Raw genomic sequence first — 288358 nt, 5'->3', positions numbered from 1 at the left:
GACATTCAAGTACATTTTAGTTTACTCATTTTCAGTACATTTGGCAGTACACTTTAACCACATTTCGAAGATAATAAAAAATTACTGAAATTGCATATAAAGTGTGTCAAAAAAGCACTTGAAAGTCCAGCTAATTGCATTGAATGTAAATTTAAACTAATACAATAATTCTTTTAATTGCATTTAACATGCAAAAAAACTAAAGTGTATTCTCGTAAAGTATATTATTTCCATAATAAATACTTGTTTTTTAAAGCATTTCCTTAAGATTTCTTTTATGACTGAAATATTTGTGTGGTTTTATTTTTCTGTATTATACGCCCTTAATTCATACTGTAGCATATGTCAAGTCATTTAAAGGGACTAACTAGATAAAAGTGTCTGTATTTTCTTGTACAAGGCAGGTGTGAGCTAAGCAGCCATGCTAAAATATGAATGACGCGGGTCTGAGATATGCCGGGCTGTGAAATGAAGACGTCTAAGGAATAAAGCCAGAAGGAAACAGAACATAACACTTAGCGCGTGCGAGTGTGTGTGTATGTATCCGGTTTACGGTAGCATATGTACATACATAGTCGTCTCTCTCTGCGCGAGTAAGCCTGCACTTGCATATATGCATGCATGTGCATGTGTGTGTGTGTGTGTGGATGTTTCAGCTTCAGGCAGAGAGATGATTGGCTCCCCCCTGAGGGCCTCTCTCTCCCTGCAGCATGTGGAAACCATGGCGCGTTGCCAGGATACAAGCCCCCAGTCTGTACTGACAAGTAGACATGAAGAGCAAAGATTAATTATTTACAAGCACACCCCTGTACGCTGTGACGACTTGCCACTTTTCCGGCACTAAATGTCACTATCTATGAAGCCATCACCCTTATTACTTATTTTATTTGGGTATTAATTCTGACCTCCAAACAGCGGCTTTGAAATCGAGCGGCGGATACACATGCAGCCGAACAGTTTTAGATTTAATTCCTTCACAGAGAGCGAAATGTATTATCTGCTAATATATGGCTACTAAATGATTTTTATAACAATAATAGTAATAGCAGTTCTGTATATAGCCTATTGTTCTTTAACCGTATCAGTCCACTCAACGATATCAAGAGTTCATATATAATCCATGGCTTTTCTTCTCTCCTAAGTAAAAGATGTCCCTTCAGATCCATATTTACCAAGCACATTAAAAAGTTTAACGCTATTTGATGTCCCTTTTCCTGCACGCCAGCTGTCTAGTGAGCCATAAAAAGGCTTTTGTAGTACAGATAATGGTCAAACACACACACACACGTGGTGCCGGCCAGGACGTCTCGGCAGGTTTCGTGTTCCGTTCAGCCTGTGATGATTCTGGGAAGTGATGGCATCCGTGCCTCGGTGTGGGCCTTCCCTTTGTTATGCTCTTCCTCGGAGCCCTTACGCGCACAGCGGTGAAGCCTTTATTTGCATTGGCTCTCATACATATTCATGCGAGCGGGGTCAGCTCACGTGGAGGGGAGAGATTTAATTGGGCTTTGGACGGAGAGGTTCCTGAGTGACAGGTGGAGGAGGAGGTGGAGTCCCGCTGCTTGCGGCATTACTGACCCTGGGCTGCTTTTCCTTTGTTTGACTCTTTCTGTGTAGAATTAGAAAGCCTTTCATCTAAGATAATGTGAGAAATAATGGAATATCAATTTGCAGCACGTGTGGGACCGCTGACAGATGCGCAAATTCGTCGTGAGTTTATGCACAGGATAAATGCAAATACTGTATGTATAGAGCAAAAAAAAATAGGCCTACTAGATAGATAAGAATATGCAAAGAAATAAAAAGAAAATTATTTATATTATTTTATTATTTGTATTTTTAATATTGTATGTAATGCATATCACATTTACAACTGTCTGTCACGATTCGGTGTGGCACAAAGAGATTCAAGGAAGTAGTATTGAATAAACTCAACGTTCACAGGAGATATAATAAGTCTAACCACACTTAAAGGCCACTGAAGTGACTTGAAACGCACAGCATTATTCAATGTAGCTGCGAATCTGTTACCCTCACAATTGCGTACATTTAAATTGCGAATTTGAAAATACGCCCAACGAAAACACGTCAATTTCGCCAAAACTCCCATATGTCGCGAAAAAAATACAAATAATTCTGCATTTACAGGTCACCTGGCGTACGTAAAGGTCGATCGTTCTTTAAAGGCGCTCTAAGCGATGTTCGGTGACGTCACTTCTTGTTGACGAAGAATTGTCAAACAAAACGGAGGCTTAGTTCCACCCTCCCCCTCCCTTCCGTGCTTCCTGAACAGCCCGGTCTCACCCCAAAACGTCATATACTGACGGGTCTTGAGAATACGTCAACATACGACGAAAAGGGTACACCTATAACGTCAATATGAGACGAAGACATAAGCGCACCAGCAGCGCCTCCTAGCGGTACCCTAACGCATACCTAAACCTACCCATAACCCGAACCGTCACACATGGACGTTAAAGGGGTACCCTTTTCGTCGTATGTTGACGTATGGTCAAGACCCGTCAGTATATGACGTTTTGGGGTGAGACTGTGTTGTCCTGAAACAGGCTTTTCCAATGTAAATTCGGGACTCCGCACGTTCCTTCTCCTTTTCCCTCAACTTTGCTATTTGTTCATCGGAACGTCGTCTCTTTGGTCGTGTGTCGGCCATATCAAAATTCAAGAGAATATAATTCTAACGTTAGTTCGTTGTCGTTGTCTAGGACATCTCTCCTCTAGCTAACTTCCCTCTTCATGCTCCTCTCTCCTCCACTCCCCACAGCCCCCTTCATGTGAACGCGCACTAACCCCCCCAACCCCCACCCCCAAATCATTCTTGTCTGTTATTGGCTGGAACACTGTTTGTTATGTTTCGTGGTCCAGGCTGGGCCAGTTTGTTTTTGTTGCCATTTGTGGAGCCTGGGCTGTGTGTTAAGGGGACAGGCAGCTAGCAGATAATGAGGAGATGTTTGCTGTATGTGACAAAAAATGTTTCAGCCTAAACAACACGTGACATCGCTTAGAGCACCTTTAAAGAAGACATGGTGTGTTTGACCAGAAGACGAGACAGAGTTCTTTATTAAACTCATAAAAGAATTACAGGAATACTGGATTCTAAACAACAAAGAAATGCCACAATTGATCAAGACCTCGAAGCAGATTTGAGGGGAGAAACACCCAGAAACACCTCTGCTCCCAAGTATAAGGGGCTTTCCTTGCCATTAATGCTTGGATAACATGCCTACGTTTCCTTCGATTAAAAATAATGACTAGTGCGGTGGCTGAGATATCTGTAAACCTATCCGTTGCCATGATTTTTGGAATGACTTATCACGAGAGGAAAAAATGACAACAAATTTGTTGATGTGATTTCCACTGAAACAGGAAGATAGGGCGGGACATATCAAACAGCTCCTCCCCTTTTTAAAAATAGCCAATAGAGTTAAGTTTATATCCCAGCTTGGCCAGAGCTGTTGTCATAATCTCTAACCGTTTCTCCTCCTAATCTCCTCCATATCGCTTTAATACAGCAATCTGTTTAGTATTGTGACACTAACGTGAAACCAGACTTCATTCTCCCCAATGAAAAGCATATTTACACTGACTGAATCGTTCCATATCCCCTAAATAGTGCGCGATGTGCCATTCACCATGTAGAAAATAGTCAATGTGTGAACAAATGACCGATTTCAGCTGCATCTTCAGCGTCTATTTATATTGTAGAGAGCGGGACACTTTAGATTCTAGAGAGTAAGAGAATAAAAAGTTTTATTCTAGAAAATAAAAAGTCATTATTTTTCTGAAAATCTCGTTTGACAACTGTGGTCACCATTCCTCATTCTCCTCACTCTCCTTTCATGTTCATTGGAAAACAAAGTCAAACATTCACATTTAAAAGACATGAGAGTGAATAAATTATGACAGAATTGTCATTTTTGAACGAACTATTCCTTTAAAGTCTATTGACAACAATTCTTCTTGTTCTTTTTTTTGTTGTTAGAAAACAGTCTTATCACTATGACATTTCAAAGGCTCATCCATCTCAATATCTTATATGATCTCACATATGAGACAAACAGCGTCTGTGCAGTGAGATACAATGCTGACACTACTGACCTTTCAGAATGTGTATGTGTGAACGTGTGAGTGTGTGTGTGTGTGTGTCTATATAAGCATGTGTACAGTTAAGTAGGCCAAATGCGGAAGAGATGGTCTACATTTTGACTTAAGGGATGTTGGAAGCACGCAGTGTTGCTCTGGTGTGTAATTTGTTATCAAAAGACGGACCTCTCCTCTTCTGATTACTGGCCCCTTGTATTCTGTCAGCCCCCCTATTCCCAGCAGAGATGTAATTGCACTGTTCTTGGTGAAGGACATGAGGCACGGAGAGAAATGTGCTGTTTATCAGGCCCTAGATTGTTCTGAATAATTGAAATTCATGTTGTGAGTCTAGTTTCAATAACATTGCAGGGCTGCAATTTGCAGTTCCAGTGGTTAGTCCTGAGCACTTATTTGTGAAATAACAATCACCAGTACTACCCACAATTAGAATGATTGTGTTCATAATTACTGACATTTCTGATTGAGCAAATTGGTGCAGAAATAATATTTCACAAACTCAGACACAGGGTTAAAATATAAACTTACAATTCGGTTACTCTCATGTCATTCCAAAGCTTTTTTTTCCTGATGAATACAAAAGAAGAAATTGTTTGGTAACACTTTACAATAAGGTCCCATTCGTTAATGCATCAATTAATATTACCAATACATTTGCAAGTTTTTATTTATCTAAAAATACAACTGTTCATTGTTAGTTCAGGTTAGCTCAAAAAACTTTAGTCTCAAGTAAACTCATTAATAAACGTTTTAGAAGTATTTTTCATTGTTAGTTCACGTTAAATGATGTAGTTAATTAACAAACGGAGCCTTGTTGTAAAGTGTTTCAACTGTTTTTGTCCACTAAATGCAAATTGATGAGTTGCAAAACAACATTAGACAAATTTCATTATGTGGACAAAAAAATCTTTTTTGACAATTGTCGAAATATCTTCTTTTGTGTTGCACAGATGAAAGAAATGCGCACAGGTTTGGAATTACATAAAGGAGTATACAAGGACAGAATTTTCAAAGCACATATTTTATTGTAACATTCTAAACATCCACGGTGTGATTTTAATCACATTCGAATTTTTCTGCACTTTAAAGCTTTTTAATTTAATACTGTGAAGCTGCTTTGATACAATCTGTATTGTGAAAAGCGCTATACAAATATACTTGACTTAAAGCGTTCTCTTCCTTGTCTCATGTCCACTAGCGAAAAATCACAAATCTTTTCTCAACCTGTCATACATTTCCTGTCTATAGTTTGCAGTATTATGATACAGACTCAAGGCAATTTCATCCGCCCACTTCCATTCAGGCTCACGCAATTAGCAGCCAACTCTGATGAAAGAAAAATCTTTAAGGAGCGATTATAGCGATGGAATTTTATATTGGTTTTTAAAATCCAATTAACTTCTGAAAGCGTGTGACTTTTCGACAAATGATGTGTCGCCACAGTATTGTTGAAAAACACTGTGCGCGGTGATAATTGGCAGCTGTACAAAAAGCCTCTGACAGCTTCAGAAACGTCTCTGTGAGGAATCAAGTGCCTTGCGGAGAGAAACCTGAGCTTGAAATCTATAGCCTTTTTGTGTCACTCGGAACGTCTCTTCGTTTAGGCATTCAGGAGCCGCAGTGCATTATGTTATAGGCCAGTGAAGTTTTCATTATTGCCTATCACAATGCAAAGCTATTTGCAATACTGCACTACAAGTTAGTTTATATTTGACTAGTTTAACTTAAACTTTAAATAGTTTCAAACAACCTACTATTTTAATGTAAGTATTGTAGTCCCTTGTGAAAAAGAAGTGTGCTTATTTTATTAATTGTGTGAATATGAACATAGTTTAGTTTACTGTACTTTAAATATAAAAACTATACTTGCATGATAATATTAATGAGATAAAAGGTCATTTAAGTGAGTTCACTTTCATGATTATGTTTCTTAACACGCTTAAGTAAACTGCAAATTGTAATAATAATCGTGTTTTAAAGAAGTGCACTTATTTTGATGAGCGTATATGTAAAATACTTTATTATAATTTTAACTGTACACTGTAAAAAAAAAGATCAATTAGTTATGACGGTTTTACTTTGCTTTAACTCATCAAAATAACTTAAGCAATTTTCAACTTTTTTAAATTCAACACATTTTTTAACTCAGTTTAATGTAATTTAAGTTTAAATGACTTAAACATCCAAGTTGATTGTACTTAATTTAAGAAGCCACTTTTTTGTATAACCTACTGTTACTGATATTTAAAGGTAATGTTTTAAATGTACTAAACTGCAACTTCATCATTACAAAAGTGTAATTACAAAAATATTGAAATACATAGTTTCAATAGAAATGGCATTAAAGTATATTTTAGTTGAAATGCTCGTCAGTACATTCAGCAGTATTTAACCATTTCACAAACAACAGAAGTAATTATCAAATTACAGATAAAGATGTACTTAAGTAGGTAAAAAAAAAAGCAGTCTAAATTCAGCTATATTGAATTGAATATAAATTTAAACTATAATTCATTTTCATTTAATTGCAAATAACATGCCAGGTTGCATCAAAAGATTTGTTTCAAGTGTATTATTTCTGTGATTTTTAAGTATGCTGAAGAGTACTTTTTTTTCCATAAGAGGAAACCTGCTACAATAAGATTAAATTTGATAACATTAGTTAATCATAACATAAGTACGAACAGCAGAGCATTTATTAAGTGTTCATTTATAAATGTAGGCTATTGTTCTTTGTTTATTTATATCCATTCATAATACATTATCTAATTTGTACAACTTGCAAATATAGAAATGAATCATTAGAATGAACCTTGTAAAGTGTTATTCCTGTACCTGTACTGATGGAACTACAGTAGAAAGGGAGCACAAATACAAATAAGAAGATATCTTAACTGCAGGTTACTTTGGAGAAATGTAAAAGTCAAAATCAGTGTACAGCTGTAGAATTATTCTTAAATGACCATTCTCAGTAAGCCAGTTTAAAAGGAAAAGCATAAGTGAATCATCTCTGCACATTGTTCAAATGTACCATCATGATGGAGAAATTTAGATGAGGTGCCACTTAGTCTCCGAAACGCATTAGTTATGAATGCCAGTTTCTGCACAAAAGACAAAAGATAATATCTCTTACTATAAACTGATGATGTGTGACCTAGTTAGAAGGTGTCATGAAGGATGTGATTCAGAAATAAAAACATGTATTTCCTCCATCTGCTTGACATCAATTTCAGCACAATTAATTCTGCAACAACACTTAATTGAGGTTCGTCAAATGTAACAAGCAAAACACGCTGGAAAAGAAGACAGAAAGAGAAGTCTGGTGACCTTAATGAACAACACAAAGTTTTGCTGAAAGAGCGACAAGGACATGAAAGCTGTAATCTTTTTTGTTTGGCTCTTCTCTTCGTCTGCCTCTTTCATCGAGGCATTACAAAGGAAGTCAGTAAAGAAAAACAACACATCAATAAAAAATATCAGTGGTAAAAAAACAGTTAATTACTACAGCCTTGTAGTTGTACTCTCTGGAGTTGTGCTGTCAGATTTTAGCAAGTTCACCCCAAGGCATGAATGCTAACATCAGGAATAAAAAATTCATTTCTCCTGAAAACAAGCGCAAAAGTATTGTTCATAAAAATAGCATTATTACCAGCATTTTGAGGGACATAATTAGTGCAAGATAAATACATTAGAGAATTAAAGTGTAAAATTACAACTTTCTTGTATCTGTTTTAAGGCACAATCTATTTTCATTTTGAGTCAAGTGTTTAATTAGATGTTTAAGTTAATGTTATATTTATATAACAACTATTTTATATAAGTTGCAAGATTCATGATTCAATGCAAGAACTCATTTTTTAAGTCAGTTTAAAGTCATTTAAGTTGAAATGACTTAAACATCCAAGTTGATTGTACTTAAATTTACAGACCCTTTCCAAAAAATTTGAATATCACGGAAAAGTTTATTTATTTCCATAATTCCATTCAAAACGTTAAACTTCCATAGATTCTAGATTCAGGGCCCACAACTTAAACGATTTCAAGTATTTAGTTGTTTATTTGTACATAATTTGGGCTTCCAGCTCATAAAACCCACGAAAACAGGATTTCAAAAAATTTGAATATTACATGAAATCACACAGTAATTACACAGTGAGACCATGGTCATTGAACCAGGTTTTGGTTATTTTGGCAGTGTGGGCAGGTGCAAATCCTGCTGGAAAATGAAGGAATGAAGTGCTCTGAAAATGTCCTGGTAGACGGCTGCGTTGACTCTGGATTTAATAAAGCACAGTGGACCAAAGTCCTCTTTTCTGATGAGAGCAAATTTTGCATCTCATTTGGAAACCAAGGTCCCAGAGTCTGGAGGAAGAATGGAGAGGCACACAATCCAAGATGCTTGAAGTCCAGTGTGAAGTTTCCACAGTCTGTGTTGGTTTGGGGAGCCATGTCATCGGCTGGTGTTGGTCCACTGTGCTGTCCACTCAACGCAGCCGTCTACCAGGACATTTTCAGAGCACTTCATGCTTCCTTCAGCAGACAAGCTTTATGGAGATGCTGACTTCATTTTCCAGCAGGATTTGCACCTGCCCACACTGCCAAAATAACCAAACCTGGTTTAATGACCATGGTATCACTGTGTAATTACTGTGTGATTTCATGTAATATTCACATTTTTTGAAATCCTGTTTTCATGGGTTTTATGAGCTGGAAGCCCAAATTATGTACAAATAAACAACTAAATACTTGAAATCGTTTAAGTTGTGGGCCCTGAATCTATAATCTATGGAAGTTTAACGTTTTGAATGGAATTATGGAAATAAATAAACTTTTCCATGATATTCTAATTTTTTGGAAAGGGTCTGTATATCACAGTATATATATAAGAATTCGACTATAAGTATTCAAATCATATATATATTATATTTTTTAAATATTTATTGTCTAGGAAGTCATTTTTTGCCATTTGCTTTCACTGACCTTGATAGAAATGAAAAGAAATACTGGCATTAATGTGATTGCCATTATATAAATATGTGTTACAGTGAGACATTGTGTAATAAACGTCTAATTCACTTATTATTACAATGTAACGACACAGTTGCTATTCACTCTGATTTAAAGAGTTTCTTTCTGAATTAAGAAAATAGGCTTTTTGGCTCACCGCAGTGATGTGAGCACTGAATCAATGTCCCGAACCACCGCCATAATAGGAGGGAAACAGGCGTGTGTGTTGGGAATGGGGCAGGAACAGAAGCCAGCACAGGACTGCATTAGCATACTCCCAAACAGGCTGTTAGCTGAAGAGGGTTTTAATTAGCTATTTTCCCCCTAGCAAATGAGGAAATTATCGACCGAGCAAAACAAGCCAGAGACAACTGGCCCGCCACCAATAAACACATGGGCTGGTACACACGCGCACATGCACTTAACATGCACGACGAGCCTGTGTGGCAGGCCTGCACATGCACATTAATGCCGCATACACACATACAATCATAATAAATGGCTCCGATGATGAGTGAAAAAGCTATCATTACAGTTTTTTTCATTCTCTCTCTTATTCCCTCTATAAACTTTATATTAAAGTGTGGCACTAATGCTCTCTCCAAGTGTTTAATGCATACTTTAGGAGCACAGATCTCCCCATAACCGTAAACAGGCACAACAATGTGTTTATTTACTAACACAACCCCTCTTTGTAGCAAGACTTATCAAAGGCTTACTTTGGTTATAATTGCATCCTCGTCAGGCTTGCTTACTTCAGTGGTGGCATTAATATTTAAATGAAAAGACCCATGCTTGCCCTACGGTCTATTGAGGAAGTGAAATCTCTTCTCTTTACTCTCGGGACTGGAAGCCTTTCACAGCTCTTGCATCTCAACTGGTGAGCTTTAGCGTTAATTTGCTGAATATTCCTGGCAACTAGTTGCTTTACTTTCACTGTAATTTTTACTAAATATAATTTAAATATAATATTTCTGTAAATTAAATTTATTACAATTAAATTACAACTATACTGTGACTTCAGGTGCAAGAAATGACTCTGCATTACAGTAATATCTTGTGTATTTACTGCAGGTGCTACTATGTATTTAATAAGTTCACTTTGTAATCCAATTAAAAGTTATTCTTTAAAGTACATATTGTTTTATTATGATTCATTTCATCATGTTTTAAAAAAGTACACTTATTTTGATGTGTTGACACATACTAAAGCACATTATAATTTGAATGTATAGTGTGTTATTCGATATTACATTAAAAGTTAATAAATGTACTAAATTGTAGCTTAATATATTTAAATGTAGATATACAGTTAAAGATGCAAGTCAATGAATCAAAAAAGCACTCTAAGTTCAGCTATAATTGCATTTAATATAAATTCACACTTTAATTTATTTACAATTAGTTTGCACTTAAGTATATTCGTTTGAAGGATATTAATTCCGAAAAAAGTATCTTTTTAAAAGTATGCTAAAGTATACTACTTTTTCACAAAGGACTATTAGCTATGAGAGCTTGGAGAAAATGAATGAAAAAAAAACAATAGCCAATATAAACACCGATCACCATAATGGTGACTTCAAATGAACCGCAAATATTATCACACAACGCCACATTTTTGGTATGTTTTTAAATACCAGTAATTTGTCACACCTGCACTGATTTTGCATTTCTGAACATTTTAAATATAAGAAATTACAGTTAAAAATGTCAGTTTTTACAGTGGTTATAAAAACAAGAAACATAAAAATAGGCCAAAACGACAGCGACAGTGGAACTTGATGAATATAACTTTTTGACTAAAATATTCATAGACTATTATTATAAAATGTTTGCTGTAAATTTTCCATCCGGCTAATTATTGACACATATAGCAGGGCTGTTATTCTGCCACTTGTACGTTTCAGAAGACCAAAAGAAAATCCAAAAGAAAAACATGCCACTTCATTCCAATGAGACCTCGTCATGTTTAATATTTCACAACCTTTCTTTTCCCCTCCACCGATCCTGAAAATCTTTGTCTTGTTTCTGTCTTCCTGTGTCTTTAGGGAGGCCTTTTCTGGCATGGTTTCAAGGAGGATGAGAGGAGAAAGGAAGACAGAGCGAGATGCAAGATTTCCACCAGTAATTGGAGACTGGGCTGGAACTGCGAGCAAGGCCTTCACTCCTCCGTGTCTCCCATCAGCACTGACCTACAAACTGCCTGCCTTTCCCTCCCTGGACGCCAGCCAGAGTTCACCTGCTTCGCTTCATTCCCATCCCCCCTTCCGCATTTGAGGGTCTGTGACTTATCACAGGGGGTTTAGGAAAGGCAGAGGAGTGCAGTGGCGGCCACATAACCAAAGAATCCACGGAAAGGTGAGGGAGTAAAAAGAGAGATACGTTTTGTAAGTATTGAGAGAAAAGGTTAGAGGGTTTGCAACAATGAAACTCACAGGGTTTCGTTTGGTTAAGCAAAAAGATAATTTTGTCATAATTAACTAACCCCCTGTCATTCCAACATATCATAATTTTATCTTTTTTATTAAACAAAAAAGGAGAAAGGCAGGATATCGGTGTAGCTCTTCCCAATCAATGAAAGTGGAAACTTCAAAAAGGACAAAATGCACCATAAAAGTATCATAAATTGCTTCTTAAAATATGGCCATGTGACACACAAGAACTAATGGTGTTTATTATCAATTATTTGATTCAATATTCAGCAATATTATTGATTTGCCTGCACTGACTCTATCGGATGACAATTATCATCTTGGGTGGAAATGTTTGAGACAAATTAAACCCAATGAGTTTTACTAAACATTTACCCTTTCTCTTTTAGAAATAATACTTAAACAGTATATAGATTGTGGCAGAATTGTATTATTGAATTAATTCTTCCCTTTAAAGCCGCAGTCACAGACTTCAAGCACGCAAAATGTCTTCGGATGCTGCAACAGTCATAATATGATGTCACACTCTGCTGCATCATTTTTTTAAACATATATATATATATATATAAATTAACTCTGTAATGTAAAAATATACAGTCTACTCCTCTTTCCTGCAAAATTACACATTTGCAGATTTAAAGTTTTTTTATTTTAAGACCAAGAGGTCACAACGTGATATATATCTTGTATTGCTTTGACTGAATTCACAGCTCAGAGTTTGACCTTCGAAACTCAGAGAAATGCAAGACTTTTTCACATTCACGTGATGTGAATGGAAGTCAATGGCAACAGTAAGGACTGACAAACAAATAAATAAAACGAAATAAATCTAACATGAGTCACCAAATTAGATGTGTTGACTTCTGAATCACTTCAATAGCCTTGAAAGGCACTTATTTCAAAAGGAAAGTTTGAAGGTTTGGCAAAAGTAAGAACCCTTTTTATAAAACTGATGTAATTGGTCTCGTGTAGCACCGAATCACTTGTGATCAAAAGGGGTGCATTCATTTGCCGCAGCACAGGCAAAAGTATTTGCTGTGGTCTTGTTGAACAATCAGCTCTTGAATTCTTTGGATAAGCAGACAGCAGAATATATATGCGCCTCCTCCTCTGCTTTCTGTTTCAGCACAGTTTTAATTAGCAGAGCCAGACAGGAGAGAGAAGGGCAGCAGTAGCTTCCATTAGAGAGGAAAAACGTGGAGAGATACAAAGAAAAAGGAAGGGATGGAGCGAAAGGAAAGAGAGAGAACTGCTGCTGTGCTTCCCCTGGTCAATTAGAGTTGCCAAAATGAGAGAGAGAGAGAGAGAGAGCGAGAGAGAGCGAGAGAGAGAGAGAGATTGGGAACTGAATGCTGGTGAGGGAGAGGCGGTGTATCGGCCCCATAACTATCTCCTGCATTTTAATTAGCAGAGTGAACAGTCCTCCACGGGATACTCCACATACCGACCCATCACCATGACAGCCACAGAACAGCGTTCCGGGTAGCCAGACACGGTAGGAATATTTAGCTAACAAATTGAGTGCCAGGCTGAGTGTTTGACTCCATCTCAAGGCAGTGTTTTCCCTCCAGTTAATGACCTATAGGACTAAAAAGAGACCCAGACTGTTTGAAAAGTCTCCAAAACCATCACTGCGCTGTGCCAAAGTGGAAGTCATTTAGTACCTAAATATAAAGACTCTTCCCTCTAATCTGTACACATCTATTATTTTAAAATGGCTAACATTTTATTAAAAGTTATATATTTATTAGAAATTATATACACACGGTATATAGAAACTATTATCTACTGACTTTACATGATTTTTTTTATTTATATTCATTGTAATGTTTTAGCCTGTAGTATTCAATTCAAAATGTTTGTGGTCAGTAAGATTTTCTAATGAAAAAGTTGCTCACCAAGGTGAATTTATTTGATCCAAAAATACAACAGCAGTAATATTATGAATTACAATTTAAAAAAGTTTCTATTTTAATTGAATATGTTATTGTCACGATAGGGTTGAGGCAAACAAAAATAAAAGCTGGATGTAATTACAAGTAGGGGACGGGGTGTGACGAGATTTCTCGTCGAGTGAAAAGCTGCCTCGCGATATCGCCATGACGGAGCGTGAGGGTGAAATTCGTTTTGCTGTTTTTATAAAAAATAAACTTGTAAACATCTGCTCTGCTCATCCAGCACAAGTTGCAGCCAAACAGTGAAGCAGGAATCACAGTTCACTGATCGCGTGACGATGGCGGAGGATTCGTTGCGCAATAGAGCCTAAATTTCTGATAAATGCCTTATCTTGTAGAATGCGTGCTCAGCACCACCGCTCCCTATAAATGGAGTCCGCGCGATCGCGAATTTGAAACTGAAAGTAAAACACGAGCACCCTGATATCTCTGGACTGAGTAGTTGTGGCTCTGGTCTCTGTTTTGGTCTCTGTTTTCGCTTGAATATTGAGAGAGTACTTTGATTATGGTTGCACTTGCACTTATTGTTTGCACTTAAGACAAAGGATTTTTTTTTTATACTGTTTTTATTTCAATGTTCAATTTGTGGAAAGGAGTTTAATTAGGAGGTCACACACAGCCTCAATCAGAAGTTCTGGAAGCTCATAATTCATGTACAGTCATTTGAATTTGTAGCAAAACATTTTACAGTGCTTGTATATTGTCGTCTTTCAATGCATTTGATAATCCATTCTCAAAGTAGAACTGAAATGACATTCATTACAAGATTAATATTTAAAAAAATTCTAAATGCACCTGCAGACTATTTTTTCAGTCATGAATTTTGTCATTGAGGATTTCTATAAAATATTGTGCAAAAATCTCGCCTCGTTCTCGTGAACACAATCTCGTGTCTCGTGAGGTAAGTGTCTCGTCACACCCCTAATTACAAGCAGTTGATATTTAATGACAACAAACTCAACACTTCTCAGAATCTCAGAATACAAAAACATGGTGAACAGAACAACGACTATATAATGTCAAGATCGGACAAAGCTAACACAGGGCTACATATGCAGACCAAAGGAAACGGGAAACGGGTGCAGAGAATCAAACAAGCACTGAATCACCATGCAAGGAAATATTGCAAAACCAACTCAAAGTCCAACTCAAGCAAAACTCAAACACAGACCAGACTTGACAGTTATGTTATATTATATTATGATTTATTCCTGTGATTGCAAAGCTGAATTTTCAGCATCATTACTCCAGTCTTCAGTGTCACACGATCCTTCAGAAATCATTATAATATGCTGATTTGGTGCTCAAGCAATGTTAAAAATGATCATAAATGTTGAAAACGGTTAATACATTTGTGCAAACTGATTATTTTTATTTATTTTTCAGGATTCTTTGATGATTAGAAAGTTCAAAACAACAGCATTTATTTGAAATAGAAATCTTTTGTAAAATTATCTTTGTAACTTTCCTGTCAATTTAGAGCAGTTTAATGCATACTTCCTAAATAAAGTATTAATTTCTTAAATATTCACAAGGCGTAGCAACCATTATAACTGCCAATGCACTCAGTATAAATAGACACTGCCTTAAAAATTACATTAAAAAAGTACAATGTTCACTGATAAGGCTGTGTATTTAGAAACTCACACTAAAGGTGAAAAATCCTGTTAATCAGCCAAACTGAGCACAGTTACTGGCCAATGCGAGCTCAGAATGCCTAGATATCAGTCTACCACTAGTATGTTCATTAGCTTTTCTCTCTGTTAAGAAAATGTTCCATTTTCTTAACCTATTTACAAAAACAGTCCCAGTGGATCAGCGAAGCCAATTCCCTTTTGTACTTTTCTTTTCTTCTCATAGCAGGTGTGTCAGGTGGTACCTGTCAGACAGCGTCCCACTGTTCTGTCCTGTCTTCCCCATTTCCATGCTTTACAGCTTCCACATTAATCACTGCTCTGTCTTTTCTCTCACCCGTCGTCATTTGTTCACGTCCCTATCTCCTCCTTTGCCACAAATCACTGCTAATTGGGTTCTCCTGGTTTGTGCTCTTAGAGCAGAGCAGTGTATCTCCTCACTGCAGAGACCTTCGTTTGAAGACTTCAAGCTGGAAATGGGTGCTAAAGGTAAAAATGCAGTTTTACGTTTTTACTGCGGTTTGCATGGGCCATTCAAGTATTTTATCTTCTCACAAGGACTTTTTACGCCTAAACTAGTTAACCCTGGGTCATTCTTAACCCCGGGTAAACAGAATCTTGGTTTATCTTGCTTCATGTTTCACACTGCTCATACTTTACCTGGGGTTAACAATTAATCCTGGGTATTCATAAGTGTCACAAACATTCCTAAACCCTGGGCTAATGCTCTTATTTGCATATTTGCACTGTCAGTGTCACTGATTGGACAAACGCAGCAAGCGACCTATTTATATATTGTTATCCTTATACTATATATTGCTGACTGCAATAATTTTTCTTTTGGAGTTTTTGGACTATAAAGGTAATAATGAAACAGTCTCTTCACTCCGATTGACTGAAGCACTTGAATATGAGGCATTTGAATAGTTGTCTTTTGCTAAGCATCTAGGTGTAACAACACATCATCATTACACGATGTACAAGTTTGGCACAGCAAAAGCAATGGTATCCCTGCTCCTAAATTACAAATGTGAATAGTCTCTCTACCCAGGGTTAAAAGTGGGGTTTAGAATGGGGTCAAACGAAGTGTGAAAAGCCCTAAACAGGTTCTCCTTTAACCCAATTGTTTGAATTTTTTTTGCCTCAAACGCTAAAACAACTGTTTATCCAACGTGCAATGTTCCTGTGACTGTCCTAAGCATGTGATACAAAGCACGCAATTGTCTGTCTGTTGCGGATCTAGATGTAACATTCTAACAACACATTTTTTGGCACCGCAATGCAGGGTTAACTCTGCAAAATCCTGGTTAACACCAGGACTTATAAAGTAGGCAGCCATTTCGAAAGAATTTTGCAATGTCAATTGACGTTTTTTCACTGTGAATAATAAGATGACTTGCTCTTTTTCACTTCCAAAAACTGTAAATTTAACTATAATTACATTTTACTGTAAAATTACATTAATGCCCCATTAGATCTATTACAGTTTTTCACCACAGAGTAAGGGAACTTACCATTTTGACAGTCCTTTACCATTAAAAATTAAGTTTTTTTAAAAATTTTTATAGTGAACCTTTGCATCCATGGATCAGGAAAGAACTACGAGCCGGGACTCGAACTCAGGTCGCCCGAAGCACAACCACGCTATATATCGGAGCGCTGCCCGTAAGGCCTATCGGCTCTGACCAGATTTATTCTTGACGCTAAGAATAAAATGTTTCTTTTAAGATCTGTTCACTTAAAGGTTCTTTGGTGGACCAAAATGATTATTTTGTGGCGAAGCCCTCACCTCTTTGGAACCCTTTATGAATGTCTTTTTTTCTGTGGAACACTAATAGAGAAATTTTAAAGAACGTGCTTGACGCTCTTTTCCATGCAATTACGATGGATGAAGAATGGGACTTTCAAGCATAAAAAAGAATGCAAAAGCACCATTAATATATCATAAAAGTGGTCAATAATGCAAGTCAAACAATAGCATTGTGTGAGGGAGAAAAAAATGAAATCAGAGGCGATTCACTGAAAAGATCCAAACGATTCCAACATAATTAATTGTTCATGAACATTTATAGTTTAATTGATCTATTTCTTTGATTTATGACAATCTGGTTTTAATAAATTACATTTGCAGTTTATGAAATGCATAATAAAATGGCACTGATGTAATTTATGTTTAGTTATGCCCCAAGTCTAATTAAGTGATTTATAATTTAAAGAATTTTTTTTTTTTGACGATTTCAAGGGTCTTCCTATGGAAAACAGACCACAAACCCCTCTGATATGATATGAGCGCATATTTTTTACATCAGTTTGAAACAAGTCAGTATCAAACAATGACTCTGGCCCACTGCCCAGGTAACCCTCAGGGACCGAAAACAGAACACAGCGGGGTTCTGGAATAGTTCTGAAGGGTTAGAGGCAATTCATATTCAATACGGCCTGGGCTTCTGTTCTACAGAACTCACCAGCTCCAGATGGCAGCGACTCTATTACTAAAGACCCTACTGTGAGGGTCCAACACCTCCAGCATCTTTAGAAAGAGATTAACCAATATCAACATACTATCCTTCAGAGATACACAAAACACTAATGGGCTCAAAAAAAAAAAAAAAAAAAAATCTAATAGCTTGTCACAATATGTATTAAACAAGAGGTTGTGCAAATCATAGTTAAAGGGCATTGTTAGATGGATTTAACTTTACCCATTTACTAAATAAAAAGATTTAAGAATTTCTTTTATTTACATGCAAATTCTTCAAACAAATTCATAATATTTTGTGATCATTTACAAAAAAATTATAAAGCCCACTGGAAATTTCACTATAAACACTTTTTAGATAGGCAGATCTCAATTATTTATATATATATATATATATATGAGGAAAAAATCGAATAGCTCGTCACAAAATATATTATACAAGAGGTTGTGCTATACTCATAGTTAAAGGCAAATCTCAATTATATATATATATATATATATATATATATATATATAAATGATATATTATATATACACATACATACATTATAATGACATTACCTCTAAATCTCAGCATACTATTTAAAAAATTTATGCACAGATTATATTTATCTACATTTAACATGGCTAAAACTGCTATACTATAAACATGTTTTGAATCTTCTGCTACAAAATCAACCAACCCGACCAGAGAACAGCGAATCCTGCTTTGTTTCAGTCGAGCTCAACTTAATTTCCCCCCAGCGTTTCTAAGTCAGTCAGTAATTGAGTGCATTGCAGTGCACAAATATAAGCCCTTTCTTCATTTACACTCTGCTTCTTATTTCGCCTCTCCCCGTCCTCAGCAGCATCTGAGGGTGATAAATTATTTACACAGGGTATGGATCTTACAAGCACTCAATCCACTGCAGTCACTCAGCCATATTGCCCCGGGGAGAAGAGTGTGGCCAGGCATTTTACGAAAGAGCAAGCAAGCGTGGTGATAATGCACCGGCCCGATAAAGGTCAGCAGCCCCCCTCTGGGTCTCCTGTGATATTTTCATTATTGAAGGGAAGAGGCTGCTGTACGCCAGCACTCACTGCACTGCACTGCACAATACTGAGGGATGGAGAGAACAAGAGAGAGAACGGATAAGAACAGAAAGTGACTGAAATATTTTAATTATCTAGTAGGCTATCTACAAAACAATCCGCCAAGCAACAAGATGAATTGTACAAATATTATAGTAAAAATTCAGACGTTTTCAATACCTTAAATGTGCCTTGTGTAGTAACAGCAAAACTGAAAGGAACCCTTGTGAAAATTAAGTGTGCTTAATTGTATTAAATGTGCATTTGTATTGTACTTCAAATCTTTAAAATATGTTTTTTTAAAAAAAATTATAGGCTGCTTGCAGATAATATATATATATAATAATAATAATATAAAAGGCCACTTAAGTGTCGGCCTGATGTCATGAAATGTGTCTCCATAGCATGCATTGTATTTATCGTGCTATTTATACGCGAAAATGAGTTTTACGTGCATATGATATAGGTATGATATCATATGATACGCACTTTATGCCGTGTAATACGCACCTACCTCACACCTCTAATCCTACCCAAGGGGTTTAGTGCGTATCACATGCACGTAAAACCTAATTTCCGTGTATACATTGCACGATAAATACAATGAGTGCTATAGATCGGGTTGTAAGTGTACTTAGAGTGTACTTTCATGACTATGTTTCTTAGTGCACTGAAGCATAATTTTAAAAAGCGCACTTTACTTTAAATTATAAACTTTTGTCATGCTTTAAAAAGGTGCATACTTGGCCATTACTTTGGCCATTACAAAAAGTAATGGAAAGTACTTGGTCATAATTTTAACTGTAGTGTGTTATTCAACATTACATTTAAATTTACAACTTCAATACACATTAGCCATGTTTAAAAGACTATAAAATTACATATAAATATGTACTTAAGTGGATTAAAATGTTTGGCTACACTATATGGACAAAATATTGGGACACACCACTTAATTAATTTAGGTTTTTCAATCAGACCCATCGCCACAGGTGTATAAAAACATTCACCTAGTCTGCATTTACAAACATTTGTGGAAAAAATGTGTTGTTCTAAAGAGATTAGTGAATTCAAGCATGGTACTGTCATAGGATGCCAACTTTGCAATAAGTTCGTGAAATGTCCTCCCTGCTAGCCCTGATTCCACAGTCAACTGTAAGTGGTATTATTGGAAAGTGTAAGCGTTTAGGAACAGCAGCAACTCGAAGCGGAAGAACACGTAAAGTAAACAGAGCGAAGCCACCAATTGGTGAGGTGAATATGTAAAAGTTGCCAATCCTCTGCTGATTCCTTAGCTGAAGAGTTCCAAACTTCCACTGACAATATTATAAGCACAAAAACTGTCCGGCGGGAGCTTCATGGAATGGGTTTCCACAGCCAAACATCTGCATGCAAGCCTCACATCACCAAGTGCACTGCCAAGCGTCAGATGGATTGGCGTAAAGCACGGCACCACTGGATTTTAGAGCAGTGGAAACGTGTTCTCTGGAGTGACGAATCACGCTTCTCTGTTTGGCAGTCTGATGGACGAGTCTGGGTTTGGCGGACGTCAGAAGAACTTTACCTGCCTGACTGCATTGTGCCAATTGTAAAGTTTATTGGAGGAGGGATTGGGCTAGGCCTCTTAATTCCAATAAAAGGAAATCTTAATGCTTCAGTGTGCCAAGATATTTTTGGGAAAGCCTTTTCTATTCCAGCATGACTGTAGCCTGGAAATCCAGACCTAAATCTAAAAGATTAATGGTCTGGCGTCGACTAATGAAAATCAGCCAGCTCGAGGGGCGGCACCAAGCATGCATTTGAAAATCTCACTGCACGCAACTGGATAACACTACGACCACTCACAACAATGAACCCCATACGCTTAGCTACCAGCGGAGCTAACTGGTAGATTATATTCTTACCGTATCCGGTCGGCAAAACAGCAAAAACGCCCTTCTTGCAAAGGAACGATTCGAGCGGCGTCTTCTGTTCCTGTTTTAGATAAAAAGCCAAGTCTAACTCGTTCATTGTAGCAGCCAAAGCCGTTTCAAACAACTGGTGTTCATCCATAGCCATCTTGCAATGTTTACTAATGACTTCGCGCAGCGCTGTCGTCATCTGTTTAGCTCGACTCTGGCCCGCCTATATCAGATAACCCGATGTGATTGGTGCAGCTCAGATCGAGGGGCATATTTAATGAGCATCATTACTCGACACCAGAGTAACTCGCTGAGCAAATTCAACTTGTGCTCTCGCGAGAACTCTGGATTACCAGGGTAGCATGACTGTGCCCCAGTACACAAAGCAAGGTCCATAAAGACAGTTGGATATTTTGGTGTGGTAGAACTTGACTGGCCCACACAGAGCCCTGACCGCAACCCGATAGAACACCTTTGGGATGAACTGGAACGGAGATTGCGATCCAGCCTTCTCGTCCAACATCAGTGCCTGACCTAACAAATGCTCTACTGGATGAATGGGCGAAAATTCCCACAGTAAGACTCCAAAATCTTGTGGAAACCCTGGAGGCTGTTATAGCTGCAAAGGGGGACCAACTCCACATTAATGTCTATGTAATTAGATTGCGATGTCATTACGGTCCCTGTTGGTGTCCCAGTACTTTTTTTCATAGAGTGTATCTGAATTTAATATAAACTAATACATTTACATGTAATTACAATTAACATGCAAATATGTGTCTGGAAACATTACATTCAGTTTGCACTGAATATATTATTTTAAAGGGGTACTTCACCGATTAGCATTAAGCTTTGTATCAGTAGAAACCCGGTAGTATTTTCGAATGGCCGTGCTTCCCTCCTTCATGTCCCCCTGAGACGAGAGATTTCTGTATTGTGTGTCTGGAAAAAACCTTCGATGACGCAAAAATCGCCATTTTTCGTCATCGGAGGCTTTTTTGTCCAGAGGCGAGAGACTACAGCCAGTAGTAGGAGCTCATTCCGCATGTTTTCAACCCGCCCATAGGGGGTGATCTCACGATAAAATGGCGTCTTTTCAGTTTCGAGTCAACTAGTAGCCTAGTTGTATAATTTATTCTGATACTGCCCTCTGTAACCAGTACGCATGGCTTGGGAGTGGCCTCAAGTGCATTCTGGGAGTTGTTGTCTTTCATCCACATGAGCCAAAAATACATTTTCTGGCTTTTCTCGGTCTAGAAGGCACCAACTTCTAAAATAATTTCACATTTCTACTACATAAATGACCCAATTTAAACACACATTAATCTTTCCAGCGGTGAAATATCCGTTTAAATTATGTTTCTTTGTAATAAGTATGCTTTGTGCTTTAAGTATGTTACTTTTTTCACAAGGGAACTGTTGACCCAAAAATTAAAAGTCATATTTGTTGACTCATCCTCACGTTGTTTCAAACCCATATGCTGTTTGAAGTATCTTTATGTAGCTTTTCCAAAAGGTAGTCCATAACTATAAAAGTAGTCCAACCAAATAATGTACTATTTTCCAAGTCTTCTGAAGCTTTATGAAAGGCACAAGTCAAAAAGTGAAGCTGTTATCACAAATTCCAAATATCTAGCTTGAACTGGTTTTATTCAATATTGAATATGACTGAATGTGACTTGACTACACAGGTTACACAAATGAAAGTAAATTCTTCTGGCCAGATCAAGTAAAACAAGTTGATTACACAATGCCACTTTTTACAGTGAAGGCTTAACTGAACTTCAGATTAACTGACTGAACTGTTTTATTGAGGGGGGATTTACATGACACGTTTTCATCTAAAAACTGAAAACTTTTTATGCGTTTTGGCCATTCATTTACATGACAACTGCGTTTTGGAGGCCTGAAAGTTTTTGAAAACGATACCATTATTGTCTCCATGTAAACTACAAAAACGCAAATTTATGAAACCGGTGACATCACGAGTATTACGTATTCAGTCTATGGGCCCTAATTTAACGATCTGAAACAAGTATCAAACGTGAGAAACGCAAGTAACTTTGTGGACGGAACTCTTGCGCCCGACGCAAATCTAAAATGGGTTGGTCTGAAGTAGCTACATTACTCATAGGTGTGGTTTGGACGTAACGTGAAATAAACCAATCAGAGAGTTCCATGCTTGTTCCATGGCGGTTTGCTATTATAACAGCGGATTTGCCAGGCGCACACCAGGAGCGGTTCACAGCCGCGGAGACCGACGTTCTCGTCAGGGCCGTAAAAAAGACAGAGAAGTGACATTGTATGGGGATGGGAGAAACCCACCCAAATTAGCTTCGGTTAAACAGGCGTATCATAATTTGGTATTAATGTGTAAGCTAGATTTATGCCTATTTTTTCACATCTTCATGGACACCACATTGATTTCCCTTGTGTGGTAATATTTTTCCTTGTAATTATGTATGGTTTGCAAAAATGGGAACTGCTGCGTCTGTGTAGATGAAAGAAGCAAAGTGTATGCGCGTTGTGCACACGCTACATTATGGCCAAGCATGTGACTTTGGACTAGGTTTTTCCTGGTCAGTGGCGGAATTGTTTTCTGAAACTGCAAAATAGCACCAGGGAACGTTTGCGCCGGAACACGTCTTTTCGCTGAACTGCCCCCGGGAGCGCAAGTTCATTCCCTAATTTTCCGATGTGCGTCTGTGGAGGGAAAAGTCCGCTGTGCGTCGGGTGCAAAATAGGAATGATACATGCGACCAAAGGGTGCGTAGTGGTTCTTTACAAAGTCAACAACATCGCCAACTACTGGCCTGGCACTCATAATACAGCGTTTTTAAACATTTTCGTAGATCCGTGTGAACGAGGATCGTTTTGACTATGTTGCCGTCTGTTTTAACGAAAAACTTTCTCTGCTTTTAGTTGACTCGTTGTCAACTAAACACCATTGTCAATTGTCAATTACAGGTTTACTGTGCTATTAGCAGTGACTGTGCTGATTTTTTGCATCTTAATATCTACCTAAACAAAACTCAAAAGGGGGTTGTGTTTCCTAATAGAGGACGTCTAAAGCCTCTCAAGTAGCATTGAAACGTAATTTTGGTCCTAGGTATTAAGTTTTAAAATATGAGTTTAAATAAATAACACAAGCCAGTCTGTAAACTATATAAAGCAAACAACAGAACACTGCATTATTTAGCGGCGTTTCCTTATGCAGGTTTAGTAGTTAGATCTGCTGGGAAATGCAATGCTGAAATGTGTGTAGAATGTCAGTCAACTCAAAATACAAACCAACAGAGACCCCGACCTTCATTGCTAATTCAACAGATAACATTCTTTTAATCGAATTTTTCATTCTTTTGAAATTACTTTCTCACCCAAGTGTGATCACCATCCCATAACTATTAAACATTAAATGGAATTATCACTCTTCAGCCACTAAATGACTAATGTTCAAGCCGCATTACATAAACGCAGAAGTCTGATGTCGAATTAGATCAACTCCCCAGCTTTGTGCCATTTTTTAAGTACAACTGCAAAGTTACACACACTCTGTGGATATGAAAATGCAGTCAGCTATTAGGACTTGACTTGTGCCTGAAGCGAACACGGCACTCTTGCTTTCCTCCTGAGATGTACACAATGGAACACAATGCAGGCAGAACTGAAGTCGTGCGAGGACACCACCTCTCATATCAATAGTGCTGTGCTGCTAGTCAGAGAACAGATGAAGCGCAGAATAGACAATATCAATATATTCATTGATTGGAAAATTAAAATACTACTCTGCATCCTTCAAACATTTGTCAAATATTGCCCAGTATTTCACTAAATAAACAGGCCAAAAAGAGAGTGTTTAATAGACTGATATAATTCTTTCAAATATTTATTATTACAGTTTTTTTCTCTTCAAGTAGAAAACTGGATCCAAAACAACAGTGCACTGGGAAAATAAAGCACATGCATTCATGTATGACTTTCCATCATCTTAAAAGGTTTTGAGGGGTTGCATATCAACTAAAAACGAGCAATTTTTCCAGACCCAAAGGATAAAAATATGTTAATTTGAACTAGGGTTGCTTAAAAATGTTACATCAAAAACAGAAACAATCCCAGATGTAAAAGAGATTATACTTGCATCGTGGTCAAGATGCTGCTGGGTATTATTTTTCTCCTATCAATCCATTTATGTGAAACAAAACAGTGTGCATTGTCATAGCATTGCCATTATTTTGTTATGCACTCTTTCATTTGACAGTTGCTCTAAAACTCAAGTCATGCATGCTTTGATTTGAGCTACTTAATTGGGGTTGTTGCAATTTATGCATAATTCAGTAAATACTTCCCAACATCAGACTTAAAAAACAAGATTCCCAGGTCTACTTTCCCCCAAAAATAAACTTTGATCATCCATCTTGCATTACTATCTATTATATGTTCAGACTGCAGGCAAATCGGATTTTTTTCTCAAGATCTGATATTTGCAGGCAGTCTGAACATGGCCTTAGAAACTAATATTGACATCTAAATACGCAATATGCCTGAACCTGGCTTGCTTGCATTAGATCAAATTAAACATAGTTAATAAGGATATAGAAATATGACTAAATACCAAGGGGAAAAATTGGTCACACTTTATATTAGGTGTCTTTAACTACTATGTACTGGGATGTGGGTACGGTTAGGACAGGATTGGTGGTTTTTCACAGCTTTAGTTATGCAGGTATTTTTTAAATATAAGTATATAATACGTTTTTGTATTATACTTATAAGTGCATTGTATCAAATGATTCATTTAAATGTTTTTACATAGTAATTAAAGACACTTAATATAAAGTGGGATGAAAAAATCTGTTAAAGTTAACGTTTGTTAATGGCATGAGCAATGGCAAGGTCAGGTTTGATTCCTGCATGGACTGATACAATCTATACCTCAAATGCTACGTAAGTTGCTTTGGATAAAAGTGTCTGCCAACTGCATAAATGTAAATAATACGATTTAAATGAAATCTATTAATTTGATAAATAAACAGCAGGTCTAAAAGGACTAGTAGGATTATTTTAAACTTTAACCACTTTAAAACCTAACAGAGACATTTCACTTAAATTATTTTTTTGTTTTTGTCATGAGAATGGTTTTACTTAATTTAGTTTTAGTTATACAACACTAAATAATTATAAACTCTAATAAGATCTTTTTTTTTTTTTTTCTGTGAACTCAAATGAAGTTCGTAGTACTTGTAAATATGGATTTTAAAAGTATTGATTTAAGGAATTAAATATTATACAAATGGGTTTAGGTTACACTTTACAATATAAGGTCTCAATTGTTAACATTAGTTAACTACATTAGTTAACATGAACTAACACTGAACAATACAGCTACAACATTTATTAATATTAATCAAGGTAAATTTCAATATTTACCAATCAATTTTTTTTAATGAAAAGTTGTATTTGTTATCATTAGTTATATTGCACTGTGAACTACCATGAACAACTATATTTCTACTAACAATAATAAAGATTAATAAACGCTTTACAAATATATTGCTGATAGTAAATTCATTTTAGCTAATGCATTAACTAATTACTTATTGTAAAGTGTTAAATGACAATTTACACTTAATGTTTATTAAGTGGTCCACAATATACTGTGTTTTTGTTATAATTAATGTGGTTTTATTTATAAAATTAACCAATTTATAGCCCTAGTCAGTTTTTGGTTACACTTTATTTTAAGGTGTCATTGTTACAGTGTAATTATACATTTAAGTACTGAGTGATATTAAGCAACTCCATGTACTTACTATAGGGTTAGGGTAGGATTAGGGTTTGGTTGAGGGTGAGTTGCATGTAATTATGTATAATTTACTGTTATTACTATGGTAAGTGCATGTAACATATGATACAAGGACACTGTAAAATAAAGTGTTACCCAGTTTTTAATATGCGGCTTTGGCAATGTTTTTGCCACTGAATTTCAAATAGCTTAAATTAAAGCAATAAGGAAGCCCGTGTCAAGCAAGCGGCGAGTTCTGACAAGTGAACCCTGGCATCTGTTCGTCTGGTGGTGTGATCGACCACCGAATCCTCGTGATCGACAGGTCCGGGTTGCCGTACCCCGTCAGTCAACATGACGCGCCTGGAAAATGCCTGTCACTCAAAACAAGAGCTCTGGACGCGCACACAAAAGACGGGGAAGGCAGAGGATGAAGGACACGTCTGATACTACCGTGCGAATCAGAGGGCTACAAGACCTATCTGTTGTCATCCTCTGTCCTCTGACTTTACCGCGGAGGGAAAGAGATCTCCCTGACCTTGTCCTTCGAGAGAAAATGGCATGAAGCAATCTTCAACAAAGCCCTCTCGAGAGATACAGGTTGCCTCTATTAAATGGGCAAATCAAGCAAAGCCCGTGGCAATTTCGAGACTTGAAGGAAAGCATGATGGGTCAGTCCTGTCGATGTTTTTCGCTGTCATTTTCTTTCCCTCGCCATGCTCGCCTTTCACAACAAGCTCATTAAAACTGTGCATCAACTGACATTTTACCCCTCGCGCTCTCGCTCTAGTTGCGGATCATTAGTTAGCATTGTGCGGCTCTGAGGAAGCACACGTCTTTGAGATTGCTGTGTGTGTGTGTGCGGTTTGATGAGCACGTCACCCCCTCACCCCCAAAGATGTCTCATTAAGAGTTCAGTAGAAGCACCTCTCTGTCCCCTGAATCCGTCGTTCCCTCCCTCCGTGCTCATTCCCGCTCTTTTCGTCTGCTAATTAGCTGGCATTTTCGCCTCTTCTGTGCGTCCCCGGTTACATCTGAGAAAGAGACGGATATGATTTTTCTTTAACCCAAAGGCCAACTTAATCAGCTGAATTAATGACTTTATTACCCACACTGCCCTGGGCACTGCAGCATGTTTCTCCTGTACCCCACGTTCTCTCTTTTTCTGTCACATGCACACCCATACTCGATGCAGAATCTTCATACATTTAACACACACACACACACACACACACACAAAACACAAAGATGAAAGATGGACATGGAAAATCGGTACAAAAATGTTTTGTTTTTCCCTACTTCTAAAAAGTATTCTTTGTTAAACATTAATTTTATAATAATATATACACATATATATATATATATATATATGTGTGTGTGTGTGTATCTATATATATATAGTCTCTTATGCTCACCAAAGCTGCATTTATTTGATCAAAATACATTAAAAACAGTAATATTGTGAAATAGTATTATAATTTAAAATAATTGTTTTCTATTTTAAAACAGAATTTATTCCTGCATTGGCAAAGCTGAATTTTCAGCATAATTACTCTTCAGTCTTCAGTGTCACATGATCCTTCAGAAATCATTCTAATATGATGATTATTATTACTCAGGAAACGGATCTAATTATAATCAATGTTGAAAACAGTTGTGCTGCTTATATTTTCGTGGAAACCATGATACAATTTTTTCAGGATTCTTTGATGAATAGAGAGTACAAGAGATACATTTATTTGAAATATTATGTTTAATATATATATATAAAATCCTTTACTTTTGATCAATTTAATGTATCCTTGCTGATTAAATATATTAGTTCAAAAAAATTAATAATTCTGCCTGACCCTGGACTTGTGAATATATATAATGTATTATATATTATTTACTTACTATATTTGTTTTTTAAACCATCTAAAGTTTCCACATTATTGAGTATTTGTGGCACAATTCGTAATACAGCTAAAACAATTTTATAACTATAAATAAATAAAAAACATTAATAATACCCTTGATGGTTAATGACTGTAAATTTCCATTGTCTGTTATCTGAAAACATTAACAAGATGGGGGGGGCACTGGGGGGCTTAATTGCCTAAACTGTTTTTGTGGAACAGGTGTTCACAGAAATTCAATTATTTACTTGAGCATTTAATATCTTTAAACATTGTTTTCACATGTCTGTTCCATAATTGCCTTTGTCTCATAAATGAGAAAAAAAAAAGTGTTATTTGTTTCATTACAAAAGTGGCATGTCTTTCTTGCATTAGATAAATGAAGCCATTTTACCTTTTATGCTTTTCTACTCTGAAGTATCTCATTCGCAATTTACAGTGTTTGTAATTGGATAAATGCATGCCGTGTAATTACAAACTGGCACAACTTCGTACTCTGTCGTAAGCATTCACGTTTCATCGTGACATTTTTGATATTAGTAAATGATCTGTGGATGAGCTCAAGTAATTAATGAAATGATTAATGCAACTGTTGTAATATAATATTCAAGATATTAACTTTTTTGAAAGTGTGAGAAATATGATTTTTATGAAAACAACAACAAAAAAAATCATAAAATTTGTATTTGTCTTTTTTAAATTAAGAATTAAGAAAACTAGCACAGATGTAAAAAACATACCTGTCATATATCAATAAGATTTTAACTCCGGCAGACACGAGGACTGCAGCGATCTAGACGATCTGATCAATTACCACAGTCTGAAAAAAAAAGAAAGAAGATTTTCAAAACAACACATTATTAAATCAAACTTCTCTTCTAATCAACAGCCACTTTTGTCAGTGTTAGCAGAGAGTGTGTTTTCGTCACTGGTCTGGTGAGATGATTTTTCAGTCCCTACAGACTCATTAGAAAATTGCACCTGCAGTTCAAGGCATTTTATATGCAGTGAAGACAATACTTGTTTGGCACCATCAAACACTTCCTCTCCTAGACAGGGAATGTGATTAAAAGTGAAGGTGGGGTTCAGTTAGAAAGGAAATATTCATTAACATAAATCACCTTTCCACAACTCCAACCCCCAATGCCACACGCTCCTCCTCGTCCTCAACATGTTCAGCTGTGAAGTGAACGCATGATTGTTAGCGAGAGATGGCAAAGTCGAAGATAATTTGATTTGTTTCCACACAGTTCACAAGTAATGTCCAAGTGAAATAACCAGCAGACTGAGAATGAAATGGAGGCAAAGCCCACGATTCAATGCATTTTGAGACCCTAAAGGTGATGATACACAGGGCAACTTTTTGAGCAATGCTGCTGGGCAATGTTGCCGTCAACGGGCAACCAGATGAGACCATGACCAATCTAAATTAAAGATATTAATCGCTCGGGAAGATTGCCCAGCAGCATTGCTCAAAAAGTTGTCCAGTGTATCGTCACCTTAAGAGTAGCTCATGTGCTGGAATGCACTATTGCTTCTTCATATTATGAGTCTGATACTGAACTCCACACACTGCAATGAAATGGAGCCTTTTGCAAACAGGAAAATAGTAAAATCGTATGATGACATGTAAGCTTTTAGTTTAGCAAAGCACGATACCATCAATGAAAATGTGACAACATGCAATCACTTAAAAGGCACCTTCCTGAAGGCACACCAACCATACATATTTAGGATGTCTCAATTATCTGACCCATATATTTGTGGTCTTGGGAGTCTTTACTAATGAGATGATGAGTCGAATCATGTGTGTTTGCTTAGGAAGAGTTCGAAAATATGTAGTGTTGGTATGCCTCCAGGAACAGGGTTGGAAAACACGGCTATAAAAAAAACACATCATCTTTAGGTTTGCGATTGCGCCTCTAGTGTTGTGTGTATTTTGTCTCCCCCTGGTGGACATAAGGAAAATTACATGCAAGATAAAGGATTAAAAGCACCGCGTGGAACAAACCTACATAATAGTCCATCTGTTTTTGAAGACGTTTATCTCATTGAAGCTCATTTAAATTTGTGAGAACTTATAAATTAACTGATAAGATCCTTGATACATATTATGATAAAAGCACAACATCATCTTCATTTCTTCATGCTCTTCAACTGCCTATCGTCCTCCTATGGTTTTATAAAAATGGTTTTAATAGCAAACTAGCCTACATCATTGCAATAGGGAGTTGTTTAGCAATGTCGTTCCGATTATGATATTCTAACCAACCGCACAATTGCGAGTGACAATGATTTAATACAACACTTCAACAAGAAGTTAATATTTAGCAACTTACATTACATTGTCTATTTTTGTTCCAAACTATGTCAAACAGAACTCTCCATTTGCGTCGCGACCACGATACTTCCTAAATGAATCATTAGCTATTTTTGCATCCACACGTTTTTATCCGAACTAAGTGATATCGAATGAAAAATGCCTTATGGAAACAGTAAAATTCGATTGATTTTCATGAATATCGACTCAAATGAAATACGTTCGGTCTCATCGGATTTTATCTTGATCGATATGGCTTATGCGATAAATGCTGATGGAAACGTTATTGCAAATAAATCCATTTTTGTCTAGCAAAACTGTGTGTGCAAATGTTTGCTTGAATGTTGTGCGATTCAGTGCGAAAATGAATGGAAACACCTTAAAATGTCTCAAATCAATTCGATATACCAATTTGATGCAAATAAGCATGTGATGTCATTACGCACAGGTTTTTATTCGCTTTGGATGGAAACACATTTTCACCAGCTTTATTCGCATGAGGTTTTTTTTTTTACCGAACTTCAGATAATTCGATTGACAAGTGGATGGAAACTTAGCTTTTTTTTTTTGCGAATCGGTTGAGTGAATGATTCAATGACTCACTCGGAACCTACAGAAAGAGTCACTGAAAAATCTCCATGTAATGCTGTTTAATGATGCAAACTGATATTTATAACATTGTTGTAATCTATTATCACAATCATAAACACACTTGTATAGTTTTAGAGTTTACTGCATGATGTTATTCTTCTAGTTATTTACCTATAGCAACTAATGAATCGGAAATCTAACACTTTTCTTCAGTATTGAAAGGCCTAAATGCATGTCTGTTCTACAATGCTCACTTGCAGTTCGTTACATCAAGCTGCTAATTTACTTCAGAATGCTTTTTCTGATATCTAACCAAGTGTTTTATTTCCACCCAGCATGTTGTGCTATTTAATTTATTTGCAAAAATTAACTGAATCAGCATGAATTAATTCTAATACTAGAGCTTTAATCATCAGACCACATTTCAAGATTCAAGCAAAATACCATTGTTAAGTAAAAGCATATTTGTTTGTGTACAACCGAAATTTGTGTCAACTCTAAGTGGAATTGGGTGGCAGCCATGGTAACTGGTACCTGTTAATTAGAAGCTTATGGAGGAGACAATCATGTGACCTTGGAGAGCTAAATAATGAATTGATAATGTGCACTTGTGGTCTAATGCAGGTTCTCTGAATACTTGGGCAGATTCGCTAATGGCTCTTAAATGGAAAGAGGAACACAATCACAAAGGTCATCATAGAGTTCTTAGAAAAGAGAAGGCAACCTCATCATACATTTCTGCTTTAGTTTCAATTAATATGCTGCAGCATGAGGACGGATTAGCTCTTCTTTCCCATAGGGATCCAGTCTAAAATTGTGCAATTCTTTTTTAAGAGCATGTTGCCATCTCCTGGCCAAAATAAAACACTGCTAATATAAAGTCAACTGTAGTGTAAGCCCCCACCCAACCACCCTTAAAGAAATAGTTCACTGAAAATTCTGTCATTTACTCACCCTCAAGTTGATTCAAACCTGTATGAATTTCTTTCTTCTGCTGAACACAAAAGATATTTTGAAGAATGTCGGTAGCCAAACAGTTGATGGACCCCATTGACTTCCATAGTATTTTTTTTTCCTACTATGGAAGTCAATGGGGTCCATCAACTGTCTGATTACCGACATTCTTCAGTGTCACACATGATCCTTCAGAAATCATTCTAACAGTTCTTTTAAATTGTAATTATATTTTACTATATTTGTATTTTTACAGTATTTTTGATGCAGCCTTAGTGAGCATAATATAATTATTTCCAAAACATGAAAAAAATAAAAATAATTCACCAGTAAAACTGACAACCTTTAAGTAGCAAGTAGCGGTGATTTAAATGGCACAACAAAGAAATAAAGCTAAATACAATTAAGGGTATCATAAAATTTATTTAGAAAAATATATCCATAAATACCATTTTGAAACAGTTTCCATATATGACACACACACATACTGTTGTACTGAACATACATAAGCAGCATGGACAGTATAACATCATGCCATACATGCAATTCCAAAACTCATATTAATACTCTAAACCTAGCATACAGTCAGAAGACTTGTGAATTCTGTAAACCTGAGGTGAAAGATCGTACTGCTTTCTGTCACAGCACGGATCTGTACTTGCACGCGAACATGATCCATACGGCACAAGCTGACTCTGGATAAGCAAACACACGAACCCTCACCGCCAGTCGCACATGATCCCCTCTGCAGCAAACAATCTCTTCACAGAACGGTGACCTGAGTGATACAGAAGAGAACAAGTTAGTAGATGTTAGTTGTTCAACAGTTAACAGCACCGAACGAAATAGCAAAAAGTCCTTCTCTAAACAGTTTTCCGTTTTAAGACATATCAGTTAAAAAAGACATTTTAAAGGTAGATCAGTTTGTTTGTGAAGGTACCTGAGGCAGGTAGCGAACGCCCTGCGCGCATTACGGTGCAAGAAATGAATAGGAAAGCCTTTAAAAGTGTGTCCGTCGGGCACCGCCCTTCTCACAGCATCCTGAAACTCCTCGTTTCCACACGACACACCTGTACAGCGCTCTAGTTCATACGCCGACAGCGCTGCTGACAGCAGGTATGACAGGTGATCATCCCAGACCGTTGCCAGACCAAGATCCTGCAGACAGACGTTACACTTAGTAATTCCAAAAGCATGTTAAAAAGTATCCAAGTATAAGTTTGTCTGTCAGCCATAGTTTGCCGCTGGTTTTTCAATTGCAAGAAAGTAGTCTTGTATATCTGTGGTAAACTGAGATATTTTTTAAATTACACTAATACTCGTGTTGCTCCAAAAGACTCACAAATGTCACTTTCTTCCACTGAACATAAAACTAAGAATGCGCTGGTCTCTCATCAGGGTTCTTGCAGGTTTCAGTAAGTCAAATTTAAGACCTTTTTAAGAACCTTTTAAGACCATAAAGATTGAAATTTAAGACCTACACTACCGACGCATTGCCAAAAATATATTCAAATCAAAGAATTCATTTTATTTCAATGAATTCAGTAATTGAAAAAGCATTAATTAAATTTACAGATAAAGCAATCACATTAGTAACCTTCCACACCCAACAACGTGTGTCAGAGAAAAGAACAGAATCAGATTTTTTTCTTTATATAGAAAATTGTACTTTGCATATTATACTGTAAAAAACACATAATTAGTTGATTTTAGTTGATCATAGTTGATCATAACTAGAGATGAAATGGCATGAACATTTCATTTCATGTTTATAGTGACAAAAAATATCACGGTTATCACAGAATCCTGTTCAAAAAGTACTAATACTACACAATGAAATCAATTCACCAAGTTTTATGTCGAAAACCAGCAAAAAACGAATAAAATTAACATCAATATGCACTTTTTTTTTTACATAAACATTAAAATAATACCATTAAAAATGATAGCCAGATTTTTAAAGTGTCTTGCAACATGTTATATACTAACATGTACAAGTTCAAGTAAAGTTCTGACAAAAAAGGTTTTTATAAACCTCACATATTTCAGACTTTAAATCATTTTTTATAAAAAGAATGAGTCAAAAAAGATAAATTACTGACATTTACAATGCACTTTAGCTTATCTTTTATTATTAATAGTAAAATTCGGTCCGATTTTTCCGTGGTGTCTGTCGTTGCTATGCAACCATGCACTGCGCTCTCCACAACAACAAAGAAGCTTTAGTAGATAATGGATTGGATTTCCACCACCGATAAACGCTTGCTGTAGCTTTGCTATGAGATTTATTTACGGAGAAAAACACCCGTAGTGTTTGGGTGCACCCCCATCCTTCCTGTTGACTGAGCTGTCAATGTTGTTATGGAAAGGGCGAAGCTGAACGGTTGGTTGCGGCATTCTGAAGAGTTGAGACTCGAGAGTTTTTTTTTATCTCGCTGCGCCTGGAAAAAAACGAGCGCATCGCTTCAATTATGAAAGGTAATAATTGAAGCTTCAAATTATTGAATAATGCCGCGCGCCTACATTTGAACGAACTTGAGCGCGCAAAAGACGCGATATGTGAACGGCCTGTTGGCGAGCTACCTCCAATCAGGCCACGAGCATGAGTCATGACTGCATGATATAACGTTACCAAGTTTTCTGAAGTCATACAATACTTTTTTTCTAGGAGGAACAAACAACAACAACAATTTGTGCTGAAATTCACTACAAAATATGTATGCACTAGAAAAATGGTCATGAAAACATTATCGGTAAGTAAGTTTTTTTTTTTTTATAAATAAAAATAAAAATATTCAGCAAGGATGCATTAAATTGATCAAAGGTGACAAAGACGTTTACTTCTATTTTACTTCTAAAATAGCACTTTCTATTAATCAAAGAATCCTGGAAAAAAAAATGTACTCAGATAAATATTAAGCAGCACAACTGTTTTCAAAATTGATAATAATACATGTTTCTTGAGCAGAAAATCAGCATATTAGAATGATTTCTGAAGGATCATATGACACTGAATACTGGAGTAATGATGATGAAAATTCAGCAATAAATTACATTTTTAAACATATAGAAATAGAAAACAGTTTTTTAAAATTGAAAAAATAAGCAAAAATAAATAAAAAATTGCAGCCTTGGTGAAACATCTTACTGCATCTTACTCCAAACTTAACAGTAGTGCAGCATCAGAAGACTCTTTACTGATGTTTTTTGTCAGTTTGGACTGACATGAGAGTAAAATGATGAGAGAATTTTCATTTTAGGGTTAAAGTTCGCTTTGACTGTATTCAGAAATGCACATTACACAAGTTGCTTTGTGTCAAAGGTTGCTTGAGCATGTGTGTTTTTATTACCTTCCTATGCTCTGCTAATAGGTATCGCATCTCCAGCTCCAGTTGGTTGCTGGCCTCATTGGGAACTATAGAAGGAGAGCAGAGGGGAGGAGTCGGCGGAAGAGAAGAGGTGGAGCCGGGAGCACATACAGATCTCACGGCCTCCTCACTCATGGCCTTCCAGCGGGAGCCGTCTGTGAAGTTAAACACGCACAGCTCCACAGCATCTGACGGCTGACAGTTCGCCAAGAACGTCTTGTGGTTGAAGACGCAGCCGAGTGTCCGGTAAGGGTGGGTGGGTTTTGGTTGGGGGACCATGGGAGGTGCATCTGGGTCTATTGGACGGTGGAGGTATCTAGTACAGAAAATAAAGCAGGAAAGCTAGTCTTAAAGCAAGATATCAACAAATTAACAGGGAGGTTTGTTGATCTTACATATCTTTCATATGTTACATCTTCAGAGTCACCAGCAGTGTTTACAGCACGCAGCAACGAACATAGCGTTTAGTCTTATGAAAAGTTATTTTTAAATGAATCAGTCAAAATTTCCACAAAACAGCCTAAAGAGCATCTCTGAACACAAAATAAGTGGAACCTTGAAGCAGATGGGCTACAACAGCAGAAGACACACCAAGTCCCACTCCTGTCAGCGAAGAACAGGAAACTGAGGCTACAATTCACTCTGGCTCACCAAAATTGGACAGTAGATGATTGGAAAAACATTGCCTGGTCTGATGGGTCTCGATTTCTGCTGCGGCATTCAGATGGTAGGGTCAGAATTTGGCGTAAACAACATGGATCTATCCTGCCTTGTATCAATGGTTCGGGTTGGTGGTGTAATGGTGTGGGGAATATTTTCTTGGCACACTTTAGTCTTAGTGTTGACTTATGAATTTGCACATGGTTTGTCTTAAAATATATTAAAAACACCACAGACATAAATTAAAAGCTTGATTTTCACCACAGGAGGACTGTAACAAAAAACTGTTTCATTAGTGAGGTACAATTTTAATGTTTACTTTTTGGATTGAACGTTGAGTGTAATAGAAACTTTGTTTGGGAGCATGGTGGGTGACATTTTTAGACTATAATCAACATAATAATTGACCTTTTTTCAAACAGGCAGAACAACCTTTTAAATCTTTTTTTTTTAGTATGGAGCCATGCTCGAGGCAGTTTAAAAGATAACTAAGAACAATTCAAATGTATGAATTATTACCTGTGTGCAGTGAAACTTTCCCAAAAGGTGATGGAGCCGTCTGTACCGCAGGTCATGACCCAGGTGTGTGGAATGTTCTTGGCTTTGGTGCCCACACATACATAAGCATCCAGTCCAAATCCCAACAGCAGACTACACAGCAACGTGGCATGATCCTCACATTCACCCTGACACCAAAAAAACATGTTAATAAATGTAATCAAATTTGTCGATGTTTATAAAAACAGTACATTCTAATATTTGACTCTAGCGTTTGATTATTCAGTTTCAGTGCTCAGTGTTAGATCAGCATTTAACAGGATGTCTTGCCTTGTTCCTGCACAGAAAGGCCATCATAGAGCACCACTGCTCCTGCCTGACTCCTCCCCCAACCATAGGCGCTCTCTCCTGAGCTAACAGGCTAACGAAACGCGCCGCCTGCCGCGGACTCTCAAGCAACCTTCCGGCACGCAGTACACGAACATATGAGCACACAGGCCGGTTCACACCATTTTCATCCTGGAAAACACACAAGTATAATAAGACATCTGACACAATAGGTACAAAAACAATAGGTACTTATATCATCATTCACCAGTACGGTGCTCAGTAAGGTCACCTGTGCAAAGATCTTCACCAGTTTGGACTGGTGTGAGGGTCGAATCTCCAAGAACTCCTGCCACCACTGTTTGGCATAAACCAAAAACAGCCTCTCCTTCTCTGCTGTTTTCCGTCTCTCCATGGATTGCTGGAAAAAGACCATGTTTTTTTTTTTTTTAAACATTCTGTTTTAGGTGTTACAGAGACAACCCTTGTAAAAACAGAGAAATTACAAGAATGAGAAAGCTTTGTTGATGATTTACCATTACCTTTTTTGGACAAATGATGTTTAGAGAACCAAAACTCCTTAAAAAGGAATGTTCACCTCATTTATTTTTATTTAACATATTATTTCATAAATTTCATAAATGTCCTATGTACAGTTCTATGGCCTGCCATAGACTCAGGAGCAGAAGAAGAAGAAAAAGAAGAGAGAAGTACACAATAAATCATGTTTACAGTAATACACATACAATGGAAGTCTATGGGGCAAGACATTCCAGAATATTTAAAACCAGAAACATTTGAATCATTATCTGCATTGTCCTTTTAGCAATAGAACTGCTGTTTTGTTCACTGCTGTGAACTTTTGTTTATGCATTACCAACATAATTCCAATTTTTTTCCTATAATGTAAATAGGGACTGGTTATTACATGGTTATGGCTGGAGCTAATCAACAAGACTTAAATGAACTGAAGCATTAATATAGTAATGATTCACCTGGGTGGCGATGACATCAGGGCTCAGGGTCTCAGTAAGGGGAGGATACAGTTCCAACTTCAGATTCAGAACACCAGCAGGTACTTTACATTCACTGCCTGGAAAAATAAAAAAAATACACAAGCACACAAACATACCCATCAACAATGTTCATGGATTAACAACTTAAAAGGTTTAACCAAAAAGGAATATTTTGAAGAGTGTTTCAACTGTTTGTGTCTATACAATGAAAGTTAGTCCCCTTTAGACTTTCAATATATGGACAAAACATTCTTCAAAATATCTTAAAACAGAATTGTTATTCTGGGTGAACAGTATTTTTGAAAGGAAATAATTTAATAATATGGACTTTTGCTTACCCACTCCTAGTAGTTCTACTGAGACAGCGTTTTTTCCATTGGGAGCACTGAGAACTGTCCGCCAGTCAAGAAAATAAGAAGAAACGAGTGTCGTGTCCCCAGACGTGTCGGTTTTAATCAGCACCATATGCACTGGATCACAGATGGACAACATGGTGGTAGCATCAGCCATCTTGCTAGCATCTCCTGTAACACAACAATACCATAGTTAAGGCCCTGTCACACAAGGAATGATAACTATAAACATAACTTGAACAATAACTATATCAGCGTCCACACCAACGCACAATATCATTCTGTTTAATATTAAAACCGCCAGCAGTTTTGTTGCCTATGGTTTTAAATTCTCAAACTCTTTATGCCTGCTACAGACTACAGCAATCCATCCAATAAGATCATTACAAATCACACTGTACGACATGGATCTAATAAACTTGGGTACGACGTGTACGCAGACTGTACGATGATGACACCTGTTGAATCGCAAGGCTACGAAGCAAGTTAGTATAGAAAAATAAAACGTCATCAGCATGTGCTAGTGGTAAACAAATTGGCAGTTGTAGTTTCGTATTTATGTGCTTAAAAAAAATAAAATAAAAAGAGTAAGCGAAAAAGAAGATGGACATGGTCATTGCTAGGGAAAAGAGGCCAACTTGGCATGCTAATTTTGTAAATGGAGCTTGAGGTAAGTAGTTTGAAGTTTAAGCGCCATGTCGAGTTGATCAATACGCCGTTTCATGCTGCACTTTTATTGGCTGGTCAGTAGATGTAGGTCGTAGCAGCAAACACACTTTGAGATGATCATGCTAAATCTATCTAGCATTATCACAGGTGATCTTTGGTCCCAAGACTGTGACAACGGCTGTCTTTGAACCTCTCTCACTGTACGACGTAGGACCACCGTGTAAGAGCCACGAACACAGAAATCGCCACGATTGGTCATCTTTCATCTGGGACAGCCCAAAATCATACAATGTGTACCGAGCATTAAAGCAGGATAAATTCAGATTGGCTGTCAATGCTTTTATCGTTCATCAGATGAAGAAAAATAAATAAATAAATAAATACTCGCTGTGAAAGTGATTCCAGCGACACTGTTTCTCTGTCCCATATTGTTACAGGTGTGGTGTGGACTCTGCTATTCTTTTACATTTAGAATGATTCTAAAAAAACATTTCTTTATCATTAGCCTTTACACATGTTCTTGAAATTAGGAGGAGTATGTTATAGGCTGCTAATATAAGTAAGGTTGCATGAGAAACCTGGGCCATCTCTGTGGACTTCCAGAAGAAAGCCCTCCTGTAGGTCTGGTTCACAAGCACACGGGACTGGTTTGGAGCGGAAGCGCTGGTTGCGGAAGTAGAGATGAAGGGTGAATGTAGAGCACACCTGACCAGGTAAAGGCTCTGGCTCCTGCAAGTGTTCCAGGAAAGCCTTCCCACCCAGAACTTGTAGGTAGAGGTATCTCCGTAGTGGACTGATGTTAGCTGGTGAAAGTTTTTAAAGGGTTAATTCACTCAACAATGACAATTTCATCATGTACACCTCCCTTTCTTTCTTCAGTGGGACACAAAAGATGGTAGACAGAAGGCTTACATGGTTCTTTTCCCAACCATGAAGGTGATATCAATAGATCTTAGTCAGGTAGAGTAGAGGCTTACTTCATTTTTGACAGGAATAAAAATTAGGTTGTGGCGGATAGAAGTTCAATGGATTGTACAGTTGTTTAACAACATACCAACTGTTAAGCTGACAAATAAAAAATAAAAACTTTCAGTAGACAAAAACTATAAAACAGTTTTGATAAGTCTATCCCTCACACCCTTGTTTTCATTTGTTAAATTCAATATAGCTTCTAATCTGACTAAAGTCTATTACTCAAGACTTTTGTTTCTTTTTCAAAACATAAATGAAGATTTTTTTTTTAATGAAACCTGATTATTAATCAATTCTGCCTCTCCATTGAAAGTCCATTTCACTAAAACTTTGACACTTCATAAAATTCATTACGACTTTGTAAAAGTAATCCATGTGAACAAAGCAATTTAAGTGTTTTGATCGCTTTATATGATGAATAGATTTACTTTAGGCTATAAGCATTGACCAACGCACAAGCATAGAGCACATCAGATATGGTAAACAGTAGCTCAACCATACTTGCTTGACTTTTATGAACATTTTGAAGTTTTAGTGGAATAGACTTTCAATGAAGGGGCAGAACTCTCGGTTTTCATTTTAAAAAAAATTCTACATTTGTGTTTTAAAGATGAACAAAAGTCTTATGGGTTTGGAACGACATGAGGGTGAGTAAACGATGACCCTCACAAGCAGGCACTCACTTGTCTTCAGCTGTGTGATGTTCTTGTCCACAAAATGGGTCGCAGACTTGTTCACAGTATCAGCTTCAGTGTGAGAAACATCCTGGTGAGAAGCCAACATTTAAAGAGCTATAAAATTTGCGTTTCAGTGAAGAGATGAATTCTTTTTTGTAATCTCAATGTATGTAATACAGGTTAAAAAAAATCTGAATACTCGTACCACATTTGTAAAGTGGAGATCTTTCATCACATCATCTACGATTCCCCTCCGCTGAAGAGCATGTATGAAGTCTTCCTCAGAGAGCGAGCGCTGTCCATGGTGCCCGTCACCCCTCACCGTCTCCGCTAAAACATCACGAATCTTACCATGGATATCCATCTGAAAATGGGTTAGTTGACAAATAACATTAAACTACTTTTTTTCAAAATCAAGTTTTAGGTATATGTGTGTGTACAGGTTTAACTACTTGTTTTACTTGTAGGTTTAACTTGTGAGGGCCAAATGTCCTCACTTATATAGTGACATATTTCTGTGATTGGTAGGTTTAGGGGTAGGGTAAGAAAGCTTGTTTCTGCCACTGAATAAAACAATTTAAAAGATAATTGCGACTTTTCATCTCACAATTCTGCCTTTTTTTCTCACAATTGCGAGTTTACATCTCACAACTTTTTTTCTCCGGTTTTTATTTATTTATATCTATTTATATATTTATATTCATTTGCAAGTTTATATCTCACAATTCTGACTTCTTTTCTCAGAAAAATTCTTAATTATTATTTCTATTACAATTATTATTTTCTCGCTTTGCGAGTTTATATCTCGCAATTCTGACTATATAACACGCAATTCTGACTTAACAACTTTCAGAATTGTGAGATAATCAGTTAACAATTACCATCGCACACCTGCAGGTAATAGACAGGTAGGAGAGAATATCAAAAAAGGGCAAAAAAACAACAAAAAAAACCTAAAGGAAATCCCACACACTATCAATACTTGCTACAAGTATCAATGGAAGTCTATGCAATTAGTCCTCACTAATATAGTGAAACAAATGTGAGTGGGTGTGTGAAGGGCCTAAAATTAACACTCGCCAAGAGCCAAAAATGCAAGTAAAAATCAGTGTTGGCGATATGAAACGGTATCACTCGCCGGTTGGCCGGTAATATTTTTATGAATTCTAACAATGCATTAACGTGAACGCTGCTAGGGACAATTGACGGGCCAGCGCTTCATCGTCACGAACGTTTAAGCCTTGACAAGACGACACAAAAGGGAGTTTATTTCGTTACTCGGACACTGTGTGGAACGTTTTGTGTGAGCACACATTCGAAGCACACCCAGAAAGCCGCGTCAGACAGCATGAGATTACTAAACTGAGCTCTCTTTCGCTTGAGCGTACAAATTTACACAAAAGTCTGTAAAAAAACAAAACAAATGGCGAGTATCCCAGTAAACATAGTCGGTTATATCTTAAGTGAAAGTAAACAGTTGAGAATGACGCAGTATCAGTATATTAGATCCGTGCATTCACTCTTAAAGTGACAGCAGCCTGATACCTACCTGCTGCTGTCTGTGTTTTAATGTTAATCCAACAACTAAGGACAAAGAAAAATTTGGATTAATTAATATGGATGTTTAATTTATACAGTGAAGAGAAGACTATGCAGTGTTAATTTACATTTGCTTAGTTTATTAAATTTCTGTAGGCTGAAAACTACTGTTAGACCTACCTGAAAAGTCTTTGTTAAATTGTATTTATTTGTGTTTTTGCTTGTAATTTAATTATTTGTTCTTGTTTTATTACTGACTAAATTTAGATTAGACTGGTAGTTTTAGCTGTGGTATCGAAATTTGATTAGAGAATTGTTCATTTTCACTGTTATTTAAGATTTTGGTGTCATTACTGCCTGTTTTGCAAAAAACTATTTCATGGCCGGTAAACATTTTTTATGGCAGGTACATCTTCTTAAGTCACCAGCCACTGGCAGATGTGGCAAAAAGTTAGTCTTAGCGGCGTGACAAATACATTAACAGTATAACTTACATAACAAGAACAGCCATTCCTTTTGGTCTAAATTAACTAAAGTGTAGGCGTAAGTTAGTGTATGGTTGTCATGTCAACCGCACAAATATACCAGCACAAAATAAAAACCACAAGGCATCGAGAAAAAAACCCGTAATGCATTTCTTTTAGACTCAGAGCAACAAAATAACTTCATATAACATTGTGTAAAACAGGAATATAATGGTTTTTGACATACATTTTTTTACTCACAGTCACATACGGGCACCTAACATAATTTAAGTCATGATTCGCAAGTAAAAACAAACTGATCATCACCTTACCTTGATTAAATGGTCATGAATTATTTGTTTTAATTCAGTTGCTTTTTCTGGTGGCAGGGACATGTTTTCGAGCGTGAAAATGCGACAGAAGTTTAAACTACAAGTTTATAACTAAGCATTTCAACTTCAACGTCAACGTCTGCATTAAATGCGCGGATTCAACATATTCAGTATATTGATGTTGTTGTATTGCTGGATGTGATGTCAACGCCTCCTCCTGCAACTGACATTTTAAATCCTGGCGGAAAGGCAAGCGGGAATCTGTCGTCACAGTGCCTGTGCATATTCGCAGTTGCGGTTTTAAAATACTCTAAAAGCTGTAAACTAAAAACAAACTACATTACTTTTAAAGAACGATGGTGTTCGTGAGCTTTAATGTTTAACGAATTCTGAGATTATAGGAAATGCTAATCTATTTAGTTTAATTCAGGCACAGCGTTGACGCCCCTTCATCCTTAGGAAAGTACGTCATGAAAAGTCGCCTCCTGGATCTTGTAGTTCTCGAAAGAATATTTAACATAAACTAAAACTATACTATAACACAAACTGCAGTTTTTGTAAAAACTATAATGCAACTACCTTACATTTATTTTTTTCAAATCTGTACTTATTCAGCCATATTGTGGTGTCAAATATTGACATTTATCAGTGTTCAAGACATCAGTTTTATGGGAGAGTCTCGTAGGCTACTTTTTGGCTTCACTAAATATGGAGAGGATGAAAAGTGCTTTTAATTAATTTACTTACATTTTTAACAAAATCTCACATTCATGAATTCAAGTTTGCTAATAACCCAATTTTATGATTTTGTTGACTGAGGTTGGACACAATACTACACTCTAAAAAAGCTCTATATTTATTTGATATTTTATACCCAATTGTACAGTAGTGATCTTTATATGTACTATTTTCTAGTGGCTTTTCTTTTTCTGTTTTTCTATGCATTATTGTATAATGTTCAATATTTGCATTTGAACAAACGTGTATACTATGATGTTAATGTTTATTCAATAAAAAAAACTAAAATGGTTCTCGACTGCATTTTCAGTCATTCGAAGCTGTCCTTATTTAAAGTCCTCACATAGCATTTTATTAGCTCCTTAAAACACATAGATTTAAAATTCTCGTTTTGAGTAATGAATATGTAATTCATGTTATACAACAAAACGTTAAAGTCTCAAATGTAAACCATAGACGTTTTACTCTTAAAAGATGTTCTAAAATAATATATAGCATGGCTTGCAAATGTACCATCTCTTCAATCTGGAATGACTTTAACATAGAAATGACAGAAAAAAATATTTTAAAAAGTTTAAAATTAACAACTGTCCAACATTTGATTTTATTAACAACCAAAATTATCAGAAAATATTTTTTTTACGTCAATCCTTTAATTATTTTAACAAAACTTTACATTCGCATGTCAGGAATAACTCAAGCAACCCTCATACATATGTAATGCTGATGTACTTTGAAACCTGAGAACCAAATATAAACGTATAAAAATCAATAAAAGCTCAAAAACTCAATATTTGGAAAAATTTTAAGAGCTTTTAGGAGGTCATCCCTTAAGCGAAGCTTGGCTCCAATAAGACATTTTCCCGTATTTGTGACAAGTCAACTGCGAGGAAAAAGGATCGGTCTTTCCCGGCTGGTCACTTGGCTAGATGGAATGAAATTACCACTCCACCATTAGCCACTTCTGGAAATATTGGATCAATTCCTGGAACCATGGCAGGAAGAGACATCTAATTTGACTCGCATTGATTCTGTTAAGTAATTGGCATTAAACCCACAATGAACAGTGTGAGGTAATGGGAGCTGGAAACAAACTTTGATCCTTGGAGACAAAAATAAATCGCTACAGGCTTAGTTTAGCATCCGTCGTCTAAATATTAACCATAGCAGGCCTAACACTGCACTGATGTAGACATCTGTAAACATGCATCAAGTGAAATCTAACACAATCTGCATTTATTCGCACTCATACATCAGATTTACCCCACGTGCATCGATACCATTTCGTAGATGCAAATGAGCTTGAACAGAGAAGCATACGCACAGAAGATGCCTGAGACAAATAAACAGCAATATTGTTTTCTTTAGTAAAGAGTTTACTATGTACATTTTGAAAGTGGAAACCAGACCACTTATTACATTTGGCTGAATCTACAGTCAGTTTATTACTAGAAGATCCTGAGATGTGAATGTACGGAAACTCACTGGGCTTTGACCTACTGAAACAAATGAGTCACCCTATGAATATCCATGCGCAAACTTGAAGACAGAAGCATTTAATAAACTGACTCAGTAAGACCGGTGGGGGTCTATTTTATTATAGCTTGTTTCCACCAGTGAATAAAAAAGAAAAAAGGTAATTGCGCCTTTTTAATCACACAATTTTGACTTTTTTTCTCCGCAATTGCATGTTTAAAACTCACAATTCGAACTTTTTTTCTCAGAATTGTGAGATTTAAAGTTGCTATTTTGAGAAATCAAAATAATTCCGAGATATAAACTAACAATTGTGACTTTTCTTGCAAATGCGAGATTAAATCTTGCAATTGGGACTTTTTTCTCTCACAATAATGAGTTATGAAGTCAGAATTGCCAGATTTAAAGCCGCAATTTTGCTAAATAAACTCGGAATTGTGAGTCACAATTATCTTTTTTTTTTTTTTTGTGGCGGAAACAAGCTTCAATGCCATTTAACATTGCTCTGAAGATAAACTGAGACATAATACTGTACAGTGAAATTTGCTAGGCCTCGAGAATTTACCATGACGGAATTACAATAGCAGTTACAATGTAACTACATCATTCTTTACACTGTGATAACCACGACACAAACATTCAGTAACTCATGTAGAATGTCCGGGGACTGAATGCTTGTAAACACAATCATTCTACATTTTGTCCCTTATCTAAAAAACATCCAAGCACCTACTAATATGAGTACCATAATTTGGGTCCCTGGGCAAAATAAAAGACAAGAAGAGGAATCTGTGGGATAAAATTGCATTACTGGGACAGAAAGGCCCAGCACATGCACAGTCCTAGCGCTAATGCGGCACCAGCACCGACATTTAGGAGGATTGGTCTCCAGAACTGCCAGTTCTCTTTCTTTTTCTCCGAATCGCTCAGTTTCAGCTTCATTTGATGCACCTTCTGTGCAGTGCTGGCTATTCGCTCCTCGCGGTTCCGCTTGCGTAGGCTGGAAGAAACAGCAACACACGCATGGTTGACTACTTCATATTTCACTTCACAGTACAGAAACAGTTAAAAAGATGAGCAATTTTACTGATTCGAGATGAACTATATCATTTAATGCATTGTCTTTGTTTTAAATATACATTTGATCAAAATTCTGGTTGTTTACTATCCATGTAAATGATCATAAGTATCATTTTTAACCACTTTTGCAATACTGTTAAAAAGTTTGGGAGTAGGTAATATTTTAAAGAAGCTGCTCAACAAGGCTGCATTTTTAGTTGAACAAAAATACTGTAACGACAGTAATTATTACAATTTAAAAGAACTTATTTCAATATTTGAACATTTATTTTTGTAATGGCAAAGCTGAATTTTCAGCATTATTACTCAAGTCTTCAGTGTCACATGATCCTTCAGAAATCATTCTAATATGCTGATTTGGTGCTCAAGAAACATTTATTATTATTATTAATGTTGAAAACAGTTCTGCTGCTTAATATTTTTGTGAAAACTGTGATAAAAAATAAATAAATAAAATAATTCAGGATCGTTTGGTTAATAGAAAGTTCAAAAGAACAGCATTTATTGGAAACAGAAATCTTTGGAAACAATGACAAAAGTCTTTACTGTCAACTTTGATCAATTTAATGCGTCCTTGCTGAAAAAATCATTAAAAAAAACAATGTTTTACGGACCCTAAACTTTTGAGCGGTAATGTATGTTTTATATACAGCTCTTGATCAACTCTGTAATTCAGTCTAACACTGTTGTTACATTCACAGTTGATATAACTAGACTAGAACAACTCAGCTACCAGTTTACTAGATAAAATGTTACATTTTTATTTATTTCTCTTACCCAAATGTTTTTAACTCCGTAAGCCGCTCTTCCTTTGGTGACTGTATCCGGTCTTGTTCTCTTCCTGGATCTTGTGGCTCCGTACAAGAGTCAGACTGTCCGTTGTGTTTCTCTGAACTACAGATGGGGCTTTGAGACGACGAAACTAAATAAGCTTCTGGCTCCTGCCATTCTTCATGACGCTTCTGCTTTCAGTGAAAAAGGTTCAGACTTCAGAGTTAGATATATAGTAGGTCACGCCACAAGAATATTTCATATTAACTAATAACGCAAAAAAAGTTCGGGATTTTTCATGTTTTTGAAAGAAGTCTCTTCAAGCTACAGCTCAACAAGGCTGTATTTGTTTGATCAAAAATACTGTAAAAATAGTGATATTGCAAAATATTGTTACAATTAATATAACTGAATTTTCAGCAGCATCACTCAGTGTCACATGATCCTTCAGAAATCCTTCTAATATGCTGATTTGCTGCTTAAGAAACATTTATTATTATTATCAGTGTTGAAAAGAGTTATGCTAATTAATATTATTGTGGAAACTGTGATTTTGAGGATGAAGGTATTAATATCTTTAAAAAATAATAAACATACTGCCCCCAAACTTTTAATGGTAGTGTATTTTTAGGAATAGCATAATATAATATGAGTAACCAAACAGTTGATTGGCCCCATTGACTTGCATAGTATGGAGAAAATAAAAAATACTATTGAAGTCAATAGGGTTTAGATTAGAATAACTTGAGGGTTGAGTAAATGATAACAGAATTGTCATTTTTGGGTAAACTATCCCTTTAAAACTGCGTATTGTAACACTGATCATACTATACTATAAATCAAATATCAAATGTAATAATGCAATCGCACCGTGCTTGATACTTGTTGAGTAGACTCTTTCAGGATGCTCTTTGCTCCCTCTATGACTGCCATGTATGAAAACCGAAGCTGATCTGGGGTTTGGATAAGACCCATTCGATACTCTCTCATATCTAACAAAACCTTTTGTATGTCCACAGACAAAGGGTCTTTCCTCTTGTCCATCTACAAAGAGGAAAGGACATTGAAAAGTCAGTTCCACACACGTCATATATTATACCTGATAACAGCTGCTTGAGAAATGATTACAGTCTCTGTGAAACCTTTAGAATTATTAAATATTGTGTAACTGCAGTCTTACCAAAACGAGGCAGGTGTCAACCAATGAGAAGGTCCCAGACCGCCCTATTCCTGCACTGCAGTGGACCACAGCGGGGCCATTCTCTGGCCCCAATGAGCCAGACTCTCGAACCTTGAAAAGGAAATTGAGGAATGATGCTGGGGACTCCGGTACACCAAAATCAGGCCACGACGAGTAATGAAAATGGTAGATATCTCTGGTTTCTCCTGTCTAAACATATGGGACAAAATTGAAACAACATTTACTTTTCATGTCTTGTTCAGAGAAGCATTCAACAACGTGATCATTTGACATTGCGTTCACACCTTGCTGTTTCGAAGTTCTAATATTCTTATCGTGTAATTGGGTTTGACCTCCTCGGACTCCAGAGTCACCATAAACCCAGTGTCACTGAAATCCATGTCTCGCTCCTCCTTTGACGGCCAGTACTGCGCACACTTCTCCTGTTCAGGTATTTTGAAGTGCTCTCAATAACAATATTGCGCATGTCCATTATCGTGATATACTGTGTTACGGTTTACCGGTTACATGTTACATGTCTATAACAAAGCAAGGCAAATAACAAACATCAGATGTGTTCACTCACCGAGCCTTTTTCTATAACTCTGTTAAGCATAATAATTGCTTTGCAACGTTGTTCCCAAATCATTAGCCAAAAGTGACCACAAGTGTTCCTCAGGGGACCCTGCAGAAAAAGAAAAGTATCTGCAATTACATTACTGAATAAGCTAACTATTTCAACAAGCTGACCAATGCAAAAGAAATGGAAACAATCTATGAGACATCCTTTCTTTGTTCTGCAAAAGGCTGCAAAAGCTGTTAACTCTTTCCCGGCCAGCGTAAAAAAAAAAAAAAAAGTTGCCAGCCACCGCCAGCATTTTTGATCATTTTGATCATCAGGCCCCCAGAATATTTAGTTGTATGAATATCTGAAAATGCAATATATCAAAAGAAAGAACAGAGCCTCTGCTTTAGTTTTATTCTAGTTTAATGCATTCGTTTTTTATCAACACTTGCATATGGGTAAGTTTCACAAAAAGCAACATTTTGAGCAAAAAGCTGAGAAAAAAAAAGGTTTTGTCAAATACTACATCCAGATCGGATTCAGACCGATGATCAAAACGTAATCGAGTCCATCAACACCCTAAAAGCTTCACAGTCCTGTAGCTCATCCTGGGTCGACATTTCATTCTGTAAAGTTAGGCAGTTTTGATTTATATGCCGTTTAATGTTGATGATGTTATTTTACACATGCATCTGCTTACATATGCTATCGCTTGTTTATGCATCATCTTCGCATGTGTTTTGATCAGGAGATTCTGTACTCTTTCAGAAGATGTGCACTAGCGCCCCTACCGTAAAACAGTGAAAACTTCCGTCAGTGGCGAGGAAAGAGTTAAAAAGGTAGGTTTCAAGATGCTAAACTTTAGAAATTCTATAAAAACAGGGGGAATGTGTAAATTAAACTTGCTCGTTTACAACAACCGCATGTAAATGTGTATTTAGGTCACATGACACATCATTGCAAGTTAGCAAAATGCAAACAGTGGACTTACTTTTTTCCATTACTGTCATACCTGTGTCAATATGTACCTTCTCTGGGCCTCCTCCACGGTAATTAAGCTTGCATTTATGTAGTCATTCTCTGAATTTTCTAATCTCACCCGACTGTGATCATCTTAACACAAAATGCAGGTTATTAAGCCAGAGTCAAAACAAACATGTTAGTTAGCATACATTTGTGTGAAATTCAACGTAAGCTTACAGAAAAAAAAGCTTTTATTTTAAGGAGATTATCCAAAAAATGATAATTCTTATTTACTCGCTCTCATGTAATTCAAGTCTATATGGCTGTCTTTCCTCAATGGAACCACAAAAGGTCACAATTTAATTTCACTGCATTTTTCTTTCAGACTAATGAAAGTGAATTATTCTGATTAACATCCCCTTTTGTAGTTCACATACTGTACAGAAAAGTCATAGAGATTTGGAACAACATGACGCTGAGTAAATTAATCCCCCCCCCCCACATTTAAGGGCAAGGTTAAAAATGAGTGAAACATTGTTAAAATGGTTTACATGGAAGAAACTTACAGGGACTGACGTCTCTATATCTATTCCTATTGCGATTTTCTGGGAACTTTGCCACTTTGCAGGCGCAGTCCTGAGACTGGTTACGGATTTCCTAGAAAGAGATTACAAAATAACAAACAAACATAATTGTGAGAACCCTAAGAGCCATCCCTTAAAAAAAAAAAAAAAGCACTTATTAAATATTTAAAGCTTTTCTAACAAATGCCAAAAAGAGTGGGGAGTGTTTTTAAAACTGAAATAAAGAACATAACAAGATAATAATATATCCATCAAATAAGGGGGGTTGGGCATGACTATCTGGCTGAGTTTTATAGAGAACTGACAGCTTCGGTTCTTCAGTTCTTGGGAAGTGCTCGTCAGTTCTCAGAAACCATATCAGTGCATGGTTGCGTCTCAAAACCTCACGAGCTCCCTAATCTGATAGCATATTTAGGAATCATACACGCACGCGGCGGGGGGGTTTGAAGGCGGCCAAAATTACACGACATTTATTGTGCTAGGGCTGGGAACTCCTGTGGTACCTAAAAAATACAGCACGAGTCAGTGGTCTGAAAACGCTGTCTAGGTAAACAGCTCACTAGGTGTTGAGACACAGCCCACGTGTTCACAGGAAGCACCAAGTGAGCTGCTCTAATGTACCGCTCTGTGACACGAGCACTCATGCACTTCGCATTGCTGCCAGTCAAGTTGTTTTGACATATGGTAATTCGCTGTATGGTTTACTACAATAATACGCTGCCTACTCATTTTGCTTAATGACAAGAATGAAAAATATATAACCCACTTTAACTCAATAGTCTTGTATAACCATAAACACTCGTGTACAGGTTTACCGAGCTGAAATGATTCACAGAAGAAGATTATTTCACCGTATTTCTCGGTATTACGCGCATGCGCAATAACGCAAAGCTGAATTACCCATTCGTTCTCACGGGCTAAGTACTTGTCTAGGACTATTAGATAAACATTGCAAATCTACCAGGGCAAAATACTGCAGGTGTCCCAAGCGTTCATCTAAGGAGCGACTCATTTTTAACCTAAAAAATGAAAATAAAAATAAAACAGTACGACTTACATTATAAAGGTTTTGCCACTGTCCAGTTGAATCGATGTTCTCAAACTCCTGATCCATTTTTTTCGGGGTTATTCAAACGGAAAATGGTTCAATCAAATATCGTCTGAGATCAAACGAGGGGTCACTATTCCATTGTTAGAAATTGTCATGATCCCGTGAAAACGGCAAGAGGAACGGTGCAGTACGATGTTAACCCTCATCAAAGAGGATAAAATTACTAGCACTTTCAGCACCCCCATCGGCTACTTCCGTGTGCCAGTCGAGAGGAAAGCGAGAAATGGCGCCCTCTTTCTGCAAGAGTCGTCATGGCAACCTTGATTACTTCCAGGTAGTAGTGGAGATTCATTCCAATGACTCGAATCTTTTGAATCACTTCACTTATAAGATTCATTCACTCGCTCTTCTTCAGGACAGGTGACAAGTCGTGCTGAATTCGGAACCGCGTAGGCTACTACTCTGCCATAGAAAGAATAATAAAAGTATAAAGTATTTGGTAGATTGTGGTTCCGAATACAGCATGTCTTTACTCAAGCAAGTGTCACGAAATGTATTATGTCTGCGAATCACGTTTCTCCTCAAATGCCAATTAGCAGCTCATTTTTTTCCCACCACCCACATTCACTTTGAGTGTGGTTTATCAAGCTACAGAAAAGGGACAAATAAAGAGTTTCAATAATATAATTTAGTGCTTTTAAATAAAAATTTAAACTAAATTGAAATTTCACTCCGAGCCTCGTTCAACTCAAAACACCGACCTAATAAATTCATAAGAGCAGATCGAGGGCTGAATTCGGAATAATACTAATCTTACTATTTATGCCACATTTATCTTTATAAGCCTGCAATATGTTATATTATTAATTCAGCGAGTCAGTGGAAGTGACCGACAATTTAAAGATTCGTTCAATAAGCGATGCCGATTCGTTCACAAATGATACTTCCAGGAAAAATCAATGAAAAGAGCTCTAGGCCCTATAGGGTCTTTTTAAATTTATTTTATTTATAGTGATCATCTATTTTGTTGTCTTTTGGTCCCATGAGGGACATTTAGGCCTATATAACATATTACATTATATTGAGAAATGTAATTTATCAAAACGTTTATCTGGAATTAAGAATTTAAGGTGGCCACATTAGCGAAATTTCGGTAAAAACCCTTACGAACCCATGTTTTTATTAGTTTTTTTTAAAGTTTTTATATAGTATATGTGTTTAATACCAATCCACCATCCATCAATCCACCATTTTGGCGGATTGATTACCAACCGCAGTTTTACAAACAGGCCTCTACCATTATGGTTAGTGTTATGGTTAATTTTCGTAAGGGAAGGCCTATGTCCATTGGTGTAGATGTATATGATACACAACTCGTTTCACGTTTAAACCAAACGCTTTAATGTGATTAATAAGGTAAACGTGGACGTAGTTTATGTTCACGTGCTCCAGGAGACCAGCTGCTTCTCATAAATGGCTAATAAGATAATGCTTTTATCCCCCTCACACCTTATCGTGCATTGTACAACACAATCCCCAGTCATAGGCGATTGGATAATCTGGCTGTCTGTTTGGTAGTGCTTGTTTGTAAAGACCATATCCATCTCAAATGGCTGCATTCACCTTTATGGGTTCATCTACTTCTAAAACTCTCTTAAACATGAGAGGAAATATTTTAACTATCTCTGTGATTTTGATGTCTTTGTTTTTTTTGGGTAAGTCTATTTCCATTCTAGCCTGATATGTAGGCCATTTTAACGCTTTGTTCAAATCAAAGATGAATGGATTGAGAGACTCTTATTTCCATACAGCATTTTAAAAATCATACCAGTGTGATATTAGTTCTTGAGTAGGCTATGTATAATGTGTATTGGATAGCATTTTGAAAATATGAATGTAATTTGATATCACATTTGCAAACTACAAACTGATTTGTGCCATTATAACTAAGGAACTCCCTGTAAAAATGTGCTGCCTTAACTTAAGTGCAGTCAACTTGGATGTTTAAGTAATTTCAACTTAAGTTACATTAAACTGACTTAAAAGTTGTTTAACTTATAAAAAACGTTTAAATTGTAGTACCCCATTAATAGTAGTCTTTTTCTTGCAGGACAAACACTTGAGTGCTTTCGGTGTGATCTTGGATTCTGGGATCTGTGTTACACTACAAAGACAAACTGCAGTGAGGATGAGTTGTGTTATGTGGGAACTGGTAAAGCAGGTAAATGATGCCAATGTTCAGTTTTTGCAGTATCCTATTGACAAACCAGTCTCCCTTTGTTACTCTGCCTAACTTTCCCTTTGTTTTTGTTTTGTTTTCAGCTTCTGTCCTGGATATAAAGGTGATGGGTTGTCTTCCCATGGAGAAATGCAACATAACGACATATGTAGAGTTTCTTACCAATAAGACCTTGTACACCATGAAGACCACGTGTTGTGATGAAGACTTCTGCAACTCTGCCTCTGTAGTTCAGTTGTCCCTCGCTCCTCTCTTGCTCACCATCCTTCTCATTGCCCAGATGATGGGTGTGTTTTGATGAGGGTTTTCAACTTCCAAATTCTAATTGTAATAAGGGATCGAAGGCTTTTCATGTTTACACTTGTTCACATAGGCTACTATTACTGTTCATTTTACTGTGTTGAATGATCTGAAACCGCTGCCTTCATGACAGAGCACGTTTGGATAGTCTTTTCTAGTCAGTTGTTTTTTGTGTTCATCAAAAAAGAGGAAAGATTACAGAATATTTATAAATGCATGTTTTCTTAACACAATTTTTGCAGTTTTACTGTTTAATAAATGCAAAAGTCTAACATTCATCATGGTTTCCTGTCTTGTTGTATGTACGGTCATGACCACGTCCAATAGAGGGCGCTATTTGATTAAAATGTTAGATTGCCTGACTGCGCATGCTCAGATTAGAGCTGATCTTCACGTCATCCTCTTAAATACTTAAACTCATCTTATTGTATAAAGATCTTAGAACGCATGCTTCCCATGTCAAACGTGATTGGACTGGTTGCAACCTTGTGTTCAAAAAGTGGGGAAGTGCACTAGTGTGTGTGTGTTTACTTCCCGCGTGCCTGGAAGAATCGAGCAGATAATAAAAGTATGTTTGTCGCGCGCAGCATCGCAGCCGATCACAAAGATCTGATCCACGATGTTTCATATGATTTTCACGGCCGGAGAATGGCGACGTGTTCCAGCGACCAAAGCATTAAGGTAAATGATTTGTCACACCATGGCCTGCTGAAGTTGGTTTACAATGTAACAGATGTGGTTAACAAGCATGCAATGTAAATAAGACCTGAATCTGACTAGAAGTGTGCCTTTATTTTTTTTTTTATTTTTTTCTCATAGGTGTGGGATAAGGGGGATAGTGGAGAATGGAACTGCACAGCCAGCTGGAAAGTAGGTCTCACTTTAAAGTGGTTCTCAACCAAGGGTCCAGGGCCCACTAGGGGGCTAGAGGATGAAGTATTTAAATTAGTTAATTATTATATGAAAATACTCAAAATGCTAAAACTTTTGATTGGACTCATATTCCCCATAACGTTACACTTCCTCATTTAAAGAGGACCTATTGTGCCTTTTTCAAAGTCTTGGTTTGTTTTTGGGGTCTACTAGAATAGGTTTTCATGCTTGAATGTTCAAAAATGCATTCTTTTTCACATATTTTACATTGTTGCAGCTCTCTTCCCAACCTGTCTTTAACACTCTTAGTTCCTGTCTCCGTGAAATTTCTCTGAAGCCATTTGAAGGCTAGCCTCCTCGCCAGACTTTCAGACTGATGGCAGAAGGTCTGGACTCCATCACAGCTTTAATTGGCCAATGACTGCCCAGAGGCCATTTGACTGACATGTAAAGCAACCAGTCAGAGTTTTAGTTTTTGCGTCATGTTTAGTAGTGTGAAAATGTAACGATGTCCCTACAACAACAGACTGGTGTGTAAAACTCTTGGGTGTATTATAAAGAGTCTATGTTGCGAACTTCACATACTTTTGAAAATCCAGCGTTTAGTTGAGCCTGATAAGCGCTCGTTGTAAACACGACGGCGTTCTTCTTCCATGAGGGGGTTTGGCGTCACGGCTTCTTTGTTTCCAGGCGGACTGTTAAAGAATGTGATGTGCGTTAAGGAAAACAAGCAGCTTTTGCAATAATTACAACTGAAAAATATAAAATGGAGGTATCCTAGAAATATGGTGGGGCCTTTGGTTCAAACAGGTTGAGAACCATTGCCATAAGATCATCCCAAAACACTTATTCAGCATCATGAATATTTGAATACTTTCAGTATTGGTTGTTATTGGGATGCATTGGGTTTTGGGCTGTAATTTGACAAACTGTTGTTTTGTAGACTCACAGTGGCTCAGTCTGGCGAGTGACCTGGGCCCATCCAGAGTTTGGACAGGTGTTGGCATCCTGCTCCTTTGACCGTACTGCCATAGTGTGGGAGGAGATTGTTGGAGAGTCCAATGACAAACAACGAGGGCAAAGCCACTGGGTAAATGAGATTCGAATGGGCATTTGCCTTAAATTAGTTGATTCTGCCAAGTTTTTTTTAATGAATATGTTGGAATTGATTGGGGTTAACGCATAGTTGCAGAAGGAGGTTTTAACTTCTTCAATAAGAGTTGCAATGGCATACTACCATACTCTTCTGTGTCTAGTGCAGTAAATTAAATATATATATATATATTTCTTTTTTTTGTTATCTCTTTGACTCCATTTGATTGGACTGTCAGGAGTTAAGACACATACTATTTGTGTAGTACTGCTTATATTTTAACGTATATAAATTTAAATATAAATATATATAAACATAAGCACTGCCTTTTATCAAAGAGCCATTTTTAACTTGAATGTGCGCGGCTTCCCATGTCAGTTATTTTAGCTGTACAAAAACAGTCTGTTGGGCTGCTTGATATTGCAATGTGGTATTTATCATATTTTAATTTATCATAATCTTAAACAGGTTTGTAGTGCAAATAGTTTTACTGTTTACTGCATTTTGCTCTAGTTATCTTTACCTATTGTGGCTAATGAATGAGCAGTCTTGTACATTCACATGAAGTAGTTTACTTCCATGTTGCAAAATAAGGTGGAAACATTGCACAGAATCAGTTACTCTATTCCGAACATGGCTTGTTTATAACTTTAGGACTCTGAAATTGTCAGCATTAATGTCTCCCCCGTTCTCACATCAGATCAAGAGAACCACACTTGTGGACAGTCGGACATCTGTGACCGATGTGAAGTTTGCTCCGAAGCACATGGGCTTGATGCTGACCACATGTTCTGCTGACGGGGTGGTGCGAATCTACGAGGCCCCTGACGTGATGAACCTGAGCCAGTGGTCCCTGCAGCACGAGATCTCGTCCAAACTCTCCTGCTCCTGCATCTCGTGGAACCCTTCCAGGTGAGAGCGCACTGATGATGGATGAACATAACTACAACATAGTCACAGTCGTGTGTGTCACACAGTCAGGAGATTCACAGAGTTCTCATTTGTTTTTTATCACGTTTAAAAGCATTTGTATGAATAAGAGCGTGATCATATAATGTAACGCTAGCCAAAGGATGATGGGAAAAAATAGATATTAACGTGTTAAACTGAAAAAAATACGTCTGTTAACGCGTTAATTTTGTCATCCCTATTATTATTATTACTCTTTGAGCTACAATAGAAATGTATGTCTGTCACAATTTTAAGTTAAACTGAACTTTTATTTTGGCGAGTTGTTGTGAAGGCCTTGTATTTGATATGACGATTCCTCAACTGAAATGCTTGTGAAGTGACTCAGAGCAGCTCTGCAGGTGAAGTTCAAGTGTTCATGTCCTCATATAGTGAGACAGAAGACACTATAAACACTGCAAGCGTCACACATGCTTGAGTAGCGCGTATAAGCTGAACCAGCGGCATTCATGAACACAGACTTCATATTTCAATAGCAGTCTTTATGCAGTCTAATATTTTCAGACAGTAGTCCATATCCCTATTCAGTTAAGTGTACAGCCTACTTTTGACTTATCACCCCAAATTATGTGACATTCTGTGACTGGATTCTGTCCATGTTTTCTGCACCATCAAAATCATAGGGCCCTTTTTATAGATGTGCACATTTTGTAACTTAATTTATCCTAAATCTGAAAGTCTCAGATAAAGTCTCATTGAAATAGACTTTCACAAAAGGGTGAAACCTCTGTCTCTAGATCTGTGACTGCAAATATCACAGATGTTCTACATGCTTGTCAACAGTAACATTAAACTTAATAGATCTTTGACTACATTTCAAACAAGATTCTATTGGTTTTCAAGACCTCTCAGGCCACTTTGAGACTGTATTGTCCTAGCAAACTGAATCAATAAATGCACATGCTTGATTACGTAAAGGTTCCACCAAAAATTAATATTGTCATCATTTACTCAACCTCAAGTTGCTCTAAACCTGTATGAAATTCTTTCTTCTGCTGAACACAAAATATATTTTGAAGAATGTCAGTAACCAAACAGTTGATGGGCCCCCATTGACATCCATTGTATTTTATTTTTTGTGTGTGTGGCAAAATGTTCATTTGGGGTGAACTAACCATTTTAAGAATTTTTTTCTTTTGTCTTTACAGTTCTCGAGCTCACGCCCCTATGATTGCAGTGGGGAGTGATGACAGCAATGCGACATATGGCGGCAAGGTTCAGATATACGAGTATAATGAAGTTACAAGGTTTGCCTTCAAATAATTTGATCCTTTATATCCTAGTTCACACTTATCCAGCAAAAACTCACATCCCCACAGGTTAGATATTTAAAGTTTTTATTTATCTTTTTTAATGGTTGCAGGAAATATGCCAAAGCGGAGACACTGATGACAGTTACAGACGCGGTACACGATATTGCATTTGCTCCAAATCTGGGCCGGTCTTTCCATGTGCTCGCTATTGCCACCAAAGACGTTCGCATCTTCAAACTGGTTCCACTTCGGTGAGAGAAATGAAGCCGAATGAGTATTACAGTAGAATGGGAAATATATCTTGTGTAATGATGGCATGAGTTTTTCTTTATTATTTAAGCCCTGTACATCACTGCATCTATATGATAATTCTAAAACCGCCTTTCCACCATCTCCAATATTAACATACGATTGTCACACTTCACCCCCAGTGGTCCGCAACCGTTACCCTCAGCTTGTTCACCATTGTAAAATCAGTGATTTCCATGAATATATTGAATTTATGAATGTATCCACACTAAACAAATGGCTTCCCGATATGTCTGAAGGAGAAACAGTTGGTTTTCTTGGGGTTTGTTGTTGCTGTGATCACAGTAAACGCGTCATCAGAGATGTCATTGCAAGAGGGAGGGGAAGTTATTTTGATTAAAGATATTCCATAAAAATAAGATTTGTCCATTTTGATTTCACAGTGACTTAACCTTTCAGAAATGTTGATAATGTTTTAGTGGAAAAATACTGGTAATTCCGACCTCACATTCATAGTTTTGATTAGAATGCATCATATTGCATACGATCTAGTCACAGAAGTTCAAATATATTAATGCATCTGAAGCTTAAGTCAAATTCAGAAATGCACGCATCTGGTCAGAACCCCACGCAGCTCCTGTACTATTCATTGAAAATGATTGAATTTCGGTCTGTCGCTTGTTTGTTGGAGATCGTAGAAAGGCGACTTTACAGATCTATTTATTTTAGCATTGCAGTCCTGATGTTTAGTTTAAAAAAAAGTTTTCTTTCAGAATTGAAAACAAAAAACTCCATTCAGAGTTGTTTGGATACAAAATATTTTAATTGAATGCCAATAGACCTTATTCAGAGCAGCGCCATGACAGGTATGAAAGCAAAGCTGTGAGGGATAGACTTGCCTATTTTCAATGGCATCTGCTGTAAAAACCTCCTAGATCACATATAATTTTCCACAGCTTATGTTGTATGGAGGTTTTTTTTTTTTTTTTTTTTTTTGCCTACTGAAATTTCTCTGAAAGATATGCAGCGTTTCATCAGCTGAACAGTCCAAAAACACATTGAATAACAGTGCAACCCACTGAAGAGATGTCTATCCCTCACTGCCTCGCTTTCATTCCTGTTAAAAATCAGAGGCGGCGCTGCTGTGAATAAGGTCTATAGATTTACCACAATTTGCATGCCTCTTTTTGACTAACAGAAAGGACAGCTCTTCATCAGCGCCCACTAAATTCGAGGTGCAGGTGCTGGCCCAGTTTGACAGTCATAACTCTCAGGTGTGGCGCGTCAGTTGGAACATCACCAGTACGATTCTGGCCTCCTCTGGTGATGATGGCTGTGTGAGACTCTGGAAAGGTGAGCATTTGCAAGAATTTAAAATCGCAATGATCATATGCAACTACTAGAATATTAACGTCAGCATTTAAAGGCAGGACTTGATTTTGTCCATCAGGAATTGATTGGATGGTTGTGGTTTTGGTCAATTTCTGTGATCTCATGTGAGGCCCTTTTTACAACTGGTATTAAGATGCATTTTGGTCGATCGGATCATAAGTAGAAGAGTGAGACGCATTCCCGTTTACACATGGGGTGTTTTAATACGCCTCTTTACACCTGTATTTACTAGTGTCGTCTACTTGTGATCCGATCAATCAAAATTAATCTTAATACCAGATGTAAACATGTCTAAGTGACATGTTGTCTCCTCCTCATGCCAGTAAACGCATCATCAGAGAAGAGATGTTGCTGCAGGAGGGAGAAGTTAATTTGATTAAAGCTTTCTGGGGCACATTAAAAAAAAAGTGCACAGATACATCATTTATAATTACTGCAATATTGCATAACAATTAAGAATTTTCCATTTTGATTTCATGGTGAATGTTTTAATTTGTTGTAATTTGCCTTTTTCTTTTTCACATTTTACCAGCAAACTACATGGACAATTGGAAATGCACAGGTATTCTAAAGGGAGATGGCAGTCCAGTATATGGGTCATCTGGTCAGCCTGGTGCTCTGAGTGCCGTCCTGGGCTCTTCTTCTGCACAGAGTGCTTTAAACGGGGCCACTGGACGATAGATGCCTTTCTACAGGACCACCCTGAGGAAATCTGGAGCTGAGCACTTCTATGATACGGGACTTCACACTGAGACAAACTGATTGTGCTTGCTGGACATGCGAAAAGACTGGCACTTAACATGGGTCCATTATTTTGAACTGCCTTGAAGGAATGATTTTTTTGAAGTTTACTTTTCTTTCTATCTGTAGTATTATGTTTAACTCTGATCTGAATGAATTCTGTGAAAAAAATCATGGCTTTCAGAATTGTTGTATTGTCATCTTTGAATGGATGCTAATGCCTTGATCACAAAAGGGACTGTCTTACTATATAGGACTCTACATTTCATTTCTATTCTATTTTGCCACATTGTCGACATGAAAAAATATGCTGGCATTATAACACTGCCAAAATTTTGTCTAATTGTCTTCACTCTTTTGTGTTATATAACGAGAATAATAAAGGTCATAGCCGCTGGTATATATGAAGCATGCATAAATCTTTGAGCTTATTTCATTAGAATCCTGCATGTCTACAAATATCTATACTGATACTTGTCATGATCTGTATTGGACAGTTGTATTATGATGCAAATGATTTAGTATTTTCTGTTTCATGGCCAAATGTTTCTGTAAAGAAAGATGCATACATAAATATAAAAATACACTTAAAAATAAATATAGAAAATAATAAATGAAGGAAAAAAGTAATAAAGAATTCAGGATTCAATTTAATTTAAAAAAAATATTTGTTTGGAGGTCATTTGTTCCTTTATTTTCTTAAAATCACATTTATGTATCTATATTTAAATTAAAAGGGCATGTATTAAATACCGTTTAGAAATAGATTGCACAGAAAAAAAAATGATTAGGGCTTAAAATACTAAAACAATTTAGTGTCAAAGTCTAATAATGTGGATCATGTAATTACTGACATTAAAATGTTTTTTAATTGATAAAAATAAATATTTTCTACAACTTTGTTATATGGTGTATGATGTGCAGATATATTGTCCTGTATTCGGGAATTGTATTTATGGTCTTATATGACAGTATGTATTTCCAGTCTAAATATCAGGCTATTTAAATATGCCGTTTGGTGAATTACAATGACCGTGTTTAGTAAGCAACTGTCATGTTAGGGTCCCACACACAGTTGCTGTCTCAGCTGTTCTGTGGATCTGCTCTAGAGATTCATTTCACGATCTCGTTCGTGCTAGTTTATATGAAACGTTATTTTAAATTAATAAATACTTATTAATTTGTAAAAAATCTGGCTTTTAATTGTTTGATTGTAATATCTAAACAACCAATTGAAGTCCTCATGCATTCAGAAATTATCTGCTGTACTATCATTACTAAACGTAAAGTATACATTTAACAGCACTATTTAGTTTAGAACACATTTATGTATTAAAAATGTTTGAAACAAACAGCTTCTTCATTCAAAACACCAACAAGTTGATTGACAGATGATTACGCCACTCTTTGAACTCAGTCAGGCAGGATTCTCCAATGAAAATCGCGGTTATGTCGAAGCCCCGCCCATGCAAAGAGAAACTAGAGGCGGGATTCTCTCGTAATGGCTTCACTTCATCTTTATACTTCGACAAACTCTTCTCAGAAAGCGGAGAGGTCGCTATAAAGGCAACGTTTCTTCTTGTAATGCGGATTATTGGTGCTGTATTTGTATAAAGTAGTCGAATTAACTTCCTTTATAAGGCACAAGTGCCGCTTTTCTCCTCATGGTAAGTTCTCATCGAAACAGATTCTTCTCAGCTGTTGCAAATCTTTTCCAGTGTTGTTGTCACGGTATAGTTTTCCGCCAACGACTGGTCGAAGAAAGTAAGCTTGAGCCCGAAAAAAACGACGTTTCTGTTTAAATGACATTTTAAGTGTCACTTTTTTTGCCTTTGTTTAACTGTTTAAGTTATACGGTTGAAGTGTTTGTATCATGGCCTTAACGTTACAGTTATTCTCAACTGCACGGTGTTTATTTGAGTTAAACAGCCCTTTATCCTTATTTATGTCGTTTTTAGTCAGTTCACCCGCAAATACTGTTATTCTGACTTTAATAACTTACAACAGCGTTTGATGTGCAGTTAAAGTTGTTGGTTATTGAACTGATAAAGGTAACGTTAGTCTGATGACTACAGACGTCACATGAATGAAGCCAATTCTGGAGTAACGTTATATGGAAAGAGACAGTCAAGTTTACGATGTTGCTAAATTATTAATTTATATTTATTTAGTTGAATCTGTGCTTTGTCATTTTCCAGTAACGATAAAGAGCTAAATGCAACATAAGCTAGCTGCCATATCAACAGATGTCAGCTCTATCTGTGTAACAATATGAGTCACAAAACACCCTATTATGTGTGACACTGTGTAAGAGACATAACATCCTCTAGGCTTGTCTTTAGTTGGCAGTCTACATGTCCAGTAAACAAACCGGCACAGTATGACAATAATGTCATTTAGCACTGGTTCCCTATGGGAACTCACGAGTTCACTCTGCATGCCTGAAATATGCACTTCTTGTTTTGCAGTCACTCCTCATGTGCTGAAGCCCTGTGCCAATGAGCCACACAGACATGGAGAACTTCCAAAACATTGAGGATGAGCCGTTTCCCAGCTTCCTTTCTAACGCCTCGCTGGGCAGTAGTGGCCGCTCCACTCTCGGCAACGTGACACTAGGCTCCACACTCGGGATGCCCATGGCAGCCTCAACCGTGGCTAAAATTAGACCTCCAGTAGACAACAGGTGGGAAACTTCTGCATTTAATCTCACAAATATTGTGACCGTGTATCTGTCCTAACTTGGTGAGAATGTTGACTTCCTTAGTTTCCTGTTTGGTAAACAGTGTTAATTTTTTTTGAGTGATTACTTGCATTGGTTTTGTAAAACCACCAGACCGGCCATCTTTGTGTAATGGCTTGCATCAAACAAACTAAAATCAAAACTGCTTTGTGTGCTTATCAAATCATAAGTGGCTACGATTTAAAGTCGGCATAAAACGGAAGTTATTTCTTCCCTATCGTGATTCGTAACACATCAACTTATATTCAAAACAGTGACTCGGGGGAAAAAACAAAACAGGGCTTGACTTTGTCCATCTGGAATTGATTGGATGGTTGTTGTTTGCCATTGCTGTGACCTCATGTGAGTGACAGATTGTCCTGCCCTCATGCCAATAAACACATCATCAGAGAAGTTATTTTGATTAAAGGTTACACATGAATTTTTTTAATTATGATGTGCATGGATAAATTGTTTATGAGAAAGGTACTATATGGTTATCTGGACCACATGTGATGACCTACCCCAACCCCGCCCCTAAACCTACCCGTCACTGGGGTCAGGTGTGGTCCGGATAACCGTATAGTACAATGAGAAATACTCCAATGTTTTATTAAAAATAAAAATCTGAATTGTCAATTTTTGATTTCATGGTGACTAAGTATATTGGCCTTGTTTCTTGTTCTGTGTATTTCAAAGCAACGTGCGGCACGGTAAATGTGCAAGACTGTCCCAAGTCTGATAAATGCCAAAGCGCAGTGCCCTTAACGCACACTAAATCCTTTAAAGGGATACTCCACTTTTTTTGGAAATAGGCTCATTTTACAACTCCCCCAGAGTTAAACAGTTGAGTTTTACCGGTTTCGAATCCATTCAGCCGAGTTTCTGATATTTAGAAGAATATCAGTAACCAGACAGTTTCTAGTCTCATTGACTTCCATAGTATATTTTTTTTCCTACTATGGAAGTATAGTATATTTTTATATCTTTATATTATATTTATATTATATATTATATTATACAGTGAGGAAAATAAGTATTTGAACACCCTGCTATTTTGCAAGTTCTCCCACTTGGAAATCATGGAGGGGTCTGAAATTGTCATCGTAGGTGCATGTCCACTGTGAGAGACATAATCTAAAAAAAAAAATCCAGAAATCACAATATATGATTTAACTATTTATTTGTATGATACAGCTGCAAATAAGTATTTGAACACCTGTCTATCAGCTAGAATTCTGACCCTCAAAGACCTGTTAGTCTGCCTTTAAAATGTCCACCTCCACTCCATTTATTATCCTAAATTAGATGCACCTGTTTGAGGTCGTTAGCTGCATAAAGACACCTGTCCACCCCATACAATCAGTAAGAATCCAACTACTAACATGGCCAAGACCAAAGAGCTGTCCAAAGACACTAGAGACAAAATTGTACACCTCCACAAGGCTGGAAAGGGCTATGGGGAAATTGCCAAGCAGCTTGGTGAAAAAAGGTCCACTGTTGGAGCAATCATTAGAAAATGGAAGAAGCTAAACATGACTGTCAATCTCCCTCGGACTGGGGCTCCATGCAAGATCTCAACTCGTGGGGTCTCAATGATCCTAAGAAAGGTGAGAAATCAGCCCAGAACTACACGGGAGGAGCTGGTCAATGACCTGAAAAGAGCTGGGACCACCGTTTCCAAGGTTACTGTTGGTAATACACTAAGACGTCATGGTTTGAAATCATGCATGGCACGGAAGGTTCCCCTGCTTAAACCAGCACATGTCAAGGCCCGTCTTAAGTTTGCCAATGACCATTTGGATGATCCAGAGGAGTCATGGGAGAAAGTCATGTGGTCAGATGAGACCAAAATAGAACTTTTTGGTCATAATTCCACTAAACGTGTTTGGAGGAAGAAGAATGATGAGTACCATCCCTACTGTGAAGCATGGGGGTGGTAGCAACATGCTTTGGGGGTGTTTTTCTGCATATGGGACAGGGCGACTGCACTGTATTAAGGAGAGGATGACCGGGGCCATGTATTGCGAGGTTTTGGGGAACAACCTCCTTCCCTCAGTTAGAGCATTGAAGATGGGTTGAGGCTGGGTCTTCCAACATGACAGTGACCCGAAGCACACAGCCAGGATAACCAAGGAGTGGCTCTGTAAGAAGCATATCAAGGTTCTGGCGTGGCCTAGCTAGTCTCCAGACCTAAACCCAATAGAGAATCTTTGGAGGGAGCTCAAACTCCGTGTTTCTCAGCGACAGCCCAGAAACCTGACTGATCTAGAGAAGATCTGTGTGGAGGAGTGGGCCAAAATCCCTCCTGCAGTGTGTGCAAACCTGGTGAAAAACTACAGGAAACGTTTGACCTCTGTAATTGCAAACAAAGGCTACTGTACCAAATATTAACATTGATTTTCTCAGGTGTTCAAATACTTATTTGCAGCTGTATCATACAAATAAATAGTTAAAAAATCATACATTGTGATTTCTGGATTTTTTTTTTTTTTTGATTGTCACTCACAGTGGACATGCACCTACGATGACAATTTCAGACCCCTCCATGATTTCTAAGTGGGAGAACTTGCAAAATAGCAGGGTGTTCAAATACTTATTTTTCTCACTGTATATCTTTATCATTATAGTTATCGTCCTTGGTGTGAACGGGCATTAAAGGGGACCTTTATTCCCATTTTACAAGATGTAATATAAATCTCAGGTGCCCCAGAATGTGTTTGTGAAGATTCAGCTCAGAATATCCCACAGATCATTTATTATACCATGTTGTAAATGCCTATTTTTAAGTGGAAGGGAAAACATGCCGTTTTCGTGCATGTATCTTTTAAATGCAAATGAGCTGCTGCTCCCTTTTCAGAAGAGGGCGCATCCTTTACAGCTCGTGCATTGGATACTCTGCCAAAAACTAAAACATCTGTTTGGTTTTGCTTATCTCTATCACTAGCTGCATTTATATGGACCCTTATATGCGGATTGACGGCTCAATCGGACTAAAAAACCTTCATGTAAACACCTTAATCAATCCGACTGAGCTCGATCGGATTGAAAGGGGTGTTTTATTCCTTTTATAATCTGATCGAGAGAACATGTAAACACTTGATTGGATTGAAAACCGAAACTGAAAGGACTGTGCTTGTGCAATAACGTTAAATAGCGTTATGACGTGCGGAACGAGCTGTTCTTCCTGTTGAATAAAGTGTCATATAAATGAGTGTCCCGTCATTCTTAAATTCTCATTTCACTGCGTCTGTGAAGTGAAGCAGGACAACGTCCCACCAGTCCTTATTTCGGATTCTCATCCACAGACGACTGGTTTTGGGCATTTTCACTGCGTGATGAATATAAGCAGCACGGCAAAACGGTTCATATGCTCATTGTCTCCAAACCATGACCGGAGACGGATAAATATTACATCTGCTGTTTAAAACAAATAAAGAACCAATAGAGGAGAACAGTTATGCACGAACAGCAGGAAACTCTGTATATTTGTGCAGTGTGCGCATGTCAAAAAATCAATTCTGATTTGAAACTTGTGACATATAAACGCGCCCATCAACCCGATTACTTTATTTATCGTTCATGTAAACACCGTGTTCGGATTCATCAATCGTATTGATTTCATTCCGATTGAGCCAAAAGGTGTCCATGTAAACGTAGCTACTGTCACACTCACTTGACATTGCAGTTATTCATCATAATGAAAGTTTATTATCTGCATGTGTTTTAAAGCCATATCAGTCTTAACTTCTATATGGTTCTTAGCGCACACATCAGAAGCAAGCGCGCAGAAAGCTGGATATCTGACGGCGCTTCCATGAGTATTAAACTTAAGTTCTCTGACGTATTATTGCGCTTAAACTGTCAAATGCACACAAGGTTTTGTCAAAAACACACAGTTTACATAAACGCAGTCCTTTATGTCTGGGAACGTAAACCGCAAGTAAATGAATTGCATGTGTGTATTAGATCTGTGTTTTAAAGTGAAAGCAATGTAATATATAGCAGTGGGTACTGTATATGCTGTTAATAGGAATCAAACAACAAAAGAAAAACAGAAAATCACTCACTGCTCTTGATTGAATAACTTTAGTAGCTTTAATAAGAATAGTTTTTTTTTTATTTCTTGAATTCTGCTGTTAAAAGCTCTGGTGATGAGATAAACACACACTGCTGACACACATTTATGTTCAAACACCATGTAAAAGTGAATTTTGCATAATAGGTCCCCTTTAATACTGTTTTGGATTGTTTTTTTAATGCTAAGTGTTTCCCATCATCCATGTTCTGCCCTGAAATTGCACAATGTTGAGGTTTACAGTGTAAGTGAGTATTTTGTAAAATATTTGCAACTGCTTTTTATCACTTATTTAGAAACAAGCACCACAATTAATTTGACATCTGTAACATAAGGACTACTGAAACGCTTTTATGCAGGATTATGTTTACATGGAATATTTCAGAATGTATCACCCGGATGTATTTTATGTTATGTAAAGTTGAAATGTTTTATTTAATAATTGTATTTTATTTTATGAATTGTGATATTGACCTTGTTTGCCATGTAAATAGCCTTGATGCTAACATGGCTTTAAAATTTAAATAAACGAGCAAACAATTAATCTCTGCATGCACTGTGAGTTTAACATGCATTTAGGAATGCAATGTGCGCCAGTTTCGCTTTATCATTTCCAAAATACATTTGTGGACAGACGATTACAGCATTTCTTATTCTACATGTATTGAGACATGTTTGTAAACATGTTGTGACAGAAACCTAAAGGTCTTCTTCATGCAGTTTTCCAACCATGGGTGGAGGGGCAAAATACTATTTAGTGTTATGGTCACATGCTGTACATATATTGCTGCTAACTTAAATGATTATACTGCCATTAAACACAAACAAGGTTAATTGAGTTCATTTGTCCCTTTCAGAGTTACTGATGTCCAAGCATCATATTTAGAGGATGGACAATTTTCACTCATGCATTCCCAGGGGTCGGATGGAGGCAGGGAAAAATTTGTTCTCAGCCTCAAAGAAGATTTGTAAGTGATCAGCAGTTGTTAGAATTGTGATAAACTGAACTTTCCTCTAGTCCAAAAAGTCTGCCAATATTTGCCAGTTTCAAGTTCATTGCTGTCTATTTCAGAATTGACAGCACTGCTAGTTTCCCTTTATGTCTACAAACAACCTTATCAACATACATATATATATTTTTATATATTTTTTTTATGTCGGTTAAAATGCTTTCATTTTGTTTCACTTTCAAGTTGTATTATGTAGAACTGTATATCAATATTCTATCTGCCGTCAGCCAGTTATGAAACATTGAAGAAATTAGTTTCTCTCTCTCTTCTCTTTTTTTATTTATTTATTTTTTATATATATATATAGAGATGACTTTATTCCTGTGAATCGGTTCTCTGACCTGTTGGTGAATGTTAATTTGGATGAAACGGAATCTGTTTCCAAAACCTCATCAGGAAGGGTGGCTCCACCTCTTGTGTCAGGTTCTGGTCCTCTTCGGAATACAGGTACGTAATCTGCTGTTTTCTTTTCAGTTTTAGTTAAAGTCTTGGCTTAAATTTAATGGCAGGCCTGATGATGTCTACTTGATAATGCATGATTGACAAATTATTTGTATAATAGTGGAGTTTGGGTAACTTGTTCAAGCTGAGAAAAGTATTTTGAAATATATTTTTTCTTTCATTAGACCTCTCAACTGGTCCACTGTCATTCTCTCATTTTGGAGACAAACAAACGATGGCAGCTCAGGTACCTTTTTTTTTTTTTATATGAAATTATAATAAAAAAGAACAGATTATTGAACATTTTAGGCAAAATCTAAATCTAAAATTGCATATGTGTTTTTGAGTGATGTATTTCGTACATCAGGCTTTTATGGCTCATGTAATATGGTATAGAAGAATATGGAGCTCATACTCGAGTAGGGGAAAAAGAAACTAACAAAAAAAAAAAACTTGCAAACTGAAATATAAATATCAGCAACTGCATCAAGTTGCAAAAGTCATCCATGCACAAAGTACCCTACCCATGTGAACTGTGAAACCAGTACTGACACAAAAAAAAATCTAAAATAATGCATTTATTTAGTTTTTTTGTCAATACTTGTCTTACAGTACTGAAGAAACAGTTTGTATGAGCAGAAACCGTTTGCAATTAGGCTTGCTGCGATACTGTGTTTCACGGTGTTCAGCCGTACACCGATTGCATTACTTGGCCACCACGGCACTGCCCCACTATCATTTTGTTTTTTTATAGAAATAAAAAAACATTTATTTTAGTTGGACAATGACGTTACAATTATAAACCGAAAGCGTCTGCTCTGCTTCATACAGAACGAGCAGTCGAAGAGTCAGATTTTACTTATTACATGACATTGTGAGAGATAACTGACAGGACAGCATTTTTGTTCAACCCAACAGGATTTGGTGCGCAACAGATCCTGAGTGTAACTAAATGACATTCGTCATTAACAAAATGTGTCAGTAATGCCGCGTCCTATACAGAGTATGTGAATACAAAAGTGATCATAAAGCAAAGTGCTTAGAACTATTTTATATTTGAAAATCTTTACATTTATTTGTAAATCAGTCACTGAGTGACTGATTTGAAAAGTTAGTAATAAACTGAAAAAATTAACACATTACATAAGCCTGACGTCGTCATACTCAATTCTAGTCAGAATGTGAGTCTGATACTTCTCCATTGAGCTTTGATTATGGGGCGTGTTTCAACCGAACCAGGAAAAAAAATTCCTCTGCACTCAATTGGATAGACCTACAACCAATCAGAGCAACGGAGTAAGTGACGTATGTTTTTCATTCATGTTTCCGATCGCGGTTCTCTGTTCCTCTTTTAAAACGAATGCGCTGTCGATATCTTCTATAACAGACGCGATGGCGGAATCTACACATGATGTTTTATAAACAAATTTCAGGAGGAGCACATTCAAATAATCAATCCAATCAACCGTCTATCAGCATGAGAGGAAAGCATATATTTATTCACTCGGTCAACTCACCTAACATGACAGTTTTCAGCATCCCTGCACTCACTCTTGGCTTGTTCTTCCACAGCCAGGAATACGGGGGGAGTACTTTGGGTTCGGGCCGAATACCGAGCCCGAAGCCTCTCCTCAGACAGCACGCCAAATATGCATTTATTCTATCTGACTTATTTGTAAGCGTGAACTCGTGAAATCTCAATTCTTCAGCGGCAGTCATTTGAATTCAACCCAAGCGCTCGTTGATGACGTGGATGATGACGTTACCGTTGCTTATCTGTCCATCATCGTATAAAGCCCGCCCTGACAATTTGATTGGTCCGAACAATTTTTGTTCGGGCATAATAGCTCCTCAACGGAGCGAGTCCAGACCGAACTTCCCGACCAAAAAATATTGTGGGCGGGGTTCGGGCTGGCACCCAGGCTAACATTACATAGAAAAAGTGGCAGAATTACTATTATTGCATGTACACTCCAAGACTTAATGCACAGATCATTTGACAGTATCAGATTTTAGATTTAATCGTGTGGTGTTGAATATGATTGGCCATTGCGTTCATGCGCTCATGTCTGTGATTGGCTACAAAGCTCAACGCTGCAAAAAATTGGTTGTAAATAGAAACATTTGATGCTCTTCAGAGTGCTCACACAAACACCCACAGGAACAATTACAGCAAAACGATATTTTCAATGCAGGAAAAACACTGTATAAATATAACTCTGTTGTTACTAAGACATATTCGAAATATAGAATGACATGATATTTAAATGCTTAGTTTTATGATCAAAGCTCTATAGTTTTTATTTTTTTTATTGTGTGCCGAAAACATATAATGCAATGCAATATAATGATGATTGAGATATGTACAAACAAACGTTTCCTCAAAAGCCTGATGCCTTATATTTGATACATAATTGCTTCAGTTCAGTGAGTGTTTCTTAAAATATATATATTAACAATATAAAATGTATACTTGTCTTTCTGCTGTGAAATCTTTACTGATTTTTATAAGGCAAACTCATGTACCACAACCTGGCGGGGAAAGTTTTTAGCATTATACTAAAAGGCAATTATGCTAAAATGATAAACAATCAATCAGATGACAAAAGGCATGTAGTAGATTTCACACAACAGGTTTTTCCACAAAGTTTTAATCATGTTGTTAATTTACAGTAATTTGCATATCAAATATGATACAGTAGGCTTTGTAGGGCTGGGCTAAGCTTTCTTCTGTTCTTCTTAGACCACATTGCTCCCAGTGATGATGGAGGAAGAGGAGGGCTCTGCCAGTGAAGGGACAGGAAGTGAAAGGTGCTGTGGCAGCGTCGCCAGCTTCCTGGCTAATGAGAAACTGATGTCTCTGGACAGCATGGACAGTGATATCACTGGTTGGTTAAGAATTCAAGTTATATCTTCGAAAGAGCTCTAAAGGACCAAGATAAACAAGGCAAAAATCTTCTTTTTGTTTGTCCTCTAGATGATGATATTGATGTGAACCAACTCCATGATGATGAATTGGAGCTGTACTTCAACAAGTTGATGCCACCTGCAATGCAGAGAGGTCATGTGGAAGGACAAGAAATCTCTGTTGTGAGTTCTTTTGCTGGTTGTTTACAAAAGCTTACCTTTTCTTTTTTTCTTTTTTTAATAACACTCTGTTCCTGTTGTAGGAGTTACCTTCCAGTTCATCTCAGCCCACCTCTACCAAACCAGAAAGGATCAGACACGATTTCCATGATGACTATGACCAAGTATGGGCTAATTGTCATAAAATTACATCAAAATTGACCTCATTTACTCATGATGCATGCTTCTGGTATTGTTGCCAATGTTTGATATCCATATTAATAATATTCCAAAAATGTTTTAGTCTTATTAATCTTTTAGCAATATGTATTAAATTTCCCTGGCTTCTGAAACTGTTCGGCTAACGTTTGCTCTTGCGGTGTCAATCCACAGAGGGATTTTCACATGCCTGATGTACGTCTGGCAGCCACAGGTATGGATTCGTGTCCTGCAAGTGATGAAGAGGATACAGAGGACGAGCTAGAGGCTTTACAGAACCGGAGCAGAGCAAGATTCCTGCTACCAAGTACCTCCAGACAACCGGTTTGTCTTAGACTCCTTTCTGCTCACATTATCAATGGCTTTTATTTGGACCAGATCCAAACACCACAAAAATAATTTTGTAATGCGATATTTCTGTATGATCAGGTTGGGGAAAGCCATCGGCCTCATTTTCGACCAGGGTTGGAAGGAGGGAGCTCTGATGATGAGTTACAGACTGCAGGGAGGAACACTGACACCAGGACAGGCATTGAGCACCGCTGCTCTGCAGAGGGACAGGTCATCAACTCGCCTATTACTGGTAAAGTGCTCTTTATTAAATATAAAAAGCTATGTTTATTAAATAAAATCACAGGAATTTCCTCACTGTGTTTCTCTGTGGCGTCAGGTGATGGAGGAGGAGGAGATGGGAGTAGTGGGAGTGATGAGGAAGGAAATGATGGAGGCGTATCTACCGTTCCTTTGCCTCCCACCACAGTTCAGAGCACCTATGATGTGCTGCGTGGCCTGGGCATCGTGGGCGGAAGCGGAGAGACCCGAGATGATGATCAGCTTCAGACTTTGCTAAGCAGATCGGGCATGATTATGCATGACCAGGTAAAGTTAGTGGCATGTAAGCGATTAATAATGATCAATGTAAAATTTTATGTTTTTAAACAACAGGAAAATGCCATTTAGTTTTGAGGAAGTTACTTTGGAACTTCGTCTTTCTAAGCTTCCCATTTTAAGAGTTACACTAAGCTAACAAAACATAGCTTTCTGATCTGAAAACATACATGTATGTCCCTTAAAAAGCTTAAAAGAAAATACAGAATGCGTTTTTTTCTCTCTTTTTTTCCTTTTTTTTTTTCCGTTTCTTTCTTTTTTCTATTGCCAGGGTTTTCCTGGGTCAAAAATGGTCTTCTGTGGTGGCAAACTAATACAGCCATCCACACATAGAGTACTAAGTACCCTACCCATATGAACTGCGAGCCCAATACTGAAAATATATCCAAAATAAATGCAAAGAAGCAGTTTGTAATTTTAATTTAACCTACCTAAAACAAGCAGCCAGGTATCAGCAGGTATCAGTACTGCTGAATGACAGGTGTCATCACATTTAAATAAGCAATAATCAAATAAAACTATTGTTAAATGATCAAAGATTAATTTTCAATGCAGGAATTTTTTATTTATTTATTTTATTTTATTGGTTGGTTTATTTATTTTATGCATATTTTACCATGATTATACAAATCATTGCACAATTACAGATTGTATTTGTTTATTTTGGATATTTTCAGATGGGTGATCGTGTTGGTCCAGTTGGCACAGGGGAGGCTGGTCATGCTGCAGTGGCATCTGGACCTGTCAGTCGATGCCCAGTCAATTGGAGCATGAGCCTGGACCGACAGGAGGCTCTTGTAAGTCTTTTTCTGTTTCCTTTTGCTGTAGTACAAATTGTTGATACCCTTAACACTTTTCTCATTAACAGGATGCAATGGATAACCCAGCAGAAGTTAATCTGGACTCCATTTACTTGAGGGCAGGTGTTGGTCACAACCCTCAGGACATTTCTGCTTCTGTCAATCCCTTCCTTCAGGGCACCCAGAGCAGTTTCCACCTCTCTCAGCTTCTTCAGGAATCGCATAATAAAACAGAGCAAAGCGTCTACCTGGCCAACACTGTGGATCTCGGTGCCATGGGCCTACGTGACGGCCCTTGTGGAGATTCTCCAGGTCTCAACAAGGAGCAGAGCACCAGCAGTAAAGATAATCAACCTGAAGAGTCTCTGGATGCTAGGTACCTTTCCCAGAGCTTTAATGAGAATCATGAGGAACATAATGATATTTGGAATCGTCAACCAGATAATGTGGAGCTTGAGTTACAGCAAGGTAACTTGCTTTTTCTTCCATTTCTAATGTAATTATGTCAGTAATTTCTCTGAAATTTGTAGTATTACATAAATTGTGTGATTTTGAATACTTTAAGAAACTTTATTCATGATCTAGAAATTAAATGTTCAATATCTCCTCAGGCGAAAATGCCACTCATAGCGTGGTCTATCAGAATGAAGAGGGAAAGTGGGTCACTGATTTGGCCTATTACTCTTCCTTTGAGAAGGAAATGGAGGCCAATATGCCTGAGGAAGTTGCTGTGCAGTTCCAGTCTGAAGATTTTCTTGCTGGAAGTAAGTGAAATGCAGTGATTTTCTCATCCTTAAAGGGGACGTATGTAATTGCAAAAATATTTTTCAAACAACCTTGCAAATGACCCTTTCATGCATTGCGCCTCCCCCAAATCACAAACAGAGCTCTTACAGGTGCATGTAAAGGAATGTCTCAATGGGTAAAAGTAGGTTACTTTCAATAAGATACAACATATGACACATAGCAACAAAGCTAAAAGTATTCCTAATGAGGGAACAATTGAGTAGGCTAACACTTTTGTCTAGAGCAAATTGCAAGCATCTCTGTTATAATAAACCCATCCTATGGGCACACTTTTTGTCTCTGCTGTTCGTAGTGGTGCAGTAAATCTACACTTTGCTGGAGAAGCATTAATAAACTTTGTATCTTGAGCAGCACAAACACAGTCCTGTAATCTGCCCTGGTTGTTTTGGTTGTCAAGTACTCACATGCCTGTAGACTAGTGGTTCTCAACGGGGGCGTTCAGAGAACAACGGGGGGCGTTGGAAGCAAGATTTTTGAAAGGGGGGCGTTCATGTGTTAACGGTGTTCACGAGTTTAAATATGTAACGCAAATTTTTGTTCATTTACTTTTATTCATTAAGCATTTAGTAATTTAGTTGTAATAAACACTTTAAGTGGGCTATTTAAAAAGTGTTAGGACTATGTTTTTGTTAAATTATGTTGTAAAACATATGCGCAGAGTGATATCATATTGTGTGTGCACGCGCATCTATGGTGTGCGTGAAAGAATACCTCAGAAGCGCTAAAAAAACAAACAAACATTCGTCCGCAGCCACTCTACTCCTGACCGCAAGTCCACCGTCAGTGTTGTAGGTAGGCACTAGGCAGGTTTTTTGTGTTCATTTCTATTGCATTACGATTGAAAGCAGTATCAATAATGTCAAAAATATGATGTGCAGTCAAGTTCGGGTATGTGTTTGCTGTGAGTGTTCTCACCGCGCGCACTTGTTGTGATTCGCGGAGTTTTGACGAGTTGTATTTTGACGACTTGATATTATTTCTTATTCAAAAGTTTAGAATGTCTTACATTCTAAAATCTTCCAGTTTAAAGCGACATGTAGCCTATCGTTACTTTTGCACCGACTCGTATTATTTTTCCAGTCATAGACCAGCGCTCAAGCACTGACTAGAATCCAGTGCTGACACAAATCAGCATTAACATGCTCAAAAATGTGTTTCACGCTGACAACAATCCGGTGGTGCCTAGAATCACGCAGCGGAGGAATGGAAAGTTGACAAGCCATTAAAAATTATTGACTTAAGAAACACTTAAATCTTTTTCAAATATTTTCAATAAATCATGTTCCCATTCACTCTGGCGACGAATTTTTAAATTAATTCAACTATATTCTACTTATAAGGTAAAACTTTTACATTTGTAGGCATTAACTAATTCCAATCCCTAATGCCAAAATGTTTTCTTGTTCACCAAGTAATTTACTATATTCAATCATCATTGTTAACTGGCAAGACAGTAAGGAGAAAATGACAATTTGATGGATAATTTAAATATATTCTGCAATCACATTTTGGTAATGTATTCATTCCGCCGTCACATCTGAGCGCTGCTTGGGTAGTTTCAAGATAAAAATAATTAATAATACAATAATAATTTAATTGTTCATATGTGTTTTAATCTTGTTAGAAGATTTTTTTTTTACTGATTATGAACACAAATTAATCACGACAAACCAAATTAATTGTAATTGTATTAATTATTATACCATTGATGCAAACAAGCTTATAACAAGGTATTTGAGGCCTACAATTCTAACATAATTTTTCATAAAATCATGATTGTATTTTTTTTTTTTTTTTTTGAAAGTAAGGTTAATGTAAGCAGCTTCTTGCAATACTCTCTTAAATGCGTAATAAAACCTAAGTGCAAACATTACCGCTTTTAATGACCATCCTTTATTATATAATATAACTATTATTATGTAGTAGTACACAACTAAAAGAGGTTTGAATTTTTTCTTTGTTTAATTTGCACACTGAATATGGGTTGGCACTTTTAATTTTGAGCTCTCAAAGTGCACCAGATTTATTGAATTTAACATTAAAATGCACAAAATTTTCTTACGGGGGGGCATGCCCCCAAACCCCCCTAGAAGGTTCGAGGGTCCACTCACCACAGATTTACCAAAAATCCTGTGAGAAACACTGGTATTGCTATGCCAATGCAGTTTATAGCTTGTTTTTGTTTAATGAATCACTGTGGAGTATAGTTCAATTGTATTAATAATCCAATAATCCATAATTGTATGCATCTGTTAACTCTCACTCGTACCTGGGCGCTCATTAGTTTACGGGTGGAAAGCGTTCAGGGATTTGGATATTGGATAGGGGGCGCTGGCCCAAAAAAGGTTGAGAACCACTGCTGTAGACTGAACATGTAATTTGCATGCACATGATGTCACTATTTTCACACATTCGCATTTTCACCATCACAAATTCACCTAATGTTTTAATGGTGTCTGGGCGGCTTAATGTTTACACTTTGGGGGAAGATAAACCCAAGAAAATGAATGTTAACATATTTCACATTTAATGAAAATGTAATTTTGGGGTTTACTATTCCTCAATTGGCTCAACCTCAGATTTACTTTTTTCTGTGGAGAACACAAAAAAGGTATTAAGGCAATTTAATGAAAATGAATGCAGACTAAAATCTTTTGTATAGCTGAAGCAGCAGAGCATGGCACAAGCAATGCCAAAGTTATGGGTTTGATTCCCAGGGAATGCTTTGAACTAATGATATGGATTCCTTGAATGCAATGCAATTTGCTTTGGGTAATTTTTTTTTTTTTTTTTTTGCCAAATGCATAAATGTAAAAGTCTTCCAAAGCCATATTATAGCTTTGTATGAGGAAAGTGACAAGTTATTCACTGATTTCCTTTTGCATTTTAATGAGAGAAATAGCAATGCTCGGTTTGTGAATGAACTGTTCTTTTGAGTCAGATCTTGTTGATTCATTTCACAAGCCGAATGATCTATATGATGCTTTTTTTTATTATTGTGATGGGCTGGCAAGTCATTTTAACCACCTGGTGGTTATTCAATTTCTCCTGTAATGTTCCACTTGTGAAAGATAGCCAAACGTGTTTGGAACAACATAAAAATGAGTAAATTGACACATTTTTTAGTTAATCCTTTAAATGAATTATTTATTTTTACGGCATATGTTGTCTTCCCTTAGGCCAGGCTATGGACAAGATAGTTGAGGATCAGGAGGAGTTTGAAAAGGAGCACCGGTTTATGCAGGTATGAATGGTTCTCTTTAGTTCCAGTTTGGCTGAACTCAAAAAACCTTAAGTCCATTTTACACAAAGGCATTGAGGAATGTGTGATTGAGGAACCAACTAATTTGTTTTTCTTTTGTGTTCTGGTAGGAAGAGCAGATTCAAGCTGTAAATATGAGTGAAGTTCTGGGAGACACCTCTTGGAAAACCCCAACAAGTAACAACATCCTCATGAGGGCCTCCCAGGTCTCCTCTGAACTCGAGGCTGGGAACCAAAGTTATCTGCGCATTTCACTGGGGGAGTTTTTTCAGAGGCGCTCTGAAGCTCTGGGATGTCTTGGTAGCAGTGACGAGGACAATATTAAAAGGGTAAGAACTCTATATCTGTCCCAAAAACCTCCTTGGGCAGGTGTCTAAGACAACATACTGTATACCATGCAAATGTCTCAGGCCATGCAAAGTGTGCTAGCAACTCGATCACGATTGCATAACCCTTTCTGTAGATTACACTGAATGGAGACAGCAATGCAAAAATCTTGGGCTGGCTTCCCATGGTATGCATGGATTTGTTAATGTATGTCTTTAATGCAGTGTAAGGCAATTGTGCATTTAGAATTTGCCTAGATGTTTTTCTAACAATCATTGCATCAATAGTTGATGCTTGGGATGCCGTAGAGCAGAGTTGACCAGTCCTGCTCCTGGAGGGCCACATTCCTGAAGAGTTTTTAGCTCCAACCTTCTTGCATCTGAAATTGCATACTCCCCTACTATATAGTTGCTAAAAACAGTATGTGAAAAGAGTAGTATGTCCAAATTCACAGTATTCATAAAGTAGGCTGAAAGTACCTAGATGACCTACTATTTCTGGCAAGATAGTCAAATGTCCATTGTATGCACACTTTAGTATCTCATGAGGCCACTGGAGAGGATTTGTGAATGCAATGAAGGAACATTACAATGACAACATCACAAATGTAGTATGTTCGCATTACATTTATACCACATATTAAATAATTACTTATTCAAAATTAAGTACTTACTCAGAGAGTATGCAATTTCGGACGCAGCCTAGAAGTTTCTAGTAAGCCTGAAGACTGCTGATTCAGGTGTTTAATTGGGGCTAGAGCAAAACTCTACTGGAAGGTGGCGCTCTAGGATCAAGGTTGGATGCCCCTACCGCAGAGTCTTCAGAACCAAGTTTACCTGACAGATTGTCAACCATTTGATGTTTGTTTTTCAGCCATCTTTTGGGTATTTCATTACCTCTCCTGAGAAGAGGGAACCTTTTGCGTTACTCCGGCCCTCAGATTTTTTCTCCAGAGGAAGCTCCATCCACATTGAGACGGTTCAGCAAAGTGATGCTGATGAGACTCTTAATCAAGGTGCATTCAACATACTTCTCACATTTGTTTGATTTGTTATTTGTTTATTTATTTATTTTTGATAAGTAATTTGATATCCTTTTATGTGAACTACAGATGATCTAGATAAGACTCTTGAGCCCAACACAACTGAAGCTGCACATGAGAAAAATGTGCAACCACAAACAAATGAGGGGCAGGTTTCCCAGGTATTCACAACCGTTTAGATTTGGACTGCTGCCATATAGTCTTTTAAAAATGTGCAATCATTTTTAAACCTTTTTCCTTTTGTCTAATTTTGTATTAGATCTCTGCACAATATGAAGATAAGGAGGTCTCTGGCCATAGTTCAGAATCACCCAACTCCAGCAGCAACCTTATGCTCAGCATCAGCACAATTGCCTCTGCAATTGCTGATGCCTCCATCAGCTCAGATCCAGCCCAGCTTGCTGCCATGATCATGGAGCTGTCCAAACGGAGTTGCTCTAAAAGCCGCCAGCAAGTAGCAGAAGAGTCCATTATCAGTCCTTTATCAGCCTTACATCAGAATGGTCTACCAGAGGCCCTGCAGAAGACCACATCATTGGGAGACCTTAGTACTTCCGACATGGAGAAATATCTGAAGAGGGCTGAGGTCTCAAGTAGCGACAGTGATGGATCTACTTCTCAGTCCTGCTTGGACATCCTCACTTTGGCTGATAGTTTGGCCAGTTCTAATAAGCAGACTCAACAGAAGTTGGCGACTGTGGAAAATGGAACCACCCATAAAAATGAAGAGAATTCATTAATGGAAGAGCAAGCAGTAAACAAAAAATGTCAGGTTCTGGCAAGTAAAGCATCCAAACAAATAGAGGATACTTATGTTATTTCACCAAATCAAAGGTCAGATGCCAAACGAAGTTCAATTCCTCGACCTAAGTCGAGCAGTTTACCAACTGGCACTGCCACTGCGCATCCTGCCAAAAGATCTTTAGGCTCTGGCCAGTCATCATCTTCAACATCCTTGAAACCAAAACCTGGCTTTGAGAAAAACAAAAATGACTATTGTGCAAAACCATCCACCAATAAAAGTGTCCCTGAATCCAGGATCAAAACAGGAACGGCTCGACCACAAGTAGCCAGCAGTTCCACCACAGGTAACCGCCGATCTCTGAAAGGTGACGGGTCCACATCAACACCTGCTTTTGGCCCAAAGACCTCACCTGGCCTTCGAAGTGGTGGCAGCTCGTCATTGAAGACCTCCCCACACAAACCCAGGACAACAGGAGGCCAGACAGACAAACCTGTCATTAACCAGGCACGATCACCTAGAAGCCCTAAAGCCTCTCAGTCTGTTTCAAAAGAGAAAATTGCAGCTGTTGATCATCAGGATTCACTGCCAGCAACAGAGGAAAAATTTGGTATCTATTTTATTTTTAACATGTTAAACCTGTCGTAGTGCTGGTTTTATAGTTAGGGTGAATTTTCATTTCATCCCATCTATTTTCGAAAATCCATGTTGTTGATTTTATTGTCAACAATTCATCCATGCATCTTCTGGTGAAACAGCAGACTTCTCTCTCTCATTTAGGTCACATAAATCTTGTCCATTTCTTAGTCAACTACAAGCTTGCATTCAGGTCTGCATTCAGCCATTCAGCAACTGATGAATAGAACCAAGTCTCAAACCTACACAAAAAACAAAAATTATACTTTAATCACAATATGGAAGAAGAGATCTGTCACTACTTCCATTTCATCATGACTTTAATAAAGGGCTGTCAGTTTAACAATTTAATTCAGTCTCACTTCAGACAGTTTTTGTAATATCTGCAAAGTTTTTATCCGCCATAATAATGTCATGTCTTTGAATTCTACTAATTTGTGGTCTTTACTCTGCAAATATTGAGATGCTGATTGCTAAATGCGATTTAATGGCATGGCATATATAATTTGATACATTTTGTTATCAGTCCTTGTTAGACATAATTTGATACATTTTGTTATCAGTCCTTGTTAGACTTCTTTTAATTTCATTTAATCTCTTGTCTGTGCTTATATTTGCATGACTATCATATCACAAAATTAAGGACAGCAACTGTATTTACTACTTTTTATTAAAGGCTCGCCTGAGAGTGGTGCCCCTGGTGTTGTGGAGGTCACCCATTGTAATTTCAGACCGTCCACCTCCCCTCTTACGCACTCCAGTCCAAGCCAGGCCTCCGTTCTAAGTGAATATGGGTAAAAAAAAGAAAGAAATACTTGTATACTTGTTTCATATCTCACAGATTTCTTGTGGTGTAAGCCACCTTTAAATTTCTGTGTGTTATAATTATTTTTGGTTGACTGAACCGGAATGACTTGATTTGACACTTATCCGTGTGTTTTGGAAATAGGGAGACGTCTCCGTGCTCACCCAGAAGTGGAAAGGATGCTGGAGATCCTGATTCCCCACAGTCTCATTGTTCAAGCCCAACTCTCAGCAGGCTGACTTACCTCTCCATTAATGAGAACACTTGCATGCCCACCCCTGACCACCATAAGGTGAGGGTTTTTTTAATACCCATTTTAGTTTTATGTGGATTACAATATTAATTGGCTATTTGAGATGTAAAGTTGTTGCTGCTTTATTAACCCTGATAATCAAAAACCTAAGTTGCTTCAGTTAAAGGTAGGGTAGGTAATCCTGTTCAGAAACACTTTTTTTTTATACTGGGTGAAATGGTCCTTCCATGAGAGTAGTCAATACATTATGTGTTCAGAAAAAGGAATGAAAAAAATCAGACCTCTGTAGCAGCTGCAGGACAGTAAAAACTCTGACCAATCACTGCCATTCGGTGCGAATGTAAAGAACCAATCAGATGCCTTCATGTCTCGTGCCTGAGCCCCACTGCGCGTGCTGCCCTGCGTGCACTCATCACATGTCACCGTTCCCGGAAATATTCAGCTCAAAGCACCTGCATATGCAGTCAGCGAAGGCAAACAAGGCAAAAACTACTTCCTCGGACCCTGCCCGCACTCTTGAACGACCTCCTCTGCTTCGCCCTCAACCCCGGACCTGTCCTCGAACCGACGATGCGGTACTTGTCTCCGGACTCGGAGTGTACGTTAGTCTTCAATAAAGTCAACAATGTTTTCATCATGGAAACTCTTACATGCAAAACACCGTATATGTTATGAATCTTACACGAAATTCACCTTCATCACAGTGTAACTGATGGTAATGGAAAAACGTGTATCAATGCAACCTGTTTTTAGTTTTGCCTTATAAATATACCTCGTTACCGAATGAAACTTTACCATTATCGATATGCTAGCTTGATAGTGAGTACTAAAAGAAATCTTATTTGTTTATGTTCATAGTGATAAAGTTAGGTATTTTATTACATGTGATTCTGACATGATGTCACTGTATGTACTGCGCTCCTTCCTCTCCACTCGTCTCAGGTAATAAATGCGTCTTCCAGCTGAGCCTGAGCGTTTGGCGTCGCGCGTTCATGTGTTTTGGGGGCGTGGCTTTGGAAGGAGCTCAGAAGGGAGGGGGTGGGAGTGAATGGAAATAATGAGCTGTGTTTATTGCAGATTAAAAGGTCTACAGTCACTCGATTTTTATATTTTCTTTTTCAGAGTACTTACATTTTATTTATGTATTGGTATATAAAGACAGTTTAAACAAATTTGGAATGTTGTTTTTTTTTTTAGAAAAATCCTACCTACCCTGCCTTTAAGTGTTCATTTTTAAAGCTACACTGTGATATTTTCCCCCATCTAGTGGTGAAATTGTATATGACTACCCAGTGAATATTAGTTTCTGTTCCTTTCAATTTCGAGGGCGTTTTAACTCCTACGGTGGCCGTATTATTCCAAGATTAACATGGCTTCCAGTTCGACTTCGTCCAATTGCGCCTTTAAAACTATCACCTGTGATCTGTCGCAGCACAGATTTATTTTACAAGGTAAACAATACTTTTTCACCATTGACGTGAGGAAAAGTAACGCAAGTTATGCTAGAGGTCATTCTGGCGTTATGTACAACCATGCTATGGTTAGACAAGCAACTATAAAACTTGAATTACCTGTCGAGAAGAAAGCAGGCAACTTCGGCGTCCGTTTTAAAATCTTTGCTCCTCATGAGCTCTTTCCATCTGGGAAAAGTTACTCCAGTATTGACTTTGGTCTTGCTGATTTGCCTGTCGCGTTGACGTTTTAATTCTCTCTTTCGCTTCCTTGGCGACTCTGCTACATGTCCTCGAAAATAGGCGTGATCCTCCATCAGCAATCTTTCAAATCTGCTGGCAGTCGCAGGTAATCTCCCCCTCGCATTCGTCTCTGTGTCACTGAGTGTAAAGTGCGAAAGGCGAAGCTTGAATTTACAGGTATGTCCCTTTTTGGCTAATGTAGTTTCAAGATGGAGGGGCAACATGGCGACCGGCATTCGAACCCCTCACCCGTATGTACTTTCAATGGCAGATTATAAACTTAAGAGAATACTTTATTACTTGAAAGAAGTAAATATACTTTAATGAGCACATATATTTTTGAAAGAACTAAGTGTTTTTTGCTAAGAATCAACTAAAAAAATGACACAGTGTAGCTTTAAATATTACTAACCATTTGAAATGTATTCTTACATTTACTGTATAAAAATCAGTAAAGTTTTAACAGTAAAAAGACGTGTACCACGACAGTTCTAGAATTATACTAAAAGGCCTTTTAAAAAGTATAAATGACAATCAGAAGACAGAGCATGTACAAAAGCAAATTTTGTTATATCAAAAAGAACTTTGTTGCTAAATCTATTATTGGTTAATGTTCACAGAGTAACGTTTGGGTAAAATTCAAGCAAGCTACCTTGCTCTTGTAGATATTGACATTGGCCATTGGAAGCCCATATTAGTTGACCACTATTTGATATTGATCGTGATGCCACTGATCTGCTTTATGGTTTAAATGTACAGAATCTTTTTCTCTGCTTCTTCAGAAAAACACCTCAATAGCTTTAAGCACCACTATAATCAGAGCCAGCCCAACTCCTCCAGTGGAGCCGTTTGATAATGGGAATGTTTTGAGTTCCTTAAAGAGTCCAGAACCTCTTTGCCACTCTGAAATTCCAGGACTCAACCAAAAGACCTCAGAACTGGGCTCACGTAGCCAGAGTGAAAATGACTTCCATAAAGAAGAAAACGGATATGCTAATGGCAACCGCCAGTCTGAGCCTGGGCCGAGGTTGTACACTCAAGGGGATTCTGGGTACTCGAGCAAGATAAACATTCAGCATCCACCTGGGACATCCACAGAACCGACGCACCAATTGTTGCCTCATGGTTTGGGGTCTGGCTCTTGTTTTGGTGTTGCGGATGACTTGACATATGGGCCAGTTCCGAGCTACAGCTCTCAGGGTCCCCTGCCAAACCTTTCCAGCCTCCTAACAGGACGTTCCCTCTTCAGTTCCCAACTGGCACAACAGTATCTGAGCTCAGAGGGTCCTCTACATGCTCCTCCATATCAGATTGGAGGGCCATCTAGTTTGTATGGAGTATCAGCTGCAAACCCATCAATGGGACATATGCATGTCCCTGGATCTACAAATCTTCAGTCTGGTTACCTGAACACCGGTCAACAACATCCTCCGCATTATCCAGTCAGCAAGACTTATGGACAGCCAAATGTTGGGTCATGGGCTGCGCGAGATCTGGCAGATCTTAGAAGTGAGTGGAATTGTTCATGTATTTCAAAGACATCAGTGTTATGAAGGAATTTCTTAAAAGGAAAAACTTTTTTTTTTCACTTGCACTTTAGCTCAAGTAATAGTTCCAAATGAGCTGAAGTTTTCCTGTTCTTGCTGTGTGGGAATTGCCTCTCAGACATCCCTCAACATCTTCAACCCCTCTGAGCGCTGGCAGCAAGTTTCCATCTCCATCACAAGCCTATCCATTGATGGAGAGAAGGTAAGAAAATCTGTCAAATGTAGTCTAGATCAGTGGTTCTCAACAAGGAGGCCTCAGCAAAATTTCAGTGGGGATTTAAGATGATGTGAGGATTGATGCATTTAAATGGTTGTTTCAGCAACAAATCTGTATATATTTAATATATAATCCAAAAGTTGCCTTATGTGCAATATACATTTTTATATACAACTCACAGTTTGAGTGTTTAATAATAAATTAATCAAATTATTTTTATTAAAGGAGTCATAATGTTGTGTTACCTTGGATACCCAAATGCTCTATTATAGTATTTTAGGCACTTCTAAAAAAGAAAAGTGGAAAAAAAATCAACACAGAGCCCCTCAGACCCTTATTTCTAAAGGCATTATTGTCTCGCGAGATCTGATGCGATGTTTTGGCTGTCGTGGACGGTCATTATAATAATGCAAATGAGGGGCGCGTTGATTGGTTGCAGGAATGTATTTTACTACTTCCAAGCGGTACAAAAACATAGACAAAATACTGCAATAGCTCAATAAATGTGACGGTACTTATTGTTAGTGAAATTGTAATCACAACCAAAGAAAAAAGAAAAAATACACCATTGCCAGATACATTCTTACAGAAGCCCCACTAACTGAAAGCTATTTTCAAACTGCATGTTTTGCATGAGTTTGGCTAATAATGTTTAGTGGTATATTGTTTTCATACTTGCATTTAAACAGTTTTAGCCACTGAGCATGGACTCCTGTACCGTCACTACTGTAGCTGCTAGTGTAAAACAAAGTGGAAAGATGTGGCTAGCATTCGTAGAGTCCATTCCCCGTGTTTACCTCGAAGGTAACGTTACATACAATAGCCGCATTAGCAGTTAGCTGCTATTTGTTAACCACAGTAGAGCAATAAAAACACAGTCTTACCTTTTCAATTTCTGGCAAGTCCCTGATGGTTGGGATGGCACCTTTTCCCAAACGGAGCTTCGAGGCCAAGTTCGCCTGATACTGCCCCAAATTTGTAAAAGATTCCGGTGTAAAATGTTTAGCACACACACCTAACGATACGCCACTTGAAAGAGTTGTTGGGACAGCGTCATTAAAAATGAATTTCATCCACTGTTCCCTGATAGTTTCGTCCGTTTTTGGTAGATAAAACACATTTGCATGTTGTTTGTGGCAGTCACCCACAGAGCATCTCAGGTGTGCACTCGATTTCTCCATCTTTCTCGAGTCAACTAAACTGAATCTGAGGGGGAGAGGGGCGGGCTTCCCGCGGCATAGGTTTGCGGTGTCCATATTTGGTATATCCTCCCCCGTCTTGACGTCAAGAAGGGGAAAAAATCAAAATCTCGTTTTTTCGTGCGCGTGCACGTGGACTATTTTACAAACCCCGAGGTAAACAAACGCTTCACTTTTAAATATCGGCTTCCCGGCCAGTGTATAATCATTATGCAATCATAACATACATTGATTCTCGTGGAAAAGTGAAATTTCTACATTATGACTCCTTTAAAGGAACTTTAAAGTTTTCATTCACTGAAAATGAAAAGTTAGAAAGCAATTCATTAAGAAATTTGTTTTGGTGCATCACTATGTAAAATTGAGTAGGACAAAGAAAGTATTAAAATAATCTTAAAACAAAATTAAGACATTTCTTATTTTATTAGAAAACCTGTGAAAACCATGTAAATGAGAAAAATATTAAAATTCAATTGTCGTTTTTATAATGAATATACATTTTTCAATATTCACTTTTACATTTTATAAATGCTGTAGATGGAGGCCAAGCTCAAAAATGTCAAGCTCCTAAAACTTCTGGAGTCCTGCTTTATAAAAACTAGAAATGAGTATTGGGCCTTCAAATATTTTGTGTGGATAATGGTGGCCTTGGTCTAGATTTAGCAAAATCTGACCAAAAAGCAGTTTATCTGAAGCCTCTTGTAGATAAATGTCTTATTTATTGTCCATTTTTGTGTGCAGCATTATAATTGTTTCATTGCGTCTCAGGTGGAGTCTCTCCCATTCCAGTGGCTGATAGTAAAGAATAAGACCATAATTGGACCTAAATGTACAGAAGAACAGAAGGTTTTGTTCATAGCTCCAAGGGCTGGACTGTATCAATGCACTCTCAGTGTGTCATCCTGGCCTGCATCTGCAGAGATGGAGATGGTTGCTCACGCCGAAGTCTTTGCCAAGAAAGTGGTGATGATCGCTGTGGCTGAGAACCCTTCAATAGAGGTTAAAAGAGTTTCCTTTGCCCTTATTGCAAAGCACTAAAACTGCATATAATTATTGTTTTTGTACTAGAATTAGGGGTGTCCATGGTTAACCGATTAACCGATTAACCGTTAAAAATTGCGTAACCGAGTGAAACATTTTGCTCGGTTAAGTGGCGTCAATGGCGTGCACTGAATTTAGTTGTAATACATTTTTGCACCACCAGAGACCGCTAGACCAGTTTTCTAATATGAAGCGGGCAAAGAAAGCGCGCGTCCGAGAGTGAAGGCTGTGCGAGAGTGAAGGCTGTGCGCGAGCCAGAAACAAACATAGTATCCGCGCCACTGATGGCAGCACAATAATATCTGTCTGCAGAGCCGCAGAGCCACAGCTTCACCCCAGCAGTTTTACCTCGAGCATGCGCAATTTCATCACAACAGTTTTACCCGCAGAGTCCGTTTACCGTTACATTAACCCATACAATTTGTATTATCCATTTCCTAAACATGTACTTGCTAATCAAACACTTTATCTGAACAAACTATTAATCTATAAAACACAATCGGTCTTCCGACCTTTTACTATTGTGTTGATATGCGCTAGGGAGAGAGAGCAATACAGCGCTCGTGTTGTTTGAAGGCGGTGAGAGTGCGCGCGCGCGGCCGCGGCTCTCTCACTGTTTGTTCTTATGCTCCCTGTCCACTGATCTAAATAATTAGTTGTTACGACGACTTATTTGTTCCCTCGTTTTAATAAATCGTGGACACGTTGAACAAATTCCCTCCCTCATTTTGATTTAACGAATTACAACGTGGCCAAAAACAGTTTGATAATTAATTAGTGAATGCTAAAGACCTATTTTTTGTGAATTGGTGAATATTCAGGTGAATTATTTCGTGGCCACGAATTAATAATAATTATTAAACTGTTTTTCTTACCTGTGAAGATAGCTCTTCAGTGAAGGCCGACTATTCTCGTACAGCTTTTTATTCCTTTTTTTGGTGTGTGTGTGACTGTGAACTGGTGAATATTCAGGTGAATTGTTTCGTGGCCACGAATTAATAATACCTCAGCACGTTTTACAAGACCCTTCTCGATCGCAGCGGCAACGAGCACTTTGATCACTTGATTTAAAAAACAAAACATTTCAGCGCTAGATCGCCTAAAAAAAACGAACGAAATGAATGCTCTGCTAGTTAACTGGAGATGTTTTGTTTATTTGTATTGGTATTCCTGCCGCGAGATGTTTCAAACGTGGTGGGGACAATACAATATCGACCTTAGAAAATAGTGGTGGGGATATGTCTCACCCGCAAATTACGCCTATCTCGGGGTTGCGGCGCGCACACTATGGTTAACCGAGTATTAACCGCTAAGGGCCTCGGTTAACGGTTAATGAAAAACTTGAAAACGTGCAGCCCTAACTAGAATTAATGTGGCGGTTTGAAGGCCACTTCACACTGTACCGACGGACGGCAACACACACTTGGTCGAGTTTTGTTGGATCCGCACGTTTTCCCTTTCAGAGCCTGTTGCTGTCTGTCGGAGCTTGTTTTTGCTGATTGAAAATGCTGAATTAGAATGTCTGAGAAGTGACGCGCTGTAATCTGGTGACTGTCTCCGTTGGTCTGCATCTGTTGGTGCAGTGTGGATTGGCCTTTATATGTAGGTTTCTTTTAGAAGAATTTTAATCCATGTGAAATGTGCAAAAAACACTGTCTGTCTTTCTCTTATTTTAATAAATAGGTAGATGTTGGGAAGACGGGCTGCTTGGAATTCGGGGACCTGGCGGGGGGCAGTACTAAGACTCTGCCACTCAAAGTGGTCAACAGGACTCATGCCACTGTGCCTATTCGACTGGTTATCAGTGCGGTCAGTGAGATCTGTCAGCATTTGTTTTTGAAAAATGTATTAAACATTAGTTGTGTATGATGTAATCCTTATGAGACTTTTGACAGATAAGGACAGACCTCATTCAATGGCATGTTAAACAGTTTCAAGGTTTTGTCTCTCATAGAATGCGTCAGCATGGCATTGTTTTGGCTTCTCTAAGAGCCCGGTTGCCATGAGCACAGACAGTTCCCTTCATTCTGGCTCAACCATGACCTCACTTTCAACTTCATCAGTCATAAACCATGTGCTGCATGCCAGTTATTCAGAGGTGAATATCTCTCTAAATAGTTTTTTTCTGAACTGATGGCAGATTTGAGTGTTTAATAAATACATGTCTTTTTCCAGAATCAAGAAAGCTTCTTGGTGTGGGTTCATTTCAGTGCCCCTCAGAAGTACATTTCAAGTTCAGGTATGTCTGTATGTAAACCTACAAACTAGACAAGTTGAGAAATGTTCATCCTGTATTAGTAGCATATCAGTGATGCTAAAATCACAATATACACACACCTATCAGGCATAACATTATGACCACTGACAGGTGAAGTGAATAACACAGATTATCTCTTCATCACGGCACCTGTTTGTGGGTGGGATATATTAGGCAGCAAGTGAACATTTTGTCATGGTCATGGGTGTCCAAGGCTCATTGAAGCACGTGGGGAGCGAAGGCTGGCCTGCGTGGTCCGATCCAACAGACAAGCTACTGTTGCTCAAGAAGTTAATGCTGGTTCTTATAGAAAGGTGTCGGAATACACAGTGCATTGCAGTTTGTTGTGTATGGGGCTGCATAGCTGCAGACCAGTCATGGTGCCCATGTTAACCCCTGGACAGTGCCAACAGTGGGCATGTGAGCATCAGAACTGAACCACAGAGCAATGGAAAAAGGTGGCCTGCTCTGATGAATCTGATGTGTGTGTCACTTACCTGAGGAACACATGGCACCATGATGCACTGTGGGAAAAAGGCAAGCTGGCGGAGGCAGTGTGATGCTTTGGGCAGTGTTCTGCTGGGAAACCTTGGGTCCTGCCAGCCATGTGGATGTTACTTTGACACGTACCACTTACCTAAGCATTGTTGCAGACCATGTACACCCTTTCATGGAAACAGTATTCCCTGGTGGCTGTGGCCTCTTTCAGCAGAATAATGCACCCTGCCACAAAGCAAAAATGGTTCAGGAATGGTTTGAGCACAACAATGAGTTTGAGGTGTTGACTTGGCCTCCAAATTCCTTGCTGAACAAACAAGTCCGATCCATGGAGGCCCCACCTCGCTACTTACAGGATTTAAAGGATATGTTGCTAACATCTCGGTGCCAGATATCACAGCACACCTTCAGGGGTCTAGTGGAGTCCATGCCTCGACGGGTCAGGGCTGTTTTGGCAGCAAAAGGGGGACCAACACAATATTAGGAATGTGGTCATAATGTTATGCCTGATCAGTGTGTATGTGTTTTTCATGTTTTGTTTGTATCTTTTCCATTAAAAATTTTTCCTATTCAATTTTGAAATAAAATGCGTTTAAGGTTTTTTTTAATAATGTATTTTAGTTATGGTTTATTTTTCCAAGTAACTTGGAAAGTTACCTTTTTTTTTTATTTTTTTTATGGTCTATAATAACCCTGCCCTGTATCCAGTAAAATAAGGTACACAATGAACATGAGCTGGTGTCTCTTTTTTTTGTATTCAGGTGAGTTGGGGCCAGCTGATGAATACAGTGCACGGGTGGATATTGAGGTGGACAGTCCAGGCCCCAGTCATGTGATCCAGAGTGTAGCCCTGAGGGCAAGGGCAGGCACTGCAAGAGTACATGCACCCAAAGACCTACAGGTAATGGAGGAAACATTGTCTCCACAAGCTACAAGACACACCTGGCTTTTTTCGGTTATGAAATGGGTTCAGTTTCAGTTTTTTGCTTGCTTATTTCTGTCACTTATTTATTACATGAATGTCTGTACAGACGGTGTGTCTTCATGCTCCTTTGGGGCAGACTGCAAAGCAGACTCTTCCCTTAAAGAATGCAGGCAACATTGATGTTCTGCTCAGACTAAAGGTACCTGATATGAGCTTTACTTTTTAATACACTTAGATGTTTCTCAAACATTGACCACATACTCTAGAATAAATACCTTAGAAACTAGAATGAAAAACAAAGCTTTTGAGACACATTCTTTGTCTTTCTGGATGTTTTTCAGAGTACTGATGGTGACCGCTGCTTCACTGTGAGACCAGAGGAGCTGACTCTGAAAGCTGGAGAGGAGCAAGGCGTAGTGGTCTCTTTTACTGCCCAGGACACACAGAAACACAAGGAGAGGCATGTTCATTCATATAGATATAGTTTTTGTGTATGTTAATGGGTTTTGTCCTCATCAGAGGGGGTATAAACCAGTATGTTCAAAATATACTTGCTATTTCATATTGTTGCACTTTCAAGGAACTCATTTATTTATTTATTCATTTATTTATTTATTTTCTTAGCATGTTGACGATTCTGGTTCTACCCAGTGGACCTCAGTATGAGGTGATGTTGAAAGGAGAGATGGTCCAAGGAGTTTCTGGGAAAGTGGCATCCCTACCTGCTGTATTATCACAGGCTGAAGTCCCACCCATCCTCTCCAACAAACAGTTCATGGCATGGGGAGGGGTTACGCTGGGCAGAGCAGTGTGAGTACACATAGCCATAGAATGTAGGGGTGTAACGGTTCAAATTACTTGCGGTTCGGTCACGGTTTTAGAGTCACCGTTTCGGTACGGTTTGGCATGTGTGCTATGTTCAGGAAAAAAGGACTACTGTGAAATAAAAACAATAAGAACAAATGAAACTACAAGCAACAGCACAAATAAATACACTAGAGCAAAGATTCAAATGAAATGGTGTTTTTCAGGTATCTAACAGTACTTCAATTTCTGTTTCTGAAAACTAATCAAATTTAAAACAACACTGCATAGTCTTCACTGTATACATTAAATATAGGTTAATCCTTATTAAAGTTACAAAAGTTATTCAGTCAAGAGCAGTGAGTGGGGGTGTAACGATACCCTCATGTCACGATTTGATACATATCATAATACTGAACTCACTATATGATATTATTGCGATACTCCCAAGACATTTGGTGAAAGGTTAACAAAAAATTTACAGTTGATTTAAAATGCTAAATTTGGTATTACATTGGGTGTGGAAATTAATAGGCTTGGACTTAGTGCTGGTAACCCAATGCACTGGACAATAGTGACACCAGAATAAAAATATTCATGATTCTGGAGCTTTAAATACAGAATTATTTTAGATTAATATGCATGCTTGTCACTGGCTAGATATATTTAAAATAATGTAGGCCACTTTTTGGGGGGAATATTTGTGGGTCCTGATAATGCCAAATGACTTATTATACATTTATATATATATATATATATATATATATATATATATATATATATATATATATATATATATATATATATATATATATATATATATATATATATATATATATATATATATATATATATATATATATATATTTATATAATATATTAGTCGTTTAATGTCGTACTGACACTAAAACTCTGTAAACTTGCATTTTTTCCTAACACAGAAATGTTCGTTTTGGGTGAATTATACACAATACATATTGTCACTATATATTGAGACACAATATTGTTACGCCTAATAGCATATTAGACAAGTATATTAGTCTGCTGTCACTTTAAGATGATGCACAGATCCAATATACTGATACACGTGTTGTCTTTCTTGACTGTTCGCCTCACCAAGACAGGCATGCTGACTAGGGGTGTGAACCTACACTGGTCTCACGGTTCGGTTCGATTACGATTATCATGTCATCGATTCAGTTCAATTCGATATCACAATGCATCGCGATGCACCGCATCCTCAATTTTAAATTTCTCTTCAAAAGTGATGTGTGCGCACGTGTGTGTGTGCTTGGGAAGTCGCAGTGACAGAAACAGTGACATTCCAGTTAAAGTTTCAAGGGAGTAAAGCTTGTTTATGCCATTAAGAAAAGGAAAATCTGTCAAATAAATTTTGTTTTACAAAAATGTTCATTTAAAAGCAGCGCTCATTAATCAGTGTAGGCTATTATGTTACCATTAAAGATCCGCGCATCAACCGTCGCCGAGTCCGCTGTTGAAGGTGACGATCATCCATTTATAATCACGCGTAACAACACAGAATAATTGTAATTTGACCATCGGGTGCGGATACTTAAATCAGAGAATATTATTGGGGCGGGTGGACTGTTTATTTTTGGCTGCGGATTCGGCGTTGGAGCTCATCCGCGCATCTCTCTGACTCTGCCAGGCGTTAACAGCTTGGGGTGAAAACGGCTAACGTGGTTTATGAAGTTATTGGTATTAGCCTACCTCCTGCATATTCTATTTGTGTGTGACATGAGCGCACAGTACAGCGCGTGTCTTCTGCAGGTCGTGCTTACCAGGTTGTTCCTAAAAGCCGAAACGTGCCCAGATGTCGGCTTTTAAAGTAGTTGGAGCATTTTTAATATTCTCGCACTCGCGTCTCACCTCCCTCTGCCATTGTATGCTTCCGCCACAATGCACGTACGCGACAAATGACGTCAGAAAAGTCCGTACATTATAATCGTTATGGTCTATTACTGAACCGATACCGAATCGTCCTCGTCTGCATCGCGATGCATCGTAGAAACGATTAATTTTGACACCCCTAATGCTGACATCATTTTGTGTACATTTGTCCGTTCAAGCACAAGAAGACACGAAAAAGAGCTCAATTTATTAATTGATGTTATACTCATAACATGCTTAAGTTATTTCACGTCACCTTTCACTTAAATGTTTAAATTGGCATGGCTTAACACATGCAAATAATAGTTTCATGATGATTCAGCACTGGCCCGATTGGGGCAGTGACAGTTCTGTCAACTGTCCCAAGCGTCTTTCACGCTGTCCCTGGGCCTTTAGGCTGTCCTCATTGTCGAGTCCTGACGTTATTGTTTTGTCTTTTCGAATTAGCACTGGGCCTCCTGTTTAAACACAGCTGCTATCAGTGGCGTGTGGATGATGCTTTTGTGTTTGCAGGCAACAGAAACTGGTGCTAAGAAACAATTCACCCTCTACATCACAGCAACTCAGACTTCTCATCAGGGGTCAAGACCAAGATTGTTTCCAGGTAAGCTAACTCAGTTGCTGTGTCCTAATTTGCCTACTTATACTATGCCCTAAAAGTATGTATTGTTTTTGTGTAGAAAAAGTACCTACTTTTGAGTGTGTAGCATAATAGCAGGCAAGCTTTGGGGCATACTACTTAATCATAGCGTGGTCCGTTAAAGACGCAATTGTCACTTAGTTACTTGCATCCTGCCACCGTGTAAACTGCCGTCAATCATCTTGTCACAGTTAAAATCCTCCACATTCAATTTAATTGAATTTCCTTCCAAATTGGAGAGAAATGTAGCTGCACGTTGATCTGCCAGTCGTGAATCTTTCATGCGGAGAACTCTTCTCATGTGTTTGCATAATGATGCATTTACAGATTAATGACCAAACATACCTTTATAAAAGTTCACAATGCTGTTGCAGATGAAATATGTGCATAACATTGAATAAATACCTTTTCGTCAGGTTAGATACTGATTAATAATCTCTCAAACCCATTTATCTAAATCTCTTAATCTATCTAAACTATCTTAACCGTTGGTCTTGCACATCTGCCGTGTTTGTAGTTTTTTTTTAAAGATGTTTTACTCATGTTTGTAGGTTCTAATAGAATCCTTGTCCAACGCACAATGGGTTGTGGGCAATATTAGCCATTAGAGTGTGCACAGATCTGCACTATAACATATCTAAGTCTAAAACATACTATGAGTTAAGACACTAATTCTAATTTGGAATACTATTTAGGACGGATAGTATGTAAATTGAAACACAGCATTTATTTGTGTACATTCTGCTGCCAAATACTGTATACGAAACTGATGCTCACCAGCTGGTCTGAAATATACGAAAAGGATGCTCACCAATATTACTCCACGTGAACTCCTCAGTACAGAGATTTTGGTTTGCTTATGTGCATTTGAAAATGCAACACAACAACATTTTTCCCATATTTGAAATAAGAATTGTTTATCAATCTGTTGTCAACAAAAGAGACTATCTGTAGTTTTCTGCCAAAATAACAGCTTTATGGTTTAACATTTGAAAGCAAAGAAATTAAATTGAAGGATACTGATACCAGTATCGGTTTGGGCCCGATACTGGGCTTGTGTGCTCGTACTCATTAAAATGCTCCAAAACCAACGGCACGCAGCATGTGTTCAATACAGTGTTCTGTTGTCTGTTTCTTTGTATGGACAAACAAACACAGATATGGATATTAAAGATGCCTATGAAGTAGTATCTGGAGTAGTAAGAAGTATGATTAATAGAATGAGCATAACTTCAATATTTACGCCTGTATAGCTGCTGTGCACAAGCTGACAAGTGAAGTGAATGCACCTTAGAAATGCATTTATTTGTTTTATTTTATTTATTTATTTATTTATGGTTAATATTGTGCTTAAAAAAATATATATATAATATAATAAAATATATATATATATATATATATATATATATATATATAATTTTTTTTTTTTTTTTTTTTTTTTTTTTTTTATAAGCACAATATTAACCATTAGCATTCCCATTTATTTCAGTGGCGGCAGTTTGAGCCAATCTTCTGATAAATGTAATAAGTATTTGTGTATATAGTCCTAAGTATTTTGAGAGCATAGGAAGAACTACTCTATCACGTCATTCACAGTGCTTAATGGGAGTGGCCGTTGCCTGTGAGGTCTTTTGGTGTGATTTGCTCGTGGGTAATTTTTGGGTTTTTCACCATAAATTTAAAAAGTTGAAATAACACATGGCTTTAACAAAAGCACTTACCATCGATTAACAACCTCTGAACTCACAGTAGGTCTTGTTTTTTTTATGTTTTTTTGGTTGTTTTTACTTCCAGAACCCAACTGTTGCACTCTAAGGAGCTGGTTGGCAGTATATTCATATTCATATTCATATTTGTCTATCCACATTTGTTTATCTTTTCTCTCCTTTGTCTTTTTCTGTCTCAACCCTCCAGCTGCAGAGTTCATTCGGCCCAGATGAGCGACTGACACGTAACAGAGAGCTGTCAATCAAACCCAAAGAGGATGTGACTGTTCATCTGCTCTTTGCTCCCACGCGCGTTGCCTCTATGCTAGCCAAACTGGAGATCAAGCAGTCTGCTGCTCGTGCCTCCCAGCCTGGGGTCAAGTTCACTGTGAGTTTATTTATAATCTCTGATAAACTGTAATATTGTGTCACAAATAGGTGGTGTTACACTTAATCATGGTGTTCTCAGATCCCTTTGTCGGGATATGGCGGCACAAGTAACGTGATCCTGGAGGAGTTGAGGAAGCGTTCTGATGGCTATGTGGCCACGATTGGTGGAGTGCAGGCCGGCCGTGTCAGTAAGCTCTGCGTGTGCGTGCGGAACACGGGCTCACGTGCTGCCTTCGTAAAAGTGGTACCCTACAGCAATCTTCAGAATCGAGCTGTCATGGACTCGACCATTATTAGCTTATCCCCTTCACAATTTGTTCTGAAAGAGAGAACGCAGGAGGTGAGCCAAGTGCACATTTTACTTTTGGTTTTTAAAAAAAACAAATACATATTTTGTTGTGGTGTTGATTTTTAGAAAAGCTTTCTTCCACATAACATTTATAGATTTTATTCAGAAATTGCTTGGAAAGTGTTTACACTTTAAATCCATGTTTACACCTGTATTTGCTTGGAAGATTTATCAGTGTCGCTTCTACAGGTGATCACAATAGCGATGAAGGCTTCACGCAGAGAGCAGGCACTCTGTCAGTCCGCTGCCGCTCTCCTTGCAACTGTCTGCCTCTTCTGTGGGGACGAGGTCTCTCGACAACAGTTCAGGAAGTCAGTGACTTTTCTCATTTGACTCGATTGGCTGAATTCTCAGATTAAATGAGAAGAATTAACTATTTCTGATGCAAAGTTTATTCTAACAAAACATGCTGATTTGGTGCTACAGAAACATTTCTTCTTATCAATGATTAAATCGTTTTTGCTGCTTAATATTATTGCAGAAACCGTGATTACGCTACCATTCAAAAGTTTGGGGTAAATAAAATAACTTGTTAGCAAGAATGCATTAAATTGATCAAAAGTAACATAAATACAAAAAAATTATAATGTAAAATTACATTCTTTTTCAAATAAATACTATTCTTTTCAAATTTCTATTTATTGAAGAATCTTAAAAAAATAATAATAATAATAATTGTTTCCTGAAAAATATCAGCACAGCATTGATAAGAGCTGATTCTTGAGCACCATTATAGGAATACATTCAAATGTTAAAATGGAAAACTACTGAAAAGAATATGATGAAAGGTAACATTCAGTAATTGATGTACTCTTGCAATGAAAAAAATTTGAAAACTTACCAAATAATGTGTATTTTCTTAGAGGCTTTTAACTGAACATAGTAGGTTTCCTCAGATTGGAAACACATTGTTATATCACATTTATTTTTTTAAGCGTTGCATGTAGCCGTCCGTAGTGTACTGGAGATCTATTTGGAAATGAAACATAATTCCTAGTATATGATTCACACTTACCTGCTGAGGACATTACCTCCTTGATGTCCTTATTAAATATCGAATTGATGTGTGAGGAAAGTTCAGTTGATTTTTAGACATTGTGTGATGGTAAATCATGTTTTATAATTTTGTATTTTAATCTGTTTTCAAGGTTACTACAAATCAAACCAGAAGCAGGGAATAAAGTACTGTCTGAGAACAGCTTATTGAAGAGTATCCCCTTTGATGAAATGTTCCTCGGGGAGGAGCAGGTTCAGGAGGGTAAGATTTGCTCAAATTGAATCGCTTTTACTCAACTGACCCTGGTTGCGAATTATTTATTTATTTGTTTGGCTTTATGATTGGTTCATTTTCAGCTTATGATTTGCCTCAGAGGCCAAATGAAGCTCAAATTTTCTATGGCAACATGAGCAAAGTGATGCTGTCACTGTTTGGCACTGTGGAAATGTCAGACTCTGGAGAGAGTGACCATATGGAGTCCATCAGACCTTCACAACGGCAGGCTTCCGAATCAGACAGGTAATCATCCTCAACGAATAACGTAGTGAACACAAACGAATGCTTTCAGACTTTACGGTGCTGATAAAGTTAATGTGTAGTTCTCCACGCAGCGGTTTGGGGTCATCAGGCCGTTACATCAGTAATGTTTCTCTGGACGTGCTGCCAGTCAAAGGTCCTCCATTAAGCCCATCAGGACCTGTGCTGAAACAAACAGAGCTGAACCTGGAGAACACCTGGAGCATCAAGCCTGAACAACTGGTTCTCACTGCACCCACTATCAGTAAGTTAAGGAATGTGATATTGAAAATGGGTTTAAGTGTTAGAACATTAGTATTTGTTTGAAGCAAATGCACTTAGCATAGTGGGATCGACTGCTTTCCCCTCCGAATGTTATTTTCTGTTGGTTTATTTGCAGACAGTGCAGCTGACACCAGGCATGTGCAAATACTGAACCGCTCAAACAGAGAGCTGAGCTTTGAGCTGTCCTGGCCTGCCCACTGCCTTACCATCACCCCGCAGCACGGAGTCATTGAACCTCAGTACGAGACTTGCATATAAACAAACACCAGGAAAATCAATGAAACGCAGTCACCTTAACGTTTTGCTCTCATATTTCATTTAAAGCACATAGCTGATATAAATATTTGGCATATCAACAAATTTTAATCTATAGGTTTTTTTTGGTTTTTTTTCAGGAGCCACTTGCAAATCCTCATCAGTCCCAATCCCTCTCTGGCAACCAAATCCTCAATGCTGCCCTGGAGTGGACAGATCTATGTACAGTGTGATAATCAACAGAAGGTACTAGTTTCCCTCAAAAAAAAAAAAAAAAAAACCTGTTAGGAATGTACATGTTTTCAAGGATTGTCTCTAGTTTATGTCAACAAGTGTGACATGCTGTTGCTTTACCACAGAAAATCTTTTTAAAGTAATGTTCTTGTTTGAAATCCTATTCAAATCACATTTCTGGTTTTCCATTTCAGTCTGACTGCTCTGATCTGATTTGTTTGTAGCTATTCTGCCTGTCACTTTCTTATGCCACGTCAAACGTAAACATTTCAGACGTTGTAGGAAACATGCTGAAATTGTTGCAGAAATAAGGTTGTTGCAAAGTGCAGATCGAGCAGAACATTTCAGTATACTGCTAGTCGGCCTGGCCTACACGCCTCTTTTGAGACAAGCAGAGATGGCAGCAGTTAAGTTTGCCAGCCTCACCTGTTTCTGCCGCTGCTTCATATAAAATGTAGAAGTCCAGCATCACGGCTTGCCATTGACTGTATTGCAAACGTCTCCATGTTGCTGATGCTGTTTTTTGCCATGGGCATACCAATTAAATTTCTTCGCCATAGAAGCCAATGCAGAGATTCCGGAAAACTAAACAGTGCCACAGGGGGAAACAAATCAGATCTAAACCGTTGCGATACACAATGTGGACAATCAATCCTTTAGATCAGATTCCAATCAGAGACAAATAATCAGATTTGAACTGACGGTGTGAACAGTTGCAAAAGCATATGGAGCAAAGCGAGTTTAATAACAGAAATGTGCATTAAAAAAAAAAAAAAAAATCCTCATTTAATCCACATTTTGTACAGAAGAATTTATATATGTTACTGCGGGTGCAAATAAAACATCATGGTGTTGCTCTCTCCATAACGTCAATTCTTATGTCTCTTTCTTTGAAGTCCATTAAAGTCCAGATCCGACAGGATCTGGCCATGGATGTCTCTTCTACTAGCTGTGCCACGGACCGCTCTTTATGCCCACTACCCCCTCAGGCTGAGACCCCTACCGTACCAGGGCAGAAACCTCAGAGCAGCAGCGCCCAACCTCAGGTTGAGATCAAAAACCGAACCCTGGTCTTCTCACCCACTGCCTCTGGAGAGTCATCAGGTAACTTTAGAACCTGCCATCTGAACTTTATCATAATCAAAATTGTGTATTGTAACTTTGTCTTCAAGATAAAAGGCCCAGTTGTCGCGTCTTATGTCGCTATGTCTCTGTACATTCACTTTCTCAAAAATCACCTGTCATTTCTTTACTCATTCTTATGGTTGAAAAAAGCAGCTTGTGTTGTTTTTCATATGTCATGCACATTGTCATTTAAAAACCTGCCTAATAAAAAAAAAAAAAAAAAAAAAAAAAAAAAATCACCTGTCATTATTTGTCCAGTAACAGGATTTTAGTTTGAGACATTAGAACTTTCAGTATAAGTCTGAAATCTTGGCCTAACAAAATTGAAAGCTTCTTTCCTTTGTACAGAATGTTCCCTGGAAGTGGAGAATCATGGAGAGGAGGTGAGGTGGTACCTCTCTTCATTTGCACCTCCATATGTGAAGGTGTGTGATTGTTGGCACTTATGTAAGAATTTTGACACCTTTCATTCCTGAGGGATTTATTGATTTTGACTTTGCTGTTGTCTCTTGGTTCAGGGTGTTGATAGCAGTGGAGATGTTTATCGTGCCACATACTCTGCCTTCAGGTGTGAGAAGGTATCTGGGACTTTGGGGATTCAAGAGAGGATGAAGGTAGGGCTGTGTCAAAACATCATCTCGTCTCTGACAGATCTAATGCAATTTAACCTGTTATAACCCTTTTTTGGTGGTGTTTTGTTAAAAGGTTCCAATCACTTTCCTCCCACGTGACCGAGGAGATTATGCCCAGTTTTGGGATTTGGAATGCCACCCTGCAGCCAAACCTCAGCACAAGAGCCGCGTTCGCTTCCAGCTGTGCGGCACTGTAAGTCTCTTGAATGCAGTGTTCTGTAGTTTGTGTCTTTTATAACCACACTAACCTAATGCAACTCCCATTGTTAGCTGAAAGTGTTGTTTCAGTCATGCATTAATCAAAGAGAGAATCAAAAAGTAATACATGTGCAGTAATCTAATTGGGAATGGCAGTCTTTCACAGTTTTTGAGTGTATTAATTTGTGTGTGCAGGGTATAAGAGCAGGAGAAGGAGCGAGTGTTAAAGAAAATTGCTCGTTGGTGAAAACAGAAGCCACTATGAAGAACAGGAAGAGACTGGAGTCTGCAGGCTCAAAGACAGGGTAAGAGTCTCTTTCACACTCAAGTACCACTGACCGTCTGTCTTATTAACATGCAGAACTCAACACTACAATCTGCAGCTAATCTAAATCTGATCTATAGAGAAAGATTCAACTTTCCCCTCTAAATAGGCCATATTTTGCTGTTTATCTTTAATTCATCCAGATCTTCAACTGAGACCCAAAAGAGGGGAGTGTATGCACCCCAAAGTCTGTACACATTTCCTGCCACACGTGTGGGCGTCACCAGCACGCTGAAGGTTAACTTCAGAAATAACTCCTTCGACACGCATGAGGTGAGAACACTAATGACCTTCAAAGAAGTCACATGACATTCGTAAAGTGGCAATAACTAATCCAAACATACACTTCACAGTTGTTCAAAGTTCTGTTTCTATGAGGAAAAATGCATTAAGAATTCACAGAGCAATTATTTACATTCAAGTCTAACACCTTCAGTCATATTGCATGTTGATGTGTGCAGTGTTATTATTGCTGCTCCTAAATGTCTGGCATGAGACTTATTTTGAGCTTTTCTAATTAACTTGCAGCTAAAATTCATAAGTCCTAAAGAGCCTTTCCACATCAAGCATTCAAATTATTCTCTAAGGTGAGTTAAATCTTCTCTCGCTTATTCTCTAGTAGTAGTAAGTCTTACTGTTTGCTCAAGCCAATTATTAACGTTATTAATTATTGCCTTAAGCCAAAAGAAATAATAGCAAGTAGAGATTTTATTGAAGCATTCCATGTCACTTCCTGCTGCCAATGCCTGATGTGAAGGCTCTGATTCTGAGCTCAGCCACAGGTCGGCCAGAGTGTTGTTGTTTTTGTGGTTTGTAGCACTGTATGCATGTGATTGTGTACTAAATGTGTGCGGTGTTAAATAAATCATTTTTAATTTGTTTAATTTAAACTCAAACTTGTTTAAATATTTTATTAGTAGTAGTTTTTTTTATTTTATTATTAATGTGGAATTCATGTTCAACATTAGTTTTTTTTTATTTTTATTTTTTTAGTAACATCACAAGCTAGTTAGGTGTGCTATTATACCTGCATGTTTTCAAGCATTGAACCTTTTTCCATGTGGCTTTCTAGATCACAACACTACATCAACCTCCCTGTGCAGTTCGTGCCGGCCGCTGCGGGCCAGTTTTCCGGCACGCTACTCGTACAGACGGGCACAGACGCTAAACTGGCCGTAGAGCTCAATGGAGAAGCCTTGCCATAAAGACCTGCTCAACATACCGCTCACCGCCAGCAGAGGCCACTGCAAGACGAAGCTAATAATGAAGAGACATACTTGAACCTTTTTCTTCTAAATGCTTTGCAAAAGAATGTCAAGCTTTGTGTTTTCCCCCATCCTTAGTTTTTCTAGTTGTCAACTATCATCTTATACTTTATTTGGATATAAGCACCATGCAATATGGATATTATATATCCAGCATCACAACATCATTTTTATGTGTTTGCCACAGTTTATCGCCTTCATATCACTGATGTAATGTCTGTATCAGTTTTCTACCTTGATTGTAAGGATTTGTTTCACTTTGTGTAACTGTTAACATGAGCTCACCTGTTGATAGAAGTGTCATCACATAATGAGGCCGGACAAATATTTTAAAGAAAGATTTGAATCACCATTAGTTGAAGATTGCGGACAAATATTTTAAAGAAAGATTTGAATCACCATTAGTTGAAGATTGCATAATGCTCTGTTCAGCACAAAAATCGTTTTATGTAAAACATTTTTTTTTTTTTTTTTTTCTGTGTCGTAGGTATTTATTTTAAATCAGTTCTTGATAAATAAAAAATAAAAAATAATTTATTGGTGAATTGTCTTCCACTAATGTGTATCCTACCCTTTCTATTTAATTAGGGCCTGAGCACTGATGGTGAGAGGACCCTATTGGAATTGCGCCGTTTATTATTCTTCCGCTGCTTCTCCAAAGTGAATTGCTTTTTTGAGGGCCTAAACATGCTCAAACTCACAAAACTTTGCACATGTGTCAGAAGTGGTGAAAATGTACGCATGAAATGGGTTTCAGAATTGGGTGGGGCAAAATGGCTCAATAGCGCCCCCTACAATATTTCGAATTGCCGCTGGCGCAACGTTTCACGTACGTGGACGAAATTTGGTACATACATGTAATGACCCAATACCTACTAAAAAGTCTCTTGGAGCATAGCCCTAAACACAACAGGAAGTCTGCCATTTTGAATTTCCTCTCCGATTTTTGTGCAGTTTTTGTCATTTTTAACGCCTCGTACTTTAACAAACTCCTACAGTTTTGATCTGATCCTCTTCAAATTTGGTGTGTGTAATCTTAAGGCCTTTGCGACGTTAAATTGCGATGATCTTGAGTTTTCGTCAAAGGGTGTGTCCTCGGCGGCTTGACGAATGTAGATGTGCACACCCAATTTCAGCCTTTGGGTAATGTACGCATCATCCATCATCAGATAAGTTCTATATTAATGTTGCTTGCAGTTCCGATGTTGCTAGGCAACCACAAACAGCCTGCAGTAACTCAGGCATACAATGTCCAATCTGCCCTAAACTTCACATGTTTGATAAGAGTCCTGTCCTGAACACATGACCATGCTCATATTTATAGTAATTGCGCCACCTACTGGTAGCAGGAAGTGTGGCAAATGCATAATCGCTTTAACATAGTCCTCCTATATTTACACATTGCCCAATCACGAAACTTTGCACACGCGTCAGAAATTTGATGTTTCGCTATGAAACAGGAAGCTGTAACTCGGACATACAGTGTCCGATCTGCCCCAAACTTCACATGTTTTATTAAAGTCCTGACCTGAAGACAACAGGAAATGACACGTTTTATACTGATTAACACCTTATAGAGATTTAACCAGATCAACATCATATATGGTCAGTCTAATCTTAAGGCCTTAGCGGTGGTAAATTGTGAAGATCTTGAGTTTTCGCTGAAGGGCAACCTGACAAATGAGTTTTCCTTGGCGGCCTGACAAATTCAGATTTTTCGCCATGAAAGAGAAAGCTGTTGTAACTCAGGCTTACGGTGTCCGATCTGTCCCAAACTTCACATATTTGATAAGAGTCCTGTCCCGAATGCATCTACATGACAATATTCAGCTAGTCATAGTGCCACGTGTTGGCAACAGGAAATGGCATGCTTTAAGGCCAATTTATACTTCTGCGTCGGGTGCGCGTAGTAGGTACGGCGTAGCATACGCATAGACGCGTATCATACGTCGTACCCTTCGCCGTACCCTGACGCGCACCTCCTCAAAAATGTAACTACGCGTCGCGACGACGCGGACCGCAAGATCTGTGATTGGTCGGCTTGGTAGCATCGCATTTCCTCCTACACATTTCTGGCGTGTTCTTCTGCACCGCCCGTCATTTTTAAATTCGGTTCAACCTTCAACAGGTTCACAGGTCGCACGTACCATCTCCTCCGACGCCTTCTCTCGTTTCTGCCTTTTAGTTTTAGTAATTTCACTAAAACTGTTTTTCCACCTCGATAAGCTCCAACTCCTACATGATCCACTCTCTTTCAGACGCTAGTAGCCTAAACTCAAAACAGCCGCGAGGAATCTAAACACAGTGGAAAATTAAAACCCGCCCCCGCCAACTAGCGTCTCGGCATAGACATAACGCAGAAGTATAAATGCTCACGACGGCATCACCTACGTGCGTAGCCTACGACGTACACTACGGCGTACACTCGACGCAGAAGTATAAATTGGCCTTTACACTGTAATTCACTCCCAGAAACATATTTAAATATGCCATGAAGTACCAAACATGATAGAAACATGTTAAATCATGCAACACTTGGCTAAGAGCTAATTTATGCAATTAACGCCACGAAACAGGAAGTTGTTGTAACTCAGGCATACAATGTCCAATCTGCCCCAAACTTTACATGTTTGAAAAGAATCCTTTCCTGAAGACATCTACATGCCAATATTCAGTTATAGTAATAGCGCCACCTTTAGCAGGAAGTGTGGCAAATATAAATGACTTTGACATAGTCCTCCTATATCTACATACTGCCCACCGTGCTCTGTTTTCCTAAAGCCGCTGGGTGGCGGTGGCACAGGTCCGAGGGCCGTTTTCATCGCTGGTTGCAGCTTTAATTTATGCTGTTTCTTTGCTTCATAATGAAAAGGTTGTTGAGCTTGTTTAAGTTAAATGTACACTACAGCTTTTTTTCTTTTCTTCAAAATTAACATTTAAATGAGTCAATACATCACTGCTTCTTCCTAAACTTGTTTTTGACTTGCCCTGATTCACTATGGTAAGCCTATTATAAGTGTTTATATTTTAGACCTAGCGGGATGGTTTTCGCGGGAAATCGCGTACATGCGTCACTCGTCCGGTCTCGTCCTATCCGTAAATAGAGAGGACTTGTTCCGGCTACTTTGACACGTGTGTGGTGTGGGAGACTGGCATAAGTTAGTTGTTACGAGTAAGAAAGGTTGACATGGAGCAGATAAATATGGAACCTCTGGGGAATCACCAGTTTGAAAAAATGCAGAGAGTCTGCTTGCAAAAAGAGAACGCCACAGATTCGAACCTATGAAAGGGAACCAGAATCAACATTGGCTTGACTTTTAGAAGATGGCAAGAAAGGGATTTGAAATGTTGTAAAAGTGACGCACCGATGTCATTTTTTAGTACTAAACCAGTGTGTAAGGTATTGTATTGAACAGTTAAATTTCCATAGTATCTCTTTAACAGAGTTCATTGTAAAGCATTATCTGAAGGGCCATTTTATAATCTGTTGATCAGCTAAAGTAACGTCTTCAGCTAGTCAGTTTGAGATCATCCATAACTGAGACAGGGATCGCTGCAGGTTGGAGTAATGGGTATGCCGAGAGGTGAATTAATTTCTACAAAATAAACTAACCTTCACCCTGCCATACCTACACGCTGACAGACCGCTTTTGCGTCCAATTAATTTTCTTTCCACGCCCTACCTTTGTGCACGAATCAAACTTTTGTCACACCCATTACTCACACCTCCAGATACTGTGATAGATTTTTTAATTAATGACTAACATTTGTTTTTCTTGCAGGAACAATATTCATATGCTTTTATGTATGTTCCCCTTTTTGCAAAAACTTGTGTTGCCATACCCCTTTGACTTTGGTTGTGTGTGTGTGTATAAATAGCAAATATGGGAAATTAAACTAGACAGATGTCTAACTTGAAACCAAAATCAGTTTGGTTCTACCTGGTAACAGAGGGGTTGCATATGAAGAACTAATCAAATTGTGAGGAAATTATGTAATGTAGCATGACATTTTTGCCATACCTCCTTATTCTATAAAAACTGTTGTATTCTTTTAGCTGGTGGGATTCTCAATGGAATTTGTCCGAGATCCTCCGGCCTTGCTGCTTCTTGGGGGAGATTCTCTGAGAACTGCTCGAGAGATCCTCCGGCCGTGAGGACAGATCATCCAGCATTTAGAGGACATTTGCTGAAGTCTTTTTGTTGAGTATTCCTGCGCAGGAAGTAAGCTAGTTAGGGGAACAGGTATTAGCACCCAGCCGACGTCGATGTGTAGACGCGCTAGGGTATGGGATTAGACTCAGCTGAAGTCGACTGTAGACTCGCTGGAGTATAGACTAAACGTCGACTGCAGACGTAAGGGGACGTCAATTGTAGACGAGACCCAATTACGTAGTTAGGTTTAGGGGAAAATCTATCACAATACACACTTTGGCTAATCTGTTTGTCTTAAAGGGGTCATCGGATGCCCATTTTCCACAAGTTGGTTTGATTCTTTTGGGTCCTCATGTAAAGTTTGTAACATAGTTTGGTTAAAATTCCTCAATGGTTGTGTAGAACAACACCCTTTTTACCTCCCCAAAAACAGCTCTGTTCACAGCGACCCAATGATAATGAGCAACTGCTCACCCCATCCCTCTCTTCCATGGGGGGTGTCGACACAAGACATGTAAAGTGCGACCTATGCGGACAGTATACAAATGCTGAGGGTGGAAATATGCTAATACCAGACAGTCCATGGGCGGAGCATGGGCAATATGATATCATATTGCTCAGATAAACCAAACGTCTTGATTATTGAGAGTCTTTAGACTTTTTGAAGATTAAAAAAAAGGAGAGAATCGATTTGTGGTTGTGTCCACACACTGCAAAGACACATATAAAAGTGAATTTTGTATCCGGTGACCCCTAGTGAAAATTTTATGAGCAGTAGGATAACAAACCAAAACAAGGTTATTCGCAAAATGCATTGAGTTTTATTTACAGTTCCATAGTGTATCATTAACGTTTTTGAAAGTTAATTTGTTATCATTGATTAATATAAAACAACTAGAATGTTTTATTATTTCATTTATTAGAACTGCAATTTTTCATTCAAGTAAAAAAAGGGTTTGAAACACCTATATCCATACATCTAGGGCCTGAATTATGTTAACATTTCATTATACACATAGTTTACACAGGCCATAATTTGTGCAACTCTTGCCAACTTTAAAATCCTTCATACGTTTTCATAAACAGTTACTTAAATATGATCAGATGTCTGGAATACATGATAGGTTAATGGACTGACATCCTTGTTTTCAACAAAAAGGTTACCAAACAAGTAATGAAGCAGGGGAAATGAAGTTTTCTAGATAGCTCAGCTCAGTAGTTACCAGGTTGGATTTTCAGTATGACCATTTTAGTCCATGATGGGATTTAATCCGTCAATACCCAAAGTGTTTCACATTTCAAGTGTTCTGTCTGAAGAGGAGGGTGATGAGGAGCAGTGGTAGGACCAACAGCCATCTGTGCAGTTTAACGCTGGCAGCTCCACTGTAGTTACACAGGTAACTGTTACAGCACGTCACCTGGACTCCATCTCCATTACTGTCCACAGAGGCAGTTGCAGCAGCACTTGCGCAGAGTTTTGAATAGGAGCATGTCTTCACAATGGCAGTAACACTTCCTAAAAAGACAAATTCAAAGTTTATCTAGTTTTCCCTCTACCATGTTGAATAGTGTTTTGTTTTTGTTTTTTATGACTAATGCATCCAGCTTTTTGTGTATCAGAACATCTGACCTCTTGAAATCTGTTCTTGCCATCAAGTGGATGCTGCACATTGATGGTGGTTGAGGAGATCCCCCCTTCTATGTAAAGCGCTTTGAGGTCTCAGAAAAAGCGCTATATAAATGTAACGAATTATTATTATAACTATTATTAATGTATTAGAAGCTCATTTATGTTTTTTAAGCAAGCCTCTTAGTATAGCCTAATTCTAAAACTTCAGGTCATGGTACTATGAAATCTTTAATGATTTATTTATATATATGTGTGTGTGTGTGTGTTATATTTCAAGGCTTACTGTATCACTTGATCATCCATAAAAATGTTTGTTTGTACAGTTATCATTGCACTACATTGTGCTCCCGCAAAAAAAAAAAAAAAAAAAAAAAATTTGATCATAAAATTAAGCATTTGAATATATCTTTACAATGATATTGGGATATATCCACCTTTTCCATACTCCATATGAAGCTTCTTTGAATTATGTGAGTAACTTCCTTTAAACTGTAAACATTCAGTGAAAAGCTCGCTCTATGAACAATAATAAGAAAATAAAAAATAAAAAAAACGGAACGAGAGATTCTTAGTGCATTCCAGTGAATTATTCAAGGGATATTGTAAATAAAATCGGAAGAGCGCATACCACAAATAATGCACAGTAGCTTTTTTTTTTTTCATACTTTAACAGCCGAATGCAAAGAGAAGAGAAGAGAAAAGAATGAGGAAAAGAATGCAGGGTTACATTCTTTTTTTTTTCTTTGAATTCCGCCGGTTACACTTTATTTTACATTTAGGACCAACATTCCACAGGCCACGCCCACGATCAACCTGATCAACTCTATGCGAAGGGTCACATCAGACACACACTGACCCCTAAGTAGGCTATAGCTAATATTAAGTTGCTGCATAGCCTATACTTACTATGGATTAGGTTTGGTTTATGGTTAGTTGCATGTGATTCTGCTTAATTTATAGCTATTGCTATTTAGTAACTATGTAACATAATGTAACAATGACACTGTAAAATAAAGTGTTACAGTGACTGATAGGAGCTCTTGCCATAGATATTCTTGTGCACACATGTGCATGTTGTTTCGTTCCCTTTCGAACGGTCACTTCGTATTGCGTAGCTATACGCACGAGACCGTTTTCAAAAACTTGCACTTTGAAACCCGTTTTAAAGTTCGAAGTTACCCGTTCTAACCCTAACGGCCAAAAAAAAAAAAAAAAAACGGTGTGGTGTAAACAGCCCCTTAGTTTTTCTCAGACACATTGTCCCCGTCAATCATTAGTTTCTATGGACACTAATCGTCACAGCTGCTGATCATTTAGTTCATTATCTCCGTCTATTGAAGTTCCTTCGGTTTGTATCATGTCTGGTCACGTTTATGTTAAGGTGTGTTTTCTTGCCTTGTATGTTGATTATCTGTGTATTGTTAAAGTATACGTCATCATCTGCCTGCTTCTTAAAGGGGTCATGCCATTTTTGTACAAGCTAATATGATTCTTTAGGGTCTAAATTAAAAGTTTGTAATATAGTTTAATTAAAAATTCTCATTAGTATTGTAAGAAAACACTAATTTTACCTGGTCAAAAACAGCTCTGTTTTCAGCACGCCATTTAAGTGCATGTGTCTTTAAATGATAATGAGCTTTGCTCACCCCGCCCCTCTGTTCTGTGCATACACCGTTTTTAATAACACAATAACCATAACGCGTTGTTCATTATAAACGTGGGATTATGAATTATATTGAGAACGTCGTACATAGAAAACATGCCGTAATGTACCCTGAGAGTAAGCAGCCGCATTCATCGTGAAGCATGCAAGCGATTTGCAAAGATTAATATAAATATGAATATAAAGGTTAATAAAACGTTACACTCTCACTTCTTCTTCTGGAGGTGCAGCAGGAACACGAATACTTGGTACCGATCCTTTTTTCAGGAGCAGCTTCTTAGCAAAACCAGCTTTATAACGTTACTGACCCTCATTTGTAAAGCAGTCTGGTGTGTGAAATGATTCGCGCAAACATGAAAGCATTGACGTTGATCGTGGGGAATATTCCCTTCGAAAACAAACTCAGCCACTGCGTCTTCAGCGGTTCAGATTTAGGAACATCAAAATGATGCTGTGTTCCTTATTGCACCCAAGAACAGAACACCACAATCGCTTAGACGCCATTCTGCTCATAGACAGTGCTCCAGCGTATCAACAATGACCGCGCCGGTCCGCGCGGACTATGATTGACGGGGCGGGTCTGTGTTGAAACGCTGCTGTCAATCAACAATCGTGGGAGGGGCGTCCGACCGTGTCACGTCACACGGTCGAACGGCTTGATTTGAGATGGGGGAAAACATATAAGAAGATTTAAAAAAAAAACACTGGATGGATTTTTTATCATTTTATGATGGTTGTGTACAGGCACTGCCAACACACATTTCAGTACAATCAACTTGTAAAAGTGCATGTACCATTATATGACCCCTTTAAGTCAGTCTACACACCCCTGTGACACCAACATTAGTAACTTCTATGAGGCCTCAAACACAACAAAACATGATTTGTGTATACTGTACTATAAAATTTGTTTTTTATCATCAGATCATTTTTCCTTCCTGAATTTCTACATTTCCCCACAGTGATGTGCTTTAATGTCGAGGGCATGTGCTCACCTAGTGTGCCTACAGTGGTCATGCAGGTGTCCAGAGGAGCCTGGCAGTCCTGAGAGTTTTTGTTACATTCTTGATTTGATGTTGCGGAGCCACACACGTAACACTTAAGCGCACTTACTGCAAAAGAGCAAAATAGCCTGCTTTTAAAGAAATGCATGAATTTATGTTATCAATATTGACTATTTTTTTTATTACGCAATCTAACAGCTGAAATTCACAATAGAGAACACTGTATTCTAAAACCCTTGAAACCGTTAGGGCTGGAAAATGTTGTTTACACAATACACATTACAGGTTTGGTAAATATTAACCACTTACATAATCATGGAAAGAACCCCAGCTTAGAAAGTAGCCTATAACCCAGTTGAATATATAGTACCGTTTAAAAGTTTGGGATCACTCATATATATATATATATATTGAAAGACATTAATACTTTCATTCAGCAAGGATGATTAAAAAACATACTGTTCTTTTGAACTTTCTATTACTAAATGAAGCCTGAAAAAGTATAGTTTCCATTTTCTGTTTCTGAAGGATCATGTGACACTGAAGACTGGAGTAATGAATGCTGAAAATTCAGCTTTGCCATCACAAGAATAAATCAAACTTTAAAATATATTAAAATAGAAAACAGTTATAACATTATTACTGTTATAATAGCATTATTTATATAGTAATACTGTACACAATATTTTTTTTACTGTATTTGTAATCAATTAAATGCAGCCTTAGTGAACACATAAGACATTTCTTTAAAAACAACGAACAAAATTCTACAGACTCCAAACTTTTGAGCGATAGCATGCATATAATAATTGTATCAATCCTTTTTTTAACCATACAGTAATTCTTAGCACTGTTTAGAAATAGCAACTGAATTTCCATCCAACCACAAAATTAGACGGATATTAAAGATTTCATAATGGATTACAAAACATTAACAATCAAAAATGCAATTCAAGCAAGTGAACGAGAAGCCATACCTGAGTGTACAGTTAGAAGTAAAAAGAGCAGACTAGAAAGAGTCTCCATGTTGCTGAAGCACTGACTGCATGTGTGGGGAAGTTCACTGGGTGTTTCTGCTTCTGACTGAAACTCACTGTCTCGTCAAAGATCCACCCAGACATTCTTTCACTGGTCCTTTAGAAAGAACAAGTGAAAGAAGACACACGCCAGCACAGCTGGCATTCCCTCATACTTTTGGCCTTGTGTCACAATGTGCATTCTTGCATGACAACTGTTAGATTTGAACTTTACAAACAGAGCATTTTGTATGTAGCTTTGTCGCCGATGATGTCATATCCTTCTTGGCTTTACGACTAAGACGCATAGTGTAAGAAAATTCTGACTAATCTAGACTGACTTCAGTGAAAATTTTTATTCAATCATAATTATGAGGCTAGGTAAAAAGTTTGAGTCTGTATATAGTGGTGTTTAAATATTCCTATTATGTTCCCTCCCTTCCGAGTTCAGACTAAACAGGTCCGGCTGCTTCCACTAATTGTTGAAACTACCAAAACACTGATAAAATCATCTCCTTTTTTTTGTTTGTGTGTGTGGAGGATTTGTTTAAAGGTAACAAGATGAAAACCCCAGAAGAAAATACTTCTGTTGTCAAACTTTAATAAAACATTCTTTAAAAGTCAACTGAAACCTAGATATAGTCAAACAGATGTATAGTTGACTTTTTTTTTTCATGTAAAATTATACGAAGAGTTCAGATGCAAAAGCCTCTCAGTGCCATCTGAAATTTCCTTCAAGAATGATCATTTTGATCAAGCTCGTATATTTAAATTCAATAATCTCACTTAAATGGCAATGCAAATGACCTATTAATTGTCATTTAAGGGAAATTACTGAACAAGCTTTATAAAAATGATCATTCTTGAAGAAAATTTCAGATGGCACTTAGAGGCTTTTGCATCTGAACTCTTCATACTTTCATAATAAACAAGACCAAATAATGCACATGACAGACTGATACTCTTTAAACATTTGCAATAAATACTGTACTGAAGCTTGCTATTTCAGAAAATGAAAAAGTCATTACATTTTCAACATATTAATTTCCTGTTGAAGTGCACAGCATGTCATAAAGGAACTTCTGTGTATACAATTATAGTTCAAATGCAAAACAAACCAAAAAATGCAAAGCGGCGAACTCGATGCGTTTCAAAATCTGTAGAATGTGCATTTCTGTTCAAAACAACTAGTGAGTGTTATTTTGGAAGTTTAAAAACAGTTGTGTAGATTTAGTAATCACAGGTTTTGCCATTGCAGTCATTCTTTCAAAGGACGTAAAAGCCCAGGTGGGTAGTAGTAGTAGTAGTAGCCTTTATTGTCACTTAGTCACAAGTACCAGCGAAATTAGCCATCAACCTGTCCATACAAACATACATACAATATGACAAGTGGGTAGACAGGACCGGAAGACAGAGCATTGAGGAAACAATACAGCATAACATGAGGAGAGGTGAGGAGAAAAAAAGGCAACCCCCAGACTATGCTCCTGTAAGGAGTACAGTTTGGGAACAGTGAAAAAAACACCTCAGCAACATTAGCACATAATCAGTACACAACATGAACACACAAGACTTGCAACAGGGGAGTGGAGTGGGGGATGGAGGTAACCCAGCACAGGCAAGCAGCCATCCGGTCCTGCAGCCATTTTCGGCGCTGGTCACAGACCCGCCTGCCAGACTGGTGGTACAAAGCGTCGAAGGCGAGGGATTGGGGTTTGGGGTGGTGATTGCATATCTGTATATATGTAAGAGTTCGTGTATGTGTAGGCCTGGAGAGTCGCTACGCCTGACATCCTAATCTAGGTGCCTCAGTCCGCAGGATGTCATAGCGATACACAGCAGTTGCCATGGAGTCAACCTTGATCAGGTCCCAGACAGAGTCAACAATCAGCAGGTGTCTGTGGGGAATGGGGGAAGGAACGCAAGAGCGTCTCGCTGCAGTGCTCTCTCCAGAGGGAGTTGTTGTTGCAGCAGCAGCCTCGGCCAAGGCCAGTGCTGGTAGAGGGGGGCCGAAAACAGATAAGATTGGGGTTGTTTGGTCTTGGGACGAGTAGCCGCCAATTTACATAGCTCCTGGTCCATTTGGGTCTCCGAAACGATCCATTTGCCTTTGCAAAGCTGTAAGCTTCTCCAAGATGTTATCAATATTTTGGTTCATAGTCACCAAAGTCACAGTCTGAGTGCTGACAGCTCTGCCCCCTGCTTCAATCATGACGGGCAGCCTTGTGGGGTTTTGGACAGCTGTCACCGTCTTCTTAATTCCTCGATAAACCAGGGCAATGCCTAATCCAAACAGCAGAAAACCTGTTATCATGGTTCCGAATAGGTAGATATCTTCAATGTCCTCCACGGAAAGAGCCGCCAGACACACGACCCGCCACCTCTCCCACGCGTCCATCGTGTAGCCAGCTGCGAACGTTCCGGCAGGGCAGTCAGGTTCCCCCGAACCCAAGCTTCTCGTCGAGAAGATGGTGTCAATTGCGTTGGGAGACCAGTTGATCAAATCCATAATTTCTTAGTTTGGAGAGCAGTGCGGAGAGAGTCTCTCAAAGACAGTAGACTAGACGAGACGAGAGGAGCAAAGCAGGGGAGATAAGGGAGAGGAGGGTAAGAAAATGCGACCGCCTTCGTTGAGAGCCAAAGAGAGAAGAGAAGAGAGGTGTTGCTGTAGTTTCTTTTAGAGCTTACATCACTTTTTAATTGTTGGATGGATCGGCCTGAGTGAATAGTACACACTGATTTAGTCTAAAGCAGGTGTGCTCTGCTATTCTCATCAGTTCTGGCTTGTTCAAGTAGGTGTAGATTTCGCAGCAGAGAGCAGGAGGCAAGATCGTTACAAAAATACACAGAACTTTTGACGACTGTAATGCCCTTCTTCAGTGCTCTAGCATTTCTCCTGTATTGCATGCATGGAGAGCGCAAGCTGTCAGAGAACGTCGAGGATGCTTAGTCTTCATGTAGCTTTCCTTTAGGTTTCTTCCTGTGTGACGCCCCGAAATCACGTGACCTGGACTTGCTCACTGGATAAATCCTGAGGACAGTGAAATGAACATTTGTTAGCCATGGCTAATAACTGTATCCTCAATAAAGACTGGAAAACTATTTTGTAACTGTATCAAGTTAAAAGCTACTGATAATGTAAACTATATTCAAGCTTACATAGATACTACCATTCAAAAGTTTGGGGGCCGCATTCATTTGATCAAAAATACAGTAAAAATGTCAATGTTGTGAAATATTATTACTATTATAAAATATATCTGTTTACTATTTTATTATATTTAAATTAAAAAATTACATTTTCAGCAGCCATTACTCCAGCCTTCAGTGTCACATGATCCTTCAGAAATCCATCTAATATGCTGATTTGGTGTTCAAGAAAGGTCTCTGTTAGTGTTGAAACCTCCGTCCCCTGATGGAGGGAATGAGACATGGTGTCGAAGACTGACACTAGGGGTCGTACTTGGATTCCTCTGATATTTCAGAAGAGGTCAATGAGAATTGGCGAGTGGAATTTACATGCGCCACTTCCCCGGACATACGGTTTGAAAAGGAGCTGGCGTGCATCCACTCATTCAGGTTTGTGCTGAGGAGCCGAGACTGTGTCCTGGCCATCCAGCGGGTAGTCCAATGCTGTGGCAAGAGGGACACCACGTCTCGTTCCCTCCATCAGCGGAGGTTAAAACAGTAACCGAGATGTTCCCTATCTGTCAATCACTTCAATGTAGTGTCTGAGCCTAACACTAGGGATCCCCATGGAAAGAGTCACAACAGCTGAACTGAGTTACGAGGCTCTGGCGATGCAGATGTTGGCAAGCCGCACTCGCAACATTGTAACCTACCTAACACTCCACGTAAGCCGTGTAGTCCTTCGTACCACTCTGGGACCGAAGGACAGTACTTACAATTGGAATAGGTTGCTCCAGCTGAACTTCCAAGAACTTTTCAGTTCTTCTATTTTTTTAAAAAAAAATTGGAAAGTAATCACAGCTGTTTTCAGAGCGGAGTGCTGAGGAAGCGCTCTTCCTGCCAGATGAGAGATAGAACACTACAGACACCACATTCTGCCATAGGGAGGTTAATCACATTGACTTACCTCCCGGGAATTACCCACCAGTTGAAAGAGGTCCCTGTGGTAGGTCCTACTGGGGAAGGAGCATTGAATTTACCACCTCCTGGGAAAGAGCAGATCCTGCCATCCCTGGGTCACCCGTCTCAGGGACGCTTCAAAGCCTTCTTGATGTTCTTGGAGGTCGCCTGACGAGTGGGCTCAGTCGCTAAGCGTAGTTTCTGTATCAATCCCGGCTCAGAACTCCCCACGTGGAGCTATTTTAGAGGTTTAGCCTGATGGACCTGCAAGATGGCCATGGCATGCAGGGTGGAGGCGGCCTGTCTAAGCATTCCCGCAAGCCTTCGCTGTCAAAGATCTGGTACGATTATGCCAGTTCGTGGCATTTTGCAGGCATAAATGCATCGCAATTGCATGCTCCACCTGTGGAACCTCTGTATACCCCTTGGCTGCCCCACCGTTGAGGGTAGTGAGGGTGGAAGAGCTCGTAAAGTGGAACCAGGCAGTAAAAGGTGCCTTCTGTGGCTTTGTGTGCTCCTCATGTACTTCCGGAAAGAAAGATACTGGGGTGGGGCACAGCTGTGAGTGGCGCTCCGAGCCTAGATACCAATCCAACCGATAGCGCATAGGACAGGACAGAGGATTCCACTCTAGCCCAATGCTCTCAGCGGCCTGAGCAAGCATGGCCACCAACTCAGAGTCACACTCAGACTGGGCCACCGCACTGGAGGGTGGGAGCCCAGCCGAGTCTTTCATGTCCGATGCTGCTATTGACAGCTCATCCTCATCTGGACCCTGAATGAGAAATCAGGCACGCCATGTGACACAACAACAAACTCATCCGGGAACTCCATCGGGAGCAACATGCAAAATGAGGAATGGGAGGCCCGTGGGGATTGACCCGACAGAAATGCTCCCGTTGTTGCCCTCATATATCCCTCAGTGTTAGCCGTCATTGCTCCCGTTGTTCCCCTCAGTGTCATATCCCTCAGTGTTAGCCGTCGTGGCCTTGTGCATTGCAGAAGGACCAGCGCAGAGAGTGGCTGAGGTGACTCTCTCTTTAGCCAGAAAAGTGAGTCGAGATCCCAAGTACGACCCCCTAGTGTCCGTCTTCGACACCAGACAGATGGGGAACATTTCTTTCATTATCTTGAAAACAGTAGTGTTGCTTAAAGCAGCGCTAAGCATTTTTGGCAATTTCTTCGCTGTTTTCTCACTTTTTGCTTGTGGGTTTCTCTATAGAGCTCCCCCTACAGCTTCGGAATAGATATTTGACAACACTGTCGTCAAAACTCGTTGGCGACTCTCTCCCCTCCCATCTTTTCCCTCTGGTCATGTGCATTTGTTTTCAAAGAAGCTGGCAAACGCACGGAGCCATGTCCACTGAGTTATGTATAATACACAGAAGGCTAGCATATAAATGTTTAGATAGTGTATGTGTGCAGTGCCGTAAAGCAATTCGTTACGTGAATTTGTGAATTGACGACCACCATTCAACCCCCCAAAAAGTCATATAACTATTCCAATGACTCCGAAGCTGTTCGGTTAAGGTAAAAAAGTTACTTAGTTCACCTTTAATATTTTTGTGCAAACAGTATTCTTTTATGAATATGTAGTTACAGCATTTGTTAAAATAAAATGTATTTGTATCATAAATGCCTTTTGATGTGTCCTTGCACAACAATTTCTTAAGTATTGCTAATTTCTTAAAAACAATTACTGATGCCAAACTTTTGAATGGCAGTGAACTGTATTTAAGTATTCATCTGCAACCTATATACCTGAAACCTAAAAACCTAAATACAAGTAGTAAAATACAAAAAGTGATTTATATAACGCCGTGCAAAAAACATAGTGATGAACCATTTAACTAAATATTTAATATTAGTCTGGAAAATGCAGCAGGGACTAGAAAAGAAATCTGTGAATCATTTGATTAAACCATCCAAACTACAATGAATCTTCCTAATTCTTCAGAGATAGAGGACAGTTTAAAGTTTAAAGTTTATTGCCGTTTGCACAGGTACGTTACAGTACAGGTACATTGGAATTCTTGTGCGTTTATCAGAGTCATCTTTTATTTAAAAAAATATATTTTAAGGGAGAGCAAGGAGCAGCTTAACATGAGCTCTAACACATGAGAGTTTGAAAGGACTTTCGCACATGAAAGGACAGTAACGACACTACCAAAACAAAAACTAGGTAAAACTTGACTCGGAGAACTACGCTATGTCGCGCATAGGGGAGCGCCATTCAGATATTACATATCTGTTTCAGAGTTCTCCTAGATCTGTTTAGGAGAATGTGTTTTATTAATGCTACTGAAAAAATAACTTGTTAGTGGAAAAGTGGATACTGTAGCTACATTACTAAGATTTTTACTTAGAATTACTGTACAGAAATTACTCTGCAAGGGGCTTTTTGTGGATTGACTTGTTCACTCCTTCATCCTATTCCACACGCACCAACTGTATGTTTTCCCCACCTGCGCTGATAGAGGTAGATGAGGAAGACCACATCATCTCTGAAGCAGGCCAACTGATGGGGTCCAGGGGTTGTTATTATTCCACTGAACACATCACTGATGAATGTGTTCAAGCCCTGAGAAGCAAAAGCAATTCATCATACAGTAGTGTATCTATTTTGGAAAAGGTCTCTTTATATTTAAGTCTTAAGACTCCCTATTAAGCAGAAACAACTTAAAAGAAATGTAATATTGGTTTTCCCCATTGAGAACAGTTAATGTTCTGATATATATATATATCTGAAAAATATATATTAAAAGGTCATTTTATCTTATTTTTTCCCCTGAGATGTTTCTTGCACCCAAAAATCATAATTTAGTTTATGGCCATTGTAATATTATTCAATATTAAATATAAGCTTCAGCCCTAACTTTAAGATCCTTCTGAAGGATATGCAGAGCGGTAGGTGCTACACACAGCCAGGAATATATATGATGAGCTTCCACGCATTTTATATTCAGTTCTTCTAAGTCAGTGTTTCTCAACTGGTGGGTCGTGTCGGAGTGCATAGTCAAAGAATAAACAACAACAACAAAAAACATACTTCTAGAAAGTCTTTTAGAAAATACAAGCATGAAACACGATACTTACGTTGTCAGTAAGTCATGATATTACCCAAAAGTGTTACCCAAAATACAACTTTATTTTCATTTTGTGTTATTTTGATGATTGTAGTGGTTCATACCAACTTACTAACTTTATTGTATTAACAAAAACTATGTAATAGCCTTACATTAGACTGTTTTTTCATCAGTGTTAGTGATATTCTTACAATTTAAGTGTATGTTAAGGGTTACATGGGTGTGGGTCAACCATTAGTTACATCTACCTCTGGTTGTTTCACCAAGGCATATTGTAAATGCAGACATTGGATTTGGGTCACTTTTAAAAGAAGATGTAAGCTGGTCGTCAAAAAAATATAGTCAACAAATCGGAATAGGAAGACCTGCGGTGTAAATGCATCCTATGTGACCAGCCTCTTGTTTTTAATAGTCTTTTTGGACTGGGGAGGAAGTTGCGAGTTCTGAGAGTTTCAGTATGTTTTCAATAAGATCACAGAAAATCGATTTCTCATTAAATTAACACTGTAACTTACCTTATACATCAAGACGGACATCTGCAGGTGAGCAACAGATTTTAACTGTGGAGAAAAGCAAAAGACACACTTAAAGAGCAACTTGCAGGTTAGAAGACCCAACAAGTCAATGTATAGAAAAATAATGTAGGAACTAGATTTTCTTAAAAAAAAATTATAAATACGCTACAGTGGCTTCTGGAGTCGTTTTTGTGAGAAAATTTTACTTCCGCATCTGAAAATGGGCGTGACGGGCGAGAGTCGTGACGTAGCACGAGGGAGAGCGGTCGATTCAAACAACAGGGAAATATGGATTGCAATGACATTTCGGAATTCGGACGCTGAGGAAATTGTTGACGGACCACAGCCATACAATTATGAGCCTGCTAGGCAGCCAAGAGAGCAGGGACAGGCCAGGATCAATGTTAGACAGAACATATTGGAACTTACAATAACAGAAACTAAGCTTTGATCAGGCGTTTGTCATGCTCATTAATATCCACCCAGACTAACGTTACGTGATATAACTTAGCGGTTTCTCATCGAGAGACAGAGAGATATTTAGAAAACAGAGAGATATTTATTCCTGCTAACATTTTTTGTTCCATAGGTGCTTGTGTGGGAAATGCGAGGCAATGTTTACAGCTGAGGAAAGTCAGTGTTGCAGGGAGGTGGATGCATACTGGGCCTTAGTGGAAAATGCCAAACTTGCATGGTTGCAGTTAGTGTTACTACAGTAAAGCCATGGTGAATGTTGCTGATCTGTGGACACTGGATAGTTCGTTCATTCATTGCACAATGTTTATTCCTGGTTTCCACGTCAGCGCTGTTTGATCCGTTAATAACGGAGAAATGTGAATATGGGGTATGGGCGGCGCCATCTTGGGAAATCCTAACCCCGCCCACCTTCTGACGCAGCGCGCGTCACTCAGCTCACTGTGCTACTCCGGTCATCTTTGAGTATATTTTAGGCAACGAAATATGTTATAAAAACACCATACTAACTCTTTTCGTTTTCATTTAAAGAAATCTTAAACATTATAGCCACACAAATGTGGTTCAGGCAACGCGTATTGATTATATTCACTGCACATAACGTTTGCCTATTTATAAAAAAACTAAATATAAAACACAAACCTGCCTCTTTTCGTTTTAAATATAATATAAAAATATTAAACATTTTAATATGGTCCAGGCAATATGTGCATTTGTACTAAACAACAGATTTTGCAGTAAACAACATTATAGATCATCTTCCTTGTATTAAAATTTAAAATGACAAAACTCAACCCAGTCTCTTTTTGTTAAATTTCAGTTTTATCAATATTAGCCATTATAAAAGTATAAGTAAAATGTATAAGAAGCTATACAAATAAAGCAAACAATTCAGTCAAACATACAAAGTCAGCGCTCTAGTCTAACCATACAACGGTAAAGTTAAATAGCTTATAAAGTTATGAAACTTCCCCTCAGCCAAAACGATTGGCCAGGGAACAAGTTATAGATTCACAAAACCAAAAATCGCCCGTTAGATATACACAAGACGAATTATATCTCATGTTTAACCACTACAGAGACGCCAGGGTCAGCGGCGAACGACTAGCCGAGGAAAAGCTGTTGCAGGCGGGGTACATGCGCCGAGCGCCCGGTCATCATCGCTGGATCTCACAACTGGATAAAATTTTCATAAATCTTTAAATAAACCACAGATTTGAGCTTTAAACAACTACATTCTCGCCTGAAAAACTCTTAAAACTACATTTCATGATACAGAAACAGTAGTATTATATTTCAAATGTGTTAAAAAATGGCACTTCTTATGTTGTCATTCTCCAGTTGGCGCAGCCTAAGCTGTCAATCAAGCTGTCAATCAAAGTTAACCACGCCCTTATTTGTCATACATTTTATATCTAAATACTATCTAAACTAACGAGTTAGAAAAAAATTCACTACCCTCGCCGTTGTCAGGCACTCGGAACCTATCGAAAAATACAATAAAAGTCCATGGGACCAACCTGTAAAAACATGAATTTATGCTGTGAAAACGGACATTTTAACATGGGGGCTATGGACATTTGCTCCCTTTTGGGACCTTCCCCTAGCGGATTTTCGATGTATTGCAGTTTTTCGCACTTCCGGGTAGGCTTCATTTTTCAGATGAGAATGTTGCCCCTTGTGTACTTGATAAATGATCCAGTTGATGCACAGCTGTCAGTACAGAGAGCAAACCAAATTGAGCTTAAAACAAAAGAAAGGCAGAACAGATTCCAGGCAGTCTTCAGGCTTGCAGACATAGCATCAACACTGGCCAGATTGAGATTGCCTTTTCGAGGGAATCTGAAACGTCAAAAAACAAAGGTGTTTTCTGAGAAATAACAGGATTAGTGGCAAGATATGATGATGTACTTCATGCCCACATTGAATTGGCCAAGAAAAACCCTAAAGGTGTGCCCAGTTACCTTTCTGCACAGAGTCAGAATGAAATGATTGGCTGCATTGCAAAAGAAGTCAGAGGGAAAATAATAGATGAAGTGAAGGAAGCAAAATTCTTTTCTGTGTGCCTCGACGCAACTCCAGACTCAGCTAAATAGGATCAGTTGTCGGTCATTCTTCATTTTGTTGACAAAACAGCCAATATTCAGGAGTGCCTAATTGATATGGTGAACGTGAAAGATACAACTGGTATTGGTCTTGCCAGGACTCTTGTGGAGACAATGGAGAAATACAACCTTGAAGTCAGCAACATCAGAGGACAGGGATATGATGGTTGTGCTGCCATGTCAGGAATATATAGGGGTGTACAAGCGATCATAAAACAGACCAATGACAAGGCATATTTCGTGCATTGCTATGCCCATCGTATGAACCTTGTTGTAGTTGATATGTGTTGTAAAAATATACCCTCCCGCAACTTCTTTGGTCTCATTGAGCAGCTCTACGTGTTCATGGAAGGTTCCACCAAAAGACATAGCTTGTTCATTGATGTACAAAAAGAGTTGATGGGAAATGACCCCGGGAGACCCAAGACACTGAAGTCCTTGAGTACAACAAGATGGGCAGCACGAATTGACAACTGCAGAGCACTTCTCATTACCGTAGATTCTGTGGTGGAGACATTGGATCGGATTCAGACAAGTGTTGCATTTGACAGGGACACATCAGGAACTGCAATAGCACTGAGAAGAGCCATTGATTTTGAATTCTGTTTCCATCTGGTGGCCTTAAGTAGAATTCTGTCGGTGACAGGTACACTTTCAAAATACCTTCAGGGTGAAGACATGGACATCTGCACAGCTATAGATCTTGTGAATGATTGCAAAATGGAGTTGTCTGTCTTGAGGGGGGATGAAGTTTTTAATGAGATGTGGAATGAAGCAGAAATGGTGGCATCAAAGATTGATGTTGAATGGGTGGAAAGAAGGCAACGAAAGGTTTCAAGGAGACTGGATGACAACTGGTAAAGCCAGACACAGATCAATCAAAAAGAGGAGGTGAAGGTTCATTTTTACTTTGCCACTCTTGACCTCTGCATTCAGAGCATAACTGAAAGGTTTAGCATTGAGAACCAACCTCTTCTCAAACACACAGGCTGCCTCACAAGACCATCTTTAGAGAAGATCCCAAACCTGAAACAGCTGTGTGCATACTACGAAGGGGATGTAAATTCACATCAAGCTGAAATAGAATACAAACTCCTGATACACAGATTAAATAGAGAAAACACACCGCCCTGCAAGATGTTGGCTATTTATCAGTTCCTGCATCAGAATGGTCTTGTTGAAGCATATCCTGAAATTAGCAAAATGTACCAGCTCATTATCACTCTGCCAGTCACATCATGCAGCAATGAAAGATGCTTCTCTGCGCTAAAATTCATAAAGAACAGATTGCGTACCACAATGTTGCAGGAAAGAATGGCTGATCTGATGGTTATTGCTGTTGAGGCAGAGAGGACCCAGGATGTGAACTTAGAGAGAGTGAGGGATTCCTTTTGGAGCCTTGCAGACAGACGTTAGGGTAGGCATAAAAGTCCTCTAATTTGTGGTTTTATCATCTGTGTTTTAAGTTATTGGCATTGTGTATAGTCATATTTGTAAATTGATGCACCCGTAATTGTTGAGTGAAGAAGTTAAGATTGCACTATTTAAGAAAAGGGGCAGTATTGCATATCCTAGTATAGAAGTGAATGCCATTTTCAATATGTTTAACCATAACAGCACAAATAATTGACATGAGCACTTCTGAATAAACATACAGGGCTGGCCCTACCCCCAGACGTCCCAGAGGAATGGACTTTAAGAGCCCCTCTCCCTAATCCCCACCACCATGACCTTCCACTCACCTGAGGAATGGTTTTGCAACAGTTGTTACCCAGAATCATAATCCAATGGCTAGCTATAGCCCTTCTGTCTGGTTCATAGGTTAAATGTACAAGTTACAAGTTACTAGCTTTTCTGTTAGCTCATAAATGACTCTTTACAAGTTCCTTATTTAAAATATAATAATGAGCAGTGTAACTACAGTATTTCAATGATTTTACTAAAGTAATGTTACATATTACATTTTATTTGATTACTTTTTTACATTTCTGTCAAATATGAACCATTTTCAAATAAACGGGGTAGTGTTAACCTTATTCAGCACTGAAATCTGTCAAACTTCTTTCAAAGTCCTTCATCACATATTAATATTAAAATAACTTAATTTCAGAGCACCACAAAGTCAGACCTCAGCACCTTTATGTACCTTTAATGTAAGATCGTTCTTAGGTCACATACCAATTTAAAATCATAACATTAAAACTGCAATGGTACTGTTTTTAAAATCATGTGTGTGTGTAAACATGCTTTAATGAAGTAGACTTCAAAAGCTTTTGAATTTGAGCTTACAGTTCTTTCATCAACCTGTCTTTTACATAAACTTACAAAATAGATACTTTAACTTAAGGGCCCTACACACCGGGACGAATATCGGCGCGCGTTATTCGCCAGCGTTTTTCAACGCGTTTTTTGTGTTCACACCCAAGCGATTTTCGCTGACGATGTGCCGAGTGAACATGCAAATTCATTCCCTGACATTAGATGGCGCTTGTAAAACAGAAACCACTCCATAACAGTTCTCTTTTATCAAGATTTTTGTAGTCGCTGTCGCGTTTGTCATATAGTTCTTTATGTTCCGACACCGAGACCAGCAGCTCTACATTCATCTTGCCTTGCATCTTCCTCGTCTTATTTCTTCCCGGCAGTGTAGACGCTACTTGGTGTATATCTTCTTCACCGTTACGTATGTGTGCTCGGCAAGACCGTTTTGTGTTTGAGCGCCCTCAAGTTGTGTTTTACTGTAACTTCAGAAGCTCCAGACACGTGAACAAAAGTGCAAATCTCATTGGTCAGATAGTTTTTGACGCGGCGCGTCAAACCAAAAAAACGAACCCGAGGCGTTTTTTTTTAAATGACGCTTTTATGCGTGCCGTTTTTCGCGCCGGTGTGCACACTCACATTGGCGCCCTTTGTTTAGTCACGAGACGTTAAACGTCGGCAAATATCGCGCGCGAAATTCGTCCTGGTGTGAACAGGCCTTTAGTCCTCAGATAGAGGAGGGTTGTTGCTGCTAGCTCCGTTAAGGTATTTCTGTCCCTCCCAAACTGCATTGAAATGGTATAGAAGCCAGAATTTAAAAATTTTCAGGGGGAGAAACCCCCTGACCCCTCCTAACATGATCCATATCACCCGTCAGAAAACAATTGCAACGTCTCAGATTGTGCCCCCCCAGAATTTTGGCTTGCATGATGCCCCTGGTTGTTATTGCATAATAAACCCCGACAGGGTGATCAGAATGCATTAAAAGGAAATGAGGGATATCAAACAATAAGAGGCTTAAAATCTGCAAACAAATGAATGTTAGACCTTTTATCAGAACTAACTAACAGAACTAGCAATTTTGCAATTACTTTTACCTAATTGGTCCCAATCAGAATGTGTCCAATTACTTATTTATTGTTTTATTATTTAAAACCTGTATGTTCTCATCAACAACTTTAAGTTTATTGAAAATTTTTAATTGCATTGAAAGTGCACTTGTACTTGAAATCTTAAATAAGCAGATTCAACACCGTTTCCATAAAGGTTGGGACAGTTTGCAAAATGCAGTAAAATCAAGAATCTGTGATTTGTTCATTCTCTTTAACCTTTATTTAACTGATAAAAAGATTTGCAGGTTTTTTGCTGACCAGTTTGTTTGTAATTTTGATTTTGATGGCTGCAACCACTCCAGAAAAGTTGAGACAGAGGCATGTTTACAACTGTATACTTTTTAATCATTTAGGAATTGAGGATACTAATTGTCACAGTTTTGCAAGTGGGATTTTTGCCCAATCTTGTCTGATACAATGCATTTCTTGATGTTGGTTTTCCATTGTATTTTTAATACAGTAGCTTGATTTCTCATGCAGTGCCATCTGAGGGCTCGAAGGTCACGCACATTCAACAGTGATTTTCAGTATGAAGACCATTTTAGTCCATGATGGGATTTAATCCGTCAATACCCTGAATGTTTCACACTTCAAATGTTCTATCTGAAGAGGAGGGTGATGAGGAGCAGTGGTAGGACCAACAGCCATCTGTCCAGTGTAACGCTGGCAGCTCGACTGTGGTTACACAGGTAACCGTAACAGCATGTCACCGTTACTCCATATCCATTACTGTTCACAGCATTTCTGCAGACTCTTGAATAGGAGCATGTCTTCCCAATGGTAGTAACTCTTCCTAAAAAGACAAATTCAAAGTTTATCTGGTTTTCCCTCTACCATGTTGAATAGTTTGTTTTTTATGACTAACGCATCCAGCTTTTTGTGTATCGGAACATCTGACCTCTTGAAATCTGTTCTTGCCTCAATGTATTGGAAGCTCATTTATGCTCTTTTTTTTTTTTTTTTTTTAAGCAAGTAAAAGGCCTCTTAGTATAGCCTAATTCTAAAACTTCAGGTCATGGTGGTACTATGAAATCGAATGATTTATATATGTATATATAGGCATATATATATATATATATATATATCATTAAAGATTTCATAGTACCACCATGACCTGAAGTGTTTGATAAAAATATTTGTTTGTACAGATCAGTCATCATTGCGCTACATTGTGCTCCCCGCAAACAAACAAAAAAAAGAAAAGAAAAAAAAAATACAGAGTTTTGATCATAAAATTAAGCATTTGAATATATCTTTACTATGATATTGGGATATATCCACCTTTTTCATACTCCATATGAAGCTTCTTTGAATTATGTGAGTAACTTCCTTTAAACTGTAAACATTCAGTAAAAGGCTTGCTCTATGAACAATAATAATAATAATAATAATAATAATAATAAAAAACGGAAGGAGAGATTCTTAGTGCACTCCAGTGAATTATTCATGGGCTATTGTAAATTAAATCGGAAGAACATACCAAAAATGCACAGTAGCCTTTTTTTCATACTTTAACAGCCGAATGTAAAGAGAAAATAAAATAATAACGAAAAGAATGCAGGGTTACATTCTTTTTTCTTTTTGGGTTTCTCAAACTCGGTCCTGGAGAACCACTGTCCTGCGCAGTTTAGCTCCAACCCTGATCAAACACACCTGAACAAGCTAATCAATGTCTTCAGGATCATAGATATCATATATAAACGCTAGATGTCTTATGGCGCAGTCACTTCCGGCATCACCGTTCGGCCATCTTACGGCAGTGCTCTGTGCATTAAGGTGAATGATCAGCACGTACACAAATCCTCATATCTCGATGAAATCTCGACGGATTTACAAACGGTTTGGTTTCTTACAAACGTTATTAACATGGCTATAATTCCGAATGCTTGAACATGCATGTTATAATTTTTCATATGTATGCAGTTTATGTATGCAGTGTCGTAACTACATCTCTGACGTTTATAACAAACCAAACCGTTTGAAAATCGGTAGAAAATTGAGCAAGTTATGGTTATTTTAAAGTACATGCACCATTAAACGAGTGAGCGAGCACCCTGTCGCAAGATGGCCGCCGTGTGCGGACGTCGACCTCCATTGGCCAACAGCGCGTACGAGGTATCTAGTGTTTATATATATATCTATGTTCAGGATCACTAGAAACTCACAGCTAGGTGTGTTTGATCAGGGTTGGAGCTAAACTGTGCAGGACAGTGGCCCTCCAGGACCGAGTTTGAGAAACCCTATTTGACATTTATAGCTAATATTAAAGGTGCAGTGTGTGATTTTTAGCGGCATCTAGTGGTGAAATTTGCGAATTGCAAACAGTCAGTCACTCAAGGCCAATCCTTCAAACTGCAAACTCGAATGAGAAGCTACGGTGGCCGACATAGGATCGGAAGATGTCGTCGTCTGAGTCAGCAGAGAGTAGCAAGTCAAGCAATGAGGTTTCTTTATATTTTATATTAAATTATATTTACTTAATTATTCAGTAAAACCACATGTTATTGCGATTGTTATTTTTACTTGTTCATCATTGTGTTAGTCTTTTATTCACTGACTTTACCATAGCCTGTTTCCATGCTAGTTAGTAAAAGATAAGAGCTATGGATAAGAGCATCAAAGCAGCTAGGTAAGGGGAAATAGCTAACGTTACGAGGCGTCGTTCAGACAGCATGTTTTTCTCCACGTTTGCAGAGTCAAGGACAACCTGAGTATTCTGCTGCTTCTCATTCAAGTTAGTGAAGAAACGCGCTCTGTATAGCTGTTTGTTCTCTGTTGGCTAAGGTTTTTTTTTTTTTTTTAATAATGCCAAGGTACCAAAGATACAAATACAGATAATATCAACATTACGTACAAAGAGGTGACATTACATGCAAAGCATCATTTAAAGACATATGCAACATTAAATAAATAATACAAAACAAAAGCTTTAACAAAATAAATTAAAAATATTAAATTAATTAATTGTTTTACAAGCTTTGAGATTCTTGGAAGATGAAATAGTTTGGACATACTGTTGAACCTCTTTTTCAAAACCAATATATAAAGGATTTTGACGAGTGAATTTACTAGTGATGTAGTACTTGAGTCCGGTCTCGGACTCGAGTCCGGTCTCGAGACCGATTTCTGCTTTCTCGGACTCGACTCGGACTTGTGCCTTCAAAGACTCGGTCTTGACTCGGACTCGACCCTTCAAAGACTCGGTCTTGACTCGGACTCGGCATATGCGGTCTCGTCCCCATCACTAGTCCACTAGAATACATACCACTAGAAAATTTTAATTTGCTCTGCATGTCCTAACTATGATTAAAAAAGTCAGGGTGGGCTTAACATGTTGATGACAGAGCAGCACTGTTGAAGCAGTTTAGAAAAACAGGCAGAAGATGATGCATGTGGTAGGGATTTTTTTAATGATAGTAAAAGCATAGTCCATATTAAGACGTTAAGACTGCTCCTCTAAACAATTCCCAATCTAGCTTAGTCTGTAGGCCTAACTGTTGATTATTAACTGGGGTGATATTAAATCATGAATATGAAAACTGACATGTTTTTATGGTCTTGGTCTCGACTCCTAAAGACTCGGTCTTGACTCGGACTTGCTTCCTCAAAGACTCGGTCTTGACTCAGACTCGGTCTTGACTCGGACTCGACTGAATTTGAAAACCAACGGACTCGGTCTCGACTCGGACTCGACCCTTCAAAGACTCGGTCTTGACTTGGACTCGGCATAGGCGGTCTCGTCCCCATCACTAGAATTTACTGCAGTGAATATGAAATTTTGCAAGAAGTAATAATAGGTTAATAATAAAATATTCATTAATTTTATCTTTTGGTATATTAAAGAAACCGAACAGTACATCCTTAAAAAGCAGAGAGAAACCCTGGAGCACACTGCGATTTATAACATTAGAGAATTCAATCCAGAATAACTGTGTGTGAGGACAATCCCAAAAGATATGCATATCAGTTTCGTTAGGGTCACCACAAAAAGTACAGCTTGTATCTATGTCTGATTTAAATCTTTTCAAAAACACTTTAGTTGGGTAAAATCTGTGTAATAATTTGAATGAGATTTCTCTAACCTTGTTTGTTATTATGTTTTTCGATGACAGAGTCCATTCTTTTTTCCAATCAATATGATCAACCACATTCCTCCAATAAGAGACCACATATGGAGTTGTTACAAGCTCCTTTTGAAAAAGAGATCTAATCTTATAGTTACGTGATGAAGGAGGTGACAAAAAGCATAGTTTTCCTACTGGGATTTCAAATGGGTCTAAAGAAATAGATAAAGTGCTGGATGATCTAACAGAGTCCCTTAAAAGCATAACGTTCCTTTAGGAATAGCATCCATGACAATGGAGAATTCTTTGGGAGTGACTGGAAAATTAAATTTACATAAAAATTCTTCGTAACTTAAAAGAAGACCTTCTGAGTTAAATAACTGGGAAACAATCAGAATGTTTTTCTCAAACCAATTACTAAAAAACAAAGATTTTCTCTTATATACAATGTCTTGATTGTTCCAAATGAAGTACCGATGAGGGGAGAAATTGTGCTTAAAGATGAATGACCATGCAAGTAATGCCTGTTTGTGAAATTTAGATAAATTGTAAGGGATTACAGATCAATAGGAAAGGGAGACCACCTAATTTGGAGAATTAGTAATTGGGGATAAAATTCCAGATTGAGTTTGGATTACACAAAAACTGTCTAATCCAATTAATTTTGAAAGTGTTGTTCAAAGATGAGAAATCAAGGAAATTCAACCCACCATTCTCATACGTGTTCATTAATACAGACTTCTTAACATAATGGATTTTGTTTTTCCAAACAAAATTAGACAGGATTTTATCAACTGATTTACAAATTTTGTTTTCCACATATAGAGAGAGTGCAGAGTATGTAAGCCAGGTCAGAGTATGTCTGCCTCTCAAGCTCAAGTCTCTCTGCAACCATGCATTGAATCTTCTTTGGGCTTTTATTATAACCGGATCAAAAATCTTGATTTGTAGTTATCATAATGCCTAAATATGTCATCTCGGATTTAACTGGAATATTATAAATAGTGAGTGCTGTACAATCTTTAACAGACATTAATTCACATTTACTTATGTTTATGATTAAGACCCGAAGCTTTAGAGAACAATTTTATAGAATTAATTGCTATAAGGATTTGGGAAGCATGTCTCAAAAATAAGGTGGTGTCATCTGCTAATTGGCTTATAAATATTTCTCGATCTGCTATACGGATACCCCGGAGTACCACTTTCACATACAAAAGTTGATAGTAGCTGCACACAAAGAAGAAATAAATAGGGAGAAAGGGGACAACCTTGTCTCACTCCTCTGGATAAACTAAACCTTGGTGAAGTGCCATTCTTTAATTTAATCGAAGCACTTCCATTATTGTAAATGGTTTTAATAACTCTGCAAAACATGTCCCCAAACCCAAATTGAACTAATGAATTAATAATAAACCGGTGCTCTAAAGAATCGAAAGCCTTATAGAAATCTAAGAAAAGAATGAAGCTGTCCTCCTGAATCAAGTCTGAATAATCTAATAAATCAAGAATTAGCCTTATATTGTTAACAATGTGTCTTTTGTTCAAAAAAACAGATTGTGTCTCATTTTTAACAGAACACAATACAGATTTGAGTCTTTTAGCAAACATAATAGCTAAAATTTTATAATCACTGTTAAGCAGAGAAATGGGACGCCAATTGTCAATTAAGAGTAAATCTTTTTTAGGCATCGGAATTAAAGTAATTAAGCCTTGAGTGAGAGTCGGGGGGAGAGTCTCATTCTGTATGCTTTCTTCAAAAACCTTAAGTAAAAAAGGAGACAATTCTTTAGAGAACTGTTTACCCATCCGTTCCGGGAGATTTATTGTTTTTAAGTTCTAGAATTGAGTTACTAACTTCAGATAAAGTAATTTCATTATCACAGAGATTTCTGTCATCGCTTGAGATAGTCTTACAATCTTTAACAGACTCCAGAAAAGTATGGGCTGCCTCTTCTGAAAATGTTTTTTATACAGATTACCGTAAAATTTAGCACAGAAATGTGCAATTGCCTGAGGATTATTGGTGACTGTCCCCTCAATATTGAGAGTTTCAATTAGTGAAGTACTTAAGCGATTATTTTCTAATCTGAAAAAATATGCGGTGTTACATTCTCCCTCCTCCAGCCATTTTTGTCTAGATCTAATATAAGCACCCTGTGCCCTATAAGTGTACATCTCATCTAATTTAGACTGCAGGTCAGCATACTCAAGCTTATCAGATTCAGAAAACAACTCTGGGGGTTTAGAAGAAAGTATTGCAATTTTAGACACCACCTTATTTTCTTCTGCTCTCTTAAGTTTAGCTAAATTACTACCGAATTTTCTAAAGTATTTACTCATTTCAAACTTTAACAGCTCCCACTGGCAACAGTATGAATCCAACAAAGCTCCAAGCTCTTCTCCAGTACTGCTTAATCAATACTGTAATATTCTTCTTAACATCTTCAAAATGGAGAAGAGAATTTTTCAATTTCCAATAAGAAGGAGATGAGCTGAAATCAAGGGATGCAGAAAGACAGAGACTGCACTGTGATCTGTAAGAGGTGTAGCATGAATGCTGACTGATTTACAACTATGTGTTAGGCTTTGAGAAATGAGCCAATAATCTATTCGGGACTCCTTAGAACGGTCCTTGCTGCTCTATGTAGGCTATAGAGTCTCTGCTGTGGATACATTTCTCTCCATATATCAACAACACAAAAACGCAACATGAAATTATACATAATAGGACTTATAGAAGCTGCTCTAGGGGGAAACCTATCTAAATCACTGTTTACAACCATATTGAAATCCCCACCTAAAATAAGAACAGCATTGGGGTATTTATTTAACCAGTTGGCTACTGTATATTTTCACTGATATTGTCCATTAAAGTGGTATTTTCTATAGAAGAATTGTACCCATAAACATTTAATAACACTGAGATGGTCTGACCAAGTGAAAGCACTAATAAGAGAAAATGACCCTTTGGATCATTGTCAGTGTGTAGAATCTCACCAGCAAACTTATTTTTTAAAATGGTGACACCTGCTGATCGCTCTGTGCAGTGTGACATCCATATATGACTGCCCCACTGGGACCTCCAAAATGTAACATTGTCCTGTGTGGAATGGGTTTCTTGAAAAAAGCAAAAGTCCGATCCATGGTTTTTAACAAACAAAAAGAGGGCTTTGCGCTTCACATTGTTTCTTAGACCCCTGGCATTAAGAGAAATGAACGATATTGACATTGAAAAATGAACAGCAATGAACAGCTGTTAGCACGATTCAAAACAAAGGCAAAAAGTCAAATCTGACTGATAGATGAGAAAAAAGCTGAGATGAACAGAGCTTAACTGACCAATTTAAAGGTCCAGCTGTACTACGACGATAGATCAAACGCCAGTGACAGTTAACAGTCATCATCTTACAAAAGAGTACACGATCCTCATGATGGAACTCACGAAGTAATCTCCACACCTTCAATAAACGCACGCGCTCTGATGTAATAAGCCATTTTTCTAGCAGCCCTCGCCTTTCTCACTCTCGGCCACAAGCTCTTCCGTCTCTCCCAGTCCAGCGAAGTCAGATCCTCTGCGAAGCACAAGTTGTTGTCTTTGAGAAACTTCCATAAAGCATCGCGGATAACCCATGAGGAGAACTGCATGATAACGGCGCGAGGTTTTGTGTTGTCACCTCTCCTCCCTAACCGATGCACAGTATCAACAACATCATGGTACTTGCTCTTGGCCTCGGGATAAGTCTCGCTGCAGATTCGAATGACCTCGGATCTGATATCTTCTTTGAATGTCTCAGGCACTCCAAACAATCTCAAATTCCACCTGCGAGAGTATCTCTCCAGATCAGAAATGCGTGTTTCCCAGGTGCTCGTGAGATGTTCTTGATCTTTAATCCTGGAATCTACATCTTTCACATTAGTTTTTAGATCTTGTACTTCGGCACACACAAAGTCTACCGTTTTCTTCAGCCCTTCTATCTTTAGAGCATTGTGCTAATCATTCCTTCGAGTGCATCAAACCGAGTATTGATCAATGAGGAGAGTGTAGAAATGATACATTTTGTAGCAGTCATTTAGACAACACATTTAACACTTGAAATGTTTATTTGCCACTTTGTCTCACATAGCATTCACCAGAGGTGTAAAGTCCAGGTTCAGAAAGTAAAAGTCCTCTTCAGATTTTGTTCCAATCACCTGAATTAGCCTGATTACACCACTGAATTAGCCTAATTACACCACCTAATTAGCAGTTTTTCAGCCAGTAGGTAGAACTAATTAGTGAAATCAGCTGTCTGATGTCATGGGTGGAATAAACATATGGCAGGACTTTTACTTTCTGACCCCTGGACTATACACCTCTGGCATTCACATATCACAGATAACTGATAACACTGAAATTGAACTGTGTAACTGTATTGAATTGTGGTGAATGTGATCAAATAAAAGAAAATACAACAAACAAAATAAAATCACACTGGTACAGCGGCATCTCAAATTGCCATCTTAGTGCTTACATGCCTCACAAATGACAAATGACACCTAACATTGAATCATTTCAGCATATGAAGGATTATGAACTGTTAGGCCTTCTACATGTAAATAAGCTTTAAAATACAATCTTTTTTTTTAGTGTAGCTAACATTAGTTAGCTAGAATATGTCACCAGCTAGCTAGATAATAGTACTGGACATGTTTCTCCTTCTCACAAGTAATTTCTCACTAGGATTACAAGGTCAAGGTAACCATAGCCTAATATTCAAATATTCAAATATGTCCATCTTTTACAAAATATAAAATATTTTCTGTGGTTAAAATAAAATAAGACTTGCATCAGATATACAAAAGCAGCCGTGTTGAGTTGTGAAATGTGTGGCAGGAGAATACTATTCTGCAGTAAATGTTCCTACTTGCAAAAATGTGCAAATAACTAAGGTTTCTATATGGGTCATTTTTGAACCATGTAGCCTATGTAAAATTGATGTAGAAATAAAAAAAAACTGTGTTTGTTTATAAAGTAAGAAAGGAAACATTAACACATTAACATAATGATTTGTGGAAATCAAAAACAAAATATTTAATGAATACCTGGAATAAGAAAAAAAAAAAAATCTTTTTAAGATTCAGCAAAGAATCACTCAGCTATCACTGAAATAACATAGGAAATGAATACGGGTCTTTTTAGACCCATGTATGTTAAAAAAATGTAGAAATACAAAAACTGTGTTTGTTTATAAAGTGAAGAATAACAAATTTTAAGAATCTATTTCAAATATGCTTCTGTACATAACATTAGGGCTGTCCCCGACTATGGATTTTCATAGTCTAATCAGAATAGTCGAATCATGTGTATGGGGGCGGGGCTTTAACGTTTCAAAGAAAATGACAGAAAACCAATATATACAGAAAATCACACAAAGATAGAAGAAAATGTATAAAAACATTTTGGATCAACACAACTAAGAAATAACATAAATAACTCCAGAAAGGCCACACTGCAGACAGGATTTGCATTTCACATGCAAATCAAATTAAATTGGCTAAATTACCTGTGCGAGCAGGCCAGCCTACAGCACAACATCGATGCACCGAAAAAAATAAACAATTAATTTACTAAATTAAATTATAACAGAATATACCTTTCTAATAAATAAAAATACAAAACTAAATAAATCAGAATCAAGTCACAAGATGAGGAGCAAATGTGTGCAAAATGCCTAAAGTGCAGGGGAACATATAAAACACAAGCCACAAATAGTTAGATTAGATAACCCTGACAGATTAATAAATAAAATAAAAATAAAGAAATTATTAAAATAACGATAGTGGCCAGAATCTTCAACTTTGTCTTTTTAACTGCAGAAACAACAATAAATGCTAAACTGGAGAGGCAGTCTTTTTAGCTAAAAATGTTCACAGCATCTAAAAATCAAATTAGAACTGGCTGAAAAGTTTTGAAATCACTTATACCCTGATCGAGAGAACACATCCAGTCTTTCACTCTGTCCGTGTCCGTTGGAGTCTTTTCAAATTGTGCGCGCGGATAAAATACATTCTAACGTGAAACCCAGTCTATGCGTGAAACGTGTTAACGTTGGCCGGCAGAAGTGCGATCATGGTTTTCCTGATGCTAAATCCAGCCTTGGAGAATATCCTTTCTGATGGTGTAGCCTACATCCACACTTTAGATTTTCTTATCCCAGACATTGTTAAAGATTTAAATCCTTGCCGCGAAGACGCTCCTCTGTCGGTCACGGATTTAAAGTGAAACTTAAATCTGTCACGGGGTGTTTGGATTTATTCACGCACGTTAAAAAATATTTATTAAAAGCTTCTTTCTTTGCACATTTTTATATACAGCATTATCATAATAGGCTGAATATTAACGTATTGACATAAAAGCTAGTTCTATGTGAAATCAGACATTGAGCGCTCTCATATAGCCAAAGTGGCATGATCCTCGTTTCATAACACCTCTGTGAAGATTCGACCATGAGATCGGTAGCCGAATCAGGCTCCTCCTATCGAAGCATCGAATCTTCGACTATTCGGGGTCACCCCTACATAACATCATGGTAAAGAATATTGTATTTAGCTTTTAAGGTTAAGATCTCAGCAAAGTTGCAATTCCTGTTCTCTCCTTATTGTCTTTAATGGCTCTTGGAGCCCCAGTTTCACTCAGACTGATGGGATTAGCACACGAATGATTCACTGAGAATCTCACCTTTTGTTCTGCAAATGGATTTTGGACCCAAATGGCTCTTGGAGCCTTATGCTGATTGAATTAGGATTGGCCAGACCCTCAGTCTAGGGTGTTACCTAAACCTGTTACATGCTTTGTTTGAATTTGTCTCCACCTTCAAAAGTCCCTCCTCCTAAAATGCCTATAAGACACCATGAACAGTTATGTACTTTAGATTTTGTTGGACGAACTACAGCCACGCTCAATAAAGAATAACTTCTGTTTGAACGCGATCCCAACGTCTCCTTGTCTGCTTTGAAGAAGGAAAAAGTTCCCTACAATTTGGTGCCGTGACCCGGATGGAGAAACTGAAACTCAACAAAGAATGAACTTTTCCAGACGGAATCTTGAAACTTCAAGCTCAAAGATCTGAATCTTGAAACTTCAAGCACAAAGTATCTCAAAGACTGAACAGTTCCAGACGAAATTTTTCTGTACAACCAACGATTCGGTGAGTTTCACTCTATTCAAAGAACCGATGCAGACCAGTACAAATTTGTTTTCCTCTGCGCCGACAGAGAAGTAGTTAACAAACAGCTGCAAGGTTTTGTTAACTAAGTTATCCTCTAAAGTTGTCTTTTAGAGATGAAATTTATCCTCTGTTTTTCAGGCAGGGAACATTAGCGTAAAGTGCTAGTAATTTGTGTTATCCTTTGCTCTGGGCAAGGAAGGTTAACATATATAGTTGTAGTAGTTAACACAGATCAATAGTTGATCTGTGTTAACGTGTACCCTCTGTTGATCAGAGAAGTTTAGTGTTTGTTTGTGTGGTAACAAAGCAACTCACAAAATGGTTAGAAGGAATGCCAGGCTGATTCCCACAACTGAGAAAGCTGGACTAGCTACACCTTTATGGACAGACAGTGAATTCAAGTCTTTGTTAGGAGAATGCATGGACATAGTGACCGAGTCTGTCAGATTGAATTTAACAAAGAAATTTGGCATTCACCCAGAAAAAGTATGGTCAATTGAAGATTGTAAAAAGATACTAGGAGAAAGTATTCGCAAGAACAATGTGAAAGCCATTATCTGTTGTCACCGAGAATTTAGCTTATCCATTGCACAAGAACAAGCTCAGTGTATTGCTAAGTTAAAAGAACAGAACAAACAATTGCACACTCAAGTGTTCTCTCTCAAGAAAACGGTGGGCCTCAAGGCCTCAACCAAATGTGACTCAGAAAACCAACAGTCAGATGAAAGCTATCCTGATTTACAGTCTTTTGATAGAATAGAGGACAATGTCAATGCAATGATGAAAGATGTAAATGCAGTTGAAGTGTGTGGAGCAAGACAAAAGGCTCAGAATAGGAGAAAAGGGGTTAATCCAGTTCCATCTCCACCCCCCATACAAGCAGTCAGCACAGCTTTAGGTCCTAAAGATATTGAGAGAATTGCTGAAAGTTTGCCATCAGTGCAAAGAAATTTTTCTGAGTTTAGGAGAGAGTTGTCCAAAAAGATGCGGCTCTACGATATGTCTCTAGCTGAAGTCACCCATCTAATATCACAGATTTTGACTGAGTCAGAATTCAATCATTTTGAAAATGCTGTAAACAATTCGGAGTTTCAAAATGGCAGAAAAGATGAATTGAGAGAGGGAGTTCTGAAAGTTTTAAAAAACATTGTTGGACAGAACGTGGACTGGTCAAAGCTCACTAGTTGTTTACAGAAGAAGGGTGAAACTGTTTGTGAGTGCACAGAAAGATTTTGCCAGACCGCTGCAGATTACATGCGGAATTGCTGACACTTCAGAGAAGGTGTTAGATGATAATGGTCCCCTAGTTCGCGCATGGTTTCAGGGTCTTTTGTCAGAACATAAAAATGCATTGCCTTACTTAGAATTAACATGGTCCAGTAGAACCCTGCAAAACAACTTGGACAGGTTAGCTACTTGGGAAAGAGACTCTGATGTCAAGGCAAGAGTAAAAATTGCAGCAGCATCTTTTAAGGTCAACACAGAGAATCAACAGAAACGCAAACATCCTAAGAGAGAGGGCAGCTGTAATTACTGTGGTAAATCTGGCCACTGGATGAGAGAGTGTAGAAAAACAAAAAGAACTTTAAAGAAGTTAACAAGGTTACTCAGCTTCTGCTCAGCTTGCTTGCTACTCTGAAGCAGCCCCTCCCCTCCTCATTAAACTCATGGGGCAGCTTGATAAGGTGTTAACCATTTAGGCTGTGAGTTCTTAATTTCCCCAGAAACAACAACAAAGATGAAAGACTGATTTTTGTTTAAGAACAAAAGGAAAGTGACAGTTCTCAGCCTTTCTTTGGGGAACCCTGGTTAAGAAGACTCACAGCTGTAAATGTTATACCACAGAAATATTCCAGTCAGACCCCCATGCTCTATTATGATGTCTACTATGACTGATGTTTCACTGGAGAATGGAAATGTGCCAATTTTCTCACACACTGTACAGTGTGCACACAACAGGGACAGAATAGGACACACAGACCAGTGTGGAGCCCATGGAAGAACCGAAGTGCCTCGGGGGTCAGCCATGTGGTGAAGATTTCCTCCTCCCCCCTCTTATCCCCACCTCACTGGTCCATAGGTGTCAAATCAATTAAGAAATAGACTCTGAAAACGATACAACCCGTATTTAAACAAATTCTGCTACAACCCTAGTGTTTGAACAAATACTGCTCTGTCGTCTCTTGTTTTCTTTCTTACTCTGTGCAGATAAACACTTGTCCTGAGACCCACATGCAACGACCGTCTCACCTGCATATGAAGCCACAACTTCAAGACGACAACTAGACCCACTGCTGAACGAACTATCCCAAAAGAAAAAGAAAAAAATACACAACGCAGAGACTCACCTACAGGAACTTCAGTCATCCATCAGAGAACTTGAACAAACTACAACAAGACATTCTTGATCTTTCAACAAAATTACACCAGATGACTGAAGATAACTCTTCATGGTTCGGAAACCTGTTAGTATCAAGTGTGTCAACCAACAAATGACTCACGTCCAGCACAAGGAAATAACAGTTTTCAACCAGAAAAGACTATTACTCGTAAGGACTTCATGGACCCTAATTGCATGTTTGTTTCTGTGTCAACATGCAATTACAGATGAACAACACAGATCATGCTATGTGCCTGTAACTATCACAAGTTACAAGAATGAACTTGCTATGTGCCTGTAACTTTTTCAAGTTACAAGAATGAACTTTTAAGTGTCTAAATTTGTATTTTGTGAGAGTTTTTAAGAACTCTCAAACGGGGGACTGAAGAATAACAAATTTTAAGAATCTATTTCAAATATGCTTCCATACATAACATCATGGTAAAGAATATTGTATTTAGCTTTTAAGGTTAAGATCTCAGCAAAGTTGCAATTCCTGTTCTCTCCTTATTGTCTTTAATGGCTCTTGGAGCCCCAGTTTCACTCAGACTGATGGGATTAGCACACGAATGATTCACTGAGAATCTCACCTTTTGTTCTGCAAATGGATTTCGGACCCAAATGGCTCTTGGAGCCTTATGCTGATTGAATTAGGATTGGCCAGACCCTCAGTCTAGGGTGTTACCTAAACCTGTTACATACTTTGTTTGAATTTGTCTCCACCTTCAAAAGTCCCTCCTCCTAAAATGCCTATAAGACACCATGAACAGTTATGTACTTTAGATTTTGTTGGACGAACTACAGCCACGCTCAATAAAGAATAACCTCTGTTTAAACGCGATGCCAACGTCTCTTGGTCTGCTTTGAAGAAGGAAAAAGTTCCCTACAAAAGTAAGAAAGGAAACATAAACATAATGATTTGTGGAAATCAAAAACAAGATATTTAATGAATGCCTGGAATAACAAATGATAAAATACATATATTTTAAAGATTCAGCAAAGAAACACTCAGCCATTACTGAAATAACATAGGAAATGAATAAGGGTCTTTTTAGACCCATGTTGCGCATTAGAAGGGTTGCGATACAAAAACTTTTTTTATTCGAAAAGAAAGAAATGAAACATTTCAATTAGGATTTTTAATGATCTAAAACAAGTTAATTGAGAAATACCTGGAATACTGAATGATGAAATTAATTTCTTGCAAAGATATAGAAAATGAAAACTCAGTCGGGTCTTTTTAGACCCATGTTGTGCATTAAAGGGTTAAGGTGTGTTTTCTTGCCTTGTATGTTGATTATCTGTGCATTGTTAGAAAGTCTACGTCATCATCAGTCTACACACCCCTGTGACACAAACATTAGTAACTTCAATGAGGCCTCAAACATAACAAAACATGATTTGTGTATACTGTACTATAAAATTTGGTTTTTATCATCAGATCATTTTTCCTTGCTCAATTTCTACATTGGCATGTGCTCACCTTGTTTGACTACAGTGGTCATGCAGGTGTCCAGAGGAGCCTGGCAGTCCTGAGAGTTTTTGTTACATTCTCGATTTGATGTTGCGGAGCCACACGCGTAACACCTAAGTGCACTCACTGCAAAATAGCAAAATAGCCTGCTTTTAAAGAAATACATGAATTTATGTTATCAATATTGATATATATATTTTTTTTGATTATGCAATCTAACTACTATTTCACCGTCCTTGAAACTGTTAGTGCTGGGAAATGTTGTTTACAGAATACACATTACAGGTTTGGTAAATATGAACCACTTACATAATCATGGAAAGGGTTAGAACCCCAGCTTAGAAAGTAGCCTATAACCCAGTTGAATATATAGTACCGTTTAAAAGTTTGGGATCACTCATATATATATATATATATTGAAAGACATTAATACTTTCATTCAGCAAGGATGATTAAAAAACATACTGTTCTTTTGAACTTTCTATTACTAAATGAAGCCTGAAAAAGTATAGTTTCCATTTTAGATTTCTGAAGGATCATGTGACACTGAAGACTGGAGTAATGAATGCTGAAAATTCAGCTTTGCCATCACAAGAATAAATCAAACTTTAAAATATATTAAAATAGAAAACTGTTATAACATTATTACTGTTATAATAGCATTATTTATATAGTAATACTGTACACAATATTTTTTTACTGTATTTGTAATCAATTAAATGCAGCCTTAGTGAACACACAAGACATTTCTTTAAAAACAACGCACAAAATTCTACAGACTCCAAACTTTTGAGCGATAGCATACTAATTTTATCAATCCTTTTTTTAACCATACAGTAATTCTTAGCGCTGTTTAGAAATAGCAACTGGATTTCCATCCAACCACAAAATTAGACAGATATTAAAGAACTGCTATTTCATAATGGATTACAAAACATTAACCATGAAAGCATGTTGACAATCAAAAATGCAATTCAAGCAAGTGAACTAGAAGCCATACCTGAGTGTACAGTTAGAAGTAAAAAGAGCAGACTAGGAAGAGTCTCCATGTTGCTGAAGCACTGACTGCATGTGTGGGGAAGTTCACTGGGTGTTTCTGCTTCTGACTGAAACTCACTGTCTCCTCAAAGATCCACCCATGTAGACATTCTTTCACTGGTCCTTTAGAAAGAACAAGTGAAAGAAGACACACGCCAGCACAGCTGGCATTCCCTTTTGGCCTTGTGTCACAATGTGCATTCTTACTGTTAGATTTGAATTTTACAAAAAGAGTTTTTTATTTTATTTTTTATTGCAGAAAAGGTAACATACAGATAATAACACAAAATATAAACAATCACGAAAAAAAAGAAAGAAGCATAGCTCACATTCAATTTGAACAAATAAGGATATTACAAAATATCAGGGGTATTGAAGAGTGTATCATAGCATTTCAAATATTTCACAGACTTTTTGTTTTTTAACAGTCTTATTGAAGAAATATAAAAATCAAAGTCAGAACAAAACAAATTTAACATAGGAGATAAATTAAGAAATTTTTGTTTATGTATGTGAAATTTTGCTAATAAAATAAAAAGGTTAACAATAAATTCCAGATCCTTATTGCTTTTATTTTCACAATACAAGGTAACATCCTTTAAAGTAAAGCAATAATTAATATTCATCAGATTAAATATAAAATCTGCCAAATCAGTCCAAAACTGGTTCACGACATTACAGTCAAAAAATAAGTGAGTCAGCATCTCTTTTTCATTATTACAAAAACAGCACATACCATCAATATCAGAAAATCTTGATATTAAAGATTTAGAAGGATACATGGTATGTAGAATTTTGAAGTGTATTTATTTTATTTTATTATTAATACAGTATTTGAAAGGAATTAACCAAGCTCTTCTCCAGTCAATATTTTCAATCTTAGAGTTCCAGAAAAATTTCCCTCTAGGAGATATTTTGTTTTTACAAATGTGTTTGTTATTGCATTTTTTTCTCAAATAACTCAACACCTTCTAAAATTAAATTTGGGTTTGTCACAGATAAAGATTTGTAACAAATATGACATTTGACAAGTTGACGAAGTGTTACAGGAATAGCTTTAATAACAATTAAATTCCCTAAACTGTACGGGAAATTTGTAAGTTGACATGAATTGTTCGAAAGTTAAAAGATTCCCAGAACTGTCAAACATTTTTATAAGATGATTAATGTCTCTGTTGAACCAATTTGTTAAAAACAAGGATTTATTGGAAACAGTTATATTTCCATTATTCCAAATGAAAGAGGTGTGAGGAGAGAACTTGTGACAGTAACAAATTTTCCAAGCGAGAAGAGCTTGCTGATGAAATCTGGATAATTTGAGGGGGATTTTAGAAATATTATAATCACATGTTAACAGAAATTTCAAGCCACCAATTTGATTAAAGAGACTATGAGGAATATGGTTCCAAAGAGAATTAGGGGTGATCAAACATCTCTTAAGCCAGTTAACCTTGAAGGTCTTATTTACGTCCTCAAAATAAAGCATCTCCAGACCTCCTTCAGCCTTCTTATTAGTGAGAACCCTTGGGATTTATTTTTCCAAACAAAAGAGAAGAATAAATTATTAATATTTTTGCAGTTAGAATCTTTACCATGCAGTGATAGAGCGGGATAAACAATTTGAGATAAGCCTTCCGCTTTGGATAATAAGACACGACCGTAAATGGAAAGATCACGTTGTAACCAGCAATTTAACACTACTTTTGTCTTCTTTAATCTAGAAGAACATTTTAGGTTTTGCCTTTCATGAAAAAATTTTGTAACAAAAATTCCTAAGTATTTGACAGAGGATTTTACTGGAATGTTCATTATATGTGTATCATTTAAAGTGTGTAAAGGGAGGATTTCACATTTAGATAAATTTAATGTTAAACCATAAAGGATACGTTCTTTAAAAACAAAGTAGAGTCATCTGCCAATTGGGATATCTTAGGTACCTTATCAAAAATTTTAAGACCTTGGATTTCATCATTATTGACAATACCGACTGATAATAATTATAAAAAAACTATACTAACAAAAATAAAAAAGGGGAGATTGGGCAACCTTGACGCACTCCGCGATTGATATTGAATCTTTTAGTGGTGGAGGTATTAAGAATCACAGAGCTAGTGATATCAGTGTAGATTAGAACATCTTAACAATATTTAGAAAATTATTCCCAAAACCAAAAAGTTATATAGTTTTAAACAAAAAATTGTGTTCAACTGTGTCGAACGCCTTAAAAAAATCCAAAAAAAGAATGATCATCAATGACCATCTTCTACACTATCAGCATAGTCCAAAAGGTCAAGCACTAGTCTAATATTATTAGTTATATGACGACCTTTTAGAAAGCCTGTTTGATATTCACTGATTATTTTATTTAACCCTTTCTGTAATCTGTTAGCAAATACAGAAGTAATTATTTTATAATCAACTGTAAGAAGGGAGATCGGCCTCCAATTTTCTAAAAGATGTGGGTCTTTATCAGGTTTGGCAATTAATGAAATAACTCCCTGTTTCATGGTAGCAGACATTTCGCCACTCTTAATACATTCAATTAACATATTATAAAGAGGATTTTCAATGTGTTTCCAAAAATGTAAATAAAATTCTACTGTCAGCCCTGGTATAAATTCTATACCAGGTGCTTTCCTTTTTTTTTCATTTTAAAAAGGGCATCTTTAACCTCAAGACGAGTTATGTTTGAATCACATAAATCATGAAGTTCTTTATCAATAGTAGGAATGTTCTGATGAATTATTTAGAGTTATATAAATTACTATAAAAAGAAAAAAACTGAATCAGATATTTGTTTGGGGTCTGTACAAGAGCTTCCATTAATATTTAGAGCTGATAAAGTATTTCTTTTAAGATTTCTTTTCTCTAGAGCGAAAAAATAGCTGGTATTTTTTTCACCCTCTTCTAGCCATTTTGCCCTTGAACAAATAAAAGCACCTTTAGCTAGATCAAGGTAGATCAGATCTAGTTGAGATTGAATTTTAGCTAATTCAACTTCATCTTCTTTAGTTAGATTTTTCTTGTTCCAATATACCTAAATTATCAAGTAATTCTATTTCCTTTTGTTTGTTTATTTTTTTTTAACTCTGCGTTTAACTGCAATCTTTCTGACATTATATTTAAAAAACTCCCATTTATTTTTAAATCCTTCGTTTAATCCTCCAAAACTATCTTTGGCAATATTTTTAACACAAGCATTAAAGTTATCATCTTTAAGAAGATTATTATTAAATTTCCAGTACCCTCTAAGGCTAGAAATCCTTTCTGAGCCTGTAAGAGTTAAAGAGATAAGTTTATGGTCGGTTAATGGGGCATAACTATGAACAATTTCCTTAACATGATGTAAAGCTGAGTTAGTAATTAGGAACAAATCGATTCTATACTGCAAAGATTTGTTTTTGTTAGACCATGTATTACAAACAGAGCATTTTGTATTGTCGCCGATGATGTCCCAAATCGTCACTTAATTGTCACTTTCTGACATTCGTCAATATCTGACGCACAAAGCACCCTTTAGCGTCCATATGAGACGCATAACCCTACCACATACCTAAACCTACCCATAACCGAAGCGTCTCATATGGACGCTAAAGGGTGCTTTGTGCGTCGGATATTGACGAACTTTCGAAAGCGTCAGTTACATGACGCCTAAACCTACCCATAACCGTATGGAAGGCCAAAAGGGCCAAAACGTGTGAAACTGTCGTGTAAACACGTAATTACGCGTTAACGCGCAATTTACGTGTTAACATGTCATTACGTGTTAACACGTAAATGACGTGTTAACACGTAAATTGCGTGTTAACGCGTAAATTGCATGCTGGCACATTGGAAACCATGGAACTTTACTGGCTGGTATGGCTATCTATAACAAACAAATCCTGTAAATTGCAGGATTAAATCTAAAATAAAATTTGAACAATGTCTTTAAAAATGAACAACACACAACATTTTAAACAATACATATCCTAACACAATAAAAAGCATGCAACTGTGTGAATCAGAAAGTGGGAGGGGGGTTAATACACCACTTACTGATATTTAGTTTTTCCTCAATCAAACTTCTTTAAATGAATAGTTGCTTTAAAATCAATTAACACAACATACAAAAAACACCCTTCTGTTGATGAAACAGTTCAGTATTCACTGCACAATGAAGCACTGCAGTCTATTAATGCATTTATTAAAAGTAGCCTAAATGTATATCATCAGAGCTATTCTCTTTGATTTGATAACATATTCAGCTATAGACACACAAATACACTAATGAAATACATGTTTTTATATTTTTAATAATTAATAGTGCATATTGTTTTTCTAAACGGAACCATCCCTACACCCAAAGAGCACAAAGAGGTAACACCCCGTGCAGCACTTTTTGCATTCCTTGTATTAATGAAAATGCATGTTGTGAGAAAGCCCTACTGTTGGTTAGTACTGCCGGACTCAGTACTGCCGGACTACACAGTACTGCCGGACTACACTCAGTACTGCCGGACTGAGTGTTTGGTATTATACAGCGATCAGCCAGGTGTGGACATGCAAAATCGGCAGCTAAGTTACAAATCAGACCGACTGGTCTGTTATCCAACCACGTATATGTTTTTTTCTCAGTGCGTAATGAATAGGGGTGAGTTTTCGTATATATTTCGCCTTTGTTATTGATATTGTTCTGAATGTCGAGATTTGCTCGTAAAATTAACGCATTTTAAACTGCGTCACAAAGTGAAACCAAACCGTTGTCATATCAGACTTTGAGCTCGAAAATGATTGTAATTAGATTAGATTATATTCTCTACCTAGTTTCAGATCAACCGGTGTGTTCAATGCAGAATGATTTTGTTTCGTTATTTGGACATATAGCCTACAGTAAAAAAGAACAATTGAAATTGTTTTTGTTCAGTATGTTACAGTCACTCAGAAGAGTTGCGCAACTGCAGAATCAGGTCAGTGAGAGAGAGATTGTTTCTGCTTCAGTATCAAGTCTTCATGTCAGGTCCAGCCGGAGGACTTTGTCCACATCACAGACAATATAGGCCTAATCTCTGCAGGTAAAGGGAAAATCCAGATCCAGCCTTGACAACATTATCCACACCTTGAGAGAGAGAGCCCGCCCCGGTCGCGCGCGCGCACTCTCACCCTCACCGCACTGTCGGCCACCACAGAAGACCAGTTTATTATTATTTTACTATAGTAAAACTATGGGTTAGCCTATATTCGTAAGGGTCTGTCTGTCATCTATCTTTACTTATTTATTGTGTTATTCAGTTTATAATGACGTTTATAATAACTGCATCCAATTTCTAATTTTTGTCATTTTGTCATCATCATTTTATTTGCTTAGTTGTGCCATCCTCATATTTTTCTTTTAAGGACTTTATTTTATTTTATTTTTTTAATTGATATCGATTATTTAATTATCTTGTAAATACCAAATGTCATCTCTGAAAAAAAAAAAAAAAAGAGAAATGGGTTAAGATACGACATTTACTTAGCCAAATGTAACATAGCTATAACTCTCTGTTAATAGACATGGGGGGATAATTCGAAGTCGAAGATAATTCATAACTCTGAAACAACATTCCAACTGCAACGGTATTTTGATTTATTGCATATAATGGCAGGCTTTCGCGCTAATCGCGAAGCAACAAACTCATGACAAACTTAAATAAAGTAAAAAATAACTATTTTCAACATATACAACCCACCGTGATAAGTTTAACAGTGTTTATTAAAACCGAAAGTAGCTTTGTGCTGTTTGTTTTCACGTCTGCGCATCACGGGCGCGCACCCAACTGAAGATGCCAGGTGACGTAGGCTCATCGTATCCATTAGGTAAGCGCTCGTTCACAATCTCATGAATAAATACAATACAACGAAGATGTGCATCACCACATTAATAGTCATGAGAATGATTACAAACCGTTACGACAGGCAGTGTCAATGTGACACAACACCTTTATTTTATTTGAATTATTCATGATAGAGTGACGCAAGCACTACGCTGAGCATACCTCATCAGCCATCATAAGCCAACGACAGTGACGGAAGGGTAATTTGCAGGAAACTCGAGTGTAATCTCCAAATCTATCCAACATATTGGCGAGAATATAGCATAATCTCTTGTTCTGTGTAGTATTCTTACAATATATTTTAATAATTGTTGGTCTTATATTCACTGATTTCACATTTGAATATGCATTGTAAAATGCCATTTTACGGCAGGAGTTCTGTCTCATTTAAATTATTAATAATTCAAGCCACTCTTGTTTTAGATTATTATTATGACATACGAATGTGTGTGTGTGTGTGTGTGTGTGTGTGTGTGTGTGGTGTGTAATGTAGTATAATGTGTAAAGTGTAGTGTGCGTGTTCTAATATAAATAACTTTGTGATATATGTTTGTGTGTGTGTAATGTAATATAATGTGTAAAGTGTAGTGTGTGTGTTGTAATATAAATAACTTTGTAATATATATATATATTCACTTCGAAAAACACTGCAAAACAATGCACTATCTCAGATTCATAAGGCTTAATGGTGTTATCAGAAGGGGCTCTTTAACAAATAATGCATAGAGGTTAAATTATAAAAAGATGCTTTAGAAATATGCTACAGTATAAGTGTACATGAAAATACTGTTTGGAGAAATGTGTTATTATCCTTACACAATTTCTATTGTGATTGTGAAAACGGTCATGACTTTCAGGGCTTAATTAGTTATAGTTAACTGTCTAAATATGCCCATTTAAAATGTAGTTGTATAGCCTATATTCTGAAAAGACATTGTTCAACATGTATTTTCACATTAAAAACTGCTTTTTCCAAGCTTAATCTAATTAGGTTCTGTGTGTTTGAGCAAGAGCACCAAACCAGTAGGTGGTGCTAATGTCCAATATTTTACGTGTTAACACGCAATTTACGTGTTAACACGTCATTTACGCGTTAACACGTAATGACGTGTTAACACGTAAATCGCGCGTTAACGCGTAATTACGTGTTTAAACGACAGTTTCACACGTTTTGGCCCCTATGGCCTTCCATATAACCGAAGCGTCACATATGGACGCTAAAGGGCTTTGTGCGTCGGATATTGAAGCATGGTTGAAAGTGACGCTTTGGGGTGAGATGTGATGTCATATCCTTCTTGGCTTTACGACTGAGTGTACGAAAATTCAGACTAATCTACACTGACTTCAGTGAAAAATCCAGTAGCACTTTTATTCAATCATAATTATGAGGCTAGGTAAAAAGTTCAGACGTTCACACTCTGGCTCGAGTCTGTATATTATGTACAGATGTTCCCTCCCTTCCGAGTTCAGACTAAACAGGTCCGATTGCTTCCACTAATTGTTGAAACTACCAAAACACTGATAAAATCATCTCCTTTTTTTTGTTTGTGTGGAGGATTTGTACAAAGGCAACAAGATGAAAACCCCAGAAGAAAATAATTAGGTTGTCAAACTTTAATAAAACATTCTTTAAAAGTCAACTGAAACCTAGATATAGTCAAACAGATGTATAGTTGACTTTTTTTCATGTAAAATTATACGAAGAGTTCAGATGCAAAAGCCTCTAAGTGCCTTCTGAAATTTTCTTCAAGAATGATCATTTTTATCAAGCTCGTATATTTAAGTTCAATAATCTCACTTAAACGGCAATGCAAATGACCTATTAATTGTCATTTAAGTGAAGTTACTCAACAAGCTTTATAAAAATGATCATTCTAGAAGAAATTTTCAGATGGCACTTAGAGGCTTTTGCATCTGAACTCTTCATACTTTCATAATAAACAAGACCAAATAATGCACATGACAGACTGATACTCTTTAAATATTTGCAATAAATACTGTACTGAAGCTTGCTATTTCAGAAAATGAAAAAGTCATTACATTTTCAACATATTAATTTCCTGTTGAAGTGCACAGCATGTCATAGGCTAAAGGAACTTCTGTGTATACAATTATAGTTCAAATGCAAAACAAACCAAAAAATGCAAAGCGGCGAACTCGATGCGTTTCAAAATCTGTAGAATGTGCATTTCTGTTCAAAACAACTAGTGAGTCTTATTTTGGACGTTTAAAAACAGTTGTGTAGATTTAGTAATCACAGGTTTTGCCATTGCAGTCATTCTTTCAAAGGACGTAAAAGCCCAGGTGGGTGTTGCTGTAGTTTCTTTTAGAGCTTACATCACTTTTTAATTGTTGGATGGATCGGCCTGAGTGAATAGTACACACTGATTTAGTCTAAAGCAGGTGTGCTCTGCTATTCTCATCAGTTCTGGCTTGTTCAAGTAGGTGTAGATTTCGCAGCAGAGAGCAGGAGGCAAGATCGTTACAAAAATACACAGAACTTTTGACGACTGTAATGCCCTTCTTCAGTGCTCTAGCATTTCTCCTGTATTGCATGCATGGAGAGCGCAAGCTGTCAGAGAACGTCGAGGACGCTTAGTCTTCATGTAGCTTTCCTTTAGGTTTCTTCCTGTGTGACGCCCCGAAATCACGTGACCTGGACTTGCTCACTGGATAAATCCTGAGGACAGTGAAATGAACATTTGTTAGCCATGGCTAATAACTGTATCCTCGATAAAGACTGGAAAACTACTTTGTAACTGTATCAAGTTAAAATCTACTGATAATGTAAACTATATTCAAGCTTGCATACATACATAGGCCTACTACCATTCAAAAGTTTGGGGGCCGCATTCATTTGATCAAAAATACAGTAAAAATGTCAATGTTGTGAAATATTATTACTATTATAAAATATATCTGTTTACTAATTTATTATATTTATATTTAAAAATTACATTTTCAGCAGCCATTACTCCAGCCTTCAGTGTCACATGATCCATCAGAAATCCATCTAATATGCTGATTTGGTGTTCAAGAAAGGTCTCTGTTAGTGTTGTAACCTTCGTCCCCTGATGGAGGGAATGAGACATGGTGTCGAAGACTGACACTAGGGGTCGTACTTGGATTCCTCTGATATTTCAGAAAAGGTCAATGAGAATTGGCAAGTGGAATTTACATGCGCCACTTCCCCGGACATAAGGTTAGAAAAGGAGCTGGCGTGCATCCACTCATTCAGGTTTGTGCTGAGGAGCCGAGACTGTGTCCTGGCCATCCAGCGAGTAGTCCAATGCTGTGGCAAGAGGGACACCACGTCTCGTTCCCTCCATCAGCGGAGGTTAAAACAGTAACCGAGATGTTCCCTATCTGTCAATCACTTCAATGTAGTGTCTGAGCCTAACACTAGGGATCCCCATGGAAAGAGTCACAACAGCTGAACTGAGTTACGAGGCTCTGGCGATGCAGATGTTGGCAAGCCGCACTCGCAACATTGTAACCTACCTAACACTCCACGTAAGCCGTGTAGTCCTTCGTACCACTCTGGGACCGAAGGACAGTACTTACAATTGGAATAGGTTGCTCCAGCTGAACTTCCAAGAACTTTTCAGTTCTTCTATTTATTTATTTTTTTAGGAAAGTAATCACAGCTGTTTTCAGAGCGGAGTGCTGAGGAAGCGCTCTTCCTCCCAGATGAGAGATAGAACACTACAGACACCACATTCTGCCATAGGGAGGTTAATCACATTGACTTACCTCCCGGGAATTACCCACCCGTTGAAAGAGGTCCCTGTGGTAAGTCCTACTAAGGCTTCAAAGCCTTCTTGATGTTCTTGGCGGTCGCCTGATGAGTGGGCTGTGTTGCATTCCTGGGGGCAACTCGACGCTGCAGCCTGGCTGTGGGCTCCGGCGAGACTTTGGTCGCTCTGAGAGTGAAGTCAGTCGCTAAGCGTAGTTTCTGCATCAATCCCGGCTCAGAACTCCCCACGTGCAGCTCTTTTAGAGGTTTAGCCTGATGGACCTGCAAGATGGCTATGGCATGCAGGGTGGCGAAGGCCAGTCCAGCATTCCCGCAAGCCTTCGCTGTCAGAGATCTGGTACGATTACGCCAGGTGAAGGCATTTTGCAGGTATAAATGCATCGCAATTGCACGCTCCACCTGTGGAACCTCTGTATACCCCTTGGCTGCCCCACCGTTGAGGGTAGTGAGGGTGGAAGAGCTCGTAAAGCGGAACCAGGCACTAAAATGTGCCTTCCGTGACTTTGTGTGCTCCTCATGTACTTCCGGAAAGAAAGATACTGGGGCGGGGCACAGCTGTGAGTCGCGCTCCGAGCCTAGATACCAATCCAACCGATAGCGCATAGGACAGGACAGAGGATTCCACTCTAGCCCGATGCTCTCGACGGCCTGAGCAAGCATGGCCACCAACTCAGAGTCACACTCAGACTGGGCCACCGCACCGGAGGGTGGGAGCCCAGCCTAGTCTTTCATGTCCGATGCTGCTATTGACAGCTCATCCTCATCTGGACCCTGAATGAGAAATCAGGCACGCCATGTGACGCCATGTGACGCAACAACAAACTCATCCGGGAACTCCATCGGGAGCAACATGCAAAATGAGGAATGGGAGGCCCGTGGGGATTGACCCGACAGAAATGCTCCCGTTGTTGTCCTCATATATCCCTCAGTGTTAGCCGTCGTTGCCTTGTGCATTGCAGAAGGACCAGCGCAGACAGTGGCTGAGGTGACTCTCTCTTTAGCCAGAAAAGTGAGTCGAGATCCCAAGTATGACCCCCTAGTGTCCGTCTTCGACACCAACATTTCTTTCATTATCTTGAAAACTGCTTAATATTTTTGTGCAAACAGTGATCATTTTTTCAGTATTCTTTTATGAATATGTAGTTACAGCATTTGTTAAGATAAAATGTATTTGTATCATAAATGCCTTTTGATGTGTCCTTGCACAACAATTTCTTAAGTATTGCTAATTTCTTAAAAACAGTTACTGATGCCAAACTTTTGAATGGTAGTGAACTGTATTTAAGTATTCATCTGCAACCTATATACCTGAAACCTAAAAACCTAAATACAAGTTACAGTACAGGTACATTGGAATTCTTGTGCGTTTCTCAGAGTCAGCTTTTATTTTAAAAAATATATTTTAAGGGAGAGCAAGGAGCAGCTTAACATGAGCTCTAACACACATGTTAGCACATGAAAGGACAGTAAAGACACTACCAAAACAAAAACTAGGTAAAACTTGACTCGGAGAACTACGCTATATCGCACACAGGGGAGCGTCATTCACATATTACATATCTGTTTCAGAGTTCTCCTAGTTCTGTTTAGGAGAATGTGTTTTATTAATGCTACTGAAACCTACTGGAAAAAAGAACTTGTTAGTGGAAAAGTGGATACTGTCAGGAAAAGAACTGAACTAATGTTATGCTAATGAAAATGTAGCTACATTACTAAGATTTTTACTTAGACTTAATGTACAGAAACTCTGCAAGGGGCTTTTTGTGGATTGACTTCATCCTATTCCACACGCACTAACTGTATGTTTTCCCCACCTGCGCTGATAGAGGTAGATGAGGAAGACCACATCATCTCTGAAGCAGGCCAACTGATGGGGTCCAGGGGTTGTTATTATTCCACTGAACACATCACTGATGAATGTGTTCAAGCCCTGAGAAGAAAAAGCAATTCATCATACAGTAGTGTATCTATTTTGGAAAAGGTCTCTTTATATTTAAGTCTTAAGACTCCCTATTAAGCAGAAACAACTTAAAAGAAATGTAATATTGGTTTTCCCCATTGAGAACAGTTAATGTTCTGATATAAAATATATATATATATTAAAAGGTAATTTTATCCCAAAAATCATAATTTAGTTTATGGCCATTATAATATTATTCAATATTAAAAATAAGCTTCAGCCATAACTTTAAGATCCTTCTGAAGGATATGCAGAGCGGTAGGTGCTACACACAGCCAGGAATATATATGATGAGCTTTCACGCATTTTATATTCAGTTCTGGTGGGTCGTGTCGGAGTGCATAGTCAAAGAATAAACAACAACAACAAAAAACATACTTCTAGAAAGTCTTTTAGAAAAAACAAGCATGAAACACGATACTTACGTTGTCAGTAAGTCATGAAATTACCAAACTGTGTTACCCAGAATACAACTTTATTTCCATTTTGCAGTATGTTTTCAATAAGATCACAGAAAATCGATTTCTCATTAAATTAACACTGTAACTTACCTTATACATCAAGACGGACATCTGCAGGTGAGCCACAGATTTTAACTGTGGAGAAAAGCAAAAGACACACTTAAGGAACATTCAGAGGAAACATTATAGGAAAAAGACAACTGAAGTTGAACTGTATTTCAGAACTGGCCTATAAACAAACCTTGTAATTGATGAACAGCTGAGGAACCATTGATAGAAACCCGAACGCATAAACACCTTAATGTTTAAAAAAAAGAAGAGGAGTTTTATTTAGAAATTCTTTGTGCAGTAAGTAATTAAGTGTTAATTAACACTTTTTATTATTAAAGCTCTTACCACTAATAAGGCCATTGGTTATCCAAGAGTACCAACTATTGAGAGTACACAACATAACGAAACATGAATACATATTAATATATATAAAGGCTCTAAAAAGTTTGTGAACCTTTTTTGTGAATTTTCTTTATAAATATGACCTATATAGAAAGATGAATTCGAAATAGAGCTTTCTTATTTAAATGAGTTGAGGCAGTCTTGTTAGGAGGAATTGACCAAAATAATTTTTAAGCTGATGAATAGAACTGATTACACAGTTACATGGAAACATTTGGTTGCTCAAGGCCGTCACACCAGATAACCACAAAGATGTTTATTTTTGCTTAATAATTAAGTTAAAATAAGCAGTGTTATTTGTTTTATTGGATTTCTCTTTATCTAGTTAGACTTCAATCTATGGACTTCCAGGAAGATTTCAATGTTGGTCAAATTTATAAAAGATTCTTACGGGTTCACACATTTTCCATTACCACTACAGTAAGTATATATATATGGAGAAAAGCATGAACATTTCCATATATATATATATATATATATACAGTGGGTATGGAAAGTATTCAGGCCCCCTTAAATTTTTCACTCTTTGTTATATTGCAGCCATTTGCTAAAATCATTTAAGTTCATTTTTTTTCCTCATTATTGTACACACAGCACCCCATATTGACAGAAAAACACAGAATTGTTGACATTTTTGCACATTTATTAAAAAAGAAAAACTGAAATATCACATGGTCCTAAGTATTCAGACCCTTTGCTCAGTATTTAGTAGAAGCACCCTTTTGATCTAAATAATACAGCCATGAGTCTTTTTGGGAAAGATGCAACAAGTTTTTCACACCTGGATTTGGGTATCCTCTGCCATTCCTCCTTGCAGATCCTCTCCAGTTCTGTCAGGTTGGATGGTAAACGTTGGTGGACAGCCATTTTCAGGTCTCTCCAGAGATGCTCAATTGGGTGTAAGTCAGGGCTCTGGCTGGGCCATTCAAGAACAGTCACGGAGTTGTTGTGAAGCCACTCCTTCGTTATTTTAGCTGTGTGCTTAGGGTCATTGTCTTGTTGGAAGGTGAACTTTCGGCTCAGTCTGAGGTCCAGAGCACTCTGGAGAAGGTTTTCGTCCAGGATATCCCTGTACTTGGCCGCATTCATCTTTCCCTCGATTGCAACCAGTCATCCTGTCCCTGCAGCTGAAAAACACCCCCACAGCATGATGCTGCCACCACCATGCTTCACTGTTGAGACTGTATTGGACAGGTGATGAGCAGTGCCTGGTTTTCTCCACACATACCGCTTAGAATTAAGGCCAAAAAGTTCTATCTTGGTCTCATCAGACCAGAGAATCTTATTTATCACCATCTTGGAGTCCTTCAGGTGTGCTTTCATGTGTCTTGCACTGAGGAGAGGCTTCCGTCGGGCCTGTCTGCCATAAAGCCCCGACTGGTGGATGGCTGCAGTGATGGTTGACTTACTACAACTTTCTCCCATCTCCCGACTGCATCTCTGGAGCTCAGCCACAGTGATCTTTGGGTTCTTCTTTACCTCTCTCACCAAGGCTCTTCTCCCCCGATAGCTCAGTTTGGCCGGACGGCCAGCTCTAGGAAGGGTTCTGGTCGTCCCAAACGTCTTCCATTTAAGGATTATGGAGGCCACTGTGCTATTAGGAACCTTAAGTGCAGCAGAATTTTTTTTTGTAACCTTGGCCAGATCTGTGCCTTGCCACAATTCTGTCTCTGAGCTCTTCAGGCAGTTCCTTTGACCTCATGATTCTCATTTGCTCTGACATGCACTGTGAGCTGTAAGGTCTTATATAGACAGGTGTGTGGCTTTCCTAATCAAGTCCAATCAGTATAATCAAACACAGCTGGACTCAAATGAAGGTGTAGAACCATCTCAAGGATGATCAGAAGAAATAGACAGCACCTGAGTTAAATATATGAGTGTCACAGCAAAGGGTCTGAATACTTAGGACCATGTGATAAATGTGCAAAAATGTCAACAATTCTGTGTTTTTCTGTCAATATGGGGTGCTGTGTGTACAATAATGAGGGAAAAAAATGAACTTAAATGAATTTAGCAAATGGCTGCAATATAACAAAGAGTGAAAAATTTAAGGGGGTCTGAATACTTTTCGTACCCACTGTATATATATATATATATATATATATATATATATATATATATATATTAGTGATCGACCGATATTGATTTTTTATAACCGATACCGATTATTTGCATGTTTATGTGCCCGATAACCGATATACAGAACCGATATTTATTTACTGTTATACTTCTGTTTTTGACAATTATTACAACACAAATGAACTGAACAAACCATTTTATTTATAACAATCACTCCCTCCTTGCATACAAAAAAAACCTTTATATTTATACACAAATAAATAGAGGGGTCTGAGTCCAAAAAATAAAGTGCACTGTTACTAAGTGTCTTTGTTTAAAAATAAAAGCTTTGATGAGGTAAAAAATAAAGCACAAAAATTATTCTAACATATTGGGGGGAAAACATCTAAATTACCTGAATTTTTTTTTGCATAGCTATTTTAGTAGTGTAACTTAATACTCCCAGTTAAGCAGAACTAGGTTGTAGTGTAGAAAACATCAGCAGCAACAATGTTAACAACAGGCAAAATAAAAGTTAAAAGTCTAATGTTTTCATATGGAGAAAATAATTGACAGGGGAGTCATATCACCTTTGCAGAAATGCAATTCATTTTAAACAGTTTTAGAAGGTTTATGTGCCGTTTAATAGGTTTAAAGAGTGAGGAATAATTCACTGGGTAATATTAATTCACTGAATAATATTAGCTGGAATATAACATTGTCAGGAAAGTAACAAACAAAACAGCATATTTGCATTTTCCAACTAGTATGTTATTAATTATTAATAATGTTTTTGTCGGTCTAGATCATGAAATGCTTTCTGACAAAGTGCTGTTTATCTATGCATTTACATAGAACTATAACTTCCTCAATCGCGATCGCGCAAATATTAGCGAAATAATGGTTATGTAGTAAATTATAATATAATTTAGGGTATTTAAACGAGATAATGTTGTCAAAAGTTTCATTCAGTGGCCGTGCTTGAGCATTCCTGATCATCAACCCAGTGAGTGCTCAGCAATATGAACGAACTTTTTTTTTTATGAACGAACGAAGTTAGATAGAGAATTAAATTCAGCGCTTTTATTTTCAACATGCACTCATTCATGTCTGTTTTATTTAATTCATGTAAAGTTACGTCTTTATTGGGGCAGGACATGACGGATTACGCTACGCGACTCCATGAGTTCGTCTCAATTTTTTAGAACCAAGCTGCATAAATAAACTATATCAGGCATTTATGTCTCAAATCACATTTCTGCATGTCTGTTATGTTAAATAAAGTTGAAGAATTAAAGCAAAGCAAGCAGAACATATACATGTGCACAGAGTTGTTGTTGACTGATCTCCTCAGAGGCGGGCTGCAATGGCGGAATTCTCAAAACGGCCACAAGATGTTTGCACCGTTTATAGGCGAATCCGATATTACAAAACCGATACCCGATTATGGGAAAATGCTTAAATATCGGGAAAAATATCGGTAAACCGATACATCGGTCGATCACTTATATATATATATATATATATATATATATATATATAATATGAATATTATTTTTAAAGTAAAAATGTTACCTTTTATTTTGGAGATACAAGTAGGAGTATATGGCCCCACTGATACACAATGGATACATCAGATATGACAAGAACTTCATGGCCTGTACAAGTAAAGAGAAACTACTCAAAAAAAAAACTGTGTCGAAGAAAGATGACAAATTCTATATGAACTCGGGAAACATGAATTAATAATGAACTAAATGGTTCAATGAACAAATTGAAATGGTTCAAAAAGAATTTGTTCACACCTTAGAATCATAGTCTTCCGTTGCGCGCTCAAAATCATCCATTCTTTCATCCTTCAAGAAAACAAATTACAGTGAGTGAGTACGATGTGTAGTATATTCCTTAAAAAGACCATACTGTGCTTACTAACAAACTAATAAACACTTACATGAAATGTGGGTGAAAGTGCCAAGACCTTGTTCACTTTCCATAACTACAAATTCAAGAACAAATGACAGTGGAGAAAAGTCAGGTTTGGTTTAACAGAAATAAATGCCAGCAGTCCAAAATGAGCACATTTCACCTATTTTTATACCTCAATTAGAGCCGAGATCCCAGTGGGAAGCAGAATCAGCCAGCTGGATTTCTCTTCTATTAGGTGGAGGAATATTACGATGGTACTGAAACATCTCCACACAACTGCAGAGACAAACACGATTTTATAGCCATTTTTCCCAATTGCGACACATTATTTGTGGCTCGTCTTGTCGCACCAACAAACTGCAGCTCTTTAATCAGTACCTGATCTTCTAGAAATACCAGCTAAACTCTTCTTTTCTCGCCAGAACCGTATGTCATTCTTGAAGGCAAAGACCTCAAATGAGAGCTGCAAAACAGAATATTACATTATTGGTAAGATAGTGATAATGTATAATAATAAACGTACATAAAAATAAGTATCTTTATAAAGCATTTTTACATGGAATGCAGGCACTAGAATGGACAAAGCCAAGATGTGCAGCCCACTATCAACAAACATGGCTTTAATCTCATCAAGATTCTGCTCCGAAAATCCTGCCAGAAGGACAGTAGAAAAACAGGCTTATGATTAATACAGAATTAAACAATAAATCTGAGAAAACTTGTGCATATATGTCATGCATTGTATGCCACTCACCAAAATGTTTGAGTGAGTATATGACAGCTTGTATGTGGATCCATATTCTGAATTTGCGTAAGGTAATGGTGTCATGTGATATTGTCAGTGGGACTGCTTTTGTGGTGCTGTTTATCTCCTGTGTAATTTAACATGTAAACGTGCATTCATAAATCGAGCGCATTTAAATTTTTACATTTTAAATAGAATCTCAGAATTATTATTATTTTTAAATACAATTAAGTCCTTTAATCTGCTTCTTAGTTCATCAACCAGTAAAAGTGGCAGATACAATTTCTTTTTTTCCTTTTTTCCATCTTCGACTCTGAGGGAATAAAAAATGAAAGTAAAACAAACAGCGTTGGAATTCCAGGTAATATATTAAGACACAGATACACACACATCAAGGTTTCAGATAATAACTCACATTTTCATATAGCGGCGAAGGTCGCTGGGCACCGCAGCACTGTTGAAGGTGAAATCCTCGTTCATTACGTTCAAGGGAAGTCGTGATTTCCAGTAAGAAACAATCTGCTGCTCTTCTGGTGCCTTTACACAGGAAAGTATCCACATTCAAGTTATCTCTTCACATCTGTCATGATGCATTTTTGATTTTAGTCAACTAAACTTAATTTACTGTGTTTATATAATCAGTTGAGATTTTGTACAGCACATGAACTGATTTGAAGTAGGTATATTCATTTAGCACGTATGTTTTCATGGACCGATGAAGTAAGATAATACTTCACTTTGCTGTACTGTACTGTACTGTATGTAAAGTTGAGAACCCCAACGATTTTCTGCTTTTAGATGATGCTCTTATGCAGGTGTGCTTTCCCAAAAGCATCATTAGCCAACTATGGTCACAAGTTCAGTCGTTAGCAGCATAGTTAAACGATTTGGCATTTCCTGAAACCATAGTTCCAATGAACATTCACAAACAGCGTGGTTGGAACTACAGCTCAGAGCTCAGGTTAAAAGTAGTTTATTGCTAAAATTACATGTGGGCTTAATAAATCCTTATCCAAAGCAAAATAAGCAAGCTGACATTCAGTGCAATCTATATCTTTCATTTCGAATATGTACAAATTTCATTCGTTTTTCAAGGGATTTAAAGGAAAAGTTTACTTCAAAATGAAAATGCTGTCCTAGTTTACTCAAACCTGTATGAATTTCTTTATTCTGCTGAACACAAAAGAAGATATTTTGAAGAATGTCAGTAACCAAACAGTTAATGGACCCCATTGACTTCCATAGTATTTATTTTCCTACTATGGTAGTCAATGGGGTCCGTCAACTGTCTGGTTACCGACATTCTTCAAAATATCTTCCTTTGTGTTCAGCAAAAGAAAGAAATTCATACAGTTCTGAAACAACTTAAGGGTGAGTAAATGATTGAAACTATTCCTTTAAAGCGCCGTTTTTGAAGAGTGTGCATGTGCGTACGGGCTCTAGTATGAAAGGAGGGTATCGTCAGTACATTAGGCAGAACACAACAGAAGTAATTATGAAATTACATAAATATGTACTTAACTCTTACCTAAGTGGGTCAAAACGCAGTCGTAAGTTAAACTGAATGAATTTAATATAAATTTAAACTATGATGCATATATAATGCTAACATGCAGTTAACTGTCCGAAAACATTACATTCAGTTCGCACTCAAGTATGTTTTTTTAAAGCATATTACTTCCACAAAAAAGTAGTCCTTTTTAAAGTATGCTAAAATGTACTTCTTTTTCACAAGGGTAATTAGGGTACCAAATAAACTGCCACAATATTTGAAGAAGTGTGGGCAGTAATACTTTGCTACATTACCTCAGGGTTAGTGCTGGTGCCAGACTGAAGAAGGATCACTTGAGAGGTGAGACGGGTCACAAGCCGCACATGTCTGCTGTCTTTCCAAGGCGAAACTCCGCTTTTGTGCACAAACACCACGGCATGGATGCTCACATTGTTATGGGTCATCTCAGGAACCGTGACACTCACCTTCCTTTAATCACAAAACATTGTATGCTGTCTGAGGAACCAAACAATGCAGTTTCAGTATTCACATACTGTACAATAAAAATGGTCAAAGCCATATTAAGTAAGTTTCTCAAACTGAATCAATTTCTTACCAGATCACCAGTTCTGAGCCACAGTGTACTTTCTGCAACTAAATGGGAAATAAGATTTTCATCTAGCCCTAACAAAAATGTACTGTGGTGATCCTATGGTACTGGATCACATGGTAAATACCATGATACTTTAATATATACTGGTCCCTTAAACCACATTTAAAAAAAAATCTGAATGCCATTAAATTATTATTGAAATCAAACCAAGTGGCATTTGCAAGGAAAATGGCCATTTTATTTATATAACACTTTATTTATATATACATGTACATACATGTACATAATTCAGAGTGCCACATAAGGAATAATGTATGTCCAGCCGGTTGTTATTGCAGAATAAACCCCGACAGGGTGATCAGAATGCATTAACGGGAATATGAGGGACATCAAACAATAAGAGGCTTAAAACAAACATCTGCAAACAAATGAATGTTAGACCTTTTATCAGAACTAACTAACAGAACTAGCAATTTTGCAATTACTTTTACCTAATTGGTCCCAATCAGAATGTGTCCAATTACTTATTTATTGTTTTATTATTTAAAACCTGTATGTTCTCATCAACAACTTTAAGTTTATTGAAAAATATGAAAAAGAAGAGAGCTTAATTGTATTGAAAGTGCACTTGTAGTGTACTTAAAATCTTATAAATAAGCAGATTCAACACCATTTCCATAAAGGTTGGGACAGTTTGTAAAATGCAATAAAATCAAGAATCTGTGATTTGTTATTTAACTGATTTTCAGGTTTTTCGCTGACCAGTTTGTTTGTAATTTTGATTTTGATGGCTGCAACACACTCCAGAAAAGTTGAGACAGAGGCATGTTTACAACTGTATACTTTTTAATCATTTGGGAATTGAGGATACTAATTGTCAGTTTTGCAAGTGGGATTTTTGCCTAATCTTGTCTGATACAATGCATTTCTTGATGTTGGGTTTCCAATATATTTTTAATACAGTAGCTTGATTTCTCATGCAGTGCCATCTGAGGGCTCGAAGGTCACGCACATTCAACAGAGGTTTCCTGCCTTGGCCTACACAGACTGAGATTTCTCTAGATTGTCACAGATTTGGTCTATGTATTTTGGGACTCTTAGTTTGAAGTTCTTTCTGTTCTGTTTTGCCCAGTTTCCCTTTTCCTGTTTCTTTAGTTGTCATAGTTATTCATTGTTTAATTGATTAGTATCACCTGTCCCTCATTGCCACAGTGTATTTAAACCCTCAGTTGTCTCCTGTTCTTTGCCTTGAAGTTTCATGCTGGTGTTTATCGTCTTGTCATGTAATGACCAACACACTTCAAGTTTCCCCTGAGGAATTTTTGTTTAGGTTCTGGGGGTGGCTTTATTTACCGGGCTCAAATGTCTGTGGAGCTTCGGATCTCCTTGATCACTGGATCAGGCCGAGGATATAGGAGACTGATAGACAGTGTGATGGATTCTCCTCTGAGGTACGAGAGGCTGGCATGCCAAGTCTGGTGATCTCAGCGCATCCGAGTCACGTGGTCCCAGAGATATTGCCAGCACTGTCGTCTCTTTATTTTGCCTCTGTCCAAACTTTTTGGGAGTGTGTTGCAGCCATCAAAATCAAAATTTGTTAATATTTACAAAATACTAATTTGACCATTGGAATTGTCAGTTAAATAAAGGTTCAAGAGAATTAACAAATCACAGATTCTTGATTTTACTGCATTTTACAAAATGTCCCAACTTTCCTGGAATGGGGGTTGTAATATAATATTAATGAATAAAAGGTCAAATTAAAAGTTTTACTTTAAAGTCAAATCATTGTTTTTAATTATATTTTGTCATATTTTAAGTACACTTATTTTAATGTTGACTAAAACACTAGAGCAGATGTAAAGTACTTGATTATAATTTTAACTGTAATGTGCTAAGTTAATTTAAAGTTAATATATTTTAAATGTACTAAATTGCAACTTCATCATTACAAATGTGCTATTTAAATCATTCAATTTTATCATAAATCCTTGTCAGTACATTCAGCATAGTGTACAACGGGGTTAAAGGAACACCTTAAGAAAAAAATAGCTTTTCATACTCTATGACTGATGCAGAAAAAAAGAAGTTTGCATTGATTATTGATGGAGCAACACATTTTGATATTTAATTGCAATTAACATGTTCGAAAAAATTACATTCACTTCACACTTAAGTAGCTTATATAGTTTTAATGTAGGGCCTATTTCCGTAATAAGTTATTAATATTATGCTATTTCACATGGGTAACAAACCACAAAATGTCAGCTTGCCTTTCGAACTTGGCGTTTATATCAAATCTGTCCACTTTGAAAAGCAGGTTGTGTCCAGCTTCATCATTGGGGTCCAGAGCGGAATAGACACTAAGCTGTTGAGAGATAACACGCATTAATAACTGTAAGATTATGAAGCAACGGGTGACTTATAGATGTGACACAGACAGTTAAACTAGATACACTCACCTGAAGTCGAGGCTTGACTGTGAGATAAGATGTAACGCAGCTGTCCCCTTTGGCGCTGTCACAGGGTTTGGTGTGTATGAAGCCGTATATGGCCCAGCACGTATGCAGGACATACACCACCAACACCCCACAAATCACTTTAGTGTAAGACATCTTGAACTGAGAGCCATTTTTGGGCTTAGAATAGCACGACGGGAACATCTTCACGCCTCGTCAAGTCGTTATTGTAAGGGGACGAATGCAGAAAAAAAGCTTTTAGCGATTTCCCTTAGCTGGCAAAGCACAGCAACACTTGCCTGGTTCATTCATTCATTGCGCGCTCGCGGAGGGGAAATGATGTCTTTATCCCAGACGCTGTAAAGCATCAGTGCAGCAGCAGCGAGTTGATGTTTCAGTGAATTACAGAAGGCCTAAAACCATCAAAATACAAAGGCTGGAGCGGAGATATTACTTTATATGTAATTTCCCGAATGCCGAATATGCAAGCGCATGATCTCATGTATGACCAGCATCTTAGTAGCCTATACTGTATTTGTGGGCACTGGGCAGGGTTGAGTGGGATGAATGCGGAGAGCGCCATCCTGTGGCCGCAATGAGAATCTGCGCTTGTGACTTTTCATGTTAAAAAACATCCAGTAATGCCAAAATATCACTCGCTTCTCAAACATTACGGCTGACACGACTCCACCCTCACCCCTCCCGAATTTTTTTTTCCAATTAATTAAAAGGCAAATATAAGTAAATAATAAAAAAAGATGCACAAACAAAATACACACAATAACAACAATACTTTATTGTTTACATTTATGCATTTAGCAGACGCTTACAAAAGAGGAACAAAAGCACTTCATCAAAGACCCAGAAATATGTGTAATATACATACAATGTTTATTAGATAACTATAGGAAGCTGAAGAGGAATAATGCAGAGAAGATAAATTAAGTTGTTAAGTCTTTTATGTAAAATAATGTGTTTATAAAGTTCATTATGAAAGTTATTTCTTGATCCAGGGAACATGCAGCTTTTTAAAGATTTCTGTTCTAGGCAACTAGTACAAAACCAAACAAAGTTTGCACTGTAGCATAAATTCATTCAAAAAAAAAAAAAGTTATGCATGCGAATGTGTGCTATTGAATATTTGCTAGCAAAATAAATAAATTAACTGTACATTCAAGACATTTATCGTCTTTGTTTTTATAATATTATAATAGGCTATAATATAATATAATAATATACAACAGACAGTATTTAACTTAATATTTGCAGCAACAGAATTCTAAATAAAGAAATAAAGAAAGAAAATGTCAATTTATTTTTGAAAATGGGTAGGCCTACTAATATATTGCATTTTCAAGTCAGGTTTGATAAAGCGTGCAGCTTTAAAGGGATAATTCACCCAAAAATGAACATTTTGTCATTTATTCACCATCAAGCTGTTCCAAACCTGCATGAGTTTCTTTGTTTTGTTGAACACAAAAGGTATTTTGAAGAATGTTGGTAACTAGACAGTTGACGGCACCCATTGACTTCCATAGTAGGAAAAAAATAAAAATACTATGGAAGTCAATGGCTACCGGCAACTGTCTGGTTACCAATAGTCTTTAAAATATCTTCTTTTGTGTTCAACAGAACAAAGAAACTCATACAATTTTGGATCAACATAAGGGTGAGTAAATGATGACAGAATTTAAATTTTCTGGTGAACTATCTCTTTAACGGCTTCATGCGTGACGTCACTACAACTGCCGACCATTGGAGCGACAGCGAGCGCGTGCTGTATGCATGCTTCACGTCATCAACAGTTTCCGAAAACATGCCGTTTAGGCACTGTTGATAAAGTCTTGTGTTCGTATACCAAATACATTACGAGCTAATAGTAAAACGGAGATACCTGCGGATGCGAGTTTGCAGGACAGTTAAATACATCAAACCAGGAGGGTTCTTTCTTCCTTTTTATAACCGGGATTTCGGAGATGTTGTTCTTTACTTTGACAACTAATACATAATAGCAACACAATGGAGTTATAGTAAGACCAAAGCTAGTGTGTCATATCGCACAGTAACCTCACCTGGGTGTCGGGGTAAAATGGACTTTTAACTCAAGTGTTTTAAAATATGGAGCCATGTTTGCGGTCTGTGTGTCGAGAGAGTCTCAGAAAAGTGTCGATGAAATGCTGGACATGGAGACCCGTGAAGTGCTCGAGATCCTCTTTCAAACGCCCTCTTACAGCAGCGTGTGGACGGACACATCACAGCACTCTTCTGCTGAGAGCTCAGGGACCCTGTAGCACAACACGGGGAACGCATTTATTTCTGTTGCCGGACTTCTCCTGTCGCCAAAGAGCCACAGATGCGTCCCAGGCAGCCCTGTCTAGTGTTGCTCCAGTGTTTGTTGTGGTAAGACCACACACTTGATCACACACTGTGTTTCACAGACGAGGCTTCAGCTAGTCCCAGACTAAAATGCGTGTTTGAGCTGAAAGCAACTTGCACTGACACATCTTAAAATACGTCAGTGACAATGTTATAAGAGCCACTTAAATGCCCTAATTGAACTAAGGCCTTATCCTGGCTTAATCTAAGCCCTGTCTGTGAAACCAGGCCGTTATGATTAGAAGGTCATTCACTCACTTTACTAATATGCGTTCTCATTCAACAGATGAAATTTGAGCGTGATGGGAATGTGACATCATTTGGTGAGTTGGATGCTTTTCACAAACTAAAATGTGCAAAATGTATTTTTTATTTATTTTTACCGTAAAGTGAGTCACTCAAAAAGTCTGTAATGCTTATCATATATATATATATTATAAAAGAAATATAAAATTTTATGGAGAAATTCATTACAGTGCAATGCATGTACTAATAAATTATATTTGAAAGATACGCTCTTACACACGCAAAAGTTGTCTTCACAAACAAAAATGTGCAAAATTGAACTTATTTAACAATAGAGAGAATAATTTGAAAAGTCGTTAATGCTTATTATCACATAAAAAAGGAAATATTATTAAATTTTATGGAGAAATTCTTGCAATGCCCCTACTATACATTCCCCCAATATTATGAATCTTGAATATTTGCTTTTGGGGAAAATAAATGTTCTCTTCTTTTGGTGCTTTTTTTTCAAGAATATTTTATTTATATTGTTAAATTGTGTATTTTGCAATTAATCTTGTTTATTATCAACCACCTATTTCACTGTTTTAATGTTTTAACATTCAATTAATTCTTTAGAGAGAGAGAAAGAGAAAGAGAGAGTATCCTCCTGTCTTTAATTTTGTTCATTAGAGTTTAATGGCCAAATTTTGCCATGTTAGATTTTTATCGATGGATATGGCTCCTATTCTGTTCTCTAGAAAAGAAGAAGACTGAATTGTATCAGGAGCTTAGTTTGCAGGCGAGAGATCTGAGATTCCAGCACTTAACAAGTATTACGGCCCGGAACAATGCCATCATCATACGCATGGAGGTATGGGCACACGTCAACACACTCGCAGCTTCTGAAGATTGTTTCATAAACATAAAAGATGATCTTTATCTTATACTTAATACCACCTTTTTTTTTAATGTGTAGTCCATGAAAGCAGTGGTCACCCCGGAGTGTTTGCTGGTGCTGGATTTCCGTGGTCTTGGCCTGGAGAAATGGCTGGTGTTAGAACTTGGGCCACAGTTGGCGGGAGATGGAAATTTGGCTACTTACAGCCTGCCCTTTGAGTTCAGAGCTCTGGAAGCCATTCTACAACACAGGGTGAGTATTTTAAATAATTTTTTTTATAAATAAATAAATAACAATAACAACAGGGTAATACACTACCGTTCAAAATTTGGGCTCAATAAGGTTTAAAAAAAGAAGAATAAATAAATCAATACTTTTATTCAGCAAGGATGTGTTCAATTGATCAAAAGGGACAGTAAATATGTTCATGATTTTACAAAATATTTCTTTTTCAAATAAATGCTGTTCTTTTTAACTTTGTTCATCTAAGAATTCTGTAAAAAACATGGTTTGCACAAAACAATCTGTTTTCAATACTGTTAATAATGATTCACTTAATTACAATATTAGACTGATTTCTGAATGATTGTGTGACCAAAGTATTGGCAGCAAAAAATAAAAAAATCAGCTTTTTTATTATTAAATGTGAAAATATATTAAAATTAAAATCAGTTACATTATGTGTTAAAAAAATATTTCACAATATTATCGTATTTTTGATCAAATAAATGCAGCATTGGTGAGTGTAATTGACTTTTTAAAAAAGCATAAAAATATTATGATCATAATCTATGTATCATAAAATATATATGACTGAGTTTGTTATTGGGATCTGGGGATCATCATGGCTAGTGTGGAGTTGTTTCGTACCACAGTCTGATCTTTGTCCATGTTTTTGTTCTTGGTCTCTGTGTCTACTTGATTATTTGTCCATGTTTGTATGTGTAATCATGTGTTGCATGTTTATATGGGTAAGCATGTGTTTTGGCACAGGTGAATTTGCTGCAGATGCGACTGAATGAAGTTCAGCCTCAGGTTCAGGATTGTCTGGAGTCGTTGGTCGACCCAAAGCTCCTCTCTGCCGACCGAAGCAAACTCCATTTGCTCCTGCTTAATAGCAAGAAGTGAGTTCATTAAATTCATTTAAAAGCTGCACTAAAAGCCTTTCCCTAGCCATGTTGTTGTTTAGAACATTATGTTCCCAAATGCAAGAGGTATTTAGCTACACAATTAAGTACCTTACTTTCTTATTAGCTAATCTTAATGAAAGATCGCTATATCATAATATGAAGGGGTAATTGCTATTAAGCTTATCCAGAGTTATAAAATGATTGTTTTGTTGTGTTTTTCTTGTGTTAATTAGGGATGAGTCAGGATAGTCGTCTCGACCGTATAACAGCTGATTAGGTTGTTAGTAATGTCCCCTAGTGAGTTTATCTAGTTTTTCTTGTCTTTGTATCTGTAATATATATATTTTTTGTGACGGTGATTAGAAGGAGAATGCTTGCTGTGTTTGCGCTTAAGTCTTTGATAGTTTTTGTGGTATTTGTGGCTTCCAAGTTGTCTTGTCAGTTTTGAAAATATGTAGTTTTGCTCATCACTGGGGTTCATAAAAAGTGCCTGATACTGAACAATCTCTGATATCTAAATAGGGCTGCCCGATGTTGGAAAAAAATGGCATGGCGAAATTTAGTTTTTCTGTGATGGATATTGCGATAGGAAAAAACAAGCTCAAAACATGAATACATACATTTTCTATTTGAGAAAGAACAATTTGCACTAGAATGGATGGGGATGTTTTGTAGGGGAGTACATCTGCATAGAAAATAATAATAATTTAACAGCCTTTTAGCACTGAGCAACTTGTGGGTAAAAATGTGGGTATTGACAATTGGGTGTACTCTTTATAAGAACCAACTCATTCAGTATGACTATAAAATAATAATTGTGGTTTCTATTGTGGTTATTATGTAATAATATTGAACTAAACAAGAAATATTGTACTATTTTGCTGTAAAGTAAAATTAATAATTATATTGATTAAATTATATATTAAACCATCCAGCATCAAAGCACAGGGAGCCCTTAAAGTAGAGATGAGACAGTATGACAATTTCATATCACAATCAAGGGTATGCAAACTTTAAAACGGGGTCATTTTTATACATTTAGCTATTTTTTATTTTATTTTTTTGTCTTGTGCACTATATATAGTTAAACATATTTTATGTCAAATATCTTAATCAGGGCAGTACTAAATAAAAAATGACGTGCATTTTGTATTAAATTATTATTATTAATAATAATTATCCATCTATAAATTACAGAAATGTCTGTCTGTCAGTCTGTGTGTCTGTCTTTTATTCGCATATCTTTCGAACCGTTAGGCCAATGGATTTCAAACTTGACAGGTGTCTTGCTACGGGCACGAGTAAGTACAAGTGCCAAGTTTGATTAGAAATGCAAAAGATATCGTTAAATATATCGCTAAAAGAAGCACTTAGAAGGTTGTGGTTTAAAAATAAACATTCTGACATAAACACTCTGTCAGCTACACTGTTTACTTCTGAATATTATATTTTATTAACAGCCATCATTGTTGTAGCCTATTCACAAACTGTTTGCTCAAGCGTAGCATTTTTTCAGAGTTCACTGTGTAGCCTGCTCCCTGAATCGTCGCGCTTATTCATTTGTGGATGTTAACTGAATCTGTAAGTCAGCTACACTGTTTACTTCTGAATATTATATTTTATTCTGGTGCGCTTAACGTTATCGCTACTGTGTAGTAGTAGCCTATGCTATTCACCAACTAAACATATCCTATTCAATGCGTTCACAGTCTCTTTCACGGCCATCATTTGTAGTAGCGTATTCCCAAACTGTTTGCTCAAGCGTGAACCTCATAAAATGACATATCTAGCTCACATCTCATTATTATTAGGCAATATGTTCTCTGTGTGATAGAAAATGATTTTAAAGTCATTGCAGTGTTTCTTTTAGAGTGGTAGCTTTGAAATAGCATGATCTACCATTTTCTTTGAGAGAAAAAAAAAACAGGCTTTTTATCTCCCTGCAGCCTTTCAGAGCTAGAGACGGACATTAGAATGTTTAAAGAGAGTCTGCTAAAAATCCTGGATGAGGATGAACTGATAGATGAACTCTGCGTCACCAAGTGGAGCGACCCGCAAGTGTTGTAGGTGACATCACAGAATTCAACTTCATAGCAACACATTTACATGTACACAAATATTCTTGGTGTCAGTGTAAATATCTGATAATTGTTGTGTGGGTCTTTTATCTGCTGGTGTGCCTGTGTTTGTATGTGCGTATGTGTTTACATGGAGCCAGTGAGGAGAGTAGTCTGGGTATAGATCACGCTGAAGAGATGGAGTTACTGCTGGAGAATTACTTCATGCAAGCAGAGGAGCTTGGCAACAAAGCCAGAGAGCTGAAAGACCTCATCGATGACTCTGAAAGCGTCATCTTCATTAACCTGGATAGGTACACCAGCGGCAACCACATCTTCTATAATGCCATTTTTAACTGCTCTAGGGCTGTACCACATGATGCAATACACATCAAGAGACTGTACATATGTCACAGTCAGAGCGTGTGAGCGAAGCGGGGGTATTTCTAAGGATTCCGCTCCTCTAGCTCAACCCAGAATGCTCTTTCTGATATGCTGGTTCGAGAATATGTGAAATTAATCAGTAGGTCCAAGGTTATGGAGTTCAAATATTGTTTTAATGAAGTTCAACCTTATACATAGCCTAAATGCACAGTAACTGCTCAATTTTGGCCTATTTTTCTTCTATCATTTGTCTTCTTTCAGACTTGTAGAAAGTGCACATCCGAAATACGCATTTTAATGTTATTTTATTACACTTTATCTTGTGTCTGTAGATTTCATTACAATGCATGTCTTTTAAAGGCCATTTTCTTCCAGAAATCTCCCCTTCAGCAGCACTTACATGCTTTGTAAGGTTTGTCCATATACCATTCACCTGATTTATATTACATTTTGTTCCTAAAAACATGGTGAACATGTTTTTTCCCAGCAGTTATAAAAAAAGATTTCCAAAATGACCTCTATAAAAACCTTTAACTGTAATATGTCATCAAAATTAAACAAAAATTTTGAACCTCGCTTCATCCAATATTAAAATTTCTGTTCTGAAGAATGTATGCAAATTATTGCCAGCTTAATTAGATAATGCATTCTTTGCATAGTTAATCATAACATATTGAAAATTTGTAATACAAAACATTTGTTTTAATGCACTGTGATTTATCAACTGGGGGAAGTATGGTGATATCGATTAGTTCCCATATTCACCTACTCACAACTTGCCTTAAATTGTCTTTAGCCATCGGAATGTCATGATGCGCCTGAACCTCCAGCTCACCATGGGAACCTTCTCCCTCTCCTTATTTGGTCTGATGGGTGTGGCTTTTGGAATGAATTTAGAATCTTCCTTTGAAGAGGTTGGTACCGTTTTTCTACAGTTTACCGTTTTGTTACTGTGTACCGTTTTACTTCAGTGTTATGTGTGCAGTGTTATCAATCTGAAAGTCTCGCATTGCCAGACCTTCAGACTAACGGAGAAGCTCTGAACTCCATAACAGCTTTCATTGACCAAGGACTGCCCAGAGGCTGTATAACTGACATATAAAGCAACCAGTCATGTGAAAATGTAAAGTCGATGTCCCTACATTAAACTCTTGCACACTTTTTAAAGAGTCTATACCGCAGACTTCACATATTTAACATACTTTTGAAAGTCCAGTATTTTATTGATCCTTGTAATCACTCATTACCAGTTGTCAACCCACCGGCTTAGTTTAAAGGGGTCATATAATGCCATTTTTGTACAAGCTAATATGATTCTTTAGGGTCTAAATTAAAACTTTGTAATATACTTTAATAAAAAATTCTCATTAGTATTGTAAGAAAACACTAATTTTACCTGGTCAAAAACAGCTGTTTTCAGCACGCCGTTTAAGTGCATGTGTCTTTAAATGATAATGAGCTTTGCTCACCCCACCCCTCTGTTCTGTGGGTGTGGAGTGTTGCCTTGACAACAGTTGAGGGTATATTTTGAAGAATGACAGCGGGAGTCTCTGAGGACACTGTGCAACCGTAACAATTTGAACCGGAGTCGGAAAACAGGACGTTTCTGAATGGTTGGTTAACGTAATGTCACTTTGATCTATCTTTGTGTGTACCGGCAGGGTAGAGTAGTGAGATACGAACGCTATGTGTTTACTGATGTATACGTTAGTTCATTGACAGATTGATGTTACAGCTAATGGTCATGAAAAACTTTTTTTTCGGTAAATGTAGGCTTGTCATTGTGATGCGTAACGTTAACTATGCAGTGTTAGGTACAACTGTCAGGGCTGAAGCATTAAAATTTTACTTATCTGTTTAAAAAATAACCAGTCTGTGAGACTATGACAGTCATTAGGCACATAAACAACACATACTCAGACAGGAGCTAAAACCTTTTTCAATGTTCTCGTTTATAAAGCAGTTGATCGTGGGGAATATTCCCTTCGAAAACAAAACTCAGCCACTGCGTCTTCAGCGGTTCGGATTTAGGAACATCAAAATGACTGCTTTGTTCATTATTACACCCAAGAACAGAACACCACAATCGCTGAGACGCCATTCTGCTCCAGCGTATCAACAATTATTTTACTGTCTATGGTATCAACAATGCGGACTATGATGTCAGCTCGCTCACGAGCGAGGGCGGGTCTGTGTTGAAACGCTGCTGTCAATCAACAATCGTGGGAGGGGCGTCGATTTGAGACAAGGGCTTGATTTGAGACAAGGGAAAACATATAAGAAACACTGGATGGATTTTTATCATTATATGATGGTTGTGTACAGGCACTGCCAACACACATTTCAGTACAATCAACTTGTAAAAGTGCATGTACCATTATATGACCCCTTTAAAGAATGTTTAACAGTTTCCCGCAAATACTGTAGAATTCAACCAATCAGATGACGCTTTAAACTCCTGAAGTGTTTCCAACAGGTTGGGACTATCTGTCTGACTGAGAACATGTTGTTTATCGACCCACACTGATTTGTGTGTGTGTGTGTGTAGGACCCACGTGTGTTTTGGTTAGTGACCGGGCTCATGTTCCTGGGCAGTGGACTAATCTGGAGAAGACTTCTCTCTTTCCTGGGCCGACACTTAGAGACCAGCTCTCCGCCTCCTGTGCGTAATACAACACTCCATGTGTACTTTGCAACAGCTCTACAACTTTATAGTGATGATTGTAACTTTTATTTTTTTTGTCTTTTGACAGATTCCCCCTGTTTGGAGGAAAAACCACATTGGCACCTTAAAAGGAACAGATGTTAAACCTGGAATTAGATGATAGTGTGACTGCTACGCTTTCAAGATCTTTTCCCCCTCCTTCTCTGTATCTCTGAATTATATGCTGTATTTTTCACCTTGCTCACCTCAGTCTAATTTAAAATCACATTTAACTATTCAGGTCCTATGTGGTATCATGTTGACAGTTTTTATCTTGCAACGTGACATATATCTTGCAGTATATTTTGGGATAATCCCTCTATTTATTGTTGTGAATATTTTAATGACATAATGATCCGATATCTTTTATTGACTGTGAAGTGTCTGACATACTTTCAAAGAGCAAAATGATCTGCCACTAACTCAGATTCCCTCGTTACCCTTTAAAAAACAGATGTTTATGAATATATAACTTTAATAAAACATTAAAAACTTGTATTTGTCGTGTGTTCTTTATTTTAGGGATTTAGAATAAAAAATCTGATGTTTTTGCAGCACTAAAGCACTCGAGTATACATTATTCAAATTTTGATTTTTAATTAAAATGCTCTGAACCTCTATTTGCATAAAAGTGCTCAATAAAAGTAGTGTATAATGCATTATGTAAAGTGTGCTTGTATTATGTGTGCTTATATCGAGCAGAACAGCAGGGGGAGACAAACTCCCACTCAGAAAATATTCACTCAGATAGGTTATATGTCCCAGAAGGTGACATTACGAACATTATATTACTAATGAAAACTGAAAATAATACAATCTACAGTAAAAGATGAAACGTGTTTTAAAAGGATTTTATTACATTTTCTTAAAAATAACCAATGTTGGGTAAGTTACTCTAAAAAGTCATGAATTAGCTACTAGCTAATTTTATCTTCAGCAGTGTAGGCTACTTTACTAATTACTCTCTCTAAAAAGTATTGCATTACTTATTATAAATTATGTTCTAATTCCCACATTAACCTTGACCAGTTGAAAAATACAAGGATAGACATGAAACTGCTCTTTTTAATTCTTTCAAATAAATAATATCAAATTCTATAAATTATTCCTGAACTGACCAAGGTTACATTAAAAACACATTCTACCAATCAGAGTTCAGAGTTCACTCTTCGGCTGGAACTCGGCTTGCATACGGCCGTTACCGGAATCCAGTGATAGTTTATAAAGTCTAAGTTTTAAATCTAAGATCTAAAAATCTTACTTTTCACTCCCATTATAAAGTTTGGAAGAGCCATGATATTTTAATATAACTCAGATTGTCTTTGCTGAAAGATAAAGTCATATACACCTGGCTTGAGGGTGAGTAAATTATGGGACAATTTTCATTTTTTGTGTGAACTAATTTACATCACAAGTAACTATTAAATTACAGAAAATTAAGAGTAATCTCTTTGTACTTAAAGTAATTAATGACTTAATAATGCATTACACCCAGCACTGGAAATGACAATGGTTAAACAACAACCATAGTTTGAGCTAAAATACAATAGGTAGGCTACATAATGTTATTGTTACTTACTACTCTGTAAAACATAACTAATTCAGGATCTCCTAAGAAGATTTCAGAATCTTTGCCATTTTGTATCTTTGTTAATGACATTAGTGGCTGATTACCATGTGATTACAGCAACAGCTGTTACAAGCAAATCAACTAAACAATAATAATTATGATAAGCAGTACATTTTATTAAACTTGTAGCACTGCCTGCAATGGCTTTGTAATTGAAATTTTGATTTACAGACAGTACATCATTTATGTAAGATGTTAGATGGTTTCTAGTTGTTTTAAAGCAGTGGGCCTAGGGGGCACAGCAAATTTTCCAAAATCGACGCTGTTCATTTTGCTGAAGTCTGTCTCAAATCCCAGTGAGTGAGCTGCACACGGGCACGTTTATTGCCGGAAATTACGACAAAATGATGTTCAGACATGTCAGTCTGCTCCAAGTCCTATTAATCAAGTGTGACGCAAAAATCCTTCCCCGTCTAACATAACTCCCCCCTCTCTCTCTCTCTCCCCTTCTCTCTCTCCTCCTCTCTCTCCCTTCGCTGCCTCACATGGACCCGAGACATCAACATCGCATCAACACTCTCTCAGTAGTTCCAGTTTGGAAAGGCAAACGAGAAGTTTGATCAGGTGGATCAAAACGCCAAACATCTCTCGAAAAGGATCTTGCGTTTTTGTTTTAGGTGAAACTGTAAAAGAGACCGAAGAGAGAAGCTGGTTTAAGGAGCGCAGACGAGTGCCATCCACGAATTCTTTCCGAAAGACTTATTTAAGGGGAATAATGAGGAACATTTGGATATTCCTGACACTTTCAGCAGCTGTCTGCTTGTCCAGCGACAAGGTGAGTTTGAGCTCAGTTTTGTGCGCCGATCTACTATTTGATGATGTACATTCTTCCTATGTGGCATATAATGATAAACATATTGAGTTGTTACGACAGACATAATGCATATATGTTGCTTATTTTATACTGTTTAATTGATTCTTAACATGCATCTTTTGCTTCAGAAAAAAGTGTCAACTTGGTCTTGGGAAGACCTGTAAAGCCCATCATGATCATATTATGAGATTGTTGTAACACCTGCATGATGATGTTATGTAGTAGATATTAAAGTGATAATGCTCATCCTTTTACACGGATGTCCAAACTTCTAAAAAAAATACAATTAAAATAAAATAATTCTTAAAGAGATCCCTGAGAAAGTTACAGAGTACTCTAATGACAATTGCATTTCGATCTCAGAAGAGTCACTTGAACAGTTGAAGGTTCTTTATTGGCTTTGATGGTTCCATGAAGAACCTTTAACGTTCATGGAATCTTTCCATTCCACAAAAGGTTCTTTATAGTGGAAAAGGGTTCTTAAGATTTTTTAAATGTTCTTCACATTAAGAAAAAAATCTTTTTAGAACTGTTGACTGAAAGGTTCTTTGGGGAACCAAAAATGGTTCTTCTATGGCATCGCTGTCAAAAAACCCTTTTGGAACCTTTATATTTAAAAGTGAAGTTCAATGTCACTTTAAAAATGTATTGGTCTTCTGGAGCTCATATTCAGTGTCTCACTGAGACAACCAACTAACCTCCCCCTGAGAGAACTTAATTTTTTTTTACTCTAGAAATCCAGATGAGTCGACTTATTTCAGTTCTGAAACTGCTCTGAGCCATTGAAGAGAACAATGGGATTTGGTTTATGCGAAGAATTTCAATTCCTGCTTATCAGAGATTGGTCCTCACTGTAAAAAATAATATGATCAATAAGTTATGACAACATGTTTTTACATTGCTTTAACTCATCAAATTAAGTTAAGCAGTTTTCAACTTTCTTTTTTATAAGTTCAACAAGATTCAACTCATTTTATATGATTTAAGTTGAAACGACTTAAACATCCAAGTTGATTGTACTTAGAAATTTAAGGCAGCAACTTTTTTTATTCTGTGTGCGAACTACTCCAAAGCACATCGATTCCCAATAGCAACACTGCTTTCAAAGTGCTGTCAAGCAAATTTGCAGGTTGCTTCAGGGCGCAGATCTGTATGTGTTAATTACCTTTAGCTCTCAACTGTGATGAAGCCCATTACAAAGAAGCAATAAAATCAAGCCACCGCAGTGTAATTTTACTGGAAGATGTTTGGAATTGTTGAAAGCTTTTGCGCAGTTGTTCTAATACCCTGTTTATTGATTTGTTATGTGAGTGAAGCAACTGCCCTCATGTTTTCAAGAACGTCCTGAAATAAGGTCTTTTTCCCTATCCTTTATTAACCTCGGCAATGAGTTTACTCTTCAGTTTGACCCTGAGATACAACAAGTTGCACCACATCTACAATTGTATCAGTGCTAATCATTCATAGTGAGTCAATAGTCTGTTCAGCCTTATTTAAGTATTAGCCAATCTGTTTCAAAAGATGAAATCTTATTTCAACATTATATCTATAGAGGGAATGGAACATTAATGCAGTACTTGTAACACTAACATGGTTTCAAAATCAGAAGTTTATAGGTTATTCCATGATTCTTAGAGCTAATGAAATTAATATGAAAATGACAATAAGTGGTTCCCCATTGGTTTTCATTCCTTGTTTCATTTCTTTTCATGCCATATCGAACATATTTCAGGTTTCAATTCCTCAACAGTGAGGATTCTCATAATGTGAAGCCTTGAGTCCTCATAGCCTGATCCAAAGCCACAACTGTATGGTCTAACTTTGAAACAGCCAAAATGTAATTGCATAACTGCTGAATTCAACCAATTACCATTAAATTAAAGGGGGGAAAAAACAAGAAAAAAACCACCCAGTTGCCTCTCGGATAAATAGCACCATGTAACATTTTACTGTCAGGGACTAACTGTTGGTAACAGATTAGTACGACCTTTCTTACTGTGCTGTTCCACAAAATAATGTCATCGTAATATGATGTAACCAAACATAAACTGTACCCATTGCCAAGACAACATGTTATGACAGATGCATGACTGTGCTGACACCTCATTCATGGGCGTAAACAGACTCCCACTCTGAACACCTGTGTGTGCTTCTAGTAATGCCAGTATCTGAACAATATTTGTGTGCTGACTGCATATATACAACCTCAGGCAGAGGAAGTCATGAAACAAGGATGTTGTCAGACAGTTTATCTGTGTGTGTGTGTGTGTGTGTGTGTGTGTAACACAGAATGGAAACTAATAGCTTTGAATTTCTGTTACCAACAGTTCCCCTCAATTAGCTTAGCAAATGGAATCTATCTATCTATCTATCTATCTATCTATCTATCTATCTATCTATCTATCTATCTATCTATCTATCTATCTATCTATCTATCTATCTATCTATCTATCTATCTATCTATCTATCTATCTATTCACCCACTTCTGTCTGTCTGTCTGGATGAATGGACATGTTGCCTGTGTCATTCACTTTGGCCAACCTTGTTCATTCACTTTTAGTGATGAATCCTGCAACAGGAAGTCATAAAACATGAGAAAGAAAGAGAGATAGAGAGAGAGTTGGAAACTTTGTGTGTAGGCTGAGTGGAGTGAAAGTGTGAATAACACGAAGCAGTTAGACCCCACAGTGCAAACCACTAAAGAACTATTAATATACCTAAGAGAAGTCAGTTTACAGTTTTCACCAGGCCGCTTTGATTTAGGCTAATTTTAACTATAGGGAATTTCCTTCACTTTTAAGTGGAAAATGTCTGCAATGAGGGCACACAAAAGCTGTAATAGACGATAATTGCACTTTTTGGAACAATATTCTATCACAATGTCATGATATATTAAAGCACGAGGCAAAATTGCTTATGAAAATGAGCCAACAGTCCAAGTGTTGTTTATCCATACTGAAGACCAATTTAGCATCTGAAAAGAGCAGTGTGTCTGCCAGAGGCATGTGGTATTCTCATCTGTTGTGGGGGTGCTTTCGGAAACACATCTGTATTTACAGTGTACAGACTTTTTTTGTTTTGTTTTTTTGCGAAAGAGAAACGTAACACTGGGTAAATTTGCTTCCTGTCCATGTCTGTCCACAGTTTTACGTGGGTTCCACTCTCATTAAAACAGCTCTAAATCTGGAGCGTTGTCATTGTCAATCAGTGTTGTGTAGGTCTGTTTAGTTTGCAGTCTTTAAGCTGTCTGTCAATCTGTCCAGATGAAGGTGAATGTTTTTGTCATAGCTCATCTGGGAGGATATAGTCCTGAAGTGATTAATGGTTCCTTAGGTGTTTCTCTCCATGGCATGCCAGTGTGTTGACATAGCAGATCCTGCATACCGCAGACAGATTAACCCGCTGTCTGCAGGACTTTGGAGGAATGCGTAGACGTGAGAGTCCCTAGCCCTGCGTAAATCCCATAGATGGATGTGCTTCTATTGTCCAGAATGCAGAAACATCTATGCCAGATGTTTTATGTACAAGATGCAGATGTTCCCGTGCTCTCTCTGTGGGAGTAGCTTGTGTTATGGAATACTAGCAGCGAAAGCCGTAAACAGAGGAAGTGTGGGAACAGCTGGGTTATGGGCATATAGCTATTTGCTTATGAATCCTGAGTACTTTTTGTGCTGAATTGTATTATGTAATCAAAATGCATAATTAGAACTTGTCAATGACAAATAAAAGGACAAAAATAGGCAGAAAGTTCTTAAAGATATGCTCATGTTTGTTTCATATGATTTGGAAAAAGTTTTCGAACTTTAATAAAACTTTAAGATTAATGACTCTAAATCTGTCATTATATATGATTTCTCTTTTATTTATAGAGATATCTTGCTTATATTTATGTAGAATATATCCCTATAAATAACAAATCTCATATTTACACAGAGGATTCATTAAAGTCTGTCCCTCTGGATTGCCAGCTACACCGTTAATGAGCACCGCTGTGAAAATATATAAAACATCAAACATTTGCAACCCATTTCACTTCTGTTATGTCATGTTTTTCTGAGTAAAACCACAAATTAATTTTTTTTAAGATTTGTAGATTTGATTGGATTGTCAAGTCAAGTCAAGTCTCCTTCATAGCACTTTTTACAATGCAGATTGTTTCAGACAGCTTTACAGTGATAATAAGAAATGAATGCAACAGAGATTGTTTTGGTTGTACAGCAGCTCGAGAAGAAAGTCATTTTCCAGCTTCAGTAGCCTACGTTTTTAATTGATTCATTTCCGTTGTAAATATCATTAATTATTAACTTAGGGGCCGTTTACACGACCGCTTTCAACTGAAAGCAGAAAACTTTTAATGCGTTCTGGCTGTTCATTTACTTGACAATGGCGTTAACGCAAACTTTGAAGTAAGTTTCAAAGTGCACGTTTTTGAAAGCGATACCGTTATCATCTCCGTGTAAACTTCACAAGCGTGAATCTGTGAAAACGGTGACGTCGTGCACATTCGTATTGCGTGTTTGAACGCGTATGTGCGCGGGCGCGTAGTCTTTCTTTACAAAGTGACATCGCCAATTACTTGTCTGGCATGCATAATACAGTGTTTTTAGTCGTTTCCGCGGATCCGTGTGAACGGGAATCATTTTGATAACGTTTTCATCTCTGCAGAGGAAAACAACTTTTGTCGTGTTGATGAGGCCTTTACAGGGGATATTGACACGGTCTCTGCTGACACTTCAGGGCTGCGTTGCTGTCGTGTCTAGGGCCAGGTCCTCTTCATCTGATCTGGATCCGGCTGAACCTCGAGATAAACAGAGAGACTATAACATTAGCGTAGATGCCATTCTTCTTATGATGTAACGAGTACATCGGGTGTTATAGGAAGTGTTCCTGGTTCCGGCTGACCTAATCTACGCAGCCTAACAACCATTTTACATGATTTGAATTATAGAAATTGATAATGTGTTATGTGTATGCCAGGTTAAAGAGATGTGTTTTTAGTCTAGATTTAAACTGACTGAGTGTGTCTGCTTCCAGAACAACATGGAAGACTGCTCCAGAGTTTAGGTGCTAAATAGGAAAAGGATCTAACTCCTGCAGTTGATTTTGATATTTAGGTATTATCAGCCGTGCATTATTTTGAGATCACAATAGACGTGAAGGACTATAATGCGTTAAGAGCTCGCTCAAGTCCTGGGGAGCTAAACCATTTAGTACTTTGTAAGTAATTATCTTGTAAGTAATCTGGGGCCGAATTCACGAAAATCTTTAGCCTAGAAATCTAGACGCACCCTAGCGGCAGCAAAATTTATTTTGCAGCCAGAGTGGTCTAGCAACTCTCTGTTGACTTTCGAGCTGGAAAAACCAAACTCAGGTCAGGCCAATCACATCGTGTATAGAGTAGGCGGGGCGGGCTTAACATAATGACGACAGAGTTGCGATGGTTCCCTGCTACTTGAAAACAAAGAATGGCGGCTACTGCTGGCGAACAGCGGTCTTTCGAATCGGCTTTGGCCGCGACTCTGGAGGACTTGGAGTTAAGCTTTTCTTTGAGAAAAGAGCAAAGAACGGCACTTAAGTAATTTTAAAAAAAGGAAGATGTGTTCGGAGTTTTGCCGACTGGATACGGCAAAAGTTTAATATACCAACTAGCCTTCTTCTTTGCTCTGATTGGTTGTAGCGCTATCCTATTGCGTGCCGAGGGATTTTGAGATACAACCGTTTATCCCGCCCCTCGGATTGAGCCATGCCAATGGTGAGTTGCCAGACCTAACATCTTGATGTAGGTCTGGCTTGCCAGGCTAGAAAATCTTCTGAAGAAAGTTTAAAAATTCGGTAACACTTTATTTTACAGTGTCCATGTACTTACCGTAGTAATAAGAGTAAATTATGCATAATTACATGCAACTAACCCTCAACCAATTCCTAATCCTACCCAGGGACGTCACTAGGATTGGAAGACAGGGGGGGCTTAGCCCCCAGGGTATTTGTAACTTGCATTTGCAAAATCTTTGCACTCACATCTAGAGCTACACTTATGTCATGCTAAGTTAAGCATTTCTTGTATTTTGCTTGTTCACTCTAGCTAGACTGCAGTTTTCCATATAGCAAACCAAAATATCCCCTTTCCTTTACCTCAAGAAAACGTAGCTAAAGGTAAGCAGGTAATTAAAAACAACTTACAGTTTCGATCTGTATCACGACACTTAGCAGTACCAATCTTCCTTTCACCATACTGTGCGTTCACACCAAACGCGAATAGCGCGTCAAATTCGCGTCTAGTTGGACGCTTGAACATTTTGAATCCATTCGCGCGTCCAGAGCTAAACTGACGCACGTAAAGAGCAAAAGTTTGAAGCGAAATTGACGCGCCACGCTAAACGCCTCATTCGCGCCGCAGGACCTCCAGACGCGCGTAAAGTAAACGCGTCTTTGTAAATCACTCGCGCCAGACGCTCTATTCACGTTTGGTCAGGTGTGAACGCGTTTGTATCGGTGTGTGTAGGCGGGAGGGTGCATAACTTCAGACCAGAGCTATAGAGAGAATTCTTGATACATCGAATTGTTATTGCTGTTCTTATTATCATTTAGGGGGGCTTAGGAACATTTTGGGGTAGCTTCAGCCCCCCTAAAATAGGCCTAACGACATCCCTGATCCTACCCTAATAGTAAGCACATGTAGTTGCAAATATATAATTACACTGTAACAATGACACCTTAAAATAAAGTGTAACCAGGTTTTTGGTAATGCAAACCATTCTTATCTTTTTTCTTATGTAAGAAAATAAGAAAATGGCAGTTAGGAAGAATTTTATTCTTAAGAATGTTTCGTGAATCCGGCCCCAGATCACTCATAATCTTTAGCTCCTGGGGGGACTTTGCGAAACATTTAAAATACTGCACAACCACAGAGTAAGTCTGAATTTGGTGGGGGGAATAAGCCGTCTGGGTTCCGTAATGTTTCGCAATCTCTTTTTTGCCTTTAGATTTGTTTTTGCTGAACCTTATTTAGCCAGATAGCACCCTGCAGACCACGAAAGATGCCCCACGATAGCGAGGCTTTCATGTGGCCGACACATTTTATCAGAGTTTAAGCTGACATATCATATCTGATTTTATTATGTATTTTTTTTCTCCACCTATCTCTCACTCCTCACCCTCTCTTTCCCTCCTCACTCCACTTTTATCTACCAAAGCAAAGCCTGTTTGGAATTTGAGGCATATTTTTAGAAACAAGCTTCTCTGATGGGCCAGGCATTTGACGTTTTATATTTTGAGGTGGATTTTTATGTGAAGTGATTTTACATTTCTAATATTCATTTGAGATTTTTCATAGCTTAAGAACCAGCAGACTGTCTTAGAGAAGACATTTGTTATAAAAATCCTTGAAACATAAATACCTTTGGGCGATGAAGTGTACATTTGGGACTAGAGTAAAACTAATGATCTGTCTCCTATTTTTCTTTGAATTTTACAGAAAACCTCTATATGTAATTTCCAGAATCCTCTACCCCAGTTTCCTAGGTTTTATGGAGATAATACTCTTCTCTTTTAGAAATGATGGAATGCGGAAAACAGTTTACAGTCTGCACGATTCGTGAAAGTTTGTCTGATACTGACTGTGACTGTGCTGTTGTGGAATAGCACAGAGAAAAGTCAACGAAAGACTCCACCAAAGTCTGCTCAGTTTTTAGAAGTAAGCAGTAAATATGAGCCTGGTTATCCTTCCAGAGGGAGCTGGTTTGGCCGGCCTCCAGCAGCACAGACGGAGGAACGCTGCTCAGAATGAGAGAGGCTCATGCCTCAGTTTTGTCTTTTTTGAAGGTGCTGATCAACTGCAAGATGTCAAGCTGTGTTGTTGCACCAAGTGAAGTTTTTCATTGAAACCTTGTTGTACCTGTTAAAGGATCTTAAAATAAAATACAAATATTCATTTACTCTTATACTCTGTCCTTTGAGGGACACACAAAGAGAAGTGTAGTGAAGATAATGGAGGACTGGTACTGTTGAGCTTCTTGCACATAATAGCATAGATGCATGGCAGCAGTTATTGGAATGTTTTTAATTAAATGAATTATGACCTTTTTTTGTGCAGTGTTGTATTGTTATTCCACATTAAATGACATGACACTCATTTTTTTGTCTAATAATCTGTTCAAAAATACATTTACAATCCAATTCTTACATACAGTGACACTTCTTGTTTGATGAACATCATTTCTGATTTAGAATTATTTTAGAATTTTTTTGGGGCACATAAGTTTAAAAAATAGGGTAACACTTTATTTTACAGTGTCGTTACATATGTTACATGTACTTACCATAGTAATAACAGTCAATTATGCATAATTACATGCAAGTAACCCCTTAAAGGGTTAGTTCACCCAAAAATGAAAATTCTGTCAGTAATTACTCAACCTCATGTTGTTCCAACCATGTAAGTCTTTCGTTCATCTTCGGAACACAAATTAAGATATTTTTGATGAAATCTGACAGAATTTTGACTCCTCCATAGGCTTCCAGTGTGACCGAAACTCACCGGCCCAGAATAGTTATTAAAACATCGTTAAAATAGTCCAAGTAACTACAGTGGCACTACATTAAGTTTATCATGCGACGACAATACTTTTTGTGCGGAAAAACAACAAAAATAACGACTTTATCCAACTATTAGTGTTCCTCAATGTGGGCCTCTGACGAGAGTTCACGGGAGCGCCAGGACGCATGCGCGAGAACTGAGCTTACGGCGTTCTTCTTCTACTACTACTTGTTACTGACTGCTCACTCCTTGGGAGTATTTAAGCTCAGTTCTCGCGCATGCGTCCTGGCGAAAATATCAAAAATATCTTAATTTGTGTTCCGAAGATGAACGAAAGACTTACATGGTTGGAACAACATGAGGGTGAGTAATTACTGACAGAATTTTCATTTTTGGGTGAACTAACCCTTTAACCAAACCTTTAGTACTTGTAGTTATTTAGTACTTGTAGTTTAAATACATGTAGTTGCTTAATATTACTCAGTACTTAAATATATAATTACACTGTAACAATGACACCTTAAAATAAAGTGTAACCAAAAATAGCATAACAGAATACTTAAAAAAGAATATTTTGTAATGTAGTCTTGTATATATATATATATATAAATGGGCCAAGCCCAAAATGGCTACACTTTAATTGTCTTAACCACAAATTATTGATCAGGAAATTAGCAACATTTAAGCTAATGCACTATAATTGCTTTCTCAGAAAAAGTTTTTGGCAGAATATGGGAAGTTGTGTGTGGAGTGATGAATCACAATGAAACGGGTTGCATGGGGATGTTCCAGAGAAGTGTCTTCGAAAATCTGCTGAGAAATATTATAATAAATGCATCTTTAGCACTGTGAAGCAGGGAGGAAGAGACTGTGTCATTGTGCGGAGAGCCTTTTACAGTAGCTGCTGGTATTGGTGAGCTTCTTCACTGCGAAAAGTCATTTAATGCTTTGGAGTACAGGATGATATTGCAGAATGGCTTGCTTCCCATTAATGAAAAGTTGTTATCTAAAGAGGAATGATCAGATGTTATTTTTCAACAAGACAATGCTCCTGCACTTATTTCAAAGACAACCAAGAAGTCCATCAGGCTCACAGTTTGGCCTCCAGATTTAATCTTGATAGTGAATATTAAACATTATTAAAGACAAGTAAACTTAGGTCTAACAGTAGTTTTCATGTACAAAAATTGTATAAAATAAGCGAATGTGAAATAACACTGCATCTTCAATGTATTAATTAAACATCCGTATTAATTAATCCTTATTAAAGTTACAAAAGTGAATCAGTCAAGAGCTGATTGATTTTTTTCTTTGTCCTTAGTTGTTTAATTAACATAAAAAGCACATTCAGCAGCAGGTATATTAAGTCAAGTCAAGTCACCAATATTGTTTCAAAGCAGCTTTACAGAGATATTACCGTAACAGATTGTTTAGGTTTTACAACAGCTCTATGATAAAGTTATTGTCCAGCTAAAGTTAGTTTTGATTGATTAATTCACTTCCGTTGCGAAGATCATTAGTTATTAACTTAGGGGCCGCTAACACAACACCGTTCTAACAAGAAAATCCTGAACGCGCTCCGGCCGCCCATCCGCACAAAACAGTGCCTGGTGTCTCGAGAACGCACTCGCCGAAATAGGTTCGAAGGTGCAAACGATTATCCGCAAACCCACGAAAACGCAGACGTATTATAAATATGCTGCTGTCACTTTAAGAGCGAATGCACGGATCTAAAATACTGATTCATACTGTACACATGCTTTTACTTTTTGTCAACTGTTCACTTTCACTTAAGAGATAACCGACTGTTTACTAGGATACTCACTATTTTTTTGACAATTTTGTGTGAATTTGTCCGCTCAAGTGCAAGAAGACATGAAATAGAGCTCAGTTTAGCATTCACACGCTGTCGAGACGTGTTTTTCTGGGCATCACAAAACTTTAGACACAACGTGCGAGTAATGAAATGAGCTCCCTTTCACGTCTTCTTGTCAAGGCTTAAACTTTCGTGACGTTGAAGTGCTTTTCCATCAACTGTCCCGAGCATCGTTCACGTTTGTTCATAAACTGCTTTCACTGTTGCGGTAATTTGACAATGCAAGGTAGTTCCGGTGTAAAATGTCATGTGGTGTGAAATTGAATTCTATTTATTAATTTATAATTAAAAATAATCATTAATATCTGTACACTTACATTTTATTGAAGCTAGAAGGAAAATATGTTATTATTTTTTACTTGATGGTTACACCACATGTCATTTTTAGAATCTTTACTTTTTTCAACATGAGTTCAAACATGAGTTTCAACTCATTTCAAAGAGTTCATTTAGAAGAACTTTGTGTTTTCTTTTCTTTAACTTGGACAGTCTTTTTGTCATTGACCCCAGAGCAGATCTCATAACAGATTTATACTATGTACAGATTGACCCGTCTGTCTTATTTAACTCCCTGTATCAGTCCTCGGATTTCATTGTCCACTCATGTGAATAGATATACTGTATGTGAGAGCTCAGGTGTGTTATGTGCTGTAAATCAGTGGTCTGAATAACCAGGTGTGCACTTCATGACCCAATGGGTTACCTGAGCTCTCCAGAGGACTCTCAAATAAGAGCCCACATGAGCCCCAGGTGTGCACCGACACAATGGTACATACTGTGCGTAGAAATGGGAAAACGAGGTATGAGGTTTTAAGTTACTGAAAGACAGTATGCTTGCAGTTTTTAAAGATCGTTAAAAAATACCAGCAGTCAACACCTTTATGGTGCTCCACATGACGTGTATGATGTTTAAGCTTAAAAATTGTAAATAAATTGCAAGTCGAATAGAAGGATTAGTGGTTAGTCCAACGCTCAATAAAATCAGAGACCTCCAGAAAACCGATGACTTTGGAATTCAGAGACGGCTTTGGAAAATGTCTTAAAATGTCTTAAAACTTTTACTGTTGTATTTATGCGCTGTGAAAAGTTGAAGTATAACGTCACTTTAAAACTGTACATGGACCAGGTCATAAACTCTCTTTTGGAAATACCCTGGAACATTTTCATATCTGTACAGTATATGCACTAGGTATGTGTGTGTGTGTGTGTGTTTTCACATGTTCTCCAGATGCAGTAGACCTCACATGCTGTTTAACCGTCATTTTTTCCCTTCCTTCATTATAACTCAGCAGTCTATAACAATATAAAGGTATAAACTCCACCAATAGAGTAAAGTCTGATATTTCATTAAATTTATAAAGCATTAGAGGCACAAATTCTATGCTTTTCATTGTAATCTCTATTAGATACACTACTGTTCAAAAGTTTTAATAGTATTAAAAAGTAGTATTAATCTGTTAACTGTCATCCCCCTTTTTCAGTGTAGATCTGAATTTGGTTGTAATTAATTAATGAACACTTTGGAATTCAGGCCTTAGGTGTTTTTTTTTAAGAAGGCGCTTCAAAAAATGTAAGTGTAAAAAAGTATTAGAAGTTTAAGTTTACTGTAAAGCAAATGTACGGAACAAAAATATATTTTTTTATACAAAATAAATATTTACAAATTTGGTCTCTAAAATTGCTTGAAATACATATGTCTAACCAATTTGTTTTTCAAATTTGGAGATGATATAGTTGAAAAATTAAGTTGTAAAGTACAGTATCTATGGAAACGCAATGCCCAATTTCAAAACAGGATGAATGATAACAAGTTTATGATGATTGCTAAAACTAGTGCAAAGTGCCCGTGCAAAATCAGTTTTTGTGTGTGTTTTTAGTAATTGTTGGTTCGGTGTGTTTGAGTGCTTATTGTTACAATTACACAGCAAAAGTTCAGTATCATTTTTATTTGTGCATGGTAGAAAGCAAATACTGATACTGACATAATGACATACAATAAATATGGAAAATTGAACTACACGATTGAGGGAGCAGACTACACAGTGAACTCCGAGAAAACGCTATGTTTGAGCAAACAGTTTGTGTATAGGCCACTACAAATGATGCCCGTGAAAGAGACTGTGAACGCATTGAATAGGATACGTTTAGTTGGTGAATAGCATAGGCTACTATTACACAGTAGCGATAACGTTAAGTGCACCAGAATGAAATATAACATTCAGAAATAAACAGTGTAGCTGACTTACAGATTCAGTTAACATCCACAAATGAAGAAGCGCGACGATTCAGGGAGCAGGCTATACAGTGAACTCCGAAAAAATGCTACGCTTGAGCAAACAGTTTGTGAATAGGTTACTACAAATGATGGCCGTGAATGAAATATAATATTCAGAAGTAAACAGTGTAGCTGACAGAGTGTTTATGTCAGAATGTTTATTTTTAAACCACAGCCTTCTAAGTGCTTCTTTTACCGATATATTGAACGATATCTTTTGCATTTCTAATCCAAACAACACAACACTGCACTTACTCGTGCCCGTAGCGAGACACCTGTCAAGTTTGAAATCCATCGGACTAACGGTTAAAGAGATATGCGATTAACAGACACACAGACAGACAGACAGACAGACAGACAGATGTTTCTGTAATCTATAGATAGATAGATAGATAGATAGTTAGATATGTGATAAAAAAGCATTCAAGTTTCCTGCTACCGCAACAGTAATACAATGATTTTGGGCCAGATTTACTAACAGTTTGCGTCAGTAAATCATCTTTTGCGTCTTTTGGTGTTAAAAAATCAGGATTTACTAAAGACACGGAGTGAAAAATTAGCGCTAAAAAGGCGTGGACACATTTATTTTTGCATCTGACCTTATTGCTATGCATTTGTAGGAGTTCCCTTTCAAATTTCAGAAATTTATGGGAGCGGAGTATCTAAATGAATCACGCAAGGTGATTTTCAAAGGTTTGCGCTAATCAATTTACTGGTACTTGTGCCTTTATTTAACGCCCCAAAAAAGCATGTCTTAAACCAAACGCTAATTTGCGCTGCTCTTGGTAGATTGCATTGATCATTATGGAAATGATCCGGCTGTGTCTGTGTTCTTAAATTTGCATGTCATCAAAAGATCAAGCGCAGAACTTTCCGATGCTAATTTGCCCTGTTTAGTAAATCAGCTCTTTTCTCACAGTGTCTGAAATGGTTCAATAAAGGATTTAGTCTCTCTAAATGAGAGCTTCCTCTGCTCTGATTGGTCAGATGACTCAGTCGTGGTCTACTGCTTACAGCGCATGTTGGAAGTGAAACATTCGTTACTATATCTGAATTTCAGTTCCATAGGCTTCCTAAGCGCTTGAAACACAGTGATACGAACAGTAGCAATGGTGTCGGTTTTACTGTATCAATTCTACAGCGAGTCCTCATCCTATGAAGTGCATTCAAAAATTGGTTTGCTTTTGCAGCACAGAAAACAGCATCTTCTCGACATGATGACAACACAAACCAAACTCTTCCAGTTTCAGCTACAATTCAGTGTTTGAGGGTCAATGTAGATGTTTGGTCACGAGCAGCCATGAAGACCATAGGCTGCCATTATGCAAATGTGTTACAATATTATGTAGGTTTGTATCGGTTCTTTCTTTCAGGAGACAATAACTTTATTTACTGTGCACTTAGATCTTTAAAACTTTGCAGACCTTTTACATTCACAAAGACTTTATTTTTGAGCTTTCCACCTTGTTTTGTATAGCCTCTTTTTTGTCTGTTTTTCATCTCCTCTCCATTTCTCTTTCTCCTGCGAACCTTCTCTGTACCCTTCATTTCTCTCGTTCTGTTTGCTTCTTTTGCTCTATCCACTCCCGACAGCACCTGTATTTGAGAAGGCATTTTAGGAATACCAGACATGCCTGTGGTCTGAATGGACAGTATTCATCCTGGTTCCCACTTTCCATCCAGCATATTCTGGACGGTTATGGCAGCCCGATGGATGTTGTGTATATGTGCAGTGAAGTGTAAGTGTTTTAGTCTGTGTGTGCAGCACTGTGTGTTTGAATCTCCGCAGCTGGTCAGGCGTTATATCATCTGTGCGTCGAGTGCTCAGCCGGTCACAGCTGCGTTCTCACACTGTCCGGTAGACCTGATCATTACCGGAGCCCCGGAGCCCTGGAGGCCTGACACATGCACACTGGTCACAAATCTTCCAGTCAATCTTCAGAGTTGACAGCTATCGTAGTGTGGTCCTCAAGGTTTTAGTCTACAAACTGTGTGTGGTTTAGTTTAAAAAGGTCATACATGCAAACAGAAAGTATAAAGTTGTCCCTTGCTTAACTGTATTGAATATACACTTGTAGTGTACTTGAAATCTTAAAAGTATCTTAAAAGTATATGTTATTATGTTTAGACCTTAGGACACTGTTAAAGGTCTAAACGTAATAATAAGTGTTTTTTTTTTTTTGTCTTTCATGGTTCATTAGACTTTCAGTCAGTTATCATCTATTAGCTAAAGCTCAAACTGAGAAACATTAAAAAACCTATTTTAATTTCCATTTCAAGGTGGATTTCACACTTAATTTGGTGTTAAAGTTTTTGTCTCTGCACACATGAGCTGCCAGAAGAACATCTGTAGCTTTCAACACATTCAGCTCATTAGCCAATAGTCATTACGTGGCCTTTTGTTTTTTTTAAGCTTCTCTCCTTAAATTTTTTTCTTGTGCTGTAAAATTTATTCATATTCATTTCTAAATTCAATACACAAGTGAATGACTCAGATGTTTCTATTGAATTTCTTGTGCTTTAGTATCGCCTTGCCCTTTGAATGTAGCGTTTAGTGAAAAAATGGCTTGAAAAATGAAATATGCGGAAAGAATAAGCTGACTCATCATATGAATACCATTACCACCACGTCAGTGTGTAATAAGTGTAGAAAAAGCATGCATACACAAATTCTAATACGTTAACATAAGACTTTACATACTTTAAACTGTTAACCCTGCGTTACTGTAATCCTGGGTTATCTCTATTTATTACCCCTGGGTAGTTTCGAGATTTCACACTGCACATTTCTAAACACTGCATTAGCATTCTTATTTGCATATATATGAGGTTAATATCAGGCACTAACTGCTTCTCCGTCTGCATAAAAGCTTTTTTTATAATTGCAATGGAGGTGTTTGCCTTAATTGTTTTGCATCTGAGGGAACTAAGCATTGTTTAGTTTAGAATTCTTTGACTTGCATATTACTTTTACTCCAAAATTGAGTCAGAGTATGTACCACTTTTGATGCAGAATTTCTTGATGACATCCACATCCATGTTCCCCAACATATATGAACATGAATAGTTCTCTCACTTGGTGCACATTTCAGAGTTTCGGTGTAAGCAGTAAATCTTTCGGGGTATTTTTTTGCCTGCTCTTTTATGAATACTACATTTTCAGTCACTCAAAGTTTATTTATTTCCATAATTCCATTCAAAACGTTAAACTTCCATACATTCTAGATTCAGGGCCCACAGCTTAAACGATTTCAAGTATTTAGTTGTTTATTTGTACATAATTTGGGCTTCCAGCTCATAAAACCCATGAAAACAGGATTTCAAAAAAATTGAATATTACATGAAATCACACAGTAATTACACAGTGATACCATGGTCATTGAACCAGGTTTGGTTATTTTGGCAATGTGGGCAGGTGCAAATCCTGCTGGAAAATGAAGTCAGCATCTCCATAAAGCTTGTCTGCTGAAGGAAGCATGAAGTGTTCTGAAAATGTCCTGGTAGACGGCTGCGTTGAGTGGACAGCACAGTGGACCAACACCAGCCGATGACATGGCTCCCCAAACCAACACAGACTGTGGAAACGTCACACTGGACTTCAAACATCTTGGATTGTGTGCCTCTCCATTCTTCCTCCAGACTCTGGGACCTTGGTTTCCAAATGAGATGCAAAATTTGCTCTCATCAGAAAAGAGGACTTTGGTCCACTGTGCTTTATTAAATCTAGAGTCAACGCAGCCGTCTACCAGGACATTTTCAGAGCACTTCATGCTTCCTTCATTTTCCAGCAGGATTTGCACCTGCCCACACTGCCAAAATAACCAAAACCTGGTTCAATGACCATGGTATCACTGTGTGATTACTGTGTGATTTCATGTAATATTCAAATTTTTTTAAATCCTGTTTTCGTGGGTTTTATGAGCTGGAAGTCCAAATTATGTACAAATAAACAACTAAATACTTGAAATTGTTTAAGTTGTGGGCCCTGAATCTATAATCTATGGAAGTTTAACGTTTTGAATGGAATTATGGAAATAAATAAACTTTTCCATGATATTCAAATTTTTTGGAAAGGGTCTGTACTATATAGGATAGTAAGTATATTCGGAGACAGATATTGAGTATCGGCATGGTCCACATTGCAGTTTATTCTTAAACAGGAAGAGCCACTAAGAGACTGACACAAAAAGCAGCCAATCACAGCTTGTTTTTGTTTGCACTGCACAGTATGTAGCATTTGGGGGCAGGTTTATTTAAAAAAATCTGAAAAAAAAAAATCTGATAATTGTTTCAAATAAACCCGCCCAGAAGAAATGAGCATATGTGCAGATTTTCTTTTCATCAAAATGACTGTGCATCCATAGTAAGTACTGAAACAGATACAACAAAGAAAGAAACAAAGCTCATTATACAATGGAGTGCTTGCGTAATGATGTATTTTGTAGGCCAACCGACAAAAAGCCAATTGTTTTTCTTTCTATTATTATTGTAGAACATGTTTTTTACACGTTTTTTAAAGGCTGCAAAAGCAGATGAGTTTACCATGTTCAGCATAATGACGTTTAATGTCCAGACAGCCTCTGTAATCCTATTTAGCCACTTTTTTGCAAGACGTAAAAGTGTTAAAAAAAATCAAGATATTACTGGTGTATTTTATGTCACAAAACAAAACAACAGACCTTATCCACAGATCTTATTTCAGGCAAATCTAGTGGCTATCAGTTAGATTATATATATATATAGTAGTCAACATTTCAAGTGGATAACAAGTGGAACAAAAAAAGTTCATCAAAGTTGTCCTAAGACAAGAACGGGTATTGTTCAAAATTCATGTATAACTTTGAAGAAAAGTTTTGATCCACTTCAAATGTTGACTACTACATATATATAGCCTATATATATAGATATGATTTTGTTTTATTATTATTATTATTTTTTTTTTTGGTGCATTTTGTTGTGCTATACATCAGGCTGTAGGCGATCCGTTGGCATTGAGCAGGACTTCATTACCCAGAGCAAAAAATTAGGGCTAAGCCCCATTCAAAATTAAAAGGGTGAAACGTTGCTTAGCCCAAGGTTAATAGTAGCCTGGAGGAAAAAAACTATGTTAACTCACGGGTATTCGCAGTGGGAAAAGCCTATAAGTGTATTTTCAACTAACTAGCTATTACAGTCTGCAATATGCAACATATAATTTAAATTTAACTTCACACTTAAATCTTGAAGTACTGTATGTCTGCTAATTAAAGTGATGAAGACAACTGAGGTCATACTGGATTTAGCTGTGTGTGCAAGGGTTTTTCCTCTGCACCTCTGATCAGAGAGAACCAGAGCAAATGCTGGCTCTGCCTGTGTTTTCTCCCAGGAAAGATGGTGGCTTTATGGCATCATTGTGTAATAGGTGTCAGTCTGAACTAGGAAAACACACCACGTTTTCCTGCGGCTGGAGCGGAGCAGCAGACTATGTGAAATTACACAGCCAGGCCTCAGGGGCATAGAGAGGAATTTCAAAGGAAACACAGCAGTCTGCTTCATATTGAGATTACATTAAGGGAACCGAATGCAGTCTGGAATGTGTAAAGGGGCCGTTCGGAGTGTAATAATCATATTAGTCTGGCAGTGTGAGCTTCAGCTTCACCCAGCAGCTAAAAAAACCCTGCTTTGTCTCGTACATTCAGTGTCTTCAATTCAGTCTCTAAACTCTTTTCTCTCTTTTTGCTGTATTTTTCTCCTATTCATAAGCCTAAGTAGCCTGTGCTCTTTTATGTTAGTTTATTTGCATTTCACTTGACTCACTTGATTTAATACATTTTTATCATGTAAATAGGACCACCACAATGGTACACACCACTTAAACAAACAAATTCAACCCCTGGTTACTCCCAGAGGACTGTCCTTGTGACAAATACTGTACCGTAAGTCAATCTGGATGGGAATGATTGACTTGTGCGTTTGGTATATTGTTGGCTTACTAAAGCATATTCTAAGCCCTGTTTACACCTGGTATTAAGATGCTTTTTTGTCAGTCTGATCACAAGTGGACGACACTTAATAAACGTGTAAACGGGGTCTAAAACGTTTTGAGCTTGTCCCCTTTCGACCACTTCCAGAGGTAGTCGAAAACGCATTCGACCGGATTGCTTTTGTAGTGTAGACGGCCGCTCATGTGGTCGAATGTGTTTGAACAGCCACAAAAAATACACCTGCTCTATGTCTACTGACTTAATGCGTAAACATTATGGGAAACGCACTATCCAGACGGAATTTAAACTTTGTTGGCTGAAAATCCAAGTTTGGTTTGAAGACGAAAAACGTACCAAGCACAATGTTCTCTCACCATTCCTGATTTCTAACACACACTTCACAGTGTTTGGTGTGATCATCTTGCGGTTGTCAGAGCAGAAACTAAAGCTGATGCGCTCCGTATGATTTCCCAAAACTGGAATTACTGACGACTCGTTTCAGCAGTTAAGAATCGATTCTTTCTTTTAGAAATGTATTTGTCGTGCTATTTGATCTTTAAAACTCTGCAGACCTTTTACATTCACAAGCAGCTATTAGCACACACTGCATGAAATGTAATATTCAAAAAAGCACAATGGGGACACTTTTTATTACAAAACTGCTTAATTGTATTCAAAGTTAGATTTTTGATTTTAAATTGTTCTTCATTTGGTGCGACCAACTGTGACAGACTAGAGTTGGACCCCAAAGTACAATCCATTAGCAGACTTTATTTAAAGTAGTCAGACAGGCAGTTCCAACAATGCAAACAAATTCAAATCGAGACAGCAGGGGTAAATGGGAAATCAGGGAAATCAATTAATAATAATACACAGGCCGGCTGAAGGAAAAAACAAGACTCAAAATTGCAAAACAACAAGAATTAGCAATACGAACGTCGTTTTGGACCTGATTTTGTTCGAAATGATGTCACAACAGTTCGTTATTCGATTTCACTTTAAGTTTATTGGGGCCTTCACATATTCAAAGTATAAAGATAATTTGTTATTATTCTGATTATTATTCCATCTATTATACCAAATCTTGGAAGCACAGGACAGTTTGTAAGGGGAAGCAGTCTGTAAGGATGTTCAAGGCTAAGGAAAAAAGGAGGCAGGAACTGGTGTATGTTCAACATAACTTTATACACAAAATAACCATAAATAACAAAGGAAAGTAAAGTGGCAGCCCCTCACTGACGACTGCCGCATAAATTAAAACAAAACACAAACATAAATGTCCCATGCCCCGTCCTCTCTCATCTTGCTCTGTCGTCACTCCTCCGTTTATCCTTCCGGAGCTCCTCCATGGGACTCGAGACTGGTGTGGCTCAACACTCGCGCCACTGCTATTGTAGATGGACTATTTTTTCCTGACCTCACAGCTGATTTACATTCTTACAGTTGCAGTATGCAATATTAACAGCTAGAGGTTGAAATGGGAACTGCAGTCCAAAGTATTCAATTATAAAGTTGTTTCCTCCACCCTCACGCAAGTTGCTAGATTAAGGACACGTGACAAGAATGAATGCAATTGACCCTTCGCTAAGCCCCGCCCTCCTTAGTTACTGTTGCTACGCCTGTCAAGCTTTTGCGCTTGGCACGTCTATTACAGTATGTATGCACCGGTTTCAGACATTCCCAAGGAGATAATTAGTCATTTTTGGCGAACAGGTGAAATATCTGAGAGAGCAAGACAAAAGGGACTGCAGTATGCATTCGAGGGATATATCCACGACATAATATGCAACTGATTAGAGAATAATTTCATCAAAATTGAAGCTAAAGCCTATAACGTTAGGTCCCAGCGCAAGCAGCAGCCGCCTCATACGCTGACCATTCAAATGGGAAACACACAAATTGAGGAACAGCTATGTGCATGCACAGCAGGGTGGGTGAAATCTGAAGATTTATAAATCAAACAGCTTATCCATAAGTATTGTGGAATAAACACAAGACATTAGCCTGACCACTTTGCAATGATAACATTCTCCCGCTTATATTTTTAGCGCGCCAGGCTACTGCTCACACGTCGTGGGTCACATAAGTGACTAACGTTACTGTTATGAACTGATTAAAGGGATAGTTCACCCAAAAATGAAAATTCGGTCATCATTTACTCACCCTCAAGTTGTTCCAAACCTGTATGAGTTTCTTTGTTCTGCTGAACACAAAGGAAGATATTTGGAAGAACGTTTGTAATCAACAGATCTCGGTCCCCATTGACTTCCATAGTAGGAAAGAAATATACTATGGTAGTCAATGGGGACCGAGATCTGTTTGGTTACAAACATTCTTCCAAATATCTTCCTTTGTGTTCAGCAGAACAAAGAAACTCATACAGGTTTGGAACAACTTGAGGGTGAGTAAACAATGATAGAATTTTCATTTTTGGGTGAACTATCCCTTTAAGTTTGCATACCAACCTTTTCCTTGGAGATCTCCGGCAAGCCCCCTGGTGTTCCCTCCTTTTACTAACTACCTTTTACTTTTACTAGAACTAACACCGGGAGAGTCGCGATCGGATTGGGGTACTAGTTTAGCCGTCGATTAACAAAATGCTGAAATATAATTTTAAGTAACATTAAGTTATGTCAGTGAGCCTCCGTCTTGCCTTTAATCACACTGCTTGATCCACAAGCTGGACAATAACTTTATTCAAGAGCTATAAAGCCAAAACACTTTACTTTTAATTTCCTATTATCAATGTAAAGCTGCTTTGGAACAATCTACATTGTTAAAAGCGCTATATAAATGAAGATGACGCCCGGCATTTCTCCCCTTGGGTTTTAGGTTTCGGGAAGGGAACAAAATCCACCACACCGTCCAAACTTTTAGGATACCGGGTATCAGATTTGCACAATCCATACGCACAACGCTTCGGCATGTTTCCCTCGCTCGAAAGCTTGCCAGACCTCCCGCGCCTAGTTACGGTTGCTAAGCCACGATTGGCCAGTGGCGGTTTTCGGGCGTGGCTTAGCGAAGGGTCAATTAACAGTGGAAAGTAACGAACCTTACACTGTAAGTTGATGAGTTGATTTATCCATGTTTAATATGTCTCTGCTGGATAGATATACTGGACAGATGGATGCTGAGGCTTTTTAGGTTGTGTAGAATCTGCAATGTCTGACTCAGTTCGTTTGCTTGTGTCCATGGCTCCAATAAGCAGTTTTTTTCTGCCAACTGGCAAGCTAGGGGTGTCGGGGTAAATTGGGTAGATTGGGTAAATTGGTAGTGGACACGGTTTGACACGGAACACACATTTCGAAGTTGAATAACTGGCTGTAGCATTGTTTTTCTGAGAAACAAGTATGTGGACTGAGCATGTTTCCTACATATCTGCAAACATATTATGGTATTGTAATGCTTTAGTACAGTCAAAAAAATGACATACATCACCTTTAAGACTAACATTAGCGATTTAGACAAAAAGAAAGAACTTCTTTTCAGCCCAGAGTCTGTCTATGGATATACAATCCACTTCACAAGAGGTTGTTGACCTGAGAGAAATGGCCAATGGAAAATGGCTGCATTTACATTTGCTAGCTCAATTGACCACATTTGTGTATTTTGCACTGTGTATCCTGTGGTAAGAGTGTGAGGGAAGCCTGAGTAGACTTAATCAATCAGCTTTTCACAGGGTGTGGAAACAGACAGAGCCACCTGGAGAACTGCCACTAGCATTTAGCTTCTGCCACTGTCATTCTCGATGTCAAGGGCAAGTGAAATCATATTAAAATCACATTAAATTTCAATATAGATGTAGACGTTTTAATGTTGGCACGGACTGCATCATTTCTTGCCCTTGTTGCTTCCTGTTTTTGAATTATTCACCTCATTTTCGGTCAGCAGTAAATGTTTTCCTTTTATGTACTTTAGACCTCTGCTTGCCAAATCCAGCATATGTGTCAGTACTTTCTCTCTGCTTTCAACTCTGCGACTTGGCAGCTGCGTACAGCTGGCTGGACACTGTGTGTAACATACGAGTTGGTGACGGTGTGCTGAGAGAGAGAGAGAGGGGGTGTTAGGGAGAGAGAGAGAGAGAGAGAGAGAGAGAGTGTGTGCTGGGCTGCTTGGCATGGCTGTTTGAGTAAGAAGAGTGAGCTGGTTGTGAGTTTCAGAGTTTCCTGTCCAGCTGTATCATTGGCACAGGCTGAAAGAGAGGGACTCAGACCCTCGCACAATACAGCACTTGTGTTGCAGTCCGGGAACTCAGGAATGTGGCTCTCACCTTCATATGGCTGACAGGAGTTTGTTTTGGAATGAGAGATATTATCCATCACACTCTTACCGCACTCTCTCGCTCTTTCTCTTTTCCTCAGTGACTTCAGTCTGAAATCTGAGATCTGACTCCTCCACCTGCAGTAGTTTCTTTCAGTTCGTGGCTTTTTAGTCCCTTCATCCCATTAGCAATTTCACCGAAGCTCTTCCGAGCATTCCCATTCAATTAAACGCTAGGATTTTCTTGAGAACTTTCTAAATCACTTTTGCCATTCATTAAAGGCAGTTTTCGTGAAACACATGGGTGTGAAAATCGCAGGGATCAAAATCGTTCTCACTGGAGGACAGATTAAGCAACAGAGACTCAAATGAGACGCTTTCATATGAGAGGGAAAAAAAGAGGAAAAATGTATGCTGGAATTATTTTAGGATTTGTTACTGGTGGTTGAGTTTAAACTTAAAAAAAAAAGTGCTGTTTTTATGAAACACGTTCCATGTTCTCAGATCCTTTGACTTTTGTACTCTCTATCTTATATTTTTAGATATTTAGTGCTTAGCTAAAAAATAGGCATGACTTGTGTTATTGTGATTTATACATTCAACTGAATGTCGCGTTTCCCAAAAGCATCGTAAACCCAAGTAGATCGTAAAACCATTGCCACCAATGGTCTCTACGATCAACCAGGCTCACAATGCTTTTGGGAAACCCGACCCAAAACACACTAGAAACCACTTAACCAATACTCTAGCAACCACATAGCAATGCGCTAAAAACAATCAGAACACCTTAGAAAATGAATAGCATTGCAACTAGCATCATGGCGGTGACTTTCGCACAAGCAAATACCATTTTTATATTATGGTCTTCATATGGAAGAAAGAGAAAGAGAGAATGAGCAAGTCATAAAGAGAACTTTTTATTTTGTAGGAAGGCATCAAGGCACATTCAAGTTTACATCACTTCCTGTTTATTAAAAAAATGCTGTCTGATTTCCCCCAGTTTTTTAAACCTTCACTCCTCTTTAATCAGACATAAGCATTGTAGTCGTTAAATATTTTCAGAAATGTCTAAAGCTCGCATTAATAATTTGCTCTCGATCATTTGAGGTGACATTATGGTGGCTTTGAAGTCTTTCTGAAACCAATTTGCTTAGGAACTTTCATACTAAAACACTGGCTGTTTAGTCACTGACTGTCTAGGAAGCTGCCTTAGGCTTCATACACAGCCCTTATGTCACTCAAGTTCAGTTATTGTAAGCTGTGGAGGTTAAACAGGGTTTTTTTTTTATCCCGTCTTCCTGTGTGTTCTCTGTCACGATGAGCAATGACGGCTAATGAAAGCCTTCGCTTTGTGAGCAGACTGTGAAAAATGTGAAGAGTCAAACAGAGGCTGATGTATGTTTGAGGTGTCCTGAGTGGGACCCATGGCTGATCACAGGCTCTGGCACTTCTGTGGCTTTATTTAGTCTTCCATTGGCTTTCAAGTCCCGTTTAATCTCCCCCTCAGTGCCTCTGAAAACAGAGCCCGCTCCAGCCTCCTGTTATTGTACAGGCTTTGAATCCAACCCCTTCACTCTTCCTGGGTTTTTATCCTGCATGAGTGACCTCTATAATATTGAACCTTATCACCTGAGTGCCATTATTTATCCTGCGGGTGAATAGGAGGATTCAGATTACACACAAAGGTGCTTGGAGTATTATCCAATCTCCTTGTTAGGCGCTCTTGTAGACTTTAATCAAATACACACACATACAGACAATATCAGCGCTTTCATGCACTATTTCATTGTTTGCCCTCCACGTTATAAGAAATACAATGACACATAGGTGCACAAAGCATTGCTGTTGGTGGCTCTTTGTGATTTGCTGAAGGGTTAATATGGATGGAGAAGATCAGAGACGGCTGAGCTTCAGCAAGCGTGAATGGAAAAGTCTGTGGGAGACGACGAAGTCGCTGGAGGATGTGATACCATCATGATGAAAAAGAAAGGGTCATAGGTTTTGGAAATAAACATAGGTCCATCTGCCCCTCTCTTGACAACGATAGCCTCTTGCGTTTGTTTACTAGACCGTGTCTGTCCGTTTGCGCCACCCCTCAACCTTGAAGTATTACTCCAGAGCGATAAACCTTTTGTTACTTCCACAATGTGCAAAAAAATGACAGATGCTGACTTTTAGATTGGTTTTTAGCGCCTGTTTAGTGGGTCAGAGAGTTTTCAGAGAGTTTTCTCCAGAGGAAGAGAATCAAATATTATTTTCCTTTGAGGTAGTTTCCAGGGAAACAGAAGTGGGAGGAACCTTGGGCAGGCATTTCTGTTGTTTATGTCTTCAGCATAAAACAAAATCTGCCAAGATTTTATTCTGTGTTGTTTAGAAAAATGTAAAAAAGCTTTTGTTTGATATGTTAATGGTACTTAAGTGGTGCACATTTCTTTTTCCAGTAACTGAAGAATTTTTTTAGATCATTTCATATATGTACTAAGGAAATGACTAAACCTTTGCCATTAAAGAAAGTTTACTAGATTTTAAAATATAATTTTCAAATTAAGTTATTCTGAAATTTCTGCTTGTGTTCACCTGTACAGGTACTGGTCTCGGGTCAGTCCCCTGCCTCAGCTGATGACATCTATTTGGATGACCAGCAGTCTGGCGACTACCCTTTAGATGATGATGACTTCACTTCTGGTTCAGGATCTGGTAAGGATTGTTTCTGATTCTGTATCACTGTTACTGATTCTATTACTATTGTTGTTCTGAGGCATCTTCAGTCTCAAGAGACCATAATTATAATATTATGACTATTACTCAACAAACCCCTAACACCAAGTGTTCCATTTTGGCGCATAACTCATCCCACACTGCTTGTGAATGATAATCTCTAATCATGTGGCTTGTTGAGGAGAGGTGTATTGCTACTTTTGCCCCTAAGTGATCAGGTGTGCATTTCCCAAAAGCATTGTGAGTCTAAGTTGATCCTAGAGATCATTGGTGGCGATCTAGGGGCTAGAATATCAAAGGCATTGTCTCAAATGCAAGTCTAAAGGTGAGGTCACATTTAACATTGCTCCACAAAAATCCAGTCATTCCAATAGAAAACCATATGATCGGGAGTTTCAAGTGAGGGTGAAAAAATTCCCCATGCAGTTATCAAGTTGATCACTGAGTTGACCAACAGAAAGCTACTTGGTTTGAAAGTGACTTCTATGTGAGCTGTACTTTATACAAGTCTACACTATTGGCAATGGACAATGGACTTTTTGTCCCCTCAAAATTCCTTTCTCCTCCAAGTTCACACTTTGGTAATGTCGCTATTGTTGGGTAGTAGTCTGCTTTGGACTTTTGAAACCTACAATGACAAACGGGACACCCTCCGGTCTTGTGGACATCACAGACACTAGGACACGTCACACGACCGACAACGCAAGTCCACACCAAATGTGCCATTTGGAATAGGACCATAGAAACATGTGGAAAGGCTTATTTGAGCAGGAAGTAGCTGTAGACAATGTACTTAAAAACACTTAAAACCAACTGCATAGAAATGCCCTGGCGACCACCCAAAACACCCTTGTGGGGTTTGCATCGAGTAAAAAATGGAAAAGTATTGTCTAGTTGGAGTCTTGTAATGTTTATCCTATATAATCACTCAACTAAAAAAAGACATAATTATGCTTTTATATCTGCTTTTTTACTTACTATTGGGGCATGTATAGTACATGTACTAGGAAAACAATTTAATGATGTATTTACAATTAAGCCACAGAGCCAGTGTTATTGTGGCTAAAGGTTGTCTAATGTGTTGTTAATAGAAGGTCTACTAGGTGGTTGCTAGACAATGCTGCCCACCCTTTGAGCGGACAGATGTTTCACCTGCAGTCAAACGCGGTCAGCCAAGACCACCATAGTCACTCAGCAGATGTCCGCTCCATACAGAAATTCTGCATTATTAATAAGTCATTTCTCTACCTCTTACTGCTGTACCGCAGTGCCTTGTATCTGGCACAATTACAGTGCAAAATGGAGAGAACGGTTGAAATATTTATACATTTAATGCATTTCACCTGTTTCTTTTGAAACACTTTAAGCAAAAGTGCTGATCTTGCATTCCTATTCTGTATCGTTGTATTTACGCGGAACTGAAAGCCCAAGAAAGTGAGACGTTTGGAATGTTCAAAGTAAAGCTCAGGGCATTGGTATGTCATTATAGTCTCATCACACCATAACATCAGAGGTCAACATTTGCAAAACCTCATATTTTCTAAATGGTCAAGTGTTAGTGGCAAATCTAAGGAAATATTATTGAGGAAAGTATATTTTAGACACTATACTCAAACAGTGACTTTATCTGTTTTTGCTCTGTCGGTGAAAAATTGTTTCAAAATAAGCCACAGCAGAATTAACTTTTGCGCTCCTTCAGGTAATAGACAGTTGTATTTTCAGTCCTGAATGAAACAGTTGAGTGAATGATTCAGTGACTCACTCATGAACTCATGTTTTGTTTATGAATGAATCCGTGGCTGCATCTGAAATCGCATACTTCCCTAATAGTAGGCAAAACACAGTAGTAAAAAAGTACCCAGATGACCTACTACTTCCGGCGAGATTCTGAAGTGTACAAACGATAGACACTTTACTATCCCATGAGACCTCAGAAGAGGATTTGAAATGACATTTAATGAAAACATGGGGAATGTAATATGTCTGGATTACATTCATACTATATACAATGTGTGTTTTTAGTGGTCACAAAGTAAGTACTTATTCAAATTAGTATCAAGAGAGTATGTGATTTCGGACTCAGCCCATGTTTTTGAATGAGTTGGTTGAGTGAATGATTCAAATGACTCACTCATAAAGACAGCCACTTGTTTTGTTCATGAATGAATCATTGTTTTTGCATGAGTTGGTTGAGTGAATGATTCAGATGAGTCACTCACAAAGGCAGTCACTTTTCTCTACCTGCTGGCATATATTGTAACACCCAGAAAGAGACAATTAAAAATTCCAGAGGGTTTGAAATGCACAAAAAAGACAAGCTGAGTAAAAAACTCTGCTCAGCCAATCAAATTCAAGGATTGCAACAAACATTCTAATGGCTGACTTATTTAATGTCTTTATTTCTCACTCATCTCTTTAGGTTTTAGTGACACAGATGATGATGAAGACACTTCCACGGTAATTGCGCGGTACCCAGAATTCAATGCGGGGTCTACTCAGGAGCCTGTCTACACCAGCAGCCCCAGCTTGGAGTCCTCCATTTCCAGAGAGATGGACAAAATCAGCATAGAGACATTATATGAGTCAGACATGGAACCAGAGGTGCAACTGCTTGCCCATTTCAGTCATACTGCTTCTGACACTATCAAAGCTTTTGCTGACTCCCACTTTTCCGAAAAGCTGCACAGCCTGCAAAACTGTGACAACTTGTGATATTGCCCCTCTTTGACGCATACACTGACCTGCTGTCTTTCGCAGTTTTACTGAACACCACTGTTATGTTGGATCCTTCAATCTTGTTATTGAATCTTTTCACTTTTTCCGACACCATCTACAAGCTGAATTGTTTTTTGTGTCAGCAATTTTGATGTTTAGCTGTCTTTCTCTTGCTCCCTCTTTTACTGTTTTTTAGATCTCTAACGATCAGACAGAAAAGCCCCAGGTCACCGCTGAAGCCACCAGCTCACCGAGTGCTGTACAAGATGCTGACCTGCTTCATGAGGTTCGCACAGAGAATCTCTTCCAAAGGACAGAAGTGCTGGCAGGTATGTTTAAAATGAACAGCACACAGAAGGGTGATTCTTCAGTTAGGGGAACATTTCAGTCCCCTATCAAGACGTTAAAGACAAAATGCTATACAAATCTTTATTATTCTGAAGTTATCAAAAGTGCCCATAATTGAAGAATCACCCAATCTATTTTCTGTAAATGAATAAGTTGACAAACCATTTCAGATGTCTCTGGCCCTGTTTACACCTGGTATTAGGATGTGTTTTGGTCGATCGGATCACAAGTAGACGAGGGAGACACAAACCCGTTTGCACCTGGTGTTTAAATCCGTCACTTTTGTCAAATTTCAATCACTTCAAATGAATGGGCTTTCGATCTAATGGACGAAATATGCTTGCGCAATTTACATACGAACAGGAGACGACGTTAAAACATACGGAGAGTAGCAGCTTTCGTTTCTGCTCTGACAGCCGCAAGACCACACCAAACACTGTGAGTGTGTGTTAGAAATAGGAATGGTGAGAGAACATTGTGCTTGGTACATTTTTCATCTTCAAACTAAACTTGGGTCTTTAGCCGACAAAGTTTAAATCCCTTCTGGATAGTGCGTTTCCCATAATGTTTATGCATTAGGTCAGTAGACGATGAGGTGGTCTTTTGTGGCTGTTCGAATGCATTGTGGTTCTGGATGTGGTCGAAAGTGGACAAGCTCAAAATGTTTTAGACCCCTTTTACACCTGTATTTGGTGTCGTTCACTTGTGATCCAACCAACCAAAATGCATCTTAATACCAGGTGTAAACAGGGCCTCTGTGTTCATTTCACTGATATTTTGATTCATTTGATTTGTAGCTGTGAGCCTTTGTTGAAGATGCATGTGTGTGTTAGATATTATAAACGTAATATTATTTTAGCTTGACATGGTGTCATTCTTCTTGGTGCAGCGGTTATAGCCGGCGGAGTGATCGGCTTCCTGTTTGCCATCTTCCTGATCCTCCTTCTGGTGTACCGTATGAGAAAGAAGGATGAGGGGAGCTATGACCTTGGAGAGCGCAAGCCACCCAGCTCAGCCTATCAGAAGGCTCCGAGTAAAGAGTTCTACGCCTGAATCACCAATCATTGCCAACAGTAACATCACATTATGACAAGCAACTCCTCTCCAAGAGTAGCGTTGGATTGGTAGCACATCGAGGGGATTTTTTTTTTACGGGGAACCTTTACTTATTTAAAAATGTAACAAAAAAGTAATTTTGCTTTACAAACCCAACCGGGGCTTGTATTTTCTTTTGGGATCAAAAATGTCAAAGATTGTTTCTCTATGGTTTTTGAAAACAATTGTTGTCAGTGTATGAAAGTAAATCATTTCTCACAGGTTTTAGTCAGTGACTACTTTGTAACAGTAGAGGTACGTTTTATTAAAGAACAAGACAATTCCGGGGAGGAAATCCTGGGTTATATCTGATACCTTTAATTTTCCACTGATTACATTTGAGTAACTTATCTCAGTGTGGACTTTATCAGTAATTTAGTTTTCATCTCATCTGTTTTTGTAAAGGGTATTTTTCTCCTTCGGCTTGTGCCATTATGTTCTTCGGTCAAACTGAATGTTTGTATTTTCGTCTGGCCAATATGAAATCATTCAAAGATCACAGCATACTGCAGAATGTTTAAATGTATTTTGTTATATTTCATGATTTTAATGTAGTTGGTACAGTGTTAAGTCCCTGAAAGTTCACATTCTTCTTTGCCTAAAGCTAAGAACACATTCCTCCATTCTTGTACTCCTTCATTCTCTCTTTTTCTGTCTTTTAGTTTCATCATAGTCTGCCACAACTCCATTCATAACATACTTCAATATCGCAGTAATTTACTTAAATTATTAAGATTACTGTGACTATGATATAAGTTTGCATTGCACACAAGCTTATCAAGGTCAAGAACCCCCAGCAAAACTTTTTGATATCCAGTTACCCAACACTTGAATGGAAAAAAAGGCTCATTAGAATAAGATATGGATTATTAACAAGTTTAATGAGACCAAGAATGAATCTTCCATGACAAGTTAACATCATTTACCCAGTAAAAGTCTGCAGTTTTACTGATTTTTACGCCCACATTCTTCTCAGTCGACACATTTTCAATGTTCATTTTTGACAGAAACCCTAATGAAGGCCATTTTTCTTGATTTCATAATATTATCCCTCACGCTAAAGCAGCTTTTAAAATTATTTCTCTTTTGTTTCTGACTCGAGCATATTCTGCTGAATGTCTCTGACCTTCCAAAGACTCAAACAGTGTTGTTAACAGTGATGATGATTAATAACGTGAATCACATCTGCTCATTTTTACTCTTTTCATGTGCATTTCCGATATGTTTCTTTTAAAGACCTGACCATTTAGAGTCAACGACGTCTCTGTATATGTTAATATACAATAATTTATAGAATATAATTATTTATATACTACATATTATATGTAATATGTTAGTTAAAAAAATCGATGAAAATGTATATTCACAAATGTTTTAGAAGCCCTTGAAGTGCCTACTGTTCTGAAACAGTTCTACAGGGATTTTAAGGACATTTGTGCATCAGAATGATGTTAAAAGCTAGAACTGGAGAAATGTGATGAGTGGTAATGTCACAGAATTACAGAAACAGTATTGTATTTCATAAAAAAAAAAAACACTACTGAATAAACATTTTCTCATGGTATTTTAATTACGCTTCTTGCGCATCAACCTGAATTCACCTTGTGCACCTCTCTTTGGAGATTATTCTCAACTGTTCAATCACTGTGTGTATGAATATGTACGTGATGAATCAATATGCATGCCAAGTGTCTCTCGGCTCTCTTTGGACCATCAAACACAAGCTGTGGTGGAAATGTAACACCTCTGAAGAAGATTGCTCTGGGATTTATCCCTAGATGTTAAAGCTCTGACAGGAAAATGTACTAAACGCACAAGTTGCCACAAAGGCTGTTTTATTCCAAAAGAATCTCACACTTACTTGTCACAACACCTGTCCACAACTATTCTAGAAAATATATGCATAAGCATGAGCTACTGTATATGCATAACTGAATAATTTTTTTGTTGTTATTTACCGTTTTAGTGTTGCGTGTTGCTCAGACATGACATCAAATTTGTGTTGCCTGGCTAATTGGTGTTGCCAGGCTAATATTTGTTATAGGCCTCTAGGCTATTATGCACACATTCACTCTTAATCTTACCCTTACGAAAAATAAGTTTATTCAAGTGTGCTATTATATACTTCTTTTAAGCTAAAAATGTACTTTTTATGTACTTCTCAGAAATACACTTACATTTTTGCACAAATTTGCAGTATTTGGCCTATACTTGAATACATATACTTAAAAGTATGATTAAGTATTCTAAGTATACTTGGCTTGTAGTTGTGTTTACTCTTTTGATTGAGAAGCCTATTAAATGCTCAGTCTTATAAACTTACATTGTTTGAAAGTATTGATGTATAAAGAAAACTTAAAAGAATACTTGCAGTATAAAACTACTAAACTAGTAGTTTACTGAGAGTATAATTCAAAGTGTACTTTCATAAACTAAAAAATGTGCTACATGTATTTGACTAGTAAACTATCAGTATGCCAGTATAGCTATCAGTATAACCTGTAGTATAGTTGTAGTACAAATGAAAAACATAGTTGTAAACTAGAGTAGGCTACTCAGTAGTACTGTTACACTTAAAGTATACATAAAAGTATACTTTTATACTCTAAAAAATTTGATTGTATTTGTACAAAAATAGTACATTGATACGTAAAAACATTGAAATATTGTATATTATATGTTATAAAATAAAACAAAAAAAGTAATTTTGCTTTACAAACCCAACCGGGGCTTGTATTTTCTTTTGGGATCAAAAATGTCAAAGATAGTTTCTCTATGGTTTTTGAAAGCATTTGTTATCAGTGTATGAAAGTAAATCCTTTCTCACAGGTTTTTGTCAGTGACTACTTTGTAACAGTAGAGGTACGTTTTGAACAAAACAATTCCGGGGTGGAAATCCTGGGTTATATCTGATACCTTATAAGTGCATTGACAATATAAAGTATACTTAAAATATACTTGAACATTACTTAAGTATACCTAATAAAATTAATTTCAAGAATACTTATTTTTTGTAAGGGTATGCCTTATGTTGAAATTTCAAGGCTTTGTAATATTCTTGTCGTCTCACAAAATTATGAATTAGTCAAAATATATCGAAATTTGACAAAATTAAATAAAATTAATTAAATAAATAAATAATGGTAAAACAGTTGTCGAATATTAAATGTTTAGCTACTTAATTGCATCTTGTCTCGATTCCATCTTATCCCAGACAGCAACATATGACAACATATTTTTAATTCATGAGATTTTTTATTAATTTAGCCTAATGTGTTAATTCTAGATGTTTATTTACGTAAATGCGCTTGACTGCGTGCGCGTTGAACATTCGAGTAGCTTTCAAACCCTGCCTGGAGCGCGCAGAGTTGCCATGGAAACGGCGCAGCAAACACAACTGACAAGAAGCAAACTCCCTCTCTCTCTCGCTGTTGTTTTCACTGCTTTCAGGTGAGTTTAGTCTCTAAAATCACACAAATAATACACACAACTGTTCCTGACACTTTTCTTACGTGTTATTGACACACACCTGTTGAATATTTACTATTACTATTTAGCTGCAGTCCGTAGCTTTTTGGGGTTAAAAATTATCCAAAATAAATGTTTGAGTAAGTTAAGGGACTGTTCGTTTTTTATTTAAGGTGCTAACTTAACGTTAAGTTACCGGAGGAGTTTTGAGATCTATAGCTGCTAGTCAAAATAGACTTGACCCTCCCTTCGCCAGCAATACATTTTTCTTTGACCCTCCAAAATGATTGTGAAAAAAGGCATGACCCTCCCAGATAATTTATTGATTAAGTTAACGTTACTTCTGTAAGTTACTGGTTTGCGCTTGGCAAAGATGTCAGATAGCCATTGTTTTTTTTACAACCATGACAAACGACTTACGCCCGTTTCACACATAAGTTACTTCGTTTGCAGTGCGTATGCGGTGCGTATTTTTTTCCGTAACTTTACCTATTGATTTGGTTGATTTGGAGGATTTCGTCAAACTGACAGCGCGACACCCTGAAATACTCCCTGAAATCCTCACCGTTGTTCAGACGCAGCTCATCCACCAGACGGTGAAACTCCCCGTATTGGTTCCTCTCCGCCAGGTAGTATTTAACCCACACAGATCTCTTTCTTTTTCAGATCTCCAGTATAGGAGAGCAACAGCAAGAGCATTGACCAGCCGACGATTTGCCATCATGGAATTTTGTGGCATGAGAAGGCATGAGAGTCTGCTGTTTTTGTCAATTTTAAGTTTTAAATTAAAATGTTTGCGATTTTAATATAAGTACATTGTTAAATATTTTACCACTTGCTTGAGCAACTTAATATATAAATCTATATATAGAGGTAACGTTAATGCATTGAATAATACGTTGTTTAAATTGTGTTTAAACGTGAATACCTCTATTAAAGAGTGTATGTGTATAAACAGAATCGCAATGCTGACAAAACTTTTTTTTTTTCAATAAAAGTTGCTGATAACTTATGGATTTGAAATAAAAATAGTGAGTATGTGTTTGTGGTACAGCCGCGGATCAGTTACGCACTGCAAACGCAGCATATGTGAAAGCACTAGCCTAATAGCGTGCTGCTCCTGCACCACATTCGCACTGCACACGGAGTATGTGTGAAACGGGTGTTAACCTCAGCTTTCTCATCTTACACATCACACTCCACTGTTATGGTGGCCATTTCAGTAGATTTACTCACTAACATTGTTGTGGAAACATAATAAGCATGGAAACTAAAATATGGTAGTATCGTGCTACAGCGCACATTCTATCAGCTGCGGTTCTGGCGCCTCAGTCCCAATACTGTAAAACTCGACCTACATTCACACCACATGTTAATGCAGCGGTAGAGTTACACTCACAGGACACTGCACTTATTCAGTCACAAAAGTCTCATTATTTGCTTGTGCTTTAAAGCTTTGCCGGGTAAACATTTCATTGGCGTTCTGTTCTGACATGATACACTTTTTCTGAGCGTATGCCCTGAAGCGCGCACGGCCGCACGCACTGTCAAACAGCGCCAAACTGGATTTTTGTTGAGTCAGACCCATCTGCTAGCAATGGAAAAATATGCACAAAACAAGCCACTTTGAAATTTTGCTGTTTTCATGAATAGCCTACAAAAGTTGGGTGACCCTCCCCCTAGACTAAAAAAAGTTGGCTCAACAAAGAATAAAAAGACATGACCCTCCCTTATTTTCCTCCAGTGGTCCATTCCATATACCGAACGGTCCCAAAGTACATAACCAGCCAGTGTTCAAAACTATCTGCTTGCCTTAGCTCGATTCAAAATGGTAAGCTTGTAATAATGTATTTAATTCCAGTTGTACTGGTGGAATTCAAGCATGCCTTTGCGTCATTACGTCACATCTGTACACATAAAGAAGGAGTCTCGGCTAGTAGGCTATATTGCGAGTGAGGATGTTGGTGGTGGAGATTTATAGCCTTGTCTCACAGCACTTGATATAATTAAACTTATCAATTTGATGGCGGATCCAGAAAGGTTCAAACCAGTGACAACTGGAGATTCACCCGTTGTAAAACGCGAAAGACTTCGGAGAAAAAAAGAGACTGCAACCGGCCCATGCGAAAACAAGGATAAATATCGGGAGGGCATTAAATGTAGTCACGCAATGCTGATGTTGTTAACATTAACAATTTGAGAGCAAAGTATAATTTGCACGGTTTGACGTGATATGATAAGCGAGCGTTAGATTTAATCAGCGCGATTTACTGCAATGCTTTTTCCCCTTAACATTAGTTGGTCAGAACAAAAGTGGATGTTACTTACTTCTCCAGATGACATTTTCCGGTGAAAATTCTTATGTTGGTCATACTTCCAAAAAGTAGAATCTGTGATTGCGAATGACAGTATCCACACCACCGGCGCGGTGATTGACAGCCGCACATTCTCCTCAAAACATTGGATTAATCCGCGCTGTGCCGTGCCGACGCACAACTTTTTTCAATAAAAAATTATAGTTGGTTACATTATTCATTGATTATGTTTTTTTTTATTAATTAATTGGCGTGTTAAATTTCTGTACTCATAACTTGTTAACACTTTACATGGCTAAAAAAAAAAATAATATTCAAAATGTAGGCCTATTGGCTTAGTAATTGTACAAAGTAACACTGAATAAATGCTGATTAATAAATTAATTTATTTATTAATGGTTTTGGGCCATTTTCTATTTAGAATGTAATAGGGTTTTGTATTGGTTTCCGTTACACATGTATTGATACCTAAATGTATTAACTGAAAACAATACACAATCCCCTATTAGAATTTATAAGGTTTTACAGCAGAGAATGAAATGTTTGAGTTTATCAGATCTATGCGGATTTCAAGGTTATGGATCAAGCACATCTTCATTCCCAGGACTAAAAGTGAGAAGTGTTTTAAAAATAAATGCGGACGTGGAATTTTGGTCGTTAGGACGTACCTGCCATGCTCCAGCAACGTACAGTTATAACGTCGCCACGCCGATTATGGGAATCACAAAGTTACGTCGCTGGAACGTTATGTGGTACGTCGCTACTACGAATATGGTCCGGTCCGGTTACGTCTTCACAACGTAACTGTGTTAGCTCGGATAGTGTCGGCCCAGATCCGGCCCACATCTGGTGCACGTGGAATCCACACGTACCAGATATGGGCCAGATCTGGGTCGACACTATTTGCTGTCTGGGATCTTATCTATTCACAATGAAATTCATTCTGAGTTTCACGCCATGAATTATTGAGATGACAACACGTTACGTTGGAGCTTATCAGAATCAGAATCAGAAAGAGCTATATTGCAAAGTATGTTTCCATATACAAGGAATTTGTCTTGGTGACAGAAGCTTCCACAGTACAGACAGAATAATGGCGACAAGACAGATAATAAAAAATAGAGTAAAATAGAATAAGTAGGCTAAATAAAACAATAAATGTATATAAAAAACAAAACAATACACAAAATAGACAACAGACAATATATGTATGTACAGATATGTTATATACAAATGCAAGGGAGTGTAAATAAGAGGTATGGTGTGCTAAATAAATATAATTATAAATAGTGTTCTGTATTGCACATGTTTATTGCCCAGTGGGGGCATTTAACTGTTCATGACAGTTAACTTTTAAGACAAGTAGCCTATAACTTTTCTTGTGCCTGGCTGTTCTGGTGCTCAGTGCTCTGTAATGTAAGCCCGTCTATCGGTCCAAAGCCGGCATCCGATAGAACGTCTCTGCGTGTTACTGTCTTTCTACGTGGCAAAGTCCATTTAAGCTTTTATCTGACTCCATTTTAGCACAACCTCAAATTTAGGTTAGATTGCCAATTGGTTATTGGTCAATTATATAATAGTTTAGAAATACATTTGATTATTCTATTTAACTCTTTACTTATATTTGACCCGTTCATATTAGAAAACTATGTCGCTCAGAGGTCCTCACGCCTTGTTTAACGTAGGTCTCACGATCCTAAGTAATTGCTATATACATGAGATCGGTCGCATTCACGCTTACATAATCAACGATACTTTGGTATAGCCCCCGTGATTTGCATACACTTGAAATTAAAGTAACGTTTACTTCGGTATGGCCACTACTACAGATATAAGTCAACCAACTTGTCTTATAGTAGCTTTGGATTGGCCATGCCGTGGTTTCCCACGTACACTTATATAAGATTAAATTAAAACAGAGGTAAGACACACCCAGATTTAGCACTGCATGAAAAGTGGGATTTTCGACAGTTACCGGCGCTGTAAATTGTCGTGGAAGTTCAGGTTTACGACTGCAAACGGCAATTTACAGGCAACACTGCAAACTGTCGGAAATTGTCGGAAATTGACGTGGGACTTGCTTGCCCCGTGACCCCCCTCCCTCTAATGCTTTAACATGTAAATGAGACTGCTGTGAGCTTTACAAATGCAAATGAGGGTAGCAGGGGGAGTTTTATCCCAGGTGACTCAAAGGTATTAACTTAATTCTAAAAAAAATACAATATTTATTTATAACGCAAAATTAAAAACAGCCAAGGCTGACCAAAGTGCTGTACAGGGCAATAGATAAAATGCAGGGCAGAAACAGGACAATTAAAAAAAAAAACAATAGTTGTGTCAAGGGGTATTAAAAGTTTTCAAGGATGTTTTGAAGATGGAAATTGAGGGAGCTAGTCTGATATAGAGGGGTAGACTGTTCCAAAGTTTTGGGCCTGCAGTTGCAAAAGTGCAGTCGCCTCGTTTTTTAAGTCTGGATCTGGGCACGATGAAAAGACAGTGATCACTGGATCTCAAAGTACGAGATGGAGTGTACGGGCAGCGGAGATTGGTCAGATATTGGGGGGCCGGTTTGTTAAGAGCTTTATACACAAATAGTAAAATGTTAAAATCAATCCTGAATGTGACAGGTAGCCAGTGGAGTTTGAATAAAATAGGGGTGATCGACTCATATTTGCGTGTCCCGGTGAGAAGCCTAGCTGCTGCGTTTTGAACTAGCTGTAGACGAGAGAGAGAGGCCTGAGATAGCCCAAAATAAAGTGAGTTACAATAGTCTAAGGCCATCCTTAAAAATATTCTTGTTTGCCGTAACCCGACCGACCCTGTCAATTTAGTAGCCTACCGACCCAATTATTTATTTTTTCCCCCTTTTAGTCTGACCGACTTGCCGGCTGAAACTTGTGTTAAGACCGACCGCTTTTTTGTAACTCTTCAAACAACTAATATTCTAATTCTAACAACTAATACTGCATACAAACATAAGCTATAGCAGTGTGATTTTTATTTCAAAATAAGAGATTTTTGTTTAACAGTAACACCAGTGACACAACTCCAGGGGACCACTACTTTCATTATAAATTTTATAATATGTATTCTGCATTTTTTTTATATATATCATTTACATAATATATTTGATAGTTATGTATACATTATTGTATTTTAAATGGTGTAAAAATCTGTTATTGACCTCAAAATAAAGCATTTTCCCTCTGTACATGACTGGGGACGAGCACTTCTGTGGTGCTTGAAATTCTATATAATTCATAAAAATCAAATATTGCCACATTGATGGCTCAAGAGGGTGTAATTGTTCAAATAACATATTGTTTTATTTTAAAATGTGAAACACGTTTATTTTAAAAGTGTTTTTTAAGTGTAATATTTCTGTAAAGGCTAGGGACAGAAAAATGGACATTTTCATAGAATGACCCTCTTACATTTTAGCTTAAATTGATATATTTAATGAAAGTAGCTAGATTAGTTATATGTGTCATTAGCAATAGCCAATGTTATGTAAAAAAGACACAAAACCATTTATTTCAACAATTAATTTCAATCAGGCTTTGCCACAAAGGTAAAATGTGCATTCCATGCAAACAGCATCACAATCTCTTAGAGGCCAACCACTGTGCATAATACAACACGAACAGAAGATTGTATTTGACTCATGCTGCATACACATACGCAATGACAAGAATTATGCCTGCTGTACATATAGAGTTACAACTACGATTAGAGTTGTTTACATAAAATGTACCTCGTTTCTATTTTGCATTAAAAATGTTTGTGGCCCCTTTAAGAAATCCCTCTCTTCTCGCGATACTATTCACTTGTGCTGGACGCGTGCGCGCGACCAGAGAACGGCAGCCATTTTTCATTGTTCAGGAGAGCTCCATGACGGTGCGTGCATCGATCGGATTCTGTGTTATACGTTCTTCTTTCTCGGTAAATATTACTCCAATATCTTTAATATGCACAAATAAGTTGTGAAGCGAAGTTAAAAGAACATTTGATGTGTACATTTTTGTTTATAGATTTATTTGGAGCGCATGTGTGACGAGGGAACCTCGTGGTGATCGGACGGTAAAGGATTGGGTATGTACGTTTTATGGTTTATGGGGGAAATTACTGATGGCATGTTTATTTGATAAATCTGTTAATGAGTTGAATCTATATTCTGTGATTATACAGTATAACTTTATGGTTAAATGCATATTTCTGGTTCCGCATGGCATGATTAAACGTGGGTTGTGGCTTTGTTAAAGTGCTTTTATTTCTCTTGTAACTTAGGCCTAAGTTACCTCAGCCACTGCCGTATTCCAGTTTGTGTTATCGTATTTAATTGTAGCCTAACATATTTTGGTTTGGAGAAATCAATTTAAATCTGACCAGTTGCAGTGTATTACACTGCATTTCAGTTTGAATTGAGTTAAGTATTCTGTGGATTTGGGCATTGATCCACTGGTTAAGCTTTTTGTGACATTTGATTGTCATCAAATTTACTGTAAACTGTTTCTACAATTTCTTTCTTTTTTTTTTTTTACTAGTGAAATCTATTTTTTTTTCTTGTGAAATCTCTTAGAACAAGGCAAACTTTTTTCTTAATCAGACTTTTATCTGTTTAATTGTGCCTCCATTGACCGCTGTCACTTATTTTAAACAGCAGTCAGAATAAAACCCCAATTTCAAAAAGCATAGTTTGCTTCCGGTGTGTATTTCTGCAATTTCACCCGGTTGCATTTTTTCTCCTTTGTTTAATTTTACTGTGACTTATGTTGTTCTTATTAATTTTACTGTGACTTATATTGTTCTTATTAATTTTACTGTGATTTATGTTGTTCTTATTAATATCACTCTCAATTAATTGTTTTCCAGCTGCCTTTAAGACATATTACACGACAGTGCGCAGGAGCTTCAGGTACAAACAACCAGATCTTGCATTGCAGGCGGAAGCTGTGGTGAATTCAGCTCGGAGTCGAGCGAGAAGAAAGACGGTAAGATTTATTAGATTAGATTCGTTTTTGGTCAATGTGACTATTTTTCAGGTGCATTAATAGATGTGTGTTGTCCATACGCAGTGCATTGGGCAGTACTGATTGTCTTTATTGGTTTTAACAGCTGCTAAAAGCGAGACAGAGTGTGCTAGCTGAGGATGAGGTGGGCCTTCGGAAGTGTGCTACCATAGACCTGATGTCTGATGAGGAAGACGGCATCGTCGGCGGGGTGTCTGGATGGATTGTGCGACCTCCGTCCTGTCGCAGCCAGGAGCTCACCGAGCTCTGTACCACGCTGCAGTCGAGATTAGAGGCGACTCCAAAGTACAGGGCAACGCACCACAGACGTCTGCAAAATGGACTGAATTCAGACAGAATGCCGCTAGTTACCTGCAGCTGTATTTTGTCAGGCCTTGTGAAATGTAAGAATATTCTGTTTTTCATGATTTCATCATAAAGCAAGAGGTCATGGGATTGATGGCTATTATTTGTTTAATAATTGTAAATAATCCTGTAATTTACAGGAAGCAGTATGCCATCTTCACAACTCTGAGACAAATTGTGGGCGCTACAAACTGGATCAAGGTAAAAAAAAAAAGAATCTTACATTCTTTTATTTTTTTACTTTCATAAAAACTTACAAACATTTTAAAGGTAAGATTCAAAGAATATGCTTTCATTCTCTTGTATAAGAAAATAGATCCGTTATAGTTTACGATCTTAATCATACATTTTGTTTCCATAGCGTAACCTCACATTTACTCAGTGCTATGTCTGCAAGTCCAGATTTTCATGACGCTGATCATGACGACATTGTAAGTAACTTTTACTATTTTCTCCTTGTTTCATTTTACTGTGACTTGCGTTGTTTTTATTCATATCACTCTCATTTAATTGTTTTCCAGCTGCCTGTAAGACATACTACGAGACAGTACGCAGGAGCTTCAGGTACAAACAACCAGATCTGGCATTGCAGGCCGAAGCTGTGAAGAGTTCAGCTCGGAGTCGAGCGAGAAGAAAGAGGGTAAGATTTTTAGTCAATGTGACTATTTTTCACGTGCATTAATAGATGTTTTGTGTCCATACACAGTGCATCACAGTACTGATTGTCTGTATTGGTTGTTTTTACAGCTGCTAGAAGCGAGACGGTGTGCTAGGTGAGGATGACGTGGGCATTTGGAAGTGCGCCACCATAGATCTGATGTCCGATGAAGTTCAACCACCAGCCAGGAGCTCACAGAGCTCTGTGCTACGCTGCAGTCGAGATTAGAGGCGACTCCTAAATACAGGGCAACGCACCACAGACGGTTTCAAAGTGGATCGAATTCAGAGAGAACGCCGCTAGTCACCTACTACAGCTCCGAAGATGAAAACAGACACTGAGCTTCCAATTTGTTGTGTGTGCAGATGATCTATGCTTTGTACATAGGTGTATATTGTTTTGTGTCTGTGCTAATAAAGCTCTTTCTTTGAATAAACAGCATGTCCCTGGCAAATTTTCCATTCCTTTATAAATTCATGTCCTTGATGGTAATAATAGTGTAGTCCATAGGTTAACAATGACATGAATATACCACAGAATAGCATATTATGAATATAAAAAAATAATTTATATATTATTATTTATGTGAATATTATAATTTTTTGAATTTTTAATGAGCAAGGGTGACCAATAGTAACAGATCTGCCAACCAATCACGAGTGATTTTTCTTGTTTAAACCACGTGGGTTCAACCAATAGTGAGTGAGGAAATTCAAGCCTTTCTCTGGCGGGAGCTGCTATTCATATGGTAATTAGAGCCATTCACACCTCCGGCGCGAGCGCTCTGCATACGTCATGGTTCGTTTCCGACAATATTCGGCACAGACGAACGCGACGTTCACAGGCTGTAAATTGTCGTTAACTGCCGAAAATTAGGGAGATTTGCGGCCGTTTACGGGGTCGGAAATCCCAATTTTCATGCAGTGTAGGTTGGTCAAGCAACACTTTGGCTTCCTAAACGGAAATTCCCTTCTTGTCTTTACAAAACACATACACTTGAATTAGTGCCAAATATTAGTCGTCACTAATCTGACGCAAAACTTGCGGTAACATAGCCTACGAATCTGTTTAATCTACTCGGGAAAACAATTTCAGAGTCAGTCGGAATAAAATCAAATGTAACAATTTATTATTTCAGGTAAATGTATTATGCCAATTTCATAATCAGTTCAAAGATAATAAATACAAAATATCAAATGCTCTGGAATATAGAGAGAAGATGCGAACCTGACTTTATAAAATACATGCAGAGTGCCTGCATACACTCCGCATCACGGGCTAATATGAGTAACAAATCACCCTGAGCCTCTTGTTGCATTTCTTTATAGAGACAGAAACTTCTTTCACATGGAAACATTTGCTAACAATGGGAATTTGCCTTTAGAGTTTACACCTTTTTGGAGCAGAATGCCATTTGCCTGGAGGACCCACCCCTCCTCTATGTGTAAGTTACCTCTAAACTCTTAAGAACTTTATTACCTTTTGGTTTCCTTCTTTGGGAATGAGACATTTGTACCAGTCGCACTGAGATATTTCAAATGATACCAAACATGTATAATACTGTATGATAATTATTCACACTAAACCATATAGATTTTTGGGTGAATATCTGGTGATCTCAGCGTGAGAGAGAGACAACATGGGGGAGGTAATTGACTCGAGGATGCTAGTTTCTTAAGAGAGAATCAAATGTTAATTTCAAGGAAGGTCCTTTGTCTTCTCGGGATTGGTCATTCCTCAACCAGACTGCCCGGTATTTCTTAATTCTTACAGTAGTTCCGACCAGACGGCAACAGTTCAAAGAGGAAGTGGCCTGGATATGAGGGTCCAGAATGATTAGAATCACATCCTCTGAGGCTCGGAATGAACCCACAGCGGTCAGGTCGTACAGAGGTCACGTGGTACAAGCAGAGATGGGCATAAATACATGGAAATGTATTTAAAATACAAAATACGGTGTGAAAAAATGTATTTAAATACAAATACAGTATTTTGTTATTTTGTTTATATCAGCCATTTATTTACTTATTTCTGACCAGGCTATAATGTAATTACTTGTGGTGAACACTATTAAAAAATTCATACTGTATGTAAAACTGTGGGAATGTTTTACGCTATCTAGCAAAGAATATGGATGGACGATATGACCAAAATCACAATTTTACTTCACAGTAACAATATATCATGGTTTCACAACTCTCAGTATCAGGTTTGATACCACAGCATAAACTGAAATTCAAACTCTTTTAAAGAGTTTTTTTTTTTTTTTGTGCAGGTAGTCCAATGCTAATAATTTATTCTATTTAAAGTTTATTTGTTTCTATAAGTTTATAAAAATTAGAAAGTTTATCTAAAAATGTAAAATTAGAATTAATTTAGATTCATTTGACACTATTTACCCCTTTTTTATTATTCTTTTTTATGAACAATAAAACTAAAAACAAGATTTTTGTGGTGTATCATTCATCAGTGTTTCTTTTTCCACTACAACGTTCCAATAATTCATGCCCACTAAAAGCTGCACGGATAAATTTGCTTACCCCACAAATAGGCCCATCTATGTAAACGATTTAGAAAAAGTTACATCGATTCACACTTTATATCATCGCTATCATGTAGTGTCATATTTCCCCCCCAGAAAATGCTGATCCAATGCTGAGTTGTACAGCAGCTCACATGCATGAATGTTGGGGTTGGGGGGAGGGGCGTGTCTGAACTAGTTGAGGCACTTGATAAAGAGGTTGACTGGCAAAAAGTATTTTATGTATTTTGAAAATACAAAAATATTCATCTTAAATGTATTTAATACAAATTACATTAGATTTTTTTCCAAATGCTTTTAAATACAAAATAGTATTTTGTATTTTAAATACATGTATCTGAAATACTGCCCATCCCTGGGTGCAAGGAGATCTCAGAAAATTGCTGAATGAATGAAAATCCTTTTTACAAGTTGAAAACTCGAGATTAGCCTACTGTAATTATGTGTGCGGCTTCTGCGAACGTATCTTCTTTGGTTTGTTTGGCCATCTCAATAATTTTGACATAGACAAGCAATGTTAGATGACAACAACGACAATAATTATAGAGGAATTCTCTATATTCTCTATATTCACAAATGTTAAATTTGAAATGTTTTTTAAATAATAAATTGTCATCGATTTGCTTCATAAAACTAAAACGGTTTGGGAATGTTGTTTTGAAAGGCGTCTCGTCAGATTAATACTAAACGCGTTTTGCGTGATTGTCCCAGCGCGCTTGCCGTAGCCTCATGAGCGCCCAATGTTTTCAAGGGATGTACAGTGTACTTTCAATGTGAAACCATGCCGGTAAATTTATACATTTTAATTTTAATACGTAGTTATTCAAATTGTGCTACTATTTTTCTAATACCTTTCCCCTAAAACATAGAAAAAGCCGTTACGTGGTCTATTTTGTGTGCATAATATCAAACAGTTTGTTGTATTTTTAGTATGCAGCCTATATAAACGTATGTGATTATTATTGTTACTGTGCCATTCTAACGTAAGCGAGTGATCGAAAAAAATGTGATTTGCTTAAATGTTTTTGCTTAAATGTATAAAATGTTTTCATATCAGAAACGACTAGGAAAAAAAAGTTAACAACAGTTCCAGGAAACTATTTATTTAATCACCAGTTGAACTGCATTACGGACAGATGAGAGAATATATATACATACATACATACATACATACATAGAGTTGAATATATATATATATATATATATGTGTGTATATATATATATATATATATATAATTAAGGCTCATTTAAATCATTTCATTTTACAGTATAAATGGCAAATATTATTGACTTGTTCTTTATCTCTCATGTGCTTTTCAGATGACTGGCCATAAAAGCAGGGGTCATAACTCCACCAGTCAGGCGCTGCGGACTCTTCTTATCCTCTGCTGTCTTCTACAGTGTCACTCTAGGCCTCACAGTTATGACAGTAAACCCCTTTCTGAAATATCCAAAGAGGTTTCTAAGTACTCTGACATCGCTCAACAAATCATAAACCTCGCAGTATATGGAAAAGCCCAGAACCGTTCCTACGAGAGGCTAGCTGAGTTCACTGATACCATTGGAAACAGAGTCAGTGGCTCTAAGAACCTAGACCTGGCCATTAAGTACATGTACAATGCCCTTAGACAGGACGGACTGGAGAACGTGCATCTAGAGCCAGTGAAGATCCCTCACTGGGTGCGGGGGGAGGAGAGTGCGGTGATGCTTCTACCGAGAAACCACACTTTAGCCATACTTGGGCTTGGTAGTAGTGTACACAGTCCATCTAGTCATGACCTTTTAAATACCTGCACCTGCAAATATCTAAGCTTATGTTCTCCTGGCAGGTATAGAGGCTGAGGTAATCGTGGTGGACTCTTTTGAAGAGTTGAAGAAGCGAGCGAGTGAGGCTAAAGGGAAAATCGTTGTGTATAACCAGCCGTTTGTCAGCTATGGGGAGACTGTAGCCTATCGGGCCTCAGGGGCCTCAGAGGCTGCTAAAGTTGGAGCCGTTGCCTCTCTTATCCGTTCAGTAACTCCGTTCTCTATCAACAGGTCAGAATCATCGCACTGTTGAAGTCATCATTAAAAGGACTGCCACTGTAAACTAAAGGCTACTGACTTTTCAAATAGAAATTTGAATAACGTGTAAACAAAAGAAGGAAATTCAAATCAATTTAAAAGTAACCTTCAAGACTGACGCTCCAGAGATGATTTGTTTAGAATGGTATCTTAAAATAAAATACATTACAGGTCAAAAGTTTGGAATAATTAATGTTTTTGAAAGAAGTTTCTTATGCTCACCAAGGCTAGATTTATTTGATGAAAAATACTGTAAAAATATTTAGTATTTATAGTAATACATGTTATATTATATACAATGTTTTTAATATTTCAGTGTCACATGATCCTTCAGAAATCATTCAAATATGCTGATTTGGTGCTCAAGAAACATTTCTTATTGTTATCAATATTTAAAACAGTTGTGCTGCTTAATATTTTTGTGGAAACTGATTAACTACCATTTAGGAGAAAAAAAAATTTGCTTTAAAGGATGCATTAAATTCATAATTTTACAGAAAGACATTCATAATGTTACAAAACAAATAAATGCTGTTCTTCTGAACTTTCTATTCATCAAAGAATCATTAAAAAGTATCACAGTTACCAAAAAAACTAAAACTTTAACAACTAAAAACTGAAGTACCGGCTGCTAAAACGTTCAGCTTTGCCATCACAGAAAATAAATAAATAAAATGCTTTATAATAATATTACTTAGTTTTTACTGTATTTTTGATCAAATAAATGCATAAGAGACTTACATTAAAATACATTAATATATTCAAAACCTTTGATCGGTTGCGTATATTGTAAAACATAATTCATGAAACACTTAAAAGCAGATTTTTATGTTTTTAACCCACACGTGGTGTTGTTTTCAGTCCCCACACTGGCTGGCAGTGGTACCAGCCTGGAGTGGTTCAGATCCCCACCGCCTGCATCACTATCGAGGATGCCCAGATGATGGCCCGGATGGCCCGCAGAGGCCAGAGGATTGTGGTCCGTCTGACAATGGCGGCCCAAACACTGCCAGATGTTGACTCGTTCAACACTGTGGCTGAAATCACAGGCAGCGTGCATCCTGAACAGGTAGGTGACTTTAAATATGTACTGCTTGTACACTACACTTGTACTGTACAGTACACTTAAATGTGTACTGTGAATTAAATATGTACTGCAGCTTATCTCACAAAGCACACAATGTTAAAGAATTTGCATGATAATACCCTACAATTATTACTAATGGTTTACAACTGAATGTTGACTAATGTTGAAGTATTTTAGAGATTGTAATTGTTTGAAATTTATTTCACAAAAACTAAGTCAACATGAAACTGCACTTACAGCCCATTTTACTGCTATAATATGACATATTTCTGAGTTAAATGTGATATTCAGCAAGAAAAGAAAAAAATGAAGGACCAGACTGGAAATTGGAAATAGATTTTTTCAGGCCAAAATGAAGTCAAGTTTTGCTAAAATATATTGCTTAAATAGTTTGACTATTTGTTAACATTAGCCAATGACCTTGCACGGCCTATATGATGTCAGATGAAAAAGATTGTTGTCTCACAGGTTGACCAAGTTATTTTTATTTTTTTCTGGAATGATGTGCAATGATGAACCAGGATGAGGTAAATTGAGAAATGAAATTGGTAAAAAGGCAGGGTTCATTTGATCTGCATTTCGCATTTATGCATTTATACACAAAAGCTTAAAGAGACGTTGTTTACACGGTTTGTCACACATTGTCACAGATTGTTTGTCAGTTTTTGCCTTTCCATGGGAATCAAACCCATGACCTTAGCGCCATTCTCTATTGTTTGAGCTGTAGGAAAACACATTGTCTCATTCAGTAATAATTGTGTAGATTATTCTTATTTATACGCACAGATAAAATTCTTACAAAATAAAATAAAATTTCATAGCACATGACTTTGGTCTTAACCTTGTTCAAATGTTAATGAATTTAGAGTATTCTAAATGATCGACCTCATGCCAAAGGTTAGTAATCTACCTGAAACATGCCCAGTGAATGAATGCATGTGATTGTCTGTGTTCTACTCCATGTGCTCTGGTCCAAAACCTAGTGATCTGCCCGTATTACAGATAAACTTCTTACAAGAGCTGCACGATTAATCATTTAAAAGATCGCGATCCCGATTCAAACACCCATGCGACCTTATTGCTAAATGACAACAATTCAGCTATGTCTATTAAACCTTTGACAAGTACGATCACAGCGAACATTCAAATCTGCATTGGCTACTGACCAAGAGAGTAGGCTAGTTGTCTTTTCAACCACACAAGTATCACTATTTCTGTGTTACAATAATTCAAATTGTCAAAGAAGTTCTTAGTATATACTTAAAGTCCCCCTGTAGTCAATAATTGTATCCCTTAAAACTCAACTTTGATCACCAAAATGACATATTTAAAAGTTTTTTTCCTTGAAAATGTTTTCTTCATGCCTTAAAATAGCTTGAATGTAACTCTACACCCTTGCCTCATTAAGTATACGCAGTTCAGTGATTTCAAACCATGTTTTTGAGACTGTCTTTGGTTTAAAGAGAAAATACTCAGCAATGGTGTTGACTTATTAAATATTACAAATATTAACACCACATAGACATGTAAACAACATTAATAGCTTGATTTTCACCGCAGGGGGACTTTAAATATATAATATATATAAATAATATTTATATAAACACTGATGTGTATGTTAGCGATCAAACTAGAGTAAATCACCTTTTGAAAGTAACCTGACTGAAAAAAAGATTGTATCAAGTGGCGAGAAGCGACTGTTAAAAAACGTATTTGTCATTGAATCATTCACTCAAGAGATTCATTCAAAAAAAGTCTTTATGAGTGAGTCATTGAATCATTCATTCAAACCAATTAAAAATAATAATAATTCATGCTATTAAATATTTTGTAAATAGACTGCAGCTATTTTTGTCAGAACCTCTAGTAAATTATGTTTTTTGTTTAGAATCATGATCTCTATTTTAAACAACAACAACAAAAAAGGTTATTCTCACTTTATCCAGAACCATGCAGCTCTACTTCTGACACCAAAACTGTTCCCAAATGTAAGAACAATTATGCAGCTTTCTAAGATACCATGTCTTGGACAAAGAATTTGTCTTTTGTGGAGAAGGCAATCCTAGAAGCATATCACCAAGGTACTGTAAAGAACCCGTATGATCTGTAAAAAATAGTTCAGTCTAATTAAAAACGGACTATTATCCAATATTTGTGTTGAGTCTTCTGTGTTTTTGTGTCTCATGGAGTCGCTGCCTAAACAGTCAGTTGGGAGGTTCCACCTCATTTAAAAGGCAACTGTCTAGGTAGACAGGAGACCATGAAGTCGCTCTCTAGGTTTTGGAACATAACCATTATCGGTTGCATTCTCTGCCGATGCCTGACCTCCATGATGGGCCAAGCAGAGGTCATTCTGACATTTGTTTGCATTGCTGCTCAGCAGGATATCAGGGAACCAATTACAGAGATCAGCTTTTTCTTAATGCTTGTGTTTATGGAAAGGAATCTGTTAGTTAGGAGTCAGAGGAATATGGTATCTACTTCCTTAGCCCCAATTATAGACAGTAGATGATTTTTCAGCTGCCCAGCTAACACCCCTTTGACTGATCATCATACATCTGTCCAGCATCCGCTGCCAGCTTATATCTAATTAGAGACTTGTTAGGGAAAGTTTTCTACTTCTATTAGTGTGCTGCCCTCTCTGTCAGTTCCACAGCTATGCGTTATATTTTCAGCACTCTTCCCTGTTAAAGTCTTCTGTGGGAGGTGGTGAAAGATTCTGTGTGATTAAGTGTGAAGAAAAAAAAAAAAAAACATTCTGCAGACTTAAATTTTAATAGAAACGTTCAGCTTGAGTGGTCTGTTGTCCCTCACACTCGGATGCATGACCACAGCTACAAGAGCGGGAGAGAAATAATGAAATTTGAGGAACTGAAGCCTCACACTGAAACCAATGTTAAAGTGTTTTATAGACAGTCATTGGGTGAATCCCTCAAAACTGTCCAAGAACATGTCTGGGTCATATTTCACCCCGAAATCTAAAGAAAGAATCTTTTTTTTTGTATGACAGTATTGCAAGTATCCTTACCATGTTGTCATTATTTCAATGGGAAAAAAAGATAATGAATAAATAAATAATAAAAAACAAAAACATGAATTAATAAATTCATAGTGAACATGTTACATGATCCTTAAGAAATCATTCTAATATGCTGCTTTGATTCCCAGGAAACCTTGTTATTATCACAGTTGAAAACAGTTGTGCTGCTTAATGTAGTGTGGAAACTGTGATAAAATTCTTTGATCAACAGAAATTTAGAAAGAACAGCATTTCTTTGAAATATAAATCAGATGTAACATTTTAACTGTCTTTAGTGTCATTTTTAATCAATGTAATGCATCCTTGCTTAATAGATAAATCAGTTCACTGTAGTGTTCCCAGCCTTTTGAATGGTAGTAAATATATATTTGCTAATAACATGCTGCAGACATTGTTAATGTTAATCTAATTTGAATCACCATTTAAGGATGACATGTTTTTCTGTGACTCATTCAATCAAAAAAGAGAATGAGATGTTCTGTACTCTCTCATACACATGCACAAGTATGCAGTAAGCTGGATTTGTTCCTCTTTCATGATCTCAGCGGGACGGAATGCTACAGGATTGCTGACTAAACAGGATTTGAGTGCTTCATTTGGATTTCCGATTATATTTTAACCGACTAAGAGGAAACTTAAGGTCTGTGACTTAAGGAAAGTGGTGAAGTGAATCTCGCAAGCTTCCTCAATCCTCATGCGTGGCCATATTTACTGATTTAAAGTGCTGTTTGACCGGTGACAAGATGGACTTTTAATAAAACGTGGCTGTCTATGGAGTAGAAAACCAATTAAAAGAATAAAAATAAATCTGTGCTACATGACAACTGAGATAAGGGGCTGTGGCGTTCCCTTTTTCCAAAAGGGTAATAATGCACTGGGCTTGATCCAACTGTTTGTGAGCAGGGATACAAAAAATGCGGAAGTGTAGTTTTCTGGAAAAGCCCAGGGACTGTCCACCGGATGATGCTTTTTGCTGGTTTAAAATAGGCAAACTTGCGCTTTACCTATAAAAGAAGATGATTTTGTGAAGCAGATTAAGTTGCTCTTCATATTTAGCAAGTACTTTTTTGTGAATTCTTGTTCCTTGTAGGAGTCATCTTTTCCTTCCTAATGTTGCAATGGTTGCCTGGTTTCTCTGGGTGAAATGGTCAATGTCAGTCAGTGTTTTCAGCTCAGTTCTGAATTGGGATTTAGCATTGGTGTTCTAATAATCTGTCATTAGCGATAATCGGTGTTGGTATTGAGAGTTTTATTCTTGTCTATCAACTCATTGGGTCATAGGAGTGAACAGCAGGAATGATGTGATGTCTTCTGACGCACACAACACGCACAATCACTATGCATCGAATAACCTTTCACTGTTGGCCTTTTACACGAGAATTTCCTCCTTTTGTTAAAACCAGAAGCAGCTTAATGCCAGTCCATTTATGCAGAATTGACATATAATGGCAGGAAATTCAGAGTAAATACCACTGGTAAAATTTTTGCTGTCAGCAGTGATTTTAAAACTGTTTATTCAGGGAATGATGAAGTATGACTTCATTATATAGACAGTTACGTATTGTATTTAGCATATTTGAGGACTACTTGTGAGACACAATAAAAAATGACTTTCAAAAACATTAGTTCACAATCTACATTGTTCAAAAGTTTTGGGGTCAGTAAGAATTTTTTAATTTTAAATTTTAAAGACATCTCTGGAATATTGTGAAATATAGGACCCCATGAAATTCCGTTTAATTTTTTTCGCTAATTCTGTTTTTAGTCTATCTGGGTTCTATTTTTTTCTGTTTTAGTTTTTTGGACTCCATTTTAATGGTTAAATTAAATTTTAGTAATCAAAAAGCATGTCTTATTAATTGAAATCATGAAACTTATTTAACAACAATTTATTAAAAGTTAAAGCTGCAGTCCGTAGCTTTTTTGGGTTAAAAATGATCCAAAATACATTTTTGAGCAAGTACATAACCAGCCAGTGTTCAAAACTATCTGCTTGCCTTAGCTCGATTCAAAATGGTAAGCTTGTAATAATGTACACTACCATTCAAAAGTTTCGGGTCAGTAAGATTTTTAATGTTTTTAAAATAAGTATCTTCTGCTCACCAAGGCTGCATTTATTTGATTAAAAATACAAACAAAAACAGTAATATTGTGAAATATTATTTCAATTTAAAACAGCTGTTTTCTATGTGAATATACAGTAAAGTGTCATTTATTCCTGTGATCAAAGCTGAATTTTCAGCATCATTACTCCAGTCTTCAGTGTCACATGATCCTTCAGAAATCATTCTAATATGATGATTTGATGCTCAAGAAACATTTATGATTATTATCAATGTTGAAAACAGTTATTTACATTTTTATTTCATGATTCTATCATGAATAGAGTCAGTAAGAATTTTAATTGTATTTTCGGGGGAAAGAAATCAAATAAATCAATACTTTTATTCATTTAATTAAATTTTAATAATCAAAAAGCATGTATAATTAATTGAATTCATAAAAACATTTAAAAAAAATCTATGAAATTGTTTTGTTTTTATTCTGTGTTGTTTAGATTTAGATTTAAGCGGCATTTTCAAAGGCTCAAAAAATGTGTCTTGGTTTGATACACAGTCTACTGGCCTAATGAAATCCAAATTTTAAACATATTTTACTGAAGCAATTGTATGGGCCTTAGCCTTACACTTCCTATTTGAGCCAATGCAGCAGATGACTGAGCAAATTTATTTGAGGGCAAGACCAGCCTGATTGAAAAGCCTTACGTGATTGGTTGTAGCGAGAACGTGCTGCGATTAGTCAGCTCAATGTGGCTGTTATCTGATTGGCTTGAGTAAACGGTGGGTGGAGTCCACTTATTTGTGGATTTGTCTGCATGGGACGCTAGAAGTGTTTCAAAATCCACAGATGCGTGAGGGGATTTACAAATGCACAAGAAGCAATTCACAAATGCGTGCAGCGATTTACAAATGCACAGAAAGCGGTTCACAAATAAATGACAGACAGAGTTGTGTTTGTGACATAAAACACATTTGTAAATATATATATATTTTGTGCAAATCTCATTTTATTTATTTGTGAGTTTTATACATTTTTGTGAAACTCTTTACATTTATTTGTGGATCTTAATCTATTTATTTGTGAATTTTATCATTTTTTGTGAATCTCTACATTTGTTTGTGAATCTCAATCTATTTATTTGGAATAATGCAACAATTCTAACCCCATATAGGGCTCCCTGAAGTAATCCCAATTACGTTGTCACGTCGACGTAACGTCTCACGTTCCCTCCTTCAGGGAACAAGGGTTACATTTGTAACCGAGATGTTTTTCTCAAATGAAATGGTAAACTGCTCATGAAGTGACTCTCAGAGCGGCTCTGGAGAGGAAGTTCATGTATTCATGGTCATGCTTTTTATTTATTCATCAAAAAATTTGACAAATTACGTGAATTTCAGTAAAATTTCAGTAAAACACAGTAAATTCCGTTTTTATGACTGGATTCTGTAATTTCGTCTGTGTGTTCCGCATCACTGAAATTATTGGGCCCTAGAAATATTATTACAATTTATAATTTGTTTTCAATAATTTGATTTACAATAAAAAAATTCTATTTTTTACATGTAAATTATTTCTGTGATGGCAAAGCTGAATTTTCAGCATCATTACTGCAGTCTTCGGTGTCACATGATCCTTCAGAAATCATTCTAATATGCTGATTTGATGCTCAAGAAACATTTATTATTATTATCAATGTTGAAAACAGTTGTGCTGCTTAATATTTTTGTGGAATCCGTGATAATTTTTTTTCTTTTGGATTGTTTAATGGATTGTTTGATTAATAGAAAGTTCAAAAGAACAGAATTTATTAGAATTTTTTGTAAAATTATAAATGTCTTTACTGTCACTTTTGAAAAATTTAATTAATCCTTTAAAGAAAATAAATAAATAAATAAAATCTTACTGACCTCAAATGTTTGAGCAATGGCATCATTGTTTTTACAAAGAAGAAATTTAAAGTATGAAATGCTATACGCAACCATTTTACTTAGTAATGTAATGTGTTTCTGGGTGAAACAGGATATTTAAATGTGACATTTTTTTTTTGGACGGGACTGGGGATGGATTTCATCCATAGGGAATTTCTTGGAATGTGAAAAGAGGGGATTACAAAAAAGGGTGGTTGTAGGAGAGGGGATGAAAAGTAAGAGGGTTTCAGGAAAACAGCCGACAAGGAAAATCAAGTTGGGAAGCGCAAGTTTTTGCATTTTGATGAAAGATTACAAAGACAAACATTTTCCCCCTTTGGAATGACATGCACCAGTGAATTGTTCACAATAAGCCTGGGAACGTGTACTGAGAAAGTAAATAGGGTCAATGTTGACTTTAATCTAATCTCAAGATTCTGGAAATGACATATTGTGTCTTTCAAACAGAAATGTTTGTTCTGGGTTTACCCTATTTATACCCTGTTTATGGTGAATGTTAGTTTGTGGTTTTAGCTTTGTGTCTGTCACTAACCTGGTCTGTTGAGTTTTGATTTCTACCATTTGCAGAAACTGAAACCTCTGATGACGTTGATTGGGGCCCCCTGAGTGTGTGTATGTCAGAGAGAGGGAGAGAGAGGGCTGAGAGCTACGAGTGACGTTTTTTTTTGTGTGCGCGTGGGTTGCTCTGATTGAAGGCAGCCATAACGATAGTGTGACAGGTTGTGTGTCCACATGTCTGCCTAATGCCTGACTGCAGGGGAAACATTTTTACTTGGTATTAAAAAAATTCTCCCACACACATAGTGTTGCTGCCCACACCATGAGCAGCTAATACTCACTGATTTCTCATTTAAAGAATGAATTGTTGAAAGGGAAATGCTTGAAATTATACTTATCACACTGTGCCCTTTAACAAGACATTAATCTAGAGATAAGCATACTGTAAGTCATATTGGACAAGATGTAATTGACAACCAAGCAAGAATTAATTAATTCCCTTCTAAAGAGCTTCCCTGGTGATTGGTTTTAGGCATTTAGGACTCAAAAGGCATGTCCTCCTTTTGTGTTTATTTAAAGTCCCCTTGTAGTCAATCATGTTATCCCTTAAAACTCATCTTTGATCACCAAAATGACATATTTAAACTTTTTTTCCTTGAAAAAAAATTCTTCATGCCTTGAAATACCTTGAATGTAACTACACCCTTGCCTCATTTTGTATACGTGGTTCTATGAATATGCAAATTAGCCCCGCCTCCACTCTTTCACACCAGCTCAGAGATCCACTCCTTGATGATCACACAATGACGTGATTAACCGGTTGCAAGGTAGTTTGTGATGTCAGAAACACCAGAAATTTCATACCACGTTTTTGAGACTGTCTTTGGTTCACTGCAGTTTTAAGGAGAAAATACTCAGCCATGGTGTTGACTTATGAATTTGTACATGGTTTGTCTTAAAGCATATTAAAAACACCACACAGACATATAAACAACATTAAAAGCTTGATTTCCTCCACAGGGGGACTTTAAATTAACTTAGTGATTTTGTAAAATAGATCACTCTTCAAATCAGTTGCCAGGGTGATACAACTATCCTGATATCATAAAGAAGAAAAAAAAATATTAAAAGAATGAAATTCTTATAAAACCAAGTTATTTAGTAGTTTGACTTTTATCATTTTTTCTTAAAAATATTTTAACAAATGTTACTGATAATTAAAGGTGCATTGCGCAACTTTTCATGTTAAAAATACCCGTTTTCTAACCCATACATGCTTAAACAATTGCCTGATGGGCTGAATGAGCCCTTCTCTGATCACTGCGATTGCCTCTATAATCCTGTACAGTAAAATAAATAAGAGGGATTCGGGTCGGAATCTGAGACTGGGCGTGACGTCATGCGCGTTCACGGCACGCTCATATGTCTGGCAGGTTTGTGTATGCGCCGACGCCGCCATTCTCCGTAGAAAATGGATTCTAAGAGACCGGCTTGTAGTTCATTTCAAACACCAACGCAAACTCCACGTAAGATAAAAAAAAACAGAACTTTTGTCTAGTGCAACCAAAAGGTCCAAATTGGAGTCAGACAGGCGTCGGGGTAAGACGAGAGTAAACATAGGGAAGGCTTTCAACAAATGGAGAGATCTCCGGTCTGCTCTAGGGCTCAAACGGGATCCTCAGTTGGCTTTTTTCTTGATAAAAAGGTAAGATATATCCCATTCTCTAATGTCTGATACGGCCAATAATGACAATAAATGACGATCCATAAAATGTGTAATGCTTTAGCGTAAGCTAGATAAATGTACTATCGGAATAGGTTTTACTAACTTACCATTGTCAGTGATCAGGTTCAGAATGATTGTGATATAAAATGCTGATATATAAGTTAGATACTTAGACACAAATGTTGAGCAAATTACTGCTTAATTACGATGTATTGATATTGGAATATGCTACTTAGCTGATCAATAAAACAGGCTAAACCCCCGCAAATCTTCGGCGGATTAGCCTGTTTGGCTTTTATGGTAACGTCATAGTGCCACTTGATAGTTTATTACCTTGAGACATTTGGGTGTAGGCCTACTTTGTTGACCGACTGTGTATGGTATGGTATCATGATTACAATTTTGAGCTTTTACAAAGTTATAACTTATATTGTTCATGAACGTGTTTCCACAATAATAGTCATAAGTGGATACAGTAAACACATAACACAGTTCAACATGGAGATAGATGGGAATAAAAAACGAAGTTTTCTACTAACGTTACCCCCATTTTTTCCCTCACACATAAGTGTGTTATTTACTCAATTGCCTTTCCTTTCACATATTTTAAATTACTTGCAGATTTAAAACTTTATTACCTCTGAAGACATTATGATTGTAAACAAAAGATTTGTGCGGCTGATGCTCCTTGGGTTATGACCAGCTCGTGCTCGTGCAAGCGTGCGTGTGTACGGTGGTCCATGAGCGTGCACACCTCTGGTTGCAGTTTCGCTTGCCGCCAGAGGGGGCGTAGTTCTGCGAAAACTCAGACTCTTGCGCAATGCACCTTTAATATTTGAAAAACCTTTGTCATGTGAAGCAGACAGTGCAGAAAAAAAAAACGTATGAAATTATATCACAGGCCCCTGCAGATTCAGTTTGCAAGTTCATAAACCTCTTAAAATATCAGATAATTTGACCTTTTTATGACAAGGCAAGGTCATTTGTTGTAAAATGTCATGTGCTGCCACTCCCCAAGAATTTGACATTTATGAATTATGAATGAATGAATTATTTAATAAATCAATTCAAAATATTTGGAAAGCTATACCTTAAAAATATGTTTAAACACATTTAGAAAATAATGGTTTAGATATGTTCACTCACATATTCATGGACATCTTTAGTATGATTAAATTTAAGCTTTTATTTAAAATATTCAAAATCAACACAAATACAGTGTACATTTTTAAAATCTTAGCACATGCATTTTAAAATGATTTTACCTTCTCTTTATCAAACTCTTATTTGTCATCGACCCACATTCTGTAACTTGCTGCAGTTTGTGCCACAGACATGAATGATACCTCAACACTCTCGCTGACAAAATAAATGCAATTTTTTTCTCCAAGCAATCAGACTTTTCAGCTGGCATGCGATAAAAAAAAAAAATTCTTTTTTTTTTTAGAATCCTACTGACTTTGACATTGACATCTGGTTGGAATGGGCTCTTTTGACACTCCGTAGCAATGCCCTGACAAACCAATGCACAGACATTGCAAGCATCACGGGGGCACAGTTTTGTGTGATCACAGTTTTGTGTGAAAAAACACCACTCCCATATCTTTTTAAAATTCTAAAATATAGTTGATCATACAATACAGCATTTTTTTACGAAACAAATATCGTTTTCTTTTGGTGTAAATTGTGGTAAATACAAAATTGGTGATTCTGTTTACCTGTTTCCAAAGGCATCTTTACACAGGAATAGCGGCACAGAAACCAATTCTGAAGCAGCATAAAGTCACAAAAATTTGCATTTATACAGAATGTTTATTGCTTCTCTGAAGCGGCATAAATGCATTTACACAGGAATTAAAATCGTGAGAAACAATGATTTGATTTGATCGTTACTACTGTTTTAACAATGTGTTATAAAATGAATAAAAAAATAGGCTAATAAACAATGCAATAAAACTAAAAAAAAATAAACAATTTGAAATTAATTTAGTTAATAAATCGTTTTTTCTTTTTCTTAATAAAATTGTTCCAGTTGTTTTATGGTTTGCTTCACGATGTGAGAACAGGACTCTTTTACGTCACTGTCCCTTGCTGGTAGACATTTTTTAAATTTTCCTAAAACAATAAGGAGCTAGGCCTATATGATTTGATTCTCGCGCCGCTTGAGCTGACAGGCGTGCTTTTGGTTGTCATGACAATAACGTAGTTTAGAACGGCACAAGTTCGCGTTCATTCACACTGAACCAAAACAGTATCAGAGTCGCCTTTGATACTAGGGGCTGAGGTGGGTTAGACCCGTCATATTCTAAGTCTGCTTTTATGCGGCATTGCGTCTTTACACAGAATTCTGAGCAGACACAGAGCCGCTTTAGAGCAGCCTTAACTCGGCTGTGTAAAGATGCCTTAAGCCACTGTTGCTGTCACTATGGTGAACATTGTAAATGACAACACACTTGCAATGTCTTGCCAAAAACTGACAGTCACATAGTTATGAATCACTGTGCATGTACCATTTCCTGAAGTGGTAGCGCTACAGTTATGCAGTCGTGTTGTTGTGTGGTTGTGTAGGATGTTTACTGGGGTTCCGCCATGTCACGGCCCATTGTGTTTTAATTAACGTTGATGCATTACACAGCATTCCTTTGTGCTGTATTGCACTGCACTGTGTCACAATGTTGTCCTCTGCTGTGTTGTGCTGGACTGGGTGTAGCTGGTCCTGTCTACAGTAATTGCACATCCAGTGTCATCCTCCCCCACAGTGGCAAAGTTGGAACAGGCCTGAGAAAAGAGCCAGTTCATTAAATGTGTCCATCATGGCTTGGCTGGCTGAGGCAGGAGAACATATACTTTTATATCTTGATCAAGCAAGAATGCGGGTCTTTGGTAAAATTGTATCTGCTAGGGATTCACTGAAAGTAAACATTTGGTCGATACCGATAAGCTGATAATTATTTTATTGCTATACTCTACGGGGCTGTTGAATACTTGATTCTGATTGGTTTATGAACATTCAGCTAAAGTGGTTCCAGGCAGGTCTTGACCGCATTACAGTTCCATTTCACTGCGCCAGTGATTTCAAAGGTCTTTACAGCTTACATTAGGTTTTAGAGCACACATAGGTTTTTATGCACATTTTTGGAATTTATGCGCATCTTGGCTTTTCCATCCAGCATTTTTTTATGCAACATTCCAAAATTTGCACAAAAAAATGTGGATGGAAACATACTGTAGCTACAGTCTTGAGTTGTAGTAACTTTGAGTAGAATAATTGACTGAATTATTAGAAAAATAATGCATACCTTAAACATCCTTTAACACCATGTTAAAATGAAACAAAATGCAATCTGGTTGTTTAATATTTTGGTGAAACATCTCTTCTTGTCTAAGTAGGTGGAGTTTGGCACATTAAACAAGCTGCAATGTGGACCTGACCGTATGCCATTAGTCAACGGTCTGGCTAGGTGAGAATCTCCAATCTCACAATAAAAAAACAAGCAGTAGGGCAAAAGATATGGATTGTCATGAAGAGACAGGTCTAATGGAGTTGGATGTGACAGCCATGATGTCAGAAAGCCTAATTGAATTCCCCACTTTGCGAATGTCAGTAGCATTCAGTCGCATTTAAAATTAGAACATATTCAACCCAACTGGAGCGAAGGAGACAGGACCACCAGTGAAGATATCATAAGACAGACTGTGTTTGTTCAACTCTCAGTCTCCTATTAATCCTGGCAATGCCCATATGAGTCTCTTTTTTTCCCCGTTTTTTCTTTCTTTATATCTTTTGATTCCTTCCTCTCTCTGCTTTTGATCTCTTTGTACTACAACAGATGGTGTCTGTTGTATGGCTTTTATATTTCCCCAGAAATAACCTTGGAAAGTATCCTCATCATCCTCATCATGATCATCAGCCTCAACATCATCTGTAGTCTGAGAAGAAAAACACAGTAGTCTGAATAAATGTTTGAGCTCTACTTTTAAAAGCAGGCCTACCCCATTGAATTTCATAAAGAGCTTTGAAATACAACTTTAAATGTGATTCTTTTAAATCAAGGACAAGGTTCGTTATAAAACATGAAATCTATTACTTAAATCAGTCCAATTAATTCCATTCTTAGTTTAAAAAAAGTTGTATTTCAAAACAGTTTCATTGGCATGGAGATTAGATGTAGTGAAAATAATACAAGTCAATGCTTAAAGCGATAGTAGCAGAACCTTTTTTAAACTATGAATCACATTTATTATCTACAATGAATGTTTAGCATCTGTTCATTATAGCTATCACCAGCATTTTTATGGAGATGAATTTTATATTAAACGATAAATTACACCATGACTTGTATTTGTGGTTTAGTATGCAGTTAAAGCTGTTCTAGAAAAATTAACTGCCAAGTAAATATAAATATAAATATGGAAGCAGTGGGGGATATAATTGTGTGTGGGAAGAATGTAGGTTAAGAATTCAAAGTTTATACAGACCATTTTTAAGGGTGTGCTGTTGGCCAGATTGTCAGTACGCTGAAATCTCATCTTGTTAAAGTGATAGTTCATCCGAAAATGAACATTTATATCCATAATTCATAATTTACTAATCCTCATGTTGTGTATGACTGACTTTCTTGCGTGGAACATAAAAGAGGATGTTATTTAGAATGTTTCCACTTTTTTTGTCCTTACAATGAAAGTCATTGGGGTCCAAAACAATTTATTGTTCCACTGAAAAATTAAATGTAAACAGGTTTGGAATGACATGACTGAGTAAATGACGAGATAACTAACATTTTTGGGTGAACTATTCCTTTAATTGTGAATAAACCTCCTGCTCTGCAGAGTCATTGGATTGTTTCTGGAATACAGATATTCCACCAGAAGGCATTTTTGTGTGTTTTGTAACATCTATTATTGACAAATATAAATAATGCAATGTCATAAAAAAAACAATCAAATGTCCTAGATGCGTTATCATATTGTTTCCCACAAACAGCAGAGAGTTGGCCATCAGGAACTTTGAAAAGCTGGACTCAACTAATGCCTGCAATGCACAGTGGCTGGCATCTTGTGGGGTTTACCCTGTCATAACCATTCATTTCTACTGCTCCAGGGGCCAGGCTTCTGCCTTATAAATAATGCATTGAGCTGTGATAAAACCTTGTGGCACCCAGAATAGCTGCTTCATACCACCAAGTAAAGGACGGGGAACTGGAATAACACTCCACATCTACTGTACACTGCGCTCATGGGCATCTTAACCTTGATTGCTTTCTGTTATTTAATAGTGTGAGCTCATAAACACAGTTATGGATAAATAATTCTCTAATGAATGAAAGAGTTTTGAGCCTGTATTCAATTTATCTTAATCACTAAAAAACTGAAGTGATATCGAGGGCATGACAATAAGGATGACCCATTGGTCCAGAGCCAGCATGAGACAGTTTTGGGCCAGTTGATGGAACTTGCCCATGCGGTGTTGTCACAAAATATTACATTACTTGATAGCATACACTACCTTTCAAAAGTTTGGGGTCATAAGATTTTTTGAAAGAAGTCTCTTATTAGTGTCATGGGCAGTGACTGTAATAAAAGTGATATTCAAAATAAATCTTTAATCCAAGAATTAAAAAATAACAACCAGGAGAATAACTCGGAGGAAATATAACCACAAATACACTGACATCAAACAACAACAATGCAAGACCAAAAACTAACAGAAAGTTAGGAAAATGAAGCGCACGACGGAGGATAGATTCAAAATAAATCTTTAACTAACAGAAAGTGAGGGCTTATGTAGAAGGGCAAACAAGTGAGCTAATGATATAATTAACGAAACACACCTGAACTGAGGACTCAAATTAATCTGTAACCATAGAAACAAACAGACAGGGAATGGAGGAGAACTGAACCAATTTACAAACTAGAAAGCTAACCTAGACAAAGACATGAACAGAACAGGGAAAAACAGAGCAAAAACAAATTTAAAATGTGACAGTACACCCCCTTCCCGTATGGCGCATCCTCGCGTCGTAATAAGTCCAACAGTGGAGGGAGGGTGGGCACCCTGGAGGCTGACGAGGGGCTGGCCAAGGTGTCTTATGCAGGACAGGAAGCCTCCTGGGCGGTACTGGCAATACAGAAAGCCAGGGAGGTGCCGGTAGTTCAGGGATCCAGGGAGGTGCCAGCAGTGCAGGGAGCCTGGGAGGGGCGAGCTTCATTGTGAGCCAGGAAGGTGGCGACAGTTCAGAGAGCCTGGAAGGGGCCAGCTTCACTGGGAGTCAGGGTGGTGCTGGCAGTGCTGGAACGGGCGTCTCGGGGACGTGGGTGAGTGGGTGGCTCTTGGACGGCCTCCGTGGCCGGGTTTTCAAAATTTTCTACCACAAAATGTGCACTCCTTGGGCTTATCTCTGGGGCTGGAGCCGACACTGGAGTGGACTCAAGGGCTGGAGCAGACTCTGGACTCTGGACTGTACTCAGGGGCTGGAGCAGACTCTGGACTGTGCTCAGGGGCTGGAGCAGACTCTGGACTGTACTCAGGGGCTGGAGCAGACTCTGGACTGTGCTCAGGGGCTGGAGCAGACTCTGGACTGTGCTCAGGGGCTGGAGCAGACTCTGGACTGTACTCAGGGGCTGGAGCAGACTCTGGACTGTACTCAGGGGCTGGAGCAGACTCTGGACTGTACTCAGGGGCTGGAGCAGACTCTGGACTGTGCTCAGGAGCTGGAGCGGACTCTGGACTATGCTCAGGGGCTGGAGCGGACTCTGGACTGTGGGTTTGGATCTGTGAATGGCCCAGACACACATAAATGTAAAAGGACATCATGGACAGTGCAATGCTCTCTGGGTTGGGCTCTGGAATTTCCCTTACTGGAACGGACTCTGGAATTTGTTTCACTGGAACGGACTCTGGAATTTCACACACTGGAATGGACTCTGGAACTTCTCTCACTGGAACGGACTTGGGAACCTCTCTTACTGGAATGGACTTGGCAATTTCTCTTACTATTATGTACTTTGGAATTTTTCTCAATGGAACGGACGCTGGAATTTCACACTCAGGAACAGATGCTGGAATTTCACTAACCGGGAAGCATTGTGACCATTTGTATAGGCAATGCTGCAGTCCTTGCAGGGCTCGCAAAATCGCTAGCCCGACGGGCTGACTGAAATAGTGTTCGCTTCAGTCTTGTTATAATCAGATTCAGCGCGTTCTTCATCTTGAATCCTCAGCGGCGCCGAGCAGAGAGCACGTCAGAAACAGAGGACAGGGTGTGTGTGTGTGTGTGTGTTCATCTGAGCCTCATTGGTCTGTCACTGCTCGTCAATGTCAGAATATTTGAGATGACCAATCAAACCAAAGTAGGCGGGATTTATGTTCACAGAAGCTGCTGAGCGCGAATTTGAGCAGAGCGACTCGACGCTTCAGTTTACGGTCAAGTGCGAGATAAGATGTAAGTAGCTAAACTAAACATTTCACAGTTTTTTTAGGTCATAAATGTGAAACGAATGACAAAAATAATCAGGCAAATGAATATACTTTTGTCGAATTTCGCCATTTTGAACTGAAAATAGGCCTAAGTAACGTGACTCATGTAATGTCATTATGAGGGGACAAGAAACATTAACAAAGCCGATTTCATCATGTTAGGCACAAGATCAATAATGAATGTGTACATGTTGAGAATTAATACAATACAATTTGTAGCCTTCAGTGAATTAAAAAAGTTCAGCTTTATGCAGGGAAGAGACAGGGCAAGATGAGGAGACTGAGAGAAAAAGAAAGAGTGATGGATAAGAAGTGAGAGCAGGTATTGACACATAATCTACTGCCCGCTGACATGGTTTTAAAGCTATTTCTTATCCCTTTTTTTGGCCTTCAAACGTCTTGAAATGCACATATCAGAGAAATAAAAATGTTTAACCCCCTAACAACCTTAAATTTAGTACCTCTTTGATTATAAAGCCCTGTCTACGGCCCTGTATTAGGAATAAGATCAATAATGAATGTGTACATATTGTGAATGAATTCAATAAACTTAGTTACCTAGCTTAGTAGCTTTCAGTAAATGAACGCGTCTGAGAAAATGATTCATAAATCAACCTATCAGTTGACCCTATGTTTACTTTCTTCACTGATAGACAAAAATGAAAAGTCTATATCAGTCAAAGCTCAATATTTGTATTGATGATTCTAATTGTTGATATTTGTGTTTTGAAAAAGTTTTTGATTCATGTTTTGACTCCTAACCAATTTTCTACATTAAAAATTGTCTTTTTATTTGGGCTAGTAAAATTTATTTCGGGCTACCAAAATCTGAAGAGTGCCTGCCCGAAGGGCTACCAGCGATTTTGAAATTTTGCGAGCCCTGCCTTGGATTTAGAGACACTGACCATTTGCATTGGCAGTGCTGTTAAGTCCATCTGAAGTATGGGTTTTGCATTCTGTCACGGGCGGTGTAATGAAGAGCAGAACGAATGAGGTACTCAAAATAAATCTTTAATCCAAGAATCAAAAAAATAACCTGGAGAATAACTAGGAGGAAATACAACCATGAATACACTGACATCAAACAACAATAGGGTTGTGACGAGACACTTATCTCACGAGACGAGACTTGAGATTTGGTTAGCGAGAATGAGAAGAGACGAGATTTTTGCACAGTATTTTATAGAAATCCTCAATGGCAAAATTCATGACTGGAAAAATAGTCTGCAGGTGCATTTTGAAATGTTTTAACTAATAATCTTGTAATGAATGTCATTTCAGTTCTACTTTATGAGTATGAATTATCAAATGCTGTGAAAGACACCAATATAAATATACCAATTTACAAACTAGAAAGCTAACCTAGAAAAAGACATGACAGAAAACAGCAAAAAACAAACTCAAAACGTGACAATTAGAGTCTTGGCCCAGATTTACTAACAGCTTGCACAAGTGCAAACCCTCTTTTGGCTTTAAAAAACTACTGTCAGAATATACTAAAGACACAGTGAAAAATTAGCACTGAAAAGACGTAGACAAGGTTATTTTTGCTGCTGAACTTGCATATGCATTTGTAGGAGTTTCCCTTTGAAGCCTGGGACACACCAAGCCAACTTTAAAGAACTAGCAGCAACGATAACCGACAGTGTTGTCGCCTCACCTTGGCTACATCTGGACCAAAAAGCTGTGCTTGAACACACAGTACATACTGCAGCCGACTGCAAACTAGCTCCTGCGCCTGCGTGTAATAAATTAACTGTCTGTATCAGCAGGTATCAATAGTCTATAATCATCATTCAAAAGGAGAAACCGAAACAATTTACGACATATACGCAGATATTCAAAACGGTGAACAAAGCAGCACTTGCTTACCATTTTGAATATCAGTTATATTGCGTCTCATGTTGTTATGAAAATATTTGTGTTTTGGAATGCTCGGGTAGGATAACAACATAAGGTCAGCCTTGTCTGTGCCGTCTTGACTTGCTCTCTTTCATCACTTTCTCGTGCACTGACTCATTCGTTAAACTGAACATCCAATCAGCGTTCCCACTCTCACCGATGGCCCAGACGCCGATTCAACATGCTGAATGGGGCAAACTGGCCATTCTCCTCTGACCTCTGGCATTTTCGCCCAAATAACTCCCACTTACTGGATATTTTCTCTTTTTTGGACCATTCTCTATAAACCCCAGAGATGGTTTTGTGTGAAAATCCCTGTAGATCACAAAACATTTTAAGGCTAAAAGTAGCTCTTAACTTGCCGGTTTAGGAGAAACTCTTAAGGGTGTGTGGGTGTGTCAGTCTTAATTTTAAGACTAATAAATTTTAGCTCTTAAGAGTTTTTCCACAAAGAATTTTTGCACTAAAACCAGCTCCTAAATCTGTGAAAAGTTAGCAGTAGTCAAGGGGACTCCTAAGTCACTAAGAGCAAATCACAAACAATCCTACTGGCTGTTGCCGGCAATCCGCCTCAGCAACCCGCCCAAAGACACTGGACACCATTGAGGCAATAGGCGATAGAGCCTTGGGTGCTGAGCCTTTTCTTCATGAATGCAATAAATATTTTGATTTATAGATTTTAATCTGTAATGAAAAAACATAAAGGTTCATTTATGTATAGGCAAAATGCATTGAATGATAGAGAATAAAACATTGCAGTCAAGTTGAAAATAATGTCCCATCGTCTGCGCCGAAAGCCTTGTGGGCAGTTCAAGTTCCGGCTCGTGGACCTATTCCCCCCTTTCTCTCTCCCACTTTGCTTCCTGTCTACTCACTTTCCTTTTGTAATAAAAAGGCAAAAATGCCCCAAAATAAATCTTTAACAAATAAATAAAAAATAAAATAATGTTGGATTACCTGTGGCAGTTGTTTCACAAGTTCACAATTACAAATGATCAGTTAAAGTAAAAGATTAAAATAAGCCTATTTGCCGTGCAGTCCGAGGGGATCAAGGGCTCCAAGTTTGGAATTTATCCCAAACCCAGAGTAAGCCTGCTCCCCCATATCCCCAGCTGGGCCGAGATTGAGGAGTTGGGGGTTGCGGAAGGATGCAGAAAACTTTTGAGGTAAAGGTGAGTTGGCTGTGTATACTGTATATACGCCTGCTCTCGAGCTCCAACCAGTAAGATTGGGACACCTTTGATACAATAAATCAGGATTAGACTGATCCCAGTAGAAGGATGGATTTCAGGAACAAAATTTTTAAAAACTAAATGTAAAACACAGATTTTGGTGCCACAAAATAATCCCCAAAGAGCTGTAAATATCAAACAAAAATATTATATTTAATTTAAAGTGTTTTTTAATCACTGTTTGTAAACTATATGGCACAATCATCGGAGATGAACCTGTTGAAGGTTCTTTGTTAGCGAACGCAAAGTTTCTTAGGTTAACGCTACACAAAGCTTTTCTGAAAGAACGCAAAAGCATTGAAATTTTTTTTTCCCCCATCTCATATTTTTTCCATCACCATGTCCCTTTAGGGGCTCTGTAGAGCACTAGCAATCCAGATTTGGTAATCTGAAAAAGTTTGTATGTGGATCAGGGTGATCCAATACAATTTTGCTTTGAAAAAACGGGCACAAACGTAAGATGGATCCTGGATAGCAAAACATAGGATTTCCAAATTCAGATCATTCTGATCTAGATTAAACGTTTTGGACAACTTTTGAGCAGAAGATCGCCTGGCCCATGTCTACATGCCTAAATGCATTGAGTTGCTGCCATGTGATTGGCTCATTAGATATTTGTGTTAACAAGCAGTTGAGCAGGTGTACCTAATAAAGTGGTCAGTGAGTGTATACACTACTGGGTCAGAGGGACAAAAAACCCTGCTGAGTCCTTGATATTGGTACAGCCTTTTTTCTTAAAAAAACAACAACAAAAACCAACAAACCACAAATGTATCTGAGAAATCTGTTTGGTCTGATTACTGTTCGCAGACTTGGTTCAGTTAAAAGTTTGGTCAATTAGAAACAACAAAGGGAAAAAAGAAATAGTGAAGAAGAAATTAAAAGTGTTTGTAGGTCCCCACAAATTTAACTGCTTCTCAAACTGAAAATAGCCAGTATTATGGAATCTGTAGTAGAGTCAGTCGAGTGTTTACTGATACACAAAATGTGGTCCCATCATTTCCCGTCTTTGTAATGGACCCAGTCCATTTAGGAAAAGGCTACCATGTGTCCAGACTGTATTTCCACAAACCTCAAATCTGTCTATTTCCCTCCAATAACAGTTAGTTTCTCATTTCCAGAACATTCTCATATGAAGCAATGAGTAGAACAATTGTAGTTTCCTCCTCTTTATTTGGGTTTGGCTTGTTGTTTTTGTCTTCTAATTCACCCTGTCAATCATCCCTCTGCCCTCTTTCCGTTTTGGGCCCATCAACTGATCCTTTAGTCTCAGAATGAGGTTGAGATGTTTATATCCTCTGATAACACCAGAGCCGATTTAACCACCTCAGGGTTGGCTGTTTGTTGTTTCTGGCCTGTGATGTATGCGGGGGATTCCACAGGGGAAACCAGAGTTTATACTGCTCTCCACACTCCATCAGTATGAAGATGACTGGAGTCCACAGCACTCATGACTCTTGGGGCTCAGAGAGGGCGACTTTGGCTTTTAAACTGGGCTCATGTTTAATGGAAGGGAACACTGTCATTATATTTATATGTTATAAATACACTTACTAATCTTTGACAAAATCCTTAGTCGTTGAAGGCTGTGCATCAAATCGATATTTTGCGCACATTTGTCATTTAAAGGGGTGGTATAATGCCCCTTTTTACAAGATGTATAATAAGTCTCTGATGTCCCCAGAGTGTGTATGTGAAATTTTAGCAAAAAATATCCCACAGGTAATTTTTTATAGCATGTTAAAATTGTCCCTTTTTGAGGGTGAGCAAAAACGCGTCGTTTTGTGTGTGGGCTCTTTAAATGCAAATGAGCTGCTGCTCCTGGCACAGAGCTCATTCTTAGCAGAGCCATTTAAAGCCTTTTGTTGCGAGGTGTGGTTAATGTAAATTTTGGGGTTTGTGATGTCACTAACCCGGGAGGAAGCTCATCTAGCCCCTACCAGCCGTTTGTTGTAGTCCTTAAAAAGTGATTTCTGTAAAAGCACATATCTCCCTTTGCTTTGAACTTTGAGCGTTATAACTTTGCAAATGTTGTTTATGCTCAAACAGCAACATTACACACTAACTAAAGTTAGAAAAGTGAAATCATAATCATTTATGCAAACGCTTTTATCCAAAGTGACTTACATTGCATTTCAAGGTACACATTTTACGTTCTTATCAGTTTTCAGTTCTTGTTTTCCCTGGGAATTGAACCCATGACCTCGCCATTGCAAGCGCCAACGCTCTACTGTTTGAGCTACAGGAAAGCTGCAACCACCCCTTTGACTTTTTTTGTTAATGCAATTTAGTTTAGGCAAGTTACCTACTTAGGTGTTGACTTTATTTAGCATATGTTTGCAGTTCATAGTAATAGTAATACATATCAGCATTTGATTTTAAAGCTGTGCAATGAACGTTTGCCTCTCTGTCACCATCTGTGGATGAAACATAAAATTGCACATTACTAACACAATTTTTGAACACTGATTTTTATTTATTTATGTACTCACTTTGTTTATTTTTAGTATATTCAATGTATATATGTATGTATATTCAATATAATAGTGCTGTGAAGCACTGATGCTAATGTTTTTGGGAGTGAAACTTTGCTCTAGCCTTTGCCCTAGTTAGAACTAAGGCTTGTGCAAGCTGGGGGCCTTTATTCTGCGAACAAACAGAACCTTGAGCCCTGGTGTTTCTTCACAGCGAGCAATGACACTCCGGTCACAGCCAGAGACATGCCTGAAAATACTGATCGTTCTTGCTGAGGGATGGTAACGGGAACCCTCAGTATAGACCTTTGGAGCGTATTACTCATCACTGCTAATGAGGGTGCCTGTGACAGCCAGTGAGTCACATGTTCTGTAGATGTGGCTTGTGTTATCTGTGAAATAAGAGCTTAAGCGACAGTTTTCAGATTGTGAATGGCTACCTCAAAAGGTAGAGTAAATTTATGAATGGCTACAATTGCAGGGAGAAAATACTTTATGTAGTTATGTATTGTTTTGAAGAAAAAAAAAAAGTATTTTAATTTCTCTGAGGTTCTCTGAAGCATAATGACCTTTTAAACTGACATCACATGCCCCCTCAGATTAAGTAAAGTGGATTTGAAAGTGCAATTTCCAAAAATGAAACAAATATATATATATATTACTTTTCAAAAGATTGGGATCAGCCAGATTTTTTATGTTTTTAAAAGAAGTCTCTTATGCACACCAAGGCTGCATTTTTATTTATTTATACTATTATTATTTCTTTCTGAAAGTTAAATTGCATGATTATTGTAAGGTAAAAAGTGTAAATGTGTAAAATACTGTGGTAGAAATTCACATTTGGTCAGTCCAGTCAAGATCATCATGTGGATGGAAATTCATTTGACTATAGTATTGTCATGATCCCAGCCTGTGTTCCGCTGTCTTTCTTGAGGACTTTTGTTATTTCCTGTCTTAGTGCCATGATTTGTAGTTTTTCATGTTGATTAGTCTCCCCTAATGTGTCTTGTAAGTTCCCTTGGTTACCCTTGTGCGTTCCCATGACAATTAACCACTCCCCCTTATCTTGTTAACCTTGTTTTCCTTTGTATATATATATATATATACCCCAGTGTTTCTCTTGTTCCTTGTCTAGCGTTGCCAATATATGGTTGTATCGTGTGCGTTTGTTGTAGCTTCTTTGTTGTTTGTGTGTCTGGATTTGTCTTGTTCCTTGTCTAGAGTTATTTCAGTTGTTCTGTTTTAATAAATGTTTACAGCACTTGGATCCAACGCCTCTTGTCTGCAGCAGCAACGTTACAAGTATGCAAGAGGAGTTACATTACTGTTCAAAAGAGTAAAAAGAGAAATGAAATGAATGCTTTTATGAGGCAAGGACACATTAAATAGATCAAAAGGGACAGTAAAGACATTTACAAATTTGTATTTTAAATAAATGCTGTTCTTTTGAACTTTCTATTTATCAAAGAATCCTAAAAAAATGTATCCCAGTTTCCACAAATATATAAAGCAGTTCAGCTGTTTTCAACATTGATAATAATATGTTTCTTGAGCAGAAAATCAGCATATTAGAATGATTTCTGAAGGATCGTGTGACACTGAAGACTGGAGTAATGATGCTGAAAATGCAGCTTTGCGATCATATAAATAAATTATGTTTTAATATATTGAAACAGAAAACTTTTAATAATGTTTTTTTTTTATTTTTTATTTTTTTTTATAAATGCAGTTTTAATGAGCATAAGAGTGTATCAAAAACATAAACTTTCGAACAGTATATATCAAAGCTGATTTTTTTTTTTTTTTTATTATATATATATTTTTTTCATACAATGTAAATGTCTGGTGATCCCTGACTGTCATGGTCTGTTGTCAGTTATTCTTGGTTTATTAAAAACAGAGGGTTTATTAAAAATAGAATGTATGATGAGGAATAATACTGACCATTTACTGCTAAATTGTAACATATTTAGAAAAGAGTTTAGTATATGCATGATGATGCATCATACATTATTATTAGGTTAACTAATTGGAAATATTTTCTAATTTAGTTGTTATAGCACAACATTGAAAATCATTAATGTTAAATGATAAATCAAATATTCTATTTGAATTAGTTAAGTCACTTCAGTAATTAAACAATGAAGGTGTTTGAAATCTTGCCTAGGACTGTGACTCATGTTCCCTCAAAAATATAATGTGACATTTCTGGAGGTTCACAAGAAGACTATATTTTAAAATGTCAAATTCATCCAGACTTGAGGCGTGAAATTATTTTCATTATTTTAATTCTATTTTTTCAAAAAAAAAATTCATTTTATGACTTGCTAAAACTGGTTAAATTCACCAACAGCACCATAATATAATGCACATGAGTCATGATCATGACTGCTAGAATCATCAATGGCCAAAGGAAATGAAACCAGTTTGCAGGTGACCTCATATCCTGCCACTCAAAATAAGTCTGTCTGTTTTTTTAGGGGTTTGGCCTATAAGAACGAAAACCCTCCAAGTGTCCAATTTTATAGGAATGTGAAATAAAATATATAATAACCACCATCTTCAGTGAATTTCCATTCTGAACTTTAAAGGAAGCCCTCTGCGTTTGCATTCATTTGGCATAAACTCAAACATGAAAACTTTCCAGTTCTGTAACTGAATGCAAGTCATCAAGGTCTGCACGTGTTTGATGGCTGATGGTTTTTGGGGAATTTGAGAGTGAATTTGACAGCTTCAGTGTGTGGTGTCTGCCTCATTACGCACATCTGTGTATTTGATCAGTCTGTTTTCGTTTCTTCAATTCACAGAGTGGCTGGATGACCTGAAAAAGTCACTTTTATTTTTGGCAGACGTTGTAATTTTGGGTACGAGCAGAAAATTTAAATACAGCTGCTAGTTTTATCTGCCTATTGCTCATCTGGTTGGATCAGAGTTTGATCAGCAGATCATTTTTCAACATTGTGTCAAATGAGAATTGTGTGTGTGTGTGTGTGTGTGTGTGCATACAACATGTTTTTCTATCCCGGTGGGGACTTCAACCTGAATGCACAAAGACTCATGGGGAAATTGAGGTCCCCATGAGGAAACAAGCTTATTTATCATACAAAATTAGTTTTTTTTTTTCTAAATGTAAAAAAGCAGAAAGATTTAGGGGTAGTGTAGGGGATATAATATACCGTTTGTACAGTATAAAAACCATTACATCAATGGAGAGTCCCCACAAAGATAGTAAACCAGACGTGTGTGTGTGCTTGAATTCATGCAGCAGCATTTCTTGGGATGTTGTGTTTTGTTTTCTGGTAGTGGAATTGGCTGACATTTATTCCAGAGCAGTTAATACCATGCAAATGCTGAATAAATGTATTTATTTAGAAGTAAAAAAACTGACCAATATATCTGTCTATCAGTCTCTGTAATTCATTCAAACTCTAAGAGGCCTTGTACGTGATTTCAGTCACCCCAGTTAAAGGTACAATATGTACGAATTTTGCATTAAAATATCCCATAATCTCAAGGCCAGTGTTATATATTTTGTTAAGTTGATTACTTACAATATCCCAAATGTTTCCAACTATTTTTAAATCGTGAGAAAATTGCAATTTTAACCAAGGAAACGGGGCGTTAGAGCAGGGGGGAGCTGGGAGTCGCCAGTCAATTGCGTCATATCCGCGTTACCCTCGGTTTCCGCTCGTACTGCGTGGAGTCCTGGACAAATGCGGAAGTTGTAGTTGTAGCGTCTACCAAGCAACAAACGTTAGCTTGTTTCGTGCAGTCGTTATGGAACACAATTATTCTTTACCGATTGCAGCTGGTTCTGTCGACAAAGCATGCTTAATTTTATATTTTATATTTAAAGGAGACATATCATGCTTTTAAATTGTTCCTTTTTACATATAAATCATACATTTGTAGTCTATATAAAGCGGAACTGCAATGCTTGGGTCTGAATTCTTCATTATTATAGCTCCACAAGCCCCCTTTTTACCCCTTTTCCGATGTGCGTCTTAGAGCAACCCGTTTTGGTGCGGTCTCTTTAAAAAACATTGAGACACTTCATACCCCACCCCCTCTCCAGGTTGCAGAGGTTCAACTCCACCCCGTTCGGCCATTTTTGTAGTCTGATAGCAGAGATAGGATTACTAGCGGCACAGAAACTTTTTATTCACACGTTATTAACAAAATGTCAACAACGGAAGACTTGTCCAGCCAGCCTTACATGTTCGAGCCAGAGTCGGAGCCGGAGCGAGATAAAAATGTAGACAACGAACCTGCAGAACAACGTCTTCATATGGATGTATCGCAATGGTATGTTACTGTATTTACACATGAAACTTTGGTCTTCCGACCTTTTACCACCGTGTCGATTTATTTTGATTAATATGTGCGAGGGAGAGCGAGCAAGACAGCGTCTTTTGGAGACGGTGAAGTCATGTTTACACCATTGACTGTAGGGCTCCGAGAGATAGAGAGAGCGCCCGCGCGACCGGGTCTCTCTCTCTCTCTCTCTCTCTCTCTCTCTCTCTCTTTGCTCGTTCTTTCAGTCAAACATGCGCCACAAGCGCGGCAGTTCATCTACATTAGACGGTGTAATGAAGCGTGTGGGTTACTACATCCAACAACCGAACATTTTAACTTACCCTCTCGTAACTTCTGCATCCAGCTTGGACTACAAAATTGCAGCGATAAATAATAATGGCGGATTGCTCGAAGTGTTGGGCCGGAAGTCAATGTCCTTATTTGGCAGTTCCACTGCAAATACTGTGACGTATTAGTTCGCAAAACGTCATAGATAACAGAAAAATCTGAACCGGTTGAAAAATATGACCAAAACAGAATATAAAGATATCAACGAAGCACCTGAAGAGAATAATTTCATCTTTTCTGTACTTCTAAACACTCCAAATATACAACAAAATGCATTTAAGGGCTAAAAAAGTGCATTTAACATGATATGTCCCCTTTAATAGGTATGTTTATATAAGGGAAGTATATATTGCTTTAGATTTGTGTTTAGTTTATTGACATTGTTTATCACGTCTGGTGTTTATGGCCATGTAAATAAATATAGCATGTGTTATACATAAAGATTAATCAGTATTTTGGCAAATGATGTGGGTATGTTCGAATGTACTTTTACAACAATTGTTTAGAACACGTAAAACTGCGCAGCGTTATCACAACAATGAATTCGACATACAGTAACATCTATGATAACCAATTTAGTATTAAACCTTACTTTTCTTGTGGTTAATTCATTTTAATGAAATAAAAGTGTGATGAGGTTCAAGAGTCAGGAAGGAAGAAGACAGGAGTCGGCGTGACTGACTCGTACTTTATTAAAATAAAACAAAACAAACAAAAGTCGCACACAACGCGCATTCACCGTGGCAACCGCGACGGCACAAAACAGTTCAAAAATGAGAGCTCGGATCCACCGGTTTTCTTTCTCTGCGTCCAATTCTCTCTTGTTCCAGCGCGCGGCTTATAAGCGGTCTCTCCACGCCGATCACTGCAATAAGACACAGGTGTTCGTCATTTGCACTTGACCTACTTGCGGGACGCTCGTCTCTTCTCTCTCCCATTACAGACCGCGCTGAACCACGCCCCCCTCGCCACAAAAAGCATGTCATTATAAAAATAAAACTTAACCTCATCCATGAACATGATTTTTCGATTCCCGTCTGACTGATTTACATCCACGGTGGAGTTTAAAACGACAGTTCCCATCATTCCACGCTCCTTCACATCGTCATCAAGCTACGCCGTTGTTGTTGTTTAGAATGTAGCGCCCTCTAGCGGCAAAAAATGATTGCATATTGTACCTTTAAAGGAAGACGAGTTGATACATACCTCTCTCGTCTCAGTGCGTGCACTCAATCGCTCTTTGATAGCACTTTGATAGCACTTAGCTTAGCCCAGTTCATTCATTAGGATCCAAACAGAGATGAAGCTAGAAGCAACCAAACACCTCCACGTTTTCCCTATTTGAATACAGTTACATGTAGGCAGTAGTAGGCAGAATAGCACTTGGGAGCACTTCGACTCGGCGCAGTAAAAAGTCACGTTGGTTCTAATGACAGAAGTGAGAGGGAGAGGGGGAGAGGATTTTTCAGGCGTGACTTTTTACTGCGCCGAGTCGAAGTGCTCCCAAGTGCTATTCCGCCATACATTATAATTATCCTTTTTACCCGCTTAGAAAAGCGCCACGTTTTATTTTGTGTCACCATACTTGGTCGTGTAACTGTATTTAAATAGTTAAAACGTGGAGGTGTTTGGACGCTTCTAGCTTCACCCTTCTAGCTTCTAGCTCTGTTTGGATCCTAATGAATGAACTGGGCTAAGCTAAGTGCTATCAAAGTGTCGCCGCGCGCCAGAGCGATTGATTGCACGCACTGAGACGAGAGAGGTATGTATCAACTCGTCTTAGTTAAGGGAATAACATAGTGTTCCTTTAAGTGAACTTAACATTATACTAACCGTTTACTATTTAAATACTATTTTTGCACTTACAGTAGGCAAAGTACACCTTAGTACACTAAGTTCAAATGTTATTTTTTTATACTTGAAAAATACCTTTAACTGTACTTTCAGTTTAAAAACATTTTATTAGCTTCATAAATCCTTTTTTTATCAACACTTGAATGTTGGTAAGCAACATTTTAAACAAAAAAGTTGATCAAATCTAATGCCTTGATCAGATTCAGAACGATGGTCAAAACACAGATGGAGTAGATCGAGTCCAACACCCCCAAGCTTCACAGTCGTTTTCTCTTCATGGGTTGATTAAAGGGGTATGTGACAGCTTGCCTCTCTGTGTATCATCATCATTCATTTCATTTGGTAATATTAAGCAGTTTTGATTTACACGCTGTTTAATGTTTGATGATCACGTTATTTTACATTTGAGTGAGCAATCTTCTACCACTTGTTTCAGCTTCTTCTTCTCCTGTGTTTTGATCCGGAGATTCTGCACTAGAAAATGTGTCATATAACCCGTATAACAGTGAAAACATGGATAGCTGGAAAATTCAGCCAATGGTGGGGAAAGAGTAAAGTAGAATTAAAGTAAATTCCTATACACTACCAGTGGACTAGCCTACACAAAAATTCAGATACACAGAATTAGAAACATATCTGTTTTATATCGATATTTTAATCAATATTTTCAAACAATGTAAGTTTAAGTAAGACTGTATATGAAAAACGATGTAAAAAAAGTATATTTAATAAGAAACTCGATCAAAAGAGTTAACACAACTACAAGCCAAGTATACTTTGAATACTTAATTATACTTTTTTAAGTATATCTCGATCAAAAGATTGAGTACACGTGTAATTTTAAGTATATTTCTGAGAAGTACATAAAGTATATTTTTGAGAAGTATATAAAATGTAGACTGTAAGATGCTTTCTTATTTTTAGTTGAAAAGAAGTATATTAATAGAACACTTGAATAAACGTATTATTATTATCGCTGTGTACAAGAGGTTCAGTTCCATGCTTATTTTATTTACACTAGAAGCTATTCCACCCAAAAGCTTGTTACTATATAAACATGAACATTTTAGTTTATAAGACAGTTTGTAATATTATGCTTTAAAATAAGCTACTCAATAAAAAATAGTAGACACAAGTACAAGCCAAGAATACTTAGAATACTTAATTATACTTTTAAGTATATCTCGATCAACAGGTACAGGCCAAATATACTTAGACTTTTCTGTCAGTAGTCAAGTATACTTAAGTGCAATTTGAAGTATATTTCTGAGAAGTACATAAAAAGTAGACTGAAAGTATACTTTCTTTCTTTTTTTGGTTTAAAAGAAGTATACTACACTCTAAAAAATGCTGGGTTGTTTTAACCCAATGTTGGATCAAATATGGACTAACCCAACATTGGGTTAAAAATGCAATTTAAAAATGGACAAACCCAGCCGTTGGGTTACATTTTTAATGTAACCAATGCAATTTGTCCATTTTTTAATTGCATTTTTGTCCATTTTTGATTTTGTCCAAAATGCAATTTGTCCATTTTTAAACTGCATTTTTAACCCAACGTTGGGTTAGTCCATATTTGACCCAACATTGGGTTAAAACAACCCAGCATTTTTTAGAGTGTAATAGCACACTTGAATAAACTTATTTTTCGTAAGGGTCAAGATAAAGTAAGCTCTATTGACAGCAATTTGTGGCATGTTTGAATTGCCACCTAAATGCAAATCATATTTTTGTTAATTCTGCTGCCAGCACAGCCCTGGCTGCTACTAGAAAACACTCAGAACAAAGTCATCAAACCATCCATTTTTTAGACATTTCTTTGATACAAAATGGATTGCTGCGTACTGTTGGCCAGTGTTAGACTTATGTAATATATAAACGAACAATATAGGTGCCTTTTAAATATACTTTTGTGATGCTTATTCAATGCTTTAATCTGCCTAAATTGAAATGAATTATTTTCTCAGTAAATGGTGATTAATGATGATTAATTGTTCATAATTGGAACTGACACCTAAATGCGCATATACACTACTTGTCAAATCTTTGCCTACAAACTTTTGAAACAGAACAATGTACTGTATTTTTGACATAATTAACTCACTTCTTGAGGCAATAGCATTTTGGACATTTCTAGGACCTAGGCATTTCATCTCTGTCTGTCGATTTCTTTTGTTTTGTCCATCATTTCATGATGATTTGAATTACGACAAAAAAGTCAGCACAAGGTTGATGTGCAAATTATTTACTGTGCGTATTGTCTGTTCATTTCACAGCGAGTTCTTCCCCTCACCCGCTTTTAAAGCTTGCTCATTCTCTCACCACACGTTCTTTAAACCACTCTCTGGTTTTGCACTAAACGCTGCACACACAATGATGGAGTTCCAGGAATTGGTGGGGGTGGAGAAAGTGAATGAGGGACAGTTTGTGTAACCTCTGTCTTTCTGTCAGTCTGTCCACAGGCATATTTATGATGACTTTCGTGTTACACAATTCCCTTTCTGTAAACATCCAGGTTCAATAAACTGGGGAATATAAGAACATCTCCTGTAGTTACACAAATGTTTTTAAACTTGAAGTATGTTTTTTCATCAACCAGAAAAACAGGGAGTGTGTCCAAATGAGATGTCCAAATGTAGGTAAAACTAATTTAGGGGTCTGGTTAGAATAAGAGCATTGTTGTTTATGGAAAGCATTTTTGTTGTGGTGGACCAGTCAAACATATATCCACTAGTTTTTTTATTGGTCAATGCAGTCTTTCAGTTTTAACCATAGGTTGATGTTTGTCACAATATGAAACGAGAGAAGCACTTTTAATGTGTTTTACAGCCACATTCCTAAGTATTTAGAAAGAAGAATTCACTTACCAAAAAAACCCCATCGCCCCCTTTAGTTATAAGTTTCAGAAAAGCTAATGGAACTGCATGTGTTTCACTCTTTCTCAGTTTCATACTTACATACAACATAATATATTATAACTTTTATAATAACATTAAGCATTAAAAAAAAATGTCCCGATATGATTTTTTCTTCTTCTTTGGAACATAAAAGAAGATATTTTGAGAAATGTCTAAGGGATTATTGTCCACATAATGGAAGTCATTGGTAACTAGAACTGTTACTAAAATGGTTACCAACATTCTTCAAAATATCTTCTTTTGAGTTCCACCAAAGAAAGTCAAACTCTACAGGTTTGGAACAGCATGAGGGTGAGTAAATTATGAAAGAATTTTTTTTTCTTTTTGGGTAAATGATCTCTTTAATAAACATGATATAATGTTTCATGTATTTGTATAGTTATTGATCCATGATGCATTTTCAGTGTTTAGATTGTGTACAGCACACCCCTTTTCATTACATCACTGCCACAGTGTACCCACATGAAACTTTGCTATGTTAATAGTTCATAGTAATTAGTGTCTTTTATGGTTAAAATTGACCCCAAAACATGTTTGGTCACTTGTATGGATATCATCGCATTATAGGACAAAACAAAGCAAATGGCATTTCATTTAAAGGCATCCTATTATGCGTTTTTTTTTTCAACTTTTAGTTAGTGTGTAATGTTGCTGTTTGAGAAGAAGACAAAATGACTACAAAATTTATTTGAACACTTTGTGGTTGTCAAGCGTATTAGTTTATATACTCGATGGTCCAAATTAAGTGTCAGGCTTCTGAGGCTGGATTCACAAAACATTCTTAAGAATGAAAACTTAAGAATAATTTAAGAATATTTTGTATTCCCAAAAACATTTCTTAAGATTGTACTAAAGACAAAACTTAAGATGAATTTGAATTCCTATAAATAATTTCTTAAAAATGATCATAAATAACCTCTTAAAGTATGCATAACCTTTAAACATTACAGCACAACACTTCATATAGTACATATTACTATCACTAGGGATGTGCTCAAACACTCTGAAGTGTGATCTGTTATGATTATGAATGACTTGACTTTTTTATTTATTTATTTTTTATGAAGTAACATCTCTGCAACAAGAAGTCAAATAGAGATCAGAATTAGTTGAATGAGGGTTGAATATATATTTTTAATATTATATATATATATATATATATATATATGTATATATGTATATATATATTATATTAACCCCTGGTTTCACAGACAAGGTTTAAGCTTTTCTTTTTCTTTTTTCTAGGGCATGTTTATAAAAGCTACTTAAATGTCCTTATTGAACTAAGGCATAATCCTGGCTTAATCTAAGCCCTGTCTGTGAAACCAGGCCTATAATAAATAAACCTTGAGGAACATATCCAAATAATAGAAAAAAGTTAAGAATATTTTAAAGAAATGCTTAAGTATTTTTAAGTTAGAAAAAAAGAAGAAAATAGCAGTTAAGAATAATTGTCTGGTATCATTGCACCTCAGTTGCCTCTTGGTTTGTTATTTTGTATGCAATTCAATGCTGTTCATAGTAACATTTTAAGTGAGACTTTAACTTAATACTGTATGATTTTGTTCCAAATATAAAACTGAAGTTACATTAATTTGATCAGCACAGCATGTGTGTTCATTTTCATTTACACATCTTGATTGTTCAGCTAGTTCTAGGTGTTGGCCCCTGTCTTGTCCAGATTTGCTGCAGAATATTGAATAAGTGTTTCATATGATTCCCTTTGTATAGCGGGCTCATTAGGTTCAACTCATCCTCTCTCTGTGCACTCTCTTTATTTCACTCCCTCATTCATATTTCAGTGCCTCGTAATTAATAGCCTCATCTTGTCAGAGCTCATTAACGGTGACATGATAGTGTTTAATTATGAGGTCAGTCAGCCCTTGCATTCCACCCTGTCACATAGATATTAGGAAGTTAAGTTTAATTTGAAGACAGATCTTCCCTTGTCTCCGTACTCACTACTAAATCTCACATTATTTTTTCCTTTTTTCACAACCTCATGGTGTGTGTTGGGCCAGACGGCATGATTATTGCTAGTCAGTAATGCTGGTTAGTTTGACGTATATTCAAAACCAAAACTGCAATTAGAAAAATATTTTTATTTTCCTTTATGCACAAAAACATGTTTAGGTTAATCCATCAGTTCCATATTTTAGGACCACATCAATTTAGGCCGGTCCTCCTGCCAAACCAGTAATGTATGCAGTACCGGTCTTACTTCAGTCTCCGGTGAAATCTGGTTAATGTTTTGTTTGTTTGCTTTTTATACTTGAAAGAAGTGGAAAATAGCTTCTGTTTGCGATTTGGCTTTGAAGAGGATTACAGAAATTACTAGAAGTTACACAAAGTTTTATGATGATTTGTGCATTGACGTAAAGCTTTCAGACTTTTAGATGTTCTTGATTCTGAGTAAGTGGTGGCATAATGCTGGAAATTATGTCAGTTTTACTTCCACATTTCATGTTCGGGTTACCAATGACTGTTGTCTTACATCAATGTCAAGGGATAAAAAAAAAGTATTGGAATGAGTAAATAAGAATTCTATTCATTATTTACTCAAAATGCATTTATTCATGTCATTGCGTCTAATTTATTCATTATATATATATATATATATATATATATATATATATATATATATATATATATATATGTTGTTATTATTTATACTAACATTCAAATGTTTGAGATTTTTTTTTTTTTTTTTTGGAAAGACCTCTTATTAGAAGTCTCAAAAAGGCTGCATTTATTTGATTAAAAATACAGTAAAAAACTGTTATATTGTGAAATATTATTGCAATTTAAAATTACTGTTTTCCATTTTAATGTAATTTATTCCTGTGATGACTAAGCTGAATTTCCATCATCATTCCTCCAGTCTTCAGTGTCACATGATCCTTCAGAACTCATTCTAATATGCAGATTTGTTGCTCAAGAAACATTTATTATCATTATCAATGTTAAAATCACTAGTGCTACCTAATATTATTTTGGAATACGTGATATATTTGTTTTTTATGATTGCTTGATGAAAAGTACAGCATTTATTTGAAGACATTTCAAAGCTTTGGCAAACAGAAGATTATAAACAAATAATAATAGAAATGTCTCTCTTTTTTTCTACACACAAAGCTATCGTATGACTTCTGTAGACATGAGAAATAGTGCAAAAATCATATTGTCTACTTTAATGGTGCTCTTTGTCCTTTTTGGAGCTTGACAGTTGCCATTATGACCTTTTTTTCTGTATACTCAGGGCTCTATGCTAACATTTTTCTAATAAAAATGTTTTAGGAGCAGTCTAAAATTTAGGAGCACCTACGATCAATAACAGACATTAACTTTCCCATTAAGGGGCTTATTTGCCCCTTTAAATTCATTTCCAGGAGCTTTTTTTTATTTTTTATTATAAGAGCAATTTTTCTAATCTTATTAAATGTCTGCATCATCTATTGTCAATTTCTTTAATTAAAACAGAAATTTAGTTTTTAAATGTTAATTTAAACAAATTCAGTTAGACCAATAAGACTGTTACCAATCAAATGAAATGATCAAAAAATCCATCTTTGCACTGCAAAAGTGGCACAGAAGCTCCATCGGAAGTGGTATTTAGACACATTTACATCAACTGTTTAATGCAGCTCATGGGTAAATAATGTTGTATGAAAGTTTTAAATATAATTTTTAAATTTAGAAATATGTTGCCTAAAAATTTACCTTTAAAAGTTTGATATTTTAAATGGAAACAGTCTATGTAAAGTGTAAATATGAAGTCTTAATGTGTGAATCATTAATTTAATCATTCAAAACGCAATTCATTCAAGAATCACCATTGCTTGGAGATCTGTAACAGTTCTGGTGTGGCTTTGTTTGAACCTATTTAACCATAATCTAACCTAATATGGATCTATTCATGAGAATCGATCGGGTCACTCGCACCGGTGCGCTCAAATATTTTTTCACAGTCGCACGCAGTTATTTTCATTCGCAAATGCGTCCGAAATGGTATCAGTGTAGAGCCCTGATACTGTAAAAGAGCTGCATAAAGATTATTCAAAATGTCTTCAGGATGAAACCGGCAACACCACACGGGTTTGAGATGGCACGGGGATGACAAAATAACGAGCCAATTTGTCTGCTCTTCAATAATTCAGCAGCACTAAAGAACAGTTGGAATTGCTTTCACCTAGACGCTTCCATCTGCGTCCTTCTGGTGTCTTGATCACAAGAGCACAAAGTCTCACAGTAGATGAGATCATTTATTCTCCATTGAACACAAAAGAATGGCCACTACAGAATTTTTTTTGGTAATTTTGCAATGCCTTTGTAATTTTGGCTCGTTGGCTGTTGCTCTGGAGTTCAGCCGTTGAAACTCACAGATGGTTGGCATTGATTAATGTTAGCCTTTTCTCATGCTATTGGGAACTAACCTGTTATGATACTGACAACAAAATGATAATGTCATTTATAGACAAAATCTGTCACAGCATTCAAAAATATATTTGTAGCTGATTGGCTGATGTCCAGGCCACATTTGTATATTTGCCAATGGGATTTTGACAAAATTCTCTGAAAAACCCTCATTTAACTGAGGCGAGTCTCAAAAACAGACTTTGTTTGAGTTTCATTCCCCAAATGTACATGATTTTTAAAAGCATTTATGCTTTTATTGCCATACATTTCCAAGCTCCTTGACCAGCCCATAGAGACTAACTATAGAGAAACGCAATGGGTTGTAAGCTATATTCCTAAAGTTTATGTAGCTCTGCTGAAAGTGAATGTAAACTGGTGGAAGATGCAAAGGGAGATATTTTAGCCAATGTTAGAACTATGGGAGGTGAGGGCAGGATGTTTAGACTTTAAATCTAATTTAGAGCATCAGTCTAAAGTCTTTAACTGTGGCCTGGGTTTGACAAGATCCATTTAGACTGACAGGCAACATCTGGAAAAGTTTGACAGGAAGCTGTTTTTCACTTTACAGTCTATTATGTAAACCCTTTTTATACATGAATAAACAATTGTATAACTATAAAAAATAAAAAATAAACACAAAGAAACGATGCTGAGAAAATGTTATTAAATATTTACTTTACTGTTCATTCGAATGCTTTTTGCTCTGGTTCTCTTTCAGGTGGTGTTGCTCAGTGGTCACCTGGACAGCTGGGACGTGGGTCAGGGCGCTATGGATGATGGAGGTGGAGTCGCCATTTCCTGGGAGGCACTTTCTTTGATCAGAGACTTAGGTGAGACCTGTAAAGATGGTAACATTTGGAGAACTTCTCTCTCTCTCTCTCCGTCACATGACTAAAACCGGGTGTACACTATGATTTATAATAGTCCTTTACGATTGTTGCTTATCAGACTGTAAGAACATGATAATCGCTGTAAGCCATGTCACACTTTAAGATCTCAGTTGTCATTAATGTCAGAAAAAACTCGGACGCACGAAAGAGAACTTGTCCAGAGTTTTACATCATCAATCAATGACACGTTCGGTGATGTGAGCTGCGTTACACGCGGGATTGAAATGGTGGCTACAAAGAAATCTCTTTTGTTACTTTTGGTCATGGCTTGTCTTTAAAAACGAAGACAATTTGACGGTCGTCGTAGGAGAAGTCACACTTGTGAGTCAAATCTTCTGACACTGCCAGAATTTCATCTGAGGTCAAATTTAATCGCAACAGTCATTAATCGTCTGTCTGTGAACATGTTAAACTAATGATCAAAGACTAATGATCAAAATTTGTCTCAGACGGTCAAATCGTGGCCAAAATCGCACAGTGTGCACCTGACTTAAGTGCCAGTGACTTTGATATACACGTGAGAAACATTCTAAGCATTTTTATTATCTTTAAAAAAAAAAAATATTAGTAATGTTTTTAAATTTGTTGTATTTAAAGTCGGCATGTAAAGGAAGTTGTGATAGTCTTTTCTTCCCTATTGTGACTTACACAATCTATCTATCTATCTATCTATCTATCTATCTATCTATCTATCTATCTATCTATCTATCTATCTATCTATCTATCTATCTATCTATCTACACAAATATATTTGTATAGTTGTTTTATATTTTATTGATATAGTTTAGATCCCTTAACTCCTAACCCCATGCCTACTCATAACCACTTTTATAGACTATAAAAAGAATATATAAAATGTAATGAGAGGAAAATGGTACATTGACCATTTTAGTTACAATATACCATTAAATATATATATTTCTGAGCCGCTAATCCCACTCTTAACTCTAAATCTGATCCCAACTAATTTCTTAAAAATATCTACAGTGTAAAGAAAAACTTAAGAAACAGGTAAGTGTAATCACAATAATTCATTCAGTTTATTTTTATTACAACGCACTTACGTCACGCTTCACAACATGCTGACGTTTACAGCGTACTGACAGATGGTCTGAAGCAATGGATCATAGTTAACAGCATTTTTGGTGTAATTTATAGTCATTTTTTGAGGCACAGCATATTTATAAAAAAATGCCTTTTGTATACAATGGCAAATGAAATAATAGTAGTGATTAAACAATTACAACAGTGTAACATAAAAACAATGCAACACAATTAATTAATTTAATAAATTCAGTATTAAAATAAGATGAAATATTTTTTTTTTACAGCTGTAAAGTTTCTGCTACATAAATAATTAGATTAAATGCTGTCAATATGTCAGTATATTAAATTTAAGTATCTATGTATATGTACTTTATGTAAAATACATACAAATACTTGTGAGATCATGTCAAAATAACAGGTAAGAACAAATGTATCCAGGTCTAAAAATATATGTTATGCATAATGCCACTGTATAAAACCATGTCATATTTCTGCTAAAAATTAGCCATGAATTATCAATAAAAATGCTTTGTGTTAGATGCATGTGTTTCAATTTGCATTTAAAAAAAACCATTATAATTATTAATTTTTTATTATTATTATTGTTTTAATTACTATTTAAAGTAATTGTTAATGTTTTGGTTTTGCAGGCATCTGCAGCAACTGTAGAAGTAGTGCAGTGTATAGAGAATATTCCATTATAATGGAGATTATTAAAATTCTTGCTGAGTGTCAGTATGTAATGCATTGTGGGTCTCTTGGCCCCTCTCCTCTCTATTGTTGCTTTATTGCACAGGCAATACCGAAGGTTGTGCTCATTTGTATTTAAGATCTTTCTCTTGGCAAGGGATCGTCCACAAACACTGGCAAAATAAAGCTATAATGGTGCACAATAATAACCACAGACAACATGATTAATTTCAGTGCTGGTAGAGTAAGCATTCTCTACAACATTTTAAATGTTCAACAACTTTCAGTTCATTGAGTCCTTGGCTCTATTTTTTTTACTATGTAAGCTTTTATTATTGCAACAGTGTAAACTATTTACTCAGGATCCATAAATCTACTCGTATTAGCATGTTTTTGAATATTATGTTTTCTTGGACGCATCCTCTGATGTGCCATTTGACTTGGACACAGTGACCAGTTTTCATGTATACCTTGCAGTTCAGGAGATGGACAGTTCTCCCACCTGGATCATTGAGAAAGCCCAACACAATTAAGCCCAAAATATCTCTCACAGATTCCACTCTGCTGGAAGTACAGACAAGTTATCAAGTGCCTGGATCATCAAGCACTGTCTTCCCAGAATAATCAGCAGGAAGTCTCTGATGTGTGAACCTGACCTTACAAATGCACTTTTATTTTAAAATTAATTGTAATATTCTCCTGTCCTTTTCTGCTTATGATCAGATTGATGAAAGCCACTAACCTTGATCTCAGCCGGTGAGGCAATATAACAGTGTCTGCATTATGAAAATGTATTCTGAAATTTTACTAGGTTGGCTCATACTGTCTATTGCTTGGGTCCCCAGGGCTGCGTCCTAAAAGAACACTGAGGACGGTGCTGTGGTCCGCAGAGGAGCCAGGCGGGGTGGGAGCTGCTCAGTACTTCCAACAGCACAAAGTACACTTCCCTATCACACTAAAACTATTGTGTTCGTGTATGGGTGATTTAAAACAAGGTTGTTAAACATAGCCCTGGAATGATTTGAGGGGAAAAAATATATAAATATATAATATAAAATGATAAAGTATAACTATGTTAAGTTCAATTGTATTTAATAACTTTGGATACAGAAACACTAGTACTTGTAGTAATATGGATGATCAGTTGACGTCATTTCTACAGGTTCTGATAGGTTAACAGTACAGATCATTTTATCAGCATCCGAACATGGTGGGCTGTTCTTTACGCAAATGAGATTACTTAAAAACATTATTTTGGACACACTCTGACACACTTTTATACGTAAGAAATGGTCACAGGTGAGGGTCACGTAAGGGTCACAAGTGAGTCATAAATTCCGGAAGGACTCTTTACATCTGGGACACTATTGAACTCTCCTGGAGACTATTCCTTTGGGATGGTTACATGCCTCTAAAAATAATAAATAACCCCTGCAAGCACAATTAGATTAAACATAGGCAATAACCTTTCCCTTCAAAGCTGAGTTTTGTCAGGACTTCAATGCAACATGAAAACTACATCCACACAGAGCACATATAGTGACCAATGGTGCTGTACATCTTATAAAGAATTAAACATGCTAGGTCACTACAAATGCTAAAGACACAGTTGTGAATAAAGTTTGAACTGACAATTCTCTTTCTACAAAATATGATTTGGTTAATTTGGTTTTTAAATTAATTAATTAAGTACAAAACAAGCACATATTTAATCTCTGGAAGTCATGCTAAATGAGTAAACACTGTTACTGAATTCCTGACATGGGTCAGACCCTTAGTCACATTAGCCGCTTTCCGACCAAGTAGTTACAGGAACTGTCCACTTCTAAACAGTTCTATGAGCTACTCTCCCCCAAACTCGGTTTTGCTGTTTGCGTTCGCACTGGCCAAGTGGCCATAGGAACTGGTAGGAGGGGTAAGGGAGTGACGCAAGCACGACGGACCTTTATTTTGACGGCACTGAGAACGCCAGAGCAAACAATCCTTGCATTCTCTGTGTTCATTAGTTAGCGATCTGTCTAACAGTGCTGTTTAATATGTTATTAGATAGAATTGTTATAGAAAGTACACAGTATATGAAAAAAAAAAGTTATTAGCCTATGCCGTGTGGTTGATGTCCAGTGTTGCTAGCTGAGCAGAAATACATAATCATGTTTGACTTGGTCCCCTCAAAGTTGCGTTGGATTTTCTCTTCAGCATAAAGGTTTAGAGGCCCATCTATCGCTGTTTTCCATGTTTGTATCTAGTTTCTGGAGTAAATATATAGGCTATAATCTGTGTGTTTACATATAGATGTTTTAAAAATGGCAGGTGCTGGTATTTTGCGTGCGTTCGGTCATCAGCGTACACTAGAGATGCGCGGATGGGCTATTATTTCATCCGCACCCGCATCACAAAACTCACCATCCGTCCGCCATCCATCCGCACCAACGTTTTTGACCAATTTTCAAAACCGCACCTGCCCGCCATCCGCTGATTGGTGTATACATATATTTTTTATTTGATTGGTTCAACCGCCCGCCACCCGCCCGAATTTAATTTAAATATTATTTTTCGTCACGTCATCCGCCCAATCCGCGGTTTATCCGCGGAGTCCACGGCTGTGACCGCCAACCGCGCATCTCTAGCGTACACTAACATCACGGGTAGTTCCTATAGTGCTAGTTTAGACCCTACTCTGAAGTAGGAGCTAAATTAGTTCCTCCAAATGGAGTTCCTAGAACTAAAGTCGTTCCTAGTCGGCGTGTTCGCACCGCAGGAACATACGGGTACTTTAGCCAATAGTTCTAGGAACTGTGAAAAGGTTCCTCCGGTCGGAAAGCGGCTATAGAATAGGTACGCTGGTTTTAAGAAAACTATTATTTCCAAAAACAAGAAGATGGATTGCAAATCTATCCCTTCACAACTTACAGCTGTAAAACCCCGAGGAGGGAACGGAGTCGTACGTCAGAGGTGAGCTGACGATATGGGGATCTCACTTGAGAGACCAATCCACTTCGAGTGTAAACTAAATGAGCCAATGCACATTGGCATGCGATTATTTGCAACAGTTGCTCTGCCTTGCAGCGCGAGCATATAATGAGCAGAAGGTGCGTCGCATCTTTGTTTTTCTGCTGAGGAGCTGGACTTTGTGACTCGGCCGTACAGCGGAGACTCAGCAACCTTGGCGACAGGACGTACGTCTCCGTTCCCTCCTCTGGGAACGAGGGTTACCATACATAACCGAGACATTCCCCTTCGTCAGTCAGAGGTGATCTGACAATATGGGGATATCTACCAACACACCACTGCTGCTGGCCCGTCCAGCGCTCCTCTTGAGTGTCCTGGCCTGACCGCAGTGTTGGGCAGAAAGTAGGAGCAGAGAAGGTCGGTCACTGCTGTTCCTCAAGACCCACTCAGTGTGACTTATTGGATAACGCTTGGAAAGCGTGCCCTGGAGAATGGGGCGCTGCGGAAGCCACACCCTACCCGGAGGGATTTACTGTGGCGGTTACACATATGGACTAGCCAAGCAGGGTAGTGCAGTGCAACATATGGCAGTCTCTGGGGTGGTTCCACCCTAGTTCTAGAGGGGAAAGAACACCAGTAGAGACGACAGAGCAGACTCTGTCGAGGGAAAGACACGGGCTCGTCCGCAGAGGAGCTGGACCGTGGAAGAATACATATGGGGTCTTCGCAGGGACCACTACATATGGACACCCAGCCTAACACAGGTTCCACAATGCATACGAGTGTAGGTTTGGCGTCATACGCCCCGCAACGTCTGACTGCCGCAGGGGTGATGGAAGAACTCAACAGGATTAGCCATTTCTGGGGAACACTACTGGAACAGAATAGACGCACGTATCTGGCCCAGCGGCCGGGAGTGGCGTTGCAAGCCAACACTAAGAACGGGTCCTTCGCGCTACTGGCCACTGGAGGCAAGTACACGGGAAGATACCGGCTCTACGCGAAGGCTATAGAATCTAGCGAACGTGTTGGGTGTCGCCCAGCCCACATCTCTACATATATCGACGCAACGGTTGCAGTGCTGTCCGTACGGACCAGTACATTCTTGCCATGTAGCGGCCCCTTGAGGTGGCCCAGTCGAGGCAAGCAGCGATTGGCACATCAGCCAATGCAGTTGGGGCCCCGTCCACAGACCCGAGACTGCATGCCCATTGTACGTGGCCCCCCAGCCGGTGGCAGAGACATCCGGTACGTGCCGCTCTGCCACGCCCATCTCGGGACTCGGCCGTGAAGCCAGTGCTGAAGTGGTCACATATGAAGCAAGCCAAGCAGCGTTACTGCGGCTGCGGCTGCCATATGCCCCAGGAGCCTCTGAAAGAATTTCAGTGGAACCGCTGTTCTGCTCTTGAACGAATTCAGGCAGTCAAACACCGACTGGACGCACTCCTCTGAGTCGCGCTGTCTGGTTGACCGAGTCTAACTCCATACCAAGAAAAGAGATCCTCTGCACCGAGGTGAGTTTGCTCTTTTCCCAGTTGACCCGAAGGCCCAACAGGCTGAGGTGGCTGAGCACCATGTCCCTGTGTTCGCACAACTGATCCGGAATCAGAATCAGCCAGTCGTCGAGATAGTTGAGAATGCGAACGCCTTGTTCTCAGAGTGGAACAATGCCTGCTATCTCTGTGACCTTCATAAAGACGCAAGGATAGGGACAGCCCGAAGGGCAGGACTTTGTACTGGTATGCCCATCCCTTGAACACAAAGCGCAGAAACGGTCTGTATCGAGGGGGAATCGAGACATGAAAGTACGCGTCCTTCATGTTGATTGCTGCAATCCAACCTCGGGGACTGATGCATTCGAAACTTTGAACTTTGGCGATGTCTCGCACCTCTGCCAAGTTTAGCCATGGGGCGCTTCTGGACCACCAGGTTGGACATCGTCTGACTGAGGGGCAGCGCTGTGACTTAAACCACGGTCAATCACTATGCGCAGCTCAACCCCGACTCAAAACCACCCTCGTGCATTGAGTGTTTTGGCCTTCCACAGACTTTAGGGTGGCCATCACATGCAGGGAAGAGGCGGTCTGCAGTTAGCAGAGCCGCCCCACCACCAAGGGTAGTGAGAGAGGAAAAACTTTTTCTGCAGATTTTGCCATGTTTGGCTTGCCATATCAGTGGCAATATGCTTCCATACTGCCAAAGTTTTTCACACACATCCGGGCAGGCACGGGGGCGGGGCAAGGCGATTACGCGCCGCACTCTGAACCCAGAGTAGCCTGGGAAAGTATGGCTGTCAAGTCTGAATCTGATTCAGCATGAGCTCACACACCATTATAGTGGGAACTCAGCATCATCTTCATTTCCAGAGCGTAACAGCCCTCTCTCCGATGCAGTGATCGACATCTGATCCTCCCCTGGAGCCCCGAATTAAATGCTTGGTCCCTCATGAGAAGGACCAGTAATCCCATCCGGAAGCTGCCAGGCATGCGAGACATTGAACATGGCCGTCAAACTCGATGGCACACAGCATGCTGAGCGCTCAAGCCTTTATGAGAAAGGCAAGACAAACAATGTGCCGATGTGGTCATGCTCTCATAAACCACCCACGAATGCAGTCTCAGCATGTTTGCGATGTGCTAGAGGAGTGGGGGGCCCGAGGAGGTGGTCTCGTCGAGGAACGCTCACTGTAATCCTCAGATCACCAGTGCTATTAGCCAAAGTAGCCCTTTTCTGGTGACAAAGGGCAAATAGGCAAAGGGACTCCACCTCGTTTGAGGCACTTGAGTCTAGACCACGCATCTAGAGCGCCGGATGACGCGCGATGGGTTGCTGTGACAACCTGTCAGCCGGCAGCTCGACGGCACACGCCACGCTGAGCGGCTCAAGCCTTTACGGGAAAGGGGAGACGAACAACGTGCCGACATGGTCATGCTCTCATGTGAGAACATGAACCACCCACGATTGCAGTCTCAACATGCTCAAGCCCAGGCATGTGAAACAGTGATCGTGGCCGTCAAATGAGGACAGGAAACGACCACATCCAGAAAAACATGGTTTGAATGACATCTTGAAAAAGACGCAGTGTCAAACCATGTGTGCTCTTTCAGGAAATGGCTCTCTCTGGTGCTGAAGCACCCAGGGATGGCCGTGGCTACACAAACAGGACGATAGTGTAAGCCTGATGTGAGCACTCACATTCTCATTGAAGGCGCAACATTCTGAGCTGTGAAAACAGCTGTTTTGCCGGCTCTCTGTGAGATCGCGGCCAGCGCTGTAACACCAACACCAGTTTGAAGAGTCTCCTGAAGAAGCAGACTTGTTTTTTTAAGTTAAAACACTCTCAGATTAGACTGCAGAGCAGGAACAGCATTCACCGTCTGGCTCCGAAGCGAAAGACAAAGATGCGACGCACCTGCTGGTCATTATATGCTAGTGCTGCGAGGCAGTGCTGCTGTTGCAAATCATCGCATGCCAATGTGCATTGGCTCATTTAGTTTACACTCGAAGTGGATTGGTCTCTCAAGCGAGATCCCCATATCACCTCTGGCATACGTAGAGAGTGACTGACGAAGGGGAACTGCTAATTTAGTAACGTGAAAATATTATGGATATTTAATATTAATAAATAGATGATTTTCCCATGTTTGCATTGATTATGATGCATTGCATTGCTGTGATGCATTAATATAGATTTAATCCTGACAGTTTATTTTCCTTTTTTATGGCCGAGTTTGTGATAATGTTCAGTTTCAGATGGATTATATAGTTAGTTATCTTACCAAGAGCTGTAGGTAGTTAAAATACATTTCTTGTCAGTGTAGTTGTTTGAAAAATATTCACTAATTACCAATTTAATATGTGTGTCAGTGACGTGACACTAATTTTATTTGCTCATCTCATTAATATATTCAAAAAGACATTCGACATTCAAAATGCAATTCATACATATATTCTGACATTTATGTAAAAAATGTCTGGGTGACACAACTGTCCTGATAAAATAATGAAGAAATAAAGCCAGAAAAAAAAACAGAAAAAAAAAAACAGGAACTTATGTCATACAGAGAAACACTTGTGACACTGTGTCAAGGTCTTAAAGTCTTTCAAAATATCAAATAATTTGCGGAGAAGTTCAGGCTATAAAATGCCATGAGGTGCAAATCCCCCAAATCTAATGATGTTCATGCATTAATAAGTTCATGATTTGTAGTAAAAATAATAATAATAATAATAAGCATTAATATGTAGTTACTTTATACTTAATGGTTACATTATTAGTTTGATTAAATTGAAACTTTTCTCTCAAAACTTTCAAAACCATATGAAACCAACATGAATACAAAGAATACAGTTATTTTCTAAGATTTCTAAGAATTTTCTCTTCTTATTTATTGTTGGCACTCTTATGTAATTCACTCTTATACGGTATATGTAATATCTGGTGAATGTAATTAGTAAATCCCATATCTATATTTACCAAAATATTAGTTATTAAAGCATCATGAAGTGACCTTGTTCTAGAATGTGATACAGATCACCTGAGTTGTCTATACTAACAATATGGCATGTTCTATGTATTTTGAAAAACAGTTTTAAATGTAGGTTTATAGTCCTGGTCAGAAATATTGGCACATTTGGAAAATATGAACAAAGAAGCCTGTTAAAATAAATCTGCATTGTTAATCCTTTTGACCTTCTTTCAAAATATTCACAAAAATCTAACATTTTATTGATGTAAAACAATTTTAAATGGGGGAAAATAAATGGGGCAAAATCATTATGAAATAAATGTCTTTCTCTAATACACATTGGCCACAATTAATGACTCCCTTTTATTCAATACTTTTTGCAACCTCATTTTACCAAGGTGACAGCTCTGAGTCTTCTCCTTTAATGCCTGATGAGTTTGGAGAACACCTGACAAGAGATCAGAGACTATTCCTCCATGCAGAATCTCTCCAGATCCTTCAGATTCCCAAAACCATGCTGATATACTCTCCTCTTTAGTTTTCTATAGGATTCTGGTCAGGGGACTGGAATGGCCATGGCAGAACCATAGACTGTAAAAACATATGGACGTAGTGTCCGTGACGTCACCCGTAGGTTTCTGAAGACCGTTTTTGAAGCCTAAAGTGGGCGTGGCCGACCGTCGCCATCTTGGCAGCGCGTCACTCCCGAATTTATTTATTTTTACAGTCAGACAATGTAACGTGACGGCTAAAAGACAGCAGACAAACGGCTAATGATGACTAATGACCACAGCAGCGGGAATCCACCCGTCACTCTAAAGTGGACACCCTTAATTATGCAGAAATTTTAAGGCTTAATATAATTTAAACGGATGAGTTATAAAAGAAAATTCACCCCCCTCACAGTTGTCATGAAGGGAAAAATAAGCTATATAGACCAAAGCCACTTTTTGCACCAGGCTGTAAACATGTTTTTTTCTGCTGTAAAGTTGGGCATTTTAACATGGGGGAGATACAGATTTGACTCACTTCTGCATCCAGCCTCAAGCGGCCAGTCGATGAATTGCCGTTGAATTCACTTCCGTGTTGGTTTCAAGAGAGAGACAGGGAGGTTGCCGCTTGGGCAGAACCTCAATTTTGTGCTCAGTGACCCATTTTTGTATGGATTTTGATATTTGTTTTGGCTTATTGTCCAACCATGGCCCATTTGAAGATTTCTAATAGAAACAGTCAGGTTTTGATTTTTCATCTGTTGGTATTTGATAGAATCCATGATGCCACATATCTGAACTAGAAGTTCAGGGCCTCCAGCAGAAAAATAGGCCCACAACATAAAAAATCCAGCAGTATATTTAATCATATACATGGGGGGTACTTTTTTTATCCCTGTGTGCACCAAACCCAACTTGAGTGTTTGCTGCCAAAAAGCTCTTTTTTGTTTTTGTTTTATCTGACCATAGAACCCAGTCCTGTTTGAAGTTCAAGTAGTGTCTGAAAACTGAATATGCTAAAGTTTGTTTTTAGATGAGAGCAGAGGATTTTTCTTGAAATTCTCCCGAACAACTTGTGGTGTGTGGTGTGTAACAGGTGCTGTTATTTTTTATTTGCTGTTTTGAGGCTTTCTGACCCCAAGACTATTTTCTGCAATTCTCCAGCTATGATCCTTGGAGAGTCTTTGGCCACTCAAACATGTGTCCTCTTCCATGCAGATTCATAACATTTTCTGTTGATTGGAACTTCTTAATTATAGCCCGGATGGTGGAAATGGGAATTTTCAATGCTTAAGCTATTTTCTTGCCACTTTCAGCACATCAGAACTATATTCTTTTGTTTTACCTATTGTGATGGATGATGGCCTTTGTGTTTCCTCATATTTATACTCATATGAAACAGGAAGTCATGGCTGGTTAACTTTATGTTACTTTATGTTTTATGTTTGTGTTCCTAGTCACCCTGTTGTACTAAATATTGTAAATATGAAGGGGAATATACTTCAGATATATTTCTCTCATAGAAATTTTAGTGGTACCAATAATTGTGGGCAATGTGTATTAAAGAAAACCATTTATTTTTAATTAGTTTTTACTTAAATGAAAGGTTAGGTTTTATGTGATTTAAAAAAAATATATATATCAAAAGGATAAACAGTGCAGATTTATTTTCACAGCCTTCTTTGATCGTATTTACCATGGGTGCCAATAATTCTGATCACGACTGTATCAGTTAAGCACAGAACTTTTAAGAAATTTAATGTAGGACATTTTTCTCTGTTCATTATGTGAGTACTCTTTTGTCCTTGAGAGCACTTTTGAAATCTTCCATCAGTATCTCTTATCCTGAAAGTACACAGTACCGTCACAATTAGTTCTGTTTATAATTATTTAAATAGCCTATTTTACTGTGTTGGATTATGGCATCTGACAAAAAGGTTTTTACCAGGTCTGTGTGGTGTCTGTTTTAATGCTGAAAGTACTCTCAGAATTGATCCTAATTTTAGCTGGAGGAGCAAATTGGCTGAAATTTCTGTCAATAATGTTTTACTTGGACTCTTCTGGTTTTGGAGCAACAGTGCAATAAACCATATTTGTCAGGTCTGTGTGTTGTTAAAGTGATACTTAATGATATGGAACAATTTAGCCAGCATCTGGACATAAAACTCTATTGTATCTGCGCACTGCCATGGGATTTCGTTTTTACTTTATGAGGTTGGACTCTGATCATAGAGCGGTGGTTTCAGCCCAAGCAGGATTCAAATGCTGTGTTTTGGCTTCTGACCCAACTTTTTACTGTATTGCATCCAATTATGTAGATATTTGGTAGAGCTTTCTATGACGTGGACTGGCAATTCACTGCTGAGAATGAAACAAACCTTCATCCTTTTAGTAGAAAAAAAATTGTGGCAGATACAAGAAACCAGATTAACAAAAATCATTCTGTGCTACTTTATATTGGGTTGATTATAAAACATAATATAATACATATTGTACAATATGATATTATTTTAAATAATATTTTTTTAAATATTCTCCAGCTTTAGCTTTCCCTAAAATTGTATATTACATTCTGGCTTTGTTGTCACTTTTCCTAAGGCAAACATCTCAAACTTTGACCTGGTTATGGAGTCTGATCTGGGCACCTTCAGCCCTCTGGGACTGCAATTCACTGGCAGTGACAAAGCTCGGGCAATCATGAAGGAGGTGATGAAACTTTTGGCTGCCATCAATGTCACGTCGCTTGAAGAACACGGAGAGGGAACAGATATTAACATGTGGATGAAGGCTGGGGTTCCAGGTCAGTTTCATCTAGAGCAGAATTCAGTCTTGTTTCTTGCCTTGTGATTGGTTACAATTAGCAAAGTAAAACAGCATTACTAGAAAGACAGTTACCAAAATATGAAAATTCAGTTACTCTTTATTTTGATGGTCCTCTTTAGACATTCTGTTGACTAAGTAACATTGAACCTACAGGTCAACTAACTCTCACTAGAGTTTTAGTAGACTGTTAAGGGTAGGGTTAGGGTTAGTAGAATAAGTTGCTTCTGTATGTACTTGCAAAGTTACTTATAGTCAGTTGAATGTCTGTTGGGGGAGAATCAAAATAAATAGTTAGCAGATATTAAGCAGACAGTCTACTAATACTTTAATGTGAGTTAGCTGACATGTAGGTGCAACAACAAAACAAAGGGCCCTATTTTAACGATCTGAAACGCAAGTATCAAGCGCGAAACGCAAGTAACTTTGTCTTGGGCGCTGTTGCTATTATACCGATGGGATAAATGACTCTTGCGCCCGACGCAAATCAAAAATGGGTTGGTCTGAAGTAGCTTCATTATTCATAGGTGTGGTTTTGGCATAACGTGAATTAAACCAATCAGAGCGACATCTCACATTCCCTTTAAGAGCAGGCACGCTTGTTCCATGGCGGATTGCTATTATAATGGCGGATTTGCCAGGCGCACGCCAGGAGCGGTTCAAAGCCGAGGAGACCAACGTTCTCATCAGGGCCGTAAAAGACAGAGAAGTGACATTGGGGATGGGAGAAACCCACCCAAATTAGCTTCGGTTAAACAGGCGTATTATAATTTGGGTAAATGTGTAAGCTAGATTTATGCCTATTTTTTCACATCTTCATGGACACAACAATGATTTCCCTCATGTGTTAATATTTTTCCTCGTAATAATGTATGGTTTTCTAAAAATGAGAACTGCTGCGTCTGTGTGTAGATGAGATAAGCAAAGTGTATGCGCATTGTGCACACGCTACATTGATTATGGCCAATTATGCGCCCTTAAAATAGCATGAATAACATGCGCAACGCGCCATTTAGACTAGGTTTTTCCTGGTCAGTGGCAGAATTGTTTTCTAAACGTGCAAAATAGCACCAGGGAACGTTTGCGCCGGAACACGCCTCCTCTTTGCGCTGAACCGCCCCCAGGAGCGCAAGTTCATTCCCTAGTTTACCAACATGTGTCTGTGGAGGGAAAAGTCCGCTGTGCGCGGGTGCAAAATAGGAATGATACATGCGTCGGTGTACAAAGTAAATTGCGCTGGGTGCAAGATAGGGCCCAAAATGTCTATAGGGACAATCAAAAAAAGGTGTTACCGAAAATTCTTATGTCATTCCAAATCTCTATTTCTTTTGTATTTCTTTATTATGTGAACACAAAGGAAGATATTTAGAAAAATGCCATTTTGGACCCTTTTAACTTTCATTAAATGGACTAAAACAGTTGAAATATTCATCAAAATTCCTTCTTTTTATATATTTCTTGAGTAGCAAATCAGCATATTAGAATGATTTCTGAAGGATCATACTGAAGACTGGAGAAATGGCTGCTAAAAATGACATATAAACCAGTTATTTTAAATTGCAATATTTCACAATGAAACAATTACGTGCAATTACGTCTTGGTGAGCATTTAAAATATCTTACTGACCCCAAAAATTTGAACAGCTTTTTTTTTCCCATCTGAAATATGAGTGGAAACAGTGGATTAGCAAATAGGATATATGAATATTTTGTGCCTTTTTATATTTGCTTGTATTATAATCATTTATGAACAATGTTCACATTTTGTAATTGTATTCAAGTTTTTAATTTGTATTCAAGTTAAGAAGCCACTCACTTAAAAGGTTTAAACCAGTCATGGTTTGACACATTGTTTGTATTGTTTTTTTGTATGTTTTTCTTTTCATTTACAATCTTCAACTTTTCTACCTCCCTCATACAAACTGCAAGGGACGTCAGCAGTCTAATGACTTGAAAGAACTGCATTAATTGTTTGAGTTCAGCCAATGATCTGTGAAATTAGCTCTGAAAAGCCTAGAATTCTTGGCAGAAGTGAAATACAGTGAGCTCTCATAGTTAACCCTCAGGAGCAGATTTGGAGAGGTGCAATGTACTGTATCATTTAATATTTTCATACTCAGAAAACATGCAGCTCTAGCTTTTTATGACTATTGATCTTTTTTTATTGCTATAAAAATAACAAACCGTGACAATATCTTTGATATTTCCAAAAGTAAAATATGTTTGTAGCATTAGATGTGACTTCTCTACCTTTCTGGCGTAACATAATATGTTTGCAGAGATTTAGGAATGTTCAGTTCACATACTCGTTTCTCCGAAAAGCAATGCTACAGCCAGTTATTCTATTTTGAACTGTCTGTTCCATGTTGGAATGTCTGTTTTTGTTTTGGTCTGTGTGATCCCGCCCACTGCCAATTTAATATTGTTTTGACACTCTGGGTTGCCAGTTAAAGGAAAACAGTGTACTGCAGCCATGGACGTAAGCAAATGAACTGGGTCAGAGATCGCAGATTCTACCCTATCTTTAAAGCCTCGGCATCCATATAAAAATCTCTATGAAAGGGAGCCTATTAAAATGCGGAGAAATTACCTCATCAACTTATCAACGTAAGTCTCCTCAGATTTCATTGTCAGTTGCATTCGCTCCTGCTTCATGTCCTCAATCTGGCAATCTGCATGAGCGTCAGTTCTGAAGAGGAGGGGGCAGGGCAAACAACTCACTCCAATATTTTGAATTTGGACTGCAGTATCCATTTATTTCAAACGCTAGCTGTCAGTATTACACACTGCACCTTTAATAAAAAGTTTTCATTTAAATTTTATATACATTTTTCTTCAGCATAAAACTTGAGTAAAAAGTTTAAATGAATAATTAATGATCCAGCATGTTCCAAAGTGCATCCTGTTCTTCAGCTTCAGCTTTTTATTATTTTTCACATGATACTCTAGATCAGGGGTCCTTAAATCCAACCCTGGAGGGCCACTGTCCTGCAGAGTTTAGCTCAAACCCAATCAAACTCACTTACTTGCAATTTTCTCGTAACTTTGAAGACCTTCATTGGCTTGTTTCAGGTGTGTTTGATTAGGGATGGAACTAACCTCTGCAGGGCAGTGGCCCTCCAGGACTGGATTTGAGGAACCCTGCTCTAGATGGAGCAGGCTACTTTTTCCTTAAAGAGATAGTTCACCAAAAAATGAAAATATTGTCATTATTTACTCACCCTTATGTTGTTTCAAACCTGTATGAGTTTCGTTCTTCTGCTGAACACAAAAGAAGATATTTTGAAGAATGTTGGTAACCAGACAGTTGACGGTATCCATTGAGCAGATCTATTCAACCAAAACCAAACATATTAACATTGTCATATCCATTACCATGCCAAACACTCCGAGAGTTGTCATGACATAATTATTAGATATTCATTTTAATGTCATAACAGTTCTTTGTTTTTTTGCTTAATAATATGCTCTCAGACTCTGGGACTTCACTGTATAAGCATACGTTAGATCTTGTGAAGTCAAGCATGGCAGCTATACTGCCTTCTCTCATCATCATATTAAATTACTTGTGCATAAGAATGGATAAATCTCATTAATGTCTGTAGTCGCCAGTCTGATTGCTTTAACCACCAATGAACTGTGGCACACAAGAGGATCGGTTGTTCCCCTTATGCACACAGTGTTATCAGATGAATTGACTATGACAATCACTGCAGGAAAAATGAACTCAGCAGGAGGCATGTAGAAATGTATGGTGAAATTCCACTGAAGTTTAAAGCCAACACGTTAAACAAATGAATCATCCGCACAGCTGTCTAAGCAGCCAAAGCAACACAGAGCGAATTGAGCTGCTCTCAAGTTTTATGCTGCATTTGGTTGCTCTGTAGTTCTTCCCCTTGACAAAGCTGCAAATTCAAACATGAAATATTGGCATCTATTTTCAAGAACAGCTCTTCTCAAGTTTAAAGTTTGTAAGTTAAGCTGGTTTCTGTTACAGTCATGGCAGTTAACCAACTCAAAAGCGGAGCTTGATACGGTTTGTATTTTCTGTTGGATGTTGTTGAATGGACCAAAAATACGATGAAGTATTGTGAGCATTTATCTTTAGCGTTAAAGGTGCAGTATTATTTTCACCACCAGGTTTGTGCACTTTTCAGAATTAAGTTGAGAATTCCATAGATTCCAATTCAGTTCCTTAATTTGGATTGAAGTACTGTAAAACAATTATAATAAATGTAAAAGCAATGCATCAATGCATAAAGACTGTTCAATAGTTTAGGGTCAGTAAGATTTGTTTTTGAAAGAAGTCTCAGCAATGCTGCATTTATTTGATCAAAAACACAGCTAAATTGTGAAATATTATTACACTTTAAATCTACTTTAATATATTTTCAAATTTTATTTATTCCTGTGATCAATTTTCAGAAATGTCTCATGATCTTTTAGAAACCATTAAAATATGCTGATTTGTTACTCAAGAAACCTTTCTTATTAATAAAACAGTTAAAAACGGTGGAAATGGTGATCAATTTTATTCAGAAGAACGTTTATTTGAAATAGAACTTTCTTTTACAACGTAAAAGTCTGTCACTTTCTGATCAAATTAATGCATCCTTGCTAAATAGAGGTATTCACTTTTAAAAAATCTTACTGAACCCAAACTTGAAAGATAGATAGATAGATAGACAGACAGACAGACAGACAGACAGACAGACAGACAGACAGTTAGATCCATATTAGACAATACAACATACACAAAAATGACTGTGTACCTTTAAATATTTAACCAAATATATTTTTAAAAACATCCCTGAGTTGTGTTTACATTTGAGGTTTGTTGGAACATAGCCTCAACCCTGTGCAGTTTCTTTCTGTTCACTGCCCTTTAGAATTGTCCCTGTAGCGTGCATTGCACCATACACCTCACACTATTGATTCTAGGGCAAAGAATAAGCAATGCTTCACCAAGCACCCTTCTAAGGTCAAACAAAACTGTCCCTGTATTTCCAGGGGAATAAAGAATCTTGTGGCTGGTGCCTGTTCACATATGGGATTAGTACAGAAATAGATGGCAGGCAAACAGTCTTTAACTGCAACCACATGCATTCTGGATTCTTTTTCTCCATGTTTTATTGCTCCTCCAAACAAAGAGAATGAGGCCTGCAGTGGGATATAGCAAGCGTTTTTAAAGCACACTGATCTAAAAATGATTATGCATGAGTGATGCTGTGTTAATGAGTCACTGGCTGGTCAGCTTTTCATCAGCATCACTTGGATCAATGCCTAGAAATATGAAAACCCATTCAGAGTTAAAAGTAAATAGAAAGAAAGAAAATGCATTCTGTCATTCTGTAATAGCACAAAAATGATTGTCATTTGAAACTCATATGACTTTCCTTCCCCAGTGAAACACAAGCAAAATTCTGAAGTCTTTTTTTTCCATGCATTTACTATGAATGGGGTCTGGAGCTTCCAAGTTTCAAATACGACTCAAAAGCACCATAAATCAATCATAAAATGGGTTGATGTGACTCGTGTTGTATTCTCAATGCTCTAAAGGCATACGATAGCTTTGTGTGAGAAACAGAACAAAACCGATAATCTTCTCCACCAATTTGCTTGCAGCAACCACTGAGTCAGTGAACTGAGAACCACATCCATCTAATATGTGAACGAAATATGACAGTGTTCAGAAATATAACAAAGTACTTTCTCAAAAATATTTAGCACCTTACCATTGTTGGGGAAAGGTACTTTTAAAAGTAATGCGTTACAATATTGCGCTACTCTCTTAAAAAAAGTAACTAATTGCGTTACTCAGTTACTTTTTATGGAAAGTAATGTTACGTTACTTTTGCTTTGCTTTTGCTGACTTGGGCTGGACATAATAACAAAAAAACAAAAACAAAAAATAAGCCTAAGGCTAAAGGAAATGAAATTGTATGCCTGTACATGCGCAGCTAATAGGACGCAGAAGAAAGTTCACCACTCTTACAAATGAAATTAAACACAAATGTGATGTTTATCCAAAGTCATTTTTGCTTATTAGTATGGTTGAATTGGATCATTGAAGGTCAACAGCAAAGACATTGGTCAATACATTTTTTGTGTTATTTAACATATTTAATTATTGCGCTGAAATGGCGTGGACAGTATATACAACATATTGCATATGCATATGTAGGAGTTTCCCTTTCAGATGCAGAATTTATGGGAGGAGAATATTTAGGTGAATCATGCAAGGTGCGCTAGTCAGTTTATTGGCCGCCCAAAAAAAGCATGTCTTAAACCAGATGCTAATTTGCGCTGCTCTTGGTAGGTCATTATGCAAATGATCCGGCTGCATCTGTGTTCTTTAATTTGCCCGTCAGCAGATCACACGCAGAACTTTCCACTACCATTGGTGCTTTTATGGGATTGCGCTCCCGCGCTAATTTTCCCTGTGTAGTGTCACACGTATTGTTTGTTGTTAGTTTCTGTTTTCATGGACTTTTGGTTTGTTATATGTGGGCGAGTAAATGATGGGTGAACTATTTTAAAGAGCAGACGTATCCAGGCTCTTTAATATTCTGACGCAGAAGGAGAATTTTCACACATGTGAAACACAGAATCACACCATTTCAGCTCTGTTCACTGTTCTGTTCATTCTGTCTTTTTTTCCCCAGGCGCCAGCCTGCACACTGCAGACCAGCGGTACTTCTGGTTCCACCACAGCGACGGTGATACAATGAGCGTCCAAAACCCAGAGGAGATGAACCTGTGTTCCGCTGTTTGGGCTGTGGTGGCCTACGTGGTCGCTGACCTAGAGGAAATGCTCCCCAGATAGTGAGTCTCTCATAAACGCCTGAACAAACCCCTGTCCATCAGCTTACAGCAGCCGGTCGATCAAACCGCTACCTTGAGAATTCTCTATCAGCCTGATGTTTTTTTTTTATGATTTGACTTAATCATAACCTCAGATACACTCCTGATCACTCCACTGTCATGTAGTATGTACTGCTACTTTGATACATGTGTAATTTTCTTTTTTAATTGTCTTATTATCCTTTTATAATGTGAAAGAGTTCCTATTTGTAATGTATTTATTGATTTGACAAATGTCTACACATAAGCAGTTAATAATCTTAAAATGTACATTAAAAAACTGAATAAAGATCCAGCAACCGTGACTAAAATTTGAAGAGTCTTGGTTTCAAAATTTCATATAAACAGTGATAAACAGTGCGATGCTGTTATGATGTCATTTTCCATGAATAGCTTTTATTCATCAGATCATATGACTTCCCCTTGGAAACTAAGCCTAGGTCCTCTTTCCTAAAACAAACAAGGTAATGGAAATGCTGCTATCCAGTCATCCTTCCTCTAATGTAAAAATATATATATTTTTAGTTTTTTTGAGAATGTGTTAAAAGGTTAGGTGAAAATGATCATTTACTCACCCTCGTGCCCTTCCGTACTCAAAAGACTTTCATTCATCACTAAAACACAAATGAAGATATTTTTAATTCAATCTGAGAAATTTCTGTCCTTTCATTGAAAGTCCATTCCTGTGGAAGCATGTTTCCGCCTCGAAATAAAACAATTTAAAAGATAATTGCGACTTTTTATCTCACAATTCTGACTTTCTTTCTCAGAATTGCGAGATATAAACGTGCAATTGTGAGTTATAAAGTCAGAATTGCGGGATATAAAGGCTAAATTGGGAGAGATAAAGTCAGAATGGCCAGATATAAACTCGAGTTATAAAGTAAGAATTGCGAGAAAAAAAGTCAGAATTGCGAGATGTAAACTCGCCATTGCGAGAACAATTTTGGAGATAAAAAGTCGCAATTACCTTTTTTATTTTGTATTCAGTGGCGGAAACAAGCTTCCATACATTCCAGCAAAAACTTTGACGCTTCACAAAATTCATAAAGGCATCGTAACAGTAATCCACTTGAATTAAGAGATTTAATCCAAGTCTTCTGAACAGACGTGATTGCTTAAAATGAACAGATTTAATTGGCACATTTAATAGGTCTTTATTCACATCTAAACATTGATCAATGCACATACAGTACATATACTGTAGTACATCAAATATTGGAAGCACATTTGAGATTCCGCAAGAACCAATGAGGTTTGTTCTTTGAGCTTCCGTTTACCATATTTATGAACTCTATGCATGTGTATTGATTCATGTTTATATGTGAAAAAGCCTAAATTAAATATATGTATCATATAAAGCTAACATGTTTCTTCAGAAGACTTGATTCATATGGACTACATTTACAATGTCTTTATTTAAAGCTTAAACGTTTTATTTGCATGGACTTTAAATGGACGGACAAAATCTCTTATGTTTCTTCAAAACGAAAGTCTTGTTTGAAAATGACATGAGGGTTCATGAGTAAATGATGACAAAATGTAAATTTTTGGGTGAACTAACCCTAGAACTAAGCACTCAGAATTGAAAGCACCAGGCTGGAATTTGTCAGATATTGTAGTAAAGTTATAGAGCTCCATCATATTAAATCTAACATCTGCTTGAGAATGAGAAAAATCTTTTCATCTGGAAAACAAGTTAATTCTGAATAACTGGTTTCAAAAATGCTTACGAAAAAATATCCTTTCCTAAACCTTTCTTTGTGGGGTGGTTATTAGAATTAGCAGCATTTATTAGATAATCTTATGCTGAAATTAAATATTTAAACATCAAAAAAGGATACTTCAGATTCGTGAAACTTTCTTACATTATTGTGATGAAAGTTGTGTGTACTTTGGATTGACATTAAAAGCATATAGTGCTGTTTATCAGGCAAAAGAAATAGGTAATCTTGCATCCTCATTTTGTTGTATGTGTACGTGTGTGTGCCCATGTGTGCCTGCACTTAATGTCTGGTTTTCAATTTCATCAAACAAGTATGTTCTTGTTTCTATGACAACTTGGATTAGGATGAGCATTATGCAAGAAAAACGCCCCGGTCTTTAGTTTTCCCACAGCGTTTCTACTCGCGCTGACTAAATCTGAATCATACAAGCATCTTGAATGCACATGTTTCACAAAGAGAAATGTCACAGACTTGGGAGGTTATGTGTCAGTTTCATGGGATCTGTGCTTCTTTTTTCTTCTTCTTTTTTTTCTGTTTCGCAGCGATTACATGCTGACATGAACTTTTTATAGAGAAAATTACCCAGATAAGTTTGGTTAGTAGGGTAATAGGTCAGTGTTTGCTCAAAATGAAGACCTGGTTGTATTTAAGTGGTGCTTACTCCATTCCTGACTTTCACTGTCTCATAGACATACTTTTTCATCTGTCCTAAAGAAAAATGACTCCACAAGAGTTTTTTCTCTCTGCTTTGATCGGGTAACAAAAGTTTGCAGACATTGACCCAAGGCTGCTTTTATATTGCCTTGGGTCTCAGATTGGAGACCACATCATAAAGGCATTTTCCTGGGATTTTCAAAGACTTAACTTTATCAAAAGCTGCCAAGACTATTTCTTTGGCCTCGATGTACTATATTAACAAGGTCCAGCCACAACATTTCTTAAAGGAATATTCCGGATTTAGTAGAAGTTAAGCTCAATCGATGCTCAATCAGTTTTAGTGGCATAATATTGACTACCACGAAAACAATTTATTGGCTTGTACTTCCTTTTCTTTAAAATCAGTGTTACAGTAAAGCACTTATAATGGAAGTAAATGTGACTAATCCATAACATAAAAAAATAAAATAATATATATATATACACACTCACCTAAAGGATTATTAGGAACACCATACTAATACTGTGTTTGACCCCCTTTCGCCTTCAGAACTGCCTTAATTCTACGTGGCATTGATTCAACAAGGTGCTGAAAGCATTCTTTAGAAATGTTGGCCCATATTGATAGGATAGCATCTTGCAGTTGATGGAGATTTGTGGGATGCACATCCAGGGCACGAAGCTCCCGTTCCACCACATCCCAAAGATGCTCTATTGGGTTGATATCTGGTGACTGTGGGTGCCATTTTAGTACAGTGAACTCATTGTCATGTTCAAGAAACCAATCTGAAATGATTCGAGCTTTGTGACATGGTGCATTATCCTGCTAGAAGTAGCCATCAGAGGATGGGTACATGGTGGTCATAAAGGGATGGACATGGTCAGAAACAATGCTCAGGTAGGCCGTGGCATTTAAACGATGCCCAATTGGCACTAAGGGGCCTAAAGTGTGCCAAGAAAACATCCCCCACACCATTACACCACCACCACCAGCCTGCACAGTGGTAGCAAGGCATGATGGATCCATGTTCTCATTCTGTTTACGCCAAATTCTGACTCTACCATCTGAATGTCTCAACAGAAATCGAGACTCATCAGACCAGGCAACATTTTTCCAGTCTTCAACTGTCCAATTTTGGTGAGCTTGTGCAAATTGTAGCCTCTTTTTCCTATTTGTAGTGGAGATGAGTGGTACCCAGTGGGGTCTTCTGCTGTTGTAGCCCATCCGCCTCAAGGTTGTGCGTGTTGTGGCTTCACAAATGCTTTGCTGCATACCTCGGTTGTAACGAGTGGTTATTTCAGTCAAAGTTGCTCTTCTATCAGCTTGAATCAGTCGGCCCATTCTCCTCTGACCTCTAGCATCAACAAGGCATTTTCTCCCACAGGACTGCCGCATACTGGATGTTTTTCCCTTTTCACACCATTCTTTGTAAACCCTAGAAATGGTTGTGCGTGAAAATCCCAGTAACTGAGCAGATTGTGAAATACTCAGACCGGCCCGTCTGGCACCAACAACCATGCCACGCTCAAAATTGCTTAAATCACCTTTCTTTCCCATTCTGACATTCAGTTTGGAGTTCAGGAGATTGTCTTGACCAGGACCACACCCCTAAATGCATTGAAGCAACTGCCATGTGATTGGTTGATTAGATAATTGCATTAATGAGAAATTGAACAGGTGTTGCTAATAATCCTTTAGGTGAGTGTATTTTCAAAAGTCAAGGCAAACAAAATGTGATTTTACTGTGAAAAAAATGACTTGCTAATCTTTTCTGTGTAAAGTTGTACCCAATATTATGGCTTCATTGAAATGACAACATAGACCAGTAAACTCTAAAACTGACTATTTTAACAGCTTTACAACTCAAATTATACTCGCGTATTAACAGAAAATTGTATGCACCTGTAAGTGCTTTTATAAAATGACAAGCTTCACATTTCTGCGGTTAAATTCCATTTTAAGTGCCTTGCGGGACGCACATTTTTTTTTTACTTATGTATTTATTTTGTGGTAATCCTGTTGACCGAGCTTAGTTGTTCCAAACCCATAACACTTTTGTTCAACATCTTTGGAACGCAAATGAAGATATTTTTCTCCTTCCATTGAAAGTCTATGCAATCAACATTTTAATGGAAGTTAAAACTTTAATGCTTGATGTGAGAGAACCAATGAGGATTGTTCTCGATCATTAACCAATCACATTTTGAGCTTATGTCGTTTACCATACTGAATGTGCTCCCTGTACAGTATGTGCGTTTATCTACATTAAATCTGTTCATCGTCTAAAGCGATCGTGTCTCCTCTGATGACTTGGATTAAACCATTTGAATTTATATGGATTACTTTTTGATGCATAGACTTTCAATGGATGGACAAAAACTATGAAAGACTATTACAAAATACCTTTGTCTTATGGTTTGGAAAGAATTCATGGTTTAAGACAGAATTTCCAATTTTGGCTGAACTATCCCTTTAACTTGCACTGAACCTGGAACACCACTGCAACCTTTCTTCTGTGGAATGTTCATATTTGTTTTAATGTAGTCAGGATATCATTTGAGCTCTTGTTTTTGAGTTCCACAGTGCAGACGTTGGGGTGTGGTGGTAAAAGTAGCAGCATCGCACCTTCACAGTTATTTTCCAGCTCAAAGAGAGGAGAGAATTGCTTAGAGTAGAAAACAGCTGGAAGCTTTTAGCCGCATTTGTGTATGTTATTGCAAATGATGTCAGGATTTTTGAGGGCACCGCTCGGCCTATGAAAACAAAACTTAGAGCTCAATCTAGACATAGGAGGCGCAATATGTTAACTTTCCCAGAAACCCTGGGTACAGAAGTGTGTGTAAGAGTTGTTTGGAATGCTAGACTTGGCTTTGGTCTTAAAAGCATGCCTGGGATAGATGCATATGGAAGCGGTCAGTAATTTAATTACAGGTTGTGGAAGCACAGATCGCGGAAAGTAAAAGCACTCATTGTGACGTGGGTACCGTTGATCATACTAAACCCATTTTATGTGCCTTAAAAGTTTCATCTGCTTACTAACAGACTTCCAAATAGGGCCATTGAGTTTAATGAGGTTATGCAGAGATTGTTGAGTGTAATGAGTTGGAAAATCTTGTGAGTGGGAAAGGCCACTATTTCCTCCCATTTACCTACACTGAAGACAGCCCACCAGTAAACACAACACAAACCAATTTAAAGTTCCACAGAGTCACCTTCTTTACATAGGGTTATGGGGCGTGATGTCCATCCATCATGCTTTATTTATAGAATCAACTCGTCCCTTTTCACCAGGCTGGGCGTTGGGACGTCTTTATGCAAGCACACAAAATATATATGGCAGAGTTATAGAGGAGACCTAAAACAAAGCCAAGGTGGTTGAGGAGCAGTTGGTGAAGAATGCTAAAGTTATTTTTTTAAAGGAATCAACAAGGTTTGTTGCATAATGTTACTACAAGTAAAAAATAATATCAAATCATCCCTGCCCAAAAAAAAGTGGAGGTTACAGTAAGGTGAATGGGACCAATTTTCAGAAAGAATTTTCAGAAAAAAACTTTAGCAAATTTTTATTTAGTTCAATGCTTTGTTTCCCTACAGGAAATGAAGTCACCACAAGATTGCTTTACTGTCATTAATTGACAGATAGTTGACGAGCGGCTTTTGGAACGGAGCATCTCTGTGGGGCTGGATGCCTTATGGCCAAATGTAGATCTCTGTTAGTCAGCTAGCTCAAATCGGAGAGCTTCTCCTGAAGCTGCCAGCTTTTGATCATGCTGTCAGTGTGAATATGAACACATTACTGCTGGTGTAAGAGACACGCAATGGAAAGCCTTGTTCTGGGGCTCAGTACAATATATTAGTGATCATGTCAGGGGAACAGAAGGTAAATTAAAATGAACAACTATAAACACTTTGTTAGTGGCACTTTCACACACTATTTTTACATTTGACACTATGGCGTTTCTTTAGGGTTCTTTTTTTAAGCATTAGATAGCATGTTAAAGTGAGAATTATACACTCTTAGAAAGGGTTCTGTCAGGCACTTAATTTATATAACCTTTTAGTGGTTTCCATCATGGTATAATTTTATGGATTTAGTTTTAATTAATTTAGTTTATTTCATTTTTTGGTTTTAAATCATTTTTATGAATTACACAGCTTGTAAACATACTTTATCACTAAAAACCCATCAAAGTATTATGCAATCATTTAAGACATTTCTTCTTACATAGAACCTTTTTGGCACAAAGGTTTTTTTAAATTGAGAAATTAAAACCTATATAGATCCCCATTGAACCTTTTTTTTTGTTTTGTTTATACCATAAGATGTAGACACCCATCCCACACACACACACACACACACACACACACACAAGCCCCTTTCACACAGCGCATTGAACCCGGGAAATTGCCGGCAAATTGCCGGAATGCCTTCTGTGTGAACGCAAACACGACCCGGGTTTAATGCCGGGATCGATGCCGGGTTGGGGACCTAGTAACATTGCCGTGTTCAGTCCCGGGACGCGCGCTGTGTGAACAAAAGCCGTAATAATGCCGTGTCGTAGTGATGACGCTGAAGCCGGGATCGTTCGCCAGCTGTGAAACGGTACGAAATGCGCAATTTTATGATCGAATCAGAGAAATAAATGCACAAGCGTGGTTTCTCGAGAGAGAAATCGCAGCTCATAAGCAAACTGAATACGCTGCTGCTGAGACATTACAAGTCACATCGATGTCACGTGTCTTTCCGGGACATACACGGGTTGTGTGTGAACGCGCTCTCTGATTCCGGAAAATCACTGGCAGTGTGAATGAACCAAAATCAAATGAACCCGGGTCAAATCCCGGGTCACTTTATCCGTGTATTTTCCGGAATCTCTGTGTGAAAGGGGCTTGTCACTCCCAAATCAGTTAAGCGCAAATCTTGCCTTAAAAACGGTTTTCATTGGTCAACTCAATCACGCAGTCAGCTATCAAGAAGAGTTCAGACTCTTCAGAAATGTTATGGATTTGATAGCGAAAAACAGTAATGCTATCTATCAGTATGTGCTACTAATGCTACACTGAGGTTAAGGTTGGGATTAAGGCTTGATATTTATTTCAGAATTAAATAGTCAATCAGTAATGACTGACATGACATTGATGTGATGTTTCCGCTGGTTTCAGTGAAAAAATTACACATTTTAAACACCTTAGAGGTCTTGATATTTATATATTCGTAGTGAAAAACTATTTAAAAATGTTTACTCTGATTTGATTAATCAAAAAACTGTGGTACCATGGGAAATGCAAGTCCAAAAAATAATAATACATGCTGTTCCAAATTGGTTAGCAACTCTGTTAGCGATCCATTAGCAAATTTGTAACCCTGCTTCTCATTTGGGTGTGTTAGCCTGTTTTTTTAATGTTTTGATTTTTGATTTTATTTTTTACATTTGATTTGGTTATGTTTAATATTAATAGCTAGAATTAAGTTTTTAAACCACTTAGACATGCTCAAATTTGGTAACAGAGTTGGAAAAATGGAAGATTCATACAAAATCAATGAGAATAGAAGTCAAAAGAACAAAACGGCTTACCTCCTGAGGTTGACGATCAACATTTTCTGAAGGTTAATCACCTGCTTTCATCGTCATTTGTTGTAGAAAGAAAAAATGCTATTTTGTTATTGTGAAAAGTGGCTTCAAATGGCAGACCATTGAAGGTTTTATCTTCTTAGATAATAGGTTTTATTTGCAACCAAACACAGCCAAGCCATGTCCCTGGGGGATAAAGAGGATATTCCAAATGCAGCATTCAGTTCAATTTTACTGAATCAACTGAATGAATATTTCATGTAATATATCTCAGACAGGATTAAATGAAATCCATCATCTCTTATGTATCCAATTTGAGCAATCTATGACTACTTTTCCAAGTTAGCTCATCCCATTTGGATAACATATTTCAGTAGGATGGCACAAAATGTAAGGTTTAACAAATGTTTGTGTGTTGCCAGTGCAACTGAAATCAGCAGATTTATTGTCTCGGTTCCCTGTGAGATTTGTTGTAGCCAGAGGTTAAGTTCAGCTGTGGCTGCCAGTGAAACTCAGCTTGTCTCATTTTTCAGTTTTCATCTGGTTTCCAAATATTCAGTGTGTGCTCAACCCTGCATTTTGATTGACACGTTCAAGTGAGCTAATTCTGGTGTGTTTGCTGTAAGGACCAGTTCCTATTAATGCTAATGCCAATGCTAATTCCCTGCTGTTGTATAGGTGTCCTCCAGAATTTTCTGCCTTTAGTCAGACTTTAGCTTTACACGATTTGGGGTAAATTGTTAGTATCTGCTTTAGAAATGTATTCAGACCTTGTAAAAGGTATAATAAAAAACCGACTA

The 288358-nt window shown here is 37.6% G+C and overlaps 8 protein-coding genes and 4 long non-coding RNA genes across 21 annotated transcripts; 7 read left to right on the top strand and 5 right to left on the bottom strand.

Annotated features, from left to right (window-relative positions):
- Nucleotides 1–32548: 32548 nt before the first annotated feature.
- Nucleotides 32549–43258, bottom strand: cep76 (centrosomal protein 76). Its single transcript, XM_084385184.1, has 12 exons — nucleotides 43019–43258; nucleotides 40889–41047; nucleotides 40690–40771; nucleotides 39613–39837; nucleotides 38351–38536; nucleotides 37992–38089; nucleotides 37289–37417; nucleotides 37000–37188; nucleotides 36691–36857; nucleotides 35494–35827; nucleotides 33084–33301; nucleotides 32549–32921 (listed from the first exon to the last, which is right to left on the bottom strand). The coding sequence occupies exons 1-12, from the start codon at nucleotides 43079–43081 to the stop codon at nucleotides 32783–32785; spliced, it is 1989 nt and encodes a 662-aa protein (XP_084241310.1). The 5' UTR covers nucleotides 43082–43258; the 3' UTR covers nucleotides 32549–32782.
- Nucleotides 43259–44965: 1707 nt separating this feature from the next.
- On the bottom strand, nucleotides 44966–51708 carry ptpn2a (protein tyrosine phosphatase non-receptor type 2a). The gene is made up of 9 exons (XM_084385183.1): nucleotides 51433–51708; nucleotides 50358–50448; nucleotides 49841–49941; nucleotides 48850–48948; nucleotides 48569–48706; nucleotides 48264–48473; nucleotides 47954–48127; nucleotides 47090–47274; nucleotides 44966–46232 (listed from the first exon to the last, which is right to left on the bottom strand). Exons 1-9 carry the CDS (start codon nucleotides 51487–51489, stop codon nucleotides 46040–46042), a joined length of 1248 nt encoding a protein of 415 aa, XP_084241309.1. The 5' UTR covers nucleotides 51490–51708; the 3' UTR covers nucleotides 44966–46039.
- Nucleotides 51709–53002: 1294 nt separating this feature from the next.
- LOC311275891 lies at nucleotides 53003–53773 on the top strand. The gene is made up of 3 exons (XR_014625005.1): nucleotides 53003–53141; nucleotides 53537–53647; nucleotides 53749–53773. It is a non-coding gene; the product is annotated as an uncharacterized lncRNA (long non-coding RNA).
- A 616-nt stretch (nucleotides 53774–54389) lies between these two features.
- LOC311276072 (nucleoporin SEH1-like) lies at nucleotides 54390–60943 on the top strand. The gene is made up of 8 exons (XM_084385545.1): nucleotides 54390–54646; nucleotides 54785–54835; nucleotides 55782–55928; nucleotides 56632–56843; nucleotides 58049–58147; nucleotides 58264–58404; nucleotides 59601–59755; nucleotides 60327–60943. Exons 1-8 carry the CDS (start codon nucleotides 54536–54538, stop codon nucleotides 60473–60475), a joined length of 1065 nt encoding a protein of 354 aa, XP_084241671.1. The 5' UTR covers nucleotides 54390–54535; the 3' UTR covers nucleotides 60476–60943.
- A 1054-nt stretch (nucleotides 60944–61997) lies between these two features.
- cep192 (centrosomal protein 192) lies at nucleotides 61998–103183 on the top strand. 5 transcript variants are annotated; one of them, XM_084385103.1, is made up of 48 exons: nucleotides 61998–62202; nucleotides 63004–63218; nucleotides 68190–68300; nucleotides 68650–68789; nucleotides 68969–69030; nucleotides 71527–71671; nucleotides 71761–71873; nucleotides 71954–72034; nucleotides 72243–72392; nucleotides 72498–72651; nucleotides 72739–72947; nucleotides 73634–73753; nucleotides 73825–74224; nucleotides 74368–74520; nucleotides 77743–77807; nucleotides 77936–78154; nucleotides 79026–79167; nucleotides 79264–79355; nucleotides 79454–80546; nucleotides 81249–81366; nucleotides 81522–81669; nucleotides 84107–84833; nucleotides 84925–85073; nucleotides 87056–87286; nucleotides 89012–89137; nucleotides 89283–89426; nucleotides 89504–89567; nucleotides 90845–90984; nucleotides 91115–91207; nucleotides 91350–91468; nucleotides 91633–91818; nucleotides 94237–94327; nucleotides 96278–96457; nucleotides 96539–96799; nucleotides 96998–97119; nucleotides 97957–98066; nucleotides 98162–98324; nucleotides 98405–98586; nucleotides 98722–98845; nucleotides 99002–99107; nucleotides 99992–100199; nucleotides 100569–100645; nucleotides 100739–100834; nucleotides 100926–101045; nucleotides 101246–101355; nucleotides 101519–101648; nucleotides 101904–101962; nucleotides 102448–103183. In XM_084385103.1, the coding sequence occupies exons 2-48, from the start codon at nucleotides 63034–63036 to the stop codon at nucleotides 102578–102580; spliced, it is 8151 nt and encodes a 2716-aa protein (XP_084241229.1). In that variant the 5' UTR covers nucleotides 61998–62202; nucleotides 63004–63033; the 3' UTR covers nucleotides 102581–103183. The 5 variants fall into 5 exon arrangements, with proteins under 5 accessions (XP_084241229.1, XP_084241231.1, XP_084241228.1 ...); XM_084385105.1 differs by having other exon boundaries at nucleotides 62002–62202; nucleotides 98417–98586; nucleotides 100569–100603; XM_084385102.1 differs by having other exon boundaries at nucleotides 62002–62202; nucleotides 98417–98586.
- Nucleotides 103184–114882: 11699 nt separating this feature from the next.
- On the bottom strand, nucleotides 114883–119897 carry LOC311307015. Its single transcript, XR_014630257.1, has 3 exons — nucleotides 119798–119897; nucleotides 118662–118777; nucleotides 114883–115138 (listed from the first exon to the last, which is right to left on the bottom strand). It is a non-coding gene; the product is annotated as an uncharacterized lncRNA (long non-coding RNA).
- Nucleotides 119898–126066: 6169 nt separating this feature from the next.
- Nucleotides 126067–142094, bottom strand: LOC311307014. Of its 2 annotated transcripts, none has more exons than XR_014630255.1 (4): nucleotides 141877–142094; nucleotides 140886–141002; nucleotides 140688–140748; nucleotides 126067–126540 (listed from the first exon to the last, which is right to left on the bottom strand). It is a non-coding gene; the product is annotated as an uncharacterized lncRNA (long non-coding RNA). The 2 variants fall into 2 exon arrangements; XR_014630256.1 differs by lacking the exon at nucleotides 126067–126540 and adding an exon at nucleotides 140179–140285 and having other exon boundaries at nucleotides 141877–141993.
- An 8099-nt stretch (nucleotides 142095–150193) lies between these two features.
- On the bottom strand, nucleotides 150194–164230 carry LOC311275561 (lipid scramblase CLPTM1L-like). The gene is made up of 17 exons (XM_084384680.1): nucleotides 163697–164230; nucleotides 163508–163602; nucleotides 160936–161110; nucleotides 159545–159666; nucleotides 159355–159442; nucleotides 159139–159256; nucleotides 158941–159035; nucleotides 158763–158847; nucleotides 158557–158660; nucleotides 158410–158454; nucleotides 158264–158314; nucleotides 158034–158116; nucleotides 154344–154378; nucleotides 154189–154244; nucleotides 154038–154082; nucleotides 153341–153456; nucleotides 150194–150449 (listed from the first exon to the last, which is right to left on the bottom strand). Exons 1-17 carry the CDS (start codon nucleotides 163895–163897, stop codon nucleotides 150365–150367), a joined length of 1599 nt encoding a protein of 532 aa, XP_084240806.1. The 5' UTR covers nucleotides 163898–164230; the 3' UTR covers nucleotides 150194–150364.
- Nucleotides 164231–165431: 1201 nt separating this feature from the next.
- Nucleotides 165432–173962, top strand: mrs2 (magnesium transporter MRS2). 3 transcript variants are annotated; one of them, XR_014630253.1, is made up of 11 exons: nucleotides 165462–166093; nucleotides 166356–166392; nucleotides 167056–167168; nucleotides 167274–167447; nucleotides 168189–168319; nucleotides 170272–170388; nucleotides 170544–170696; nucleotides 171142–171178; nucleotides 171563–171680; nucleotides 173315–173428; nucleotides 173520–173544. XR_014630253.1 is itself a non-coding variant. In XM_084435697.1 (10 exons), the coding sequence occupies exons 1-10, from the start codon at nucleotides 165812–165814 to the stop codon at nucleotides 173589–173591; spliced, it is 1311 nt and encodes a 436-aa protein (XP_084291823.1). In that variant the 5' UTR covers nucleotides 165432–165811; the 3' UTR covers nucleotides 173592–173962. The 3 variants fall into 3 exon arrangements, 1 of the variants encoding a protein (XP_084291823.1); XR_014630254.1 differs by having other exon boundaries at nucleotides 171127–171178; XM_084435697.1 differs by lacking the exon at nucleotides 171142–171178 and having other exon boundaries at nucleotides 165432–166093; nucleotides 173520–173962.
- Nucleotides 173963–175557: 1595 nt separating this feature from the next.
- Nucleotides 175558–207265, top strand: LOC311306838 (syndecan-2-A-like). The gene is made up of 5 exons (XM_084435426.1): nucleotides 175558–175875; nucleotides 201411–201522; nucleotides 203963–204144; nucleotides 204455–204587; nucleotides 205496–207265. The coding sequence occupies exons 1-5, from the start codon at nucleotides 175816–175818 to the stop codon at nucleotides 205657–205659; spliced, it is 651 nt and encodes a 216-aa protein (XP_084291552.1). The 5' UTR covers nucleotides 175558–175815; the 3' UTR covers nucleotides 205660–207265.
- A 5301-nt stretch (nucleotides 207266–212566) lies between these two features.
- Nucleotides 212567–218066, top strand: LOC311276186. 2 transcript variants are annotated; one of them, XR_014625039.1, is made up of 8 exons: nucleotides 212567–215426; nucleotides 215516–215576; nucleotides 216357–216475; nucleotides 216600–216897; nucleotides 217000–217060; nucleotides 217221–217290; nucleotides 217381–217499; nucleotides 217607–218066. It is a non-coding gene; the product is annotated as an uncharacterized lncRNA (long non-coding RNA). The 2 variants fall into 2 exon arrangements; XR_014625040.1 differs by having other exon boundaries at nucleotides 212567–215576; nucleotides 217607–218064.
- Nucleotides 218067–220757: 2691 nt separating this feature from the next.
- Nucleotides 220758–279911, top strand: LOC311306739 (carboxypeptidase Q-like). 2 transcript variants are annotated; one of them, XM_084435291.1, is made up of 8 exons: nucleotides 220758–220846; nucleotides 221380–221806; nucleotides 221889–222096; nucleotides 222985–223192; nucleotides 260099–260210; nucleotides 262853–262944; nucleotides 272515–272716; nucleotides 279402–279911. In XM_084435291.1, exons 1-8 carry the CDS (start codon nucleotides 220841–220843, stop codon nucleotides 279560–279562), a joined length of 1416 nt encoding a protein of 471 aa, XP_084291417.1. In that variant the 5' UTR covers nucleotides 220758–220840; the 3' UTR covers nucleotides 279563–279911. The 2 variants fall into 2 exon arrangements, with proteins under 2 accessions (XP_084291417.1, XP_084291416.1); XM_084435290.1 differs by having other exon boundaries at nucleotides 221380–221830.
- Nucleotides 279912–288358: the final 8447 nt, after the last annotated feature.

This window comes from Rutilus rutilus (assembly GCF_951802725.1).
Source record: "Rutilus rutilus genome assembly, chromosome: 17".
NCBI classification, from domain to species: Eukaryota; Metazoa; Chordata; class Actinopteri; order Cypriniformes; family Leuciscidae; genus Rutilus; species Rutilus rutilus.
This window is presented reverse-complemented; position numbering and strand designations above follow the sequence as displayed.

What these genes read in the sequence shown, in the direction of transcription:
- cep192 (XM_084385103.1), top strand. Translation starts at nt 63,034, where the DNA reads ATGAGCCACACAGACATGGAGAACTTCCAAAACATTGAGGATGAGCCG. An exon ending in TCCATGATGACTATGACCAA is followed by an intron (nt 72,035 to 72,242) that starts GTATGGGCTAAT and finishes GTCAATCCACAG; the next exon opens with AGGGATTTTCACATGCCTGA. An exon ending in AGGAGCACCGGTTTATGCAG is followed by an intron (nt 77,808 to 77,935) that starts GTATGAATGGTT and finishes GTGTTCTGGTAG; the next exon opens with GAAGAGCAGATTCAAGCTGT.
- cep76 (XM_084385184.1), bottom strand. Translation starts at nt 43,081, where the DNA reads ATGTCCCTGCCACCAGAAAAAGCAACTGAATTAAAACAAATAATTCAT. An exon ending in ATCTCCACTTTACAAATGTG is followed by an intron (nt 40,772 to 40,888) that starts GTACGAGTATTC and finishes GCTTCTCACCAG; the next exon opens with GATGTTTCTCACACTGAAGC. An exon ending in CTGATGTCATCGCCACCCAG is followed by an intron (nt 37,418 to 37,991) that starts GTGAATCATTAC and finishes GTCTTTTTCCAG; the next exon opens with CAATCCATGGAGAGACGGAA.
- mrs2 (XM_084435697.1), top strand. Translation starts at nt 165,812, where the DNA reads ATGGAGCCATGTTTGCGGTCTGTGTGTCGAGAGAGTCTCAGAAAAGTG. An exon ending in CCATCATCATACGCATGGAG is followed by an intron (nt 167,169 to 167,273) that starts GTATGGGCACAC and finishes TTTAATGTGTAG; the next exon opens with TCCATGAAAGCAGTGGTCAC. An exon ending in AGACCAGCTCTCCGCCTCCT is followed by an intron (nt 173,429 to 173,519) that starts GTGCGTAATACA and finishes GTCTTTTGACAG; the next exon opens with ATTCCCCCTGTTTGGAGGAA.
- LOC311306739 (XM_084435290.1), top strand. An exon ending in ACTCCGTTCTCTATCAACAG is followed by an intron (nt 222,097 to 222,984) that starts GTCAGAATCATC and finishes TGTTGTTTTCAG; the next exon opens with TCCCCACACTGGCTGGCAGT. An exon ending in GATGAAGGCTGGGGTTCCAG is followed by an intron (nt 272,717 to 279,401) that starts GTCAGTTTCATC and finishes TTTTTTCCCCAG; the next exon opens with GCGCCAGCCTGCACACTGCA.
- LOC311306838 (XM_084435426.1), top strand. Translation starts at nt 175,816, where the DNA reads ATGAGGAACATTTGGATATTCCTGACACTTTCAGCAGCTGTCTGCTTG. An exon ending in TCTGCTTGTCCAGCGACAAG is followed by an intron (nt 175,876 to 201,410) that starts GTGAGTTTGAGC and finishes TCACCTGTACAG; the next exon opens with GTACTGGTCTCGGGTCAGTC. An exon ending in AGTCAGACATGGAACCAGAG is followed by an intron (nt 204,145 to 204,454) that starts GTGCAACTGCTT and finishes ACTGTTTTTTAG; the next exon opens with ATCTCTAACGATCAGACAGA.
- ptpn2a (XM_084385183.1), bottom strand. Translation starts at nt 51,489, where the DNA reads ATGGATCAGGAGTTTGAGAACATCGATTCAACTGGACAGTGGCAAAAC. An exon ending in GAGTTATAGAAAAAGGCTCG is followed by an intron (nt 48,707 to 48,849) that starts GTGAGTGAACAC and finishes ATACCTGAACAG; the next exon opens with GAGAAGTGTGCGCAGTACTG. An exon ending in ACGGAGTTAAAAACATTTGG is followed by an intron (nt 46,233 to 47,089) that starts GTAAGAGAAATA and finishes TGTTTCTTCCAG; the next exon opens with CCTACGCAAGCGGAACCGCG.
- LOC311276072 (XM_084385545.1), top strand. Translation starts at nt 54,536, where the DNA reads ATGTTTGTCGCGCGCAGCATCGCAGCCGATCACAAAGATCTGATCCAC. An exon ending in ATCTCGTGGAACCCTTCCAG is followed by an intron (nt 56,844 to 58,048) that starts GTGAGAGCGCAC and finishes TTGTCTTTACAG; the next exon opens with TTCTCGAGCTCACGCCCCTA. An exon ending in TTCAAACTGGTTCCACTTCG is followed by an intron (nt 58,405 to 59,600) that starts GTGAGAGAAATG and finishes TTTGACTAACAG; the next exon opens with AAAGGACAGCTCTTCATCAG.
- LOC311275561 (XM_084384680.1), bottom strand. Translation starts at nt 163,897, where the DNA reads ATGTTCCCGTCGTGCTATTCTAAGCCCAAAAATGGCTCTCAGTTCAAG. An exon ending in TGGTATTTCTAGAAGATCAG is followed by an intron (nt 158,661 to 158,762) that starts GTACTGATTAAA and finishes TTGTCTCTGCAG; the next exon opens with TTGTGTGGAGATGTTTCAGT. An exon ending in TGTCCGTCTTGATGTATAAG is followed by an intron (nt 153,457 to 154,037) that starts GTAAGTTACAGT and finishes TTTTCTTCTCAG; the next exon opens with GGCTTGAACACATTCATCAG.